Source organism: Mustela lutreola, chromosome 14, assembly GCF_030435805.1.
Source record: "Mustela lutreola isolate mMusLut2 chromosome 14, mMusLut2.pri, whole genome shotgun sequence".
Taxonomy (NCBI): Eukaryota; Metazoa; Chordata; class Mammalia; order Carnivora; family Mustelidae; genus Mustela; species Mustela lutreola.
The window spans coordinates 12793043-13022497 of NC_081303.1; the positions used below are offsets into that span (position 1 = coordinate 12793043).

Sequence of the window (229455 nt, forward strand, 5' to 3'; positions counted from 1 at the left end):
CTAATCTCAGATCCGTTTCCTCCTCCCAGAAAAGATATCTATTGCTACAATGACACTTCTTTTACCTTGAAGTACACATGCGCTCCCCCCCCCCCACTATGAATCATCTCAACCCGCCTCCATGCTGAAGTCAGATTCCAAGTAATGCCTCTGAGTAAGCACCCTGGCCCTGGTCTGTTCTTTCAGGTCCAGGAAAACCATCTGATTAAGACCTGGAAAATGGATTCATGGTAGCCCAAATCTCCACAGGGCGATCTATAAACCAGACTGCTAATGCATTCCCTGGGGATATACTGTCAGCGTCCTAGTTCCCCTTTGTAAGTAATTGAATGGCTCTGAGCGAACTGTTCAATCACTAGGTCTCTGAGATGATTGTTATCACCTGATAATCACCCTCACAAAGTATGTCCTTCCTTGTAGCTTGGAATACCAGTGGAGTGTGGTCAGAACCTTGCTGCAGTGGCTATCATATTAAAGAACATGATCCTGTGAAGAATGAATTTGGGGGAACATTTCATTCAGTCCCTGAGACACAAAGATAGACACTTGTTACTTTTGTCTGCCTGACACCTCTTTTCGCTCTTCTGGGGAGGGAGCTTCCTTCCTTGGGAGAACTCCTTTCTTTCTCCATGTGGTTCTGGGCTGCTCATCAGAGTACACAGGCCTGTTTCTCTGGGGCCACAGGTGTAGACCTGTGACCTGGCTTACCCAAAATAACATTGTACTCACCTGTCCGTGGCAATTGGATAATCGGGGATTATCCAAGGACTGATTTTAAAAAAATAATCAAGGATTTTAAAAAATGAAGCTGGTGGGGAAACTATCTTTCCTTTCTGGTAAAGTTGCTATGTGACTGTGACACCAGAGCTGCCTCGGGAAAACGGTGGAAAGGATGAGGCCGCCGTGCAGCAATGAGGCTGTGAGAGAGAGAAAACAAAACCAGGAAAGAGAGGATGTTTTTATGGGGTCTGTTTTGTCTGACTGTCCCAGCATTATCTGGCAACTGTTCTTTTGATTCTTTGAGCTGCCCCAAGATTTCCCCCCGCAAAGCCTCTTTTTTTTTTTTTATGTAAGTCTATTTGTTTTAGAATCTCTGTCACTTGCAACCCAGAATCCTGAACAGAAACACTTGGACATTCCTCTCTACCGTGTACTTTTTTGAAAGTTTGAAAATGTGAAGGTCTGAGAGTCTCAGAAAGGAGCGCATTCCTGTGTCTTTGATCAGAGTGTGGAATTGCTGGGTGGTCACCTTGGTTATGCTGGGAATTATGCTTCCCAGCACCCCTTGTCCATGATGACCCTGGTCAGAGTGGTCTGAAAGGAAGCGGCCTGAGATATGGAAGACAGCCACGAAGGAGCCACCATCATGCCCTGACGGCCACTGTTGGCTGGGGCTGGTGAGGTGCCGAGAGATGCAGCCGGTCTTCTGTGTGTCCCCACTCTTCCCCGCTCTCTGGGACTGCCAGCCCGCTCTCAGACACTTTGTGGCGAACTCACAGAGACAGTAGCTGCAAAGAGCCAGCCAACATTCTTCTAAAGATTCTTCACTAGGATCCCTGGGTGACCCCATTTCACAGCGGGACCTGCCTTATTTTCTGTAAATTCCACTTCGTTGGGCCCCACTGGTGCTTGTTGTGACTTCTGTGATCTTTCAACAACTCCTTCCAGATACTTGCTTCCCCAGCATCTGCCCCATTTGTGAAAGAGCTAATATATTAAATTCCGTATTCTGTAATACTCACAGTAGTTCTGCTTCCAGAGTTTAATTCTGACTCATACAAGTGGTATTGGGTGGACCCAGACACAGAAGCTTCCTGCTTCCTTTCTTTGCTTCATGCCCACACTCAATCCTTCTACCTCTGTAATTCTCCTCCTGTCTGGTCACTATATCCCCTTCTTCTTTTCACATCTCCTCCATGGCTTTGTGGGCGGATCCGACCCCATTCCTGCTCACCTTACCATTGTGTTATTTGCTGTCTCAAGCCACATTTCCCTCTGACCTCTGTCTGACTCAGCTTCACACTACTTCCTGCTCTCCATTCTAGTCACAAGACAGCAGACTACCTGGAGAGTTTACACTCACTGGCATCCAGCTAAGGCAAATGTCGGGGTGTCCTGCCCAGAGCCTCCCACTCCTGATTTCCACGTAGGAGATGTCGTTAGAAGAGGAAATGGAAGCTTTAATGGGTACTGTGTGGTTTCTATAGTAAATGCCAAATACATATTTATAAAATGAATTAACATATTAAAAACTGTTTGAGTTGAAAATTACCAAGGAATCTTTTAAAAAAATCAACATGGCATGCCGTTGGCTCATTGAACCCTGCATGAGTGGGTCTGCCTTTTCCACTGGGATGGGCTCAAGGTCTCTTCCAGCTTTGTGATAATGGCTCAAAGGCCAGAACTCCTAATCCCTGCCCAGCTGGCCTCTCTAGGCCTCCGCGAGCCTACCTGGGTCGATGAAGTGAACGGAGAAAAATTTTAAAAATTTAAAAATTTAAAACGTGGTATCTTAGACCTGAAGCAACCTTAGGGGTTATCCTTAATTCCGGTGGCTCCCTCTGGCTCCGTCAAGCCTTCCAGCTGGGGCCCTGTGGCCATGTAGCACCATGCCATCACTGCAGACAGAGGCAGGGGATGGTGGTTTGTGCCGCTGTTGGGGCTCTGTCCAAGAGCTGGAACAAGTGTCCAGCCAGCAGAAGTTTCTTCATATAGAGTTAGGCATCCTAAATTTTAAAAAGGATACTGTTTTCCAGTTGACATGAGATGTGAACAGCAAGGGAATCATGGGAGAACTTGGAAAATGGGAGAGAAGACCAGCACTGAACATCTAGTGTGTGCCGTGGTAACTTGTAATCTTCGCAACAACTCTGTGAGCTAGGCTGTGCTACCTCGAATTTACAGATGAGGGACTTGAGGTCCAGCAGTTTCAAGTCATGGATCTCAAGTGGCACAGCTGGTAAGATCTGGGATGCCAGACACGGAGAGACTGCAACCTCTGTTCTCTTGCCATGTATAACCCTAGACCTCGATACCTGCCCCTCAGTCATACTTGTTTAGGGGTGTTTTCTAGCTTTCTGGTAAGAAGGGAATTGGAAGCCAAAGTATTATATCATGCTGGCACATATGTCATATTATATATCATATATCATCACGTATAAGTGGTTGGTTGGGTAAATTTATGATTCAACACTGCAATTCTCTTCCAGTCATGCAGATTTAGTTATTCTCTCCTCTTCCTTTTCTTGTCTACATACATTCCCCATAGTACGACTTCTCTGGGTATTTGGGCTCCTGGGTGAATTATGCCCAGCCATTAAAATCAAGGTTGGATTTCTTAATAGGTGAGCAATGGCCTTTAACTTTAACAACTCTTGACAAGAGTTCTGGGCACCTGCGGGCTCACTCAGTTAAGCATCTGCCTTCAGCTCAGGTCATGATCCCAGGATCCTGGGATTGAGTCCCATATCGGGCTCCCTGCTCAGTGGGGAGTCTGCTTCTCCTTCTCCCTCTGCCTCTCCCCCCTTGCTCGTGTATACTCTCTCTCAGATACATAAATAAATAAATCTTAAAAAAAAAAGGACTGTTTGGTTCTGCTACATGTCACACATGTCCCCATCTGTCCTCCCTGTCCATGGGTTATCATGGATAAAACAGCAGAGCCCAGCTGCAGCCCAGAGAGGAAAATGACTTGCCCTAGTCATTAGGGGGTAAAGCTGGTACCAGAGGTCATGTTGCCTAACTCTTGTTTGCATGTTTCCTTGTTGCATGTTTCAATATTCCTTGCCTACAGGTAGGATGCAGTTTTACCTAGGCCTAGTGCTGATTTCAGGAGCAGGGTTGGGAGGCTTTAGCCAACCCCTCTTCAACTCCCTCAGCACCTCATCCCACTCCCACACTCACCTCTTATTTTGTCGTGAACATTTGATGTTTCCAGGAAATTCTGTGCAAACACAGCAAGCTGGGTCCCCCAAGGCCTCCCCTTTCCAACTAACAAGGGGCCTAAGTCCTTCCTGTACGGAAATTCTGGAGCCGCTAGTCCATGCACCCATCTCTTGCAGGAGACTGTCAGCTTTTCCCCAAGTACTTTTCTCTGATGTCCCCAAAAGTATAACGCAGGCTGTGCACAGTGTAGACTTGCAATGAATATTTGCTCCTGGGCCTGCTGCTGGAGTGGCCAACTATGACCCAGTTAAGGAAACTTACGTATTTGGAAATTGGTATTTCTTGCATGTACTCTCTAGGACAGGCAAGGAGTTAAAAGACAAGATGGATTTTAATTTCTTATGGCTTCTATCACTTTGATACCATGTATCATGGATTCCTACCCTAGGCTGTAGATTCCTCAAGCAAAGTCACTTTGTACCAGTATGTAGTTGTAGTATGTAGTTTCCTAAGTGAATGACTTAGAATCGGGATATGTGATTCTTACAGTACCTAATATAGTACCTAAGGGTAGCACACTTTATGGGAAAAAGCACCTAGACATCTGACTGTACGATCACAGGACAGTGAGCTTACATGATCCTTTTTACCATCGGGGAGGGAAATATGGAATTTATAAACCAATGTAAACTATGAAGGCAATATTTGGTCACGTCTGTGCCTTTTGCATTTCACATTTTAGTGACTTGAAGACACTCTTCTAAGAAAGGATATTACACATTTCAGAATTGTTGTAGACATACGCTGGGTTGGCTATCTGCTCAGTTGCTCTTCTCTGGGTACAGTTCAACCTCCCCCTGTTAGGGCCAATTTAATGTTAAAACCTGTTTAACTATTAGGGCCTGCTTAGCCAGAGCAACTCCATATTGCCAAGGTAGCCATATTGTTGTTTACATCCACGGACTTCATTCCAGGAATAAACGCCCCAGTAGTTCCTGGTATGGTTCTGGGTATCGATTCCGGGAGTAAACGCCTTAACAATAGAAGTCACGTACCTTGGGTCTGCAGTTATGCTCTATAAAACCAGCCTGCGAGATCAGGAAAGGGTCGCTCTCTTTGGAGGTGGCCCTGGCCGGTCAGTCTGACTTCTAACGCTTGGCATAGAATAAAGCTCTACAAAACTTTCACTTTGTCTCAGTCTTGTTCCTTTGATAATGGACCCCAACACCCCAACCCTCTTCAAACACACATGCTCACCGCAACTCTTGGGGGGTCCAGGCCACCATTATTTATGCTATGACCCGCTCAGGTTCTCTCTTCCAGGAATTTGGAATTTGAAATATAGAGACAAAGAAAAGAGCTTGTCTGGGGGAGGCAGGCCTATTAATGGCAGACCCTCTGGAGGGGAAGTCCATACACACACACACACACACACACACACACACACACACACACAGAATCAGAAAAGTCGGTGGTTCTCAGGAATAAACATATAGAATCTGGAAGTGAATTAATCTTTGCCCCCTGTTGCTTTCTGCACCTCCATGCTATTACAATAAAATACAATAAAAGCTTGTATTTTATGTCATATTTCGAGTTCTTTTAGAAGCCTGTGGGAGGCAAGAATGAACTTAACCTTCGTATTTCTCACAGGCCTAACCATCCCTGACCCTCTTCAGGCACTCAACGAACGTTGCTGTAGTTGAATGAATTTGATTGACTATATCGACAAAAACAACAAATTTGCATGTTTCTGGGGCAAACAATATTAAAACTCTACTTGTGCTTTTCATTTATCTGTCTTTGTGTTGAGACATTGTGTTATGATTTAGGAAGCAAGTACCCCTGAGAGGAGTACATGTGCTTTAACAACAACGACAACAAGGTGAATGGAGAAATTCCTGTGAAAGACATTAGTGCCGTTCTCTGCCCTCAGGCCTCCCGCCCATGTCCCAGCTCTGGAACCCCACAGCAGACACACAGTTAGGAAAAGGTGCAGAGAGAAACGGGGGCCTGACATTTGTGGGTACACATCAAGCACCCCCTCTCCAGGGGCCAGACTGACATGCTGAGCTTTCAAACCAGCTTTAGAGACACAGAGAGTGGAGAGGCTCTGGAAAGAGCTGAGAATAAGCAGGGTTAGGAACCTGAACAGAAGGCAGTAGGTGTGGAGTGTGACGTCTTGCCCCCGAGGAAATGGTTGCTAGAGTCCTTCGGTGAGTGCTTCCAGGTAAATAGTCTCCTGTCTGAAGAGGCTGTCAATGGCCTGTACTGGCCACCTAAAGTCCTTCCAGAAGGACCGGGGGATGGTCTTGGTGAGGTGGGGAAGGGCGCAGAGCCAAGGCTGGAGTCCCAGAAGCTAAGAGCATTCGGGGTGTAGAAACCCACCCCCCTGCACCTCACATCAGGTGACCCTCGGCCAGTGCCTCGTTCCTGCCCTCCGGGCGGCCTTGCTCTGGTAAACAGCCATGGAATGTTGACACATACGCAAGTGTGGCTGCAGCTGAAGATCTTAAACATTCAAGCGCCTTCCCTGCTGTAAAATCTCAGAAAGCGTTTGGACAGAGGAGAGGAGAGAAGACCCAGAGAGCTTAAAAAATGTTTTTGTAAACTTGTATTTGCTACACTAAATATGTCCGTGATGTAAGCAGGCCTTGCACTTTGGGGGAGTTCCATTCACGTTTTAGGATTTCAGTGGTAAGAAAATATATTCTTAAGTTCTTTTTCCATGCCTCTTTGTCGTGTCTTGGAAAGTCAGCAGCTGAGATGAATTTGTTTCTGTACTGTGGCCTACTTAAAAAACAAAAAACAACAACAACAACAAAAAAACTTTTCATTTTTTAAAAGGAATTTCATGTACCATTTAGAAAAAGCCACCTTATTAATATTTTTAAAAGATTTACTTATTTGAGGGGGGAGGGGCAGAAGGAGAGAGAAAGAGAGAGAGAGAATCCTCAAGCAGACTCTACTCTGAGTGTGGATCCCACTGCAGGGCCAGATCCCAGGACCTTGAGATCATGACCTGAGCCAAAATCAAAGTCAGCTACCTGATCCACGGAACCACCCAGGCACCCCCACCTTATTAATATTTTGATAGTCTTCCCAGACTCTCACTTATGCACCTGTATTTGAAAATACATAGTTTTAAGAACATGAGATCAGAGATGTCTGGGTGGCTCAGTTGGTTAATGTCCAACTCTTAGTTTTGGCTCAGGTCATGACCTTAGGGTGGTGGGATGGAGTTTCAAGTTGGGCTCTGCATCCAGCATGGAGTCTGCTTGAGACTCTCTCTCTCCCTCTGTTCTTCCCCCAGCTCACTCTCTTTCTCTCTCTTCAAAATAAATGAAATTAATCTTTTAAAAAAAAAAAAAAAAAAAGAGGAGCGCTTGGGTGGGGCTCTGTTGGTTAAGCATCTGCCTTAGGCTCGGGTCATGATTCCAGCATCCTGGGAGTGTTAGGCTTCTGGTCAGCGGGGAGTCTGCCCCTCCCTCTGCTCGTGTACACACACACACACACACACACACACACTCTCTCTCTCTCTCTCTCTCTCTCGCAAATAAATAAAATCTTTAAAGAAAAACCATACTGTTTCATAACCTGACTTTTTTTTACTCAAGGATCTATAGCGAACATATGTCCATGGCCATCAAAAATGTACATCACCCTCATCAATCTTAATAGTTACATATAATTTTATTTTATGGAGTTTGTGTAATTTGATCAATTCCTATTGATAAATCATTATATTGTTTCTGATTTTTGTCATATTAAACCACATTTGATAAATGTACTTTTTTGTTTTTGAAGATTATTATTCATTTATTTGACAGAGATCACAAGTAGGCAGAGAGGCAGGCAGAGGAGAGGGGGAAGCAGGCTCCCTGCTGAGCAGAGATCCCAATGCGGGACTCGATCCCACGACCCTGGGATCATGACCTGAGCTGAAGGCAGAGGCTTTGACCCACTGAGCCACCCAGGCGCCCTATACTTTTTTTTTTTTTTTTAAGATTTTATTTATTTGACAGAGAGAAAGATCACAAGTAGGCAGAGAGGCTTTATTTTCCGCGGATACAATGCATCCGGTGGTTTCCCAAAGTTACTGACCAGGGTAGCAACAGCTGGGGTCAAGGTGTGACCAGATGGTATTGGTACAACGTAGATTTTAGAAGCAGAAGCGGTGACGGAGTCTCCATTATCTGGAGACCCATGTTCATCATACATAGAAGGAAAAGTCAACTGAACTGTGCTAAGGCCAGTTCTCTGCATCTCTATACCAGGGTTGTGCAAGTAATGGTTGTTTCTCTCCAGAATCCAGCCAGTAGGCTGGGCTCACTACAGCAGGGAAATGTCACCGACGCGAGAACACCTGAGGGACCAAACTGGCCTGCCAACAGCAACCAAATGAACTCTCCAGCAGCCGCCTGGCATGGGCTCCCCTCCCACAGGGGTTGTTGATGGCTTAGGCTTTTACAATGCTCAAGCCGTGTTCCAAGGAGCTTTTGTGGTTTAAATCAATGTGCTTCTGGGAATAAGTGCCCTTATTATTCCTGGTTTCCATTATTTGCTGTGCTCTTACACTTCTGTGACATAATATCCTTTGTGCAGCTGTACAGTGACAGTCCTTTCAGGAATCTCTAAGAGCTTTCTAATTAAGACTCGCCGCCACATGGCAGACGGAGATACGAAAGCCCAGGGACAGGGATGACAGAGCCTCACCTTGGTCACAAAGGTTCCAAGGCCAGGTCCGGCCCCCACCAGAGAGTGGAGGGCCTGGGTCACGCTGCTCGTTTAGGAAGCCTGTCACTGCAGCAGAGACTACACTCTTGTCAGGCTGCCCGAGGGCATGGTGGGGGTGACAGGCCCTTTCAGTCGGCTTAGGGTCCCCTGGGCCTCTGATCTATTGAGTTGAGGACTGAAAACTGGAAGTGCCTGCTGGCTGGGCATGAGCTCTTGGGTTTATAATCTGTTCTCCATGGCTAAGCTCCCAAGGCCAGAAGCTGTCATGGCTAGGTCATTTTAATTCTTTTTTTTTTCCTTTTTTTTTTTAAGATGTTATTTATTTATTTGACAGACAGAGATCACAAGTAGGCAGAGAGAGAGAGAAGGGAAGCAGGCTCCCTGCTGAGCAGAGAGAGCCTGATGTGGGGCTCCATCCCAGGACACTGAGATCATGACCTGAGTTGAAGGCAGAGGCTTTAACCCACTGAACCACCTGGGAGCCCCGGTCATTTGAGTTCTTAAAGTCCGTAAACTTGATTGACTGCCTTCTATGTGCCAGGCACCAGGAATGCAAAGATGAACTTCAAATCCCCTCCTTTGGATGTTTACAGCCTAGACAGAGGAGGAGACAGATAAGTGGGGAGCTGTAAGAAGCTGAGTGCTGTAACAGAGAGGAGACCAGAAGGCTGGGGCAGCATCCAGCTCTGTCGGGCTTTCGGGGAAAGGTTTTTGGAGAGAAGGACTTTCCACGTGGGTAAATCTTTAGAGACAGACTGAACTTGCGAGGCAGAGCTGTAGGGAGAACATTGCGTGCTGAAGGCCAAGTGTGTGCAGAGGCCTGGACGTGTGAAATGCATGGGGTTCAGGGAACCACTGTCAAAAGTGGCCCGGGCTTTCCTGTTGTTCTGTCTACTTTTGTAGCCCACACTCCGTCTCTTTTTATTCTTGATATCTTCCTTTGGCCGATTGTTAGTGTTACCCCTCCACTCCTCAGGGCATTGTGGACTAGGGAGAGATTATGTACTGGGGAGTGTCCAAAAGAGAAGCACAACGGTAAACATTTCACTGTGTTGTAAGACACAAGGGCAGCTCAGGGCACCTTGGGCAGGAGCTCAGCTGGGTTGTCTTCTTCTCTGTAGCAAAAAAAAACTGGCTTCGGATGGCCCTGGATGTTACCTGTGCCAGGGCCAGCCACCTAGAGCAAGGTCCTGTTGTCCCAAGCGTGTGGAGTAAACTCTGGGAAAAGCACATGGAGGTGTGAGGGGGAAGTGTGAGCTGCCCAGCCATCTAGTGGACGACGGGTACAGGAGTGAAAGCATCCGACTTGAACTGTGTGAGTCTAACGAGCCGTGGGCTCTGGGGTCAGGCTGGACTGGAGTGGTAGGAAACCAAAGGCCACCTCTGGCTTCCTCTCCTGGCCTTTTCTCCCTGGGTTCCTTCCATCGTCCCCTTCACCTCCCACAGCACTGAAATACCTCCTCCGCCAATGAGAAAAATAATGCAGTGTGCTGCTCGGTCTTCCCTCCGTGCCATGCTGGCCCCTCAGCTAGCCCTCAGCCCTGTGGACAAACCCTTATCACCCTGACATAGATGACCACCAGCCCCCAAAAGCTTGCTGAGAGCACAGGCCCTCCTGCTGTGGGGCCCTGCCTGTGACAAGCACTCAGTCAGTCCCTGGAAGACAGGCAGAGAGAGAGAAAGGGGAGGGAGGGGGATGGGCAGGGGAACCGAAAGGGTCTTTTAAAAACTTTTTTTCAGGGCACCGGGTGGCTCAGTTGGTTAAACGTCTGACTCCTGATTTTGGCTCAGGTCATGATCTCAGGGTTGGGAGATGGAGCTCCGTGTCGGGATCCGTGCTGGGCGTGGAGGCTGCTTAGGATTCTCTCCCTCTCCACCGGCCCCTCCCGGCTCCTCCCACCACCCCATGCCCTGCCAGCCACTGGCTTGAGCGCTGTCTCTCAGAAACATTTATTTTTCTTTTATTCCTTGCAAGCTCGAGGTACTGGTCCATTCCCTCTTGCGTCAGGCCTCGGATTGAAGCCTGAGCTCTGCTCTGGGCCTCCGCTGGGTCTCGCTATGCCAGTAGGCTGGGCTGCCACCATTACACTGCTCAGAGCTCAGAACAGGAGAAAGCACGCTCCACAACTCTCGTCGCCAAGGCGAACATGGGGTCAGCCGGCGGGTCAGATAGGGCCGCTCTATGCAGGGGTGTAAAGAACCAGTGCCGGAGGCCGGAGAAGAGCCAGAGGCCAATGGAGGGTGGGGGAGGGGAGGGAGTCATTTGTTCTCATCAGTGGGACACAGTCACATTAGCCACCATGCGTCCACCTTCACGCTGACCCCAAGGGCCAGGCAGCCTGATTGCTTCACACCAGATGAGTACAATACTGGCCAGGTAGGAATCCTGACTCCTGTGTCTGGCTGGAGAATCTGAGCATGGGAGGGATGGACAGACATTGCCGTGATGGAGAGAGAAGGAGTCAAGTGGAGGGAAAACATGAACAAAGCCATGACGGTGAGAATGTGCAGACGGAGCTCCGGGGATGTCCGGAAGCTAGTTTTCCCACAGACTGGGATGTGCGCCGAAGTGTGGGGAGGGGTGAGGCCCGTGGGGCTGCTAGGCTGGCGTCTCCCTGGGGAGGGTCTTCAATGATACCTTGAAGAATTCAAGCTGTTTCGGGGACCCAGTCGGAATAAAAAGTTTTGGACCAGGGGCACCTGGGTGGCTCAGTGGGTTGGGCCTCTGCCTTCGGCTTGGGTCATGATCCCAGAGTCCTGGGATGGAGCCCTGCATCCGCCTCTCTGCTCAGCGGGGAGCCTGCTTCTCTCTCTCTCTGCCTGCTGCTCTGCCTACTTGTGATCTCTCACTCTGTCAAATAATAAATAAATAAATAAATCGTAAAAAAAAAAAAAAATTTTTTTTTTTGGACCAGATGAGAGTGAGTTGGGAAGGAAGGATTGCTCAGAGGACACAGAAATGGGCAGCATGGAAAAGAGGAAGCGAAGGTGACATCCCGGAAGACATAATGAGGCTGTGAAGGCGGAAGGTGGTGGGACGGGCCGGAGGGAACACTGCGAAGGACAGCGCCTGTCCCTGCCTGGACACTTATCTCAAACACACACACAGACACACACTCAGAAGGTGAGAGGAAACTGAACCTCTTCACCAGCACTCTCTTCTCAGCCGGCAGGCCGGACCCCGCACCCCTGCCCCGGCTTCTCTGTTCCCTTGTCTTTCTGGGCCACGGCCAGAGGCGTGGGCTCTAAGGCCACAAGTCAGGCAGGGTTACTGGATAATGTCTGCAGCCGCACTGCCTGAGCCCTGTCTGGGGGCCATGTGTGTGTGTGCGTGTGTGTGTGTGTGTGTGTGTGTGTGTGTGGTGGGGAGAAAGGCCGCACCCCCTCTCCCAGGCAGAGCCCTCACCCAGGGAGCCTGCCTCGGGCAGGAGCTCCCGCTGAGGGAATGGGGCCGAGAGGTCAGACAGTCCATCCCTCTGCCTCCAGAGAGGCCGTTGGCAAACGCACCCCTGTGGTCGGACAGCACAGCCCACAGGGTCCAAAAGCCCCTGTCCTTCATTATTTTCACAGTTCACTAAGTTCTTCCTTCTAGCCAACCTAAAGGTCTCCATTTTAAGTCTCCTTACCTCGTATTCTGCATTTGGGGGAAAATGGTTAAGTCTCATCAGTGGGAAAATAGTTATGTAGAAAGTGTCCACTGAATTGAGGGGCTTGTGGCCAATAGATCTGAGGGCAGGGATGGAGGTTGGCTATAAGCCCGCTTCTTATGCAGATGCTGAGTAACTCAGAAAGAATGACAGAGAAGCCTGGGTTGGCTCACTGCGCTGGTGACACTTGTGTTTTGTTCTCCCCTCACTGCCTCCCCCACCCCCCACCGCTGGGAGGTGGCGCTCAAAGATGGTGCTGACAGGGACGCTGGTGAATGTGACTGCTCCCCTCCCAAGAGAGTAATACATTGCTTGTGAGTCTAACACATTCTAGTACCTTCAGGTCCTCAGACGCCTGGGGACAGCATCTTCCTTTAAGGCAGAGATGGTCTGAGACATCATGATTTCTCGAGGCTGAGGTTTCTTTTCCTGCCATCCCCTGGGCCACCAGGTCGCGCTGGCCACCCCACCACAGAGGCAGAAGACAACCGACAACTGGTGGGTCCTTGCGAAGCAGCAGGCTTGGTGCAGACACGATGACATTCAGCTCACGACTCTTCAGCAGGAGAGTCCTTAGCCCCATTTCACAGATGGAAGAAGCCAAGGCTTCTTATCTCATCTTCTCATCTCTGTGAGATGTTAGGAAACAAGAGACTCCGAAGAGGCGGGGGGTTGGTGTGGGGCGTGGGACAGTGGAGCGAGTTGTCTCTTCCCATGGAAGGCACAAGATGACTTTCGCCACCATCTGTCCACATGTGTGCCTCCGTCGGAGGTCAGGCCGCAGACCGCTGTATGTGAGGCTGGGCTTGCTGCTGATCATGGAGGGATTCCATCTGTCACACCTGCTTGGAGGAGTCACGGCGAGGATGTTTCTGCCCGGCCTGGAGCGACGGAAGCGCTTTTCAGTGTGGCACGGCTGGGGTCAAGGGAGACTGTGCTGGGAACAGAGTGGTTTCCCTATGACCATGGTTTTGGGGAGTTTTCCATTTCCCTCAAGCACAGGGAACTGAGGCAGGGGGTCCGTTGCTGTAAGGGGTTCAGGTTGGGAATAAGGAAGCACTTGGTGTCCTGTGAAGATGGTAGACACAAAAGGGCCAGGGGTCAGGCTGAGCGCTTTCTTGAAGGGCCACACTGCAAACAGCAGTGACTCTAGCCTGGACAGTCCTGTCCAAACCCCTTCTTCTCCTGCTTTCCTGGAGCCGATGATCTGCCACCTCGGAAGCTGCCTCCCAAGTTCCTGTGCACAAGCAAATGGCTACCAGCCCAAGGAGCTTGTCCGGCACTGCGCCCTCGGCTCCTGACACAGCGCATGTGTTCCAATAAATATTTGGTGAATGAATAAAAAGCGTCATCCGTTTTTAAAATTGTGTCCTTGTTAGCTGTACCTTGGGTGCAGGTCTGGGGAATCTGTCCAGACTCACGAGCGGTAACTCAGACGGATGCTGCTGACTGAGCACAGAGCCCCGTGGTGTCTGCTGAGGTACGGCTAGAGCTCAGGGTGAAGGAAAAGTGCTTTCCGTCAGCTTCTCCTGGTCAGCTGCTCGGGGGAGGAAGGAGGGAGAGGTAGGGCTTAGGATAGACTCACGGGCCCTCTCCTGTGTCAAGGGCCCTCAAGGAGAGATTCCTGATGAGCTCACTCCCTGAGAGACGATTCTAGCCGGGCTAATATGCTTTTGAGCATCCCAGGGGACGCTGTAACCACTAAGTAGGATAGATCTGATGTTGCTTAAGTGATTCTGTGATTACAGTCATTTCTCCCCAAGGCCCTGATACCTTGAAATGTGACATTGGAGGTTTGTATCATCCAGCGGCCTGGCTAGAAGCAGCAGTAGCTTCTGCAACGTGAGACAATATTTAATTCTTTTGGAGTGTAAGCTCCTATCTCCTCAAGGCCCAATGTTGACTTCACACTTCAGGGGTGTATCTTTTTTTTCCAAATGCTCTTTTGTTCCTCTCTGGCTTCCAAGAAGTAGGTGCCCAATTGTCCCTGATTAGAGGCCCTCTGAGAAGGAAGGAACACTTGCTCTTCCGAGTGCTGCAAAAGGAGGAAATGCCAAATGATGGCCATTTTCTAATTACCTAAGAGCCTGGCCTGTTATGTACAAGGGCAGATGCTATTAGAATTTCAGAAATGGCATATTTTGGGCTCTGTCAATAGCTTTTATAAAGCTCTCTCCACATTCTGTACAAGTTTTTTTTTTTTTTTTTTCCCCTTTTCCTGTCAGTAGACGACACGTTGCCCGAGGGATCTCCCTGTCAAGATTCCTTTTGCATTTCCCACCCCAGCTCGGAGCCCGGCACTGTGTGGGGCTCAGAGCGGGGAGCCTTCTCCCTCACTTGCATTTGCACAATAGGTTTCTCATCGACTCTTGTCCATTGTATGTGTACAGTCCGCATGCGTCCACGCGCGTGTGGTGGGGGCTCCAGACCGGACTCTCCTAATCACATGGTATCTGCCTTTGCCTGGTGTGTGAGGGTGGGGAGGGGAACGCAAGGTGGGGGCTGCAGGTGTTAACCCTTTGTCATCACTTTGCTCATCTCCGAGTGAGAGGACACAGGCAAAAGGCATCATTACCTTCACTGCTGGGGGGGAGGCGGGACTTGAGGCAGCATGGCCTATTCTCACCTTCCATGGCCTCGGAAACATGGATACCTTCTCAAAATTCTTCAGTCTAATTTAGCTCTATGTTGTCTTAGTTTTCTATTTGAAATATTTTTGCTTCATAGCCATAAATAAGCTTCATCAAAATCCACAAAGGAAATCTCCCCAGAAAACCAAAAGGTGAAGTAGAGAATACTTTTCCTCTGTAAAACTGATTTTAACCCATCATGTCTTTTGAGGGTAGAGGAGATGTTCATTTTGCTGACTGATTGATTTTCTAATACCAAGTGAATGTGTACTATTTCACCTTTATAATTTGCTAAAAATAATTCTCTATAAACAATTAAAATATTTTTAGTCTCAGTTTGTCCGCTAAGTATTATAAGACAAAAGCTAGACCTTGTAGACAGGACCTGACAGGAAGATAATCCCCAAACTCATTTTACCATGTTTCAATCTTTAACCAGATCTAAACAGAGAACAATTATTGCACAACAAACTTGACTGTGCAGGACAGAATTGCTTCGGGAGAGATTAGCAAATAAGCAGGAAGATAAGGGAAAAGATAAAGACTGAAAAATGCTTTGTACCTGCGGTAGACTTGAAAAAAGTAAATTTATATCACTTAGCATTCTTCATTAGAAAGTGGGTATCAATGGCTTCCAGTCTTGGTACACTATTTAAGGAGAAAACTATGACTCATTCTGTTTAAATCCCAGTGGCAATTACAAATTAAACTACTCATAGAATGAATACTTTAGACCGGGAGATAGTACAGAGTAATAATGGCCTCCCTCCAGCCAAGCCAATAAAATACTCCGCCCATGGTGTTACAGGTCTCTATGTTCTCGGGCAAGCAATGGTAAGGAAGACCGTAACCTCCTGTAACCTCCGGCTGTTGAGAGATCTAAGCCCATTTATCGGACTTTTGGACAGTCATGTTGGTGACTGTCAAAGGCTAAATCCAAGGGTGAATTACAGAAAGAACAGGTCAGGTGTTTGGTTGAGCAACAGAGTTATTACTGGAAGCAAAGCAAACCCACAAACCCCAAATACCTTCCTTGTCATTTACAGTCTTTCAAATGAACCCTTTGGTGAATCAAAGAATTCCAATGCAGATGTCTTATCTAGAAATCTATTTAAGGTTACCTAGGTCCTAAGGGAGTAGTGAATCTCATTTCTTCTCACTCTTGCACTGTCCTAATTCTGCAGGGGGTAGCCATCCAAGTCTATTTAAGTTTAACTGAACTACAAGTAAATAAAAGATTCAGTCACATTAGCCATATTTTAGACACACAATAGCTACGCAGGGCTAGTGGCTATATTGGCCAGTCAGACTTAGGACATTGCCACCATCACATAAAGTTCTCTCGGACAAGTGCTGCATATATGCTACGTAACAAGTGGCAGGACCCTCTTATTCTCAAGGCTGGCAGCTACTGGCAAGGAGGACCAAGGGACTGATCTAAGGATCCACGGCAAGTGAGTCTTTTAAATATAGAACTTAAACTGACATCTCTGGGACCCTAGTCTGAGGATCTTGGTTTGGTTGTTTGGTTCTTCTGGGAACCATACATTATGTGAAAAGTGACTTAGTGTTTCCCGTTGCACATTATCTGCCACCTCGGTTAATCTGAGCTACAAAGGTCATATCACAAGATCTCTTAGGCTAAACGGGAATAGAACAGTACTTTAATTTCTAAATAGTTAATGTACTATCACTATCACTACTGAAGACCATCAGCAGCTTTAGAAAGTATTTTCATAATTTTCTATGTACATAGGTATTAAATATTTTAATAGGATTTATGATACTGGTTGTAGACAGAAATTCCATTTTGTATTGGTCAACATTATGTTAATTTTGTTATTATTTGACATACCCAAATCGGAAATGAGAGGAAGATAGCTAAAATGTGTGTTTAGTAGCGGACTAGCAGTACCTTTTATTGTGAATAAATAAAATGCCACCATTAAGAATTAACCTAACCCTGTGAAAAACGGTATTAGGAAGGATATAATAGTAACAATGCCAGCAAGCTCCTGTATCTGTTTACTATGTGCAAGGAGCATGTTAAATGCTTTCCATGTATCACCTCACTTAATCCTCACGCCTTTCCTAATTTTAGGAATAAGGAAATTGAGGCATAGAGATATCAAGTCGCTTGCCCAAGGTCACAGAGTTAGAGCTTGGATTTGGATCCAGACAGTGTGGCTCCAGCGGCTGTGCTCTGAGCCACCAGGCTATATTGCAAAGCTGCTAAACACTGAGAAAAATTAGCCCCGTCTTCTGGAATCAATCAGCCAACCCCTTTTATGATCCGTATCTCTAAGTTCAGGGGACATGTTCACTTCACGATCAGTATGTCTTTCTTTCCTTCATCTTTCCCTGAGTATTTCTTTTTCTTTTCATTCATTACTGTAGTGTTGAAATTATAAATGTAATTTCCCTTTACCTCAAATAATTGCTTAGCAGCTGATGCCAAGAATGCAGTAGACATTATACCAAACATAAAATCAGAGTTCCAATCCTGGATCTAATGACATACTCAATTAAAATAGCCTTTTTCTTTTTTTCCCCCTTCAGGAGTTATTTTCCTACTCTGAACTACTTGGATTTATTTTTATTAATAATTCCTTTCCAAGTTTGTGCCAGGAGCCATCCAGAACACCAAGTCAAAGAGTTTATAACTGTAGCTATCAAAAACGTCTTTTAAGAACATAAAATCTGGGAAGGTCTCAAAGGGAACTGGGGGAGAATTGGTGGTTTACAAGATTTGCTTCTTTTCTTGGGAATTCTGTCTTAAAACAGTACCAGAAACCTGAAATCGACATTATAAAATTTCATTCTGAAAACAGATACTGAATTTTTAAAAAATGTACCCCCCCACCCCCCATTTAAGAGCTCTTTTTTTGGTCTTTTAGTCACCCGATAAAACTCTAGATTGGAGTCAAGAGATCCTGTCTAATTCAGTCATTTTACAAAGAAACTACTCTAGAGAGATAAAGTAACTTGCCCGGGGTCACAGAGTTAATTCATCAGAGTACAACCTGTGCTTTCTGGTCCAGTTTTTTCCATGCCTGGTGAGCAGGAAAGGGGTCCTGCATACCTCCTCCGCACCATGTTGGCAATTCCTCCTTGGGCCCATGTTTCCAGATGCTGTCACAGCTGTCCATATCGTGCACTGTGTACAACTGGGCTGCATTTAAAGGGATGTCATCCTCAGCGGACTCTGTGGACTTCCATGTTTTATGACCGTGTTCTGGCCAATGGCAGCAGAGGGTGTTTTGCTGGGACAAGAGCTCATGGAGCCCAGCAATCTCAGAGGAATCTGAGTTGCCAACCACTTCTCACCACTGGAGGCAACATGACAAGGAAAAAAGAAAAACTAATTCATTTTTTTTTTCCTTTGAGCTAATGTTGACTTTAAAGAAAGAAAAAGGCAAAACAGAAGCAAAGAAAATGAGAGATTTATTTAAAAAGAAAGCCTCCAGGGAATGTGCCCTGCTTCATCCTAAGATCTGCTTACAGCCCAAACTGTCCGTATCATCATCGTGTGCAGCCCTGTGATCCCTGATGTTTAGAAAACCATGATCCCAAGCACTGAATGATCCAAATGAGAATGAACAGGTAAATTACATCTAGTATACCGTGTTAAGATAAGAAAGTTTATTACTATTATATTTTAGAATGGTTTTCAACCAGTATTGAAATTGAAAAAAAGGGGTTTTCTGACTAACCAGAAAACTTCTATTCCCTGAGCATCCCAACTAATCGAGGTTGTGTTACAAAGAGGCTGTTCTTTCTAGACTATCAACTCTAGAATTACATAACTTGCCAAGAAGAAACCAAACCTATCAAAAGATCTGCTCTTCTAATTTAAAACATTAAGATAGTAAATGTGAGTTTTTTCACTCTTGGAAATAGTGTAAAAAGTCTACACTATAAATAAAACCACATACATACTAGAAAAAACAAATGATTAATCTCCAATTTTTGCATGTAATTGTTAGCTGTTTTGGGGGGGTCAATAAAATACTAAATCAATAAATTAAGATTGCATTAGCATAGAAAAGACAGGTAAGTAGTTGAAATAATATAGCAGGATGTTTCAATTCGGCGAGACTGCATGCTCTCAAAATCCAGAAAATGGATTTCGGGGGACACAGTGAAGTCCATCCAGGGGAGAACTCGTTTTCTGTGGCCGCAGGTCAACTTTGTATTGACCGGTTAGAACTTCCCGACGCCTGGCTCAGAGTGAGAGGTCTGTGCCAGGTGGTGAGTTGATGTATTTTGATGCACGGGGAGTCAAATCCATTAACTCAGTGATCCCAACACACGACTTTTCTTGAACAAGAAAGATGAGGCTCAGCAACAGAAAAACAAAAATAAAACAATGAAAATGTCAAACAGATGATAAGGGACTTGGTTTAAGAAGGAACAAGGACAAAAAATCTTGTTGGCGAGGAGCCCAGTTATTTCTCAAATTAAGTTTCTAAAGAAAAATAAACCTCTTTCTTCCCCCCGCCCCGAGTATTACATTATAGAAAGCGATGAATAAACAAACTCCATATTCTAACTTTTATATCTGAATCCATATGAAAAGTCAAATTGTTTTTGCCCATTTGAATGATTCCTAGAAAGCCAGGAGCGCATCCTTCATGTGGCTAAAACCGAGAGTAGGCATTTCGTTGTTGCTGCTGTTGTAATGGCTGCTGGGCTTGCTGCTGCTGTAGGCGAATTTGCTGGGAATAAGGGTCTTCCAAGGATTTTACAAATATGGTAGTTCTGGGACCTGTCTTCCACACAATACCATTGGCGTCTTTCACGGAAGATTCCACTGTAATGTTGTGTGTTCCAAGGATGGCAAAGTTCAACAGAAACTGAGTACTGAAGTAATCGTTATGAGGTTCAACCCTCTGCTCCATCTCATTGGTCATATTGTCGATGGGTATCTGGAATGAAAAAAATTGTTAAATGATAATAATAGCTAATATTCGCTCAGTGCTTACTGTGAGCCAAGCCCCATACCAAGTACTTACTTAATCCCTGCAAACAACCAAGAGGTTTAGGTACCATTTTTACCCTTGCCTTATAGATGAGGAAACTGAGGCAGAGAGGTTACGTAATTTCTCCAAGGTCACACAGCTGATGAGAGGTGAGGATGGCATCTGAACCCAGACAGGCTAACTCCAGAGCGGACACTCTTGAGTATTAAGCGATCCTGCCCTCACTATCACTGAGTAGAACGAGCCTCTCCCCCTGCTTCCCCACCCCCATATGCCGCCCTTTCTTCCCTGTGAAGGAGCTCTGGACATGCCACCTCATAATATGCTGCACTGGCACATTATTTCAAGCTAAAGGCACTGGAAAAACAGCAGATGGAGGAATGGCTCTGACCTCTCCATTTTTACCTCAAACAGGCCATAAAATCTGCTATGAGAAAGGTGCCGTTCTCGGTACCAAGAAGAGGAGAACATCCTCATCACTAGAAGCTGGCAGTCAACGCTGAAATGCACCCCACAAATAAACTCCCATGACCCCTACCTCCCCCAGGTGCCCCCAACCTCCACCCCTGCTCTTCCCCGCCTCGCTCCCAGTCACTTCCCTGGCTTACTGCCCCTCAACCCTTTCGTCTTCTGTCTTCACAAATTTACCCTTTCTTTGTCTGAAATTCACATAAGCTTTCTGCTCTGGTCACTTCTTTGGGTTTCCATTGTCCCAATGGAAATTGTCCCCTTCTTTGGGTTTCCACTGTCCCATGGGACAAGATTCCCATGTCCGTGTACCATTCGAAGAAATGTGTATACCTTTCTTATGTTCATCTGCCTCAAAGTCAGTTTAGTCTTGGGCCTGGGTGGAGACCCTAAGACAGTGGGAGAGAAAATTTTGCTTTCCTACTCTTGCTTACTCCACCCCAATCTGTCTGTGAAGACAGATTCTGAGGAAACAGGGTGTAATCACCTCTTTCAGGGAGTTTAAAATCTAAGACACTGAAAAAGAACCCAACACTAGTTAAATACAAGTTAGAGTTCTTCCTCTTACCTAGCCTGATCTGACACTGCTTCAGTGATGCAATCTTTCCTACCTCCTTTCACACATTTCTAGAACTTGTGCTGTGCTTACCTAATAGTCAGTATCTTATTCAGACTGGAGGCACAATGTATCATAAAACACAAGTTCATGGGCCTGTTCACTTACTTAGGTAGACACCCATGTCTCTGGCCTTCAAGGAACAGAGTAGCACCTGCTGGTACACCCTGACCTGTACCCAAGGTGAAGCATGCCAAGAAAGATACTGATTCTGGAACGCATATAAAGGTAACCCTAATGACTATTTGACCGGATTGCTCTAGGTTATGTGTGTGTTTTTGTTGCACAATCAATGACATAAACATGCCCCAAAGCTCTGTGACTAAATGAGCATATCATGAGGTCAGTTTTCCAGAGAGACATTCACTTATAACGTTGATGAGATGAAGTCACTGACCAATTCGAGATCTTAGAATTATTTATAGGCCCTGTTTTGTTTGTACAACTTCTGTAGGGTTTTTATGTCCCTAAAGAATATGCCTACCAGCCAGGAACTTCCTTAAAAGGACCAGAAATAGGCCTAAGCAACCTGATCACTGAATAGGTGATGATTTCTAGTGGAAAACTCACTGCAAATAACATGACGAACCTTGTACCGTATGATTTATTCTACTGGCTTCCTGACTTTACACAATGCCTCAAGAGGTAAGTTAATAAGCAAAAGACTGGCTTGAATGGTATTTTCTTAACAGTAGAAATCACTGTATACAAGAAAAAAAGAGAATCACTGTTCTTGCAACCCTAAATGAGGTGACAGCTGCAGACACGGGTAGGTTAATTAGGTAAATTCTCACCACGACCTTCCATGACAATAAGGATCGCCCAAACACAACACTTGGACTCTACATACAGGAAGTGACTTTTTTCATCATTCATCACATCTTTGCTACATGGGGCTACATAGGGCACCACAATCTGTGTTACAGGCGTCGAAGAGAGCAAAAGAATGAAGCCTGAGCCTTATCAGTGCTGGCAAAGAAGGGAGAGAAAGTTACCAAAGAAAAAACCACACCTTCTCGTGGCTTTTTAGCCTGAAACCACCAAAACCACCAAAGAGAATAAAATGTTCTCTTTTTATATCTTTACTAATATTCCCTTCCTTATTATGGAGCTCAGTTCAAGTATGCCCACAGTAAACCTGGACATAAGCAATCTGGGCATTTGAACAACTCTGTTCATACAATTGTGTACTTGTTCCCTTGCTATATTTTCTGCGAATAAACCACCAAAGAACTAGAAAGAGATGGCTAAAGGAAGGAGTGTTCTGCATTTGGAATACTGGTATGCCATAGTATTTAGCACCTTGGCCTTGGATAACAAAGCAAGCATGACTTATGGTTATCTACATCATGCTCTGTCAAAACAGCAAATTCCTAGAGTTACACCTTTAAGATTGTACTTTATCTGACCGTTGTCTGTCAATGCTGTGTACTTCTTTTCTTTAGAGAATGCTAATATCCACTTAAAATAGAGAGAAATAATTAGATGTGTGTTTTGGGGGGAGGGGAATTAGGGAGGCACTAATTCCCCACTCTTGATGTTTCCCCGTCATGTGGAGGGACTTTTCATGAGATGGACAACACTGGTCTCCAGGGGAGGAGGTGAATTCTACTGACTGCTAAGGTTTTGGGTAAGAACTGAGCATGGGGAGCTAAGACCTTCTCTTTCCCTTCTCTTGACATCAGGATGCTCCTCCCTGCCGTTGATTTTACAGGGGCAGGCTCTTATGTGCAGAGGCTGAGGCTGGGTGGGAAAATTCAATTCAGAGGTACAAGGCGAGAAGCTCCTGGTTGCCAGGCACCTGAGCTAGGTTTTCCCATCACTGAACAGTAAGACTCATATTTTAATCTCTGTCTGCCTGGATGCTCTCTATCAACTGGTTCAAGCAGAGAAAAGAGACGTATTATTTATCAGCCCCTCAAACCCCAATATGTGCTTTTAATTTATGTCCACATGTCTCCCCTTTGGAGGTTTCATTGCAATCTGCTTAACCATGAAAATGACTGGAAAACTTCCATGAATGAGGTGATAAAATCCACATCACAACTGTGCCTCTTTTCTAAATTACCTTGTAGTCTTGTCCGGATTTACTCTGTAGTGTGGAAGAAACATTCAGACAGACGGACTGAATTTTGCGGAATAGTCCTGGTTTAGATCCGTGTTGAACCACTCCCTCTACCTTTAGCGCCAGCTGCTGGTTATTCTGGACAGCGATGGGCTCTGCAGGGTTGCGGGGCGATGGTGACAGAGCCAGCTGGAAGACCAACAGGAAGATCAATGCTCACAAGCAAGAGCAAGCTTTCTTCCAGCAAATGCTTGTGCTGATTTTTGTCTACAGGTTACATACAGCGTTACACAGCTAAGGACCTGACCGCTGGGACAACCAAACAAATGCACCTTTCAGGTCAAGGGTTCCTTCTCCCTAATGTCACTGCTAAATACCACTGTGTCTTCTACCCCAAACCCCAGTTTTGTGTGAGGGTAACAGAAAACAGTGAAGGCCCTAGTCTTCCCCGTTTCTGCAGTGGGGCATTTCTTTGACAATGAACCAATTCTAGCAGGAAAATGCGCTATGTAAATTTTCTTATCTAGCTGCTGTCTCTTTGGTCTTACATAATGTTAGAAAGGCTAAATTCAAGGGCAAGTGAATTTAAAATTCAAGAATTACATGTACGATCAAGTCACAGTGGGATAAAAGTCAATTTGCACAAATGAACCAAATGACATTTTAACTTCTCATTAGTTTTTATTTAAGAACGTATTAAAAATCCCAAATACCTTTAAATTACAGAAAGCCCAAACTCTGCTGAATGAAAAGATGGAAGAGGTGGGTCTTTTTGACGATGCTGAACACTGTGTCAGTCAACCCCACGCACATCCTACCCGAAGACCTCTTATCTAAGAGAATCAATTTTCCTTATTACCCAGGTCATTCTGAGATGTAATACTCTGTTATTTACAACCAGAAGCATTCAAAAGGATATGCAAAAGTGCAATGAAGACATTTACTGACAGAGGGATAATTCAGGAAATCTCCTGGAGGCTAGTTTTCCACCTCTTCCAACAATTCCATTCTCTGAATCAAAAAGAGCTTTTGAATTTGGAGTGGCTCAAATATTTTCAAATACTAGCTCTTCTCATTGGCCAGCCCCTCAAAACGTGATACTCACAGACAAAAGCGCTCTGGAGGTAGGACTGGTAACATTTTGCCAGACCGAATTATTCTAAATAGAGTCTGAAGAGCCCAATCAGACGCGAACTCAGCTCAAGATCCTTGAGGACGGTGAGGAAAACCTATCCGGATGCCTGCGTGGCTCAGTCTGTTAAGTCTGCTTTCGGCTCAGGTCCTGATCTCCAGGTCCTGGGATCCAGCCCTGGGCTCTCTGCTCAGCAGGGAGCCTGCTTCCCCCTCCCTCTCTCTGCCTACTTATGATCTCTGTCTGTCAAGTAAATAAAAATAAATAAATAGATAAATAAATAATTTAAAAAATATATTTAAAAAAAAAAGAAAGAAAACCTCTCAAATTATTCTTGGAGACAAGGGGCAGAGCTGCAGGTAGCTAAATCCCTGTCTACCCCGCCCGCAGGGCACTGGCGCGTAAGGAAGGAAAGGGCTTAACTCCCAAATCCCATTACCTTCACCAAACCACTTGATAAAGGTATAAAAAACTTTTAACTAAAGGGTGCCCGTTTTATCAAAACCAAAGGTAAGATCCTGAAGCTGAGCTATAGCCCATGTATTCCAGAAGGTAACTGGGTTTTTAATCTATATTAACCTCTGTATTTTGGTAGCGTTACCTTGATGCTGGTAGACTGCAGTTTCTGGAAAAAATATCTCTGAAACGAAAGAGGAACTTTCAGCAAGGAAATGATGGCATCGCAGAGGCATGCTGTATGCTGGGAGGGAAAAAAGAAACTAAGTCAAATGAAAATAAATTTCCAAATTTCATCAACAAATGGTACTTTCAGGAAGAAGTTTAAAAAGTACAAATGGTCTTTTGAAGAATATTGCAAAGGTACATACCCATCAGGAAACGGGCAGAACACCCAAATGTTTGCCAAATCATTCATGTCAAGGAGTACAACTGCAGATTTTTACTTTATTTTTATTTATTTATTTATTATTTTTAAAAATATTTTATTTATTTATTTGAGAGAGAGACAGTGAGAGAGAGCATGAGCGAGGAGACGGTCAGAGAGAGAAGCAGACTCCCCATGGAGCTAGGAGCCCAATGCGGGGACTCGATCCCCGGAATCCAGGATCATGACCTGAGCCGAAGGCAGTCGTCCAACCAACTGAGCCACCCAGGCGTCCCAATTTTTACTTTATTTTTAAGTACATTTAATAAAAAGTGAAATGTAGGAGAAAATCTTGCAGGCCAAATAATGCACATATTGTGCATTTCTGTAGCATTAGAGCTATTAGGTATAGTATTATATAATTAGCTTAGATACTATAATATAGGGTCACTTTCTTACGGTAAAGTAGGATCGAGAACATATGATAAGGAAGCCAGCACACTGATATCTGAGGCCTAACACCAAACCCCACAGGGAGCCTTGCTGCCTTGTTCTTCCCTCCCATATCCAGAGGGTGGCTTCCCTGTCCTTGTGGCCAGGGGTCCCCGGAGAATGAGCGATGGTGGAAACTTATTGGAATTCTGAGTAAGAACAACTATACAGTTCAACTCCACAGAACTCTGAAATTTCAGTAAGAGGACCTTACTTCAAAAATCCATTTCACAAACTTAACTGAGTTTTGAAACTCCCAGAAAAGCTGAAGAAGAGAATCACACAATGAATCCTTTGAGACTTAGTAAACGGAGTTATACAACTAGCGTTTAAGAGTTCTAAGATATTACACACATTTATCTATTTAAAACCACTTTATTGAGGTACGGCTGACACAGGTACATAAAATGTGCCTATTTACTGTATCCAACTTGATGAGTGGAGATGAGTATCACCCGTGGCACCGTCAGAGATACTACAGAGGTCACCCAGGCCAATCCTCAATTTTGCTGATGACACAGGTCACCCAGACGGCAAGGGGACAAGCTGGAACTAGAACCTAGGTTGTCTCTTCGTTCAATGACTATTTGGTTCTATTTGGTTCTATTTCATCAACAATTCACCAGCTTAGCAGATGAAAAACTACAGCGCCGTCAGAACACATGTTACTCTGGGGAACCCAGAACTATTCCAGTTGGTCAACCCTCCCCTCCTCAGTCTACTTCCCCATCAGCAGCCCCAAAGCACCTCAGGGTGAGAACCGCTCTACCCTGCGGCCTGCCCTTCCAAGCTCCTGTCCCACCCTTACTGGTTTTACGGTGCTGAACACTTTGTGTCCAATAGGTCCATAATAATGGCAGATCTGTTACTTGAGAAAACCACAACATAGATTCCAACACGTTGTGTCTCTTTCTTCAGGTTTAACTGCCAACTCAACATTATTCATCCTCCTGCAACAAGGGATCTGGGAAGCACTTGCAGGGACATCCTACGAGGGGTGGAAGTCTGATGCCAAGAGAGACACCTCTTTCAAGGATGGACTAAAGCGGACCACAAGTGACCTTAGGCTATTCCCTGGCAAAAAGGCACCATTCTCTCTTTCAAAAGAATGGATGCAGATTTTACAATTACAGGGACAGTGTGGATGGCCTCGGGCCGCAGGCACCTGGGGCACACCTCCACATCAGCAGCAGATGACCATACAGGAAGCGTCTGGAGACCCGAAGTCCCATGCTATGGTTAGTAAACCAGCAGGAGAGGACTAGCAGACACCAGCACTCTCTTCTTTGTTGAATCTGGCATTTTCCAGCCTTTGTATTTTGTGATATTTAATCAATGTCTTGCACAGATGTGTTTATCTCCTTCAAAGATTATCTTTACTCTGTCCCTTAGCAACCAAATCTCAATGTCAAACTACCCCTGTTGATTCAGTTCAGCAAATATGTATTGACCATCGTATGTGGAAAGCGGTATGTCCAGGAAAGTTCCTGTCCTGAAATCTGATCTAACTCTTCTGCAACACACCTTGTCAATTTCTTCTTACACACCTGATAAAAGGTGAGAGGACAGAGCGAGAAGCGCAGGAGCCAGAAGAAGCTACGGGGGGATATCAGCATCCAGCAGAGCGGGACAAATCCCCAGGGTGTGAGTCCCGAGACCTGGTCTTAGGGACCGAACTTCTGTATTCTCCCAACTCTTATTTTGAAGTCTTAGCTCCCAGTGTGTTGGTAATTAGAGGTGGGGCCCCATGATGGGATTACTGTCCTTAGAAGAAAAAAAGTGACCAGAGCTCCCTTTGTCTCCCTGGTCTGAGGGCACAGTGAGAAGGGGGAACGGGTGGAAGAGGGCAGAGGGTTCTCACCAAGACCAGACCGGCTGCCACCTTGATTCTGGACTTTCCAGCCCCCACAATTAGGAGAAAGAAGTGTCTATTGTTCAAGCCATCCAGTCTAGAGGGATTTTCGTATAGGAGCCCGAGCTGACTTAAGACACGGGGGAATGCCCAGACAGGGAGGAGAAAATCTGGGTGAGTGTGCGTCAGTCTGTCCTGTGGTGGAAAAGACTGAAGAAGGAACAAGAGCTCCCCACGCCCCAAGGCTGCAGAGATTCAGCAGGCCAAAGGGGAAGCAGTGCGCCAAAGGACATCGGTGGCATCCCCTGGCAGAAGTGATTCATCGCCAGGTAGACAATGAGCCCCGTTCTTTGTTTCACGGGCCTGTGGTTCTCAACCCCGTGGCAGGACAGCATCACCTGGGAGTCTTGAAACATACTAACGTCTGGCCCTCAACTGCAAGGATTCAGAGTTAACTGATCTGGAGTGCGGCCTGGGCACTGACGTATTTTTTTAAAAAGGTTCCAAAGTGATTCTAGTGTGTAGCCAGGGTTGACAACTATTGCAATTTCAGCTAAACTGTTAAAAAGGGGCGGGAGAGGGGAAGAAGTCTTCTCTGTGTTCTGCGGGAGGAGATTTGACCCATTCCTCTAAGTGCGCAGCGGCTGCAGAGGTGCCAAGCACCGCCATGGACGGCGACGCTGAGAGCCAGGTATGAGAGGAGCCCTGTTTGTTACAAAACCGGCATGGAAAAAACCAGCAGACAGGTGAACTGACTGAAGTCACAGGGTTAGAAAGTGCCCGAGTTGGATAAAAACCCACGTCTGCGTCATAAAAACTCAATGAAACAAACGTTACTTGCCATGTAAGAAACAGGGGTGCATTTCCGATCGAGTGAGTCCACTTCCTCCAAGACGCGATTGTACACAGACATCATTCTCCGCTCATATTCGCTGTCCGCATGCGCAGCTCCAGCAGACCCAGATTCCTGGAAACTGAGGTCACATCAGTAGCAATTAATCAACCAAAAGAGTCACCATCTTAATGTCTAAACATGTTAGACACTTTCTACATATTCTCATTTATTTGGTAAAATAACGACGTAGGCACTGCTGTTCCCATTTTACAGATGAGCCAACTGAGGCTTGAAAATGTTAAGTGATTTGCTTTCAGTCACGTAACTAGTAAGTACACCCAGACCTGACTTCAAATTATGTAAGGCTAATCACTTTGGTTGTTAGGTAGTAGAAAAATACTTAACCCTTGCCTCTGCCATGAGGTGAAGGAGACCCAAGACATTTGAAAAGGTAACCAGCAGCATAAAGCCCGCAGGCTAAAGCCCCATAACCAGTGAAGATATATAAATAAAAGATCAGGATGTGGGGGGAGTGGGGAATGCCATGGAAGAGATGGATCCTGAACAAACCACTGAGCAAGCAGGTCAGATAGGATGTGGAGAGAAGTGGGGTGGGCGCTCAGGGCTGTGGAGATGGCACGAATCCAGAACAGACAGGGATGGTGTGGGACTGTTCAGGGGAAAGTGAGCACATAGAACACGCTGGGAAAGTTTGACCTAGATTTCCTCCTTCTTCCTCTACTGCCTCACACCCCAAAAAGTATTTCTGAAAGTATTTCTAAGTGAGAAAAGAAAGCAAAGCTTTTGTGTTCTAACTAAACTTCCACGGGAATACTTGCAAACGCAATATAGGTAATTCAGCCACACCGGGCATCAGACTGTTCTTATTCTTCTCTTATTACCCTTTTAACACCTACTGTGTGTATTAAAAAGCACCATGAAGGGACTGCCCCTAGATACCTTATACAGGTTATTCCCTATAACTGTCACAAGCACTCCAGGAGACAGGCATCCTTAATTACCTGTAGTCCACGCACATGTGGCTCAGGGAGATGAAATTCTAGGCACATGTTTCTACAGCTACAGTGAATGCTAAAGGATTCATCATGTTCATAACTGCCTGGATCCAAAGCTTTGCTCCCTGCTCTGTACTGTACCTCAAGCTCCAATAAGACAAGACCTGAACCTCATTTATATGACTCTAAGAAAAACTCTACACACAAAGCATAAAGAAATTTAAGTCTTTTACATCTGCTACTAAGAGGGTCTAAATTCAGAATACACTGCCCTACCTATAAAGATTCATTTACTTAAAAAATATACTTTGTTGAGATATAGGTTATAAAAGCTTAGGAACACACCTACCCCTTCTAGTCAATTCCCACTTCTGACCCAAGGCAACCATAGGTGTGTTTTCTATCACTATAAATGGGATGTTTCCTGTTATTTCATATAAAAAGAATCCCAAAGCATGCAGTATTTTGTGTCTGGTTTCCTTCACAGCATGTTTTTGAGTGTCATTCATGTGTTTTGCATATATCAATAGGTTGTTCATCTTTATTGCTGAGTAGTATTCCATCGTATGGATGTAATGGACGTATGAGTTTATCCATTCACCCGTTGAGCGGCATCTGGATCTTTACAGTTTCTGTTATTACAAATTAAGCTGCAATGAAATTTTACATTACATTTCTACGTGGAAATATGTACTTGTCATACGATAACTGCCAACAGTTTCCCAAAGTGGCTGAGCTGAATCATTTTGTATTCCCCAAATGGTAGGAAGTCAAGCTCCTCCACACCCTAATACTGGATACTGAAGGTCTTTTTAATTTTAGCCATTTTATTGGGTGTTCGGAGGTATCTCATTGTGATTTTAATTTGCATTTCTCATATGCCTAATGATGTTAAGCATTGTTTGCTTATCGGACATTAGCAGATCTCCTTTTTTGAAACATCTGTACAAATCTGTCAATTTGTAAAAACTGCATTATCTTGGGTTGTATCCTGAATATAATATCCTGAATATAAGTCCTCTGATAGAATATATTTGATAATATTTTCTCCCCATCTGTGACCTGTCTTTTCATTTTCTTAATGGCATCTCCAAACAGCAGAAATTTAAAAATTGAAGTTCAATTTAGCAAATTTTTATCTTCTGGTAACTGCTATTTGTATCCCAAGAAATCTCTACTGACCTCCAGGTTATGAAGACTTTCTCCAAGGTAGTCTTCCAGAAAGTTTACAGTTTTATTTTTTATATTTTGGTCTATGATATATTCAGAGTTAATTTTTCTGTATGGCGTGAGGCAAGGTCAAGACTTTCTGTCCCCCCATATAGATAAACTAGCTATCCTAGCATCACTCATTGAAAAAAATTATCCTTTCCCTATTGAATTATCTTGGTACCATGGTCAAAAATCAAATGTTTACATATGTCAGTGGTCTCTCCATATTTTGGGCTCTCTATTATTCTACAATCAAGCCAATACTGCATTGTCTTAATCACTATAGCTTTATAGTAAAACTTGAACTGTTTGTTAAGTCCTCCACTTCAGCTTTTCTCCTTTATTCTGCAATATGGTGAGTTACACTGTTTGATCTTCTATTGTTAACCTGGTATTCCTGGGATAAAACCTACTTGGTCTTGATGTACTATCTTTTGTATATTCCTGGATTCAATTTCTACATGCTTTTTTAAAGATCTTTATACCTGTGTTCATGAAGAGCTATTGTTATTCCCTCATTATGGCTTTTAATAGCTACAGGATTTGGATTGGTACTCTTACTTGACTTCTGATATTGGTAATTCATGTTCCTTTACTGCTCAGACTAGCTAGTATTATGAGTTTTATTGATCTTTTCAAAGAACCAGACTTGAATTTCACTGGTTTTCTCACTATTTATTTCTCACGCACTGATTATTGTTTATATTTTTGTTATTTCTTTCATTCAAATTATTTTGAGCTTAATTTGCTTTCTTTTTCTAGATTCAGGTAAGGCAGAAATTTAGATCACTGATTTTAAACTTTCTTTTTCTGTTATAAAACAAAATAAAAACATCTAAAGCTATCAATTTCTCTCTAAGCTCTGCTTTAGCTGCATCCCACGAGTTTTGATAGGTGGTTTTCTCATTTTCATTCAGCTTAACATATTTTCTAATTTCCCTTCTGATTTCTTGACCAACTGGGTTATTCAGTAGTCTTATTTAATTCTAAATATGTGGGGATTTTCTAGAGATCATCTTTGTTAGTCCATTCTAATTTGTCAGATAACATATTCTATATGATTTCAATGCTTTAAAATTTGAGATTTGCTTTCTATCCTAGCATGTGGTTTATCTCATTAAATGTTCTAAATGCACTTGAAAAGAACAGGTGTGCTGCTGTTGGTAAATACATGTCAATTAAATCAAAATAACTGGTGGTGTTGTTAAAGTCTTCCATATCGTAAGAAATTTTCTGACAAGTTGTCCTATCAATTGTTCAGAGGGAAATGTTGGGAACTTTGTAATCATGGATTTATTTTTCTTTCAATTCTGCTTTGCTTTTTTTATTTTTCAGTTTTTGCTTCATATATTTGGAAGATCTGTTACTTTGTACATAAATATTTAGAATTATGTCTTCTTGACCCTTCTGGTGTTTCTTCTGAATGCTCTCAGTGTTTAAAAAGGTCTCTCCATTTGGCTAGTTGGAACTCGAACATTTCTCAGACATGTGTGGGCTCTGGGAGCTTATAGTATGTGTGAGCTTACATGTATGAGCTCTGTTCAGCTTACAGCTTCCTTGTAATTATTCTTTCCCTTGTAGTTTTTTGCCTGGCCTTGCGGAGTTGCACCTTACGTATGTGTACCTTAGCATTCAGCCGAAGAAGATTCGTAGCCTGTGAAATTTCTGGAACTCTTTCCTGGGAAAGCGTCTTCCTCTCTCCTGTATTCTGTCCTGCAAAATCTGGCTTCTTCTGGTTCCTTGAACCCTGATCCCTATCTCTTCAACTAAGCAAGACCGCCAGGTTCTGCTTTGGTTACTCCTCCCTGAGAGGCAGTCTAAAAAGTGCCTCCAGGGAGAGGAACGTGAAGACTCCTGTAGGGTTTACCTTACTTATTTCCCTCCTCTGAAGGATTACATTCCTGAGTTTCCTATTGCCCAACATCATCGGAAAAGAGTTAATGTATATGTTTTATCCAGGTTTTAGTTACTGTGTCACCGTTGCAAATTGTTCCCTTACCTTTTAGGCAGTAACGCAAAGATTAAGCACAAAGGAAGCATACAGAGCAAATAAAAAGCTACAGTAGAAAAATGCAATGGACAACTTCTTTTTGATAATTCTAAAAGGTTGGGATGAGGCAATCATATTCATAATTATAAACATTTGCCCTGTCCTAATCCTTATTTATTGTTACTGGCTTAGGCACGATGTTAGGTGCCAGAGATAAGAAAACAAGGTCTCTTCCCCTCAAAAAGCTCCCAGGCTATGAAAAAGATGGACAGATTAGTGAAATATTAACATTATGCCTCACTCTTGAGGTTTCTTAGCTGCTAGTATTTATTTGGAAAGTGCAGAATATAACATCAAGAACAGAAGTTTTAGAAGGAATCCGCCACACTCTGGGGTTGTATACTATTGAGGACGAAACCCAAAGAACATTCCTTCAAGGTGCAAGCTTTCCTCTCCAGTTTTTCCCTGCTATGAAGGGCAGAGGCTAAGGGAACAGGTTTGGAGGATGAGAGGGGAAGGAGAGGAGTGAAGAAAGGTGGCAGGAAGCACTGAGAGTGAGAGAGCAGCAAGTGTAAGCTGGCGGGGGAACTCCCTTCACCGCATCCCTGCTGACTATGCACCCAATCCGGTAAAAAGTCAGTCAAGAAAAACACTTATTTATACTTATTAAGCCAATCAATAGTACAATGACATCTGGGTGCTAAGAAGTAATTGAGTATGTCACAGTAGAAATGGTGTGATCCTTGAAGCATCAATTAACTGGCAAGGATTCTATAAAGTACATGGAGGTTTAAGAACATTTTAAAACTTAAAAGAAGGGTTTTTTGGTTTTGTTTTGTTTTTAAATAAGCACTGCAAGTCTGGAGAGAAAATGAACACTGATGAAAACAGGATAAAAGGAAAAATAAGCAAATATTATATTAAAATGGACTGGCTGAATGCAGACAAAGATAGCCAAGTGGCCTAGTCTGAGAGTAGGCAGAACTTTAAAACAGAAGCAAGGATCCTCCTATTGTCCTGAAAAGAAATTATGAGTCAATGCTTTAGGGTAGAGAAATCTCTGGTTTGTTGATTATATTCTCTTTGAGAAAGCTGACCTTGGAACCACGGGCCTTACTAAACTGGATTATAGACAGTTGAAAATGCACATTCCAAAACAGAATTGTAATGGGAAAAAAAAAGGATCATTCTTTAATAAAATATTTTGAGGGGCGCCTGGGTGGCTCAGTGGGTTAATCCTCTGCCTTCGGCTCAGGTCATGATCTCAGGGTCTTGGGATCGAGCCCCACATCGGGCTCTCTGCTCAGCAGGGGGCCTGCTTCCCCTTCTCTGCCTGCCTCTCTGCCTGTATCTCTGCCTACTTGTGATCTCTGTCTGTCAAATAAATAAATAAAATCTTTAAAAAAAAAAAAAATTTTTGAATAATTAGTTAATAGGAAAGGAGAAAAGAATATTAATAAAGCAAAACAAGAATATCTTTTTAAGAAATCAAAGAATAAAAAATTCAAGCTTAATTATTAACCCAATTTTTCACACCAAAATTTAGTTATAGTATAAAAGAATAAAATATTCAAATTCAAAGAATTTCTTCCCAGCTATTTTTTCCAAGTCAATGTTTTAAAAACAAGGGGCAGTGGGGCACCTGGGTGGCTCAGTCAGTTAAGTGTCCTACTCTTGATTTCAGCTCAGGTCTGGATCTCGGGAGTCCTGAGATTGAGCCTCGTCTCAGGGTCCACACTTGGTGGGGGAGTCTGTTTGAGACCCTTTCTCCCTTCTCTCTAAAATAAATAAAAAAATCTTTAAAAAAAAAAAAAAAAAAAAGGCAGAGGTAAATAAGCCATGGAATCAGAAAAAACAAGTTTTGTCACTAGGTGTGTGACCTCAGGCAAATAGTAACAAAGTCCCTCTTCTCTGTTCTTCCATAAAACCTCTCCCAAAATACATACAATACTTCTTCTAAAACACATGTTGTGATGACTAGGTAATGTAACACTGGAAAATATACTTTAATGTAAACTATTATTAGAAATACCTTGCTGATTCTGGGTCCAAAATCAGGGCTTCTATTGCATGAGATATCAGTAAACAGCTCTGCTGCTGTCTGGGTTAGTGTTAAGGTTATACAAGAAAACAGCGAAATCCACGTAGATTTTATATTACCAGAATATCAAGTCAAAATGCAGACTATAGGGGCACCTGGTGGCTCAGTGGGTTGAAGCCTCTGCCTTCAGCTCAGGTCATGATCCCAGAGTCCTGGGATCGAGCCCCACATCGGGCTCTCTGCTCGGCAGGAAGCCTGCTTCCTCCTCTCTCTATCTGCCTGCCTGACTACTTGTGATCTCTCTCTCTGTCAGATAAATAAATAAATATCTAAAAAAAAAAAAAAAAAAAAATGCAGACTATATTTTTAGTTATGAAAACCATATATTATCAAATCAAGTAGTTTGAGACTTCATGATTTCTTTTTCCTTTTTAAGGGATATATGTTGTTTATAATAGTGATTTTTAAATTCTACTTCAGAGGCTGCCTAATGTGGGAAGGGGGAACCAAGCAGCAGGCTCCGTGATTCAATCACAGAAACTCTTTTCCTCTGCTCCGATGGAGGAGTTTCAGTGATAAAAGTTAAAAGCAACGACGATAAAAATGGTCTGAAGTTACCCCAGAGATTCTGAAGCTGGGGGCTCCAGGGATCTGGTAACCCTCCGGGGACGATGTAAATGTGCCGGGTGTGCAGAAATGCATTCTGTAGAGGAAAGGGTCCATAGCATTCGCTAGGTTTTTACTTAGAGACTAAAGTGATTGATAGTTAGACAACTACTGATTGATAGTTTCCACAACTTAAAAACAATGTATCTCTTCTCTCCTTTCAAAAAGGATTTGAGGCTGCTAATAAAATATGAAGAACTCAAAGAGGAGGACTTAAGAAACCAGAGTGACGACTGCACCTAGAGATCACGAATGGAAGGTGACAGGAACCATGAAGAAGACAGAGGTAACAAAAGAGAGAATGGTTTTCTGGTGGGAAAATGTGTTGCCTTCTCTGGTGTAGATCAAGCGAGCACAAAGAATGCAACACTGGTGGGACCTGGGTTTGGGAGGCTCGTCCTAGTGGTGGAGAAAGATGACCACGGAGTCACCCACTTTTTAAAAAAAGTCTGGTTGAAGTTAAAAAGTAAAATTAATTAAACCACTCATACTAGATTTCAAAAGAGAAGTTATTAATTATAATAAATTTATAGGCTTATCTAAACATACATATTTTCAGTTAAGCATATCTAGAGCATTTACTCTACGTTTAAAAGAATACTTCCAGAGAACGAGAAACACTGAAGCAGCTTAGGATACAGTTCCACATTCCTCAATGTTGCCGAATCAGCATCAAAAGACGCCTGATAGAGATCCCCATATCGAGAAGCAAGGCTTCGGAATTCTTCCATGGACTGTTTCATCTAAAAAGAGGGAAAAGATCAATTACAAGGAACATGCTATCATTATTATACAATGATATACCACAGAAACCAAACATAAAAAAAAAAAAACTATCCTCAAACAATCAAATCCAAAAAGTAGTTCAATGCTTCCCATTTCCATTCCATTCATGCTTATAAACTTTGTTAAATAAAATTAAGATGGGAAATGAAATTCTAAAGATTCACAAAATTATAGTAATAATACACATGACACACAGAAACAAAAAGCCCTGCTTTTTTTAGTTTCAATTAAAACACTAAAACAATGAAAATAGTTATAAATATGTAGAATCCAGTGAGACATCATCAGTCATTTTGTCATTCTAATAAAACATCAAGGCTATTTTTGGCAATACAGATGAGTTAAGCATCTGATGGTTAATGTCCATTAGTCAAGCAGCTGATTTTGAAATTCCAGGATTTTTCATCTCACGACTAACCTCAAAAACCTCTAAAGTGTAAATAAAAACTGCACAGAAAATAAAGTGAAGACACACCTGATTGGAGATGCGACCGCACCTCTGAAGGTCATTCCCTAAGGTCATGGCAATTGTTGTGGCAATTGCCGGTGGGGGGCTTGTCTTGAGGCTATTACAAGTACAGATAAGTTGAGAGAAGGCTTGTAGAAGGTCAATCCTGAGTTTTACAAATTCACACTGAAAACTTAAAGGATTCAGTGGTGTACTGGCAGCCTGGGGGGAAAAAAAGATAAATATAAGACAAAAGTAAATAGAACAGCCAGATGGTACCATACAAAGTATTCGTCACCGTCTGTGAAAAAGAGCAGTAGCTCTAACACGGATGGATAAACACCTAATTATAAGAGAAACAACGAAGTATTAGAAAGAAAAACTTATTAGCATCAGCTGTGAAAGACTATGTCTCATCCATATTCAGGTTCCTTACGCCCTACACTCGCGAAGACCCCACGGCACCTGGGTTGGCTAGATTATCACCAGTAAGAAATCATTTGAGGGACACTTCAAGGACATCATCAGTCTTCCAAAATCCCCTTCATCACCAGCTTCCTACCTTTCTAACCTGAAATTCTCATCACTGGAATCACTGACAGGATTTTTCAAAGCTGGGAGTGGGGAGGAAAGAAATCTAAGGACGGGAGAAATACAGTGGTTGACAGTCACGTGTTGCCTCATGGCTGTAGTTTTCCACTTTGAGCCCAGATTAATTTTAAAAAGAATTTCTGAGCAGACACACACACAGAGAGGCTACCAAGGAAGAACAGCTTATAACGCACAAATAAGTTTCAGCGAGGAGGAGAGGCGCCAGGGCTGAGTCTGGGATAGCAAAGAGCAGCATCAGCTAGGCCGACGGGGCAAGGAATGTAAGTCAAGCTGGTGTGGCAGAGAGCTAGGACCACCTTTATCTACTCAGCAACTACTCCAGCAGAGATCCTAGCATGGTGCTTTCAACAAAAGGTGTACCAAAAATCTGCTGAACTAACATAAATGGAAATGGTGAAAACAATTTTCTTCTCCTGCAGGACGAGCTTAAAGCATGCTGATGCCCTTTGCGCCTCAAATGCTACTTAACACTATTCTTTTAGCCGGAGAGCAAGGCCATTTGGGTTTCCAGAAGTTGGTTATGGTATTACCATTTGGCCAAGTACCACATATTGACCTTATGGTAAGTTGTGTTATTTGGTAGCACCCATATTTTACTCTGCGAAATAATTAGCTACTCCCTATATCCTTTATAAGAACATACACCTGCTCTAGTATCCTTCTCAAATTACAAAGCCCCCGATGATATATATATATATATATATATATATATATATATATATATATATCTCATATATATATATGCTACACATAAATACAGTTGTATGAGCTAGAGGTAATAATTGTATTCGAAATACTGAATTCTGTGATTTTCACACTTTCAGGATGCCTGTTCTAGTCATGAAACAGCACAGACCAGGAGATTAAAGAGAACACTTTAATTGCTTCTAATTGCTTTTAATTCCTTGGAGATTTAATTGCTCTTCTAAGAAGGTAGACTGCCCCTCTTCTGCCCTGTAAGCTGCTACTCGCTATTTTTACTTTATTGCTTGTCAGTGACTTTACAACGGTCAGGGATACAAGGAGGTGTATACAGGACTGTTGTATAAATACACTACAGACCATCCGACCAGACAAAAAACCCGGCTGTCTTGTCCTAACACACACTACAAAACTGAAAGAGAAGCAAGATGTAGTTATAATGAGGGAGATTTACTGCAACTCTGGATTTATTTTTGAGTATCTTATTGATGACGTAAGAGGGAAACTCTGAAAGTGACTGTGCGTCTTGATCGTGTAATACTGAAGGAAAGCAAGGCTAGAGAGAGTACACGTGTTCAAAAGAACATGGAGGAGATAGATTTGTCCTATCGAAGACTTTGAAATGTAATAATGTCTGTAGAAGAAAATGTCTAAGAAATAAAGTTTAGATTATGGCTGTTATGAATAATGCCAATGAGAAATAAAAAGGATATTATTTACTTTTCTTTGTATTGAAGCTAAAGTGTAAACACAGGTTGGAAATCTAAGGTTAGCAGGTCAAACAAAACCCGTATGTGATCAGAATCATCCTTGAACTTTCTCAGGGAGGAATTATTTTCAATGAATTCAACACAGGCAGGTGAAGGAGCAACAAACTCAGAGCTCTCCCTAATGCTTGTTCTGGGTTATCAGCTAATTGAGAAGAACTACCCCTACTATTTGGATTGCTATTTTGCTTCCCCATTATTTAAATAACTATTTTCCCCTTTCCTTCCATTTTTTTCTTGTTCGTTCGTTCTTTCTTTTCCTCTAAACATATAAAGTTAAATCCTTTTTCCCCCCCTCAAGATTTATTTATTATTATTTGAGGGAGAGAGTGTGAGCGTATGCATGCAAGTGGGGGGCAGGACCAGAGAGAGAGAGAGAATCTCAAGTAGACTGCCACTGAGAGCAGAGCCTGATGCAGGGCTTGATGCAGGGCTGGGTCTCATGACCTTGAGATCACCACCTGAGCTGAATCAAGAGATGGATGCTAAACTGACTGAGCCACCCAGGCGCCCCAAAGTTAAATCTTTGTTAGACATGCTTATGATGCTATTGCACGGAACTTCTGACTTGTAGTACATATCCATTTTTCTAAATGGAGCTACCTAAAGAAATCAACATGGCTAAAAAGAAATTTACCTGATGAGCTCAGTTAAAAAAAAGTGTGTGTGTGTGTGTGTGTTCGAGCACACACAGTGGGAAAGAACACACACCAACCAAGAGTAAACCATAATGTAAACCGATAACCATCATTCTACTTTTGTTACTATAAATCTGACTTCTTGAGATATCTCATAAAAGTGGAATCACATAGTATTTGCCTTCTTGCAACTGGCTCATTTTACTTAGTATAATCGCAGATTTTGAAAGAATAAGCCAAGCAATCGTGGACTAGACCATTTTAAACCAGCCCTCCTACTAACAACAGCTGTGAAAACTGTTGACAATATTAAGAACATAAATTTGAAAGCACTGAAGAGCTTATTAAGGCAAAAAGGATTTCGAAGCCAAAAATCATGGTAAGATAGGAAATGCAAGGAGGTAAGACTGACATTTGGTGACATTTTCTCCCTTGAGATGTTTGCTAACTTGAAAGCTGCTCCTGAGAGTCTGAGAAGCTGAGCAGAAGTTTCAGCAGTCTCTTAAGACGAGGAGGGAGGCTGAGGAAGCACTTCAGACTTTTGGCTATAACCTCAAAGGGCTGCGTCCTAGGAGTCAGGAGAGCCCAAAAACACACTGGCCCTCCCAAGACTGAAGCCTTGCTTAAATCAGTTCAGTACTTGGTTGGATCTTAGCCTAACTGCCTGCCAAAGGCAAAAGAAGATACATAAGGTTCTGGATGATGTAATCACTATAATTTTCATCCACATTGTCCAAAACCAAATTAAAAAAATAACAAAGCACACAAGAAAGACAAAATTCTCCAAAGCAAGTTGGGGGGAAAAAAGTCAAAGATACAAACCACAGTAGATCCAGAAAACAGAACATAAGATACAAATTTTAAAATAACTAGGATTAATATGCTAAAAGAAATTAAATGACAGGACAGAGAATCCTGGCAGAGAACTGGAAAATATAAAATAACCAAATGGAAATTCTGGAACTGAAAAACCCCCACAATAAGTGAAATTAAGAACTTAATGAATGGGTTTGACAGCAGATTAGACACAATGTAAGTTATTAAAGTGGGGAGTGTCTGGATGTCTCCATCAGTTAAGCGTCGACTCTCAGTTTTGGCTCAGGTCATGATCTCAAGAGTCTAGCCCCATGAGCCCCACAACAGGCTCTGAGCTCAAAGTAGAGTTTGCTTGAGATTCTCTCTCTCCCTCTGCCCCCGCCCACTTAAAATAAATAAATAAATCTTAAAAAAAAAAAAAAAAAAGAATTACTGAAGTGGAAATTAAGTCAGAAGAAAAGAAAAAAAATTAGAGTTAAGAATAGAGAGATAAGGGCACCTGGGTGGCTCAGTGGGTTAAGCCTCTGCCTTTGGCTCAAGTCCTAGTCTCGGGGTCCTGGGATCGAGCCCCACATCAGGTTCTCTGCTCAGCAGGGAGCCTGCTTCCCCCTATCTGCCTACTTGTGAGCTCTCTGTCAAATAAAAAAAAAATCTTAAAAAAAAAAGAATAGAGAGATAAAAAGATGGTAGAGGCAGAAGAGAATGTAAGAGATAAAAGAGACATGGTACAGAGAGTTAACATCACAGTATTTGGAGTCCCAAATGAGCAAGAAAGGGACAGAAGCAATAGCTAGAGACAACGACCATATGTTTCAAAACTGATCAAAGTTATCAAGCCACAGATTCAAGAAGCACTATGAACCCCAAAAGGCATTCATAATAGTAAGAGTGTAAGCTGGAAACTGCCAAGTGGGCAGTTTTTGGCAGTCTTTATGGGCAACTTTTGGCAGTATTTATCAAAGTATTTATCAAAGCTGAACCCAAGTGTATGTCATGACACAGCACTACCATCCAGAAGAAATGAGCACTTATACCAAAAGATGTGCGTTAAGAGAGTTCACAAATTACTCTGAATAGTCCCAACCTGGAAATAACCCAAATGTTCCCCAGTGATGAAAACGGATAAACAGATTGCTTGAATAGTCAGTCATCAAGAGTATCACATAAGGAACTCGTATAAATCATCAAGACAGGGGCGCCTGGGTGGCTCATTGGTTAAAGCCTCTGCCTTCCGCTCAGGTCATGACCCAGGGACCTGGGATTGAGTCCCGCACTGGGCTCTCTGCTCCGCAGGGAGCCTGCTTCCCTTCCTCTCTCTGCCTGCCTCTCTGCCTACTTGTGATCTCTGTCAAATAAATGAATAAAATAAAAATTTAAATCAATAAGACAAACAATCTGCTAGGAAAATGAAAAAACTTCAGTTAACAGAAAAAAGCCAAAATACAAACGGCCAAAATGAAAAAAAAATGTTTAACTATTTCAAGAAAATGAAAAAGCAACTATTGAATAAGAGAAAATATTTGTAAGTCCTTTATCTGATAAGGGGCTACTATCCAAAAAATGTAAAGAACTCCTACTAACTCAACAACAAAAAAACAAACAGCAATCTGATTATAAAATTAGCGCTAGATCTGACTAGAGTTTTTTCCCCAAGACATAAAGATAGCCAACAGGTACATGAAAAGATGCTCAAGATCAATAATCATCAGGGAAATGCAAATCACAGCCCTATCCTGTTAGAAAGGCCATCATCAAAAAGACAAGAACAAGTAAGCATTGTCGAGAATGTGGAGCAAAGGGAACTCCGGCGCACTGCTGGCAGCCCCTGAGGAGTATGGAGGTTCCTCAGAAAACTGAAAACAGAACTACCTCATGATCCAGTGATCCAGCAATTCCGCATCTGGGTATTTATCTGAAGAATAAAAACCATTCTCTGAAAGACATACACATCCCCAGGTTCGCTGCAGCATTATTCACAATAGGTATGGAAACAACCTAAGTGTTGATCAACGATGAATGGAGAGAGACAATGTGGTATGTATATGCAATGAAGTATTATTCAGCCATAAAACAGTGAAACTTTGCCTTCTGCCACAACACAGATGGACTTGAGGACATTATGGCAAGTTCAGACAAAGACAAAATCCGTGTGATCTCACTTATATGTGGAATAAAAAACCAAAAAACTCCAAGCTCATAGATAGAGAGCAGATCTGAGGTGGCCAGAAGTGGTGGGGTAGGGGGGAAGGGGAGAGGGGAGATGGTGGGTGGGTGAAATGGGTGAAGGGGGTCAAAACTAAAAACTTCCAGCTATAAAATAAACAGATCATGGGGATGTAGTATATAGTATATGAATATAGTTAATCCTGTAGTAAATGTCTGAAAGGCGCCAAGAGAGTGGATCTTAAAAGTCCTCAGCATAAAAATCTTTTCTAACTATGTATGGTGGCAGATATTAACTAGACTTATTGTAGTGATCAACTCACAATATCTACAAATACTGGATCACAGTGCTGTATACCTGAAACCACTATGTTTTATGTCAATTATATCTAATAAATAAATAAACTGTTTAATTGAATTAGTAATTTGAGAAATGTCAGTCAGAATGTCTATAACACAGCAAGTGAGGGGGTAAATGGGGAGTGGCAGGAACTCTTACCTACTGCTGGGAGGGGTATAAATTTGTAAACCACTGTAGAAAGCCGCCTGGCATTAGCTAGTCAACTGGGGTGGACGTAACCTTGCCATTCCACTCCCAGGTAGTATACAGAGCAGTGTCTCTTAGCAGACACAGGAGTGTCCTGGGCATTTCAGGAGATGAAGCATCTTTAGCCACTAACCCAAATTAGACAACTTCTCCAATGAGACATCCAACATTAAAGCCAATAGCAGTCCCCCTTACCCTGTGACGAAGAGAGACACCCCGACACACTTCTAAATTGGAGCAAGAAACAGATAAACGGCTTTGATTGAGGTCTACTGCCCTAGAGAAGGGTTTTCACTCTCAGTATACCAGTTACATGTTGAACCGAGTAATTCTTGGGTGAGGGGAATGGTCCTGCACTTGCTGGGCATTTAGCAGCATCTCTGGCCTGTACCCACTAAATGCCAGTAACGCCACGACAAATCATGATAACCAAAAATGTCTCTAGACATTGCCAAATGTCCTCTGGAAGGGCAGAATCATACCCCGTTGAGCATCAATGTCCTAGAAAAAGCTTTACATATGTGTATCAAAAGATATGTACAAGAATGGTCATACCAGTACTGTTTTGAATAGCAAAAACCTGGGAAAATTAAAACTTCCATCAACACTAGAATGGGCAAATACACTGATGTATATTTAAATAATGGAAGAATAAACAGCAGTAAAACTGACCTACAGCTTCATGCAACACGAAAAATGAATCTTGAGAACATAATTTAGATAATTAAAGCAAGTTGAAGAAAAATATGATTCTTTTATATAGAAATCAAAAACAACATAAAACAGTACCTTGTTCAGAGTTCTAAAAATGCATGTTAAAATTATAAAGAGAGGCAAGGGAACGGTGCACAAGATGCAGGATGGTGATTACCTTTGTGCGGTAGGAAATGGAAGACAAACAAGGAGGAATATGCATGGGTTTTAGAGGCAATGGTCATGCCCCATTTCCTAAAGATACTAGGTATACTTGGATATTTGTTGTATTTTTTTAATATACCCTCTACACTATATATGGAGATGTCCTACATATTTACTATTTTAAAATGAATAAAAATGGGGCACGTGGGTGGCTCAGTTAAGCATCTGACTTCGGCTCAGTCATGATCTCGGGGTCCTGGGATCGAGCCCTAGGAAGGACTCTGCGCTCGGTGGGGGTCTGCTTATTCCTCTGGGCCTACATACCTGCCCTCCCCCACTCCCAGCTCTCTCTCAAATAAATAAAATCTTTTAAAAAATAAAATAAAATAAATACAATTAGCAATCCACCACGATAGGCAGAATGCTAAGATGGTTCCTCTGATTCACATCCCCCGGTATCCACATCTTCAGTAATCTGAAAGCGGATGACACCTGTAACTTGTTTCTAACCAATGGAATACAGCAAAGGTGATGAATTAGGGGATATAATTTAGATCCTTAATGAAGTGACTTTGTATCAATCAAAAGGGAGATTTTTCTGGCTCAATCTCTCCTAATCAGGTGAACCCATTGGAAGACAGTCTTGAAGGAGAGATTTTCCTGCAGGCCTTGAAGCTTCCACAAACTCTGAAGCTGTGAGGAAATAAATTCTGCCAACATGAGTTCAGAAGAGGACCCTGCATGTCCTTGAGCCTCAGACAAGACTGGCCCCAGATGACGCTGTGACCGCATCTCTGACAAGGTGAGCAGAGGACCCAGCTAAGCCACGCCTGGACCTCTGGCTCAGGAGGACACTATGAAATAATAAATGGGGGCTGTCTGCGGCACCTGGGTGGCTCAGTCAGTTAAGCACTGGACTCTGGATTTCAGCTCAGGTCCCGATCTCAGGGTCGTGGGATGCAGCGTCATGACGTGCTCTGTGCTCAGCGTGGTCTTGCTTGTCCGTCTCCCTCTGCTCCTCCCCCTGCTCCTGTGCTCCCCTGCTCTCTCTTCCTTCTCTTTCAAATAAAAGAGGGGGGTGGGTGTTGTCTTAGGTTGCTAATTTTGTGGTGATTTGTTACACAGCACAGAAAACTAAAATACCTTTCACAATATCTATTCTTAAGAAGCAAGGTAACTCTATCATTAATTACTGTCGGGAGATTAGACACCCAGTGTTACTCTGGGGCCCCCATAAGCACAGAACCTGAACTTCTGTTTACTTTGGCTGAAGCAGGTAAAAAGCAGAATTCTCGCAGCTGTACAATCTCACGTTGGGTCATTCATGGGGCAGGAGTAGAAGGTCAGTCCATGCTCATATCTTCTCAGTTACAAAGACACAAGGCTACTGCAAATCCATACTTGCCAAATGAATGATTAAAAGACCCTTAAAAAAATGATTTAAAAGACCCTTATAGTATAGTACAATCAGAAATGTCATAAGTTCCAAATGACTGTAACAATCATACTGCTTTCCTCTCTATCCTAGTCTCCCCCCCCCCCCCCCAAAGCAGTGTCTGGAACACAGTAAGTGCTTATAGTCTGCTGAATAAAAGAATTCCGTTTCAAAAGGAGATGATGTAAGGCCCAGTCACCTGCCTTAGGTCATAATATGTTAACAGCAGAAGAGAGATCAAGACAAGAGACTTCTGTCAACTGAGTACTTTCTTTCTATGTCAGAATTCAGTCTTTAATCACTGCCAAGCCTCATTAATACACATACCACACAAATCATTAGAACACTATTAAATATGCAACAGGGTTTTCATAATTCTAATTCTATCTGCTTCACTGCTCTACGGGCTTGTTTCAGAGCTCCAACCATCTACTGTACTGAATGATAACAATTTTCTGCTCCACGTGATCTAGAAAATGAAATAATTCTACTGATTGCAACCAATAATTGTACCTTTTGATTTTCTGAGGCATTTATTAGCCTGATGTAGGCAGCAACACTCTTTTCCCAGAATAATCAAGAGGAAAGAATCACAATAGTCAATGCTACCCTTTAAGATGGAGAGAAGCCATTCCTATGCTCCTGTTTTAAAATAGCAGCTGATCAGTCCTAGCCAAAAAAAAAAATTACACTTCAAAGATACGAACCAACGGCATTCTGAATATTGTCTCTTTTGTGACATCTGTTTATTCTTTATTCTACTTCAGAGCACTTCTTTTGGGATGGCCACCACTAAAAATATTTTAGATTATGGGATAAATGCATATAAACAGGTACCAAAAGTTTTATGGTTCCATCTAAATATACACAATTTTAAAAGCTGTGTGACAATACTTATAAAATGTTTAATGTTGATTATATAAACTCTTTTTTTTTTAAATGAAGGTGTCATTACTCCATTTATTCATTTATTTATTTATAGATTTTATTTATTTATCAGAGAGAGAGACAGAAAGAGAGGGAACACAAGCAGGGGGTAGTTTGAGGGGGAGAAGCAGGCTTCCCCACTGGGCAGGGAGCCTGATGCGGGGCTGGATCCCAGGTCCCTGGGATAATGATCTGAGCCAAAGGCAGATGCTTAACAAGTAAGCCACCCAGGCGCCCCATAAACTCTACTTTAAAGGGGAAAATAAATCTTTGCATTAATACAGAAAATGCTCATCTTGGTAGGTTCTTACTTCAGAATATAACTAATTCCAAGGAAACATAAGAAATGTTAATGTAGGTCTACCCTTCTTGCAACCCTTTGGTCTCCTGGCAGAGAAAACAAGAATAGTAGCTGGCTGACTGTTAATTGAGAATAGGAGGATATCACAGAGCGGTAAAAAGAGGGACACTAGCATCCTTGACAACTTCTTTATCTACAAAAACTCTAGCTTCTTAGTGAGTAGCGGCCAGGCATGAAATGGGTTGTGGTGGGGCTTACATATGATGGGACCCAATACCTCTTATAAACAGGAATCTGGAAAGGGAACATCCTATCTTCTACCTAACCTTTCTGCATGGATTCAGTAATCCACCTCATATGTGGACCTGTTAGTTGATAAAAATAAAACGATAAACTTTCATCAATTTACGAATATGAAAAAGTGGGGGAAGGGTTAAGGATTTATCACCACGTCCTATTATTTAATATTGTTAAATATACTTATCAGCGGATTTGTCCAGGTAGTTCAAACAGAATAACCCACAAAAAAAGGCAAGACCTTTCTCATGCAAGTCATCATCACCAAAGGAGAATCAAGAGGACTTACTGTTAGGGAAGCAATCCCTTTGTGGTAGAATTTTAAAGACTCAGCAATGCAAGAAAGTGCTGAACTATAGTTCTCCTCCTGCAACCCGGTGAGGCACTGTTCTGCATGTGAGAACTCCTTCAGACTATTCAGCCAGAAGTAGAAATGTTCCGAGGCAACCTGAGTCAGCAAACTCTGATAAAGCTCTCGGGCCATGTCATGGTTACCCTGAAAAGGACGGGGTGGGCACATGATGAGGTTCTTATACTTGAATTAGCTGATGAGGCAGCTGAAAGACAAACTCAAATGCTTGGATACATTTTAACAACCATTCCTCATATTATGTAATTTTTAAAGACTCGGTCTAAGTATTTCTTCAGAGAAAATATGCTGAGCTGCTTTTATGTAACAGAATGCCTTTAGTTCTTTTCTAAAACAGTTCCAAAGAGAAAATAAATGGAATTCACTATAACTCAAGTCTAGAATTTTAGTTCAAACTACAGAAAGTGTGAACACGTAGTGTATGTCACTCTGTATGAGCTAGTTAGTGGGGCTGGGATGGGCGGGGAAATCCAGCAAGTTCCCGCAAGTGATTATCAGAAGCAGAAGCACCGCCCCTGCCTCCTGAATGACTGGGGAGGGAAGCTGGTGGGAGGAATGTGAGTGCCACGGAAGGCCTGGGGGCCAGGGATGCTAAGTACCCCGCAGCACCTGGACGCTTGGGGGTGTTGGGTATAACAAAGAACGGTCCTGCCAATACAGCTCCCCCACTATCTGAGAACCAGGTAAAACGAGAACATGCATTACAATACCTAGAATAATGCTTCCCAAACTTTGCTATGTGGACTTATAACCGAAGGATTTCTATATTACCCAAGCTCTGTATTTCCTCTCAAACAAAATAAAAATTGGTAGGCTTTCCACATGGCTGAGAAAGGAACAGCATACCAAAACGTGCCCCCGTCCCCGTGTAAAAATGACTAAGCTGGGGAGAGTGGGGAAGAAAGATGTGGGGTTCTGATATTTGAGGACAGAAGTGGCGGGTGGGAGGCAACTGTGGATATGAGAGCATAGGGCAAAACGAAGTGGCACTATAACCTTCAGCCAGAAAGAGCTCATATTTTTGGAATCCTGTAGAACTTGTCCCATAACAATACACATACCATTGTGAAGTGAGAAAAGTTAAGAACTAGGTTCTTTTACTATCATCTTTCAATCCCATGACTAAAACATAGTTCTGTATTTATTTGCAGTTTTGACTAGGGGTAAGAATCACACAATCTAAGGTTTGCCATTTTCACCAACCTGGGTCCTAGAGAAGGATAACACGTACCATTCTGGATGCTTGTCTGGCGATTCGGTAAACAGTCCATCCATTGGAGACACTTTCAAGCTGCTGCTTAATTACTGCCTTTACTTCAGCAGATAGTGCTTTCTGACTGGCCACAAAAATCACAGTGGCCAAACTCACCTAACATTGAGCGAGAAGTAAGAGAAATAAAGGAAACATGTAATTTTATCCAATGTCACAGATGACTTTACCCAAAATGCGACAAAAACTAGAGCCCATCAAATTTGTTTTCCTTTGACATTTATTAATTTTCTACTTTGAGGCCACTAAACAATTTACTCCATTGCTCAGAACATTGTTTACAATAGGAAATAATTAGAAACAATGCCCATAAATATAGGTACATAAATTATGATATAATCACACGATAAAATATTTTATAGTAGAGAAATGGGTAAACTAGAGGTACACTTCTCTGTCTAGATGATTCACACAAAATAGGCAAAGACAGACAGCATGCAAAAGATTTCATGTAGCAAGGAAACATTTATATAAAGTTAAAGATATGCAAAATAATACTGCTTATTACTTAGGATATATTCTAAGCTAGTAAATGTAAAACATGCATGGGAAAGATGAACATCAAATTCAGGATAGCGGTTACCTCTGGAAGAAGGAAGAAGATACAGTAAGGGAGGTGGATAGGAAGGTACGATTTAACTAGACTGGGGACATTTTTCCCTTTAAGCTAGGTGATGGATGCAAATGTTTTCATATTATTCCTTATGTTTTTTGAATATTATGTTTCACAATTTAAAACTGTTTATAACAGTACTAAGAAAAGGGGGATAAAGAATACTAGTTGAAAATGCCGTTTCAATAAAAAATAAACTTCAATAAAATGCCATTTCAATAAAAAAACCAAAAGAAATAAACTTAATAGGATTCTGAGGCTGATACATACAAAGGTCCATATATATTGTGAAAACTGTATGATGTCATTCCCATGACCACTGCCACTTGGTCATCAGGGCAACCTTTCAAGACAGGAATGAGATGGGAGCACTCTTTTATACAACGCCCCCTGGAGGATAAAATACAAAACGGGCTTGAGGAAGAACTCTCCTTTCGTTTTCCTGCAAGCCCTACATTCGGATGACCACAATATGGAGTGGCCACCTTAAGGCTTATATCTCATTTCTGCTTATTTAGAATGAAACCTACTCTCAGCCTTGGAGAACTTTCAACCAAACATTATTATACAGCTTTTGAGCCTTCTGTTTCTAAGCACACACCTTTCCTAGCCCCAGGACTATCCGGAAATCTAAACTGGATTCTAACAGCTAAAGAGGTCTTGAATTGGAAAAAAAGCAATTTGGGCTAATTTATGGTAGCTGTCAATTGTTAGGTCTTTATAACTTACATTTTTGAAAGTATAAAACAGGGTTTAGTTCATTAGTTGCTTTGTACAAGAAAGAAAAAATTTTATTTTCACTTTATACACTAACCCGGCTTGACAGGGCTTAGGAATAAGGCAGTTTTAGATGTGAACTAAACAGAACCTTGTAAATCAAAGGTGGAAACAGTCAAAAGCTCATGGTTCCAGTTTTATTCTGACTTCAGCATACTCTTGATCATACACAATCCCCTTAGTAGTCGTCTTTTTTTTTTTAAAGATTTGCTTATTTGAGAGAGTGAGTATGGGGAGGGGCAGAGGGAGAAGCAGAGAATCTCAAGCAGACTGAGCAATGAGCTTGGTGCCTGACAGAGGGCTTGATTTCATGACCCCGAGATCATAACCTGGGCCAAAATCGAGAGTCAAATGCCTAATCGACTGTGCCACCCAAATATCCCAATTACTTTAATCTTTTTAAGTAAAATGAAACAGTTCTGAATTCCTAAAGTAATTCCCACTAAACCAGATCTATTCAATCCCAGTAGGTTCAAAAAGTGGCTCTTTACCAGAAGTTCTTGTTGTTTGTCTGTGGCTGATCGTCCGATCACCTTGTAGAGTTCCATGAGGTCCCCAAGCATGCCGTCACCCAGCACTGGCAGCTGCATGGCAATAGCCGCCAGGCAATGGCACATCAGGATCCGGGCAGCATCCTGGGCACTATGCAGCTGGGTCAACAAGGTCTCAACCACCGACTGGCTAAGATGAGGCCTGCCCTTGGCCAACTTCACCATACAATTTAGAGCAATCTGCACATTGAATAGAAAATGGACCAGTTATACCCTGAAGGTATTAACTGAAGCTTTAAAGAAAGAACTCTGTACAGTTATTAGGAAAAATCAAGGAAAGGTCTTTTTGTAGGCATAACATTTTCCTTCATAAGGAACACATGGCATATTGAATCTTACTAAAATCTAAAAATGCACCATGTTTAAAATGAAAGTAAGTCAGGACTGTATACTAACCACTCATTTCAATCTAAAACTATTAAAAAAAATAAAAAGACTTGAAGAGAAAATCACAATGGTGAAGAGGCAAAATACATGCCAGATGGGACTGCACCATCCTGCACTTCCACGGCTTTTCAAAAATTGCTTCTACAATATGGTTTGTAAACTTACCTATGCCAGCATCACCCATGATGTTAGTAAAAATATAGATTCTCAGACACTACCTATTCAAAACTTAATGAATTAGCTTTTTTTTTTTTTTAAGTGTTTGAGTTATTGATAGTTTGAAGTCAAAAAGGTGTCCCAAGTGACTCTTAAGCACAAAGAGCTAGGGAATAAGCTTCTAATTTTCTTACTTCTCATCTGAAATTTAAAAAAAAACCAACTGGCTTTAGAACCAGATGCCAATTAATGGCATCAGCTAATATCCCAGCCATCAGAACTAGAAACCAGAAGTTCTCTCACTTTTACATAGCCAACTGACGGCTACCTCTAGTCATTTCCGCTTTTGTCCAGTCTTCAATATCCACGTCCTTTCCATTCTCTCTACCACATATAAATCTCTTCCTAATTCCAGTCTCTTAAAAAGAAAGGCCCACCCTTCACACTACAGCTATGTAGCTTTCAGGTTAAATTATGAAGACATAATGATGTCTTCAGAATCTGACTGATCCAGAGTTAAAGATCAGCTTGCCCTTGATTAACTAGATAGCTTTCGACAAGTTATTTTATCTTTCTGGGTCTTAATCCCCTCATGAGTAGTAAAGGGGGGAAATTCCACTAGATGCGTTTTTGTAAGGAAGGAAAGAAATGTATATACATATTCAAGTTGTCAACAAAGTTCGGCATATAATAGACACATTTAAATTACAATTACAAAGAAGGTCACAGCATGCCCATTACTTTAAAATTTTAATATCTCCTCACTACCTACAGAAACAAAACAAAGTTCCTTGGCATGATGTCTGAAATCCTCCATGACAGCGCTGCAAACTATTTTTCTAGTCTTATAGTTTACGTCATCTAGCCACAGTGGATTATTCACAAATTCTTCCAACAAAACAAGTACATTTCTGTTTTCATGCCTTTTGTGACAGTGGTTCCCCTGGGTTGAAATCGTCTTTCCTCAATGCTGAAATTCTACGCCATCTTCCAAGACTTCACTCAGATGACATCTCCTTTACAAATCTTCGCTATTATCCTCAGTTGAAAGGCATCACTCCCAACTGTCCTCTCGTTAGAACTGCACTTCTGTTTGTACTACCAAGGAACTTAGTGCATTCTGCTTCCTACTCTAGTCCTTCAGATAAACGTCAGTATCCTCCAGATGGGGAACCGCTCTGACACCGGGACCCCATGACCATCTATGTATGTCCCACTGCGCAGAGTCCAGTGTTTCATGACACCTACAATTGGTGAGGAAAGGATCTGGTTTGTTTTCCTTCTCTCTTTCTCTTTTTTAAATTTTTAAGTAAATGTATTATGATTCCAAAGGGATTCTGGGGATGAATCACTTGCCAAACACATATTGCCTACTTCCCACCTCTTACCAGTTTTTATTTAATGGTCTTAATATCTTTACTCTTCATCAGTATGACATCAAACCTTCCTTTAACATGCTAAAACGAAGTTATGACTTCCTTCAAATCACACTAATCCCACTCTTCTTAATTTTTTACGATTACAAATTATATTTCATATCTCACTCCAATAAGAGTAATCTCATTTCATTTCTTAAAGTCTTAAATATCTCTAGTATTTTAAATATAATAAAAATATTATAATAAATCTTAAATATCTCCTGTCAGTGTCACCTCAGATTATGAACTTCGTAAAGTACAGGAGCTCTGCCCATTTCCCTTTGGTTTATATTGTCCAGAACTTTCATATGTATTTACTACAACTTAATAAACACTGTTGACTCAGGCCAAAGCTCAGATTTTTACTTTGTCTATCCTTTGGAAAAACAACGGTCAATGGGATAGTTTGGAAAGTGAAGATCAAGGGTAAATGTTTGTTTGAGCTGGGGTTGACAAAGCACTGCCCTTTGGCCAACTCCGGCTTCGTTTTATAATGAAGTTTTACTCCCACACCACCACGCTGCCTATATGTTCCCTTGACCCACTGCCAACGGCTGCTTTGTCCTACAACTGCAGAATTGAGTAGTTGTGACAAAGAGTATACAGCCTATAAAACTTAAAATATTTACTATCTGGTCCTTTACAGAGAGATTGCCAATCCCTAGTTTATTCAATAAAAATAGGCATTATATTAAAATAAGTGATATTTTCACCTTTAATGTGGCTTGAGCACCTGGACTATCATCTTGACTACAAAGTACCAGAAGGGATTCCAGGCCAAAGACAGCATCCTGTTCCAGTGCCAAAAGGTCTAGAAAAAAAACACTACGGTTTACAGCGGTCAAGGAGAGAAGATTAAATACACATACACATGCACTTAGAAGGAGAAAACATTAAGGAGTCGAAGATACAAGAAACTATGTCATGTGTAAAGCTAACCTTCTTGAAAAAGTACATGTGCCATTACTTCTGAAATGTAAAGGCTATCTTCGGACTTCTGTTTTTCCACTACTTTACTGACGATTCCAAAAATATATACATTTTATCAAACTAAAAGGCTTCTGCACAGCAAAGGAAACCATCAACAAAATGAAAATGGAAGAAAATATTTGCAAATCATGTATCTGGTACGGGTTAATACCCCAAATATATAAAGAACTCATATGAGTCAATAGCAAAAAAAAAAAATCCATCCAATTAAAAACTGGGCAGAGGACCCAAAGAGACATTTTTCTGAAGAAGATCTCCAAATGCCAATAGGTACATGAAAAAATGCTCAACATCACCCATCACCAGGGAAATGCAAATCAAAACGACCACGAGGTATCACCTCATACCTGTTAGAACGGCTATTATCAAAAAGACAAGAAGTAACAAGCCGGCAAGGATGTGGAGAAAAGGGAACCTTGTGCACTGATGGTGCGGATGCAAAATGAGGCAGCTGCTATGGAAGACGGTGTAGAGGCTCCCCAGAAAACTAAACACAGAACTGCCATATGACCCAGCAATTCCACTTCCGGGTATCTGCCCAAAGAAGACGAAAATACTAACTCACAAAGACATACACAACCCCATGTTCGTTACAGCATTATTTGTAATTGCCAAGATATGGAAACAACTTAGGAGTCCACCAGTGGGTGAATGGATCAAGAAAATGTGGTACTGATACACAAAGGATTATTACTTAGCCATAGAAAGAAGGAAAACCTGCCATTTGAGACAACATGGATCGATCTTGAAGGCATTATGCTGAGTGAAATAAGTCAGACAAGAAGATGACATATACCATATGATTTCACCTACATGAGGAATCTAAAACATACAAGCAAATAAAAACTGAGTTCAAGGTATAGAGAACAGACTGGTCATTGCCAGAAGCAGGTGGTAGGCAAACTGGGAGAAAGGAGTTGAGAGGTGCAAACTTCTGGTTATAAAATGAACATAGCATGGCAAGTACGATTCATAAATCTGTAACTCATATTTGAAAGTTAAGAGAGTAGATCTTGAAAGTTTTCATCACAAGAAAATAATTTTATAACTATGTATGGTGACTGATGTTAAACTAGACTGTGGTGATCATTTCACAATATATGCAAATATCAAATCATTATGTTGTACACCCAAAACTAATATTAAAATAAAAGGTATGTATACCCACATTAAATCAAGAGCTAAAGCCACAAAGGTATAAATAAAACATAAGTGAAAATAGTGTCCCCAGCTTAGATGAGGAAAATACTAGGAACAGCAAACCATGTATTACCTTCCTAACCAGACATAAATCTTCCTAACAAGATATAAATTTTTAATCTTCCTAACTAGACATAAATTATGCTTGTTCACTTTCACCTATAGTGTAACCTTCTAATGAAAACTGAAACCCTTTTAGGAAGTAATGAAAACCCTGCATAACCTTATTAATGTTTTAAGTCAGATCACAAAGAACAAATCCCTTAAGGTGTCTCTATGTAATAGCAGTCCTATAGCATCTTTCTACTACCTTAGGGCTAACATTTCTCTAGAAGTTCTAGAAAATTCTGAATATATTAACCATATTAACGTCAATATATATGAGTTTTGAGAACACACAGTTTTCTATGTTACATGGTAGAAAATACTCATTACTATATCAAAAATAAAACAGGTTTAATTATTCAAATAAGAATGAGCATTTCAAGAACAATTTTAAAGAAATGTCACCTGAGTTAGTGTAGGACTTGACAGTGTTAAGTCTAGAGAAGGTCAGAGTGCTAGAAAAAAAACAGGTACTAGGAATAAGTAGTGCTGATGTCTGTGGGGATAAGATTCCCCACTTATGATCCTTAATGGAGATCAAAATGAACACCGGAACAGAAGAAACATCCAAATGCATTTCTGTTTTTGAATACCAGCTTGAACGTATTCAAGCCTTTAGGTCAAAAATATTAGGAATACAATAAAATATAAGCATTATTTTCTATTCACATCCTAAATTACGCAAATCAGCTTGATGTTTTAAATACCTAGAGACAAATTCTAGGCAAATTTAATTCATATTACTCTGTTAATTCATTTGCCCCTAGGTCAAACTATTTGTTACTTAAGCCCCTTGATAACTTAAGGTATTTTTTAATTTTCCAGGTTTTTGTACATGTGAACCAATTTTCACACCACAGGGCACTCATAAGCGCTCCCTACGCATAGCACCATGCGTGCAAAGTGAAGCACTGGGAGGAAATGGGCAACACTCCATGAAACCTTTCCATTTCCCAATCCCAATCCCAAGGCCCTCATATATATATACTTTTATTTTTCATAGGATTAAGTAGTTTTGAGAAAACCTGCTCTAAGACTTTAGGAGACAACCAGTAGATAAGAGCGTATGTGCTAAAAAGGAGGGATTACACACACACACACACACACACACACACACACACATTCCACTCAAACTTCAATCCAAAAGTTTATACACAGTATCCGTCCTGATCAAACTTACCTTTTTCTTGACAAGAGACTGTTATGTTAGTTAGGACTCGTACTCCATGAGCTGCAATGCCCCTGTTATTATGGTAACAGCACTCTTGGGCTAATCTGACCAAGTCAGAGGATCTGGGGGCAGAACCCACATTTCCTAAACAAGAAGGGAAAAGTAGCACAGACTTAACTCATTTACAAAGTTCAAAAGCAGTTCAATGTATAGGTTCATTGTACTCATTTTCAAGAGAAAATCTGTACTCCATCTACTTTTACTCCGTCAGCCACATAAACCATCATTCCTATTTCTTCTGTCAAGGAACTTAGAATAGGGGATGTCTTAATAGTCTATACTGATTAGGATCTAAAATAATATAGGACTTTCCCACAAAATATTAACAAAAACTGACCAATGAACATAGCAAAGCCAAAAAAAACTAAAGACTGTATCTTGGGAGTGCAAACGGATTCTCATTAAAATGGATGTCACTTTTAGGCCTCTTATCAGATAAAACTTACCTTCAAGAGAGGAAAGAAAATGAGAAGTAAAAATTTTAAGTTTGCTTTTCCCACCTCAATGGCTGGCAGATAGTTATATTGCAAAGGGTTTACACAGAATTCATGATTTTATTTATTTATTTATTTATAAAAGAGTTTATGTATTTGAGAGAGAGCGTGCGTGAGAAAGAGCATAAGCAGGGTAAGGAGCAGGCTCTCTGCTGAGCAGGGAGCCCAATGTGGGGCTCGATCCCGGGACGCCAGGATCATGAACTGAGCCGAAGGCAGATGCTTAACTGCCTGAGCCAGCCAGCGGCCCCCAAAATTAATGATTTTAGAACTGGAAAGGATTCTGGGATCACGTGATTCAATGCCGTATTTTTACAGAAGAAATTGAAGCCCAGGGGTAGGGGTAGGGCATAACTAGGATTTTAAGCATCTTGCCCGTGAGATCACAAAATGTATTAGTTGTGCCCTGTGCTTTATACCTCAAGTTCTATGATATAAATTGCAACTTTTTATTTTTATTTTTTAAAAGATTTAATTTAGGGGTGCCTGGGTGGCTCAGTGGCTTAAAGCCTCTGCCTTCAGCTCAGGTCATGATCGCAGGGTCCTGGGATGGAGCCCCACATCGGGCTCTCTGCTCGGCAGGGAGCCTGCTTCTTCCCTCTCTCTCTGCCTGCCTCTCTGCCTACTTGTGATCTCTATCAAATAAATAAATAAAATATTTAAAAAAAGATTTTATTTATTTGAGAGCGGGATGGACAGAGAGTCTGCACACAGGACTGAGCAGGGGAGGAAGAAGACACCCTGCTGAGCAGAGAGCCCACCCCGGGATCATGACCTGGGCAGAAGGCAGAGGCTTAATCCCTGAGCCACCCAGGTGTCCCTGTACAACTTTCAAAATTCACACTTGAAATTCTGTAATGTAATGTTTACGTTGTGAACATTTGTATTTATAGTAGAGAAGCTCTCAGGTATAAGTGAATGAACTTTAAGAAGAATCAGGAGATTAAAGCTTTTCAGCCTTTTAGCAGAGTCTCTTGTTCCTGCTTTCCTTCTTCCATTCTTGCTTATTTTGCCACGACTACCATCGATTTCAACCTTGTCTCTCACACCAAAGATGAACATATTTTTTTTTTTCATTTTTGATACTTCTTATTTGTAATATTCTCATAAAAGCTAAAAAAAAAATTAAGTTTTCCTTTGGTACATCCAGCACAGAAAGTATGTCATTTCACTTAAAACATTTTACAGATACATATTACAGTTAACACAATCAAGAAGAGGGTTTCAAAGGTGAGTGGCAAGAACAATCAATTCTGTAATTACTCAATTTACAAATTAGAATTTTTAAAGCAGATTTAAAAAACCGAGATATGCACAGTAATTTTTACCTGTATTTTTGTTCAGTAGGATGGAAATGGAAATACTGATGAACATATTTTTTGAGGCTGAAGGGGATCTAATTCCTAATTAAAACAGGCATAAGCCAAGACCATCCCAGGCAGTGGGGGACATGTGTTTTCCAGTTTAACATGAAAGTATTAGCTAAGGTAAACCTCGTGTTTTTAAAATAGGAAAAATATTAGAAAAGCTTTCTCAAGACTGCAGAAATTATATTTCCTCCATTCTTTGTCTTGCCTGTGTGCTCTGGACAATGTAGACTCATTAATAGATTTACAAACATGTTTTGCAACATGCATTTTTCTTTCTTTCTAAGAAGACTCAACATAGAAAATTTGGAAAAAAAATCAGAAAAATTCAAAATTTTAAAATTCACACATAATCACAGTAAGTAGATAGTAGCCAATATTCTGTCTTTAAAAATATATTTTGCAGCATTTTTTTATGTTTACTGTTTTAGGGACAAAACTATTTTTAATTTTATTTAAAAATTATTTACTCAGATAAATTCACCTGGTTCTAAAGGTTCAATAAATAGTAGAAAAAGCTAGAAAAGTCAGGGAGTGAGAAGTCTTCCTCATGCACCCAATGTTATCAGCATCTTGTGTATTATTCCAGAGTCTGTATATTTGCAAGCACACATTCTAAATTTCTTTTTCCTTTTTCCACAGTTTTATATCTTTCTTTATTGCCCTCTAAACATATCATGTAGATTATTCCATGCCGTATATTCTTTAATAAATTATACTGACTTCTATTGTAGTTGTATATCATAATTTCTTTAATGAGATCCCTATTGATGGATTTCTTTTTATTCTACTACATCTCTGCTGATGGACAATGTTTTGATATTACATACTATGATGCTATGAATAACCTTATACCTCTGTCATTTCTCAAGTGTGTGACTATACTAGTAGGTTCAACTCCTAGAACTGGAATTTCTGGGTCATTGATAATTTTGATGAATACTTCCAAATCACCTATGCAGACATTTAATAATTCACAACCCCACCAGCAATGAATGAATGGCTGTTCAGCTATCACTGTCAAAAAAGCATGTTATCAAACTTCTGAATGTGCCAATCTGACGGACTGGTAAAGTATTTTAGTGGGGTTTTTGGGGGAAGGGCATTTTTCTAAGGTATGTGTAATACTGAACAACTTATATGCTTAAGAGACATTTGTTAGAGATAATTTAGACACTAAATTTAAGTTTGTCTTATAAATGATCTTGCTTATATTGAAAAAATCAAATCAATGAAAACACACTTTTGCCTAAGGGAAAATCTAATTTTGGAAAATCCTTGACTTTCATTTCTTGTGAACATTACCTAGTCTGGTTATTTAAGCCTTTTGCTTAATTCCATATACAAACTGCAATTTAATAAAATTTAAAATTCAATAAAAGGACAAAGCTCAAGAGTGCTTGAATATTACAACCTGACAAAGGTTTGCAAATGACTCTGGAATTAGAAAATAAAGAAAAAGAAAGTCATTCTGCTTCTAGGCCCGTTTAGTATAAAAAAGAACACTGGGTTAGAACCTTTGGGTTCAGGTCTAGACTAAGGCATGTCATTAAGCATGTGACTTTGGACATATCGTTGAAACTTTGTAAGCCTCAATTTTTTTTTTTTTAAAGATTTTATTTATTTGACAGAGAGAGAGCTATCACAAGTAGGCAGAAAGGCAGGCAGAGAGAGAGAGGGGAGGAAGCAGGCTCCCTGCGGAGCAGAGAGCCCGATGCGGAACTCGATCCCAGGACCCTGAGATCATGACCCGAGCCAAAGGCAGAGGCTTTAACCCACTGAGCCACCCAGGTGCCCTGTAAGCCTGAATTTTAATACTTATAAACTTTCAATGTGCTTTACTTGAAAGGCTACTTGTACAGAAGCAGTGGGACTTTCCTTGGGAAGACACTTATAAATTATAAGATATAATTAATAACTCCTGCAGCTTCTTTTAAAGGACATCAGTCAAGGATAGTAACTATAAGCTGAGAAAATGAGACTGACTGATTTATGCAGAATTTATTCTTCAAAAGTACAATGGGTATATGATAGATTGTTGATAAAAAGGGCTGTGATAATACATCCCGTGCCTTGTAGGCATGCCCCTTTGCAGTGCAATTTTCTTGGCCATGTCACTTGCTCTGGCTATTGAGACATTAAGAAATGTGCAAGCAAAAGACTAAGAAGTGCTCATGGGCCGCTGGTTTTTTTGTTTGAGTGCTGCTAGAATCCTGAGACCATGACATAAACAAGGCCAAGGCAGCCTGCTGAGTCAGGAGGAGGAGAACCAAGGTGCTCTGCTGGAAGATTTCCAACCTCCAGCTGGTGAATGAGACCCCCTAGACCATCCAGAATGGTCAAGGTTCCAGATGACTGCAGTCTTACAAGTAAAAGCCCACGTGAGATTGGGAGAAGGACCCAGCTGAGATCAGTCAAAATTGATGATATGCAGAATCAGAGCAAATATAACGGTGATGGTTTTAAGGCACTAAGTTTGGTTTTGTTTTTTTAATAGTTTATTTATTTATTTGTTAGAGAGAAAGTGCACAAGTGGGGGAGTGGCAGAGGGAGAGGGAGCAGCAGGCTCTCCTCTGAGCAAGAAGCCTGATGTGGGACTCAGTCCCAGGACCCTAGGATCATGACAGGAGCTGAAGACAGATGCTTAACCGACTGAGCCACTGATGTGTCCCTTAAGCCACTAAGTTTTGAGGTGACTTATTGCAAAGCAGTAGATAAATGACACAGAAATACCTCACAGAATTACTGGAAAGGCTAGAAAACTAAGTTCAGAAAATGACAGGAAAAGCGACCGAGATCACAGCCCAAACCACGCACAGAACTAGTTCAGTGAAGGCACTACCACCACTGTGCTGATTCCGCCATGTCACTGCCAGAGGTTCCGTGACAGAGCAGATGCCCACCGCTACAGGAGGCCCCGGAAACGTGCGGCCCCAGTCACTGCTCTAGCACTAGAATGAAGTCTCCCACTTCCCTACTTCTTATCATTACTGGCTCTCAGTTCAGCCTGTGGTATGACATGGCAGCTGAGTCCAGGCCACACGTGGCACCCTCGCTGGCAGGGAGGCCTGGCAAACAGAGTACCAGGTCTTTTCATCTTCCTATCAGGCCTTAAACAGAGAGAGGGAATTCCCTTTACCCAGCAAGCTCACATGCTGTGAAGCCAAAGAAAGGACAAAGGGACACTGCAGTTGTTTAACTACCTCAATTCAAATTAATGGACTAAAACAGGAAGCAATAGAGAGCCCACAAAACCCACATTAAAACAAAACAGAACACTTCAGCCGTGTCTGTTAGGTAGGCAAGCTCCTCGCTGGACATTAACAAAGGCACTTTGATCGCTTCTCGGCCTTTTGGCGAAGATCAAGTGTAATAAAGGCACTTGGAAGCTAACCCATCCGTAACGGGCAACCAGGAAAGTGTTATCGAACTGGGGTAAAGTTTTATTTTAATCGTTTTCCAAAGGGATAACATACACCTAAAAGAAGGCTTGTGACATTTGCTTTTAAAATTCGCCACCATCTGGCCTTTGAAATGTACTTAAATCCAAAGGGCACTTTGACTCAGAGACATACCAAAGCAAACAAGCTACGTTAAGTAGCCTCGAAAATATTGTCTCATGTACATATAATTCAAAACAGGGCAAATCTAGAAAAGAAAATACCCTTGAATTGTGATCGAGGATGCAAAATGTTATGACCACAGGCATTAGTGAAGAAATCATTCGCAGATAAGTCACTGGCATATAAACAGAGTACAAGACTGAAACTGTTCTGGATTCTAAGGCTTTACAGAAGAAACCACCAGAACCATCAACAGGAGAAAAGCACATTATCCATATGTCCTCTCCTTTCTTCTCCTTACCTGAAGCTATGCTGAAGTAATGTTTGATGGCAATGGTCCCCGACAGTGTGGAAAGGACAGACAGCATCCCGAGTTTCAGGCTGTCATAAGGAGTCTGGAGGGCACATTCACAGAGCGCCTGGAAAACAGAAGAAAAGGGAACACAGAAGTTGAAACACCTTAAAACTGTCCACTTGTTTTAAGTGTTCCAGCTTTTAGAAAAATCCATCTTTTTGCCCATAATAAAAAACTACAGTCAAACTGCCACAGCCAAGAAGACTATCAGGAGACTTGTTAGCGAAATATAATGCAGTTTCCTAGATGGGATCCTGGAATCGAAAAAGGACCCTAAGTAAAAAACTAAAGCAACCAGAACAAAGGATGAACTTTGATTAATAATAATGATGTACCACCACTGGTTTATTAATTTTAACACATGTTGCTACACTAATGTCAAAGGCCAACGACAGGAGAAATTGGGTGTGGGATGTGCAGCAACCCTCTGTACCAACCTTTCTATTTTTCTGTAAATCTACACCCATTCTGAAGAATAAAGTCTATTTTTAAAAAAGTCATCATGACTGATTTTTTTTTTAATGTGCTTTGCTTTTTTAAAAAATTTATTTCCAGAGAGAGAGTGAGAGAGAAAAAGTGAGAGAACAAGCACAGAGGGAGTGGCAGGCAGAGGGAGAAGCAGGCTCCCTGCTGAGTAGAAGTCTGATATAGGACTCGATCGCAGGATGCCAAAGGCAGATGCGTAACTGACTGAGCCACCCAGGCGTCCCTCATGACTAATTTTTTTTTATTAAGCCCATTGGAAATTATGTACTATTCAGTCCACACAAGCAGAACATCCACTATACTTTGTTTCATGTAGAGATACAAATATTATATGTTTTGTTTTTTTTTTAAATAACAGAGAATGGCAATCTATTTTGTATGTAAGTGAATGTACTGTCTCTTCTCCCCCATTTCGGATCATCCACTCTACTCCTGACTAATGCGGTCTGAAGAATTACCAGAAACAAGATGCTCATATTTCTTTCAGTAACGACAACTATGGATACGTGCTCCGGTGACTCTTGCCTTATCCTGCACATCTACTCTTGGGACATGTCATATAACTGCCCCGCTAAATTAACACCCCCGAATATGGAGTATTTACTTGTGGCCTAACAAGAGATATGTCCAAAAGGGATGAAGGCTAAGAGAGAGAAACACTGAATAGGGAAGATTAGGCCAAATTAAAGATGACCCTGGAAGTTAGGCAGAGTAATTTAAGCTTAATGGGAAAGGAAAAAGGACACCACTAGAGAGGAATAACATTACTGAAAGCGTGAGGGAAGATAAACAGGTGAGGGCCAAGTAGCCAACCTACAGCCCAGGGCAGTAATCCAGGCAGGCGTTGATGGACAATGGCCTGAGCTACAGTTTAAGGCTCAGCATGGAGAGTAGAGGGTGAACATGAGAGGCATTTTGAAACTAACGACCTATGAGGGAATCAACAAGAAGGACTCAGTGGCTATTACAAAATTTCAAACGTGATGACCAGAAAATGTTGATTCTATTTATGAAGACTGAGAATTATGGGGATAAGCTAATTTCAGAGGAAGGACAGAAATAGGAAAAAATATGAAATCCGAGAAGAAATATCTACCAGGCATTTGGAATCTGACATGTCAGAGATTTTTAACTGGAAGACTCACATCAGAATTCTGGGTCTGCCACGGACCATCTCTGTGATCTGAGCCAATGCCGATGACTGAAATCCCTGAGTCTCAACTTCTTTGTCTATAAAATGGGGGTAAAGATTTATACAGAATTGTTTTCTTTCTTTCTTTTCTTTTTTTTTTTTAAAGGTTTATTTATTTGAGAGAGAAAGTGTGTGAGTGGGGAGAGACAGAGGGAAGAGAACCTTAAGCAGACTCCCACTAAGTGCGAAGCCTGACACGGTTTAAGTGCGTGACCCAAGAGATCATGACCTGAGCGGAAATCACAAGCTGGACGGACACTTAACTGGCTAAGCTACCCAGACACCCTGCAGAACTGTTGTTTTCATATAAAACATCTCTGGAAAAATGTGTAAGAAATTAGGCATTGGTTTGCCACTGGGCAAAGGAGTAAGTGGATGGCAGAAAAGTAAGTGGGAAATACTTGATGATATATATCTTTTTGCAGCTTTTGAGTTCTGACACATGAACATGTGGGCACAAAAAATACTTTTAAAATAAAATACAAGGGGAAAAGCTCCTGAGAGTCAAAGGGCTTTGCAAGCCCCACAAGCTACTGCCCAGAAGAGCAGTTCAGAAGCGCAGGGAGGGACCAGATTGCTGGAGAACACCCACACTGATGGGAGGGGACGGCATCAGAGCTGCCGAGAGTAAATGGGCGGAAGCAGCTAGACTCAACTCAAAGACGCAATTTTGAAGAGAAGGGGCAATGGGGAGTCAAGACAGGATGCAGTTCTGGCAGTGGAAGAAATGAGAGAGGACCGTTTAGTGCAAAGAAACCAGAGAATGGGTAAGGCTCACAGTACAAGCACACTAAAAGGAAAGATGACAATGGCAGACAAGCCTCTGGATTTAGCACTAAGAACACTGGTGTCGTGTGAAATGCCTAAGCAAAAGTAACGGAACAGATGTAAAGGCCAGTGTATTAAAGAAAGAGTGAAGGGCAAAGAAAGAAATGCAGACACAGAGGCTGGTTTTGAAGTGCAAAAGAAAGCAGTTTTTAAAAGAGTGATTGTGTTTAAGTAATATCATAGTCTTATTTATTTATTCAAATACTTAAGCCATTTCCATTTACCTATGTCTTACTGCTGAAATTATCCTGCCTTATGCTGTTAATTAGCTTATATTTAGGAATAAAATCCTCAGCCAAATAGCCCCAGAAGTTAAGGACTATGTCTTGTATTTGTAAGTATTCAAAATTATGTCATAGAGTGTTCTGTGTATTAAGAGATATTTAACCTTTTGGGATAATCGAGAAAGCGTACGTGAGACATTTATGATAACAGTATTAATAATTTTTAAAAAGCAAAAAGAATTTTACCATTTAAAAAATTGAGAGAAAGTTGTTAGAGAAATTTTTGATAAAATCATTTACCATGTTATCTTCTAATTTCTTGTCACTCAGCAGTATTGGGTACCTAAAATGTTCTCAGTAAATACATACTGATTTCAAGGTTTGTTAATTCATATCAGTTAGCTTAACAGAGCACATCACAAAGTTCCCCAGAGATAGCATGTCAATCCTGTTTCAACGAGGAAATCTGGCTCATTTCTGTTCCAAGAACATGATCTATTACAAAACTGTCTTACCAGGTCCACTTTTTATATTCATAAAAAGGGAAAATCGAACTCTCCAAATACAGCCCCCTTTCTCACTCACTACCATGTTCTTTCTCACTGACTATTTGGTCTGCATTTCTCTCTCCAGGCTGGCTTACCTCACTGTTCAACTGAAGCTCTGTCCTGAATTACTGTTTTCTGGGTCAGTTCCTAAATAGGGGCTTCTCCTCTACCCTAGAATGGACTGGCCACCAGGGATGCGTTCTAGAAAGGCATAGCAAAAAGCTTATAATCTTTAAGGTACAGAAAAATGTTATGTTTAAAAGTACTCTGTCAGAAATATAACCCCCCTAAATTTTCTGTTTCCATTGTACTAACCCACAAAGAAAAAGGTGATTAAAAGAACTAATTCTTAGGCTTAACTTGTCATTCCTCCTAGTCTTAGGTAAGGTACAAAACAGAACTCTCCGGAGATACAAAGCCAAAAATAAAATTATGTCTTTGAAAATATCCAGAGCAGATAATCTTTCACTTTGGAACAGACAGGTTGTATAAATCAACTTCTTCAGATAAGACTACAACATCAGAATAATATAAACTATTGATATAAATTATCACCAACTGAAATGCATATTTATGTAAGGCATAAAAAAATTCAAACAAAACTATAAATACATGAGAAAATATTTTTGTTCCTTTGAAGTTACTCTGTTTTTGACTACTTTAATAATAATGTACTATATTAGGCCTTCATTTTGGGTTTTTAACATTCTGAATCAAAGTATTTTCTTTAAATCTAGAAGATATAATTCCACATGGAAATTATAATGCCTACCAAAACACCGTAAAAGTAGCAATGAAAAAGACAAAATTACTCTTGAAACACCAAAACTCAAAGATCAATTAGCGGTGGATAAGACTGCCTGAGAGGAAGGAAGGAAGAAGGAAGGAACTTTAGAAGAAAAATAATTACTCTTGGTAACTGTGAGTTGAATTCAAATTTGAAATAAAAAAACTATTATCTTGTTAAGGTTTTATCATTAGCACTGTTTTCCTCTGCTCTATTTCAATATTTTCAAAAATATATCTAGGTTCTGAAGTAATGATTATTTGACCACATCTATTTAAATAAGATCAATATGCTCAGGTTACAGGTACACAAAAAAATTCTTTGTGAGAGAGGCAAATATTAAAAAATCTTTTTTTTTCAATTAGAATTAACCAAAGGAAAAAAGTTACAGAAAAGATAAATCAGAATAAAAAACTCAAGAGAAGATGTGGTTTAATGAAGAAATATTAGTAAGGGTGGCTCAGTGGGTTAAGCCTCTGCCTTTAGCTCAAGTCATGATCTCAGGGTCCTGGGATGGAGCCCCGCATCAGGCTCTCTGCTAGGCAGGGAGCCCGTTTCCCCCTCTCTCTCTGCCTGTCTCTCTCCCTACTTGTGATCTTTATCTGTCAAATAAAAACAAAATCTTAAAAGAAAAAAAAAAAAAAAGAAATACTAGTAAGCTGTGAAATCAAAAGAACATTTAACATTTAAGTCACCATTAATGTGGTTATGAAGTTCAGTGCATATATTATGACAAAATTTATCACAAAGAAGAAACCACTGCATAGCACTAAAAAAAAAAAAAAGACAATTGATCGTTAAATTGTAGATTATTTTAATAAGATATAAGGGGAGAAAAGAGTGAAGGGCAGAAGAAAAGAGGAGGTTCAGATCTACTAACATTTGTGGCCACACTATTTCAAGGGCCACACTATTCAGGCTTAATAGAGATACTCAAACTCCTAGATTAATATACACTGAGTATAGAGAAAGGTAAAGTAAAAACAAAAGTTTAATTAGCATGTAAATTTTTTTAATTTACCAGAGAGTAAAAGAATAAAGAAAACAATCAAGGTAACAAAGGGAAGTAATGGAAGAAAGGAAACACAAAGAATGTATAAAAACAGCACAAAGTTAATGGAGGAAGAAGTAAGAACCATCAGGTATATCAGTAAATGCAAATAAGCTAGGTTAACTATTTAAAAAGACTCAGATTAAGTCTAAGGAGGTAACTCTAACTGGATGCTATTTATAAGGATGAAACCTAAATGACAGAGAAAGGTTAAGGATAATAAAATCGGCAGATCTAATAAATACATGCAAACAAAAATAAACATGTAACAATGTTAATGATACATAAAGAATCTGAGGCAAAAACCTTAAAACAGGAAGAGAGGATTCCTTCATATTAGTAAGAGTTCTATTTGTGAAAAAGAGAGTATTAACATTTCTAAATTAAAATGGCTAAATACAAACTGGTAGGAGATGCTAATAAACATCAAAACCTCACAGATCAAAAATAGAAAAAAACTAATTTAAGACAGCATATGTGAGTACTATCATCAATAAAGTAGATTCAACATAACTTTATATTGAAATAATATTAGTAATATACAATATTAATATAATACATACACATAATATATAACACATTATATAGTACATATTTACCAACATGTTATATTACATATAACATATGTGATATAATTATATAGAAAATATACCTTCTTTTCAATTTCTTCAAACTACAGCTGACCTTTGAACGATAGCTAACCCTTGAATTACATAGGGGTTAGGGTGCCAACTCCCTGTACAGTTGAAAATCTGTATATAACTTTGGACTCCCCCAAAACTTAATTACTAATAGACTATTGCTAACTGGAATCCTTACCCATTAAACATAAACAGTTAGTTAACACATATTTTGGAGGTTATATGTATAACATACTTATATGTATAACATACTTATAATAAATTAACTTAGAGAAAGGAAAGCGTTACTAAGAAAGTCATAGGGAAAATATATTTGCAGTATTGTATAGTATTTATTAAAAAAAATCCATGTATAAGATTTCAAACACATGTTGTTCAAAGGTCAAACTGTATTTTTAAGAAGTATTCCTATATGGGCCACAAAGAAACTTTAAAATTAAAAATTAATAATAAAAGGTTGGCAACAACAAAAATTCCATGAATACAAAAAACGAATCACTTCAAAAACAGATATTTCCAGTTATAAGTACTAGGGATGTAATGTACAAAATGGTGACTATAGTTAACACTGCTGTGTGATATATGGGAAAGTTAAGAGAATAAATATTAAGAGTTCTGATCATAACAAAATTTGTTTCTTTTTATTGTACCTATATGAGATGACAGATGCTAACTTATGCTTACTGCAGTAGTTATTTCACAACAAATGTAAATCAAACCATTATGCTGTATTTCTTAAACTTATGCAAGGATGTGTGTCAATTACATCTCAATATGAGTAAAGACGAAAAAAATTAACTTCAGGGTCAAAATTGCTCTCCTGGAAATTAAAAAAACAATCATTTACAATACTGCTAAAAACCATGAAATACTTATGAATAAATCTAATGGAATGTGTACAAGAGTTGTATGCTGAACACTAAAGACTGCTGATGAGAAACTGAGGAAGACCTAAATAAATGGAGAGATATACCATGTTCATGGATCAGAAAACTCAATCCTGTTAGGATGTCAGTTCTTTCTGAACTAATCTATAGATACAAATACCAATCAAAATCCTAGCAAGCTTTTTTGCAGAAGCTGACAAACTGATTCTAAGCTTTGTATGAAAATGCAAACGACCTAGGATATCCAAAATAATTTTGATAAATACAAAGGAAAAGGACTTACATCATCTGATTCTAAGACTTACTATAAAGCTACAGTTGTTATCAAGATGGTGTGCTGCTGGAGCATCTGGCTGGCTCAGTTGGAGGAGTATACGACTCTTGATCTCATGGTCATAAGTTAGAACCCCATGCTGAGTGTAGAGACTACTTTAAAAAAAAAAGGCCGTGTGCTACTCACTTAAGAGTAGACATACAGGGTGCCTGGGTGGCTCAGTGGGTTAAGCCACTGCCTTCGGCTCAGGTCATGATCTCAGGGTCCTGGGATCAAGTCCTGCATCAGACTCTCTGCTCAGCAGGGAGCCTGCTTCCTCCTCACTCTCTCTGCCTGCCTCTCTGCCTACTTGTGATCTCTCTCTGTTAAATAAATAAATAAAATCTTAAAAAAAAAAAAAAAAGAATAGACATACAGATCAAAGAAACAATATAACTCAGAAATAGACTTAACATAGATACAGTCAAATGATTTTCAACAAAGATGTTACAGTAATTCAATGAAGAAAGGACAGTCCTTTCAACAAATGTTGCTGGAACAACTGGCTTAGATCTAAATACAACTCAATTCCTACCTTGTACTATATATAACAGTCAACTTAAAAAGGATCACATAGAGTTAAATATGAAACCACAACTACAAAACTTCTGGAAGAAAACACATGGCAAAATCTTGTGACTTTTGGTTCTGTAAAGAGTTCCTAGATAAAACACACCCTAAAATGGGGGCGGGGGGACCCAAAATTAAATCTCATCAAAGTAAAAGAAATTCACTCTCCAGAAGATACTATAGTAAAGGCACATACTAGTAAGAAATTCTTACAAAATACAAAATATTTGTATCCAGAATATATAAAGAACGCAATAACAATAAGACAGCCCCCCCAAAAAATGCAAAAGAGATTAGAATAAGCACTTCACTAATGAGATACAGATGACAAGCCTATAAGATACTCAATATCATTAGTCATTAAGGAAATGCAAATTAAAACCATGATGAGATATCACAATACACTTACTGAAACAAGTCATAGAATACAAAGTGCTAGGAAGGACAGAGAACTAGAATTCTCATATACTGCTAGTGAGTATGTAAAATGGTATAGTCATTATGGAAAACAGTTTGGCAGTTTCTTACTGAGTAATACATTCATCTACCATACAACACAGCAGTTAAAACTCCTAGGTACTGACCCAAGAAATGTCTCCAAAAGACCTGTACCATAGTAGGTTGATTTATAGTATCAAATCTAAATGTCCGTCAACTTGTGAATGAATAAACAAACTGTCGCATGTCCATACACTGGGATACCACTTAGCATAAAAAAAGGAATGAATTACTGCTTAATGCAACAACATGGATGAATATCAAAGAACTGTGCAAAGTAAAAGTCAGACCTAAAAGGCTATACACTGTATGATTTCATTTACACTCTAGAAGGGCACTATTACAGGGACAGAAATCAGATTGGTGGCTCTTAGGGGTTGGGGAAAGGATGGACTGCAGAGGAGCCTGAAGGAATATAGGACATTTTCCTCACTTTTGGGGTGAGGAAAATGTCCTGTATCTCATTTGTGGTGGTGATTCCACAACTACAGACATTTTTCAGAACTCACTGACCAGTATACCTAGAAAGGTTTCTGAAAATAAATTATACCACAGTAAATCTGATTATTAAGAAATGCATTTCGGGGGCACCTGGGTGGCTCAGTTGGTTAAGCGTCTGCCTTTGGCTCAGGTCATGATCCCAGTGTCCTGGAATCCAGCCCCTCATCGGGCTGCCTGCTCAGCGGGGAGTCTGCTTCTCTCCCCTTTCCCCCTTGTGCTCTCTCTCACTATCTCTGCCTCTCTCAGGTAAATAAATAAAATATTTTTGAAAAATGCATTTCAAGTTAAGGGCAATGAGAGCACTAGAAGACAATTTATGGAAAAGTGGGCAATCCGCACTAAGGGGAAAATTAATTGCCTTAAGTGCTTTCATTATTAAATAAGAATAAAAATAAGCGTTCAAGCACTTAAAAAAGATAAGAAAGCCATGCTTCTGCAAAGTCTAATTAAGAAAATGGAGATATAAACATAAACAGTAAGAAAAAAATGAAAATAAAATTTCAAACACAAAAATACCAAAAAAGTATAAAGCTTCTCTATATTGATACTAATGAATCTGAGAAGTGAATTAAGTGGAAAATATTATCAAAACTGGTTCAAGAAGAGGTGGAAAACTTTTATAGGGCCACATCCATGTAAGTAATTGGAAATATTCTCAAAATACTATCCCTGAGAAAGTTCCAGGTTCAGATGGACTTATAACACATTTTAAGCAATATCTTCAGGAGACAGAAAATTTCTACATCAAAGCTATTTACCGTTCCAGAACATAGAAAGAGAAAGCCCCCAATTCGTTTTACTAAGATAGCACTACCCCAACCCTACAATCTGCCAAAGTATACAACAAGGAAAACTGTAGAATAATGTTACCTTTAATTAGAGCTACTCTTAAAAAAGCATTTTTATGTATATACCAGACACCGTATGTCTATACATGGCTTCACTCAAATCCCTTAACTCTCTGGCAGTCCTCTATTCCCCTAGTCTAATGGCATTTCTATGTTTCTTTAAATTCTTCCCATGATAAAAACAAAAGGCAAAGAGACAAGGTATACTTTAGCAGTACAATCTCAGTTCTTTGCTCTTTAAAGAAGAATTCCGTTATTTTTTATTAGTTTTTACTTAAATTCCAGTTAGTTAACATATAGTGTTAATATTAGTTTCAGGTGTCCGATTTCGTTATTCAGCACTTCCATCTATCACCGGCGCTGGGCACAGCAAGTGCCCCCCTTCCTCCCCATCACCTATTCAACCCGCCCTCACCTTCTCCCTAGTAACCATCAGTTTTATTTTTTTCAAAGATTTTATTTATTTAGCTGTGTGAGAGAGAGAGAGAGAGAGGGGCAAGTGAGCACAAGTGCAGGGTATGGCGGGGGGAAGAGGCAGAGGAAGAGGGAGAAGCAGAATCCCTGCATGAGCACGGAGCCTGACTTGGGGCTCCATCCCAGGACCCTGAGATCATGACCTCTACCAAAGGCAGATGCTGAAACAGCTGAGCCCCCCAGCCGCCCCTATCAGTCTGTGCTTTACAGTTAAGAGTATTTCCTGGTTTGCCTCTCCCTGTTTCCCCCCATATGACCCTTTGTTTTGTTTCTCAAATTCCACATGAGTGAAATCAAATGATATCTTTCTCTGACGGACGTCGTAAAGCAGAACTCCTTGTGTATTTACTGTCTCTGATCTCTCTCCTGTTTTTCCCATCAGTCTCGTACTCACAATACTCCAATAAAACTCTCCTCATGCAGGTCACCAATGACTTCATTCTGCTAAATGCAAAGGCGAATTACAGTCCTCATGTCCTGGAGAATGCAAATACACGGCAGTATCTCACACGATGGACTGCAGCCATCTTCCTGTAAAACTATCTCCACTTGTCTCCTACCTCACTGGCTGCTTCTTATCAAGCTGTTTTGCTAGTTACTTCTCATTTCATCATTCCCTGAATTTTCTCATTTATTCTCTCTCCCTAGGTGACTCATCCAGTCTCATGATTTTAAATACCACCTATAATCTGATGACTCTCATGTTGACAACTTCATCTAGATCTGTTCATCAAACTCCAACTCCTTGACACCCCCACGTGGACGTCTGACTCCCTAAACTTTATTTGGTCAGAACCGAACTCCTGATCTTCAAGAAATAAGCTTCACAGAATCTTACCATTCCAAGTAAATTGGTTAAAGCCAAAAACCTTGAATCATCCTTTCTTTCTCTTATACTCTGTGAATAATTTGCCAGTAAATCTGTCAGCTTTGCCTTTCAAATATAATCCAGAATATCTCCACTTCTCCCTGCTATTTTCTCTGCTTCCCCGGCTTCAGATAACCATGGTATTTTCTAATTGGACTTATACAGTCACCTCCCAAATGTTTTTCTATGTTTCTGACCTTATGTCCCTGCAATCTAGTCTCAGTACATCTAAGTCAGAGAGACTCTTTCGGAACAAGTTACTAATGTCCTCTGCCCTCCAGGCTCCCGACCCCTGGTAACCACTATTTTACTCTTTGCTTTCATAATTTTGGCCTTTTCAGATTCCATGAGTAAGTGATATCATACACTATTTGTCTTTCTCTGTCTGACTTGGGATGGTGGGGGGATAAGACAGATGTTGTTTAAGGGTACAAACTTACGAGCAGTAAGTCCTGGAGATCTAATGTGTATTAGAGCGAATATGGACAACAATATTGTATGATAATCATCAAACTTGCCAAGACTCTAGAACTTAATTATTCCAACCATTAAAATTAAGAAATGATAATTATGCAATGTAATAGGGGGCTAATTATCACTACAATGGCAATCATATTACAATATGTAAGTGTATCATGTCAACATGCTGTACAGTGTTATATGTCAATTATATTTCAATTAAGAAATAGTAATGGCCTGTGCCAAAGGACTTGCAGGCCCTAAATGATCCGCAAGCTGCTCCATCCATCCTCCAGCACCTCTGACTCCGCTCCCCTCATAGTCACGGTGACCTCACCCTCAGGAATGCTCTCACCTCAGGACCTTTCTTGCTATTCTCTCTGCTGGTAATGTTCTTCTTTCAGAGGCTCATGGAGTTGCTGGTCCCTCCTTTAGGTCCTTGCTCAAGTGCCCACTTCTGAGCGAGAGCTCCCCTGACCGCCTCGTGCAACATGGCAGCCTCCACCTTTCACACTCACTCATCCTCTTTCTGGACTTTTTCTCTCCAGTATGTGTCACTATCCGGCCTCTCCACCTACCAGAAGCTGATCCAAGCCTTCTCAGAGAAATTCTTCGTCAGAGAATTCCCACACACACTTTTCCAGGGAAAAGGAGTAGCTCATGGTAAAAGAACTGCCAAGTATGTGAGGAAAAAGGGTACTACGGAAGAGGGCCAACAGAAATCGAGAGCACAGATACAACTGCAAAGACTTTAGATAAGCTCGAGAAATAGTTATTGAACTAAAACAGGAGAAGTATCCACAACACAGCCTGAAGAGATGGAAAGATAGAAAAAAGAATATAAGGAACTTGGGGGATTGACAGAAGGGCCAGTATGTATCTAAGTGGAGAGTCAGGAGGAAAGGCAATATCTGAGAAAAATTATGGCTGACAATTTCCCAGAACCACTGAAAAGCACCAATCTTAAGATTCACGAGAAATCGATAGTCTAGAGAGTTTAAATAGAAATCTATAATCAGATGGTTCATAGGGCAGAACGTCAAAGAGAAAAATTTTAAAGCAGGAAAAGAAATTTCTTCAAAAGAGCACTGCTATTCTCAGCAGTAATCATGGAAATCCGTAGACAGTTAGAATGGTAGCCTCGATGTCCTGGGCATTCTACTCCCAGAGAAAAGTGTCTTTCAAGATTGAGGGCAAAATAAAGACATTTTAAGACAAGTGTATACAGGGAGAGCTTACCACCACAGACCCTCACTAAAGGACTTTCCAGAGACAGAAGGAAAAGTATCCCAGAGAGAAAGCCTGAGATGCAAGAAGAGCGAAGACAGTGGAAGGTCCAAATGATCAAGGAATTTATAAAACAAAATTGTTTGATAAGACAGAATTAAGGTACATGATAAGAATACATAAGAGTTTAGAGGGTTATAAATGAGTGACGTATTATAAGGTCTGTACAGCAGAACTGACATAGGACATCATGGAAACATAAAGATGCATTAAAGAAAGATGGGAAGTAAAACAATGATAATCTTTTTTTTTTTTTTTTTTTTTTTTTAAGATTTTATCATGTATTTGAGAGAAAGAGAGAACATGAGTGACGGGGGGTGGGGGAAGCAGAAGTAGCAGACTCCCCGATGAGTAGGAAGCCTGATGTGGGGCTTGATCCCAGGGCCCCAAGAGCATGACCTGAGCCAAAGGCAGACCTGTAGCCGACTGAGCCACCCAGGTGCCCCTAAAACGTTGGAAATCTATCACACAGACACACCCAGGAGAAAACTAAAGTAACTACATTAACATCAGACAAAAGAGAGGAAAGCAAAAGCTGTAGAACAGTGATCTAAAGAAATGATATAGCATGTTCATGCATTAGAAGACTTAACATTGTAAAGATATCAACTTGTTACAAATTATCTTTCCATTCAATGGAATCCCATTGAAATTAGCAACTTTTTTATGGCTTTTTTTTTTTTTTAAGTGAAACTTGATCAGCTGCTTCTGAAATTTATAGAGCCTGCCAATGGCCACTGAAGTGCAAGTATCCAGAATATACAAAGAATGACTACAAATCCACAGAAAAAGAAGACTGGAAGAGCCATGTCACAAAAAAGGAAATCCAAATCATCAATAAACAATTAAAAGAATATTCAACTTCTTTAGTAATCAAGGAAATAAAAATTAAAACTACAACTTCTAAACTGGTAAAAATGTAATCTAAGGACGTAGTTCAATAGGTAGTCTCTTTATTTGGAATCTATATTGGTTCAGTCACTTTGGAACACAGCTTGAATTTACCCGGTAAAGCTGAAAATACACATATCCTCTAAGTCAGCAATTTCACTCTTTAAGCATATAAAGAAACTCTTGCACATAAATGCCAGGAGATAAACTGAAAAATGCTCGTAGCAGCACTGTTTGCAAGAGCTACACGTTGGAAATAACCCACCAAGAGCAGGTAAACTGTAGTCCATTCCATATAATAATGGAATACTACACAGCAGTTAAAGGGAAAAAACATGCAACTACATGTATGAGTCTCATCAGTATAATGTTAAGCACAAGAAATACAAAGAAAAAGCAAACACTATTTTTTAGGGAAGCATATATAGGTGGTAAAACAATAAAGAGTGAAGAAATGATCATCGCAGAAGTCAAAATAGTGGTTTCCTTTAGGCTGGCTTTACGATTCCGATGAGGGAGGACCATGCCAAGGAAGGTGGCAGGCTTCCGTGAGCCTTCAGTGTTCTGTTTCTAGTGGGATGGTGGCTACCTTGTTTTCATTTACAATTATTCGAACTATTAAATATTTATTTTACATACTTTTATGCATGTGTGAGCTGTCATACAATAAGGAGAAAAATGAGAAGGGGTGATCTAGTGCCTTCACCAGATTCGGTTCCCTCCGGTGGCTGAGTACATTCTCTTCTCGGAAAGACTGTACTATTTAGTAGAAAAAGCATTAGAGGACAGAGCTCTCTTAATTAAAATCTTAATTAAGTCCTCTTAGGAAGCTCTTTTAAGCATATTAAATCTCTCTGAACCCTAATTTGTTCATCTACTAAATGCAAACACTAACAGCTGCTTATCTCTTGGGATATTTGTGACTATCAATCACAATATACTGAAATATGTTTAGAAAACTGCAAAAAAACCAATTAACACAGCAGCTTTTAGTTTCATAATCTGAAATTCAAAGGTTTTTGTTGCACGGTAGCTATAATGACACCAAGAGGTAATAAAAACCATGAAAATAAAGGTCAACTTCTAACAATCTTCCATTTCACTTTAAAAAGCATTTTTTAGAAAATGTTGCATCTGTTAGCAGTAATGGATAAACAAACAAAAACCTGTTCTGAGAAAAAACAAATTTCAACATTAACTTAACCTGGAAAAAATGCTATAAAAGATGCCACATTACATGTCTAGAGATTGAGACCTGCTCTTGTATTTACAAAAGATAACTTTAAGACTGTCCTTCCTCTCCATGAAAAGGAAAAATATACTTTGCTGAGTTACACTTCCAGCACCTTCTCTCTAATAAATCACCGTCAGCACCAACTGTTCTCCCTAAAGTGAGTAAAGGAGACATGAATTAAATAAATGATTTCACTGGACTTCTATAATCAGCCTTAGTGCTGCTATGGGAAAATTCTTAAGAAACTGAGAGGCAAGTCTAACTCACTAAAGGAAACTAAAACATGAAAGGATAAAAGTTGTACGTATTTACTTTGCCACTTTAAAAAACAACATCTGCCACAAATATCAACAATACCCTTAATTACTTTTCATATTCAAACATTTAAAAGATGACAAAGATGATACAGAAAGCGTCAAGTAAAATGATTTTTTACTTGTTGTATTATTTTTCTCTATAAAATATTAATGTTCAAAGTTCTACAGACCTGAATGTTTTCCCTACTCCAGGTGTGTGGCGTTTTATTGGCAAGTAATTTCAGATCTTGAATAGCAAGTCTCTTTACTGCTTTCCTAGGGTCATTCTTCAGATACTGCAACAGAAGCTGAATCTATGGGGGAAAAAAAAAAGGCATTCATGAACAGTACTGTCACTGATATTCCCATCAGGGATGTGTAGTACAATTTAGTAAAACTTTTAGATTTGAGACAGGACTCCCCTCCCTTTCAATCACAGCCCTGTCACTTCTTAGCCATGTGTCCATGTTTGAGCCACTTTCTCTTCATGCATAAAAATATACTATTCCTTAACCTGTAAGGTTCTAGCGTAGGACCTGGCTTTGAATACTCGATTCTTTCTTTTCTCTCCTGCCAACCCCACACTCTGCCACGTACCACCCCCTCCACCTTTTGTTCCTAAAAGGCTCCCAAGAATTAGAACTATGAATACAAAACAGAAAAAAGCAGGCAAAAGAAAATGAAAGCAATCTTTATCAGGGAAGGCACCTTAAAATGATCAAAGCTTATGGTTACTTTTTTTTTTTAAGTTTATACTTAATATGCAATAGTTTACCAAAGAAAAGGCAGTTTAAAGAAAACTGAAATTACCTGCTTTGGCGTATCAACCAAAGACGAAGCCGCAAGCAGAGTAAAGGTGTGCAGAGAGACAATCACCATCTTGGTGGAGGGGTAGGACGTGACCAGCTGCTGCAACAGCTGCCGGGCGCTCGATGCCAGGATCGCATCGTGGTGCATGTGCTGGAGGATGGGGATTAACTTCAGTTTCAAGTCTACTGGTGTGGCCAAACCTGGACACAGAGGAATCGTTAGGGACAGACTCCTGACTGTCACCTTGGTAACATTTCACATTTAAAAGGAATTCAATTAGGGATGCCTGGGCAGCTCTGTCGGTTAAGCGTCTGCCTTGGGCTCAGGTCATGATCCCAGGGTCTGGGGATGGAGACCGCTATCAGGGATCCCTGCATGGCGGGGAGTCTGCTTCTCCCTCTCCCCTTACCCCCTGCTCATGATCTCTCTCTCTCCCAAATAAATAAATAAAATCTTAAAAAAAAAAAAGTGATTCAATTAGCAACATGGACGATTTAAAAACAAAAAGTATGGTAAAGTTACGTTTATGACATTAAAGATAATTATACTAGAGCTAACTCAATTAAGTTTAATAGTTTTATTTTTCCCTCAAAAGAATTTATCTTAACATTAGTTTTTCAGTGACTTCAAGGCGACATGCTGACAGGAGATAATTCGTTGAAAAGGCACACTAGAACAAAGTCATATTTGCTGTCTATTCCTTCTCATGGCATGCTAAAAAGATATGTATATACAAGTACACATACACCTACATATGCACATACTCAATGGCTACAATTATATTTACAATTTTACTTATTTCCTTCAACACTAAGTCAAGATCTGGATGTGAACAGACTATACGTGGAGGGTTTCTGAGGTTCTCTGAACTTTGGGTAGCAATGCCTTTTTTCATTGCCTACACAGATGGGACTCCATGGAGATGAACTCCAATGCATCTTTTACTGATAACACTGGAGCTACACAAACAAAAAACTCTTTTCTTCTACAACATGGCTTTGTGATCACAGAGAACAAAAAACTGTCAGTCATTCTTCACTGGGTATAAGCCAAAAGCTAATTTATACTCTGCAGACCACTGCTTCACCACTGTGAAGTAACTGTTAGTGTAAATATGTAAGAAAGTTTCAGTATCCAGGGGTGGTTTAAATCAACAAACTCCCTTGCTATCTGGCCTCTATTTAAGTCTGGCCAAACCAGAGAGCCACCGGAGATGGCAGGTAGAAAAATGAGGTCAGAGTATTGACTCCCTGGTTTTCCCGCTTCAGTCATACATGTGGTGCTTATGTTACTAGTATTTTGTCCCTTAAGGTACCAAATGCATTTGACACTGGGGACCATCCTGTCTTTGAAACTCTTTCTTCCTGGTTTTTGTTCTTCCTCTGGCTATTCCTTTTCAATCTCTTTGTATTCATCTCTTTTACCCACACTATAATTTCTGGTGTTCCTTGGGGATGGTAATAAATTTTCTTCTCACTCTCAATGCCTTTCCTGAGTGAAATGATATCATCCCATGGCTTCCATTCTCAGCTATACGCTAAAGACGACCTCGTACCCCTCTACCCTGCCCCTGAACTTCAGATAACAGAAATCGTATGACCTCCTGGTCACCTCCCCTGCAATGCACAGTTAGAAGCATTCTGTAATTAGTGCCAAAGAGAACTTCTGACCTTCACCACAAAACTGCAATTTTCCCCATTTCAGTATATGACAGCCTCATCATTATCACTCCTCTGACCCTGGAGTCTTTATTGATTACCTTTTCTCATATCCCACATCCAAATTTATTAGCAAAGCTTTTAGGTTCTATCTTTAAAATATAACCCAAATCTGACTATGCCATTCTGCTTCCACTGCTATCACACTGGCCCACTTCCACCACCATCTCTAGACTGGATTATCACAAAAGTCTCGTCAGTATTCTCCCTACTTAGGCCTTTGCCCACGGCAGACTCCTGTCTCCTATCCCTTCCTTCTTCCTCGGCAAATCTGTGCTCCACCCAGCAATCCATGGAATTCTCCGTGTTCACAGACATTGTTACTGGTTCAGAGACACTCAAGAGCTTTACTTTGCAGAAACACAAGCAACTTAAAATTCAGTGTAAGGATACTTTATTCCTCAAACTCCCCCACCATTTCCTTATCTTGGGCTCCATTCTTCCTCCACTGGCCCTCCTCACTGCCTCTCCTGTACTTTCCCCCTTTTTCTTTCAGCCCCCGTGTTCCTGTTCTTTCGCTTCAAATTTTTTATAGCTGGAACTTAAACAATTACGAGTCTTGGGTGTACAAATCAATACATTCTTACATACCAAAATACTCAAATAACCATCGCCCAACAGACAACAGTCCAGCACGTCAGGAGGCTCACCTCTCCAGCTTCCATCCACTCCCTTGCTATTTGCTCACTGTTTGGGTTTAGCCAGTGAAGTGCCCCAGCAGGGGATGGGAGGGAGAAGAAAGAGGACAGAGTATTTATTCTCTGGATCCTTCTCTGTGGGGTCACATCGGGTCCTATCCCACTGAAGGTCAGGTTTTCAGTGGCCCCTGCACACGACTCCAAGTTTCTGGGAACTATTTCCTCTCTGCACCCTTGGATACATTATCCCCTACGGTTCGTCTTGCTTACACCTTTGTAATTGTTCCTTCCTTCAACCCTCCTTGGATTATTTTGATTTGAGCATGACATCTATTTCCTGCTGTGCTCTTGCCCGATAGAGCCAGTGGTCAATAGAAACTGCTCAATGAATGAGTGGTCCCCAGTGAATGAGCGTGATCCCCAGTGAATGAGCGTTCCCTTAAATGACAGCTTTCTGCAGGAGAGCCCTTTTTTGGCGGAGAAAAAAAAGGACAAAGGAAAGGAGAACAGGACAGAGCTCAACCACTGGATCTTGGTTTTCAAGTAATTCTAATGTGGCTCTATTTCCTCTTCTGTAAAACAGACATAACAGTATTGCCTAGCCAAGTCTGCCAAGTTGCACAGTTCACAGGAATGCCTCATAGAAAAATACAAAGAAGGTGGTGTTCTCTGAGCTGCGCAGTGCTGGAGCCCCAGGGCTCCCTTTAAGGACCAGGACAGGCGTAAGTGGGGCCAATACACGCGAAGCATAGCATGGAAGATGAGATTTGAAAAGTAGGGCCTTGAAGGCTATGTTAAGGAATTTGGATCTGAGTTTACTTGGAACTGGAAGACACTGGAGGAACATTAACAGAGCACGGAGACAGCGCCAGAGCTTCTAACAGCCCTCTGCTCTCCCAGATCAAGGTGCTCTTCACCTAAATATCTGTATTTCTCACACAAATATCACTTCACTAGAGGCCTTCCTTCATCAACATATACAAAATATAAAGTGCCCCCTTCCACCTCGGGGTGCGGACTCTACTCAGGGGACTCCATCCTTTTAACCTTGTTTTTCTCCATAGCAATTGCTATATTTTTATTTGTCTACTGCCACCCCTTCCCCCATTTCTGCCACCAGAATGTAGGTTACATTAGGGCTAGACTCTGTTTTGTTCACTACTGTATCCTAAGCACCCAGAACAATTTTGGCATTTAGAAGATGCTTAATATTATTGGAGTGAATAAGTGAATAGAACAGTGACAAGCACATAATAAATAAGTAGTTAATGTTAAGAGCTATTAATATTAACACAAATCCCAATAAGTCACTTCATAATACTGAATGAAACATACATACCTTGAATCATCTCACTGATTTTGTTACAGATTCCTACAGCAAAATCCCTTTGGAAAGAGAGAAGAGCAAAAACTTGAAAACCAAAAAAATTATACTTGCCTAAGTTTTCTAAGGACATAAATAGAACACAATCAACACAGGAGAAACATAATACTTCAAATCGTAACTCATATTCCAAACATCAGGTACTGGGGGTAGGGTAAGAAATGCAACTGAAACCAAAACTCCCACCAGCAAATGGGCTCACACCAACACCGCTTCCAAGCAGTATTCAAGACAAGATGCTCTGATTTAAGGGTGCTGCCGCAGTTTGCTTCACTGAGTGGCACTGTCTGAAAGATTCAAGGTCATTATCTCAATCTATGACATTTTGGGATGTACTTTTAATTAAGAAAAAGCTTTTAACACCATAAGCTAATTATTTAAGCAATAAAATATATCTTGAATAGTCTACATTTTAGAAAAATAGACTAAGTATGACGTAGGAAATATGGGCAGACTCTTACCAAAAGCCAAACTATTTAATGTTGGCGATTGTTTTTTTATATTATGTATGTGTAAAGTGTTTTCCAAGGTGCTGCTTTTCATTCTGACCCAATAAAAATGACACTGAGTGCTGCAAAAGTTACTAATAACATGAATATTTGGGATAAGATACATTATATTTAAGGAAATATAATACAGACAAGATGATCAAGCTTGGCTCATTTAGCCATGTTAAATGATACATAAGATATGAAATACTTCCCCTCACTAGTTCAATAGATGTCTACATAAAATATTTTCTGCCATTAAGATATTTTTTGTCATTTTTTTTCTTTTTTTAAGATTTTATTTATTTGACAGACAGAGATCAGAAGTAGGCAGAGAAGCAAGCAGAGAGAGGAGGAAGCAGGCTCCCTGTGAAGCAGAACCCGATGTGGGGCTCGATCCCAGCATCCTGGGATCATGACCTGAGCTGAAGGCAAAGGCTTTAACCCACTGAGCCACCCAGGCGCCCCTATTTGCCATTTTCAATTCCATTCTCTCATAAGTGAACAGTGGAGTTTTCCAGAGGCTATATGATGATAATGACATCTTCTCTTGACAGCTAATGGAATGTATCATTGTGCATTCTTGTGTTTCCTAGAATTTTCCAAGGTAGTAGGTTCAGGTTTAGTATACAAATATATTTTCTGAGATTAACTCAGTTCTCAATTCTTCTCCTGTGCTTTTACTGTATTTGACATAACTACTATTATTTCTATAACCTCATTATCATCCAATACATTATTTCGAAATCCTTAAGTTTTCCTTATGCTTATAGAGAAACGTATCGGGAAGTACACATTGCCATGTTTTGCAATAGAATTCTGAAAGATTTTTCTAAGATTTTTTTCTAAAATTGCCTTTTAATATTTAATATTTTATTCCAAATGAAGTTTACTTGCTAAGGTTTTTTTAAATATATATATACTTAAAAATGAATCACTGGCTTGACAAAGAGTTTAGAAGACTCATCTTCTGAACACACAGCTGTACTGTCTAGGTCTAAAGATGCTAAAAAAGATAAAACTGACATATCAGAGAGTTTCCTAATTCATGGAAGTAAAGAATCTATTCTAAAGAAAAGCAAAACTTAAAAAAAGATATGACAAAAGCTATCCTTCGATTTTTCAGATGTTAAGAATTTGGCTTATTGTGCCTTATAAAATGAGACATTTCAGAAAGTATTACATGGTACCAGTTAACTTAAGGCTTCATTTTGAGACTAATCATTTAGAATTTTTTTTTTTTTTTAAAAAGCCTATTTCAAATGTGCTCTTTAAAAGCAAAATACTGATTTTTAAACTAGTAATTGTAAGAGGGTAAGTTATCGTAATGCACTGGCTGGAAAAGCGCACGAAACAGATAAGGAAGTTCTACAGCTGACCACCTGAATACCCAGGTGGAAAGTCAGTACTAGAGATAAAGGCGCTGCCACTTTTCAGCATTAGAGTAACTTATCAAGTAACTTACAAGATATAGCTGCAAATATGAAGACTCAATAGCTCACCTGCAGAATTTTATCTCTGCTGCACAAATGGAAAATCTACAAACATGGCTAGATGTGCTCTTTTGCTTGTATGAGCATCACCTAACAAGAGAGCATCATCATTTATTTGAATTCTCACCAACAATTCTCCGTAGCTGTGCTGAAATTTTCAAAGCGAGTAATGTTTTTTAAAACCTCATGGTTTTCCTGGAACATCAAGCTACTGTCTTCACCACTGGTAGCAAAACAATGATTAAAACTGCTGTCACCTTAGCAAGAACCAAGGCAGTGTCCAACTGTCCGAGCAGTCATTGCATTCTTTACCACTGTGCACTCACACTAAAAGGGAAGGAAAGAAGGAAGCCAGATGCACTTACAAATGTCCTTGATAAAACAGTAAAAATTACTAATTTTATTGAATTTCAACCTGTAAGCATATGTCTTTTTACTCTTCTCTGACAAAACAGAAGTCACACATCAGGTACACAGTGGTTGTCTCCAGGAAAAGTGCCATGTAATTATTAGAGTTATAAGATGGACTAGTCATTTTTTTCCCAGGAAACCTCACAGTTATTCAGACTTGGCTACTTGGCAGACATTTTCTCAAAAGATGAGTAAAGTTGGCTTGTCGGTTCATGGAAAATAACTAGGAAAACTTTTTGCAGATCTCAGTTTCTAAGCAAAAATTAGAATTTCAGAAAACATATCTATCATCATGAGCTTGACAACTTAATATCTGAAGAATTTCCTGGATAAGACTGGTGGCAAGTAACAAATGGGATCCTTTGATATGATACAATGAAATGGGTTCACGTTTGGAAGACCTGCAGAATGCAGTGAACCAATGTTTCCAAAAAGGCCAATGCAGAGATTATAAAACTACACATGGATAAAAGATTCTGAAAGATTTCAATGTACTATAGTACAAGTTCATGGATATAATTTTAGAGTCCACACTACAATTAACCTTTAAGAAACCACCACTTGTCTAGTTTTTGTATAACATCAAAAAAAATATCCATAACTCCTTATAAAGCCTTTAAAGATACTCTTCTCTTTTCCAACTGTATGTCTGTGTGAGGCTGGATTTGCTTCATATATTTTATTGTAACATACTGCAACAGAAATGTTGAATACAGAAACACATAAGAATCCAGCCAGACATGAGAGTTGGAAAATATAAAAACAACAACAACGCTACTCATCTCACAAAAATGCTTGTTTTTACATTAACATATTTAGAGAATTGTTATTTTAAAAATGGACATGTATTTTTAAAATGTAGCCATTTAAATTTCTAATACTCTAATCTATCGATATAGTCCATGTGAGCAAAAATAGCTCCATGAGGACTTCAATAATGAAAAGTATAAAGATGCCATACAGTCTGAAAACTACTTTTCTAAGGTATCAGTTTCATACTTGATAAGAAAAAGTTAGGTTACAAACGCCTTTTAGGTATAAGAGGTTTATCAGGTGTGTATAAACGACTCATTCACCTATCAGCGTGCTCTCATACTTGTTATTCTTTCTTCTTAGAATATTCTTCCTCTAACCTGCTGCCTTTTCAACACTTGGTTTCAGCTCAGATGTTACCTGGTTAGAGAGGCCTTCCCTGATCACTCTCCTTAAAGCAGCTTACTTGGTTCACTATCACAACGATGAAACTGTATTATTTTTATCACAAAGTTGTTTTATTTTTTCATAACATTCACACACACCTGAAACTATGATAAAACAAGGCTTTTATCTTCTCCACCCCTGTCCTCCTGGGAGCTGAGAATGCCATCTACACATGGCGGATATTCAATAAGCACTTCTTCAGTAACTCTAACTTTATGCAACTCAATAAATTGCATAAATAAATTTTATGCAACTCAACAAAAATCTGTTATGGGCCTTCAGGGCCAATAAACTGCAAATCAGAAGGCTGCAGTTTTCTTTCTTTTCTTTGTCTAATACTATTTTTAAAAATCCTTAATGTCAATATTAAGAATGTATGTGAATATAGAGTTTCATATGATAATAAGACTATAAACAGAATAATCAGATTTTCTAGCTTCCACCCATGCCACGCCTGCTCCCTCCAAAGAAGTCAGCCCTGACAACACTGGGCATATATTCCTGCCCTGTCACAATCAGTTGGGGTGAAGGATTAAGCAGCCACCACTTTTACACTGCCAGTGTGCTGTTCCGTTTGGCACTGGCCGCTAGAGGGCTCCTCTCTCAATAACAATGCTTCCCCAGTTTCTGAAGGCATTTGGGTTTCCAACTCCTGCTTTGTGACATAGGGACTCTCTTTAAATATGTAAGATCTTAACCTTTTTAAGAACAAGTTAGATGTGATTATGCTAACAGACAAAAGGAGAACAGTATTAAATAAATTCTTAAGGTCTTAATTTGCTAGTTGCTCTAATTTGTTTAAGATCCAAAACTGAGAGAGATACTAAGACAAAAACCCATCAGTATTGGTCAAGATACTTGAATTCTCCAGTCGGGTCAGCATTTCGAAAGAGGTAAATGCTAATCTCAAAAAGATACAGTTCATCATACAATTAGTTAATTTTTATACTCTGATACATTTTGTTATGCCCTTCATTCTTTCCTATTACACTAATTTGGTATTTTTAAATGTCACAAATTATATCATACTGAAACCTGTTAAAAACTGCTTCTATGTAAACTATTAACTTAAATGTTTATTGGTCATCAATTCTATAAGCGGAGAATCATGTTTCTATGTTACTTAGTCTTAATCTTTTCCAAAACAGATCAGAAATTCCACAACTAGTAAAATTAGCTTCTGATAATAACATAAGAGAACCTGAACCAAAAATGATTCTCATTAAATAAAATATAATCACTAAATTATTAATTTATCATCTGAATTTAGAAGGTAAATTTAGAAAATTATTTTTGGAGCCTCAGGAAATGCAAGTTTACTTAAGCAGATTATAAAGTACTGACACCTTGACAGTAATAATCAGATAACTGCTCACTAGATATAATTCCCATCCAATAAAAACAATTTTTAAAAAGTTCTCTCGGGGCGCCTGGGTGGCTCAGTGGGTTAAGGTCTCTGCCTTTGGCTCAGGTCATGATCCCGGGGTTCTGGGATTGAGCCCCACATCGGGCTCTCTGCTCAGCGGGGAGCCTGCTTCTCCCTCTCTCTCCACCTGCCTCTGCCTACTTGTGATCTCTGTCTCTCAAATAAATACATAAAAATCTTAAAAAAAAGAAAGTTCTCTCGATAGTGAGGACTCTCAATAAGAAAAAAAACACCAGTTTTCAAAAGCACAAATAGGACTGTGTTTATTCAGTATTTCTCTTCCTCACTCACTGCTACACCTACTAATTTTGAGCAGTGCATTAAAAAAATTACATGCTTTCTCTTCTCCATTCTCTTTTCCCAGTGAGTAATCCTGGGATTCTGAAGGTTTAACAGGAGCAGCTGAAGAGATGAATATGCATATAATTAAAATCTGAAGAAAGAAAGTTGGTGATAAACTGTTCTAACTTTTATTCAAATTTAGTAGAGATTCTTAATGGAAAAGCTATCTTTTTTTATTTTAAAAATTACATCATCTGATTCTAAAGCTCAAACTTGCTCCTGAAAGTATACAAAGAAGTTTATTAAAAAATTAAAAATAAAAATAAGGTACCATCTTATCACCCAGACATGGGATTTTGATATATATATCCTTTGTCTTTTTTATATTTCATCAATACAAATACCCGTTTCTTTAAAAAATATATTCTGTAAGGTCTTATAAGCTATGATGTAACCTGTTTCCAAATATACTTCTAAAATATACTTGTTAAGAGCTGACATAATATTTCACTGTATGATCATATTTATCTAAGCACACTGGTTAGAAGTTAGGTTCTTACTAATTTTTTTTGTTGTTTTTATAACACTACAACTAGCATCCTTGCAAATAAGTATCAGTACACATTGCTGATTCCTCCGGATAAGTTCTCAGAAGTGGATTTTCTAGGTCCACTTGGTGGATAAAGAGATGATCACGTTTAAGGCAAATGCATACTACCAAAATGCCCTCCAGAAAGCAATGCTAGTTTGCTATCTGTCAGTGAAGGGGATAATTTATATTTTTAGATAGGGGAGCCAAACAAGTCAAACATAGCAACATAACCATGGTCAGTACTGCATCCAAGAAAACAAATTGTTCTGCAATATAATAGTATAGGATACGACATCCCCAATATGTGAAACTGGTTTCAGCTCGAATTACTATCTTTGCCAAACCGTTACACAGCTCTAAAGCCAAAAAGCTAACCTTGAGAAGACAGTAAGAAAGCAAAAATTCAGCATTAGAACCATGTATATTTGGAAAGGGTGCCTCAGCAGACAAAACTGATTCCCAATGAAGCCTTCCCTAACTGAGGTAATCTACACGGATTTGTCCTTCTGGAAATTCTTATTTCATGTGCAGTCAATGCTAACATACCTACCTAAGCGTTCTGTTTTACGTACTGAAGTTCTGTTTCCCCAACAGGACGTAAACCCTCTTGGAAAAAACACCTTGCCATTTACATTTTTCACTTAGTGTTTATGTATATTGATGAGTTATTCCTTCAAAACCTCTTCTTGGGAAGACAAATGATTAAAAGGCCGATGCTTACTTTGACTGCGCAGAGAAGTTTGCAGCAGCAAAAACGGCAGCTTCAACTTCCACATTATCATGTGAGTCCAGACTCTGACGAATACTATGATGAGCATTCTTCCTCTCAGGAATTATTGATGCCAGGCTTCCTAACATCCTACGGAGACAGAAATCCAAGAAGAATAGAAATACAATAAGCAAAAAATCAAGAGAAGAAGAAGCAAGGCAAAGCCTAGAATGCCCAAAGTAAAATTTGCAGATAATCCCTTAAATCTCGGGTTAATGAAACATCAACTTTAGGAATCAAGCAAGGACTCAAATTCTAAACACTTTTCACACTGATACATCAGAATAATTAACATGGTTTATCTTATATAAGCAAAATTGAAAATTACCATCCTGAAGTAACTCCCAGTTACCAAACAGAGCCCAGAAACTTCTCAATTATTAAAGCATCAAAATATCAATTTTCCAATGTTCTATACGTAAGTCCATTTTAGCAAAACAACATTTTTGCTTTTAAGCAGATCCAGAAAGTAAAAAAGGTAAGACTCCCAGTCTTTTTTTCTATTAACAGTAAATACTGATACCATGGTTTTCAAATCTGTCTCCAACATCAAGAGAACAAAGGCAGAGGACACTCCCTGGGCCTCATTTCAGAATTGCAAGCATTCTGGAAAAACAGTCTACTTTATGATAAATGAAAAATTTGGAAAAGGAAAAAAAATCTGTTGTTTGTAACATAAATTACATAAGATAAAGCCTGAAAAGATGTTTTCAGCAGAAAGGCATGGATTGTTGAGGGCTGCAAAATGCTGCGGTAAACAAAACAGAGTTCCTACAGTGACAACCTTCCTTGGTCAGTGTCCTAAGTAACTTTCCAACTTGACGTGTCACCACCTAACTACCTTATGGAGATTTGATTGGATGTAAGTATTTGAGTTTATACCAAACAAAATACTAAAATGGGCTAACTATGTCATTTGTATTCAATTTGAAAATGAGGTTTTGAAATTAGATGAGTTATATTTTTCCAAAGAAATAAACAGCTTATAATGTAATAGTTTATATAAGGAAAGATTAGATTAGGCTAATATCAACACATTTTGATTAACAGTTTATTTAAATTTAAATATAAAAAGGCAAAAAAAGGCATAATCCCATTTGTCACTACTTTATGAAAATGTTTCTGATAATATTATAAATAATTTATAGCACTACATTTCAAACACTATGAATACCTCCCAGCTTCTTCTTCCACTTGTTTCAATTACAAAGTCTAAAGTAATGGGTAAAAAAAGAAAACACCTTTAAAATATCATCTCTTCCTTGTCTTTTCTCTTCTTTAAGTTTAAATCATTCTGACTCTAAGAACTCCTTAGTGTTTGAGAGGCACCACTTTTTGCTCTCCTTCATATGTTGTAATCTTATTAATACATTCTTCCAGAAAGCAAGCTCCTTGGGATCAGAGGTCCCACTTTGATCTATTTTCCTAAAAACAAATACCAAATTTTCTAAACAATGGGTACTCAAGAGTACCTAATGTTGATCTATCATTTATCAGTAACATCTTTTCTTTGTAGACTTTGTTTTTCTCCTTAATAGACTCATTTTTCATCGTGCTATTACAATGCTCCTCAATGAAAAATCATGTTCCTATAAAACATTAAGATTGTTCTGTATCATATCTTTTTTATTAAAAAAAGTATTGTAGTCAAGTATTTCATGATAGAAGGAATATTCATTTCTTCACTTACGTGCTTTGTAATTTTCAAAGACAGATTTTAATAGCCAGGTTCTTATATTTCTATAGTGACCAGAAAACTTTTTTTTTTTGGAAATAAGGAAATCTTTCACCATATAGGAAATAAGTGACTCCATTAGAGCTGGTATCACTTCTCTTGCTTTACATTAAGGAAAGAATTTGTGAAATGTCAACTCATCAGAATGTGAATTGGGACCAGAGAGTTCTCCCCATACACCCAGCCAAACTTCTCTTCAGCTCAACAGGTCCCTGCTTCCCAAATCGAATTTCAAAAAATGGACTTTTTTTTTTTTTTAAATCCACTGCCAGCATCAGGGCTGGTTTTGACACTTACCCACTTTGGAATGATCTTTATTCTGAGGCATATGTTATTTTAGAAACATAAGAAACACTAATGTTAATACATAACTTAAGGAAGAGTATAGAAATGGTAGTCATTCCGTTCATGGTTTTCAGGCCCTGAAAGAAGTTTCTATCTTTAAATATGATTTGTAAAGCATATATCTGACAAAGGGCTGGTATTTAGAATATATCAAGAAATCTTACAATTCTGTAATAAAAAAGCCACGTAACATAATAAAATCTAAGCAACCTAATGAAAGAAAACAGGCAAACAATTCAAACAGTTCTTCCCAAAAAGAGATAGAAGAAACTGTCTTCAAATGGTACATGAGAACGTGATCCTTACCGTTAGGGAAATGTAAATCAAAACCATTATACACCTCATTAGAATGGCTAAAATGAAGAAGACAGACAACACCAAAGGCTGGCAAAAGGGTGAAGCAACCAGAGCTCACATACTGTTGGTCAGAAAAAATTATGTTTAAACCCACTTGGGAAAGAGGCCTGGCAATTTCTTAAAAATTAAATACACGCCTACCCCATGATTCAGCAGTTTCACTCCTACATATATATATGGCAGAAAGGGAAGCATGTTCACAAGTCTTCACAGCAACTTTATTATTTATAATATCCCCAAACTAGAAGCAGCCTAGGCATTCATCAGAAGAAGAACAGATAGATTCACAGTCACACAATGGAAAACTACTCAGCAATACAAAGAACCAAATTACTGACACACAAAGTAGATTACGCTCAAAAACACTGAGTGAAAGAAGTCTTACACAAAAGGATACCCACTGTATGAGCCCACTTATATGAAATTTGAAAACAAACAAAAATTTTATCTATGTAATGAGAAAAAATCAGAAGAGCAACGGCTTCTGGCTTCGTAAGAGCAATCTTAAAAAAAGAAAAGTAAATATTTTTATTCTTTAAAAAATAAAAATAAACTTTTTTTGACAAATCACGCTCTTTCTTACATGATTAAGGTAGCAAATGACACTTACTACTTTTACTTTTTTAAAAGATTTTATTTATTTATTTGACAGAGAGAGAAATCACAAGTAGGCAGAGAGGCAGGCAGAGAGAGAGGGAAGCTCCCTGCTAAGCAGAGAGCCCAATGAAGGGGTATAGCTCAGTGGCAGAGCATTTGACTGCAGAAAGCCCAATGTGGGGTTCGATCCCTAGACCCTGAGATCATGACCTGAGCCGAAGGCAGAGGCTTTAACCCACTAAGCCACCTAGGTGCCCCAGTCCTTATTACTTTTTTAATGGCAAACTTAGTTTTCTTTACACCTTTTAAAAGATCGTATTTTCAAAAATTTATAATATAACGTTAAATAATATATTAAACTAAAAAATACTTTTTCACTTTAAGTCATTTTTTGTATCATGAAAAAAATGAAATCATGGAAAAAAATTTTAAGGCTACTCAAAAATGTTCTATTTTTGTGAGAAGGGTTTGATACTCTCATATCAAAATTTGATATTAGAATTTTAGTTTGAGTTGTTACAAATACATTTTTTTGGTATTTGATATTTACTTTATAATTCTGCAAGCTTTACAAAATGACCTGATCACCCCCATTCCTGATCTTCAAGTTTTTTCCTCTTCCTAAAATAACTACACCAAGAATGTTTTTAAAACATGTCCCTCTTTATTTGACAAAACCATCTAAGGCCTTGTATATCTAAGGATCTTATTAACTGCACTACATTTTATTTATTATTTATTTATTTTTAAGATTTTATCTTTAAGTTATCTCTACACCAAACAGGGGTTTCAACTTACAATCCCAAAATCAAGAATCACATGCTCCACCAACTGAGTCAGCTAGGCACCCCGTACTATGTTTTAAGTGTTAATTGGACTCAACATTCTTAGCTCAAATTTCTTTTTTACAATTTTATTTATTTGAGAGAAAGAGAGAGAGAGAGAGTGTGTGTGTGTGTGTGTGTGTGTGTATGTGTGTGTGTGCACAAGGCAAGTGGGCAGAGGGAGAAGGACAAGCAGACTTCCCACTGAGCAGGGAGCCAGACATGGGACTCAATCCCAGGACCACGAGATCACAACTTGGGCCAAACTCAGAAGCCTAACTGACTGAGCCACCCAGGTGCCCCAATTCAAGTTTCTTTTAATATTTTTTGCATCAAATGTTAATGTTGAAAAATATAATTTCAATCTGATTATTTTCCTTTAAAGTGCTTTTTCTAAATAAATAAATATTTCTGGAAGCTTTCTAGAACTCTCATTTTATTGACAGCAATAGTTCTTCAATGAAGAATTGTGGCAAAGCCCAGTTGCCATGACTTGGAAAGAGCAAAATGAATGAAATATTCAAATATTAATCTATATTCTTCTTAAAACACTCAAACTAGCTCTAAATCATTTATCGAATCATTCCACTAGCTAAATTCTATTATTTTTGTCTTCTGATTAAAAAAAAAAAAAAAACAAATAAAAAAAAACTATGCTTGTGGAAAATAATTCAAACATTGCAAAACCACACAGAGAACTCTCTTGTGATGCACAGCACAATAACCCCTCCCACAAATAATCACTGTTAACAGTATATATATGCCTCCATATTCTTTCCTGAGCCTATATAAACACATATATTAATATTATGGATAAAAATGAGTTAAAAACAGACGTCACTTGACTACTTTTTTTTTCAAGATTTATTTATTTATTTGAGGGAGAGAGCGCACAAGTGGGAGGGGTAGAGGAAGAGAGAACATTTCCCTTCAGAAAGCAGAATCCACGCTGAGCACAGAGCCCAAAGAGAATCACTCTCATCAGCCTGAGCTATAGCCTGAACTGAAACCAAGAGTCGGATGCTCAACCAACTGCACCATCCTGGCGCCCCTTAATATCTCTGTGTTAAATACATACTTACTTCATTCTTTAAAAGTTATACAGTGGCCCATAAGTTATTCCCCTTTTAATACACAGTTTTGCCCCAATTTTTCACTTCTTACAAAAAAGATACTATGATCATCTGTATACCTATATTCACCAACTTCTAGAAATGATTTATAGAAAAAAATTCCGGTAAGTGAATTTGCTGAATCAAAAGGTAAAACTATCTTTAAATTTAATTCTGTTCTATTATATATAGTTTTTAAAAGATAAAATCAATTAACTGACTTTAAAATATTACATTCTGCTCATAATTTAATCACTCAAAAGGCAGAGGAATTACAAAAGCACTTAATTCTGCACAAGAGGGAAGACCTGGCTCTTGATGGGAAAGTAGAGAGAAGTGGTGACATCCTAGACTTCATGATTAAAAAGAAGGTTCACTTCTGAACAAGGCAAGTCAGATGTGAGCCCTAAAATTTAGGAAAGTGAATTTCAAAAGTCTAAAAATTACACATTCATTCTATAGATAGCAGACCTAAAAAGACAACATGGTTCAAGCTGAATATAAGGCTTACAATATGAAATGCTGGCAAAATTAAACAAAAAAATGTGCGGTGGGGGTGGGGGGCAGATGCTTGGAAGGCTCAGTCAGTTAAGCATCCCACTCATCATTCCGGCTCAGGTCATGATCTCAGGATCATGGGATCAAGCCCTGCATTGGGCTCCCACTCAGTGAGGAGTCCACCTGAGATTCTCTCTCTCCCGTCTTTCGGCCCCTACCCCTGCTCCCCTTCTCTCTCTCTCTCAAATAAATAAAATCTTAAAAAAAAAAAAATGTTTTTAGATTCCAGGAAAGAGAAGAAAAGGCTGGAGAAACTACAGTGGTTCCATCTGGCATTCTCCAAGGAGTTCAAATATAAGTTACTGCATATAAAAATGAGCACACAGCCAAGAGTGAATAGAAAAACCAACATGAAACAGAACAAGATCAGGAAGGTAAGAGTTCAAAATGAGCTGAGGCTAAGCTAGATTCAGACCCCAGTTAGCTGATCAGAATGTCAACCTACAAAAAGGTACATTTCAAACACAAGTTAGGCAATAATTCACAACCAAAACAGTATCCTAGGTGGTATCAGAAGAACAGGTATAGATTGGGGTGGTTACCATACTTCTGCCTGGAGTCTTGATTGAAAAAACAAATTCTTAACATTCAAAATGAAAAAAGGAAACATATTGCCCTTTCTGAGTACATAACTGCAACTCAAACAATCTTTGGTGATTCATTATAGCAACAGAGTATACCGGAGTGTGATGGCTCTTGCTACAGGATCGTTACTATGAATCACAGAGAAAATTCTCTTCACAAATTCATCCACATTCAGAATCTTCTCCAAATGCTTCTCACTTTGTTGAGTAACTTTAAGAACACACAGTCTCAGGAAATTGTTTCTGTGAAGAACCAGAGATAAAGTAAATTAGACCACTTTAGGAAAGTAATATTTAATTAGGAATCAAAGCAACCAAAACAACGTTAAATTTTAGCAACAGGCCCATGTTTTTCAATCTCTTATTATTTCTCATCATTAAAAGAGCTGAAGCCTATACTTTGGTTTTTGTTGTTGGTGTTACTGTTTTTAATCCAGGAAGACCAGGCTGGTTTAATATAAAAAAATTAAGCAATGTAATTCATAACATTAATAAGCTAAAGAAGTTACATGATCCTATCAATGCAGAAAAAACAATGAACAAAGTTCAATAACTCATCCATGACTAATCAAACTTGGAATAGAAGAAAACTGCTTTAACTTGATAAAGAATACAAGCCAAAAGCCTGTATATAGCTAGTATTATATTTAAGTGGCAAAAGAATGAATGCTTTCCCCAGAATCCTGGAGACAAGGCAAAAAGGCCTCTCATTACTCTTACAGAACATTTCGCTGGAAGTTCAAGCTAGTGCACTAAGAGGAAATGGAAAGTGCACAGATCAAAAAGGAAGAGAAACGGCCAGATCTGCAGATGACATGCTTCTGGGAGTGGTTAGCATATCTGATTACTTCACCATGTTGAAAGAGGGATTCTCAAGTTTTGGCTTTTGCATAGCGTACCTGAAATGCCAAAACAAAACATAAGAAACCCTTTTCAAATGTCTGACAGTCTTCTTAAAAACAGTAATTTTCTCATGTTGTGCATACTGCTCATCCAGGTATTCTTAAAATTTATTATGTACAATAAACACAAATGTTCAAACTGTCAGAAAGGTAATATATCACAGACTCTGGTGACCAACTGCCAAGACTGGTATCTTGGCTCTGTTTCTCTCTCGGACCGTATTATCACTGTGACAAGTTTAACTTCTTTGCTCAATTCAGTATCCTCAATTATCTAATGCTGATCACAGTACTTAACTCACACGTGAAAACGAGAACAGCACTGGATGCACAGAAAGAGCTCAGTAAAAGTTAGTTACACGTGTTATTACAGATCTGTGAAATAAATGTCCCCATTACCCCTTCGCGTCTTCATCTAATCAAATACAGACATTACTCACAAAAATTTACTATGTTTGAGGATTTGCATTAAAGAAAATCATATAAAAGACAAAAACTAAGGAAGCAAATAGAAAATTTGTAGTAAAGAAAATAAATGAGACCTATGGCAAAATATTCAACCTCACGTTATTTATAAAATGCTAATTAGAACAGCAATGAAGTACCATTTTATGCCTAGCAAATCAGAAGTAATAAAGCTAACAGACCGGGCTAACTAGGTTGTGGTCAGCAGGTATGCAATTTGGGTCCAAGTATGAACTGACAGAACTGCCTTAGCAAACATTTACAATACATTTGAAAGGAAATAAAAAACTCAAGTCTGTTAACAGGGGATAGTAGATGTCCTGTAACTCAGCATTTACAGCTCTGTCTCTCTCTCCTCCCACAGTGGACAGAACTAATTCCAGCTTCATTCCTTTCCAATGTGTCCTATTTTATCAGTTGCCTGGATGTTATCTGACATCCTCAGACATGTATTAGAAGGAAGAAGGATGAGAAAGGTTAAAGCCAAGGCCAAGAGCTCTAAGCATATATTCCGGAAAGGAGAACACAAAGGAACACACACTCAAGTATCAGAAAGGCATGTGGAGCCAAAATAACACACTCAAGATCAGAGATCATGTGAGAGCCAGCAGGAGTCAGAGTTTGGAGACACTGCTCTGCTGATGTACTTAGAGAAAACGGGGGCTCCAAGTAGGAATCGTATGGTGTTTGGAGGCATGAAGCCTACACTTAGAATACGAAGCATAAGCAGTCAGTGATGTCTGCAGTCCTGCTGCAGGACACCAAGATGGCAGTGACAGAAAGAAAAGCCCTAGGGATGAATTAAATCTCCTCCATCATTTATGACCAAGGCCAAGAGGTCAGATGATCTTCCTCCACCCTCAAGCTAATTCTAACCATCTCTTCTTCAAGTCTGACTTGGTGTGTATAAAAACACACAAGTGCATGGAAAACAGTGGGAAGAAGCAGGAGAGGGACTGGTGGGGAGAAAAAAAAATCTAAAAGGTATTTATCCAGTCTTTCCATGTTTCAGCCCCTTCATAATAACATGTAATCTTGCGTTATAAGTTACTAAATCAGGAACTTTTCAGAACAATGTGCAAACCACAGATACTTCCAAAAGATGCAATAATATATACATTAAAGATTATCTTAATTGGATTTATTCTGTTCCCCAAAGAAATAAATCCTCTGACTTGCCACTTCATTTCTGCTTAAAATGCCATTATACTTCACACCAAAAAGTTTTGCAGACTGCCCCATACATCCACTAAAATGGTCACTAACCATGTGGAAGTCCAGAAGGGCAAAAACAATAAAGACCACAGCATCACAAAGAGAGAAATCTGAGCAAAGTAATTTAGGACACTGAGGCTTTAAAAAGACTTACCCAACTCTGAAAACATCTGCTAACTTTAGGAATGCAGAATTGATGAGAATAGGGAATGGATACTTCTGGAAGAGCCTGGGAAAGCGAACAACTGCTTCACACTGTTCACCAAGTTTGCCGGATCTTAGACCTATGAAAAGCACGAAAATGGGAGAACAGCTTAGAAACCTGTAGCTACAAGAAGACTGAAATAGCAAATACCCACATGGCATCCCACAGCCATAAAATAACAGTCATTCATGATTAGGTGAGATACCACTGTAATTCATGAGCTTTAAAAAAAAACCCAACAAAATACGGCCTATTAAATAGTAATTTGGTAAACTGCTACTTGAGATATAAGATAATGAAAAGAAAATAAGATTTTTTTTTTTTTTCCAAAAAAAGGTTGAGTATTTTAAGGATACTTGGGGCCATAAAATAAATCTCAGCAAATTTAAAAGGACTGAAACCATACTTTGTTATGTTCTCTGACCATAGTGGAATTAAATCAGAAATTGCTAGGAGGAAAAATAGCTAGAAAATGCCCAAATATTTGGAAATGGAACAACTTCTAAATGAGTCATAGGTGAAAGGGAAATTAGAAAAATCTCTTAAACTGAATGAAAACGAAAGCAAAATCTGTGTGATGTGGCCGATGCAGTTCTTGAAGAAACATTAATAACATCAGGTACTTAATATTAGGAAAGAAGAAAGGTCTCAAACCAATGGCCTAACAAAGGGGCCAAGATAATTCAATAGGGAACCGATACTCTTTTTTTTTTTTTTTTTAGCATAACAGTATTCATTGTTTTTTGTACCACACCCAGTGCTCCATGCAATACCTGCCCTCCCTATTACCCACCACCTGGTTCCCCCAACTTCCCACCCCCACCCCACCCATTCAAAACCCTCCAGTTGTTTTTCAGAGTCCATAGTCTCTCATGGTTCACCTCCCCTTCCAATTTCCCTCAACTCCCTTCTCCTAACTCCCCATGTCTTCCATGCTATTTGTTATGCTCCACAAATAAGTGAAACCATATGATAATTGACTCTCTCTGCTTGACTTATTTCACTCAGCATCATCTCTGCCAGTCCCGTCCATGTTGATACAAAAGTTGGGTATTCATCCTTTCTGATGGAGGCATAATACTCCATAGTGTATATGGACCACTACTTCCTTATCCATTTGTCCGTTGAAGGGCATCTTGGTTCCTTCCACAGTCTGGCAACTGTGGCCATTGCTGCTATCAACATTGGGGGTACAGATGGCCCTTCTTTTCACAACATCTGTATCTTTGGGGTAAATACCCAGGAGTGCAATTGCAGGGTCATAGGGAAGCTCTATTTTTAATTTCTTGAGGAATCTCCACACTGTTCTCCAAAGTGGCTGCACCAACTTGCATTCCCACCAACAGTGTAAGAGGGTTCCCCTTTCTCCACATCCTCTCTAATACACGCTGTTTCCTGTCTTGCTAATTTTGGCCATTCTAACTGGTGTAAGGTGGTATCTCAATGTGGTTTTAACTTGAATCTCCCCGATGGCTAGTGATGATGAACATTTTTTCATGTGCCTGATAGCCATTTGTATGTCTTCACTGGAGAAGTGTCTGTTCATATCTTCTGCCCATTTTTTGATATGATTATCTATTTTGTGAAGCCAGCATTACCCTGATCCCCAAACCAGGCAAAGACCACACCAAAAAGGAGAATTTCAGACCAATATCACTGATGAATATGGATGCTAAGATTCTCAACAAGATCCTAGCAAACAGGATCCAACAGCACATTAAAAAGATTATCTATCATGACCAGGTGGGATTCATTCCTGGGTTACAAGGATGGTTCAATATTTGCAAATCAATCAACGTGATAGAACAAATCAGTAAGAGAAGAGAGAAGAACCACATGATCCTCTCAATTGATACAGAAAAAGCATTTGAAAAAATCCAGTATCTGTTCCCATGCCTTCAAAGTATAGGGATAGAGGGAACATTCCTGAACTTCATAAAAATCTATCTATGAAAGACCCACAGCAAATATCATCCTCAATGGGAAAAAGCTCGCAGTCTTCCAGTTGAGATCAGGAACATGACAAGGATGCCCACTCTCACCCCTCTTGTTCAACATAGTATTAGAAGTCCTAGCAACAGCAATCAGACAACAAAGAGAAATAAAAGGTATTCAAATTGGCAATGAAGAAGTCAAACTCTCTCTCTTCGCAGATGACATGATTCTTTATATGGAGAACTCAAAAGACTCCACCCCCAAGCTACTAGAACTCATGCAGCAATTCAGTAACGTGGCAGGATACAAAGTCAATATACAGAAATCAGTGGCTTTCTTATACACTAACCATGAAAATACAGAAAGGGAAATTAGAGACTCGATTCCATTTACTATAGCACCAAGAACCATAAGATACCTGGGAATAAACCTAACCAAAGAGGTAAAGGATCTGTACTCGAGGAACCACAGAACACTCATGAAAGAAACTGAAGAAGACACAAAAAGTTGGAAGACCATTCGGTGCTCTTGGATTGGAAGAATAAACACTGCCTAGAGCAATCTATACTTTTAATGCCATTCTGATCAAAATTCCACCGGTAATTTTCAAAAGAGCTGGAGCAAATAATCCTAAAATTTGTATGGAATCAGAAGAGACCCTGAATTGCTAAGGAAATGTTGAAAAACAAAAATAAAACGGGGGTCATCACGTTACCTGATTTCAAGCTTTACCACAAAGCTGTGATCACCAAGACAGCATGATACTAGCATAAAAATAGACACATAGACTAGTGGAACAGAGTAGAGAGCCCAGATATGGACCCTCAATTCGATGGTCAAATAATCTTCGACAAAGCAGGAAAAAATATACAGTGGAAAAAAGAGAGTCTCTTCAATAAATGGTGCTGGGAAAATTGGACAGCTATATGTAGAAGAATGAAACTCGACCATTCTCTTACATCGTACACAAAGATAAACTCGAAATGGATAAAAGACCTCAAGTGAGACAGGAATCCATCAGAATCCTAGAGGAGAACATAGGCAGTAACCTCTTTGATATCAGCCACAGCAACTTCTTTCAAGATATGTCTCCAAAGGCAAAGGAAACAAAAGCGAAAATGAACTTTTGGGACTTCATCAAGATCAAAAGTTCTGCACAGCAAAGGAAACGGTCAACAAAACAAAGAGGCAACCCACAGAATGGGAGACGGTATTTGCAAATGACAGTACAGACAAAAGGTTGATACCCAGGATCTATAAAGAACTTCTCAAACTCAACACACACAAGAAAGGATACTCTTTTTAACAAAAGATCTTGGAATGAGTGGAAATCCATAAGCAAAAAAATAAATAAATAAAACCTCGATCCTTTATTTGCACCATACACAAAAATGAACTCAAAATGAACCACAGACCCAAATGTAGTTAAAATTATTTAGCTAAAATTATAAACCATAAAAAGAAAATACACAGGAAATCTTTATGAGCATGGGTTAAGCAAAGAATCTTAGATAAAACACAAAAAGCGTAAGTCATAAAATAAAAAAGTGAGAAGCTCCATCAAAATTAAAAACTTCTGCTCTTCAAAAGACACTGCGGAGAGAATGAAAAGACAAGCCACATACCAGAAGAAAATATTTACAGAACACCTATCATAAAGGACGATGTGGAAGGCCGCTTTTAGGCCACAGGCTTGAGCAGTGGAAACTGAGTAAGGTAAAGGGGCTCACAGTGACCACTGAGCTGAACGACCCACCTCAGAATATCCGTAAGCCCTAGCTGACTGATGGGCTACTTACAATCAGGCAGAGGTACCAAAAAAGGAAAATCCCATAGTTCCCATGCCTGCTCACTTCCCCCACTACGCCACGCTCCCCCTCCAGCACTGCCGCCTCACAGTCTCCTCTGCCATATTCAGTGAACTACTGTCCCCTTCATTCTGCCTTGGGTGAATTCACAACCCACGACTCCAGCCTCCACCAATACCTCCACAGGCAGCGTCCACACTTCTCGTGCCTCCACAAGATTTTTGAAATGGGTGAGATTTGAAGAGAAATTTCATTAAAAAAGAAATATGAATTTCTTCATATACATGGAAATACATGGAAGTTAACAAATGTTCAACATTGCTGGTCATCAGAGAAATATAAATGAAAAACTACATTACGATACCATTACATACCCACTAGAAGGGCAAAAAATTTTTAAGGATGACATACCAAGTACTCAGGAGGATACGGAGCAACTGCAACTCTCATGTATTGTTAGTGGGAATGCAAAACTATACATTTCTTTGGAAAACAGTTTGGCTGTTTTTTATAAAAATAACTAAAAATCAACAATCCTTCTAAATATTTATCCAAGTGCTTTGAGAACTTATGTCCATACAAAGATTTGTATTCAAATGCTCACACCCAGGTAAGAGTCCCAAACTGGAAACCACCCAAATGTCCATCAACTGGTGAAAGAACAAACTGTGGTAGAACCATACAATGCGCAATGAAAAGGAAACAGTTGCAGATTCCTGCAACAACAGGGTAGATCTCAAAAGCACTGTGCTAAGTAAAAGAAGTCATACCCAAAAAAGACTATAATACTGCATGGCTATTTTATAGGACAATCGAGAAAAGGCAAAACTTTGAGACAGAGAACAGATCGGTGGTTGTCAGGGGCTAGAGAAAGAAATTAGACTGCAAAGGAATACAGGCAAAGTTTTGGGATGAAGAAAATGTTCTGTGTCTTGACTATGGTTGTGGTTTCATGACTGTATCCATTTTATTATCTATAAATTATACCTAAATAAATCTGACTTTAAAAATGTAAAAAAACCCCAACAAACAAAGATAACATTCAATCCCTAAAAAATACTCATTTAGAATAAATATCATGATATGGCATTAAGAGCATAAGTTTCAAATATTTTTTAGTATTTTAGCACTTATAAAATGCTAATTATATCCATATTCATACAAGAATAAGTGTCCTAGAATATTCTGTTCAATAAACTCTGCTCACTCTTAAAAAATGACAAAGGAAATACTCATCTAAGGACTCTTTATTGATTGTCACTATGTTTCAATACAAAAGACAAGCACAGAGTAAATCTGCACAGGCAATTCCTACAACTTTAAAGGTTTGAGTTCCGTAAATGCATTCACATTGGTTATTTGGTACTTGGAATATATTTCCTTGCAGGAAAAAAACAGCACTATCAGCACTCATCATATTCCAGAATCCAATAACCACTTATAGTAAACGTTCCTATGGGAAAATTAATTCAAGTTTCTAACTGAGATATTTACAACACAGCCCTTCTCTGCCTGCTCCTTTCTTCCCCCACCCACCACCTCCATACACAGAAAAACTGCCACTAAAGCTCCTGGAGTCGGTTTCCAACCAAACATAGTGCCACTGGAAATGTAGGTAACTGGCAGTGGCTCACGGAGCTTTAAAAACTTTTCTAAAGACCTGACTTGACAAAGGGGTCACAGGACACACACACAGGGCAGTAAGGACAAAAGGGAAGGGGAGAAGAAGGGCCAAGTCTGAGGATGGAGGTGAGGAAACAAAGGAACAGATGTGTGTGTGTGTGTGTGTGTGCGCGTGCGGCGGGAATCTGTGGGACAATCCACAGTCATCGGACTTGTTTCCTCCTCTTGCTGCCTGTAGTTGGTGATGCGGAAGGGAGTAAAGTTCTGTTTGTAATGAATTAACCTTGGTTGGGATGAAAAAGGTAAAGCAGGAGGCAGCCCATGCAGAGGGTGTTTGGCTGACAGAATATGATCTGTTTCACTTTCCCTTAAAAAACACAATCACAGACCACATTCATTGGTTTAAATATGATGACTTAAAGTATACCAAAGATAATTTTGAATCTGGCCAGAGAAATGTTTTGATTTCTCTAATACTGTCAAATTTTACTTCCTTAAGATAAAATAGACCCTCATTCCTATAACAGGGCTGATAAAGTTAAAGAATAGTAAATTTCTTGCTTAACAACAGCTTTAGGAAAAAGAAACAAGAAGCAAGACTGGCTCTGAGGGACAGAAGTTAAGGTGCCAGAGAAGAAAGAAATATATTAAGACCTAGGATTTAGCAAGAATCCTAGGCTGGGGTGCTATGTACCCATCTTGTTTGCTTTGAGCCAATTTCAATTCTAGAATAAGGCAAGCACCTGAAAACAGGCACTCAGCACAGTCAGATCTTGTTCTAAAACCAGAAATTAAGGTACAGGGATGCAACTGCTGTTTCTACATCTTTCTTTGTATTCTCCCACCAAAGAAACAGAGCTCTCTTTCTTTTCAGTGCCTGTAATTAAACAGTGCTTAAATCAGTTGCAACATGCAAGTAGGCTCGGGAGAACTAAAATAGGTTGTCTGTAAATTGCTTATTCATTCAAATTTCATTTGACAGCAGTGAAATTTATTATTCTAGACTGTTTAAGCACTTAATATGTGCAGAACATTTTGCTAGGCTAGTGGCTTTCAGCTCTGCTTCTGCATCAGAAACATTTGTAAAACTTTTCAAATATACCTTTGCCAGACTTCTACCCAAACCTACCAAATCTGAGGCTAGCGCCCAGGGATCTGTTTAGCTACTTTGAGGAGGCAGGAACTTCAAGAGCCTTAAGCTATCCTCTACCATTTCCCTTTTATTTAATGGTCCTGCCTATACTGGAGTTAGAAAGCTAATAGTTTACTGAATTTGGCCCTCAGACAAATTTCATCTGATAGATTACAATGTTTCTTTTTGTTGTTGTTGTTGTTGTTAGAGAGGGAGCACAGGCGGACAGAGTGGCAGGCAGAGGCAGAGGGAGAAGGAGGCTCCCTGCTGAGCAAGGAGCCCGATGTGGGACTCCATCCCAGGACGCTGGGATCATGAACTGAGCCAAAGGCAGCCGTTTAACCAACTGAGCCACCCAGGTGTCCCTAGATAACAATGTTTCTAAAGGCTCTGAATTAATTGGCAAATTTTAAAAATGAAGTGAGATGTCACCGAAAACCCAGAATTTCTAGTTTTGAAAATTTTAAAGATCTGAAATGTCACTAAAGAAGGTGGGAGTCTTGGGGTGCCAGGGTGGCTCAGTTGGTTAAGCGGCTGCCTTCGGCTTGGGTCATGATTCCAGGGTCCTGGGATCGAGCCCCGCATCAGGCTCTCAGCAGAGAGCCTGCTTCTCTCTCTCCCCATCTCCCTGCCACTCTGCTTACTTGTGCTCTCTCTCTAGCTGTCAAATAAACAAATAAAATATTAAAAAAAAAAAAAAAAAAAAAAGAAGGTGGGAGTCTTGACCAAAGAAACACTGTAGTATTACGGGTCTGTGTTGAAGGCCCATTTGGGTTTGCAATCATTTCTGATAATAGCCACGTACCCTACAATCTTTCTCTAGCAATTTTTGGCTGCCTTTGGGCACACATAACTAAAAGAGAATCTTGGATGATTCTGGCAAGGGGGCACCTGGGTGGTTCAGTTGGTTAAGTGTCTGCTTTTGGCTTACGTCATGATCCCGGGGTCCTGGGATTGCACCTCACACCAGGCTTCCTACTCCGAGGGGAGTCTGTTTCTCCTTCTGTCCCTCCCATTGCTATTGCTATCTCTCTCTCTCTCAAGTGAGTAAATAAAATCTTTTTAAAAAAGTAAATAAAATTAAGTGCAGGTAAGAAAGTTAATGAAGTTAATAAAATGTGGCACCATGAAATCGAAGCTTGATACAGAGGAAACAACAGCAAGAGTCTGACGGGTAGGGCAAAGGAGACAGTGAATGTACGGAGGTCTGAATGAAAGTCAAGAATAATCAATTAGCAGTTACTCATGATGATGGGGATGGCTCATATCCTGTGCCACGCTACGAAGCACTTTACATGAATTAAACTCTCACTGCAATCCTAGAAGTTAGGTACCATTATTATCCCCATTTTAAAGATGACAGACACAGGCAAAGACTGATTATGCAACATGCTTAAGAACAATAGCCAGTAAATGGCAGACATGGGATTCACATCTGGGCAATCTGGCTCCAGAGCCTGTGGTCCTGAACGATTATGCTAAAATACATCTCGAGAAAGTAACTAACGAGAGGACAGAGGTTAAGATTTTAAAAGGGATATTTAAATGACGATTTTAGAGTGATGTAATTCTGAGGAAAAGACAAATTCTAGGGAACTGAGGGAGAATAACTAAATGATGGTAAACTCGGGGACTGTTATGTACAGTAATCAAGTTTTCAAAACAATACACACTTCCAGGTAACATATATCAGCCAGGATTCTTAGCTTCAAGCAACATAGCTGCTGGCTGGTCATGAGTTTATTAAAAACCTAACAAACAGCTTCAAGGCTAAATATCTAAGAACACCTAATATCACCCTGCCAGACTGATTAGATGATAAGTCCTGTTGCTAGGAAACACCGGATGATGCTAAAATCAGCTCTACTGACACCCAGGAACCCTGTAGCCATTGCTGCTACTGTCCCCTAGAAACATCATAGCTGCCGTGGCTGCCAGGGCACAGAACTGTGACCGTGCTCTCCAACTATGCCTTCTCACACTGCTGAACTGCTGAGCAGAGCCCAGAGGAGGTCTGTCTGAACGGCAGGGCTAAGGTCATATCCTATGTTCTTGAAAAGGAAGCCAGGAAGGTGAGCTTTTGCTTCCACCCTAGTGAGGTGGATGTATAATGTGGGCCATTCCTCAAGCACAGGAGGAGTGATCACAAGATGCTAAGTGACCACCACCATGACGAGTACCATTACGAAGAACACTGCTAATGCACATTACCTTACAAGCACATTCTAGAAGAGTTTGTTACACACATTCGCTTCAGCTAAGGAGTGAGGATGACTCAAAGAATAACCATAAAACATATAGATCTTAAAGTGTACTCAATAAAAATGCGGGTAAGGGGGCACCTGTGTGGCTCAGTGGGTTAAAGCCTCTGCCTTCAGCTCAGGTCATGATCCCAAGGTCCTGGGATCGAGCCCCACATCGGGCTCTCTGCTCAGCAGGAAGCCTGCTTCCTCCTCTGACTGCCTCTCTGCCTACTTGTAACTCTGTCTGTCAAATAAATAAATAAAATCTTTAAAAAAAAAAGGGGGTAAGAGCAGGAAAAATACCAACACAGATAAGCACCACACATTATAAGGTAACCTTACAACCCATCACTTAGTAAATCAATAATGGCAAGTCTCAGAAAATTATATTTAAAAAGCAGGAATAGAAAAAACTGAGATGATAGTCAACTCAACTGATAATAATAAAACACCCTTCACCCGAATTTCACAAATTATAACTGCACATGGTGGAATGTGTGTAATATTGTATGACACGCACACAGAACACGGATTTAGAATCATTAACAAATTAGTTTATATACGAATACCAACTTTCAGGAATATTTAACAATTTATTTTGTAAGTTACAAGACAGTAGCTCTCGGCCATCTATAAAAATGAGTCTGTGGATTTCAGTAAGAACTGAAAAAGGGCCTTGGGTTTTTGGACTAGCTCATGACCCATCCAGTGATCACCCATCAGGAGTTGAGATGTTAAAACTGTCAACTCCACGTGACCTTACAGGTCCACTTCTTGACACTGTCAGACAAAATACGGTCTGGTGGCACAGATTCTTGAGAATTCTTGGGTCACCTGTCCACCTGTGAATCAGTCACTTATGGGATGGAATTAGTCACCTGTACAGACCACGCTGCAGAGGCCTCTCTCTCTTTAGGGGGTATGAAGATACTTCCAAAGCTTCCTATTTGTTCATCCTAACACCAACCACATCTGTCCCAATATGGATCCTATAATAGCAATCACTGGTCTCTTTCACAGTCTGAAAATTCACGTTCTAGGATAAGTGAGGGGAAATATGGAGAATAGAGTTGTCCTGATTTTTATCAATTTTCCATTTTATATTTTAATCTTTCATTGAACACCCCATCACACTTTTCCTGCAGCAGTAAGTTCCCCGACACCTCAAGTACAACTCCATCTTCTGTATTTCCTCCCTTCCCATAGCCCAAGGGCAAGAAAGGGAACCACTCCCTTCCCTGTCTCACTCTTTCACCTCACTCTTTCAGGCAACCTCACAGGAATGAGAGGCTGAGTGACGTCATTTAAGGGAGACTCCTTTTCACTCAGGGTGAAGGAGATCTTGCATAGGTTTCCCTAAATCATCAGGACATCTTCAGTCAGTTTAGACTATGCAGAACTTAAACACTAGTGAAAAAGTTACACTGATTAATTTATGTCAGATATGTCCTTTACAATGCCTACATTAATGATTATCCATATTATTAAATGTGTCAGATAAATAGAAGTCATACCTGATTGTAACACTTAACTCTATATGCTTAGTCTTCACAGAAACTCAGTCAGCATGATTATCTGCTTAAAACTCTAAAAAGGGGATAGAAAGACCTCTATGTAGCAGCTAGAGTGATCTATAAAAATATAAACCAATCCAAATCAATCCTCTGCTTAAAGACTTTGTCTTCTCGAAGCACTTGGCATAAAATCCAAACTTCTTGTCCTGACCAACAAAGCCATATTTCATCTAGCCCTGCTTTCTTCTTAAAGCTGTTTTGTTCACTAATAAAGCCCCAACTCTGAGTACGATGACTAACACAAAGTAGGTGATCCGCAAATATCTGCTGGATGAATGAATGGCTATCACGTGATTATTTTCCTGTGTTGCAGTTAACTACAGCCTGAAGGAATGGACTTGACTCAGCTTCAAAACAGCATCCATTTATTCCTAGACAGATCAGAAACAAATAGCTTACTGGCATGCTTCTTCAAAAGGCTCAGAACAAAACGCAACAGGTTATAAATGACATTTCCCAAGTGTGTATCTTAGGATGCTAGTTGTTACTTTACAATGCAGTTCAAGTGTCACATCTGTACACATCTGTTACTGCCTACTCAACACCTCCATTTGGATGACTAAGGGATATCTCAAATTTAGCAGTCCCAAACTGATTTCACTTTCATTCACTCAGTAAATGGCAATATATACTTCTAGATCAGACCAAAACCTCTAAATTTTTCCTGACCGCTAATTCTCACATTCTCAGCATATTCATTAGCAAATATTATTGGCTCTACCTTTAAAATATATCCAGAACCTCAGCACTTCACACACCTTCACTAAAACCAGCTTGGCCCAAGCCACTATTTTCCTCCCCGGATTGTTACAACTGCATCCTTACTAGTTTCCCTACTTTCATCTCTGGCCCTCCGTGTCAATGTAGCCTCAACACAACAGCCAAATTGATCTTCTCAATGTTAAGTCAGCTATGCCATAGCACTGCTGAAAATCCTCCACAGTGTCCCATTTCACTCAGAACTAAGACCAGACTTTCAATGACTTGTACTGCCCTACATGAACTGGCTTCTGGTTATCTTTTTATCTTCAATGTCTATCATTCTACTCCGGCACGCAAAACAGGCTCCAACCTCAGGACCTTTGCACTTGCTGTTCCTCTATTTGACCAGTGAGACCTTTCCTGACTATCCTATATAAGATAACAAACCAAACCCAATCCCACACCCAGTTTTTTCTAGCCCCTTTCATTAGTTTCATTTTTCTCTACAGAATGTTATCACTACTTGTCAAAATATATGCATACTATATTTGCTTGCTGCCTGTTTTCTCTGTCCAAAAGGTAAGTTCTATAGAGGCAAGAGCTTTGTTTTGTTTTGTTGCTGTTTCTCTAGTACAAACCCTGAGTAAGTAAGTCAGATGTATGGATGTAAGTGTCTGTATGTGTAGGAGGGAGGGTGGAAAGAACAGGAAGAGAGGCTGTGGGAGTAAGAAACTCCTATTAAAACACTTCAGAAACAGTATTCCTTGGAATGCACTTTGGGAAACTCCCATCTAGATGTTCTAGAATTTAAAAGAAAGTTAGAACTTGTAGCCTTCTGATCCTACGAACTTCCACTCATAAAACAAAAATATTTTAACAGATAAAGCATGAAATGACTCAATAGTTAAAATACTGAACTATATTCTAATGAAACTGGCTATTTCTGGAATCTAATTTCTTTTTTTTTTTTTTTTTAAGATTTTATTTATTTATTTGACAGAGATCACAAGTAGGCAGAGAGGCAGGCAGAGAGAGGAGGGAAGCAGCTGCCCGCTGAGCAGAGAGCCCGATGCAGGGCTTGATCCCAGGACCGAGATCATGACCTGAGCCGAAGGCAGAGGCTTAACCCACTGAGCCACCCAGGCGCCCCTGAAATCTAATTTCTTAACAGCTTTAAAAGGTATATAGCATGATGAGGTGAAAAATTACAAAAATTTTGTTCTTATATTATTCAAATTTTCTTTCTGAGCCTGAGAATTACCTGGGAAATACTCACCTGGGAGAACTGAAAGTGACCACTTAACACCTATGACTGACAGCTGGTTTCTACTTAAACACTCAATGGCCATCCATTTATTTCTTACAGTTCTGAAATGTTTCTATTTCAACTTCTAAGAAGCAAAAATTGTGGGGTTTTTTCCTTAACACAATGGCAAATTTTTAGGAATTAAACAATTCTAGATTTTCTGACATCTCAGAGTCTGATCCTGACCTTTGCTCTCCAACCCATCTCGCCATCATTATGATGTAACCCCACATGGCCCAGAGTGGTAGAAAATGTCTTTCGATTTGGTGGGGTTATTAGATATGTGGACCTGCAACTCTCTCTGGGGAAAAAGGAAGAAATTTCCAGACTGGAAAGGAAAAGGTTATGCAGTGTTTAAAAAACACATTTAATATTATAATTTTATATTTCATAGGGGAAAAGCCCTACAGCTTTAGTAAGAGAAAGTAAAAAGTTGAACATTATTTTCTTGACTGAAGGGGATGCACTAAGTGACTCAACCAAAGGAATATCTCATTGGAGTGTTGTGACATTTTTATGTTAATCAAAAGGAGTTAAAAGCTTTTTAAAAAGTCTGAGAAACTCTTACCTAGACCTATCCACTAGAAATGTTTACAGATTAGAAAACAAGAAAATGAAATCCCAAAAGTTAGCTGGGAACCGGCTCAAAGTGGACTTAAAGACAGATCCTTCTAATCAGTAGTCCCAATTCTCAATGTATTATTTATTGGTTCTAGTTAATGAAGAATTAACTATACCACGTGGCAAATGTTTCCCCCATTCAATAAAAATCACTGAAACAAAGGTTAAGTACTTGAGTTCTTTACTGTCAAATACTCGCATCTGCCTTCCATAGCCTTATCTAAGAAGGCATATCTGTTTTAGCATTTAATAATGGATTCTTTTGCATACAATTATATCGCTTAATATTACAACAGTCCTGCTAGCTCAATGGTACTGGATCTACTTTGCAGACAAAAAAGACAAGGTTGGGTGAAGTTGGATGACCTGCCCATGATCATAAAATCGGTGGCACTAGAATTCGACTCAGTCTAAGTCCCAGCTCCTTTCACTACACCAAGCAGCCCTACACCTCCCACCCCACCTCCCAAAGGAAAACAGAACTCGTGGAATTTATACGAAAGAGGAGCTATGCTTTTCGGATTTTCTTGGTCGTATTTAATGTCTAGTAACCCGTAGGTAAGTTACAGAAATAAAATACATCGTTATAAAGTGGGTGCAAGATTATTATTCAGCACTCTTGATGAAGACCTTGTTTCAACTGAACCTACTGACAAATAATTTCACAATTTAAATGTAGCATTTTTACAAACTGCTTGGAAAATCGGGGGACTGTGCCCTCAAGCGGTCAAACACGGCCCGTCACTGTAGCTCTCTACTTATTCAGCTGGTGCAAAGCCAAAATAGCAACGCTGCAATTTTCCTGCAATCTCCCAAACCTGCAAATGCTCTGGACTCTCGGAAAGCATAGGTGTCCGCCCTCGCCCCCGCCCCGGGAAGCTAGGCGCATGCGCCTGACTGACGGCTGCCACCGCCTGGTGGCGCCATTGCCCCCCACGCCCGTTTCACCCGCTCAGCCCGCTCTTTCGAATACCTTTGTCTAATTCCATAAGGGCAGAGTTAGCATCCAGCTCCTGTTCGCCATAGCCGGCATCTGCCAGGAAAGATTTAGTTGAGTTTGACGCCATGACCCGAATAGTCACTCGACTAGCCTATTTAAAAAGATTGCAAACTCTGCCCCAGCACCGCCATCTTCTTCCACCACCTTCTCGCGGATTTTTCCACCGCGCTCTGTCAAGCCCTGTTACGCATGCGTCCTGGTCACCCCGCCGTTCGCCAGCGCCTCTGCGGCCCCCCGCGCAGGCGCTCAGGGAGCTCCTGAACCCTGGGTTCCCGCGGCTCGGAGAAAAGGAGGCGGGGATTGGAAGGGGGAAGTGACTCGGAGGCGCCCGGACGCCGCCGCGGGAGCCAATCAGACGGCGTGACGTCAGTTTGGCGGGGAGTTTGGTGGCCGGGGCTTACAGTGGCGGGAGTTGGAGGCAATAACTAGTCGTGTTCTGAGGGGCGCAAGATACGATTTTTGCTGAAGCTGGGGGGCATTTTCACGGCTTTTCTGTCAGTTGAACCTTTTCCTCTGGCCCAGATGCTCTTCAATTCGGTGCTCCGCCAGCCCCAGTTCGGCGTCCCGAGAAATGGTGAGTAACGGCCCTAACCGCTTCTTCTCGCTGGCGGGCTTCGCCTCCCCCGAACAACGCGGCGGACCAAGGCCGACTCCAACTCTGTTTCCCAGCCCCCGACTTCTCCCATGGCCGGAGTGAGTTCGTGTTAGCGAGGACTGCTGAAACAAGCTGCGCTTTCTTGCCCTTGGGACACTTTTAATCGTAATCGGGATTTTTAAAATCGTAATGTGGGCTGACGGAGGGAAGAGAGTCGAATCGACCGGCCTTCTTTACGGCTTCAGTGTTGCACAGTAACTGGAAAATGCGTGCATTTGTGTGTGTGCGCGCGGCTCCACAGCTTTGTGAGATCGTCAGGACTCGTGTGCGCTGACTGATTTGTCGATTCATTGATTAGTTTGTTGTAGAACTTTAGTGAGCCCTACTATTCGCTTAGATATACTTGGGAGTGTGATCCGCTATTAAGGAACTCATTCCAGCCGAGAAGACAACATCTGCTTCCAGCATGGTCCGAAAAATGTTCCCCCTGATTACTGCATGTGCGTAAAAATACGAAATTACAGGGTGAAAAATGCCCATAACCGCAGCCCCCAGAGATAACCACTCGTGATCGATTAAAGTAGATTACTCTCAGGGCCAAGGTACTATGTATTGTTATTTACAGAAATGGGATCAAAACGTTATGTTTGTTTTGTTTTTCACTGTAACGGTATGATTTGGGGGATATTTCCATAGTATGTGGAAATCCGACTTCCTCGCTACAGTTCTTGAGGTTAAAACATCCTTAAGGTAAAACGACGGGCGGTGGGAGCTTTGAGTTTAGGTTTGGGTGTCATCGACCTGAAACCTGGTACGTTTCTGAGGTGGGAGTTACTACCCAGACTGAGGCTGGATACAAATGAAACCTCGTTCATTTAAAAACGGACTAGGTCTTCTTTTTGTTTGAAACCGTGTGGAAAACAAAAAAGAATCTGAGAAGGGAACTTTTCATGTTAAGGCAAAGGTCTGGGAAGAGGATATGGAGAAGTGGACTGAGGAGTAGTCGCACAACTTCCTGCCTCCAACTGGAGCTTTGTATCCGTTCTCCCCTACTTCCCCCCGGATAATCCTTCTGATTATATTCTAAATGCCCCTCTCTGACTCTGCTGGAAACTTGCTTGGGTGACTTCTGTGCTCTGTCACGACTGGCAGTAGTGCCTAGTGATTGAGATCTGTCTTGGAATTAAACTGCCAGAGGTTTAATTCCAGCTTCATTCCTTACGGCCTGCAAGACCAGGGGCCTGCAAGACCAGGGGCCTGCCAAGACCAGGGGCAAGCTGTTTATACTTAGCCTCTATTTTGTAACAGATATTCTCCTAATTCTCCAATCTTTGTCTACTTCCCCCTTCTCTCTCATTTACAAATACTCATTTATTGTTATGTGTCAGACACTGAAATTCATTCCGTGGTGTAGATTATGCAGTGAACCTTATAGGACCATCTTCTTTCTCCTTCAATGTTGGTGTTCCACTCTAGGCCCCTTTTCTCCTTCTCCCTACTCTCATGGATGAGCCACAACCAGGGCATCTTCCACTACTACTTGCAGCCGGCCATTCCCTATACTTTACATCTATCCCTATAAAAGCCGCGTGACCATCCAGCAGGTCAGTGCCACAAACATCTCAAACTCAAGTACTCAAAACTGCACTCACTTTTCCCCCAAACCTGCTATAGATGACCTACTTTTGGAAGTGGTCCCATTATTTTAAACTAGTCTTCCTAGCCAGAAACCTGAGTCAATCAAAATTCCTCTGTTTTCCTCAAGATATAGAAAGTTCCCTTAAAAGTCCCTTAAAATCCCTTGAGTCTGTCCTCTTTCTGTCCCCACTGATTTTGCCTCATCACTATAACTTGGATCTGTTCTATGCTTACCATTTCATTTCCCTAGTTTGGGTCCTAATAACTACTTGTCTATTATAACAAGGCTCCCAAGTGGCCTCTTAGTTTCCTTCTCTCCTGTTTATTCTCCACATTATTGCCAACAATCTTTCTAAAGTAGAAATCTGATTACTCTTCTATTTATTTTTAAGTTGTTATCTGAAAGTTTTTATCATAGGTTTAAACTTAATAAAATTTTTAAATAAAAATGCTATGTCATTTAAAATTTATCTAATAGAATATGAATATTATAGTGATTTGATCATAACAATCATTTTTTTAAAATATGAACAAACTCTTTAAATGCCAGATTTTCCATGTAAATTTCAAACTTGAACAGCATAGGGGCTAGAGTCACCAAACCCCATACAGTCAAAAATCACCTATAACTTTGACTCTCCCCAAACTTTACAAATAGCCTCCTGTTGATTGAAAGGAAGCTTTACCAATAACATAAATAGTCAATTAACCCGTACCTTTTATGTTACACATGTTATATACTGTATTCTTACAATAAAGCTAGAGAAAAGGAAATGTTACTAAGAAAATCATAAAGAAGAGAAAATACAGATACATTACTGTATTTGTGGGGAAAAAATCCACAGATAAATGGACTCACACAGTTCAGACCTGTGTTTGAGGGTCAGCTCTAGTGGCTTTTTCTCCCTTGATTTTATTTCCACTTTATTTTTCCCACAGAATTTATCCTAATATAATTTCAGTCTAAGTTTGAAAGTTATTTTCAATCCTTATTGATCACGCTGTCATACTTCTCTGTGAAAAAAATAAACTCAGTATTTTCTTTAATCATAAGACTCTAAGTGTCAAGAGTTTCCTCTGAATTGAATTGTTACGATTACTAGTATGCAAATGGTCAAAACAATATAGACTTAATTTTGATAAATAAATGAAGCAAAAAGTAAAATTTTATTGGAAGTGTATCTTTTAAAGAGATGGATTTTGCTGTTTATGATGCCTTTATTAAAGGAATTATCCTATTGTCTTTTAATTGGAGTCCCAGAAGTTTTTGTACCTTGGATCAATGCAAGGTATAAGATTGGGGCAGGGAAATGCCTTTCTTTTGAAAAGTGGAGGAAAAGCAGTGATGAAGGGAGAGGAGGAAAAAGAACCTCAACCTTCTCAGATCAGTAGTAGAAATGTACCTGTATCAACTGATTATCTGAAAACTCATGTCTTTGAGTTTTGGATACTCTTTGGAAAATTGGTGTGTAATCCCAGGGGCTTAAATTGTACATTGAGGAGATAATAGGCTTTTCCAAATGAGTGTTACGGGGGGAAGTATTACTTGTTCATGTTGGAAACTGTATAGCACAGTACGTATCCAAAACTTGCTCAAGATATCAGTCCACAACTGTGTGTTGTAGGGACTACAGAAATGGAGGGGTAGATGGGGATAAGTTATTAAGCCATGTTAGGCTGTTTGTTGGTGTTTGAATGTTAGTCAGGAAGCAGTGAGGTAGAGTTGAAGGAGTCAGCTTAATTGTAAAGAATTAGGTATCCAAAGTTTATCATGTTCAGTTCTATTTGAAATTAGCAAGATTTGGTCCTTTTGAATTTGTATGTTGCAATCACTAGCTTATTATGATTTTTATTCCCAAACCACAAGTGTATATATACAGAGGTTTTGTTTTAAAATTCATTCTGTAGATGGATATTTGTAGATGGAACTGTAGATGGAACTCTACAATATATTTTATTCTTTCTTTAGTGATCTTTTAATAGCTTGTTTACACGATACCTGGCCTTGAGGTAATACTCCCCCAGGAATAATTACTAAATCTGGATTGTATTCTTTGCCTCTTTTGTACTGATTCCTTCAGGTTATCTCTAGGAACATCAAAGCTAGAATTGTCTGAGGCTATATCAGACTTACATGTCTTCTCCAAAGAGTATTCTTGATGAAATGTGATCTTTGAAAGTACCCTAAAGTGTGGAAGTTTATTATTTAAACAGCTCTCAATAGATTGTAACTTCATTGTTTCCTCTGATGCTTAATAAACATTTAGTTCTCAGTAACCATTTATTTAATGTTTCTTTTATATATTTAAAATGTGTTGACCTATATATCTAAATAATAGAACAAATCTTTGAAGATGGCTTACTATTTATTTAGGACCATAGTGCCCATTTGATCTCTGACCCAAGCAGAATAAATGCTCCCTCTACCCTGAATTTCTTCCTCTCTCTTGTATATTCAGTGAAGACTTAACTCATCTCTTGACTTGTTTGATTTCACCTACTCTAAAGACTTCCCTGACCGTATTACTAACCTGGGCTTAATTGATTGTACTCTAGGGGTGGGTACATAATGCCTCACTTTAAAATTGCTCTAATATAGTTTAAGATACTGTGACTTGTTGACATTTTAGAATCCTAGAATTTCAGGGGCGCCTGGGTGGCTCAGTGGGTTAAAGCCTCTGCCTTCGGCTCAGGTCATGATCCCAGGGTCCTGGGATTGAGCCCATCATCGGGCTCTCTGCTTTGCAGGGAGCCTGCTTCCTCCTCTCTCTCTCTTTCTCTCTGCCTGTCTCTCTACCTACTTATGATCTATGTCTGCCAAATAAATAAATAAAATCTTTATTTAAAAAAAAAAAACTTAAAAAAAAGAATCCTAGAATTTCAGTATTGGAAAAAGGAAGTGAAGTTAGAATTTACTTGTGAATATTTTAGTAGCTAGGCAGGTAAATTTACATTCATTATTTCCTTTAACTCTTTGACCATTGGATTATATATGATGTTGCAGGTAATTAAAGAATTTGAGTAATGTTGATTTAGAAACTCTGGAAACGAAATGTTAATTGAAGAGAATGGTAGTTTTAATGGTTATGGTAGTCTTTTGTGGTTGTGTTTTATACTTGGTCACCAAAGGGTGTAGGAGGGGTAAGATCTTTTTTAATGTACAAAGGCCACTTGTTTCTTAAAATCTTCAGTGTACCAGCAAGAGTCCATTTTAGATGGTAAGCCCAAGGCTGTACCTCACCAGAAGTTGAGAGTGCTTTTTATTTCTACCTTAGGACCCCTTAGGAAAATACCAGAAACTATTTTAGAGGACCCTGAATAGTGAGTGGACTTACATAAAATATATAAAGCTTTTAAAAACAAATATTTACCTCTGCACTTGTTAAAAATATTGAAATGTGATGATATATTGAAATCTATAAAGAATTATGTCTTACTTTAGGATGGTCTTCCCAGTACCCTCTACAGTCCCTTCTAACTGGTTATCAGTGCAACTGTAATGATGAGCACACTTCTTACGGAGAAACAGGAGCCCCAGTTCCTCCTTTTGGATGTACCTTCTCTTCTGGTAAGAGAATTACTACCTAACCTAGGCTTGCTCAGAAATGATCTATGTCTTACTTAAAAAAAATATATACTGGGACATACCCTTTTCAAGAAAAAGTAGGTTAGATAGATGGTAGAGTTTTTCTAATAGCTGTTTTCTGATTTATGAAATAAGACTTTTAAAAATCTCTATGCATAATTATTTATTTCCTCTAAAGTATAAGACTATTATAGCATTTTTTTTTTCTTTTCTTTTTAACGGATACTGGGAAAGGATTGCAAAGGTTCAACCATCATGAAAACTGTTTTGCCCAATGGATATACCTTTTGGTCTGATGGAATCTCTCTGTAATGCACTGGGAAACATATGAACAGAAATGGAGTACTTGTCCCCACTGTTAATAGTTTGAGAGGGGAAAAGTAAAGGAGTATGAAAAGGAAATTTAACTAATAGACTCAGCCTGCTGGTGGTCTATATCGTGTGCTTTTCTTTGCCATTGGTCAGTGTCACTATTGTTTTATTTAAGTACTACTCTTCTCTAAATAAGAGATTATATGAGATAATTTTGGTGATTTTGAGTCATTTACTGAATTAGATATTAAGGCAATTTTAAGCAATCTTTAATTCAAATTACCTCTCAAATACCATAATCAAATGCTATTTGGATAGAATCATCTTCCCTCTTCAGATTCTTTGTATTTAACTTGTAGCTTTCAGTTAATTTGTATTGTATTGTTTTTATAGCTTTATGCTCAGCTTTAAAATTTTTGTGTTATTCTTTATGTATTCTTTATTTCTTATTTAGCTCCCAATATGGAGCATATACTAGCAGTTGCCAATGAAGAAGGCTTCGTTAGATTGTACAACACAGAATCACAAGCCTCTAGAAAGAAGTGTGTCAAAGGTAAGTCTAGACCTAAAATTTTTGTTTTAACATTATTTTAAATTCATAAATCTTCAAGTAAATTGTTATTTGAATATATTTCCAATTATATTCACTTCTGATGAAGTCTATTTAGGGACCAGGTTAAAAGAAAATGGTAGATGGCTCTTCTGGCAATAATATTGTAAATATGGCAATACTTTCACTGAAAGTTGAAAAAAAAATACAGTTTAGGATTAAAAACAGTTCTTCTTTTAAAAAGTTAAATCTTTTACACTTAATGTGGTTGGAGGAAACATTACTTTAAAATATTTATGTTGACCAAGCATCTTTCTTATATAAGGCAAATTTATACTGATCTTAAGAAGCTAATAATCTGGAACTAGTTATATCAAGTGTGGAAATAAGTAAAACAGGCTATAAATGATAAAGATGTACCCCAAAAATGCCATGGTTATCAAAAGGAGAGCTCTCATGTGGTAAAGTTTGCAAGGACAATTTTTCATGAAGAGAATATTTAAGTGGGACTGTGGTATTTAAACCTGTGAAGATAGAATAGGATATGCCAGGTGGAAAGGACAGCATTAGCAAAGGCCTAGAGATAAGAAAGCATAGGCTATAATTATGGAATGGAGAGAGATCCAGTTGGTTGGAATAAGGTATGTGGAGACAAAGATAAACCTTGCAACAGAGATAAAGGCCAAAGCATGCAGAACCTTAAATGTCAAACTACTTCAGATTCCATTCAGAGAGCATGATGAAGATTTTTGAACTGGAGAATATTTCAGAAAGATTCCATTTTGGAGAATATATTACTAGTCACCTCATGAAAAGGAATTTGATATCAAGTGATAGTTCTCTGCAAGAGTGAAGGAAATATGTAAGTTCTGTGAGTATACAAGTTCTCTTGACCCATGGATGACAGGGCACTGACGACTTATTTTTTCACTGTAGCTTTTAAGAAATTCAAACTGCTATTAACAAGGCTACCCCTGAACATAGTCTAGACATTTCACATTCACCATTTTTTTTGTTTAGAATGGATGGCTCACTGGAATGCTGTCTTTGACCTGGCCTGGGTTCCTGGTGAACTTAAACTTGTAAGTGACTTTCATTTTATTGGAATCTGGTTAAATATTGATAAAGCATTGATTTATTAAATTATGATACCTTATATTTTGAAAGGTTACAGCAGCAGGTGACCAAACAGCCAAATTTTGGGATGTAAAAGCTGGTGAGCTGATTGGAACGTGCAAGGGTCATCAGTGCAGCCTTAAGTCAGTTGCCTTTTCTAAGTTTGAGAAAGGTAGGTCTGTGCCTATTCTCTTTCATGTCCTTAATCTCCTTTACGGTGAGTTAATAAGAAGCTTTGATGGTTTCCACCCTTTCCGGTGTCAGAGTTGCTACTTTCCCTACTTTGAGACTGAGAGTCTCATGACCAAAATCCTCCATGAAATTAAGCTGACTTTTGGTCCCATTCTTATGGATATTATCTCCAGCCTGTCCCTGTAAGTTAAGAATCTTCAGATAATTTTTTTCTATAATCCTGCAGATAAGGTAAACATTTATAAATAGCTCTAATACCTCTGTCCAACTTTGAGTGTCTTTTAAAGTCAAAACCCTGTACTGAACACTGATTAACTCTATTTGTAAATGAGTTACTTTAACTCTCTTAGTAAAATCTTAATTAAGTGGAGTGTGACGCTGGAGTGGGAAACCTGTTAAAATGGACATGATTCTCACCTAAAAACTTACCATTTAATTACTTTAAGTGGCCCAATTCCCTAGTATATTTTCAACTATTATTTACTCATAATTGATCTTTCTGTATTTATTTTACTATTATAATGGAGAAGGAAGACTTAAAGAATGATATAGTACAGCACAGTACTATAACACTAGGGAAAAACAGGAGTGTCTGAATTATCTCTTCATTTCTTTTCTCCTTCATTAGTTTCTCGCTGAATAATTTTTTTTTTTTTTACAAATAGACCAACAAACATTCATCTTAAAGAAGTGGCTGAATTAATCTGGCCTTAATCTCAATAACTGGACAAACTTTGCAGTCTTCTTTATCATTAAGAAATACTCTATTTTTAAAACAAACATTTTCATTTATTCACATGAGCACTCAGAAATATTAAACTGAGTTGTTGAGCTGATCTGGACTCCAAAAAGGTCAATTTTAATTGACTGGTTGCTTTTGAGAGTGGAACATTGAAGAATATATGGCATAGTTTTTATCTCTGCATCTCCCCATAAGTTTTCATTAACATGTGTATTATATGAAGTTAGATATGGTTATGTTCTAGTTTACTACTGTGGCAGAGTTGACTCTGAGTTTCTAAAAATAATACAAGAGCATGAAAATTAACCTTACTAAAGGTAAATTTATTTAAAGGATAACAGTAAAAGAAAGCACTATCTTTTTTTCCGTTTGCTTAATTTTTAAAATTTTATACAGTAAATCTATGCTGATATGGTCTAGTAGAAAAAGCATTGAATTAGAAATTGGGGCTGGTAGCTTTTATCACGGCTCCTAGTAGTCTGTAAGTGTTCTAGGATGAATTGCCTGGTTGGACACTACCCTCATGGCCACATAGTTTGGTTGGTAAACACAGATTAGATTTTAGATCTTTAGCCAAATGCCTTTGTACAGGACACATTTTTACAATCATACATAGAACCCCTGTATTTTATTCCTGTTTCTGCCTCTAAACTCTTGGGCAAAGTCGTTTTTATTCTCTGGACTTTCATCTGTTGTTTTTTTGTTTTGTTTTGTTTTGTTTTTTGAACATTTTATTATTTAACTATTTGTGAGAGAGAGAGAGCAAGCACAGCAGAGGGAGCAGCAGGCAGAGGGAGAGCAGGCTCCCCACTGAGCAAGGAGCTTGATGTAAGACTCAATCCCAGGACCCTGGGATCATGACCTGAGCTGAAGGCAACTGCTTAACTGACCGAGCCACTCAGGCTTTCCAATGTTTTTGTTTTAACAGGGAATTAACTCAGTAAAAGTCAAATTGCAGACTGTCAGACCTACAGAGAGGTCAGATCTCAATTTAGTTCTTTAATTTAAGCCTTAGTTACAAGCCTCTTTTGATTTTCCCTTGCATAGATGGTTCAGGGGTCAACCAGAGACCTGTGCTAACTTTAAACACAATGTTAGAATTAGCCTTTCTCTGGCTCTCTCCAGGGTTCTCCTCACTCTGGCTCTGGCAGCTCTTGTTGCCTCAGTCTGGTTTTCCTTGTTCCTCTGACTTGAAAGATGGCAGGTTCTGTATTGGCATCTTAGCTGCCTGGTACTAATGCTGCAACTGTGGCTGCCTTCAAGGTAAAACTGCAAAAGCCAGTAAATTAGCCGAGACCAATCACTTGCTTCAGGTATTGACTTCCCTCCAAGATTGAATGTTTTTGTTCAGTTTCTAAAGAGCCTCAGGTAGTTGGTTTTTCTATTTTGTCCAGAGTTTTTGAGCTCATGCAGATAGATTGGTTTCGTAAGTGCTCACTCTTCCACATATGAAGCAAGGTTTTTTTTCATTTTGTTTTAAAGAATAAAACATTACAGATAAATTGAAGTTCCCCTATTTTTCCTTCTTCAGTCTCTTTGCTCTCTTTCCATCCCTAGAGGCATCCTTTTTCTCCGTTTTGTTTGGATTATGCATACTTTTATACAGAAGACCATAAAACTTGGAAGTTGGCGAGTGGGCTCTGGATTTATTCTTCTAGGAATACCTTTATAAGTCACTTATCCTCTCTATGTCTTGGTTTTCTTATCTATAAAATGAGAATAATAATACCCACCTAATAGGGTTAATAATAAGAATTGAGATAATGTATATAAAGCACATGGGATAGTGTATAGCACTTAGTAAACTCTCAGTATATTTTCGTTATTGCTTTTTCATTATTCTTTCCGTATGTGTACTTCATGTAGTATTTTATGTGGTGTTAAGAATATTTACAGAGGGATTATTCTCTAGAGCGTAAGTATTTTGAGTTCTTTATAATCCTTTCCCTTCACTGCTATGTTTTCTCTTATTTGTTGTTGAGCCATAAATTGTTTCATTTTTAATTGCCAATTACAATACTTAACCATGGAATAGATGCTCTAGGAAACGTAAATGAAATGCATGCATTATTGGCCTGGTTTTATTAACTTCTTGATAAACTATTTATTTCCCCATAGCTGTCTTCTGTACAGGTGGAAGAGATGGAAACATTATGGTCTGGGACACCAGGTGCAACAAAAAAGGTAGCGTAGTTCCATTTTAATTTTAATACATGTGGGATCACCTTATGCTTAGCTAATGAGTTGGCGATTTCATCTAGTTACCACCAGGGGGCAGGGGGCACATGTTCATAATCCCCAACTTCTTCTGCTGACTGTTCCAATTCTCAGGATTACTGTGATTGTTGCAAGTATTGCCCTCTGTATTTACCTCATGTTGTCTTCTGAACTGTGCCATTTATTGATAGAATTGGGATTATTAGTACATGGGCTTGGTGGTAAACGATCTTCTAAAAAGTTATTTAACTTTAAAGAACTGGATTAAATTAAACATAATTATGCTCACATTGCCCCCATGATGTCATTAAGCAGAATGCAGTGATCATCTCACTGCCTACTTCCTTTTTTAAAAATAATTTCTTTTTAGGGGTGCCCAGGTGGCTCAGTGGGTTAAAGCTCTGCCTTCAGCTCAGGTCATGATCCCAGAGTCCTGGGATCAAGCAGCTCTCTGCTCAGCAGGGAGCCTGCTTCCCTTCCTCTCTTTCTGCCTGCCTCTCTGCCTACTTGTGATCTCTGTCTGTCAAATAAATAAATAAAATCTTTTTTAAAAATAATTTATTTTTAATGGACTATTTTTCAGAGCAGTTTTAGATGCATGGCAAAATTGAGCAGAAAATATAGAGAGTGCTTCAAGTTTTAATGTACTCTCTATCTCCACAGGCTTTCCCACTATTATCATCCCATGGCAGAGTTGGACATTTGTTAAAATTGAAGCACTGGCACTGATACACCATAAGCACCCAATGTCCCAACGTCCCAAAGTACCCAGTGTACTTTGTAGTAGGGTTAACTCTTGGTATTGCACATTTTATTGGTTTTGACAAACGTGTAATGACATGTGTCTACATTATAGTATACAGAGTAGTTTCACAACACTAAAAATCTCCTATGCTCATCTTTTCCTACCCACTCCCACAGCTCCTGACAACCACTGATTATTTTTACTGTTTCCAACATTTTACCTTTTCCAGAAAGTCATATAGTTGGAATCATGCAGTATGTAGTCTTTTGAGATTGGCTTCTTTCACTTAATAATGTATTTAAGGTTCCCCCTTATCTTTTCATGGCTTGGTAGCTCATTTCTTTTTACCATTGAACAATGTGCCATTTTATCTGGATAAACCGCAGTTTATTCCTACTTTCCTCTCCTGAAGGACATCTTGATTGCCTCCATGTTTTGGCAGTTAGGAATAAATCTGCTATAAATATCCATATGCTTATTTCTCTTGTATACATCATAATGGCACCAAAAAATGTCAGACCTGGGGATAAAAATATATGTATATAAAAAATATATGTTTATAAAAAAAAAAAAAAAAAAAAAAATGTAATGCAGTAGTTCTGCTGGCTTCTAATTTTACTGTTAAGAATATAATTAATTCTGAAATCTTATGTGTAAATGTTACATTCAGCATAGGAATAAAGGTCTGAAACCTAAATCAGTTTGCTTGGAATATCTTTCAGATGGATTTTATAGACAAGTGAATCAAATCAGTGGAGCTCACAATACTTTAGACAAGCAAACTCCCTCAAAACCTAAGAAGAAACAGAATTCTAAAGGACTTGCTCCTTCTGTGGTAAGGTTTTAGAGCTGTGTACATGTGTGCAGATCTTACATGTAGTAGGATGGGATCTCATTTGGGGCGCCTGGGTGGCGCAGTGGGTTAAAGCCTCTGCCTTCGGCTCGGGTCATGATCTCAGGGTCCTGGGATCGAGCCCCGCATCGGGCTTTCTGCTCAGCGGGGAGCCTGCTTCCTCCTCTCTCTCTGCCTGCTTCTCTGCCTACTTGTGATCTCCGTCTGTCAAATAAATAAATAAAATCTTCAAAAATAAGTTAATTAATTAATTTTTTTAAAAAAGGATGGGATCTCATTTTAGGTAACTTGTTGGGCATTAAATAGGAGCTATAGATTAAGTGAATGAGAGTCTTTATTCAGTGGTTTATTATTTACTGCTCAATACCTACAGTGGTAGTTTTCGAACTCTAGTGTATAACATGGTCACCTGGCAGCATATTTAGAGTTCATCTTCCTGGGCTTCATCTATAGAGATCTCCATGTGTACAACATAATTTATTGTAGACATAACTTATATGTCTACAACATAATTTATTAGGAAAGCGGTGATAGTTTGAAGAAGCATATTAAATACCATTATACAATTTTCTATAAGGGGAGGTAATCCCTGTTTTTTACAATACACAAACTATAGGAAATTTTTGAGTTTTTAATATTTTTATAAACAGTCGCCAAAATATTTAAATATATTGAAACATTTAGATAGAATATTATGTCTCTCTAGCATCTTGTACTCAAAATTAAACATTGCCCATTGTACATCTTCTTTCTTTTAAAAAAATCACCATGGCTTTTACTTTAATGTGTTTATTTTTCTAAAATTCCTGGTCTGTAAGATCCAAATTAGTATGTTGGAGAAGTATGTTTATTAAAAATGTTAGGACTTATAATTGCATACCAAGAATAGGACACAGACATGAGTGGAAACTGACAGGATTAACAGTGGGTTTTGGAGGCCAGATGGAGTTAAAATGAATATCATTTCAGACAATCAGATTCTGAGCCAGGAAAACTCATTAACAGCAATTAGGAGATGAAATTCCATTGAGCTCCTTTAAATTTTTCGGAACGCATAATCATCTTTCATCAGTAATTCTTCAGATACTCCTATGCAACAGTGTTGGTAGGTGGTGACATTCTGTAGATGAAACAGGCACAAGGAAGTTAAACGAGTCTCCTACAAAGACATAGCGTATTAGTAGGACTGATTCTAAGTAGAAACCAGTAGGTTTTAGACAAATCTTTTATTCACCTGTTTGTTTTTTGAGTGTAAGTCAAAGTCGACACTATGTACTATACTTCAGTGATATTTAGGTCATTTTCATGCTAAAATTACTTCTTGGTCAGTATAAATATCTGACTTAGGATTATTGGTGAGGGAAGATTTAGTCTTAACTCAGAATTTGGGTGGGGGGAAGCCATCATTTTAGCACCTTGGTCTCTTGATGGTGAAGATTATGATACTGAAAATAGGACTTTCTTCTTTTTCTGCCTTGTGCTGTCAGGATTTCCAACAGAGTGTTACTGTGGTCCTCTTTCAAGATGAGAATACATTAGTCTCAGCGGGAGCCGTGGATGGGTAAGAGCCTTTATTTCGTGGTTCTTTTGATGAGATCTCTTTCATAAACTGTGATAGGGAAGTCACCTAGTCCCATTATAATCGAATATGTATGCTTTAACTTTCCACGTAGTGAATATCCAGAGAAGAGGAACTACAGATCACAATGAAAAATATCTAGTTAGGACTCTTGCTCAAATAATTAAATGAGGTAATCCATTTTGGTATTATGAAGTAATAAATGAGGTAATAAAATTAGCATATTATCTAGCACACGGGAGCAGTATTGGCTGCTGCTGCTATTGTCGAGAATCTGGGTGGGTAGCTCACTTGTACATGCAGTCTAATTTAAGCTTTTGAGGAATAAAATTTCTATTATTTTGGATTTTTATCTTCTCAGGTTTAGTAATACCCTAAAAGAAGAAATCTCATTTTCTGGGTATATAACGGGCATTTTGGGGAGTAATCTAACTATATTGATATTAAGGTCCAATGACTTTCATATACCTGCCATCTGTGATTGGTATGAATGTTTGGCTTCCAAATAAGTTTGTGGTACTTCATTGGTTGCTTTGTTACAATAAATAATTCTCTGGGTGTTTTTTAAGCACACTTCTTTGCTTATTTGCTTATGATACCTCTCAAGACATCCCTCCCTTTGAAACTAATTTAAAAACATGATGGTTTAATGAACTAGGACTTCTTTTGTGTCTTTTGGACACTAAAACTCATCTGTGGACCAAATCCTGTTGTTTGTTTCCAACGGTAGTGCCCTTTCAGACTAAGCTTGTGTTTTCATGTTGCCAATAAACTAGATGTTGAGGAGGTGCCTGGGTGCCTCAGTTGGTTAGGTAACCTACTCTTATTTTCCACTAAGGTCATGATCTCAGGTTGAGGTGAAATCGAGCCCTGAGTTAGGGCTCTTGTTCAGCAGGGAGTCTGCTTGGAATTCTTTCTCTCCCCCTGCTCCTCTCCCTGCTCTCACTCACTCTTTCTCTCTAAAAATAAATAAATGAGTAAATAAATAAATAAATAAATAACATCTTCTTTAGAAAAGGAACTACGGGGTACCTGGGTGACTCAATTGGTTGAGCAACTGCCTTGGCTCAGGTCACGATCCTGGACTTCCAGGATCGAGTGCCTCATCGGGCTCCCAGCTCCTTGGGGAGTCTGCTTCTCGCTCTGACCTTCTCCTCTCTCATGCTCTCTCACTCATTCTCCCTCAAATAAATAAATAAAATCTTTAAAAAAAAAAAAGGAACTACGTGTTGAGGATTAAGACAATGATACCAATAGACGAAATGAGAAAATACTTTATTTCACAGGAAAAGTTGTTTAGACCAGATTACTTAAGGAGTTACATATAGTGATAAAACCAAAGGGACAGAGCTTGTTACTTACAATGTTAGAGGTTACATGCAGAGTGTTAAAGGCTTGGGAAGCATTTGTTTTGCCTTTTTTTTTTTTTTTTTTTTTTTTCTGAAAACAATGAAACAATGACCATCAGAACCCAACCTTCATCTTCCTTTTCCGCTCCCTTGAAGTAAACTCAAGGTAACCCATCGCTAGGTCAGATCACATCTGTTTCCGTTTTGCCTGAGTTGTTAGCCTGACATTGGAAACTATAGTATGAGATAGTTCAATCTGTTTCCCAGTGAGATATCCTCCTTATATCTGGTTGATGTGCCAGAGGAGTTAGATTAAAAGTTATTTCATGAAGTTCAATGTAGTTGAAACTGGTTGGAGTTGGGGATTGGCTACAAAATAACTTTCTTTACCTTGGTTTTTAGGGTAATCAAAATATGGGATTTACGTAAGAATTATACTGCTTATCGACAGGAACCCATAGCATCCAAGTCTTTCTTGTACCCAGGTAGCAGCACTCGAAAACTAGGTAAGCCTTTTAATACCCTGTGAATTTTTGTTACAATTTTAAAATAAATATCAAGCTAGTTTTCAGCAACATAGACTTAAAATTAACATGTGGTTGTGTCTTCTGGAAATTCAGAAGTTAAAAACTCAGAATATTTTTGGTTTGTATATATTTGGAGGAAGAAGAATTCTGATAATCTTGTGGAATGATCTTCTTTCTTCAACATTGTCACTTCAGTTCTACTTGCTGTAATCAGGACATGCTAACTAAAGTTTCCTTTTTCTAGGATACTCAAGTCTGATTTTGGATTCCACGGGATCTACTCTGTTTGCTAACTGCACAGATGACAATATCTACATGTTCAATATGACCGGATTAAAGACTTCTCCAGGTAAGATCTTACCCATTTAAAATCTCTACCCTGGAAAAATAAAATAAAATAAAATAAAATCTCTTGCCCAGAAACTAATGCAGAGATTTTTGTTAATGATAATTTTATTGATCTTTTTTTCTGAACCAAATTTTTTAAGACATAGGAGGGCTTTGGCGTCTTTGATTAGTTCCAGTGATGTTTTCCTGGGTGTATTTTCCTTGTGATATTTCACAAGTAAACAGAATCCTGCTGTATATGGTGACTTAACTGTATTTTAACATTGAGTCTTTCCTGAAATTATGTCCCTTTGACTATATTTAGAAATGTCTCAAGTTTTATAAGCTATAGAAGGCTGTTCTCAGTTTTTGTCTTGTTCGGGGGTTATTTGTTAAAATTAGGGGGCTGAATTTTTTAAGTCCCTAGATAGGTTTTTATCTACTTCAGCCTTAATGTTGTGCAGTGTCTATTTTATCTCTAGTTTTCCCCAGCCTCATCTTTTTGTTTTTTCCCTTCAAGAAAATTAAAATTGGAATCTGGTGTTTAAAGTTGATACATGGCACTTTAAAAAAAAGAAATGCAGGTTTCTCAGCCATACTCTAAGATTTTGGGGGGTTACATAATTTTAAGAACATTTTCAATTACTTAGGCAAGCTATATATTAGCAACCTCGTTCTTGCTAAGGTATAGCTCTGTCAGAAACAGACAGGTTCCATAACCCCTAAAGCTACCTACTTCCCACTAAAGTAAGATGTGCTGATAAATAAGAAACCTTGAAATAGTATAGAACTTAACTAGGCTCTTACAGAACTTTCCAAAGACTGCCCTAAGCCAGTATTAGGAGTTTGAGTTCTGTGACAGCTTCACAGTTGGTATTTCCAATGTCCTAGATTAGGTCTGGTGTTGTCTAAATAACAGCAAGGGTATTTGGAAAAGGGAAGGAGTTTATAATTTGTTTTGCTGTTTTCTGAATGGAATCAGAACTTAAACAGCTTCTAATTTAGATAGTCATATAAAATACACTTTTCAGAATCTTTCTCCAAAAGATAAAAGCATAATCCTAATTATATTATCAAATAAATGTACAAGAATTCTTTCTGTGTCTTTTTTTTTTTGTAGTGTGGCCCAAAAGGGAGTCTTGAGATTAGTCAAACAAATATGCCCAAAGCTACATTACTAAAAATTTAGTAACCTTTTTCCTGTGCTCCCAAAATTATTTTGTTGACTCCTATAGATAGGTAGGTAGGTAGGTAGATATGTTCTTTAGAGACTGAGTGACAGACAGTGTCTGACATTGGGTAATTGCTTATCTTCTTCAAATTTCAGAAAGGGTCCTGGGCTTAATACTTTATTTCCTATACTTTTAATTTACAGTGTTTTATTATACTAAGTGATGTTCATAAGGATGACTCTAAAGCAATTCACTGAAGCATTTTTAGAGTCCAAATTATCAAAGAAAGATAAAGTTGAACTAATCAAAGCCAATACAGGTTTTAGGATTTTTTGAATGCTTTGAAGCATTTACAGTGTACTTGAGTAGACCAGCAGAGGGCAATAAATACTTACAGGTCTAGTGGGAAATTTGGTCTGTAGTTTTCCATTCATAGTTAGAGTTAAGAAAGATAAACAATTATAGTTTTACAGTTGTATTCAGAGCAAAGGAGCCTGTTTATTTTGTGGGGATTTACCTATCATCGTAGATAAAAATGTGCATCTGAATTGATTCATGTTCTGCTTAATATCTACAGTGGAAGCATTGGTGTGGAGAGTATTTGATATGTAGGCTTTTTCTTGAAAAGCTAAAAATAAAGTCTTTTTCCAGTTTTGTTCTGGCAAAAGGAAAAGATTTCTGTGAGCACTGAAGGAAAGCTATTATGTCCCCTGATAATTCTTACTTCCTTTCTGTTGAAGACTAGAGTGAACTTCTTTCCCTCTGCTTAAATGTATCCCTAAATTCTTCAAAAACTGAGATTTTTTTCTTGTATTTCCTATTAGTATTCTGGTACCAGAAGCCTCAGGTTTTGGTCTTCTTAGGATAGAAGAACTCATCAAGCACATTGTGCTAGACTGGATTGCTTGCCCTTTTGTTACAGATATTAAGAAGTCTAAATAAACCTAAAGGCTAACCCTAACCTAGTTGGTGTATCTTACATACAAACATATAGTTTACCCCACTAGCTCCTTCTTTTCAGCCTTCTTAAAGTTTTGGATTAAAAAATTCCCACAATAAAAAAATAAGTAAATTGATTAACTGATTCCTACATCCCAAATGAGCTATCCATAAACCTTAACTCTTTCCACTGATTCTTACCTATTCATGCAACAGATGTTTGGAAATCTCTTTTCAAAGCACTGTGAGGTCTAGTGAGGAAAGAATAAAATATGAAATTTACCCTCAGTATTTGAAGTCTAAGAGGAAGAGGACCAATGTATTACTCAACAGAGAAAGCCCTATGCTACTATGGGAAAAGAGGGCCTAATGAAAGCATTTACTAAAAGAGTGGACCCTGGTTGCATTCTTCTCCTTAAGAATGTTTTCCGTCACTTTCTTTTCCATAGCCAGCTCCATACCAAATATCTGGGCTTAGATCATGAGATTGGATTTAATATAAAAACTTCTTTCTGAGACTTTATAACTTTTTGCCAATGTCCAGTTCCCTTTAACTTAGTGAATAAAACTTGACTATCTGTTTCAATATTCAGTAGTTAATACACTAATAAAACTTGTTAGGACATGTATAGTGTCTGCATTTAAGTGAACACTAGAAATAACAAGAATCAAGTAATATGTGTTTGTTTGGTTTTTTTCCTCTGACAGTGGCTATCTTCAATGGACATCAGAACTCCACCTTTTATGTTAAATCAAGTCTTAGTCCAGATGACCAGTTTTTAGTCAGTGGCTCAAGTGATGAAGCTGCCTACATCTGGAAGGTAAGTTACCAAACTTCCCTCACAAATGTGAGAACTAAGTATTCTTACAAATATTTCTTCTCAGATGAGTAAGTTTAACATAAATGCATACTATTAACTTTTTCTACATTAGATGTTCAGTAAAAGTTGCTTCTTCCTTCTTAACACAGCCAGACCTTGCTCTGACTGACACATATATCATACTTTCATGCCCAGAGCTTCTCAGAAATAGATCATCCATGTACTCCAGCAGTTTCACAGATTATCAGAAAATTGAGAATTCAGAAGCTTAGAGAGAACCTTAACTACTTTGTTGTGTTTCCTGGAAAAATATGTTGGATTATCTTTCTGCCCTGAATTTTCAAGCTCTTCATTCAAAATATATTTTAATTCCCAGGATCCTATGCCCAAATCAACCATAATATCTTGCACAAAACACTAAAAAATATTTGTATGGTAATTGTATTCTTTACTCTCTTATAAGTGGCCAGTCTTAAGGTTACTAGAATAGATGTGACTACTTTTATCAGTTTTATTATGTATTTAATGGCATTACTTAACTTACTTGACAGATTCTATTCCTGTTCACAAGTTTATTTATTTTCTTTTTTTTTTACTTAAATAACAGTGATTCCTAAAGTGACTACTGTAAGCTAAGAAATTTAAATTTGTCCATATGAGGTTCAGTGGAGAAAACTGAAATATCACACAAGGAGCACTTGCTGACTACTGAAAAATAGCTCTTGTGGGACTAATTAATTATAGAAATGTCTGGGAGTTCAGAGACATAAGAGCATTATGGCGTAGTTTTCCAAGGGCTAGAAATTAATTATCTTCTAGATTGCCCTGTGATATCATAAATGTCCTTGACACTAATGAATTGGGACGATCAGAGTTCACACATTATGGATTTTATTCTTTGTTATTTTTAAAATTTATTTACTAGAGAGAGAAAGCAAGTGAGCAGAGGGGGGAGCAGAGGGAGAGGGACAAGCAGCTCTATGCTGAGTGCAGTGCCCTACAAGATCATGATTTGACCTGAAATTGAGAGTTGGATGCCTAACCAACTATAAGCTATCCAGGTGCCCCACATTTTGGATTTTAGAGTCATAATGTCTAAAACTTGATAGATTCATAGGTTCAATGTTATCAAATCCCTTTTCAAGAGGAAATCATATCGTTATTAGTCCTGCCAACCTCTAGAAAGTCGTTATCTTTAATGTTGGCTTAGGATGAGATAGAACCTGTCAAGTATGAAGCATAATTCTGTTTAATTTCGCCTGGTCCTGGAGGACATACTTAAAGTGACTTCTCTGTGTACCTAGAGGTGCAAAAATGCAACATTAACTTAAGAGTTTTTAGTGATTATATCCTAGATGGTCACATGGTGGAGACATTGTTCTATGCAAGATACTTTTGTGTTGTACTTGGTCTCTTTCTATAAGCACAGTTCTTTCATGTGTTATATTTTTAAAATGAAAATTTGCTTATAAAATATATACCTGAGACTCTGATCCCATAAAAGTTTGTACCTAGTTTCTTGTCTATAAAATTTTCTGACTTGAGTTTTAAACTTTAATGATATACGTTACTAACATTAATGCTTTGTTCTTATATTTTAAATTTTGAGTTTCAAATTTGATCTAAATGCTTCTTATTTTACTATCTTTTTTGTTCTTCCTTTCTCCTTCTCTCACTGTCTTTCCTTTTTCTTCTTTATTATGTTCTGTTAGTCACCATACAGTACGCCATTAGTTTTTGTTGTAGTATTCCAAGAATCATTGTTTATGTATAACCCTTTTTAATATCCATCACTGGCCCAACCCATCCCCCCACCCTCTAAAACCCTCAGTTTCTTGGAGTCCAGAGTCTCTCATGGTTCGTCTCCCCCTCCGATTCCCCCTTCATTTTTCCCTTCCTTCTCTTAATGTCCTCCATGCTATTCCTTATGTTCCACAAATAAGTGAAACCATATGATAATTGACTTTCTCTGCTTGATTATTTCACTCAGCATATCTTCTCTCAGTATCTTTTCATCCTTTTTTTTACTATGGCTCTCAACTAAGTAGGAAGATTTTATTCTATCAAAGTCTGTATCATTTTAAGTTTTTTAATTCTTTAAAAATAATTTCTTTTAAAAAAAAGATTATGGAAAAAATAGCCCTGCACTGATCATTTAAGGAAATCATTTAAAATCAACTTTTAGTTATGTATACATAATTATGCGTATGATTATATATTCTACATAAATGTGTTTGCATGTGTATACAGACACAGTTTTATTATCAACTGAGAGTTTCTCTCTAGCTATCTTCTATAGTACAAAGGCTTTTTGTTTGTTTGTTTCATGGAATGAGGGTTGAGGTATAGTTTCTCTCTCTAAAGACATGCAGTAAAGAGACTTGGCTCTTGTTAGTAACCCATTTTCAGACATCCAGGCAGTGGCTATCACGTACATGGGTGACCCTTTTTAAATTCCTCAGCTGGGTCACATGTCAGTGCTGAATGATGTGGTTCAGACATGATGTTCTCCTGCTGTCCACACATAACTCTGTGTGCAGGCCTGATATTTGAGATCCTGGCAAGCTTACTGCTCCTAAAATTGAATTTGCCTAGTGAGGTGGCTCAGTTTCTCTTTTCCATGATGAAGAAGAACAGTGGGGGTGTAGTTTAAAAACCATTCCATGCAAGCTGAGTATCACGCTGTTAAGTTATAGCTCTGCCATGTTTCCAAAAGGTCAGAATCTCTCAAGTGTTGGGATTTTTCCTATGCTAAAAAGCCCATGGGCACAAGAAAACAGAGTGAAAGAAAAGAGTTACCAAGAATCAGGCGTTATTAAGAGTTATGAAAGAAAAGAGATCTCAAGACAGAAGAGAATGGCCTTTTAATCTTTACCACTGCTCGGCAAAAGGGAGATGTAATATAGTTAGACTCACTGATACTAAGGACCAAGAGTTAAAAATAAAAAGAGTTAATAAATATTTTTCTTTTTAATCTCTTATCCTCTGTCCCACCCTTACCTACCCCCTTCCCTTCCCTGGTTGATTTCTGTTATAGCCGCTGAATAGTATTGAAGTGGTTATAAATAAACTCATTTGGCACAGTCATTCTACCGCTGACTGGCGAAACATTGAGCCTGACACTTTAGGAAGTGTAAATGATCTCATGGCAGAAATAAAGATGAGGTTTGGTTTCTGCCTGGGCAGAGTAAGGGGATTTTTTGAGGAAAGTTGCTGATCTTTTTTGCACATTTAAGGATACAGAATGTTTTATTAGATGTGTAGCTTAGAGCCAATTATTTCTAGTAGTAACCTTCATAGTTGTAAGAGTTTTAACTTGGGGATTCTTCGTGTCTTGAATTAAAGTCTGTATAACAACTAAAATATGTAAGAGAGGACAGTTTTCTGTGTTTTGACCCATCTTCAGAATGCATAGGTGTAAATGTCTCTTGGACTTAATAGTTTCTTCTATTTAAAAGTAGAGGGAGGTGGGCGCCTGAGTGGCTCAGTGGGTTAAAAGTAGAGGGAGGTTTTTAAAAAAAAGAAATTAGGGGTACCTGGGTGGCTCAGTGGGTTAAGCCTCTGCCTTTGGCCCAGGTCATGGTCTCATGGGCTTGGGATTGAGCCCTGCATGGGGCTCTCTGCTCAGCAGGGAGCCTGCTTCCCCTTCTCTCTCTGCCTGCCTCTGCCCACTTGTCATCTCTCTCTCTCTCTCTCTCTTTCAAATAAATAATCTTTTTAAAAAGTGAAATTATGGTAATGTTTTATCATAATGAGGTGGCAATAAATAAAAACTTATTTGAATAAAAATGGAGGATTTATAAACAAGTTGAGCTTCACTAGGGGAAATTCATCTTCTTTGAAATAGTCAACACGTATACTATGCCATGCTCCGATAGTCCTAAAATTGTGAAAGCTCCTGTAACTACCACTCATACAAACTTGCTGGGGATTAGTACTCATTTCAGCCCACAATATGCCTTTCCCTCCACCCCTTTTTTTTAATTGAGATAGAATTCACATAATATAAAATTCATCATTATAGTTGTTTTTAAATGTACAGTTGATTTTGAATAGCCATCACCACTGTCTCATTCCCAGACATTTTCATTACTCCAGAAAGAAACACTGCCCTTGAAGAGTCTCTCTTCATTCTCCCCTGCCCTCACGCCCTGGCAACCACTAACCCATGTTCTATCTTTGGATTTGCCTATTCTGGACATATCCTATAAATGGATTTTGACAATATGTGATCTTTTATGTCTGGCTTATTTCAGTGAATGAACATGTTTTCCAGATTTGTTGTGTTGTTGCGCGTATCAATACTTCATTCCTTTTTATGGTTGGATATCCATCATATGGATAGACCACATTTTATTTATCCATTTATTAGTTGGTGGACATGTGAATTATTCCACATTTTGGCTTTATAAATAAAGCCACAATGAGCATTCATGTGTAAGTTTCTGTTTGAACATATATTTGAACATATATATATATATATATATATGTTTGAACATATATTTCTGTGTGTATACCTAAGAACAGAATTGCTGCATCCTGGGACACCTGCGTGGCTCAGTCGGTTGAGCATCCAACTCTTGATTTCGGCTCAGGTGGTGATCTCAGGGTCATGGAATTGAGCCCCACATTGGGCTCCTTGCTGGGCAGGGAGTCTGCTTGAGATTCTCTCTCTCCCTATCTTATCCTCCTGGCCCTCCACTCACATGCACATGCACTCTCTCAATCTCTCTCTCAAATGAATGAGTAGATCTTTAGAAAAATTGCTGGGTCATATAATAATTCTGTTTAACTTTTAACTTCCCCTTACTTTAATGCTATACTAAGCATCTGACTCAACAAATGCTGACTTTTATTGTCATTATTATTCCTACCTTATTATCAGTTTGTAAAAAGTTTTTCCAAGGGATCTTTTGTTTTTTTCTCTTAGATCCTATAGATAAATGCAAAAATGTGGATATACCCTGTTGGCGGATGTGATGGTTTTTCTTGAAATTTATTTTAATCCTTTATATACATGTTTAGGTTCCATTGGGTATTGTAATGCCTAGAAAATTGAAGAAGAAGCAATATCTTGAAATGACAGGCTAAAGGCCACAAGCAGAGTAAACCAGTAGAAGAACGTGTTGCTACCAGGGAGGGTCGGTCAAGAGGACACTGGGATTTTCTCACCCTTTTAATTTGGTGCTAGCAGACCTGCTTGGGTCTTGAGTGAAGAGAAACTTAATAGGCTGGGGCCATCCCAAATGCAGGAGGAAGGAGAATTTCTGTGGCTCCTGAAATACTTAGAGATTATCTTGAAAGTCTTTTCTAAAATATGCTACCTTGTGAGAGAAAGAGTTATTGTTCTCTGTGCCATTGTAGGAGGCAGAAAGTGAGATCCTTTTAGATAATACTCAGGAAAAAAGCTTTTTCTGTTAAACTCTAATTAACCCAGCAAGGCAAATTAGACTCTGCTCTTTCTCTTCTTTTGCTTTTAGAATCATTACATGTGCCATTTAACCCAAGAGAGGAGTAGTAATATAACTGAGTTGGATGACCTTGTGAATCAGTGTGTTGACTCTCTTCACTACAGTTGAAGGCATCTATTAAGTTTTCTTAGTCATTCTCTGCAAATATTCTTTCCAGAGTCGCCTCCACTTTCTTCATACAGATGAGCAATGATTCAGAGCCTCCAGAAAATGAAAAGAGAATAATGTCTCTTTTCAAACACGTGCTAATAATAGTTACGTGAGTTTATATGCCATATTGTGCTGATTAATTCCCATGGCCTCTGAAAGGGTTTGACAACTCTTGAATGAGTCAACTGTCAAATGCATCACTAGTGGCATATAGTGAGAGGGAAAGTCTGATCCTTTGTCACGTGTATACTACTGCACAATATGACCCTTCTTGATTCATTAAGATGTGGCAGTACTTAATTGAAAACTTAAGATTTCTTTAAACAAATCTACCAAAATGAAATTTTAGAGGATTTCTTTTTTCCCAAAAAAAGATACCGAAGTGCCATGTATAAGTATATGGTTTATATTCCTTCAAAATGAAGGGGTATAACTTTAGGGACTGTGGTAAAAATCGGTGAGTCTTTTGGGTGAAAGACTGTCCCCTTGTTGCCAGAGAACTGGTAGTATGTCCGAGATGCCTTCAGGATGTATTTAATGTAGTGTTCCTGGCAGTAGCTGATTAGAAAAGATCTGAAAATGTCTAGGCTATATAAAAACAGGACTCCATTGAAATTCACACTACCTAGCAGCTGAACCCTAATCTTATAGAAAGTTTTCCAGCTAAGGGGTGAGGAATAATGTCATGCTTGAATTTCAGTCAAAATATATGTTGCTATATAGTCTTGAATTGAAGTAAGACCTGCCCCTGGTATTTAAGTTGATTATTATTAACTGATTTTGGCTACTTTCATTCTGTTTTCTCAGGTTAATGACAGAAATACTTTTATTGCACACTAGGACTCTTTTCTGAGCTATAACTAGTTATACCTAGAGATCTTTGGTAACAACTCTGTAAGACACAAATGTGGAGAGATTCAAAGGCTCTGAGAGACCTAATACTGCTCTGCTGACTTACTTTTTTTCTTTTTTGGTGGTGTGATAGGTCTCCACACCCTGGCATCCTCCTACTGTGCTCCAGGGTCACTCTCAAGAGGTCACATCTGTGTGCTGGTGTCCATCAGACTTCACAAAGGTTTGTAAATAAATCTCTGTCATTGGTTTAAAAAATAGATCACAGATCTGTAGATTTTCCCAAGTTAGTTTGAGAGTTACACAGACTTTTATTTTTAGGGATTGAAAGATCTAGAGGCCATCCAGGATCTATGTCTGCATTAACCATACATACTCATATTTTCTTTAGCAATAGAGAAACTTACACTAAGGAATAAAAATGGATTTTTTTAAAAATTTAAACTCAGTTAATTAATAATATATATTATTGGTTTCAGAGGTAGAGATCAGTGACTGACTCATCAGTGTTATATAATACCTGTGCTCATTACATCACATGCCCTCCTTAATGTCCATCACCCAGTTACCCTATTCCCCTCCCCTCCAGCAACCCTCTGTTTCTTATGATTAAGAGTCCTTTATGATTTGTTTCCCTCTCTGATATCACCTTGTTTTATTTTTTCCTCTCTTCCCCTATGATCCTGTTTTGTTTCTTAAACTCCATGTATAAATGAGATCGTATGATAATTATCTTTCTGATTGACTTGTTTCTCTTAGCATAATACCCTCTAGTTCCAACCATGTCATTGCAAATGGCGAGATTAGAATGGATTTCTTGATTCCCTAGAATAATTCCTTTCCTAAACATAGTTAAGTTTTTAATGTAATTAAATTTCATATGAAAATCTAAGGTGGAAAACTAGTTTTATTAACTTTCTACATACTATCAACATGGCATGTTAAAGGTTGTTAACATCTTGACTGTTCTTCACAGTCAAATTTAGTTTTCACATGCCTAAATAGTGCTTACTGTGAAGTTGTAATATGGTAGGTTATCTATGGCTACCCTATATGAGTAGCTCCAAGATGTTTTAGACATTTCTCACTTAAAAATTTTTTTGACAATGATACTTAAAGACAAATAAAATACCTGAAATGTAAAAAGGCAAGAAACATAAACTTTGTGTACATGTAGGGATTTCATAAATACTGGCCCAAGTTCCACTCATTCTCTCAGCCCCTACTGCCTCTGGTCTTTGGGTTATTTGGGGTTTACAAGAAATACCACTTCTGTGGATATCTCCACTTTCATTTATGACGTTTTGAGGTTTTGTTCCCATCTGTTTTTTATCTTCTAGAAACTTCTTATGGTCTAGTCTATTCATGGCATCCCTGCTAGCTTTCCAGTACTGCTGTGGATTTCTTTTTGTTTCTATATCTGTATAACCATTTCTGTGGTCAGCCCTATAGATTTTTTTTTAACTCATTGCTTTAATCACCAATAATTACATCCCACTGACCTTTTTCTTCTGAGGTTCCATGTACCTCCCAGTGAAATAATCTGCTTTTAACATGGAGTTTTGTATCTTTGTAGAATTTAGAGAGTTTTTCAATTACTCACTTAATTATGTTCCCTTTTTTCAATTATCATATATTGCCCTTATCTATATATGCACAGAAAAGACTCATAGGTAGTGACAAGGCTGTTTACCTATACTAATCTAATAACAACTTCTTTAAAAAAAAATTTTTTTTAAATAACTTTGTTCCTAGCCTAAAGTTAAGAAGGTAAAAATATGGTTTTAAAATCTAGCCTTTGAAATTAGAAAAATTTTCACTTCTAGCTCTGCCACTTAATTGTGGTGACCTTGGGCAAATAATTTTATTCTTTCTTATTTTGTAGATGAGATTATTGGAGTTCAAGGCTTTTTACATTGTGAGAATTAAAAAACATAAAAAATGTAAATTGTTACACTCTCAGTAGGTGCTCTGGAAATAATTCTTGTTAATAGACCATCGAGTAACTGGGGATTCCAGGCATTTCTTCTTGAGCAGTTAAATATGTGTGTCTTCTTTTGGCCTCCCAGTAAGGAAAGGAAAAAGTTGCCAGTCTCTTGGGGGCCAAGACTTAAGAGAACGTGTGTTCTTTTTTTTCTCTCTCTTCAGTGACTGAAATAGAGAAATTATATAAACAAATGCTGGGGAACAGCTCTGGTACCAGTGGCCATTTGCCACAAGCTCTTCAAGCTGGACTTTCTCTGCCATAAAAGGCTTGGGACCAAGATCGGGAATGGTCAGATATTTTTAAAGGGGCAAAGGTTATTTTTAACTTCTTTCAGCCTAGTGAACTTGTTGTTTTCCCAGATTGCTCCTTTACCTATCTGAAAAAGAATCTCAAAGAATGGTTTCATTCTACTTGTCACAGCTTACTAGAGTCACAGACTAAGCCTGATCTTGGAAATGATCCCATTACTTTAGCAGTAAGCCAGAACATGTAGAATTCAGAAGAAAGTGGTAGAAATTGAATGTTGGTGGCATATACGGTTTATCATTTAAGAGAGGAAATAAAAAAGGGTGTCATAATTATATTATATTTCATAATTATATAGAAAGTGATGAAGATAATGACTTGCCCAGGTTTTTGAGAGTAAAACGAAAGGAACCTGATTTTATAGTAGGGCTTTAGGTCAGGTAAGATGTGACTGGTAACAGAAGACATACCATCAGAATTATAAAGAAAATAGTCCTATGGAAATTTGGAGTGATTCCTGAAAGCGAGGGATGAAGTATATGATTTTTTAGATCTCATTTTCTACATCCTGGTATATCACACAAAATAATTCTCTAGTCATGGGTCCTTAAGATCTACTTTTTACTTTGTTATAAATCTTTGATTGAAACTTCTTAACTTCCTTCCTGATTCTCATTAGATTGCTACCTGCTCTGATGACAATACACTGAAAATCTGGCGCTTGAATAGAGGCTTAGAGGAGAAGTCAGGAGGAGATAAACTCTCCTTAGTGGGCTGGGCCTCTCAGAAGAAAAAGGAAGCCAGAGCTGACCTAGGTAAGGATCCCATGCATTTTTCTAAGTTGCTTATGGTTTGATTGGTTTCATTCTGCAATGCAGAGTGATAAGCTAAATTTGGTCTTACTTGATATATTTTTAAAGGAAAGCACCATCTTTCTTTACATTCTTTTCAATAAATATCTTCTGAGCACTACTATGTTTATCATCTACAAGAGGCACTGGAATAGAGTGGTGGATCACTTATTTTCAAAGTATTTATTGAACACCTATGATGTGCTAGGCACGGCTCTGAGTTGCTGAAGATTTAGCAATGAACAAAAGAATAAAAAATCCCAAAAATGTAAATGAAGATTACAGATTAGTATGAGAGGCAGAGGAACAATTAAAGAAAATATGTACTATGTCAGGTAACTATAAATACTTATGAAAAAAGGAACACTGGAAAATTAGGTGCTCAGGGAGGCCTCAATGTTTAGATGACGTTTGAGTAAGGGAAGTGAAACAGGGAGCCATGTGGACATTTTGAAGAACATTCCAGGCAGATAAAACAGCAAGCACAGAAGCCCGTAAGCAGGAGTAGGCCTGATATATTTTTTGTTCCTCAAGGAGGCTAATGTGGTTAGAGCCCCCGTGGCTAGAGCAAGCTAACGAGAGGGACAGGAATAGCAGTGGAAAATGAGGTTCTTGTATGATTTGGGCTTTTATTCTGACATATTAAAAAGCTATTGCAGGGTTTTAAATAGAGGAGTATCATGATCTGAATTTTCCTAACTTGATTATTTTTACTCCTGTGTTGAAAACAAATTATAAAGGGATCAGTGTAAAAGCTGGAAGCTAATTTTGAACTCCTTTGAAATAATCTAGGAAGCAATGATGGTGACTTGGACAGAGGGGTAGCAAAAGATATGGTAAGAAGTCTTCAAGTTCTGGATATATTGTAAATATAATGTGGAATCAGATATGGAATGTAAGGGAGTTACTGAGGATAACTTCAGAGTTTAGGACTTGAGAAGCTGGAAGAATGGAATTGCTGTTAACCTAGACAGGAATCACTGCAGAAGAAACAGGTTTGGGAGGGAATAGCTAAAGCTCCATTTCGATATGTTGTTTGATATGATTATTAGACATTCAAATGAAGATGTCAGAGAGGTAGTTAGATGTTTAATTCTGCAGTTTGAGCCTAGAGCTATAAATTTGGGATTCAACAACATGTAGGTGAAGGAAGCTATAGCTAAGAAAAGAGGATAGGTCTGGGTTCTGAGCCTTGGAACACCCCATTGTTTAGAGATTGGAGGGGTGAAAGAGCAGACACAACCAGAAATAGAGAAAAACCAGGAGAATATTGTATCCTGGAAGCCCAGTAAATAATGGAGAGAGGGATGAATTTGGTCAAATGTTTTTAGAACTCCATGTAAGACAAGGGCTAAAAATTGGCCTTTGGATTTGGCACTATCAGGCTTATTCGGTGACTTTTAATGAAAGCAGTTGGCAGAGTGTCAGTGTCTAATGGGTGTTAAGGAGGATCAGAGAAGAGAACTTGGAGACTACAAGAATAGAGGGCTCTTCCAAGGAGTTTTGCTAGAAAGGAAAGGAGAGAAATGAAGTGGTAGCTGAGGAAGAAGCAGTGTTGCAATTTGTTTTTTGCTTTGTATTAACAGCATTTTGTGTGTGACTGGAAGGATCCTATGGGGGGGGTGGGACTTGATGCAAGGAGATTTGCTGGAGCAATGTTCTCAAGTGTGAGAACAAATTTACAAGTAAAAGGGTAGGCCTTTGCCAGGGGTGTGGAAAGTCATCCATAGTAATCAGAGAAAAGGTAGAAAATATAAATACAGTGAAGTAGGTGGGATGTTCAGAACCTGTGGAAGTTGATAGCTTCTCTTAGTGAGATAGGAATCAGGATCTTCAAGTGAAAATAAAGATAGGGAAGGAGGTGGTTGAGATCCAAGGAGAGATAAGAAAGTCTGACATGAGTCATACAGAGAAAAGAAGAGTAAGGGACTTGGGAGATATGGTTATTGGGCAGTGGGTCAACTGGAGGCTGGTAGCCATGAGTTGAAGGTTGCAAAGTCAGCGTGGTTGTGTGTCTGCTGCCCAGGTACAAGTACACTGTAGGTGGGGAGTTTAAGGGATGTGGCTTCAGTCCACGAGTGTGAAGTGAGGGGTGGGGGGCAAGGGAGTTGAGGGTAGGTAAGAAAGGATGACTGTAATGAACTGTAGGAATGAAACTGGGGGAGGAGGGAAATGAGGATATAGTGGCACTTAGGGGACCATATTGAAGTGGGAAGGTGAATAAATTGAGGATCCCCAGAGGATGAAGGAATTTTGGAATTGGAATTTGGAATTGCTCAGAAGTGAGCTGGAAAATAGGGGGTGATTGACATTGAGAAAATGGAGGATTTGCAGATTGGTAGTAGTAAGGTCAAGAAATAAGGGGCTTGAGTGAGTGAAAGGACAAAGCTATGTAGAAGGAGGCAGAGACTGAGCAAGCAAAGTATTGGAAGGATCATGTATGTGGATTTTGTAATAACCATGAACTGACAGAGACAGTGTTGAAGAGTGGAACAGTGCACCAAGAGCAAAAGTCTTCCAAGCACCGAGCCAGCCAGAGGGGATTCCGATGTTTTCTATCAATAGGTACATAGTAATAAGCTTGAAATTCAAGCTTAAGGATTGATTTTACATTAGCCATCAAGGCCTAAGGTAATGGGGAGTTGAAGGTGAGACCGAGTATATACTCATATTTCTAACGACTTACTTAGTCTCTTACAAGTTGTTATAAGCAGAACTAGACTCCAGAGGGGTCTTTTATTCTGAGTCTACTTCAGTAAAACCTTTGATGCTTTTATTTTTGGTTTTTGGTTTTTCCTCTCTTTTAAAAAAATGTTTTTTTATTTGTATCATAGTTTAACAAGTCAACTAGTCCTACAGCAGTGAATAAGATAAAAAAAACAGCCCCCAGGCACCCTGCCCCACAGTTCCCCTTTTTCAGGGGTAGCCACTGTCAAATGTTTTAGCTGATTCTTTGATATGTACATCTCTAAATAATATTTGTGCATTTCTGTTTCTTTGGGGTTTTGTTTTGGTGCAGTGTTCAACGTTATCTGTTGACCTTTTAATATGGGTGAGGAGGGTTTAGCCCTCTGGATCTCCACCACTCCAAATCCCTGCACGCTCCCCATTCCCCTGTCTTTCCAATACAAGATCATAATTTTTGTTTGATCAAGAGTTAGTATTTTTTTTTCTATTCAGAATGGAGTTAGATGGTAAACTGCTTTTACTTTTTATTTCCTATACTTTTCTTCCCCTTTGAGGCTTTTTATTAGAGCCTTGTCAATATATACTCGTATATCACAAGTCTACCCATTTAGAGTACAGAGTGCAGTGGTCTTTAGGGCATTCAGAGTGAAGCAGTCATCAACACAATCTCATCCTAGAGTTTTTTCAGCATCAGAAATGAAGATTCCAATGTCCTTATATCCTTACTAGCTCTTAAGTATAGCCCTGTCTTAAGTATAGCCCTCCTAGTAAATGTGAAGTGGTATCCCATTGTGGTTTAGATTTTAATTCCCCTCACGGTTAATGACATAGAGCATTTTCTCAGGTGCCTATTTGCCATCTGTATATTTTCTTTGGAAGAATGCTTCTGCACATTCTTTGCCCGTATTTTATTGGGCAAATTAAATTTATTTGTCTTTTTTAATGTTGAGTTAAAAGTATTCTTTATATACTCTAGACATAAGTCCCTTGTCATACAGTGATTTGAAAATATTTTATCTTATTCTATAGGTTGTCTTTTTACTTGCTTAATGGTGTTGTTTTTTTTTTTTTTTGACAAAAAAATTTCTAATTTTGATGAAATTTAATTTATCTGTCTTTTCCTTTGTCATTTGTGTTTTTGATGTTATATCTAAGAAACCATTGCTTAACTCAAGGTCACAAAGATTTACTCCTATATTTTATTCTATGAGTTTTTTAATTTTAAGGCCCTCTGGTCCGTTGTGTTGTTTATTTTTGTGTATGATATGAGGTAAGGATCAAAATTCACTCTTACACGTGGATATCCTGGTTTCTTGGTAATCATTTTTTTAAAAAAGACTATACCCCATAAATTGTTTTCACACCTTTGCCAAAACTTAGTTGACCATAAATGTAAGGGTTTATTCTAGATTCTCATTTCTGTTCCATTGATGCATATGTCTGTCCTATGCTGATACCACATTGTCTTGATTACCGTAGCTTTGTAGCAGGTTTGGAAATCAGAAAGGCTGAGTCCCCTGGTTTTCATTTTCAAGGTTATTTTGACTATTCTTGTCCTCATGTAGTTCTATACACATTTTAGAACCAGCTTGTCAATTTCTGCAAAATAGTCCTCTAGGATTTTGATATGGATTGCGTCAGATCTCTAGATCAGCTTGGGGAATATTGCCACCTTAATGATGTGTTAAGTCTTGTGATCCAGGAACATGGATGTCTATTTGCTGCCTTGACTTTATAGTTACTTATCTCTCCCTAATTTTGGGAAATGAAAAAGAGAAGAATCATATGAGGAAACAGCCATCAGTGTTTCCACCACTCACAATTTTGACACTTTATTTTTTGAGATTTTTCCTCCTTTTCCACAGAGAGATTCTTATTAACGGAATCATGTTTGTACTGTAAATACATTTGGATTTCTTGAGGTTGCTTTCACTGAACTTATGTCCTAAGCACTTTCTATGTTATCTTATAGCAAAATTATTTAAAATAGTCCACTGAGTAAATGTTCCGTAGTTTAGCTACTCTCTTGTAGTTGGATATTGTGTTTCAGTATTTCGTGAAAATTGTTTTCTGAATTAAGGATTCCCCCATCCCATTAAAATAGATTCTCAGGGGTGGCATTTCTGTGTTAACTGCAGTAACCATTTTAAGAATATTAATGAAAAGTGAGTTGCTTAACTAAGTATTTTTAGTGTGTCATTAATTATTTAATTTTGGAAGCCAAGTCACAAAAGAATTTATACATGTTGATCCAAATTTGGACTATATAATAGCAACAACAACCTTTGGCCATTATTGAGTACAATCATTCTAGAGACCCACATGGATTATCTTACTTAGTTCGCCAAACAACCAAAACTGAAGCTCAAGGAAGCTGGACTTGCCTAAGGTCACACAGCCGTCAAGTTGCAGTAGAACCAGAATTTAAACATTTGCAGTCTGGGTTTAGAGCCCATGCTTAGAAGCACTCTGCCCTACTGCCTCCTTTAGGACTCAACATAAGAAAGCAAAGACCCGAGCAAGGGGGGCACTTGGTGGCTCATTGGTCAGGCATCTGCATTTGGCTCAGGTCATGATCCCAGGGTGCTGGAATTGAGCCCCACGTTGGGCTCCCTGCTCAGCGGGGAGTGCTTCCCCCCTCCCTCTGCTGCTCTCCCACTTGTGTGCTCTCTCTCTCTAATAAATAAATATTGGGGGAAAAAAAAAAAGAAGAAGAAGAAAAGAAAAGAAAAAACCTGACCAAGAGTTATACCTAGATTTTTCTATTTCTGGATGCTGCTAGAGTTCTCTTGAAGAGCTCTACAGAGCAGCAACCCCACGTGAAAGCCAAAGGCTGGTACATTGGCTATTCATCCCTGTAACCCAGCTTCCAGCAACAGATAGGCTGCCGCTAATCACACTTCCATTTTGAAAGTTATGGTCCTCTGCTTTCCTGACTCTAATTGCCACCCCAAACCTTCACTGCTGTCCTAGGCTTCATATCTTCTCCTCTGGCCCTTTTAGCACACCAGCCAGAAGGCTTTAAACTGAAGGCACAGCCCCTTTTCCCTCTGCCCTACTTTTCCCAGCCAGCACCTGCTCTGTCACTTACTATTGTTTCACCGTTTCAGCCAGCAATCTCAGCACTGTCAAGGTGAAGGGTTCTCAGCCCCAGCTGTGCATCGTAACCAGTGGTGGAGCTTTTTAAAAGTTTGTGTATCCCCAGTGATTGTTCAGTAGGTCTGGGATGGGGACCAAGTACCTGTATTTTTCTAAAGCTCCAAGTAATTCTTATATGTAGTCAGGATTGAGAACCTCTGGTCTAGGCATTATTGAGTGACAAAGATGATTGTCCTTATTGTAAAGAGAAGGAAACCTTAACTGTTCTATCTCATGTGCTTGCTATACTCTCACCAGTCAGCAGAATTCTTAGAGTCTGTTTTTTGATGCCTGGTACCTCACCATCATCTGTCTCAGAAGTAATGACATTTAATAAAAATTGTTTAATAATTCCTTGCTGGGTGCTATAGGGACACTAGACTTAAAATGAGAAAACCATCATCACCTGCCCCTAAGTGCTCCCAGTCTAGTCCAGGAGGCAGATATAAAAGCTTTGGCACATTATTAACACTGCTCCTAGCTATATAAACAAAAGGAACCTACTTACTGTGGGAGAGGAGGAAAGAAGTTTGTGAATTCTACACAATGAAAGGAGTTTGTGAATTGTGTAACAATGAAGTTACCGATGTCATCAGAGCTTGAAACATGAGAATTTTTGCCTGGCCAAGAAGGGACAGGCTTGGCAAGAAAGCCACATGAACAAAGACAGAGATGTGACAGGGCGCAGCTTATTCAGGAAGCAGTGAGTAGTCTCCTGCAACAGGATCCCAGAGTAGCAGAGTACATGATATGACTGAAAAGGTGAGGTGAGGCCAGATGGCAAACTTTTATAAGAAAGGAGCTGCAAAGTGACTGATTATTCGTAAGCTCTCCTCTAATTCCTCAAAGGAGCTGACTTTCAGGAAGCTTTTAGGATAGTAATACAGGTTTATGCTACTGGGTCATCAGATCTTGTGCAGTGCTTAGGGTCAGCGGAGAGTCAGTAGATGATGTGCTAGATGGGCCTGTCGTGTTAAATCGATGCGCCAATATAGTGATGTACCAAATAGCTGTTAAAAAGAATGCAGTGCATCTAATGTATGTGAGGAGATACAGAGAAAAAGATAACACTTTTAAGAGAAAAGGGCGAATTGCAGAAAGTGTCTGTAATAATCCATTATGTGTAACAATTATGTGTGTAATAATCCATTGTTGGGTTTTTAAGGTATGATATACCTTTGTGTACACTAACAGGCATATAGAAAATTGTGGGTTGCACAAGAACATGAGTAAAATGAGAAGATTAAAAAGAGGACTTTTGACTTTTCACCTTATTCCCTTCTGTTAACTGTTTGGTTGTGTTTTTTGTTTTGTTTTGTTTTGTTTTTTTAACATCAACTTTTATTATCTAAATAATCTAGTTACTGTTTTTTTTTAAAGATTTAAATTTGTCGTAGAGTTTTGTTAACCTTCCAAGTTAATAAAATCTTCTCTTTGAACCCCCATTGTCCAATCCTTCCTTCATTCTAACATCCTAAAGAAAGAGAAATGCCCTAGCTTTCCACCACATCAGATACCCCGCTGACCTTCAGTAAATACTTCAGATGTCTACTGCTCCAGTATCAGAAACTTAGCTATCTGTGTGGTCCCAACCCCAGCTGCCCTGGCCCAGCTTTTTCCTTCTCCCCTAATCCTGTCTTAGAACCTGCATATTGTAAAACCCATACTATTTTAGGACTTTCTGCCTTAACCATATCCTTCGGCCCACTTTAATAGAACTAATGACTATAGGGGCTGTGTGGTGACTGTTGACCTGCTCTGAGGAGTGAAAAAATGAAAAATTTTTGTCCTCCTGAAGTAATAGTAATCGAGCTTTAGAACATGAGTATGAGAACAATGACCAGATGCTTTAGGGACAGGTCCTGTCACTAACTTCCCTTATATATCATGTTACGACAAAAATGGGGTTTTCCTTGGGGTGCCTGGGTGGCTCAGTGGGTTAAAGCCTCTGCCTTCCACTCAGGACATGATCCCAGCATCCTGGGATCGAGCCCCACATTGGGCTCTCTGCTCCTCAGGGAGGCTGCTTCCTCCTCTCTCTCTCTGCCTGCCTCTCTGCCTACTTGTGATCTCTGTCTGTCAAATAAATAAAATCTTTTAAAAAGGGGGGGGGGGGGGTTCCAGGAATGATTTATTGAAGGAGTGGTATCACTTTGGCGATTTCTAAAAATTTGTTGATGGGAAAAGTTCAGGTAAAAGTCAGTTTGTAGAATTTCTCTATCTCAAGACAAAACTGCTTTATTAGTAAAAAGCACAGGGTAGAACATATAGGATAACTAAATTCCTGAAATTAATGCTTGTAAATCTGTATTCTAACTAAAAGAGAGATTGTATTTTTATGTCAGCTCATTATAAATTCAATTGCATATGAATAAAATTCGGTAAACTGAATTAAATATCAGAGTTATAATTCAAAGAGTTTGTGGCTTAGAAAATAAACTGATGACCTTTCCTTGTTATTGGAGATAGGAACACTATTTCAGCAATCTAAAAAGCTCAGAAGGAAAGTAAGAAAATACAGAGTTGTCTGTGGTGGGGCCTAAGGGGGAAGAAGCATGAAGTTTTTAAAGAATTTGCCTAAAGTACTTGTTGTTTCTTGTAAACAAGAGACAGGACATAGAGAAGAGTTCTATCCCGGTTTGATTTGCTTTATTAAGAGAAAGCATTTAGCTTCTGAAATGTTCTTTGACATTCTTTGGCTTGTGGAAAGTAGCCATTCATAAGTTAAGATGGAAAACCAAGTGAGGCCTAATAACCTCAATGAGTAATTGATGGGATTGTTTTTTGTGGAGATTAAAATCTTTCCATTTAACAGATAGGGAAGCTGAAGTAGAGGAGGTAAAACGTTGGGTTCAAGTCAACAGTAAATCAATGTGCCAAATTTTAGACCAGTACTTCTGTTTGGGAGCCATTGTGTGGTGCCTCTTTGCCCTAGCATTGCTCAAAAGTATATACAGGAATCCTAATGGCAACTTTACATATGAAAACAAAATATCATTAACAACCTGAATGTCTTACTGTTACCTTAGAATACTTGAAGCTATTAAAAATGATAATATAATATAAATTTATATTAATGTGCAAAATATTCATGGTATGCTTAGTAGAAGGTTAGCAAATACATTACATACAATTAGTATATACATTATAGTCTTGTTTCATATAGAAAAAATTTGACATATATAATGTATATATCACATGCACAAGTATAGAAAAAAATATTAAAAGTGGTTTACCTGGACTCATTTAAATTTTTTTTTTAGTTTTTCTGTGTTTTCTAGATTGTCTATGTTTTACAACAGTGGTTGGGAGGAGGGCAGTTAGGAAAGGGGAAGGAAAATGTTGCAAGGGTATGATAAGAATCCAATGATTTATATAACCTAATCACTTGGAAAACCATTTCTGTATGAGTAAGTTAGTTATAATTTTCCTTGATGAGAGTTCAGGAATTTTCTGACTTTCACCTCTGATTTTTGTGACTCTTTTTTTTTTTCAGTGACAGTGACAAGTAGCCAGAATACTCCTGCCAAAGCTCCCAGAGTAAGGAGCAGTCCATCCATTTCTTCCCCATCATCAGCAGCTTGTGCTCCAAGCTGTGCAGGAGACCTCCCTCTTCCTTCAAATACTCCTACATTCTCTATTAAAACCCCTCCTGCCAAAGCCCGTTCTCCTATCAGCAGAAGAGGCTCTGTCTCCTCCGTCTCTCCGAAGCCACCCTCATCCTTCAAGATGTCCATTAGAAACTGGATGACCCGAACACCATCCTCATCACCGCCCATCACGCCACCCGCTTCTGAGACCAAGATCACATCTCCAAGAAAAGCCCTCATTCCTGTGAGTCTGAAATCATCCCAAGCAGTGGCTTGCTCAGAGTCTAGAAATCGAGTAAAGAGGAGGCTAGACTCAAGTTGTCTGGAGAGTGTGAAACAGAAGTGTGTAAAGAGTTGCAACTGTGTGACTGAGCTTGATGACCCAGTTGAAAAGCTTCACTTGGATCTCTGTTGCCTTGCTGGTAACCAGGAAGACCTTGGTAAGGACTCTCTAGGTCCCGCCAAACCAAGCAAGATTGAAGGAGCTAGTATGAGTATCTCAGAGCCTCCTTCTCCTGCCAGTCCTTATGCTTCTGAAAGCTGCGGAACACTACCTCTTCCTTTGGGATCTTGTGGAGAGGGGTCTGAGGTGGTAGGCAAAGAGAATAGCTCCCCAGAGAATAAAAACTGGTTACTGGCCATGGCAGCCAAACGGAAGGCTGAAAATTCGTCTCCACGAAGTCCATCCTCCCAGACCCCCAATTCCAGGAGACAGAGCGGAAAGACTTCTCCAGGCCCGGTAAGTTGGCGGTGATGGGAAGATGCATTTCCTAACTTGAAAGTGGCCAGTGAGAAGATACATTCCCTAACTTCTTTCTGAAAGGTCAGACACAAATCCCTTCTCAGAAGTCAGGATGCCTTCTTTTTCCTTTTCTTTTCTTTCTTTTTTTTTTTTCCCCCCCAGTAAATCTATTTATACCTAGGGTTGCCAGATTTAGCACATAAAAATTTGAGACAAATATTGCATGGGACATATTTATACTAAAAATTCCTTATACTAAAAAGTTATTTGAAATTCAAATGTAACTGGGTGTTGCTGTATTTTATTATCTAGCAACCCTATTTACTCCCATCAAAATGCCTTCTGTCCAAGTCTGGGGGCGCCTGAGTGGCTCTTCCCTCCCCTGCCCCTTCCCCCATCCTCACTCGCCCTGCACTTGAGGGTGCGTACTCTCACTCGCTCTCCCTTTCTTTCAAATAAATTAATTAATTTAAAAAAAAAAAAAAAAAACTTTTGTCAAGGCCTATAACCCTTAACCCTGTTGCTTGACTCTTCAAAGCCTTCATCATCCTCTAGCATATCAATTCCAAGATATCTTCCCTCTTCATTGTGTGATATTATTCCCTCCCCACCCCACCCAAGCCCCTGGCCACCACTTTTTAGGGATTCCCTTCCTTTTTATAGATAAAGCTGACATTTGTGGGCAAGTTGCCAAAATCCATAAATAGATTTCCAGTTTGTAATTACAGTTTATGATTATTTAAAATACAGTGAAACTTAGACACTTACAAAGCAATTTCAATGTAGAATCCTTCTAGGTTTTTATGATTTTCTCCAATCTTATTTACAGTCCTCTTGCTCACACCAGTATTTTTGGCAATTCGCCTCTGTCTATACTTTTAAAACATTCACCTTAGTTTCACTTACCTATTTAGGACTCATTTCATTGACTGGCATAAATTTAAGTTAAGCAATTTCAAAAACATGTACTCTGGCAGAAAATAGGTTTGTGAACCTTGGAAAGCAAGTGACTCATTATTCATGGTGGTGGGGGAAGTAGCTAAGAGCATTGGGTGGGTATGGGCACCAGTCATTAAAAACTAAAAATCATCAGGTAATCAGTTTGCAAGTTAAGGCGAGATGGGTTAAGGGAGGTTCTGCTGTGCTTCATAGTAGCTCTTGCTCTGTGTTAAGAAGACGGTAGAATGATTAAAATTCACTCCAAGAATCTAAAAGGCAAAGGCAAGATATCCTGAGGCCAATTCTAGTTTAATAAGTGTTCATTTCCCCCTCCTACTGTCATGAAGCCTATCCAGTAATTAGAGGAAAAATAAACCAGAAATATTTTCAAGATTACTTCAAACACAAGCTCCAACCAAGACTTGCTACAGAACATTAAGAAAAAAAAAAAAAAACTAGCTCTAAGGAGTCTTTCTTCTTTCAAAATTATCACTGTACCTGTTTTTTTACCCCTAATCAAATTTCTTATTTTTTTTCCAGAGGAACTGTTCTCAGCTGTATGTTAGCAGAAAAATAATATCACTAATTGTTTTCACTAATGTGTTAATTTTAAAGGCTTTCAAAAATAGTGTGCTAGTCTCATACATTTCTGGTTTTATAATTTCAGTCTTTGAAGCTAACGTTTCTTTAAAAGAATTTTCTGCTTTATGTGCATGATGATAATGTCATTTCTTCCGAAGAAAGTAGCAGCTGCCATTTGAATCACTATTACATTTGTAAATTTCGGGGGGGGGGGGGTTACTCATTTCTTTTTTTTTTTAAAGATTTATTTATTTATTTATTTGACAGACAGAGATCACAAGTAGGCAGAGAGGAGAAAGCAGGCTCCCCCCGCCCCCAAGCTGAGCAGAGAGCCTGATGCGGGGCTTGATGCGGGGCTTGATACCAGGACCCTGGGATCAAGACCTGAGCTGAAGGCAGAGGCTTTAACCCACTGAGCCACCCGGGCGCCCCAATTCGCTCATTTATTTTAAGGAGGAGGATTATTATAACCTTTGGTTCCTACTAGAAGGTTTAACTGGTGAATATTTTCCATTCACATGAAAAATCTCTCCCTTCCATCCTTGTGTACTACCTATTCAGTTTTTATTAAATTCAGTGCAGATCAGCCAGAAGACACATTGCCATCAGAATATTTGGGACTGAAAGCTCACTGACTAAATAATCAAATTTCTAGACATTAATTTAAAATGCCTTTTAGTGATAACTTGTTGAAGTTAACAGCTGAGTTTTATCTTAGAAAATCTCAGAAATCTAAACTTTCTTTTTCCAGGTCACTATTACTCCCAGCTCCATGAGGAAAATCTGTACATACTTCCATAGAAAATCCCAAGATGACTACTGCAGTCCCGAACAGTCAACAGAATTATAGATTCTAATCTGAGTGAGTTAACTGAACTTTGGCCCATTAAAACAAGACAAAAAGTACAACAGAATGATTCTATAACTCTAATCTTTAAGAAAGCTACCTTTCTTTTTTGTTTTTTGTGTTTTGTTTTTTTTTTAAATTTTCAGAGAAAATCCTTTCAACTCTGAAGTTTACCTGCTCTGGTTCTACTACCATAGCTTATATGCAGCTTCCTTGGGATGAATGCTGTGTTTAATTCCATAAAGTAAGTTTATCACTCTGTAACTTTTTGAATGAGTAGTCTTCACTTTTTAAATTATGCCTCTTCTCTACAATAATGACATCCTAGTTCGTAGAGACAGAAAGCAAGACTTGTCTCTTGTTACTCTGAGACTGAGGTTGCACAGTGGAAAGTATCTGCGGGTCACAGCAGGAGGCTGTCTGTGAAGGCCGGTTGCTGAAGAAGTCTGCTCGGGACCTCTGGTTCTGTGCTGCCTCAAATATAGTTTCATTTAAAATTTATATAATCTTTTCACTACACTTTTGGGAGTTTTTTGTTTTGTTTTTTTAGTATGTGTAAAAATGTGATATTCAGATAAGTGCATTTATCTTGATTCAGTGTTCAGTGTTAAAATACAGTCTCTTAAGTTAAAATCATCTTTATTTTAAGAGCAGTGATAACTATCAACTCTTTGGAGAAACTAGGAGAATAACACTAGAAACTTTACTTGTCTTTTTTCCCCCAAATATAATCTCTCACATGAGACTTAAGGTCTTCTGTTTTCACTAAGCAATTTACTATGGTACCAACTCAACATCATGTTCTATAAGAGGTTATAATTTTTGCCATTTATTAGACAAAGATATTTATAAAATCAATAGTCATACATTCAAGTTGGGGTTTGAATTCAACTTGAATTCAATTCTCTAGGGGCTGCAACTTTTTAAAAATTTGTAAGTCATTGAATTTAAGAAAAAGTAATAATTTCTTACTGATATTTTAATAAAAGAACATAGCTCTGAACTGAAAATCCAGAACCTAAAAAATAATTTTTGGCTTTAGCTTCATTTTTTGGATTCTCTTAATATACATAAAAAATAGTAACCTTCTAGTATAGCCCTGAGCTGAAAAGTCCTGGAAATTTCTCTAAATATTTAATATAGAAGATGTTTAGATTGATTCTAAGTTAATAATGTGCAAAATATTTTGAACATCTTCCCTTTAGTCAGCAGTTACATATCAATCATCTTGAAATGAACTGTTGTTTTCTACTTTTCCTCTTTATAACCTCAGAGACACAAGCTCCGTGTACCCTCTGTGTACTATGTCCTTGGAAGGGAATCCCCTAACAATCATGAAACTTGATTCATTTTATCCATATCCCTAAGAAATATGTAGATTTTATTCATATTTTTGTCATAATTTAAAAATCTTTTCTTAATGACAAATTTTAATTCCTTTGATTCCTCTAAGTTAAGCTTGTACCAACCAGAACTACGTATCTGAATTAAACATGGATTCTCCTTGGTTTTATGCAAGGAGTGAAATAAAGAGAAGCCACAGAATTGCTGTTTTTGAAACAAAGCACTCCACAGCATTAACTGAATATTTAGAAACTCTGCTTATAATTGGTGTTTGATTTTTTAATGTTAGGCTGTGGAAAGGTGTTATTTATGACCATATCTGCTAATAATGCTACTTATCTCTTGCTTTGAAAGCCAGAGGGGTGGGGTGGGGAAAAGCTAAAGTAGGTATTATATTCTTTGTATCCTTGAACATCTCCTAACAGCTCTGCTGAGTAAAATTGGGGTAAATGTGGCTGACAGAAACTGTGCTGAGAGTTACTGGCTGTAATATGTCCCACTTGGAAAACTAGTACTTCAAATGGGTGCCAAAGTCAAATGTAATGAGATAATAATTATTCCTGCCTCTGTCAGTGTCAGACTTTGAGCTGATCCTGAATAATAAAGCCTTTTACCTTATCCGACATCCTTTTCTGAGCTTTTTGCATTAACCTAGAAGCAGTCTACACAAAAGAACTATAGTAGTAATCAAGAATACTTTCTACTTCTTCATTGAGTAAAATTGTTTATTCCCAAGGATATGATCTAGTTCAAGCTGAAAGAGGTTTTAATAAAATACGTCTTGCTTGGTCAGACCTTGAGTGTTTAAGATGGCTTGGATTACTTGATGAAGTAGGGTGGAGTGATGTAGTTCTTTTTCTAAACAAGTATTTCCAGCCCAAGCTTTTCCATTTGAATACACTCCAAGCGTTATTGCTACAGTGGTGTATTAGAGTTTCCTTTGGCTGTTTCAACACAGGCCCTTAATTTACTTTTGTGAGGGTTGACTAATTAGTCCTTTAAAATGTTTCCTTTAATCTGGGCTGCCCATTTAACTGATGATAAATCAAGACCATCTGTAGCTACCCCTGCAGGATTGGCAGAGGGCGAGTTCAGTTCACCACCCCGTCTCCAACCCCAATAGCTTAAAACTTCACTAAGACTTTTGGAACACCCTGTGTAGGAATCATTTTTTAAATCCTCAGCTGTGCAATATGGATGCCTGGAGATAACTTCCTAAAAGTTTGTGTGTGCATGTTGCTCTATCCCCCAGCTTAGAATAGCCTATGTCATGATCTTGTATAGGTCACATATCAGGGCAACATGTGCTTTTTGAGAGCCTATCACAGCAGACAAACTGCCCCTCTTGGGTCTGTTTCTCTGCTTTTCTTAGTCCCAAGAGGGTCTGGACTTCCTTTCACACTGCTCTTAAAGCAAAGGCCAAGGAGTCTCATAGAATCAGTTCCACAACTAGGTAGCACGCACATTTTACAGATGTGCAGCAGAAGAGAGACGGGGTGAGAATGTCATGCTGGGAAGACCGAGTTGTTGTCCTCCTTAAGGCAGTTAAAGGGCTGAATGTGGGCCCCGTGAGCTCTTGCTCAGCAAGTCTCACTACTCAACAGGTCTTCATAGGAGATTCTTTGGCTGCCCCAGGTTTGGATCAAGCCACATCATGAAATAATCAGTCTTTAAATTCTTGGGAATTACAGAAAACCCTGCTTTATGCATTAGCCCTTTAGGTACTGGTTGAAAGTTATAGGGAGGCCAGACACAACAATATGTTGGACATGAGGTGAGTCTAATGCTTCATTAGATCCGGTGCTAGGAATACAGGCCCAGCTTGTGATAAGGGATCCATTTCATTGTCTAAAGTGGTAGAAAAACCTGTTTTATTTCTGAGCTATGTTTGAGTGCCTGCTAAAAACCACAAGGGTCGTTAGGGAATGATATAGGGGAAAGTCAACCTTTTCAAAATATCACCTGAGCAGGGGCGCCTGGGTGGCTCAGTGGGTAAAGCCTCTGCCTTCGGCTCGGGTCATGGTCTCAGGGTCCTGGGATCGAGCCCTAGGTCAGGCTCCCTGTTGATCAGGGAGCCTGCTTTCCCCCCTCTCTCTCTGCCCACTGCTCTGCCTACTTGTGATCTCTCTCTCTGTCAAATAAAAAAATCTTAAAAAAAAAAAAAAATCTCCTGAGCATATTAAGTAGCTTGTTCAGATCAGTAGGCTTACAGCAAGTTCATAGTACACAAATAAGAAGTATTATATTATTAAAGAATAGGCTTGTTCCATCCCCAAAGCTTATCCCTCTATTTCCCAGCTAAGCCAAGAAAGAGGATTTCAAGGATATATAACCAGGTTTTTTATTTTGAATTTCAAAAGTTTAGTATTCCATTTATACTTCATTTCTCCTCAATTTCCTTAACTTGCCACATGCCCCTTCCTGTTTTGACATTCTAAATAATTTGTATTCAAGCCATTTTGTGAACTATGAATACCACATTTCAAAATGCCTTTGATTGGAAGGCTTTCAATGCAGTCACCATTTTATTCATCACCTGGGTGCCAAGCCCTGTGTGAGGCACCTGGTCTGCGGAGTTCTTCTCTCTAGTTTTTGTTGTCAAAGGAGTCACTTTATCTATGGTGCTTCGATGGGTAAAGTCAGCATTTGAAAGAAATAGGCAAAGATCAGATTTTCAAGCCCTTTGAGAGATGCTGTTTGAGAGCAGCTATTAATGTAGCAAAAGTGCTGTCTAGATGCAATGCAGACTCTTCCTTCCAGGAACTTCATTCAACAGCTGCTTAGAGCTCCGGAAATTTTCAAAGTAAAATGACTTTCTCGTGCATGTTTTTATTATATTCTTTACAATATTATGAATAATAGTTAAAAGCATGACCTTTATACCCAGACTGCCTAGCCTTGAATCCAAGCCCTAGCTGTGTGGCCCTGGGCAAGTTCCTTAACCTCTCTTGAGAATCAGTTTTCTCATTTATAAAATGGGATTGTGTGGTTATCGCACATACTAGCTACATTTATTGAACAATTACTGTTAGCTATTAGTCTCAAGATAGGGAAAGAAGGGATTCTATCGTTATTTGATAAGTAGGCATAAAGGTCTAACTTTTTAGTTCTAACTCATTCTTGTTCATTCACTCACTCCTGTTCACTCACCCTGTTCCACTAGAGCCGTGGTCCTCAAAGGTGTGGGAAACTTTTTTTTCCCCTCGATGTTGCCTGAGTCCCAGTCCTGCTTTACAAAAGGAGCAAGTAGACCTTTAGAAAAACAAAATGAAAACAAAAATAACTCCAGTTCTGCAGGTGTTGGAGATTCATGATTCTTACCTACCAAGCACACATTAAGATTACAGAGGTTATTTCATCTGTGGTCTCAGCCAGTATTCAGAGAGGTTATAATTTGCAAATCTGTATCCTAGACACCAAAGCAAGCAAAGTATTGGCTCCCAGAGAGCCCACCCTCCCATTTCCTGACTGCTGTCCCAGCTCAGCTACATTGTTTAATGTGTGTTCACCTTTGGGGAGGAAGCTGCAGCTGGCTGGCCTTCAGGGCCAACTCTTGATCGCTTGTTAGGCTGTTATGTTCCATGGCCAGTGAGTCAGCACATGAGATGAAGCGCAAAGCAGGCCACGTTGCTCTCTTAGTAACTGATTTTGTAGGATACAAGATTCATACATTTGGTTGAGAAATAATGCGTAGACCCAAGATTCTTTTTTCTCACTTAATGAGATTCTTCCCTGGGCTTCTTTTTGATGCCACTATTACCTGTTATCAGTGTCACACATCAGTGCCAAAATACCAGCCATGGGGCTTTCTTTGACACTTTGGCAGACAAACACAACACTGGGGTTTTGCTTAGCATCTGAGCACCAAATTATGCTGCCACTGCTACTGTTCAGGATCCTGGTTTCCAAATTTACGGGGATTTACAGAATGTGGCGTTCTCTTATTAGGAGCTGGCATCTGCACCTCTGCAAACAGATAATCCCACCATGCTCAGCCCTCTGCCTGGGTTGGTGCCAAAACTACTAATTCAAATGAAGTTGTTAAGGGCGGCTTTTTGTTTTCCTGTTACCAGCCTACTCATTTTTCAAGTCCTAGAGTAAAGGTAAAATAATTATAAAAATCAGCCCTTCCCCCAGCAATATACTACCAGGTAATAAATGTTACTGAAAAGTAAACTATAAATAAATCATCTGGCCTTGCCATGTTGACATGAAGTCGGCAAGTACTGTCACACCACATCATTCAATAATCCTTCAGAACCATTCTTCCCCTTTTTCTCTTCCACCTTTTTTTCCATAACCTACCATGCACTCAAAATTTTCCAAGAATCTTCAATAAGAAGCATAATAGAGTTTATTATGTGTAACTGTGAAATAAACAGTTGTACAGGAACTGAAATAATTAAAATTAAATTCCAGTAAGCATTTTTGTCTCTATAATGGGTCATTATTTGGCCTACCAGTTAATGTCAAGCTGGAAATGCTGCTTCCTCAAAAGCCTTATTGAATTCAGATAGCTTTATGTAGGACTAAGAGACTCAGAGTCCCAAAACCAGTATTTTCACAAGGGTTGACTAGTAAACAATTTGAAGTGAACATTAATAACTTCAGAGTAGGGGTAGGAAGGAGGGTGGTTATACTAAACATTTTTCAGCTCCCTAATTAGGCAATCAGGTATTGGCCTTGAAGTGCTGAACCTATAATTAAGTTTCTAGCTGTGGAAAACTATATCCTAAAACCAGGATATGTAAGCATCAAAGTCTAGAATTATACATGGAGAGTCAGGAGGATAAGGAAAATTAGATTGTGGTTTTTTGATGATTAGGAATGCTTTCTGTTACAGCCAACTCTCCTGCACAATAAATTTCAAAAAGAGAGGATGCCATTTAAAGCAGCTTGTTAATTTGAGCTATTCTATAGTGTCCTCTTGCTTTCTTGTTTGACAGTATTTCTAGTCCCATTCGCTTTCTCCTTTTTCATGTTATGTTGCCCACTGAACTCAGTTGAATGGTAATTAAAGCCAGTTGTGGATTTGATTCCCAAATAGACCAATTCACTTCACTCCATTCTGTGGCCCTTGGCAACATCACATTTACCTGTCCTAACCAGCTATTCCAGAAAGAGGAGTGGAAAAAGTGTTTAGGCTCAATATAAACACCGGCGACAAACTCATAATATATGTCCTCACTACATAGCCTGTAAGCATTTTGAAAGCCTGTCTTTCCATGTCTTTCTCCCTAAAGACCAAGTTAACAAACCTCTTTTGATCGGACTTGTAGATTGTTTTATGTAATACACACAATAACCCTATGGGTGGATATAATTTGTTATCCACATTTTGACAGATGAGGAAACTAAAACACAAAGAAGTAGGTAATTAGCCTAAGGACACAGCCAGCAGCTTACGGATTTGGTCTGACTCAAAGCCCATAGTCTTAATTCCTATACTTATAATGCCTCAAAGAAAGAAGTTATCCCTGGCCCTCTATTAATAATCAAATGCAGGATTTCTGTTTTGCACACATTCACACAAGAAGAACTCTCAAAATGTTCCAAATACATTTCCTCTTTGAGTAATAAATGAAATAATGTTACTTGGAGTGGGCAACATTCACAACTACTGGAGGAAGGTGATATACAGAGCTAGAAGCTAGAATCAGTAATGATTATGTGTGTTATAGGAACGTAAGATTAACAAAGATGATTGAAGTCTAGGAAAACAGGAACAAAGGCATAGAAATTAAAATTCTTCAGAAAAGAAAAAAAGTCTTACTCACTAATGTTGGGGAAAGAATGAAGAATGGAGATCAGGATGTATATACCCTGAGACCTAATGATTCTAACCTCTGTACCCTTGGGAAGCTCACATATGCTGGGCACGAGGGAGATCTTCAGAGCAGCATTGTTGATACTGCCCAAAGGCTGGAAACAATGCCAGTATCCAGCCACAGTTGAATTGGTGAACTGAAATACTCATGGTAGAACACTGTGTAACCATGAAATGAAAAAGAATAAACTATGGGGCGCCTGGGGAGCTCAGTGGGTTAAAGTCTCTGCCTTTGGCTCAGATCGTGATCTTAGGGTCCTAGGATCGAGCCCCCCATCGGGCTCTCTGCTCAGCGGGGAGTCTGCTTCCTCCTCACTCTTTGCCTGCCTCTGCCTGCTCGTGATCTCTCTCTCGCTGTCAAATAAATAAATAAAATCCTTTAAAAAAAAAGAATAGCTACACACAACATGTATGAAGGTTAGAGTGGTGAACAAAAGAAGCAAGAAATAAGGGAACGCATACAGTATGGTTCTCTTCATAACAAATGTTAATGAAAAATGCAATATGGAAGTCGGATTGAAGTATACATACATGGGTGGTAAAAGGCAAACAAAGATCATTATCACAATAAATCAAGATAGTGGATCCCTCCTGGAAGGTCATACTCGGGGAATAACACAGGGAGGACTTCCTGAATCAGTATTGGTGGTTGCATGGGTGTTTGCTTTATAATTATGTCTTACATTTATGTTTTATGCACATTTCTATCTTTTATGATTCATGATTTTTTAAATGTTTTTGAAAAGGAATGAAGATCAGATAGTTCTTGAGAGAAGATTAGGCAAGAAGCAAGGATGGGGAAATTCTAGATAGATTAGATAATAACAATTATTCAAATGGAATAAATACTAGGGAAGTTTGTGGGATCTTTTTAATACTTTCTAAGGGAAAAGGAAAATCCTCTGTTCCCTCAACACAGAAGAATGAGCTGACTTGCATCCACATATTAGGATTCACTATACTCATTCAGGTAAAAAGACAAGAACTGAGCTTTCAGCAAACCACACAATCATTCAGACATGGGGTTGGATTTTCATAATGGGGACTAAGCCAGAAGTTAGTAGGGAGGACCAGTTAGAAGAGAGATTCCTATAGCATTTGGCCTCCTAAAAGCTTCACACTAAGCGTATTTCTTCCTTTTTCCTTACTCCCCCACTCATATTTTTCTCTTCCCAAGGACCATCATCAAATCCAAGCAGAATGGGCTGTGGAAGTAAAATTCTTATTTTCAAGATGCAGAAACTGTCCTAGGAAAGTTAACCAATTTGACTAAGGTCACAAAACTAGTGGCAGAATCCATTCTGTACCCCGCATTCTTTGCACCCCAGTCTTAATGGTCTACAGCCATTCCTCTACATACCATTTTTTTAAAAAGATTTTATTTATTTATTTGACAGACAGAGATCACAAGGAGGCAGAAAGGCAGGCAGAGAGAGAGGAGGAAGCAGGCTCCTTGCTAAGTAGAGAGCCCGATACAGGGCTTAGATCCCAGGACCCCGGGATCATGACCTGAGCTGAAGGCAGAGGCTTTAGCCCACTGAGCCACCCAGGTGCCCCTCTACATACCATTTTTAAGGTTCAGTTCAAACCCTCCTACCTTCCCATAGGAGGTATTAACAGGTTTTCCTAATTAAGCCTTTCACTCAGCCCCATGCCTGGTGCCTTGTTTAAATGCTGTCAGTAGTGTTTATCACATTTGTCTTCTAATTATTTCCATATTCCTTCCACCAGATTGTATCCTCCTAGATGTCAAACTAGTCTTACTCGTTTCTCCAAACCCAATGGGATGTTCATGAAAGCCAGTTACGAAATACTCGGGCATTGTGTGAGCTGGTCGTTAAAATGCTGGTAGCTTGAAATTGATCCTGATGAGAGTCTTTGCATTATGGAATAAACAAAAGCCACAAATCAGGGCCTTTTTCTCCCAGCGAGCCAGCTACCAGCACCACCAGCCACCCTCTGTAATGTAGAGCAGTTGTAACAAGCCTGGAGAAGGAGGGAAGTCAGTGCGGATGCAGACCATAAAGTAAAGAGAATTCAAAAACTATCAGTTGAGGAACTTGGGGAAGAGAAGTTTTTGAGAAACAAGTGGTTCGCTGGGGCAGACTAAGTTAAAATGAGACATAAAGCCACATCTTTGTCCTTCTCAAGAGCTTTTTTCATAGCGTCATGAGGCTAAACTGGGAAAGAAAGGATGGTGCAGTCAGGAAACAGCAGTAGACGCGTTTCAAAAAAAGAGAGAGCAGTCTTTCTTACTAAGCAGCTATTGCTGAATACCTCCTGTGTGTCGGGCATCGCACTAAATAAAGTTAACATACAGGCCTGTGCTCAAGCTGCTCCCAGTTGCCTAGCACGGGGCAGAGCAGTGTCATAAGGGTTCTGATGAAGACATGACATGGGGGCTGTGGGCGCGCACCAAAGTGAACATGCACATCCAGGGGTGGGGGTGGGGGGGTTCGTGCCAAAGCTGACTGAGCCAAGCCCTAGAGAAGAACGTTTTCCAGATGGTAAGTGAAGGAAGGACATTCCTCACAAAGGAACTAGCAAAATAGCATGAACAACAGTTTGAGGGTATGAGAAAGAGTGTCTGACTGAGGAACTCTTGAAGTAGTTCCAGTTTCCTGTTAGAGTGGGAGCAGAGAGAGCACATAAAGACTCAGCAGGAGTCGAGGCCGAGAGGCAAGCAGGGGTCAGGGCAGAAACACTCCTACAGTGCCACCATACTGAGTTTGAACTTTACCTCAAAGGCCTTGGACAGCCACTGAATGACTAAGCAGGGGATAAGCCCAATCCAATTTTTATTTTAGATGATTCTGGTAGCAATGTGGAGGGTCGAGAAGTCTGGAAATGGACCAGACTTCGGTGACCCAATTAGAAGGACACTAGTAATCCAAGCGGTGAGGAGGACGGGCCTGCAGGAAAATAATGGTGGTGCCGATTAGAGGACACTGCCGAAGGGAGAGCTGCCCCTGAAATGGCACACTCGTGTTTTCTTTGGTGGGTAAACGAGGAATTGTGAATCCAGGATCCTGGCACTGCCAACTGGGAAACGGTGGTATCATTTGGGGAAAGCGGATACAGAAATGATAGGATTTTGAGAAGTTATTTTCCAGGGAGACCCCTAACGGACAGCCAGTGGAGATGCTCCATAGGTAGTTGTATGAGTACAACTGGAGCTCTGGGGAGTGGTCCGGAGTGGAAAGAATTTTTGGAGTACTACGTGGGAAAAGAATGGTTAAAAGGGGAGCTCATAGAGATTAGCCGGAGAAAATGTGTGGCACAGTGGTTCTCAAACTTGAGCGAATATCCCCATTGTTTATTGATTCAGGGAGTCTGAGGTGGAACCTGAAAATCTACATTTCTAACAAGTTCCCAAGCCATGCCAGTGCTGCTGGGAGAACATATGGAGAAAAGCCAACATTTTGGGAGTGATTAAAGAAATAAGTCGGGGGCGCCTGGGTGGCTCAGATGGCTGGGCATGTGCCTTCAGCTTGGGTCATGGTCCCAGGTTCCTGGGACCAAGCCCCGCAGCCCCCTGCTGTGTGGAGAGTCTGCTTTCTCCTCTGCCTCTCTCCCCTTCTCGTGCTCTCTCTCTCTCAAATGAATAAATAAAATCTCTAAAAAATTTTTAAAAAACAATAATAAAAAAGAAATAAGTGATAGAAGTGAGTGAGAAGGAGTCATTTTAGAAAGAGATGGTCAGGGGGCACCTGGGTGGCTCAGTGGGTTAAAGCCTCTGCCTTCAGCTCCCGTCATGATCCCAGGGTCCTGGGATTGAGCTCTGCATCGGGCTCTCTGCTCAGCAGGGAGCCTGCTTCCCTTCCTCTCTCTCTGGCTGCCTCTTTGCCTACCTGTGATCTCTGTCTGTCAAATAAATAAATAAAATCTTAAAAAAAAAGAGAGAGAGAACAAATGGTGGGGAAGAGAGACACACAGGATCTTAACAGTATGGTTTGTCGAGGGCTCAGGCAGCACAGAAATTAAAAATTTCCAGCAGAGCTCCATAATCTGGGAGGAGAGGCAAAGAAATCTGAGTTAGAGATTAGCCAAGATAGGAAATCAGCAAGAAAGGACCCAGGGAAGAATAAAGAAAGGGATCCATGAGCATCTTGGAAATGGCGGACCAGTAGATCCAGACTGGACGTGGAGGAAGCGAGAGATTGTGGGGAGGGTGAACAGATGAGGAAGAAATACCTTGACAGTTAGAAAGAAATTAAGTAGGTTGTAGTCCAAGTAGGGCTGTGAGAATTTGAGGTGACGTGCCATTCTGATGCCCATGTTCAAATTCTGTTCATCACAGTGAGTGATGGGTTGGGCAGAATTTAATCATTTGTAGTTTTCAAAATGATGTGAATCCAGAGTATTTGGAGGGTCTCTTTGCCTCTCAGGGATGAAGTGGCCAGGAAAGCTGTGAGACAGGAGTTAAGCCACTGAGGAGGATAAGAGAATGCCAAAAAATCAGTAAACAGTTGAATGGACAAGGTGGCCAGTCCGTGGGGTGGCGTGCTCAAGAGGGGTGGAGAAGCATGGTTTAGGGAAAACAAAGGAAACTCCATGCCAGGTTGTTCTGACCTTGAAAACCGGGGAAGGTAGAGAAGCAGCCTCCTCTGGAGAGGGCAGGGAGACAAGGCAGGTCAGGTTTTCATTTAGGGTAAGCAGGTGTGAAGAGTGTGTGTGGAAAAGGTGGGGAAGGTAAGGAAGTGAGTTCACGGGTTAATGTACTGTAGAGCCCAGAGGCAAGGAGATATATGTCCAGTGGCCTAGAAACAGTTAAGTAAAGCCCAGTCCTCTGGTAAGATTACTGCCTGACAGGAAGTGAGAGTGGGAGGCCAGGTCACGTCCCCACACAGCTCTGCCTGGGCCTACCACCTCAGGACAGGACTCTGCCAGAGGAAAGAACTGTGACCTGCTGGGTCAGTGCACCAGGCCTATTTCTGTACATTCTGGCTGCTGAGTAATGGCTCCGAAGGCAGTGCCAGCATCTCACAGGGCACAAGGGGAAAGTGAGAAGTAGGGCTTGGCACCTTATTTTGGGACCTGCCATCACAGGCTCAGCCCTCTAGTTCTGCATGCCTGAGCTCAGATACAGCTCTCACTGTGAGCCTGGGTGACCAGCCCCACAGGCCTGACTGAGATGCCCAGGGAGCCCTCAAGAAAGAAGAACGCTGTGGTTTCCTCAAAGATCAAGAATTCTGAGTACCGAGTTCCTGAAGGAGAATTGCCAGGCAGGCCAACTGGTCAACCCACTATGCTAGTGCCTCAGCTTAATGGCCCTCAGAGGAGAATCCTGTCTTCTCTCGCTGCTCACACGTTTTTTCAAAATGACAATGAAATGCCAGTGACATGCAGGACACCATACAAACACCACACCAAACCTAAGGTATCAACATGTGGAGTTTGAGCCAAGTGTACTTTGAGCTAAATTCCAAAGGGATTCACCTATACTCTCCTGTTGTGTCCATGGTGAGTACATGTGCGACTACTGACTGGCGACTACTGAGCTAAATTCCAAAGGTAGGGATTCACCTGTACTCTCCCGTTGTGTCCATGGTGAGTACATGTGCGACTCCTGGGGCAAGGACTCAGTCTAATGTGGGGACAGTCATATGTACACAGAGGTCACACCTGTGATCCCATCAGCACAGGGCTTTAACAACTTGAACTAATGGGCCCTGAAGGGCCTTTGGACAACCCTTTGGGTTAGTTGCTACTGAGCAGATACGTCCTAAGACTCTGCCCTGGAGATGCTGTGGCTCTTATTGTAAATCTGGTTGCCTTAAACCCTCCAACCTCCGTTAGATCCATTCAAGGCCTCCCAAGTCTCGACTCTAAATGAATCCCCATTAATACCTTGACTTCCTCTATACTTCCCGCTTTTCTTAAAAAAAAGTAAACCCTGTTAATTTCCTGGGATTTCTTCTTAGGAATTCAAGTTTTCTCTTTTTGTATTAAATACCCCTAAGAAATAAAGGAATTGGGGTCCAACAGGTTTGAGTGGTTTGCGGTGAACTCAGGAACTCTACAGCACAGCAGTGGTTAGAATCCAATGGGAATTCTGCCCCTTTTACTTGACCCACCCCCTGCCTGCATGCCTCTGGTTTGTGCCAGTCTAAGAACCAAACCAGTGATGGCTACAGGTGTGGGCTCCTTCTCCATCACTGCCACCTGTCTCTCTGTGACAGGCGTGGGCATCACTGCATCAGGGAGACATTATCATTACACTAGGGGAAATTTTCTTTCACAGGCCTCTGGCAAACCATAGAAAAGTGGTTTCTATGACTTTGACTTTTTTCCCCTTTTTTTTTTTAGTTTTTAGATGTTTTTTTTCTTTTTTCTTTCTTTTTTTTTTTTTTTTTTTTTTAGTTTTTAGATTCTGCAGTTTTTGTCTTTCTACATCTCACTTTTTTCCCTTAGCAAAATGCTAAGGTCCATCCATGTTGCCAGATTTCCTTTTTCCTGTGAGAGTAGTATTCCATTGTGTGTGTGTGTATCTCACGTCTTTATCCATTCATCTGTTGATGGACACTTTTATCATTTCCATACCTTGAAGATTGTGAATAGTGCTGCAATGAAAATGGGAGTGCAAATAATGCTTCAAGGTCCTGTTTTCACTTCTTTTGAATAAATGTCCAGCAGTGGAATTGCTGAGTCAAATGGGAGTTCTATTTTTTAATTTTTTGAAGCACCTCTATATTTTCTATAGTGGCTACAACACTACCTTCCCATCAACAGTATACAAGGATTCTGTTTTCTCACCAACATGTGTTATCTCTCGTCTTTTTGATGATAGCCATTCTAACAGTAAAGGTGTGAGCTGGTAGCTCATTGTGGTTTTGATTTGCATTTCTCTGATAATTAGTGGTGTTCAGTACTTTTTCATGTACCTATTGGCTATCTGTCTGTCTTCTTTGGGAAAAATGTCTTTTCAGTTCCTCTGACCATTTTTTAATTGAATTGTTTGGGGGGTTTTTTGCTATTGAGTTGTATGATGTATGAGTTGTATGATTGAGTTGTATAATGTATTTGGATATTAATTCCTTATATATGATTTGCAAATATTTTATGTTCAGTAGGTTGCCTTTTCATTTTGTTTATGGTTTCCTTTGCTATACAGAAGCTTTTAGTTTGATGTAGTTCCACTTACCTATTTTTGCTTTTGTTGACTTTGCTTCTAATGTCAAATCCAAAGAAATCATTGCCAAGACTGATATAAAAGAACTTAGCCCCTATGTTTTCTTCTAGCACTTCTATGGTTTCAGGTTTTATGTTTAAGTCTCTGTTTGAATTGGTGTTTGTGTATAGTGTAAAATATGAGTCTAGTTTCATTCTTTTGCTTGGGGCTGCCTCGTTTTCCTAGCACCATTTATTGAAGAGTCTGCCCTTTCCTCCACCATATATCCTTGGGTCTTTTGTTGAAAAGTGATTAACCATATATGCCTAGGTTTATCTCTGGGCTCTCTATTCTGTTCCCATTGAACTCAGCGTCTGTTTTCATGCCAATACCATACTGTTTCTGATTACTATAGCTCTGTAATTTTGTTTGAAATCAGGAAGTGTGATGCTTCCAGCTTTATTCTTCTTTTACAACATTTCTTTGACTATTTGGAGTCTTCTGTGGTTCTATACAAATTTTAGGATTGTTTGTTCTATTTTTGTGAAATACTCCATTGGAATTTTGATAGGGATTGTATTGAATCTGTAGCTTGCCTTGGGCAGTATGGACATTTTAATAATATTAATTCTTCGAATCCATGAACATGGAATATCTTTCAATTTATTTATGTCTTTGATTTCTTTCATCGGTGGTTTATAGTTTACAGCGTGCAAATCATTCACCTCCTTGGTTAAATTTATTCCTTGGTATTATATTCTTTCAATGCAACTGTAAATGGGGTTGTTTTCTTAATTTCCCTCTGATCGTTGCTAGTGTATAGAAACACAACTGATTTTTGTATATTGATTATGTGTCCTACATCTTTATTGAATTTGTTTATTCTTGGAGTTTTTTTGGTGGAGTCATTGGGGTTTCTATAAATAATATCATGTCATCTGTCAATAGAGACATTTTTACTTCTTTCTTTCTGATTCAGAGGTCTTTTTATTTCTTTTTCTCACTTGATTGCTCTGACTGGGACTTCTTTTTTTTTTTTTTTCTTAAGATTTTATTTATTTATTTGACAGATAGAGATCACAAGTAGGCAGGCAGAGAGAGAGGAGGAAGCAGGCTCCCCACTGAGGAGAGCCTGATGCAGGGCTCGATCCCAGGACCCTGGGAACATGACCTGAGCTGAAGGCAGAGACTCTAACCCACTGAGCCACCCAGGTGCCTCTGACTGGGACTTCTAACAGTATGTCAAATTAAAGTAGTAAGAGTGGGCATCCTTGCCCTATTCATCTTAAAGAAAAAGCTTTCGGCTTTTCACTGTTGAGTGTATTAGCTGTGTGCTTATTATATATGGCCTTTATTATGTTGAGGTGCATTTTCTCTATACCCAGTTATTGAGAATTCATATAATCTTTACAACAACATGGCAAGGGAGTCCTTTTATTAACCCCATCCTGAAGACCAGGAAACTGGCTTTACAGCTTACAAAAGTTGAGTAGCTTCCCCAGCGTTTGCAAATGGCAGAGCCAGAACTGAACCCAGCAGTCTGACCCCCCACAAATCCCCTTTTGAGAGCTGAAGTAGAAGGAGGCTGTGGGAGAAGCAAGCTGTAATTGTGGCTCCTCCCACCTGTAGCATGAGCGTGCCCAGAGAGAGCCAGCCTGCGGTGTCTGTGTTACACATTTAGCCATGAATGATACTGCGTGATATACTATACTTTCTTATGTGTGTGGCTTAGCAGTTTTAAAAACCCATTGTGAGCTCCTTGAGATAGGGATCATGTTCCACTATAGCTCCGCACACATGCCCAACAAATAGTTCAGTAAGGACACTGTCTTTGTCCACTGGGGCTCAAAATTACCTGAAGACGGAGACACGGAACCCAGAAAATCAGAACAGCACTTTATAGGTCTTCTAGGCTCAGAACCTCATTTTACAGTTGAGGAAACTGAGGCCTAAAAAGGGAGAGTCAGAGCCATGGGTTGCAACATGTTCTTCAGGGTGGAGCCCTCCTAAATTATTCTCTCTCCCCTGATCCCTGCCTCTGAGACCATTGCTGGGACTAGAGCTGGGACTCTGTGTATATCATCCAATATATGTTAAGACCTCAAGATCCAGTGCTCATAAAACAATGAAAATTTGATGTCATTCCGGTTCAATCAGATTTATACCCAGAATATATCAGATTTATAGTCAGAAAGAGTCTTGGATCTCATCCCTTTCTGCTCTCACGTTGTGGATGAAGTAACAGGGCCAGAAATGACAAGTGACCTCCCAGTTTGTCAACCGGCCAGTAGCTTATTTAAACGAGGTTCCTCTGCTCGGAGGGAGCAAAGACACATAGGAAACACATGTGGCCTTTTTCTGGTTGGAGCATGTATGTTGGGTGGGGGCGGGAGGGCAATTTTTCTTCCCAGGCCAGCCTGTTCCCAAAGCCAGTCTTCTTGGGGAACTTCGTCCACTCTTCAGCAGAGCCAACAGTGGTTCACCTTGTGTTCGCCCTCTCCCCTCTGTTCTCTAAGCAGCAGTAGTCACAGCTGAGGCTTGTGCGGGAGCTGGAACCTGATTCCCTCACCCCTTCCATTCCGCCAGCCCTTCCCTTCCCAGTGCCAGCCCTGGCCCGGCAACCAGGTTAGGAATGTGACACATGCACAAATTATAACTTGGCTGCCCTCTTTCTTCTCCTTGGGTAAGAAGCTGAGACCTGAGGAAAGTAAGTGGCTCCATTCTGTTTTGCTCTCCGCAGAAGCAAAGGGCCAGAGGAAAGAGATGCCCCGTGGCTTCTTATAGGAAGTGTTGGCACCAGAGTATCAAGCGAGTGGAGCATTAAAGAAGGCTATTTTGTCCTCACTAGAGCTTAACGGTGACCTTCCTCAGGGAGTCAAGCCCTGTTCCTCCCATGCACTCACAAGCACAGTACGGATCAAGAAGCAGCACGTATAAAAAGACCTCTCTGAAAACCGAAAGGGATTGTTCTTGACAAGCCTGTAGAAACAGCAAAGAGCATATGGGAGGCTGAGCTCTACGTGGGGGAATCTGTCAGGCTAACAAAGGACAGGCTTTCCCAGGGACAGGAAGTTTGGAAGGTGGACTTCGGAGCAACTCATTTAGTGGGGACAGAGGAACTACCCTCTTTCCCCTTCCCTCTGGGGAAGAGCTGGGGCTCATCTCCACCCACCCAGCCCCGCAAGCAGGAGGGAAACATTTTCATGTCCTTTATGGCTAAGCCCCAACCACAGATAAACCATTCTGTCTTCTTCCTTCTTGCCTGCACCCAAGCAACAAAATACTACTGAAGAAAGTCTCACTGTCGGGGAGATGGGTTCCACCCCAATTCAGGATCACCAGTCCCACACGGGACAAAAGGGTGGTTGAAAATTTACTCCTTGTCTCTGGTCAACTCACAATCCTATCAACTCCTATCAATGGCTTCAAACCTTCCCCACTCCCCTGACCCCTCTGATGCCCTCCACACAAGTCGTCATTGAGTCCTTCCTTTGTGTTACCAAATGTTTAAACCTACCCATGCCTTCACCCTTCTTGCTTCCTGCTGCGGTTGAAGACTCCCTCCTCCCACTAACGAGTCAAGAGCAGTTCTCCCACTTGTAGGTTATAGCCTATCCTCACCCCCCTTTTGATGAATTTCATCTGTAATTGATCCGGTCTTGCTCTTGTGTATCCAGTCTTTTCCTCCCTACTGTATCCATCTTGTGGTTATTTTAACAAACTCCTGTCTCTCTGAAGAAAAAAGGATCCCTGAACATACATCCTCTATCTGTGGCCTTCTGCCTTCTTCCCCTACACATCTAATTCCTTAAAATAGTTCTATTCCCTCATCTCCCATGGACTCTTCAGCCCACCCCAGTCTGGCTTTTACTCTCATTATTCTGCTGAAACAGCTTCTGGCCATGGTCATCAGTGGTCATCATGGTCAATACGGTGGTCATCTTTTTGTCATCTTGCCTCTTCAGCATTTAACTCTATTGAATGGTTGAATGACCATTCCTTTTTTCTTTAAAAAAAAAAAAAAAATCTTCCCCTGCCTTCTATGACACGATGATTTTCTTATATCCTTGACCCTGATCTTGCTCAGTTTCCTTGGCATCCTTCTCTACGTAGCCATTAGTTGTTAGAGTTCAAGGTAGGGTGTTCTCTTTAAATCTGTTTATTTGAAAGTGCTTTTAAACACCACACTGTACTGCCTTGTTAAAATGTTTAAATCAGGCCATCTGATGACTCAGTCGGTTAAGCATCCGACTTTTGATTTCAGCTCTGGTTGTGATCCCACGGTTGTGGGTTGGAGCCCTGTGTCAGGCTTGAGGCTGGAGCCTGCTTAGGATTCTCTTACTTCCTCTGCCCTTCCTCTCCTCTCCCCCTCTGGGAAAAAAAATAAGTTTAAACCAACAATATATTATAAGCATCTTCCCATATCTGCAAAATTATTTTAATATGTGTTTATTATGGGTGTATCACAACATACTTATTTTGTCTCCTATTATTAGTTATTGTAGGTTATTTCTAATATTTTTATTAATTTTTGTTTATTTGTATAAATAATACTGTGATAAAATTATCTAATCCTTTCACATGTGGCTAGATGAATGATGTTAATATTGATTACTACCATCCAGTCAATAATAATTTGTTATGGGGAAATTAGAGATATTTGAAACATATACACTTAGTGTTTTGAGGCCAATAGCATAGAATACCACTTCCAAATTTGCCCACACATCAATATTGTGCAGGACAGAATCTTTGGCAGAAGAAACTGGCTTGGTCTAGAATTATCTATCTGCTCTTTCCCTGTTCTTCTGAGCTTTCAATGCAAGGTACTATCAGAGATGATAAGGGGTTATGGCCCAGGAACCGCTCACTCTGGAAGTCCTGAGCCATTCACCTTATTCCTACTCTATACTTTGGCAGGAGTCAGTCCTGATGGAGCCAGGTGGATCTCAAACAATGCCAGAGGATTCTGAGGACATGGATTGGCTAGAGCAGTTTCTGAGGCCCATTGTCAATCCTGGAACTGATCTGTCAGACCTAGACTAGGATGGCCACAGGACAACACAGGTCAACAGAAGTCAGAGCCAGCAAATCAGTAAGACAGAATGGGGCACAGTCATGGGAGTGAGAGAGCATAGGGACAGAGGAGAGGGAAAGTTAGCACAAACAACTCCGGGGATCCTCTCCATCTCCCCAAATATTTACTATTGGAGTGTCCCAGGTCTCAGTCCTTGGACTTCACTTTTCTATCTACACTTTCTTCCTTGGTAATCTCATTCAGATCCATGGCTTCTAATACCATCTATGCAGAGACAATTTCCAATTATGTATTTCTAGCCCAATCTCCAGCCTGAACATCTGACTCTTATATCCAACTGAGAAGTTGACAGCCCCACTTGGATGTTTCATAGGTATTTAGGTTTAACATTTTTAAAGCTAAATTCCTAACTTACTCCCCCAACCCCAATTCTGATCTAACCTCAGGTTATAGCAATGCCACCCTTCCAGCTTCAGGCCAAAAAACTTAGAGTCATCCTTGATGTATATCCCTCTTTTTCTCACAACCTATGTCCAACTCCTCATCAAATCCCATCGACCTTATCTTCAAAATATATTCAGGCTCTGCTTCCACCCATGAAAAAATGGAAAGTACTCTCTCACCATAGCCAACCAAAAAACTGGATCAAAGGTATGAAACAACTATTTTTAGCCATTGGATGGGAGGCAGAATAGGACTGTGGTCCCTGAGGGAAGGGAAACAGATAACCTTCAATTGTGGAGGAAATTTTCAGATTACTCAGCCTCCTTTATGGAACTGTTGTTTTTTTATAGATTGTTTGGGAAAACCATAACAGAGACCAGTGGTCTTGCTGAACTGAGGAGGCAAATTAGAGTTTGGGGGAAGCCGAGGGAGCTAAAATTTGCTGGGTAAATGCCAAAAAGGAAGGAGATACATGGAGAAGGAGCTCTGGATGAGGAGTTGACTCTTTGGATGAACACCCGCCTGTCTACGCACAGGATAATACTTCACAAGACCAGACGGAGAAAAATCACTAGGGAAAGACTAATTCCTGGGAGCTATAAGCTGAAAAATTCCCAGGACTCATGCAGGGCTGGGAATCATTCAAGTTTTTTCCAGCCAGAATAGAGAGACTTTGTGGCAGATTGTATTTTCCAAAGATGACCCAGGATCTCCCATACCACATGCTCTTCTACAATGTGAGTTGCTACACCCACATCAAGAAGGAGAGTCTGATTTTTTTTTCTTTTCTTTTGTTCTTTAATCTGGGAAGGTTTGCTGTTTCTACTAATTGAACAAGGTGGTGATACTGTATTGACTTTGAGGCTAGATTGGAAAAGCTATGTAGCTTCCAGATAGCACTGTCAACTACCACATTTCCCTCAGCTCCTACTTGGAGACATGAGGTGGGTCTCTTATGATCAGCTGATAGAGGAGGAAGAAGCCAAGGTTGGGTCATAGATGGGTCACACCACAAGTGGACTGTGCTGCATTACAGCCCATCCAGGGGCAGCCCTGAAAAACAGTGGTGAGGGGAAACCATAATGGATAGAGCTTCCATGCACCTGTCATTCTCTTGTAAGAAAAGATAAATAGCCTGTGGTAAAGGGGTGCCTGGGTGGCTCAGTGGGTTAGGCCACTGCCTTCGGCTCAGGTCATGATCTCAGGGTCCTGGGATCGAGTCCTGCATCGGGCTCTCTGCTCAGCAGGGAGCCTGCTTCCCTCTCTTTTTCTCTCTGCCTGCCTCTCTGTCTACTTGTGATCTCTCTCTGTAAAATAAATAAATAAAATCTTAAAAAAAAAAAAAAAAAAAGAATATCTAGGTAGTGATGAATAACTTGGCCATATTGGTCTGGGCCCGGGAAGGACAAAGCTTAAAAGATAAGGGACGGGGAAGTCTGAGGGAGAGGCAGGTGGATAGACCTGTGGAAGTAAGAATGAAGTGTGAAGTATTTTGCCACATATTTAGGGCCACCAGAGAACAACTGCCATGAAACCACCCTTCAAGGACAGAAGCCAGCCACTTGGGGCAAGTTGATTACACTGGAATTTACTCACTTTGGAAGAGGAAACACCAGTTTGACCGGCATTAAGATGTATCCTTAACTCAAATTCATATGCATATCCTCATGCATTACCTCAAAATGGATCACGAGCTTACATGTAAAATGTAAAGCTATAAAACTAATAACAATTAAAAAAAAAAAAAAAACAGGAGAAAATCTTTGGGATCTAGAACCAGGCAAAGAGTTTTTTGACTTGAAGCCAAAAGCATGACTCATAAGGAAAAATTGATAAATTTGACCTCATCAAGATGTAAGACTTTTCTTCAGTGAAAGCCCCTACAAAGATGACTTAAAAACAAACAATAATTGGGAGAAAATATTTGCTAAACGTATGTCTGACAGAGAACTGGTATCTGAAAATATACATATATAAAAATCTTAAAACTCTACAGTTAAAAAATCCAGTTATAAAACGGGCAAAAACGGGAATGGACATTACACTGAAAAAGATATACAGACACAAATAAGCACATAGAAAGATGTTCAATATCACTGGCCATCAGAGAAATACAAATTAAAGACACAATGAGATATCACTACATACTTACTAAAATAAAAAATTGTGACATCAAAAGCTGGTGAGGATGTAGAAAAACTGGATCCCTCACACATTGCTGGGGAGACTATAAAATGGTCCAGCTGCACTGGAAAACAGTTTGGTAGTTTTTTTTAATAAAACCGAATATATAATTACTGAATGACCCAGCAATTATACTCTTGGCCATTTATCCCAGAGAAATGAAGACTTATGTTCACACAAACACCCATACACAAATATTCAAAGAAGGTTTATTTATTACAACTTAAAAAAATATGAAAACAGCCCAGATGTCCTCCAGTGAATAAATAGTTAAACAAACTGTGGTATATTCGTACCATGGAATATTCAGCAACAAAAAGAATGAACTATTGATGAATGGGTCTTGGATGAATCTTCAGGGAATTACACTGAGTGATAAAAAAGCCAATTCCTAAAACTTAGATACCGTAAAATATGGTTTATAAAACACTTTTGAAATGGCATAATTTTTAGAAATGGAGAGCAGATTCATGGTTGTCCAGCATTAGGGACGAGGGAAGGAAGCGGGAGGCAGCTATGGTTATAAAAGACCAATACAGGGATCCTTATGGGGATGGACCAGTTCTGTATCTTGACTATGGCAGTAGGTATACAAACCCACGTGGGTGATAACATTGTATAGAACTAAGTGCATGTGCCCAACCACACACACGCAAATGAGTACAAGTAAAATGGGAGCAACCGGAGTTGTATCGGTGTTGATGTCCCAATTGTGACATTACACTATAGTTTGGCAAGATGTACCATTGAGGGAAACTGGGTAAAAGTGTCCATAGGATCTCTTAATTTTCACAACCACATGTGTATTTCCAATTATCAAATAAAGATTTAATTTAAAAACAACATATTCCTGGTTGGTATTTCATGTCTGGATTTGCTGCCTGTGGAGCCTGAGCCAACACCACAATCCAAAGTCTTATAGAACACTAGATTCACTGACATGGGATCAAATGTGACCTTGCCTCAGACCATGGGCCTCACTTTTCAGTGAAGGAGATATGGGAGTGGGCACATGACCAAGGGATCCCTCGTCCTATCTCATACCCAGATGCTGCTGGCCTGATAGAGGACCAAAGTGGCTGCTTTAAGATACAGCTGAGGCACCAATTTGGAATTGATACACCGCGAAATTGTGTTGTTGTCCCCCAGGATGCGATCTCATCCTGAACAACAACCATTATACAGTACTGTGTCTCTAATGGGTGGAATACAGAGGTCCAGGAACCAAGAGGAAGACACATTCACCACCACTCCAGTGACCTCCTTGGGGAACTGGTGCTTCCAGCCGTGACAACTTGTGGCTCTGTGGATCTAGAAGCCCTGGTTCCCAAAGGGAGAAGGCTTCCACCAGGAGGAGGTACAGTAGGAGTTCCGGTAAGCTTTAAGCCACCACTGCTGCCTGGTCACTTCAGGCTCCTCATGCCAGGAGACTAAAAGACAGAAAAAGGATCACCACATTGGCCAAGGTGATCAACCGTAATCTTCAGGGTGTCGTGTTACACTCTGGAAGCAATGAAGAATATCTTTGGCACTCATGTGATCTACTGGGATGTCTCTTAATACTCCCTCTCCTGATTATAAAGGTAAATGGAAAAGTGCAGCCACCTTAATCTGGGAAGGGTATGGTGACCCACTGCTCATATCCCTTAGGGATGAGGGTCTGCGTCACAGCACGAGGTAAGCCACTTGGAGCAGCAAAGGTGCCAGCCAGTGATGAAGGGACTCTTGAATGGATAGATAGTACAGGAGAGGGATGATGGGTATTAATTGTGGCCTCAAGACTAGCTACAGTAGTGAAGACAAAGAGGTGTGGCTAGTTAATCCCACAAACCTTCCATAAATTCCCCAAGGAAACAGACCAATTACAGTTCTGGAGAAATTGTTCCCAGATGGAGTGGATTTGAACAGCACACAAGGTAGCCTGTAGATGTAGATGTGAGGTGGCATCCAGATCCCCCCTCCGGGACTAAGACATACATTCACTCAGTACCCATGAGTGTTGCCTGTTGATGACCCACAACTCTGTCCCTCTCTGGACAAAATTGTCAGCTAAAGGGAGCTTCCTCGGTTCGTTTTTGCATCCCCTTGCTGGTGGCAGCCCACATGCAAAGACTGGTCCCTAGGGGGCTACAAAGCCCTGGCCAGAGCTTCAGTGTGAGAGGGGGACGAGGAAGGCGCGGATTGCATGGAGCCCTAGTGTTACACAATGAATCATGGAACACGACATCCAAAATGAATGATGTATTGTAATGGTGACTAACAGCAACAAAAAAATGAAAGAAAGAAAATGATCTCAAATTAACTCATTCAAACTAAAACTCTTAGAATCCTTTCTTCACCTGTTCCCTTGCTCCATTTTAGTAAAGGCCAACGCCACGCTTCCTGTTTGCGAGTTTTCCTGGACTCCTCTCTTTTTCGGGTTCCCCCGACATCTTAATAACCCGCCGATCTTATTGGCTTTACCTTCATATCCCCACTTTGACCACTTCCCAGCATCACCCACTGCTAACCTTCTGGTCCACATCCGTATAAATTGTCTCCTACCTGGCCTGGCCTCCCTGCTTCTGGGCTTGCCCCCTCCCACCTATTCCATGCAAGCAGCTAAGTGATACTATTAAGAGTAAGCCAAATCATGACCCTCCTCCAACAAATTCTTCTAGAGGCTTCTCATCACACTTGGACTACAAGCTAGAGTCATTACAACAGCCTGCAAAGCCCTGCGTGATCTGGCCCTGCGCTGCCTGACTTTATCTCCTGCCGCACCGCTCCAGACTCTGGCCTCTATTCTGTTTCTCAAGCTCACTGAGAAGCCTCCTGCGACAGGGTCTCTGTACTTGCCTTTCTGTTTTTTCTTTTTTATCTTTTTTTAAAAAGAATTATTTATTTATTTATTTGAGAAAGAGAGCACAAGCATGAGGAGGTGGAGAAGGAGAGAGAATCCCAAGCAGATTCCATGCTGTGTGCAGTCAATGTGGGGCTCGATCTCACGACCTTGAGACCACAAATTGAACAAAACCAAGAGTCATTCACTTAACCAACTGCACCAACCCGGATGCCCTGTACATGCCTTTCATTCTTCCTGGAATGCTGGTCCCCCCAATAGCCACACGGCTCCATTCCTCACTTCCTTAGAGGCTCTGCTCCAATATTACCTTACCAAAGACGTGTTTCCAGATCATCTGTGTAACAGACACTCCACTCTCACCTTAGCACCACTGGTTCTCCCTACACACCTTGCTTAACACTTGTCACCTGACATAGTTTTTTGGTTTCTTGTCTCTTTCCCTCCCCTGGAAGGTAAGCTTCGTGAAGACAGGGACTTGGTCTTTTTTTTTTTTTTTTTTTTAAGGAATAACTTTTTTTTTTTTTAATTTTATTTATTTGATAGAGAGAGAGAGATCAGAAATAGGCAGAGCAGGGGACAGGAAAGAGGAGGAAGCAGGCTCCCTACTGAGCAGAGAGCCCGATGCGGGGCTCGATCCCAGGACCCTGGGATCATGACCTGAGCGGAAGGCAGAGGCTTAACCCACTGAGCCACCCAGGTACCCCGGGACTTGGTCTTTTTTGATGGTTGTACTGTATCTCCAGTTCCTATAACAGGGCTTGTCATGTGATAAATGCTCCAAAAAAAAAAAATTTGTTGGATGAATGAATGAAATTTCAGGCACTTTATAATTTAGGCTTTCACACTCCCTGCCTCCACTCCAAAACAGCTACACCGTGAGGCACAGACACACAAGCCCACTGCAGAAATACCCACAGTCACGTGCAACACACACACCCTCACCGACCCAGGGGATCTCAGGGGGAAAATATCTCTTCCATTGTGAATTCACTGTCCTGAACCATTTTGGTTGCAATGAGACTCAAAGATTTCAGGAACAAGGAAGAGACCCAAGCCTGCAGGAATAGCTTATGGCCTGATGCTGAGGGCCCGTGATACTTTTAGGGACCCACAAAATTATAATGTTAATTTCTGTTAGAATCAGAGGAAAATTATTATAATAATAATGACTATATGATAATAAGCCCAGTTTGAATTATATCCCTCTTTATACCAATGTAGCCATAAAATTTTTAGTATTTTTTTATGGAAGAAGCAACCAAGGAAGGCAAAAGGGACACATAAGAGGCATTACGTGGCCCTGCCTGACACAGCTCACCTTTAAGGTTCTGGGGATTGATGGGGCCAGCAGGACAGAGAGAAGGTGAACAGATGTTCAGCATGCTTTCCTATTTATTTGTCACTGCAACCTAGCATTTCAGTCCCATGCTGTAAAGGGGAAACAAACCCTGAAAATTTAAATGATTTTGCCAGGGCCATCGGGAGAGTAAATGGCCATGCTAGGATTTGAGCCCAGACCATTGGAGACCAAGCCACAGGTTCACTTATCGCACTGCAGCTGAGAAATGGTGTCTGCAAAGCTGCAGGTACAGGGATACAGTTAGACACTCCTCAGCTCTGCCCTTCCCTGCCAAAGGCTGACCCACATTGGGTGCCGCCGCCTGAGTCACCCCAGCTCCACCCTGTTCTTTGTGAGCCCGAATATCCATCACTGACTTCATCCCCAAAGCCAAGCCCCTGCCCCACCCCGAGCTCCAGATCTTAATCACAAAACTTGGGGAAATAGAGTCAAGTTGTAATGGCCCGCCCAAGGAGTAGGCAGGTCTGGCTGCCCTCTCCTGCCTGTCAGACCTTCCAGAGAACAGTAACTCGGTCCTGAAGGAGAAAAGAACAGCCCGGGAGGGACTTGCCCTGATTCCCACCACAGGCTGAGAGCCAACTCCTGCCTCCTTGTGCCCATGAAAATTCTTCAGAGATTCTGAGGACATCTGTCTGCACCTAATGGTCCTCAGCACACACATCGGGGTAAGTGAGCTCCTTCATGACGGCCAAGCAAAAGTTCAGCACAGTGAGCTCCTTCCTGAGGGCCAAGTAAAAGTTCCTGAGGGCCAAGCAAAAGTTCTCTGAGGGAGCCCCCCTGTCAATCTCTTCTCCATCTTTGTCCCTATTCGGTGAACCCTCAAATAGGAGAGGCTGGGTAGTATTCAACATCCAAGAGGAGAGCTTGAACTTGGACTTCCCAGCATCGACTTGGGAATAGAGGGGCCCGGTTGAATTCTAGATGCAGATAAGTAATTAAACCCCTCCAGGTGTAACTAAAACTTGCTGAACGCTATGAGCGAACAAAAGATTCATCCCATGCTTAATACAGAATCTGGAATAGAGCTGTGCCAATAAATGTTAGTAATCTTTTATGCCTGTTGTATCTTCCATTCTAATGTGCCTGGTTTTGTGGTTCTCATATTCCTAGGTTTCTCATTAATTCATTATGCGTTTATTGAATACTTGCTATATGTCAATCAATATGTAGGCATTGGAGACACAACACTAAACACAAGAAATCTTTGTCTTTGAGGATCTCCTGCTGTGGTGGGGATTGCAGAGAAGACAACAGTCAATTCCAGTCAGTGTGATCATTGCCCAGCTCTGAATCTCAGCCAGTGGTGTGGCCATCAGGGAACCAAAAACTCAGCTGGCAGAGAAGCGATTCGCCTTCAAAAATTAGGTAGTACATAGATAAACAAGAAACCAAATTATTAGTAAACAAGATGGACCAGGATGGATAATAACAAGACCCTGAAACCTTGCATTTGGGCATTTTATAAAATAGACAGTGGAAGCTTCACTGTTCCTGACTATTTCTCCTAAGAGAGGACCTCCTACTAGGGTTCTGGGGATTTTGCCCTAGGAGTTTTCTAAATTGATAATAGCTTATTTTTTTATCAGGGCTGGCTTTGTGAGTAAGTGGAGTAGGTTGCCACCCACGTGTATGTTCTGAGAGAAACGAGAGGGTGCCTCAGCCACATACCAAAATGCCTCCTTACATCACATTTCCTGGAAGTCCATCATTAGAATCTGTCCTCAGGGATGCTTTTATCACTCAAATTCTTCTTTTAAAGGCATGTAGTCCGGAGACAGATGAGCCTTTGCTCTTGCTGTTTCTTTGCGTAGGTTGCTCTTTTCCGTGTATTCAAATCCTATCTGTCATTCAGGCCCAGAACTCTTCCTCAGTGGTTTTTTCCAGGCTTACCCGCCCTCGTCTTTGGGTTTTGAGTTGCTGATACAAGTCTTTGATCGAGCAGGTATGGCCTGGTGTGTCTTCTTGGTTAGATTCTCTGTACATGGGCACCTGGGTGGCTCAGTGGGTTGAAGCCTCTGCCTTTGGCTCAGGTCATGATTCCAGGGTCCTGGGATCAAGCCCCACATCAGGCTCTCTGCTCAGCAGGAAGTCTGCTTCCTTCTCTCTCTCTCTCTGCCTGCCTCTCTGCCTACTCTCTCTCAAATAAATTAAAAAAAAAAAAAAGATTCTCTGTGCAGGTGTTTTTGTGTATGTGTGTGTGGGCATGTGTACACTTTTCCTAATTACTGCCTATCAGTTATCAATTAATGTGTCTATTGCTGCATTACAAACCATATCAAAACTTAGTGACTTAAATGATGATTACTCAGAATTCTACAATATGGACTGGGATCAGTTGGGTGGTTCTTTTGCCAGTTGGCTCCATGTCTTTCATATAGCCGCAGTCACCTGGAGGCTCAGTTGTGATGGGAGATCCAAGAAGGCTTCATTCACATGTCTGATACCTCAGTGGAGGAGCTTGGAACCACTGGAGGCTGGCTGGCCCTTCTCTTTCTCCTCCATATGGTGCCTCATTCTCCGGGGCCTCTCCACATGGTCTCCTCTCTAGCAGGTTATCCTGGGCTTCCTTACAGCATGGCGGCTGAGTTCTAAAAGGAAGCATTTCAAGAAGAAGAGCTCCAAAATGCAACTACACACTTACTTGTTTCATGTGTGTTAATATCTTATTGGCTGAGGAAGCCACCCAGCCAACCCAAGAGTCAATGTGGGAAAGGACTTCAAAAGGTTACCATTAGTGGGACATGTGGTTTTTTGGTGTGCCGCCCATGTCCACACTTTATAAACACTTAGAATAGAGATTGCATCTTTAAAAAAATAGTAGTCTTGAGTATATTAGTAGGTGCTAAATAAATATTTGTTGACTGACAAGTGTTGAATGTAGTGAACTGCCAGCAAAGCTCCATAGGATGGGCCTTGCAGACCAGAGCTGGAGGTTGCTCCATGAGGAAAGCAGAAACCTGAAAGGAAAGGTAATTGAGGACCGGATACAAATTTGTGGATTTTAATCAATTTAACTAATGCTTTCCCCATTGATTTCAAGATGAGAAATATGTAAGCAAAGAATATCACAAGAAGCCGAACCATGCTCAGTTCAGCACGACGTTAAGCCTCGTGGAGGATACAGATGGAAACAGGGACTTTGATGCCACTGAAGAAACAGGAAGCATAAACAGGAAACCTTAAATATTACAAGACCTAATAACGTCCCTGATAGTGTATAGCACATAATAGACACTCAAGAAATGTTCTGGAAAGAAAGAACAGATGTGGTCAGGAAGAAAAAGATAGGGTTTGGCAAACGGGCCAAATCTGGCCCTCCATCTGTTTTTGTAAATAAAGTCTTATTGGAACACATCTGTGGCCTTTTTTTTTTTTTTTTTTACATACTATCCATGACTACTTTTGCATTATAACAGCAGAATTAAGTAGTTAATTAAGGCCTGCAACACCTAAAATACGGAGGACCTGGACCTTTACAGAAGTTTGCCAAGACACAGGTGAGTCTAATGGCTCAGTGAGCGCTTCCTAGACTCACTAAAACTAGTACAACTTTCTTAAATGGAGGAGAAGGTAGGTAAGCACTAGGTTAGATGAAATGCTTTGTGCTCAAAACCATGAACAGTTCTGGTCCCAGTGAACAATGCTTTTGGGGACCCTCCGCAAGGAGGGTTTTGCATTGATATGCAGTAATCTCTGGCCCTAGGTCCCTGTTTACACCAGCAGTCCAGGTAATCAATTCTGGCTTTCTCCCTTTCTCATCACCCTGTTTTGTGTATCTACCTCTACATTTTCTACTGACAGTGAGGCAAGGTATCCAGATATTGAACTTGGATGTGAGGGACCACTGACAAGGTAGATATGGATATATATCTGGGTCCATAGGCGGAAAGGGAGCACCAGACTCTAAAGGGAAAGGACTTGGTATCTTTTCCTTATGCCTTCAGCTTACGTGGGCCTCAGGAGGTCATTTTGGTCATTCCTGTGTGTCCAGACTGGATTGATTTTAAATCATCTCCTAGATCTAAATCATATTCTCTCTCTCTCTCTCTCTCTCTCTCTCACACACACACACACACACACACAGATACAGACACACGCCCCTCACTGTACCCACCGCCACATGCTTAAAAATAGCATAGCTTCTCCCCAGAGCTGACTTAGCCATAGGCACAGTTGGCACAGTGCCAAGGGCCCACGATATTTTAGGGACCAACAAAAATGGTTCCATTTTAATTTCTTTTAAATCTTTCTGGTTTTAAAAGAAATATATATATCTATATATATAAAATCAATGGATATATAAAATAAATATATGTACATATATACATATCTATATATATATGTATATATATATATAAAATCAATGGATGTATATAAAAAGAATCCAGACTGAATTATGCTAATCTTTATACCAACTATATAAAACATAATTTTTAAATATTTTTGTATGGAGGGAGGAACCCACAAAGGCAAAAGTGCCAACGGCCTACAAAACCCAGAATGCTGCCCTGTCTTCCTCAAGAACATGTCTCAGGGTCCACAAACTTCATGGAGAGAGAATGCTTTGCAAGAACTGAGCAGAGTTTCCTTGTGACTGTGTCCTCCTTTGGCCCAGTCCTTGGGAGAATTGGACACAGCTGCTTTTGACCTTTGAGTCAGAATGAAAAACAAAACAAAAAAAACTCTCTGGGAAGAGAGCGGAGGCTTGCAGCTAGACAAGAAGAGGGCTGGTGTTGATTCTACTGGCCCCAGGGCCTGGCGAGGCCCGACTGACCAGCATGCCCCCACCGCCGCCAGTGTGTCCGCTCCTGGCAGAGCAGGGCCCAGCTCAGACCCTTCAGAAACAAATATTGCTTCAGGCCCAAGTGTGTTGACTTAAGAAAGCTTCACCTTTCCCTGGCAATGCAGATTGTTCCGGGGGAGCAGCACTCTGACTAAGGGTTCTCTGAGGAGTGAGCACAGCTTGGAATTTGCTTTCAAGCTTGGTCAAGCTTTTGGTGCTCTAAAGTGTGCCATCCCTCAGGAGCCAAGGATCCGGTTTGTTGATTAACCAGCTGCTTTAATTTTCCACCACTGCCTCCAGCCTTTCCCCCCAGACCTCCTACTTCCCTCTGTTTTTGCCTCATAGTGGTCCTTTTTGAAAGAGTGGGGTGACTGAAATTTGCTTTCCTTAGAGTCAGGGAGGCTGGGGCGCCTGAAACCACACGTTAAAATGTACCTGGATGGTCTTTGTTCTGGGTTGAGTTGTTCCCTCCCGCAAAGAAGACCTGTTGAAGTCCTACCTCCTTGGAGCTTTCCTTGTTCGGAAACAGGCTCATTGGAGATGAAGTCACATTAACAGGGGGTCATACTCAGGTGACACGACTGGCTTCCTCATGAAAAGAACACTGCTGTGTGAAGAGACAGAGTCATAGAGACAGGAGACAGTCATGGAAAACCAGAAGCAGAGAAAGGTGTTGTGCTGGAAGGAGCCAAAGAACAGCCGGGGTCACCAACAGTGGACAAGGCAAGGAAGAACAGTCTTCCAGAGGCTTCAGAGCGGGTATGACCCTGCCACTACCACGGTATCAGATGTCTAGCCTCCAGAACTGCTTCAAACTTGTTGTTCTAAGCCCCCCATTTGTGGTACCTGTTCCGGCAGCCCTGGGAAACCAATAGAGGCTTAAAAGCAAATAGTCCACACAGCCAGGGCCCCAAGAATCAGTGGACTGACCGAGCCGTTGGTCAGCGTAAAAACCTCACTTTCCAAACTTCTTTGTCTCCCTTACCTTGTTTTTGCCTCATGAATACTTGGTGACCCAGGGCAGATTTTGTTATCCCTCATTTTCAGATGGCAAAATCCAGAGCTCAGGATGTAAATCATTTACCCCCGGTCATACATGAAGTGTCTCTGTGGCTTTAGAAGAAAACTATGAGTAGTAGAAATTCAAAGTCAACACTGCCCTTGACTAGACATATAGGGCCTTTAGTAAGTTACCTAACCCCGCGGGATCTGAACTTTGGAATTTCATGTTCAGTCATTACATATGTTTTTAAACAAATGTTTTTTTAAACAAGTAGGTAATACTCCTTAAGAGTATTCAAAATTGGGGCGCCTGGGTGGCTCAGTGGGTTAAGCCGCTGCCTTCAGCTCAGGTCATGATCTCAGGGTCCTGGGATCGAGTCCCGCATCGGGCTCTCTGCTCAGCAGGGAGCCTGCTTCCCTCTCTCTCTCTCTCTCTCTGCCTGCCTCTCCATCTCTCTCTGTCAAAGAAATAAATAAAATCTGTAAAAAAAAATAAATAAATAAAGAGTATTCAAAATTACTTTAAATCCTAAAAAAAAAAAAAAAACAAAACAAACAAAAAAAAAAAAACAGAGAAGACCACAATATCAGAACAAAAGACACTTATTTTAAATCGAATAAATATAGTTAATTTTTTATTTTTTATTTTTTTCTTTTTTTAAGATTTTATTCATTCATTTTACAGAGAGAGATTACAAGTAGGCAGAGAGGCAGGCAGAGAGAGAGAGGAGGAAGCAGGCTCCCCGCCAAGCAGAGAGCCCGATGTGGGACTCGATCCCAGGACCCTGAGATCATGACCCGAGCCGAAGGCAGCGGCCCAACCCACTGAGCCACCCAGGCGCCCTAGTTAATTTTTTAAATATCACTTCTTTATGCTTTTTTTATGCCACCACCCACCACCAGAAGACAAATATAAGGATTGACATTGGGAAACCACTTCTAAAATCTCGCTAGGCCTCATTTACCTAGAGAGTGTTGGATTTCTCCTCGATTCGCTTCTACCACTTAACATTTCATGATTCTCTCACTCAAGCCCCAATTCTCTTTCTACTAACAAATCTGGAAACAGGAACCTCTGGGTCAGAGGTTGGGTCAGATGGTGACAGCCAGAATGCCCTGGTCAGAGGAACTGGTTGAATGAATGTCCTAATTCTATCCTGCGACCACACTGTATCCTGCTGTTTTCTGAGAGGGAGAGCAACCAAGAGTTTTGGTGGTGTCAGGTAAGCTGTGGCAAGAACTGACTTCCTCTTAGAAAATGAGCCCTTCGTATTTGAGGCAAAACAGATTAGGGTTTGACATGCAAACCACAGGCTGCTTTCTCCCTGCACCTCTGGCCAGCAAACTGAGTGGGGCTGGCTTCTCTCACCCTGAGCTAGAGAGCTTCTTGGCCCACCAGGCCATCGGTCCCCCTTGCTGCTCTAGGTCACCTGTTTGGAAAAGCCAACCTGGAGAATGCCCGGTTTCCACCACAGGCTGCCACGGCGCTAAGCCTACAGCTTGAATGTGCCCCCTGGATAAGGTCATCCGTGATAATAATATTTTGCACACTCTTTGTGAAGTGTTTTTAAAATCCAGTATCTTCTTAGCATAATATCAGCACTCAGGGAGATCTTCATGAAAAGATCGAAAGGAAAACCTGCAAAGCAGGGCAGTATTTGAACAGGGGGGGGGGGTGGCAGGAGGGGCGGGCAGGGGGGGAGAAGGATGAGAGTGGAACAGTCTGGAAGGCAGAGGGAGTGGTGCTTACAACTGAGAAAAGCCCAGCCTGAAGGGGCACTGAATTTCCACAGGGAGAAGAGGGGATGAGCCAGGAGACTGCAGGCTTTTGAGGCAGAAAGACTGGGTCAGACCCTATAGGGTCTGGCCACTTACTAGCATTTCCCCCCATCTCCTGCCCCCTCACTGTTAAAGGAAAGCTCTCCAAGGCTGGAAAGGTTAAGTGATCCTGAAAGGTAGGAAAAGGGCGGGAACGGAATGAGTCTGACAGGGATTCTCTATATTAAAAAAACACTATCTCCACCCTCTCAAATCTTTGGACCTGGTTGTTTTGTTCCCTCCTTCTCCCTGAGGGGGAGCAGTTTCAGGTTAACAAAAATCCAAGGAAATTCAACAGGTCTCCAGACAAACTTGACCCCTCAAAGGCCATTTGACCAAGCCACCGAGCGAAAGAATAGTCCTTCCCCCATGCTCTCAGGCGGGGTCCACAATAAGGACTGAGGAAGTGACCTGTTCTCGGGAAGTGGGTGGACAAGTGACCTAAAATTCAGCCCTTCCCTTCTTGGAAGACACTTATCTTAAGAAGGAAAGCTTTAAACTGCACTCCTTTTTCAGCGCAGAAGGAAAAAGGCGTGGGAGGAAGAATTTACTGTTCTGCAATAGTTTTTAGAATACAGAGGGCACCCGCTCCCTCCAATATGAGTGCAAAGTCTGCAGATCTTTCTCTAAGGGCACCTGGGTGGCTCAGTCGGTTGAGCATCCGACTCTTGGTTTCAACTCAGGTCACGGTCTCAGGATAGCGATCTCAGGGCCTTGAGATCGAGCCCCATATCAAGCCGTGCATCAGGCTCCGCGCTCAGCGTGGAGCCTGCTGGAGATTCTCCCTCTCCCTCTGTCCCTCGACCCCCCTCAAAATAAATAAATAAATAACACCTTTTTAAGAGAGACCCTCTAGAAAATTTAGCCTCTGCTGTTATAACTGTCCCATTTGGAAACTTAGAGAAATTTTTTTTATCATGTATGATTTTGGTGTGTTTATGTCTTTGTATGTTTTGTTGGCCCATCGTCTCGTGTGCTCCTTGTCAGATTCAGACTTGGTAGTGAGGGAGGAGAGGAGGCAGGCCACCCTATCACCAGAGGGAGACTCGGAACAAACTCCTAATTAAAGTGTATTTGGTTTGCCATGACTTTATATGAATTTGCATTTTTATTATGAGAGTAACATATGTACCCTGTCAACTTTGTATTTTTACTATGAAAGTAACTTAAGTACCCATTGTAGAGTTTAAAATGAATATAGGTTCCAAATAAAATAAAATAAAATAATTAAAAAATAAAATAAATATAGCTTCCTAGTACCTTCTTGTTCTCCTCCCCAGATATGCCCATAATAATTTGTTCTTTATGCATTCTTATACAAAAAATATTTATGTAACAATGATAGTATATCCTCTCTTAAAAACACACACACGGGAGGCCTGGGTGGCTCAGTGGGTTAAGCATCTGCCTTCGGCTCAGCTCATGATCCCGGGGTCCTGGGATCGAGCCCCACACTGGGCTCCCTGCTCAGCGGGGAGCCTGCTTCCCCCTGCCTCATTGACCCTCCCTCTGCTCATGCTTTCACTAGCTCTTCCCTCTCTCAAATGAATAAATAGAAACTCTTTAAAATAAAAAAGAGCTTGCTCTAGGGCCCTACCAGAAGGCATCTTGGTGTCTTCTCATCAAACTGGGCAAGAAAACCTCATTGTGGAGGCTGGACAGCCCTTTTCCAAAAGATAGGAGCCGTCACAGATGTCATTCGAGACAGGACCGCGTCTTTCGTCTGTGGGTTCCCTAGCACAGAGAACCTGGCATACTTGAAGAACTCAATGTGCGTTTGCTGAGTGGGTCAGGGCGGGACAGAAGTCCAGCTGGGGCAGAAAAACTAGTGGCAAGGTATCCACGAGGGCACTGAGTGCAGGTGAGAGAGTTAGAAGTCAGTTGGGATGGCTCCTGTGGGACCACGGGTTTCTGAGGCAGAGAGAGCTCTACCAGTGAGGCCCATAGAGCCAGCGTGGACAGTCAGGTCGGGGAGGAAATCAGCAGCCAAGAGACAAGGCAGTGCAACATGGACAGCAAGAGAACAGGCAGGGGCTGAGGTGGAGAACCTGGGCGTGAGTGGAGGTTAAAACAGAGAGAGCATGTGAGGCACCTGGAAGCTCGGCCACGCTGCTTCCTGCTGCAGGCCCCCAGGCCACAGATTGTTCTTCTGGGCTGAGGACCAGTGCCACCCCACCGAGCCACCAGCCCCTGGATGGTGGCCAGCGTCCCTGGATGGGAGCAGGAGTGGCTGTTGTGAGGGACTCTAACCCAGGTGTGAACTGGGGTCACCACTACACGCAGTGGCCACCATAGGTAACAAGCTGAATATGACACAGTCACGGTCCTTAGGAAGTCACAGCCTAGGACAACAGTCTACACTATGAAAGGTGGTAGATTAGAATAAAAGGGGACTAAACGGAAAGTTCTTTAGAAATGAAACAAAACAAAAAGGTCTCATTTAGTCTTCCCAGTAATCCATGTGGTAGGTGTTACTTCCTCTGTCTTATAGATGAGAGTTGTGAGGCTCAGAGAGGGAGGGTAATTTGCCCAAGGTCACGCAGCTGCTAACTAAGTAGTAAGCAAGATAGAACCTCCAATTTCTCTTAAGCCTACACTTTCAGACTCTGTTCCATAAAAGCAGAGGCTGTTTTTGCTGTACTGAGGAGCACAGCACCACACACAGAATTCTTACGCTCTGGTGCTTTGCACACATTTCTTTTCTAGCTATATTTTAGCACTAAACTTTTGGTAGAATAAGTACATTTCACTGTTGCAAAACAGGACTTGAAACAGGATAATTACACGCTTCTGAGCTTCTTTTCTTACTACACTGGGAACTCCTGGCCGACCAGAACTATGGTCACCCCCACATTATCTGCCTTTTCGCTTTTCCACAGTTTCAGTTACCCTCGGGCAAGCGCGATCCGGAAGCAGAGGATCCTCCTTCTGACATCTCATCAGGTCAGTGGTGGCCTGGCGCTACCTCGCAATGCCTACACCATTCACCTCATGTCATCTCATCACGCAGGCATTTTATCATCTCATGTCATCACAGGAAAGTGAGGACGTTGCAACAACATAGTTAGAAAGAGAGAGACCACATTCACATCATGTTCAGTTATATTGTTGTATCTGTTCTATTTTATTATTGGGGAGGTTGTTCATCTCTTCTTGTGCCTAACTTACAAACTAAACTTTATCATAGGTGTGTTCCCGTATGGGAAAAACCAGTATGCACCGGATTTGGTATTATCTGTAGTCTCAGGCATCCACTGGGGGTCTAGGAACAAACCCTCCATGGACAAAAGTAAGCTACTGGATATCCTCTTAACCCTTGAACTAGCACACAGTAGGTGTTCAGTAACTGTGAGTGTGAATGAGTGAAGTTTAAACTGTTGATGTTGTAATCTATGGACAGGAGGGGGTACAAAGAGGATCTGGGCTGGAATGAGTGGTAGGGGTTCTCTTTTTCTTGTCAGTGTTAATACAGTGCCTGGCACATTCAAAGTACTCATAAACATGAGCTACAAAAATGAACAAATTAGTGAATCCTGTATTTACCCTAGTTCTAGTTGTAACAGTAGGATCCTATCTACTTTGGGTAGTTCTAGAACCAGTAGAGATATTGTGTTACATTCTGGGGACCCTCCCAGCCCAAGGAATTTCACACTGTGTCTACAAAATACCCCTGTCTCCGAAGAAACTGCATTTCAATTCCAAGTAGCTGTACCACAATCAGAAACACAACCACAAAGAATGGAAACAAACCATCAAAACACGATGAGTGGGAGGCCCAACTCCTCCCAACAAGTCAAGAGCGTTTCCAAACAAATACAAAGGGCCTTACACCTGCTCCAGATCCTGCCAAAAGAATAGAAAGAAAGGAAACCTGAGAAAGTCAAACTGGCACCAAGTGAGAAACCAGTGGGGCCAAACAGGAAACTTCCTAGAGGAGGAGAGATTCCAGGGATTAATGGCGGTAGCAGGTTGACCTAATTCTAGTATCTTTAAGGGATATAATTGCATGGCCAATGAGTCACACAGTTGGGTACACCATACAGTTTTAAGCAGAGATGATAATAACAACGGACTTTTATTAAATGATTACAGAGTATGAGGTTCGATGCTAAGCAGTCTTGAACATTTGCTCACTTCCTCTTCACAGCAGCCCTGAGACCTGCTAAGACTAGGCAGGCAGGTGATCAAGTCATGGGAAATAGCAAGGTAGATGAGAGGAAAGTTAAGGTGAGCACAGTCCCAAAGCTGAGGGCAGGAATTCCAGATGCCCGCAGGCAAAAGACCCAGCACAGGTATCTGCCAGACCTCCAACTCTTTAAGCTGATGACTCCCAGATACCAGAGTCATCTGGGGAATTTTCAAAAGACAGCTTTCTGGGAGTGCCTGGGTGGCTCAGTCGTCAAGCGTCTGCCTTCAGCTCAGGTCATGATCCCAGGATTCTGGGATCAGAGCCCCACACCGGGCTCCCTACAGACCCTTAAGGAAAGTGCGAATGTTAAAGTAACTCAGGACACTGTGTTGGCCTGTCCCAAACTGCTTTCCTTTAATACCAGCTCAACCTGGTCCCATGGCTTCTGAAACCCCAGCATTCGGGGGCCTATGGAGTTGGTGTTTTCAGGGCTATACTCAGTTTGTGAATCTGAGTCAGTCTACAATCCCTGGGATTGACTTGGCTCCCTTCGATATTTAGTGCTACCCCCAATGGCTATGTCCTCCCGCCCAGCCTTTGCGTCCAGCCAAAGCTGAGCTCCATTAGTGAGGATGGAGGGGACACTTTGGATTCAGAGTACCAAAAATCAGAGCATCATATATTAAGATGAGGGCACTACAAGATCTGGCCCAACCAAAGGCTTGAGACCTACTTTCTGTTAGGAGAGAAATGAGTCCCTTAGCAGTCCTGAGCCCATAGAGAAGAGGATGCAGTTGAGGAGAAAAATGAGAGGTCTGAGCCTGAAGATGGAGCTAGGGCCATCTCAACAATGTTCCCAGTTTCTGAGTCCTGTTCATGAGCTTTCCTTCTGCATCAGTAACCATCTTCACCAACCCCTGTCTCTAGTCTTTACAACAGGCAAACCCCTCTGCTCATTCTTGGCAACCATCCATGACCTATAGACAAAAATAGACCAGCTGGCCTCTGCAAGCACTTTGACTTAACTGATGAGAAACAAACTCCCATTTGGTTTACTTTCCCTTCAAAAGTCCAGGAAGCCTCTTGACAGAAGGTACTGGGAAGGTTTAGTGAAGGCCAAGGGTTTAAGTTTTGAAATCTAAACCATTTGACAGGCCCTGTGAAGGTGATGAAAACCAAGAAACTTATGGTCGACTTGAAAGCCTCCTACTTTGTTTCTCACAGATGTGGTAAGACATTCATCAGGATTGCTTACATGCAGAAAAAATTCAAGTACAGTGAAGCAGGTTTGTGTTCCACAGAAGAAAGAACCTTCTAATTGAGTCTTCCCTCAGATGCAGAGTCCTCCCTAGAAGATGTGAGGTCATTCCATTGGGCATGACTCCAACTCATATCTGTCAACCATGCTACAGGTATGAGGTTGGAACAAGATGGGCTGTGAGTTCTCTTCAAATCCCTGAATCCATGACTCTGAAGGCTTGACTGAGTACCTTTTCCATATGGGCCTTGCTCCAGAATACAGAGAATAAGTGGCTCAGAAAAGACCTGGTTGAGGGGCTTCTGGGTGGCTCAGTCATCTACCTTTGGCTCAGGTCCCCAGAGTCCTGGGATGAAGTCCTGCATGGGGCTCCCTGCAGGGAACCTGGCTCTTCATCTGCCTCTTCCCTCTGCTTGTGATCTCTCTCTCATGCACTCTCTCTCTCTAAAAAAAAAAAAAAAAAAAAAACCCAAAACTTTAAGAAAAAAAAAAAAAAAGGCCTGGTTGAGAGTAGAACTAGTCATGTTTTAAGGGCTATTTCTGTGAAGCATTAAGCCCATGATAACTTACCAATATATAATCCTAGGAATATTTCTGGATGTTTCAGTTATTGAGAGTCCAAATAGTCTTGGCTCTGAGCAATGTTTGCTGATCAGCTTTCTTTTTAAAAACAGTATCTCCTTTGTACATGTTCGTCCTCTGTCTGCAACCACTCTGACCCCAGTTATCTGCATCTGTTCCTCCCTCATTTCCTTCAAGTATTTGTTCAATGTCACCTTTGTAATGATGCTTTCCTAGCCTACCCTATTTATACAGACCATCTTTTAATGGTAGTGTTTAGACCACTTATATTTAGTGTAATTATTGATACAACTGGGTTTATGTCCACTCTGTTGCTATTTATTTTTAATTTATCTCATCTGTTCTCCATTCCTCTTTACCTCTCTTCCTGCTTTCTTTTGTATATAGAAAAACATTTTTGTGTTCTATTTTAACTATTTCTCATAGGGTTTTGTTTATTTTAGTGGTTGCTTTAGAAATTACAATATGCATTCATAACTTATCACAGGCATATTTTGAAATAATATTAAAAATTGTATCACTTTATGTATAAGGTAAGAAACATACAATAGTAGTATTCTCTTTCTGACTTTCATGCTATTGTTATATAATGTCAATTATTTTTATAAGTTACAAGCCACACAAATTGTTAATTTTTGGTTAAAAGTCAATTGTATGGACTCACTGAATTATTATTCAATGACTTATAATCATTACTATTATTATTATTATTTTTACTTTTATCTTCAAATTGTTCCCCATTTGGTCAGTAGGAATCCCTTCAAATTATCTCCTGTGTCCTTTTGGTATGTTAGCACTTTGTTACTTTTCATAACAGGCCCAGGATCATCTTATACTTCTCTGCCCTTATCCTGAAATCAGCCATTTCAGCAAGATGCCTCAATTCATTTTGTGCAAGGTGATAGACATTCATAAACCAGGATCTAAGTAGTCAGTGTGCCTACTAGAGTGTCCTACTAGAGTGTCATTCATTGTTTCTAGGCCCCTGTCCTCTCAGTAGACAGAGCTAGGAAATATAACTATAAATATAAATACACAATCCACATCTATATTTCCATATCTATCTATTAAAAACCACGAGATTTCACTAATACCTCCAATTCCAATCCAGCATTTCAGGGTTGATCTTAGATTTCCCTTTTCCATACTTATCACTCCCTTCACTAACAGTGAGAGAATTGGCTTTCAATATCTTCGATATATTACATTTTTGCTCAATCTACCTATATATAACCAAAGTCCTGACTACTCTAAGACCAGTCCTTGGTCCTGCAGCCTCACTGATTCCTACCAGTGACATCAGGGCTGACTCCTTGTCCTTAGGTCCCTCTAATCCCTGCTGGCCACGTTGGGGCCCAAACCTAGGCCCTGATGAAAGGCTCAGTGGCCTTGACACAGAAGCAAAAGAGATGCCTGGATTGATTAAAGACTGGTGACCTGGAACGAAGATACAATGGGAAAGTGAGGGACCTTGGATGCTAAGAGCACCGGAGCATATGCCATAGTTTTCATGCAGCGCGTGGAAGAAAAACGTGTTAGGAGGTGTGCTGCGGTGGTGGATATGGAGGGGTGGAAACCCTGGAGATCCTGATAACAATCAGAGAATAGATATGGCGGAGTTGAAGTCCTCTGGAGAACCCAGTCCTTTCCAACTAGGCAGCCAAACGCCTGATTGTATCTCCACACGAACTGGGCTACAGTGATTCTACGGGAACTTTTACTGTCAAGTGGGTCACATCCGGGAGAATTGCCATTAAACATTTTTCCAAACGGGTTACAGGTGCTTCCCCTCCAGTAAATTAAATCCCTAATAGCAGAACTAGAGGAAGCACATGTACACTCATACAAGACTGAATATAATACTGGCCCCCAATCAAAAATCATCAGGAAGTCAGACTTCAAGGCAAGCTTCTGTCCTGAAATGACTCTTTCATGATCAGATAGCACAGGTATCAAAGAGAAAAGGCATAAATGGAGCTTTTGCAAGTACCTGACCCTCGAAGGGATGCGGTTCCGAGAGACTAACTGGAAATTGGATCAGTTAATACCTGAACAAATGAGTAAAGGAGCTGGGCCTTGCAGACTAAGTAGGATTTCTGTAAATATGAGGGAGACGGAATAGAATTCACATGGGAAGCAATGAAACCACAGATCCAGAGCAAGGCACAGACACATCAGAACTGTGCAACAGAACAGTGGATACATCTGCTCCCTGAGAGGTAACATAGGTCAGGGCCTCGGCAGAGTCACATGTCCACCCAGAACTGGGTGTGTGGGGCCACTGTGCTGTCAGTTTCCTTCTTCACTGTGGCTCATCAAAATCTCCCCTCTCAGAAGACACTTCAGTAACAGACATCAAGGTTGAGATTCCTGGGGTGGTCAGTCAGTTAAGCGTCTGCCTTCAGCTCAGGTCACCATCTCTGGGTCCTGGGACTGAGTCCCACGTCGGGCTCCTTGCTCAGCAGGGAGCCTGCTTTTCCCTCTGCCTGTCACTCCCCCTACTTGTGCTCTTCTCTCTCTCACACACGCATAAATACATACATAAAATCTTTTAAAAAAGTAGACATCGAAGTTATCAGTCATGAACTTCCTCGATCTCCTGCCTCTGCACCTACAAATTGTGGCATTTTTAAAACAATTTTATTTACATATTTATTTATGTAGAGTGATCTCTACACCCAACATGGGGCTCAAACTCATGACCTTGAGATTAAGAGCTGCATGTTCTAGGTGGCTCAGTTGGTTAAGCACCTGATTCTAGGTTTCAGCTTGGGCTGTGATCTTGGGGTCTAGGAATTAAGCCCCCTGTCGGGGGTCTGTGCTCAGCACCGAGTCTGCTTGAGGCTCTCTCTCTCCCTCTACCCCTCCCCTGCTCACTCTCTCTCTCTCAAATAAATAAATGCTTTAAAAAAAAAAAAAAGAGTTGCACGCTCTGTTGGCTGAGCCACCTAGGCACCCCTGAAGTACTGCATTTATCCCTACTCACAACTTCTTCCCTTCATAATCACAGGAAGACATATCCTGTCCAAGGCTAATTTTTCAAGCTGCACTCAGGCTCCCTTCCGTCTTGCCCTACAGAAGCATTGTTGCCACAATTACCACCCTCAACCCCTTCCAGGCTTTTTCAAAAGTCACGAACAGGCAAATGTCTGTCCCATCAGGAGCGCGTGAAATATCAATCTTACACACTTTAGCTATTGGCCTTTCTTTATCCTTTCTTGAACGGCAAAACTTTTGTTATTCTTGTTGTTAAATATCATCTTACACGTTTCTGTGATTATAAAGGTAGTACATGATCATTACAGAATACTGCGCAAACTGTCCTGGAAAACTTTGTAATCTTGCCACTCACGTGCGGGTTTCCGTGTGCCCAGATCTTCCTCATCCCAGGAAACGGCATTCCTCTCTGTCCCCTTGTTGAAGCTACAAACCTCGCTTTCTCCTCCTCTTCCAATCATTCACTGTGTCCTGTTCATGCTGTGAACAGGATCTCTCTGTCTCCACTGCCCTTACTTGTATTCAGCCCACCATCATTTCTTTCTTTCTTTTTTTTAAAGATTTTATTTATTTGACAGACAGAGATCACAAGTAGACGGAGAGGCAGGCAGCGAGAGAGGAGGAAGCAGGCTCCCTGCTGAGCAGAGATCCCGATGCGGGGCTCGATCCCAGAACCCTGGGATCATGACCTGAGCCGAAGGCAGAGGCTTTGACCCACTGAGCCACCCAGGCACCCCAGCCCATCATGGTTTCTTACCTAGATTATTAAAATACCCTCCCAGGGGACCGTGCCTGCAACCTTGCCTCACTCCAGTCTCTTTGTTTTTTTTTTTTTGTTGTTGTCCTGCAATGAAAACAGCTTTGCGGTTTTTTCCTGATTATATAAATAACACATTAATAGAAAAATAAGACAATCCTCAAAGATAAGGAACAAAGAAATGACCACCTGAAATCTTACTACCCCGAGTTACTTCTATTCCTTCGTCAATCTTTGAATGTTGCTCAAGCATATGAGAAAAGAGCCTGAATCTTGTCCCTTCTCTGGGATTCAGATGCCACAGGGTAGCCCTAAGGGGAGAATAATTTCAAGTAGGAACAAAGAGGGCCCAGGAAGAGTGACCATCTAATTGTACAATAATATCATAGTGCTGGGTTGTTTTGTTTGTTTGTTTGTTTAGTAGAAGGCACTTTAAAAAAAAAAAAACTTTTTTGCATTTTTCCATACCTTCCTGTTCTCTCTTTACTTCCTGCACCCTACCCCACCGCAGTGAATCAATGCTAAGAACTCCGCGTGTGTGCTTTCACACCTTTGCTCCATGTTCACATCATCATATATTGTGTTTGGCTCCTCCTATCAGTGACCCAGCTACAGAGGTTTCAACCCTTGAGGATTTATCCTCACACATACGAAGTCCAGGGCCCCATAAAGTGGCCAGGGAGCCGGGTTCCTATCTGCCTTGCAATCTTTCACACTGTCATAACTGCAAGGCCATAAAATGGCTGTAAAAGCGCCAGCCATCATATCCTTATTTCAGATAAGAAAAGGGGAAGTCAGCTTTCCAGTCCCCACCCCTGAGGCAAACAATGCAGCCGCTGCCGTGCTGATGCCTGAGAAGAACCCTATTGCCATTTATGAACTTCTTTTCAAGGAGGGAGGGGCGGTGGCCACGAAGGACATCCACACGCCTGGCAGACGAGAGCAGGTAGAAAAGAATGCGCCCATCTTCGAGTCATGAAGGCCATGCAGTCCTTCAAATCATGGAGCTCGGTACAGAAATGGTCTGCCGGGAGACATTCCGACCTGTCCCTCACCAGCCAGGGCAGCCAGAGTCTCCGCGACCACCCCCACCTGCCCGCTGAGAGCGCACCTGCCGCTTTGCAGAGCAGCGTCCTGGCACCGGCAGGCAAAGGTCTGGAGGAAGAGCCACCTGCCAGACTCACCGCAGGGAAAGTGACAGAGACGTCCAGGCCCCAGCGCTGGGCTCCCTGCTGCGACAAGCTTGCTGAGGCCGGGCCTGCGTCTCCAACTGAAGGCCAGTTTAGAAGTGGGTTTGATCGTGGGTGTGGCCAGCCACCTCCTTCCCGCTGGAGGAGGTTGTTGTGTGTTGAAGAAATCTGTAGGCAGAGGAGAGAAGAAAGAAAGAAGAGAGAAAGAGAGAAGGGAAGGAAGGGAGGGAGTGAAGGAGAAGGCGCCTGGGTGGCTCGGTGGGTTGGGCCACTGCCTTCGGATCGGGTCATGATCTCGGGGTCCTGGGATCGAGTCCCGCGTCGGGCTCTCTGCTCGGCGGGGAGCCTGCTTCCCTCTCTCTCTCTCTGCCTGCCTCTCCATCTACTTGTGATCTCTCTCTGTCAAATAAATAAATAAAATCTTTTTAAAAAATTAAAAAATAAAAATAAATAAATAAAATTTTAAAAAAGAACTTCACCAAACACTCAGCCCCAAGTTCCCATTATATCTCATTGGCCACTCCTCTCTGCCAGACAGGGCAAGGGAAAAGGTGCACACACACATTCACACACACACACGCACGCATACACGCATGCACACACGCACGCACACACACTAACACACAAAGCTTTTAGGGTTCTTGTTTTGCGATTAGCAGCCAAATTAGATGAGAGGACATATACACCTTTGCATAGAGCTCTTCCTACTTAATCACACGTCATGGAAATCCCTCCAAGTCATTTACTATACATCTAGCCTATACTTTTTAAATGGCTACATTACTCCCCGTGGTAAGTATACACTATAATTTATTCGATCATTGCCCTAAAAGTGGGTGTTCACTTTATTTTCAGTGTTCTGCTAACCACAAACTGTACAGCAATAAACACCTTTGTACTTGTAGCCTTTGTACTATGATTTATTTCTACAGACTGGATTCCTAGCAATGGGACTGCTGGGTTGAAGGACATACGTATTAAAATTTTATAGTCTTCCCCTGATCGCCAAAAAGATTGTAGCAATTCACATCTCATCCAACAATGTTATGAGGATCTATTTCCTCTCCATTTTCATCCGTAGCAGGTGTCGTCACTGTTCCTAATGTTTACCAGTCCAAAGGGTATAAAGCGATATTACTTTACTACTTTAATTTTAATTTGCATTTTATTTTTTTAAGGTTTTATTTATTTATTTGACAGAGATAGAGACAGCTAGAGAGGGAACACAGGCAGAGAGAGTGGGAAAGGGAGAGAGAAGCAGACTCCCTGCTGAGCAGGGAACCCAATGTGGGACTCAGTTCCAGGACCCTGAGATCATGCCCTCAGCTGAAGGCAGACGCTTAACAAACTGAGCCACCCGGGCTGTTGAAATACCCTTCATTAGTATTTTTAGATGTATTTATTGGACATTTGGATTTTCTCTCCTATGAATTGCATATCCATATTATTACCCATTTCTACCAGGTTTATCTTTGCAAATCAGTTTCTGAGAGCTTTTTGTATATTATGGATATTAATCATTAATTAGTATATTAGTGTATACAATATTAGTATACTGCAATTTGTATACTAATTGACTATATGAAAACTTTATTGGATCCTCTTTATGTACAGAATAAAATCGAAGTGGCTTAACAAAGCCAGGTGTGCTGCCTGACCAGGAGATGGTATTTAAATGCCTTTGATCCCAACAGTTCGAGAACTCCCTTCCCTCCATGTATGTATTTGCACCCACTGATTTACACGGAAGTTGAACAGTCCAGCCTATGAGAAAGGGTCCGACATTGTTCCTGGCTGGATTTAATCTTCCAATGGACTGGCCTGGGGAGGGAGTGGTGCCTGAGGAGGCACGATGATAAGCCCTGGGGTGGGAAAGGTGTGTGGAGGGGCAGGGTGTTGAGAACTAAGTCATTATAGAGAAGAAGGTGTCTGGCCCCTTGAATCAAATCCAGAACTGAGACCAGAGTGCCCAGGGGGAATGGTATTCTGGGTTTGTGGCAGAAGCTCACACTGGAACTGGTCTCACTGGACACTCGGGCAGCATGTGTGCATCCTGGAAGGAAAGGGGCTTATGTGGACGTCTGGAAAGCGATTACAGTGCAGTCAAGCAGCTTGGCTATGGAACCTTATTTGACCTGCACCCAATAAGAGCATTTCCCCAGAGCACTTGCTAGAGCCACGACAAGAATCTCTGGTCCTTACAGGGATGCTCCAGTGTCAACGCTGTAAAGCTCCGCCGACTACCAGGCGTCTGTGCCAAGGACAGGCCGAATCTTCCCGCCTTCGCGCTGGCACCCTTGTCGAAGCATGAGGGCCTGGGACTGAAGAATTGCAGCCTGCCTAGCCACTGGCAGGTGATAACCTAGACTTGTTCACGAAGTTCTCCATAATGGAAGTTCTCCATAATGAGTCCCCTAAGCACTTGGGAGAACAGACCCTGAAAATAACATTGATTTTCCGCCATGATCTTGACTTCCTTTAGACAAGGGGATGGGATGCAGAGCTTGGAGAGCAGGATATTGATGCTGGGGGGGTTGTCCCTCCACACACTGATGAACCCTGAAACTAGCCACCTTCATTCTCACTTTATGTGTCCCTGTTCTCTGGCCTCACCACCTGGATTTTCTCTGTCCCTCTCGAAGTTCTAGATATGCGAAGGCAGTAGGAAACTCCTCCAAGCACCACATTTTCTTTGCCTACTATAACTTTGCAGATGCAGCTCTCTGTCCCTGAAATTCCCAACCCCTCAACCATGTTATTTATGGCTAACACCTGTCAGCCACTACCTCCTTCAGGAAGCCCTCCTTGATTCCTCCCATCTGGGCTTCAGGTCTCTCCTTAATATTCTCAGAATATCCTGTATGCTCCCTATACCCCACTCCTTCTATTAGACTGTGAGCTCCTTTCTTCAGCATCGAGTACAGTGCTTGACAAATCATGGATGCCCAGTAATTCTTGTTACCTCAGTGAATTAATGAATGAAAAATAGATGTCTACATTTCACTTATTAAAAGAGCAAAGATAAGGGGTGCCTGGGTGGCTCAGTCAGTTAAGTGTCTGCCTTTGGCTCAGGTCCTGATCCCAGGGTCCTGGGATCGAGCCCCTCCTTGGCCCTGCTCACTGGGGAGCCTGCTTCTCCCTCCCCTGCTCTTGTGCTCTAGGTCACACACTTTTCTCTCTCTCCCTCTCAAATAAATAAACAAAATCTTAAAAACAGAGCAGAGATTAAAATGGAGATGATAAAAAAAAGAAATACCAAACAGATAATATGCAGCCTTGTCGGTAGTGTGGGGAAATGAGTATTATCACACACTATTCCTGGAAGGGCAAATCAGTACATATTTTCTGGAGGGCAATTTGGCACCATACATCAAGACTTTTTAAAAATATTCCTCCTCTTTTGACCCACTGGTTCTATTTCTAGTAATTTATGTTAAGGAAATAATTAGAGGCATGGGCCCTTATGTAGAAGGATATTAATAGCTATGTTATTTTTAATGGAAAAAAAATAAAAACAGTCTAAATGTTGAACAATAGGGAATCCGTTCGGTAACTTATGATTCATCTATACGTGTGGACATTTTACAGCCATTAAAATCCATGATTTTCTCAGAATCTCAGCGTGACAGGAAATTTCTCATGGCATAACATTAAGTGAAAAAACACAAAATTGTATACGTGTCATCACCCACATTTTGTGGTTGTGAAAGGAGATACGCCCAAGATGTTGGCCATGGTGGAATTATAGTCTTTTTTTCTTATCACTTCCTACATAGGTTTCCTGTAAGTATTATTTTATAGTCAGAAAAGTGGTTTTATTTTTTAGTGAAAGAAAACTGGTAGGACAGGGTGGTTTATGCTAAAAGCAAGATGAGGAAGTGACCATAAAGTCACATTCACACAGAATGGCCAGAAACTGCACACCCTCTTAGTTTTCATGTCATGTGGCTATAGCCTTGTCTTCTGCAACCTTGGTAGTGTTTGATGAGCAAGACAAAGAGAGGGGACTTGAGACACTTTACATGAAATATTTGTCATATTCAAAACTTTCATGGACAGTTGGTGGGTCCAGCAACTCGGACGCCATGACAGTTACCATCCCATACCCCTACACTCCTGTGCCCCCTTTTCTTCAGTCTTCTCTTGTTTCCTTTTTCTTTTCTTTTCCTTTCTTTCTTCTCTTGACCCCTCTTGAAGGAAAGGCTGGAACAACCTAAGTCTTGAGAAGGTTTGCAGGGCAATGAGAAAAGACTCTCCTGCTCACACCAGCAAGTTGGGATCATCCCCTTCTCTCCCCAAGAGTCCGTAATGACCATTCAGGAACGTCTGACCTGCCACAGGCTCAATGGGGTCAACAAGGTCTCAGTTCTTTTGAGCTGATGGAGGAGGGAGACTGGGGTAGGGATTGAAGAGCCGAAAAGGAAATAGTCTCAGATGTTAAATAGTGCAGGAAGTCAACCCGATAATTACAGACGCTTCAAGCAGAAGGTCAATGACATCTGACACACACAAGCAAGCTACCATGTATATCCCTTTGGCCCCCAGTTCATCAAGGGCCTTTACATTCCTTATTTTATTGGATCCCAACAACATCTCTGTCAGCCCCCTTGTTTTACAGATGAGATCATTGAAGCTCAGCAAGATGAAAGGATTTACCCAAGGTCTCTCTTGGTTTACAAGTGCTGGAGCTGGAATTGGGACTTCGGATTCCTCTTTCCTGCTTGACACACTAAGCTGCGAGGGTCACATCCTCATACAAGAACCCATAAGTCATACTGAAAAGTCAGAAGAAAAATGAAAGAGTACTTACTAAAAGTTGGTGCGTGTGATCTTAACTAATCCATCCCCCTCAATATTATTTTTCATTTCTCTATCATCAGTCCCAAGGAGACACTCCACAGGCAGGGCCAAGGTACCACCTCTGGGCTTTGATCCCACGTCTATGTTGCATGTGTTGTCCATGCACAGCTGCGGAGCCTGGGCTCCTGGGGATGGCCCTGTTTGCCAGAGGCAGTGCTGAGACACGGGCTGCGTAGCTCGTGCATCCCGGACCCACCACTGGTTCTATGTGGAGGAGTCTCTGGACAAGCTACCATCTCGGATAGGCACTTCGGTTCAGGTTGGCGCCCCTCCAAATGGCACTCCATTAAAGGAAAGCACAGGGAAGGCCCCACACCGGGCACACCTGTCACTGAGCTCCATCCAGGTCCTGCCCTCCCACTACTCTTCTGACACACACAGAAATGAAACGCCTGAAGCTACTTTTGGCCTAGTGCTGTATACCGTCCCATTTAATTCTCAGTTCCCTCCTCATGGAGGGACTGTCTCCATTCTATAATCAAGGATCTTGTGGAATCAGGTAGGTCAAGCAACTTATTCAAGGAACCATGACTCATCAGTGGCCCAGGTTAGGGCTGGAGCCCAGCTCTTTCTGGCAACAAAGCCGAGCACATGTCAGGGTGCCACCCGGCCTCCTTTAGGCAATGCGAGCTCCCTCCACACCTCAGCTCACCACAATCTATCAAAGGAGATTGACCAACTTGAATGTTTAAAAGATATACAACCACTGCCGACAAGGTCATTGTACACAAGAAGCATTTGTAGATGATGCATGAGATGGAAGAGAGCTCCTTTTTTCAGTCAAGCAGATTTGAAATCCACCTTTTCTAGAAAACCTTCCTGGCCCTGGCTGAATCTGCTTAGCTGGAGAACACCTTAACTCCCTCCTTCCCTATCTTGACCCCCAAATGATCTTCCCCTGAGACATTAATGGAGCAGTTGTGGGGGCCCGTCAGAGCAGCCGCATGGCAATGGCCTGCGAGTTTGCATGGCGAAACCTGTCACAGGATTGGGGCCCACAGAAGGCAGGGGCCTCGGCTTCCTGCGTCACTGTAGATAAGACAGTGAGTCCCAAACCAGCCCTGAACCACCTGCACCTGCCCCTCTCTCCACGCCAATCACCTCTCCAGGGAGAACACCTGAATCATCTTCTCAGCCTTCAGAAAGTTCACATCTTGACCGAAGCAAGAGCAGAGTCTCTCCTCAGATTCTCAGCCGCGGGTAAGAGAAAAAAAGTTCTTTTCATAGCGTTTTCTCCTTCCAGTCTTCTGTGTGACTAGCGCTTTGGACTTTTGACTCCAATCACCTGTTTCTCCCACACATAGGCCCTCTGGGCACGGTGTCCAGGCTTCAGCCCTCCTGTCGGTGTTCCGGGCCTGCTGAGGCCTACAAAGATCACGCATAAGACGGAAAAGTGGAGACCCGACTCCATCACTACCTTTCCTGTTGCTTCATGTTGGTACATTCGGATGCGTTCATCCCATCTCCTCCAGGAAACCGGAGTGGCAGAATGGGAGGGACGGGAGGAACACTGGTTGGCAAAGCACCGGCACAGCCTCCCCTAGATACCTCCCGGGTCTTTGGCGTTTGACCCAGAACCCTCCCCGCGTTGCCACAGCAATTCCTAGGGGGAAACGCCTCTTCTTCCTTGTATCTTTGCCTCCAAACCCGAGGCAGGGCTCTTGCTCCAAATTCAGTGCTCAGCGTTGCTGACCAGAGAAGCAGGAATCCCCCTCCAGAGACCTCTCAGGTTAGCCAACAGAACTGCAGGCACAGGCATGGCTGCATGACTTGCTTTTGCGGTGCCAAGGAATGGCAGGCATGACTCCTCTGAGGGGGTACACGTCACTCGTCCTCTTCCGGCCCCCACTCCTCTGCTACCATCATTGCCCTCCCCGGACTACGCTGCCTCTGTTCCTGGGAGCCGGGGAGTGGGCCTCTCGTCTGGAGGCTCTACTATATCCTTTTCTGGGCAAGTCTTGCCCCCACATGTCCCAGCCTGGGACTCTTAGCCGTGCATTGGCGCTCACCGATGGCTTGGGTTGGCTATGGTACTGACGCCCCAAAGAGATTAACGAGCTTCCCGGGCCTGTTGGTTGACTCTGCCTTGGGAAGCCATCCAATCCAGAGCTGGGTCTATCCCCACCACACAGCATGTTTGCTATGACTCAGAGCTTGCAAATGCTGAAAATACCACCACCATGCTCCTCGGGATGACAAATCCTTCCAAATGCTATCACCACAGACTTCCTTCCATGGCAGCTTCACAGCTGGTCTGCAAGTCAGTGTAAACCCCGAGGCTCTGGGCGTCAGGTGAGTCCGTTTTGTATGTTAATTCTCAATTATTCCTGCTAGGGAAATCGACAGTGGTGTGGATAATCCCAAGAGACCGATTATCTAGAAATTTTCATAATTTACATCTCTCTCTGGACTGTGTGAGGTGATTTATTTGTTTTAGGCAGAACGTTTACCTTCCTAATGATACTTAATTTAGGGTAATAAGAGAAAGAAATGGCATTTCGTCCTCCCAGATTAGTTAGGTAGGCAGCCCTGGGGGTGCAGAAGAAAGGGCAACCAGTGGGGCAGGGTTAAGAAAAAATAATTAACATTCACCGCGGCCAGTGGAACCCCCCCACTCACTTCCTATCCAGGCTGTTATGTGGGCTCACTGTTGTTGCTTCCAAGGGTATGTTCTCGGGTCTTGCCATCTTTCCATGTTCCCATCAGTGTAGAGAGGCCTTGCCATCTTGGGAGTCGCAGAGGAGCAAATCAGGGAGGGAAAGAAGTTCTTCTTATGTCCAGGAAGCTGGGAGCTGTACCCCAAAATAAAAAGGGTGGGCTTGAATGCTCCTTATCCAGTAAGTATGAAGATACCCTGAGAGAGAGAGCGGACTCTGGAACTCATGAATGGCCAACTCCCTAGTGCCTTCACTAGGCTATCAGATCCCATAGCCCTGAACACCAGGACGCAGAAAGACTCCAGTGAGCAGAGAGGGGGACAAAGCAGGCAGAGAGAGTGAGAACTATACAAGATTCAGACTATGGTTATTCAGAAGAAAAGGGTTGCTGCCTCTTGGCAACCGGTTCTTGGGCAAGTTATTAACTGCTCTGGCTCCCCATGTGCTCATCTGGAGAAATGAAAGCAACAGCATAACCAGAGTTAGAGCTTACAGATGAGACGCTGCTAAATAATAATGTTTATGAATGTATTTTGGAAGCTGTAAAGTCCTGTGCAAATTTCAGTTATTCCTAGACCTCTGACTTGCTCAGTGAGACCCATCCATGGATCTGGGCAACTCAAGGGACATGCCATGTTAGAGTCTGAAGGACTGTGTGTACAGCACATAGGGGCGTATTCGGATGTGTTTCACAGGCCTCCTTTATTCATGGGGGATTTGTTCCAAGACCCCCAGTGGATGCCTGCAACCACAGATAGTACCAAACCCTCTATGTACTGTATATGTACTCTACACATACCTGTCTCTAATGAAGTTGATGAATTCAGCACGGAAAGAGATGAACAACAATAACTAATACTAAATCTGGACAATTATAACAATACATTGTAATGAAAGTTATACGGATGTGATCGTCCTCTCACACTCTCTCATTGTGCTGTGCTCATCCTACTTGTGATGATGTGAAATGAAAAGATGCCTCTGTGATGGGATAAAGTGAGGGGACTGACACAGACATTGCAATTAGGCTACTGCCAACCTTCTGATGACACGTCAGAAGGAGGATCGTTGCTCCAGGACCACAGTTGGCAAGGGGTGACTGAAACTGTTGTGAGCAAAACCATGGATAAGGGGGGATTACTGTGTTTACTCCCTGCTGTCCTCACCCTGACATAGGTAAACCTAGCCAAAGCATCCAGCCTTCCTGCACATCGTCTTTTCTCAGCTTCCTGATGTCTGGATGAATTTGTTAATGATTCTAGATCTTGGCCTCTTCTGAAATGCTTGGCAGTAGAATTACCATCTACTTTGGAAGCCAGGTTGGAATCTGCCCAGACTCTCAATAAGAGGGTCCTTCTAAACACTCTGCGTGGGGTCCTTTGTCCAAGATCCTTTCTTCAAAGGATGGGGAGGTGGTGGGGACATGGGGGAGTGGGCAAGAGGAGCAGGGGCTGGGGAGGAGGTTGGGGGAGTGATAGCCACGGCTGATCCTAAGCTTTTCGTGGACTGTTGTCTTTATCCACAGAGGAGAGAGAAAAAAGAATCATGACTGAAGGGTCAGAATGCCCTGACTTTTCCTTCCCTGGTCTGAGCCCTCATTCTCATCTCTCTTCTTGTCCCTGTCTTTCTTCTGACCATTGCTCCCATTCCTGGCTTTAGTGTTTCTGTTCTCTTGTCATCTTATCCTAAAGCCACAGGGCCTCTGGGATCAAATGGCAGATTCTTTCAGAGGAAAATAAGATATGTGCTCTGGGCCCAGCGAGGTGATGGGCAGGCTCTCATTGTTGCTGAGAACAGGGGCAATGAGTTCACCTGGGTGTCATCAAATGAGCTACTCTCATTGAGGCTGAGTCTGGCTATTCCTAAGTCTTCACAGACTTGTGCTCCTTACCTGTCCAAAGCCGATGGAATCTTAATCTTCCTTCTACACGTGGTCATCAGCAACAATTAGTCCTTCACCTCAGGGCCTTTCAGTGTCCTTCAATACTTACCTCCCACCTCCTTCATCCCCTTCATACGAATGGTATATTTCATATTGTGTTCAGTGAAGATAGTGTTTCTACAAATAGAATTCTTTTTTTTTAAAGTTTATTTATTTGTATTAGTATTCTCGATACCCAACGTGGGGCTCGAACCCACGATCCCGAGATCGAGTCACACGCTCTTCTGACTGAGCCAGCCAGGCGCCCCTCTACAGATAGAATTCTTAATTAGGATTTAGTAAGTCAGAAATTTTCAGAAGGTCCATATCCTGTTGCAGGTTGAGTTCCCTTGGAGGAAGACCTCATGTGCAGATTCATGTGCAGGTGACTTTTGGAGAGAGTGTTCTAGGAGAGGCATGAGGGGAGCAGGATAGGGAAAGGGAAGAAGTTAAGCAGGAGCGTCGTTTCAGGAGAAATGTGGCCTTAACCTGGTTCTTCTGGGAGCTCCTGAGTATAAATGGCATCACAGTTTGTCCTGCGTGGAGGCAAGGAGGTGAATGATTTTATATCCCCATACTAGTGAGTCACTGGCCTGTAAGCTGTGGAGGGTTGTCATTCCCAGACATTCGGGAAGGTAGCTCCAGTGGGTCAAGCCCCTGCAGGGGCTGAAGGAAGGACTCCTCTGACTGCAAAAGGGATCCCAGGGTATCAACAGCCTCCACTACAAAACCTCTGACTCTTTAATTCCAGTCCTGGAATGTTACCATATGAAAAGAATACAAACTATAGAAAGAAGAAAGAAAAAAGAGAAAACAAAGATCGTTTGCTGCAGTGTCATTTATGATAAAACATTTCAAAATGTAAAAAACTAAGTTTCAACAGGACAGGATAAGTATGTTCATTATATAATGGTATAACTAAGTAAAGAAATTATGTGCTTGCATGGTATCCTTTGCCCCATAAAGACTTGGTCCCTATCTCTCTCCCTGATTTTATCTGGTACCACTCTTCCCCCTTGCTCACTATACTCTCACTGAACGGTTCTCCTCTCTGTTCCTCCAGCATGCTGGGCCTGCTACTTCCCCAGTGCTCCTATAGCTATGTTCCCTCCACCTGGCACACCCTGCCCAAGGCTGGGCCTCAATCAGTCACAGCTTAGGTTCCATATCTTAGAGAGGACTTCCCTAAACACCCATCTTCAATAGCCGTCCTTGTCACTCTCGGACACATTGCCCTGTTTTATAGCTCTTACCACTCTGTGGTTTGCTCATTTATTTCTTATCTTTAACCTGTCTTTCCTCCACTAGAGCAAAACCTCTGTGACAGTGGCAGTCTTGCCTGTTTGGTTCATTGCTTTATTCAGAGCCTGGAGCATACTCAACTGATAGCTGATAAGTACATGAACATATACGGTTTAAAACAATGTTTACCAAAATTATACGATAAAATGGAAAAATGACCAACATCTACTGTTAAGTAAAAACATCATGACGTAAAATGTGATATGTTATATCATTATATCCCAACTTCTGGCTGTAATGGAATAATGGGAACTCCAAGTATTTACTCTCTTAACTTAAACAGCTAAAAATCTGGACAGACTATGACACAATCGTTTCAAGCCTTGGATGATAGCACATGACTCTGGTCCCTCAGAGAAGGGAAAAACAAAAAACAAAAAACAAGGTCAGTCCAATGTTTCCTCAGCTTACTAGCTGGAGACAGTTTCCAGAACACAGTGTGAGGAGGCAGAACCCAAACAGCCTAATGGTCTTACTGACTTGAGAGGTTGGAGTTCAGGGAAGCCAAGATGGCTAGAGTGTGAGAGGCAGTGTATCCAAGAGGACAGACGTACCCAGAGCAAGAGCTCTGAAAGAATACAGAGCAAGGGTTTGGCTGAGTACTGATTCGTGCATTTGTGAAAGAATCCCACATGAAGCTGGTAGGAAGGGTGGATAGAAAGGAGAGCAGAAGAATGGAAAGCAAGAGCCGCCCCCCACCCATAACCAATTCCTGGAGCCCACAGAATTCTGTTCCCTTTAGCCGGAGTGGAAAGACCTCATAACACACACAGCTTCAGGGAGAGTCCTCAGGAGGACATTGTCATAGCAGTGGTGCTAACTTAGCTCGAAACTCACTGCTGCTCAGGAAGTCCCCTGACAAAGCTTAAAGCAAGCCTTGCAGGACTCAAACTGACTCTAAGGAACTTAACTTCATGCCAGAACAAGTAGCACACTGCTTCAAGGATAGCAACAAATCCAGTACCCAACACATATAATTTACCAGGTCCCACAACAAAGCAAAACTTGCCACACATACATCAAAGTAAGGAGATGTATATATAACCAGGAGAAAAATCAGCTAGTAGAAACAGACCCAGAAATGATGCCAACGAGGGAGTTAGCAGACAAGACCATTAATGCAGCTATTGTAAATATGCTCCACATGCTGAGGAAGATAGAAGAAAACATAAACACAATGAAGGGAAAAGTGCAAGATGCAAAAAGGATCTAAATAAAGTTCCTAGAGATGGAAGATGCAATACCTAAAGGAAAAATATACCAACAGGAATTAAAAACAGATCAGATAATATAAAAGATTAATGAAGGGGCACCTGGGTGGCTCAGTGGGTTAAAGCCTCTGCCTTCGGCTCAGGTCATGATCCCAGGGTCCTGGGATCAAGCCCCACATCGGGCTCCCTGCTCAGCCTGCTTTCTCCTCTCTCTCTGCCTGCCTCTCTGCCTACTTGTGATCTCTGTCAAATAAATAAATAAAATCTTTAAAAAAAAAATCAATGAATTAAGGACATAGCAATAGAAACAGTCCAAAGGGAAAAAAAAGTGGAAAAAAAACCAAACTTCATTTGCCCATGAGTCAGTATCAAGTGTAACATTCCTGTAATTTGAGTTCCAGGAAAGAAGGGAGAATAGAAAAAATTTTTGAAGAAATAAGGCTGAAAATTTATCTAAATTGTTGAAAACTATAAACTTATAGATACAAGCAGATCAATGAATTTCAAGCAGAATAAACAAAGAAAACTGTGAAGACACACCATATAAATTGCTAGAAGGTAGTGATAAAAATTAAAATCTTAAAAGTAGTCAGAGGAAAAAAGAATGTACAGAGGAGCAAAAGACAAGAATGATAGCACTCTTCCTGTCAGAAACTTTGCAAGTTAGAGACAGCAGAGCTTCTTTATGATGTTGAAAATAAAAACTATCAACCTAGAATTCTATACCTGATGAAAATATCTTCTCAGAAACAAAATAAAAAATAAATGCACTTTCAAAGAAAAGCCAAAAGAATCTGTTGTCAGAAGACATGTTGAAGGGAGTTCTTCAGGTGGAAGGTGATGGAAATTTAGTCTACCCAAAGGAATAAGGGCACCAGAAATGTCAAAGAGTAGGACAACTATAAAATAAAATTATCCTGCTTTTAAATTTCTTTAAAAGATAATTGATTCATATAAAAATAATTACAACGTCTATCTTGGGGTTTATAGCCAATTTTGGAGTGAACTGTATGACAACAGCATAAAAGATAGGAGGGAAGAAATGGAAATAAACTGTTGTAAGTTGCTTTCACTATATGTGAAGTGATATAAAATTATAAAGTTATTTGAAGGTAGATTGTGATAAGATGTATGTTGTAAACCATAGAGAGCAACCACCAGAAAAAATTTTTAAAGAGCTATAGCCAATAATCCAATAGTGGAAATAAAATGAAATCATTAAAAAAAATTAACAATCCAAAAGAAGACAAAGAGGAGGAAAGAAAGAAAGGACAAATGGGACATATAGAAAACAATAGATGGAACTTTTCAACTGACACAGGTGAATAGTATATCTCCCAACCTCCTGATTTGGGAGAAGGAAAGCCACTTGGTTCAGCCAGGGCCACACTTCAGGTTTTCAAGGGGAAAGGGAGTTATGGTGTGAATCCTGTCTATACCAGACACTCCTCCAAGACAATCTTCCTGAACACCATCCTAAAAGACACCACTGAGAAAAACAACCTTGGACCTTCATCTGTCATCCAGAAGTCTATCAATCAGCCAGCCCATCAGGCCCATAGCTACAGTGAGCACTGTTTGTATACAGAGAACAGCCAGTGTGCCAGGAGAGACCAAGAGGGTCCCAAAGCACACCTGTGCAGAAAGATCTGCCTCAACAAGTTCTCGTTGTATGTCAGTCTTCCACCTTCACAGGCACTAGAGGGATAGGGTCTTTTGAGACTGCCACAAAAACATATGGTGAATGGAGGGAAGGGACCAATGTCATTTGCATGTTGGCACAAATTAGTTAATTAGATTGATTAGACTATACCTTGGAACTACCAAGCCGAGGAGAAAAATCTTTGACCAGCAAGCTTTCTGGGTTGCCAGGAAGCCAGCAATTCTGGGCAAGAAGGTTCCAGCAAGAAGAGGAAATTTTACCCCAAAGAGCAGCCGTCGTGTTTCAGTTGGCCCCTGGGGCTGGTGCTCTTGAGTGTTCATGGCAGTGGTGCGGTGGTTCTTAGTCTTTTCCAGCTGGAGGCACGTCTTTGACTACTAGAATTTATACTAAAATATTTGGGAAAAAATTTTTATTAAGGCTCAGTATGACACCAAAGTCAGCAGGGACTTTACTTTTGGTCATTGCTAGAGTATAACAAGCCCTCACAGCTTCTCCAACAACCAGAGACAGAGCACTCATTCTTGGCCCTTTGGTCCTTTTACATCATCGTGTCACTCTGAAAAGAGCTTAGTTTATTGCCATCTCTTACATAATCCTGAGACGAAGTTCTTGTATGTTCCAGTCAATACCGTAAATTGTTTTGTTTTGGGGGTTTTCATGGCTGTTCTTGGAGGAGGGTGGGAGAGTAGTTTCTGGCTCCACGAGGGGCTGTTCTTCTTTCTACAAGAAAGTTCGCATACCTCTCCGTACCCCATCCTTGATCTGCTTGACTCGGCATTCTGACGTACGTTGAATCCTCAGCTGTAGCAAAAAATTAACTTTCAGGCATTAACCAACGTCTGGCAGCATCCTGTGAAAAGATCAACAGGAGCCGAGAGAGTAAATAGGAAACTGGGTTCCAGCCCCAGGAAGTTCAGCTTGATTCAGGCGAGGCCACATGCTTGCCACATCCAAGGCCCCAAGCCTAAATGGGTCACACAGGGTGGGCTTCTGTCACCGGCAGGAGCGCTTCAGCCTTGAGCCGTATCACTGGGCTGGGGCAGGGCCCCTGACAAGTAAGGAAACCATTTATGTACGTCAGAGATATGTTTTCTCTTTCTTCCCCCTGGGAAGATGTTCTTGAGAATTCTTTGCCAGGAAGTCGGTCACTTCCTGCCCAAATGATGAGATTTCCGAAAGGCATAAATAGCTTCCCTTGCCGTGTGGATTTGGCCGAAGACTCCTGCACATTACGGAAGGCAGGCCTCAGGGAGGGCGCTTTCCAGCAGCAGGAAAGGTGAGAGCCTCGGGAGCATGTGAGCCGGAGGGAGCAGCTGCGGGACCAGCAGCACGGGCTTGGCTTGAGGGCTGACGGCAAAGGGCAATAGGACCGGAAAAGTGGCAGGTCTGCTGGAGAAAGTGCCAGAAGAAAGGCTCTGAGAGTGTGGGGAAGCAGGTGAGAAGAAACAATAAAGGATGAAGAAGAATAAGAAAATGCGTCTGTAAGGAAGGGTCTCAGAAGACACAGCGGAAGTCCTACCCGGCATGTCGGGAACTGTGGCCACCAGGGGAGCCACAAGCAGCAAGGGCCCGAGTGGGCAAGAAGGTTAAGAAAACAGTAACCGCTAGGACTGAAAGCTGTGACATTCACCTGTTGGGACACCTGGTCTTACTTGACGGAAGAACTCCCAAGGTGTGGGCTTGATGCTACCTTCAAATTTGTATTATGCCTACATTATTTTCGTGTACCCCAAATGCGTACTAACTTCCATTGGTATTTTATCCACGACAATGATTAGATTCTTATAAAATGCATCCTGTTTCCCTAAAGGTATCTGTCTGCCCAGGCAGGAGGGACCCCGGCCTCAGGTCCGTGCTTTAGAGTTTTCTTATTCCGAGTACAGTCCTGTACCGAGGAACATGCTTCCTCCATTTGCATCTCTCCTCCCTGGATGAGGCGTCCTCAGGGCCAAGGAGACACCCCACTCTCAGGGAGGTCAAGTGTACCTCCCTACTCCTCCAGTGTGGGCTGGGCATAGTAATTTCCTTCCAGTGAGTAGAGTATGGAAAGGGGCAGAGCGAGTAACTTTACAGTGGAGAAATCGGACAAATACGACCTCATGCGTTCAAGGTCAACATCAACAGAGATGAAGTCATGTTGTTAGTATATACCCTTGATACAATATGGTGAAAATTGTTCTTGGCCTCTGTGTTCCTTCTCCTAAAAACTTATAATTCTCCTAATCATGAGAAAAACATCCGCCAAATCTCAAGAGAGGAAAATTCTACAAAATACAAAACTGTCAGGGTCATCAGAAACAAGTAAAGTCTAGGAAAGAGTCATAACCAAGAGGAGCCTCGGGACATGAGGAGTAGATGTAATGTGACATCCTAGATGAGATCCTGGTATACAGAAAGAACATTTGGTAAAAACTAAGAAAATCTGGATGAAGAATGTACATTAGTTAGTACTAATGTATCAATATCGGTTCATTAATTATAAAAAATGTACCATGCTAGTTATAACCTCTGAGCAATAGGGGAAACTGAGCAAGGGGTATACAGGAACTCTCTGTACTATCTTTGCAATTTTTATGTCACTCTAAAAGTACTCTAAAAGTAAGTGTTAAGTTTTTTTAAGATATTGAACATATTTGTATGGTTTTTTACCCTACAGTGTCCCCTTGCCTTTAGAAATGGTATGTCCAGCAAGCCCCAGGGGCAGGCAAGGCCCTGCATGCTTCACTGGGAGATTAGGGAAGGTAGCAGAGCTTACCAGTCTATAATCATCGCCAGTAAGGCATCTTGTGTATTATTTCAGCATTCGTTGTTATACTATTCAGTATATCTCATGGCCTGAACATTACACACCCATTCCTTACAATCCTGTACTGAGCCGAATGAGGATGTAGTCTAGCGGTTGTCTTAGTCTTCTTGGGCCACCGTAACTAATACCATAAATTGGTGCCTTATTCAACAGAAATTCATTTCTCATAGTTCTGGAGCTGGAAGTCCAAGATCAAGGTGTTGGCAAGGTGGGTTTCATTCTGAGGCCTCCATCGTATTGTGTGCTTACATGACCTCTTCTTTGTACAGACAAAGAAGAGACAGGCAGACAGACAGAGACAGAGAGTTCTCTTATGTCTTCTTTTAATAAGGGTGCTAATCCTATCGTGGAGACCCCACTCTCATGACTTCTTCTAAACCTTTGCCTCCCAAAGCCCCCCATCTCCAAATGCCATCGCATTGGGGCTGGAGCTTCGACACACAGATTTTGGGGATCATGGACAGTCATTTAGTCCTCCACAGTGGTTAAGGCCCACACAGGCTTTAGACTCAAACTTTACTTTGATTCAAATCCTGACATGACCCCTCACTAGCTCTGTGACCTTGAATAATTTACTCCATGTCAGTTTGTGCCTCTGTTTCCTCATCTGTAAAATGGGAGATATTAACAATATCTACCTTGCAGGTTGCTTTGAGGATAAATGTCAGTATAGGTAAGATTTATTTGTTTATTTATTTTAGAGAGAGCGGGAGAGTGCACGAGCAGGGGGAGGGGCAGGGAGAAAGGGAGGCAAGCAGACTCTGTGCTGAGCAGGGAGCATGTCACAGGGTTCAATCCCAGGACCCTGAGATCACAACCAACTGTACCACCCAGGTACCCCAGTGTCAGTATATATTAAAGTGTTTAGAACAGTGTTGGCATGTAAGTATCAGCAAATGCTAGCTATTATCATCATTATTATGATGGCATTCAGGAGCTCCCATAGGTATTTTTCTGAATATCTTATGTATAAAAAGTGTTCCCAAGGGCGCCTGGGTGGCTCAGTGGTTAAGCCGCTGCCTTCGGCTCAGGTCATGATCTCAGGGTCCTGGGATCGAGTCCCGCATCGGGCTCTCTGCTCAGCAGGGAGCCTGCTTCCTCCTCTCTCTCTCTCTGTCTGCCTCTCTGCCTACTTGAGATTTCTCTCTGTCAAATAAATAAATAAAATCTTTAAAAAAAAAAAAAAAAAAGACTGTTTTAAAAAAAAAAAAAAAAAAAAAAAAAAAGTGTTCCCAAGTCAGATACGTTTGAGAGATGCTGCAACAATGGGGAAGCTTTTTTTTTTAAATTAACATATAATGTATTATTTGCCCCAGGGGTACAGGTCTGTGAATCATCAGGCTTACACAATTCACAGCACTCACCATAGCACAAACCCTCCCCAGTGTCCAACACCCAGCCACTCTATCCCGACCTCCTCCCCCCGGCAACCCTCAGTTTGTTTTGTGAGATTAGGAGTCTCATGGTTTGTCTCCCTCCCGATCCCATCTTGTTTAATGGGGAAGCTTTTTAAAGAATGTCTTGAGCAGGAAGGGCTGTTCGACTTTCTCTGCAGATGTGCCCATCAAAGACACCCGGTCTGAGTGATGATTTCCTTCCTCTGTCCCTTATCTCATTGGTCTGGCTGGAATTTTATGTTCTTGGCATGTTCTGACTTTTAACTTAGGGGGAAAAGAATGAAGTCACATAGTCGACTAATATTATTATCATTCTCGACTCCACCTCATTTTCTTTCTCAAAGGCAGAAAATTATAAATAAAAACAGCCATCTCATGAATCTAGCACTTAGTTATGTGCCCAATCCCATTGGAATTCCAAGGACAATTTTCATTTCCTAACAAGTGCCTAACTTTATACCAACTTTGTACCATACTTAATTTTAATGGTTATTTTTCCTCCTTACCTAACCTGGGGTGTTGCTTGCATACCGACTGCCCTTGGCCTTCAGTTAGGTTGAAAGAGCTTCACCTGTCTTCAACCGTCGGTCTGTACCCTCACGTTGTCCATTTTCAACATGCTCCTCTTCTTATAATGCTTGATGTTATATGCAGGCTGTACTTTTTAAAGTTTTTTAATTGTAAAAATGCACAGAGCAAAAAATTTACCATCTTAACCATTTACGTGTGCAGTTCAGGCTGGACTGTAGCTTTTCTTGAAAGATTTTATTTATTTATTTATTCATTCATTCATTCATTTATTCATTTATTTAAATATTTATTTATGAGAGAGAGCAGGAGCGCATACAAAAGCAGAGGGAGGAGGGAAGGGGAGGGTGAGGGAAAGAACCTCAAGCCGACTCTGCACTGAGCGCGGAGCCCGACGCGGGGCTCAATTCCAGGACCCAGAGATCATGACCGGAACCCAAACCGAGAGTCCGACACTTAACCAACAGAGCCACCGAGACTGCAGCCCAGACTTAATTTTATTGTTAATGCTTATTTTATGAACCTACCTGCACTTAACTTGTGGATTGTATAAACACAAGTTGTTGTGTTTTTGTTTTTGTTTTTTAAATACCTCCAGAAGGAAACTATGGAAGGTTTTTCTTTGTTTCCTGTTTTTGTTTGGTTCAGTTTTATTTTTATTTATTTTTATTTTGTTTTTCTTAACGGTCTAGCTCTGTTCAGCAGGGAAAGGTTTGGTTTTCTGAGAGAATCTTAGTAATCTGGATAACGGCAATTGCTATTATAAACCTCCCTAAACAGTTGATAATACTTTGTTTCCCTGACAACTTATCTCTTGAATAAAAAGATAAACATCTCTTTTTTGGCCCTCTCGTGAGGGAAAATGCGGGACAGGTGAATGTGGTTCCTATCTGGCCACAAAGAAGGGAAACTGGTGTGGTCAGTGAAGCAGTGTCCCCGGGCATGCTGGGAAGGGGAAGCCGGGAGGCCCTGGGCCATGGCTGATGGAGGGCCTGTTGACCTGGTCTCCTCTCGAGAGCTCTGTGCCCAGCTCAGCGCTCAGCTCAGCGAGACCCATCACTCACACTTCACCCAGCCGGGGAAGGGTCTACAGTCAAGTCAGGAAGCTGAGGCGCAGGTGTATAAATATAGTAAAAAGCGGGGCGCCTGGGTGGCTCAGTGGGTTAAAGTCTCTGCCTTCGGCTCAGGTCAGGATCCCAGGGTCCTGGGATCGAGCCCCGCATCGGGCTCTCTGCTCAGCGGGGAGCCTGCTTCGCTTCCTCTCTCTCTCCCTGCCTGCCTCTCTGCCTCCTTGTGATCTCTGTCAAATAAACAAAAATCTTTAAAAAATATATAGTAAAAAGCAACTCAAGGCCATATTCAAGTGACAAACGAATAGTACAGATGGTAAAGGCAGAGACCCTATGGACTGGAGGCTTAGAGAAAGCTTCTTAAGAGAAGTGGGATTCCCTGAGGCATCTTGAAAGACAAATTGTTGGAGAAACAGGCAAACTAAGAGCCTGCTGCTAGAGAAAAAGTGACAAAGGAGAAAAGGACAGGGTCAGTTGAGGAAACCTTTGTCTCCCCAAACCATTTTACTATTAATTTTCTTTTTTTGTGAACTTGGCTTGGTTAGATTGGCATTTGCCATTTACAAAGGCTGTTTTTTGCTTCCCCCTCCTTGAATCCCTAAGGCGACCTCTAGCATTTACCTGTTTATATTTTTGTGGACAAAAAACAGGTCTGTCTTTTCGCCTTTTGGACATTGGCTTTCTGAGAGTAGAAGTCATGGTCACGATGTGTGATGTGTTTGGGAAAAACACAAGGAGCTATTCTTTGCCTAAATCCAGCCGTGTACCCAAGATGAGACGACTCTCCTGGCAAGAGAAGCCTGGGAGCAGTACAGGGGGGTGGTCATTCCTTCAGGCACTTCTGCGGTGCCTGTGACTGGCTAAGCTTGGGACGGATCTGTTCCATGGCTGACTTCGAGCTTCTCCATGCAGAGATCACATGTAGTTTCCGTGACTGTGTTTATTCAACAGCAGCACTGACCAGTCAGGCTTCAGCGTCAGGACTGGCTCAAGTCTGGAGGCTGGAGGCATCGATCTGCTTTGTGGTCTCTCCCCAACGCTCCCAGGTCTCAGTCTGGTTACGCAGCGTATCCTGGTCCTGTGGGTCAGCCAAGAAGAAAGGGCTTCTGGGCAGAATGCCATTAGGAAGATTGTCCCTCAGGAAACAACACACCCTTTTATTTATGGTCTTTTCCTAATCCTCTATCAAATCAGATTTTGCTTTCTCACACTACTGAGGTGAAAGACACAAAGACTTGTGTTTAATATGCAGAAGCAGTAGCTCGCATCCAAATTGCTATTATTCCTGCAAAAAGGCTTCTTTCAGTGCTTTAAAATCCTTCAGCTATGTACTTGCATTGCATGGGTTACATTTACCTATTTTTTGGTTGCAAGTCTTATATAGCATAACCGTGAGGGGAGGGAAGCAGTTCTAGATTACTATTTCTTTTCCTAGCCAGCCATCCCATTGAATTTTTATTTAAAAAAAGAAGGAGAAGGAGAACAAGGAGAAAATTCTACCTGGATTTCATGTAAAGGCATTACATAGTATTTTAATTAAAAATAGCTTAAAATTTTATCTTATTTTTGTCTTATTTGCCAAGACAGATGAGAGAGTCACTGACACACGCAAGTATAAAAGCACTATATGCTTTCAATTTCTTTTGGTTTCCTCCTCTATAAAATGAAAGTTTTGCCCTGAATAGGTTAATTTTTTTTAGATTTTATTTATTTACTTGACAGGCAGAGATCACAAGTAGGCAGAAGGCAGGCAGAAAAAGAGAGGATGAAAAGCAGGCTTCCTGCTGAGCAGAGAGCCCGATGCAGGACTCAATCCCAGAACCCTGGGATCATGACCTGAGCTGAAGGCAGAGGCTTTAACCCACTGAACCACCCAGGCACCCCTGAATAGATTATTTTTAAGTTTCCTTCTAGATTAATATTTATGATTCTATAGGAGGATATAATGTTTTTGTTAGAAATTCAAGATGGTAATGTCATTAAAAAAAAAAAAAGTACTAGCAGGAGAGGTCAAAATTTGGGCTGGAGTAGACTGGTGACCACTACTGAAGGCCACCCAGCTCTAACAATGGTGGCATTAGAATGCACAGAAGGAAGGGTCAGCAGTCTTTCCATGGAATTCTTCCACCTGGAGTTTAAAATTTATAACTAAGGGGTGCCTGGGTAGCTCAGTTGGTTAAGAGTCTGTCTCTTGATTTCAGCTCGGGTCATGGTTTCGAGGTCCTGTGATCGAGGCCTGCTTTAGGCTCCGTGCTCGTTGGAGTCTGCTTGGGATTTTCTCTCTCCCTCTGCCTACCACACTCTCCAGCTTGCACACACCCTCACATACACACATGGGTGCTCTCTCTGAATGAGTAAAAAAGATTTTACTTTTTTTTTACTTTTTAAAAAGATTTTAAAATCTTTTTTTATTCATTTAGAGAGTGCAAAAAACCAATTTGCAGCCCAGGGTTGCAAACTCAAGTGCCTTCTAGTTTTTGAGGCAGGTAATGAAAGTGTGTAAATTGGTGGATTGTGAGTCCAAAGGGAATGCTCAGAGCCCCGGTCAGTGGGAGAACCTGATCCCTACCTAGAAGTATGTAAACACGTAAATTCTCTAACACTGTGTCCGCCAAAACACTCAAACAAATCTGTGGCTATATCTGGCCCATCAGCTACTAATTTCCTACTTTTAAATTCTAATTTACCCAGTCTCTTTATTTTTCAAGTAAAACCTGAGGTTCAGAGAGGGGCAGTAATTTACTGGAAGTCACACAGCTATTTAATGCTATAGGAAGGATGAGAAGCCAGGTTTGATTCCCAAGTCAGTGTTCTTCCATCCGATTATCCGCTTAGATCTGCTCCAACCAGGCAAGTTTACTGATTGTCCAAACACAGAATGGACTGTGGTCTTGCTGCCCTTATCTGATCATGTGTTATTATAATATCTACTTCATAAAGGTAAAAGGAGATTTACGTTAAAGTCACTTTTTAGAAATGCTGACATGTTATTAGTCATTATTAAGTTATGAACAGCAGTATCCAGCAGCCACATTGGTCAATTTTAAATTTCTAGTAGCTACACTAAAATAAGTAAAGCCAATATGTCAACAATATTATCATTTCAACTTGCAATCAATATAAAAAATTGTTGAGAAATTTGCATTTTTTTCATATAAATCTTCAAAATCCAGTATGTATTTTATACTTACAGCACATCCGAATTTGGACAATCACATTTCAAGCGATCAGTAGCTTCTGTGGCTACCATATTGGTCAGTGAAATTCTGGAAGTTTCCTTGCTGTTCCATTCTCACCCTGCTCGCAGCCAACCAAAGAAGAGCAAAAGTCCCCAGAGGTCTATCTGTCTCAAGCCTCTTATTGCTGGTTAATTAAATCTCTAAGCAACGACTGAGTCACTTGCAACTGCAGAAGACAATTTAAGAATCTGTCTCAAAGCCAAGAACATAGCTCCCCCCCTGCCCGCCCAGTACAAGGAGGAGAGGGCAAGTCCTTTGGGCTCGATGCCTTGAGGGAGGAGGAGTCTGCATTGAATCAGGTGTGGCCGTGAGGAAGGAGAAGAAAGTCATGGACAAGGGGAGAGGAAAGCAGAGGAAAACGGTCTGATGAGAGTCACTGTTTCCCTTCAGGCCACTATAATGAAGAGTCTGTTTTCCTCAGTTCTCACAATGGTCCATGAGGCAAGTACTGGATTGTTCCTATTTTATAGAGGAAGAAACGAATCATAGAGAAGGTCGCCTAACTAGTAATCAGCAGAGCTAGTGCTCAATCCCAGCGCCTTAACCATGAAGGCTGTGCTTAGAGTCTCCTCACACCATCTCCAAGTACACACAGGTTACGTGCACGTTGACTGCCATGTTTATAAGATCTGCCTGAGTGTTCGGTGCTCACATACGATTGATCATTGTCTGCGTGACTGGATGGCCTATTTTCAGACAAATTTCAATCCAAAACAGCACACTGCTTCCTAACAAAAGTGGTAGTTTCTTAATTTTTCTCTTTGCTCTTCCTTTTCCCTCACCCACTGCTTCTGATAGACTCCTGGGAGCAAAACTGTGTGGGGGACGACACGCAGAGCAAAGAAGGAGGCGGGGAGTGCCAGGACTCAGCGGGGCTGGCTACCAGCAGAGGACTTGGCATATCTATAGCATCTGATCTGAAGTGGGAGAGGAGGGAAATATCAACAACCTTGCTTGTCTATTAATTTTCCCCAGTGTGGTATTTACTGTTAGAATGGACTCTGATGCTTGAAATCACGCAGGGTCCGTGAGCCACACGCGGCTTCCGCTGGGATCATGCTTGGTTGTTTCTCAATATGGTTGGTCCTCGATTTAAGATGGTTCAGCTTGGATGAGAAAACAATAAGCATTCAGTAGAAATCATACTTTGAATTTTGATCTTGTCCCCAGGCTAGCAATATTTGATATGGTACTCTCGTGATGTTAACATCAGCCTCAATCACAAGAGTAAACCCCCGGCACACTGATAACCGCTCTGTACCCAGACAACCATGCTGTTATTCACTTTCTGTACAGTATCCAGTCAATTACATGAGCTGTTCATCACATTATTTTATAATAAAATGGGCTTTATGCTAGATGATGTTGGCCAATTGTAGGCTAGTGGAAGTGTTTTGGGCATGTTTAAGGTAGGCTAGGCTAAGCGATGATGTCTAGTAGATTAGGTATATATTAAATGCATTTTCAACTTACGATGTTTTCAACTTACATTGGGTTTATTGGGGTGTAACCCCATTATAAGTCAAGGAAGGTCTGCATTCCCGGAGATGGTGATTGGTACTGGTATAAAGAAAGGAGCCATTCACACACTCGGCCTGGGGACGTCCTGAAGCAAAACGAGAATGACTTAGGTGTTATTTACAGGTTCAGACTCCACAGGATGAAAGGTTATGGGGTGCTTTAGCAACAGAAGCATCCAGAACACCCCCAGACTGGGCGCGGTCTGTGAATGGCTCATTTCTTTGGGCACCTTCATAGTGTTTTTTTCGCCTCTCTGTTAGGCACTTACTGAAACCCCTGACGTATAATGGGTGTCTAATACCTTGGAACCATGACACTTGGAACCCTCTAGTAAAATCACTTCATAAAAAATAACAGTTGTCATTCATATACTTATTTTATATATATTTTATATGCATATATATGTATATATGCATATGTTTTTATATATATATATATATATATATATATATATATATATATATATATAATATAGGTTGCATACCCACTGTGGAACTCAAACTCAAGACCCTGAGATCAAAGCCTGAGCATAGACCTGAGCTGAGATCAAAAGTCAGACACTCAACCGACTAAGCCACCCAGGTGTCCCCATATGCTTCTTGATAGAGCATTTTCATAAACCTTATCTCTGTAATTGTCACGACTTCTCTGCTTATGAAGCAGGAAAGAAAACTCTTATTATATTTTCCTGGAAACAAGTAAATAAACAAACTGAAGTCCAGAAGGCTTAAGAAAATGGCCCAAGGTTTATGCAGTTAGTAAGTGGGAAGTCTGTCTCTTGAATTTAGGTTTCAGGTTCCAAATCCCAAGTGTTTCGCATTGCCTGGGGGGAGAAGCTGGAGGTCATGGAAACCATAGTCTCAAGCTGGAAACCACCGCTTGTTTTTCCGCTTGCCCAGTTAAGCCAGAGATGGACAGAACCACCTTTTAGAGAAACAGAGCTGCCCATCTCTAAGTGAGTCTCACTTCCAGGGCAGTAAGGAGCCACTGGTTCAGCACCATGTCTGAGGACCATCTTGGTGCCGGGTACTATGCTAAGTGCTGGGGATGTGAAGGGGAATAAGATGGGTAAGAAGCTCACATTCCACTAGGGGTTCCTGGATGTTTCTGCTGCACATCTGACACAGAGATGGGGTGCGTGTGCTCTTGGAAACAAGGCAAGAGGCATCAATGATCAGACATAAAGGCAAAATGTCAGTGAGAGCCCCAGAGCAAGAAAAGTCATCATGTGAATAACACAGACACAACAGCAAAGAAACTGAAACTGATTTCCAAGCTCCACCTCATCCCATCCCCAATATCCCCCGTTAGAATGTCGTGTGGCTAGAAAGATGTTGGGAAAGACTGACCATATCTTGAGCTGGTTGACCCCAAGAGCTGCGGGGGAGATTTCCCCTTTGAGGGCTTTCTCCTTTCCTGGACAGATGGGGAGCCCTGCGGGGGTGATGAGGTGGGATCTGGGAAATAGGGAGGGAAGGATTGCTTGGACTTTGATCTCCATGAGGCCAAAGAAGCTTCAGAACCTCTTTTCTTCTGGCTGTGAGTTACTTTTTGTTTTGTGTCATGTGTGTGAATCTGTCATTCACATCATTCAAAGCTGAGAATGAGATTATCTTGTGACAAGACTGCAACTCAGGGAGTGAATGGACGGAGACATCACAGGGACTCTTCCCCTGGTTGGGTTGAAGGGAACACCAACCAACCACCACCACCACCAGCCACAGAGCTCTCCACTCTCTTCAGTAGGATTCAGCCCGGATAGGATGTTCTTTAGGGAGGGAATACCTAATATGAAGGCTCCTTGCTTCTGGAAATGGACAGGAGTTTATTTTTTAATAAGGAAGAAGCCAATGAACCACTCCTGACTGCCAACACTGCCTGTCGCTGCCCCACCAGCCCCCCTACTACAAGCACCTGTGAGCTGGAACCAATTCTCAGTGGCCCACCCACCGGGAACTCTGATCAACATCATGGCAGCTCTTCCTCATGCAGAAAATGCAGTTTCCTTCAATGTCAGCTCCATGCAGCTCCATCCTAAGAAGACAAGTGATGCTAATACTGGCTGACCACCAGGTGCCACTGGGCCTAAATTAATCCTCACCAAAGGCTTAAAGAAAGCTCTAATGATCTCTACTACACAGACAGGGAAACAGGCTCAGAGAGATGAAGCACCTTCCCCAAAGTCACACAGCCAGCAAGGGACTGGGCCTGAATTTCATCACAGCTCTGCCTGGCTTCAAAGCCTGCACCTTTCCTACCATATTGCCTGGTCTTATGGGATTTTTGGCACCCCACAGATAACAATATTCTGGTGAACCAGTGCCAGCCAAGGTGGGGGCCAATTGTGGCTTGTTTGATACCCCTCCCTTCTTGGGAAAATAAGTCTGCCCAGCCTCTAGCATTTTCCATTCAGTACGAGGCCTGCAAGGCCTGTGCCCTTGTGTTTTAATAAACTCCTGCTGGTTCCAATGAGAAAGCCTGGTGAAGGACCCCCAAAAGAGGCATTCTCTAAAGCCACACTGTGTGCGCCATTGGATTGTTGACTGCCGGAGCCATGACTTGAACCCAGAGAGTCCCACACCAAAGAAAGCTGAGCAAAACTAACTCTGGGAACAGCCTTTAGGACAGTGGTAGACTCTGCCCAGAAAGAGGGGAGCCCTCTGACTGGTCACCACCTTTTCTCCACCTTGCTCTCCAGGATTACCAGGTTATTAGTGGGTTTCCAAGGCTTGAAAAGGAAGGAGACTTTTCATGTTTTACACTATGTTGCTGTGCTTCTTATTTTAAGAATGACTTTTTAAAAAGGTGAAAATCGTGACTCTCCTGCAGATATCAAATGAGCACATATTAAATATTGTTTAAACTCGTTACTCATGAGAGGATGAGGCAGATGTTACACCTGGTTCAAAGGGATCCAAAGGATGACACATTTATGGATCAGGAATATTGAAAAGAATTTGTAAATGGATGCAAAACTGGTTTTTCTAGCATGGAGAGGGGGATATTGTCTCTCCACTGGCCAGAATTCACTTCGGTGTCTATGGACAAACATTATTTTGCCTTGCTATCTGCACTCTACTCTTCCCAGAGCTGTAAAACAAATCGGAGACAATGAAAGGCTAGAATCAGATCATCCTAAAGGGTACACCTGAAACCATGCACAGCTTTCTATTGGAGACACTTAGTAAATGATTTTTTTATTAAGATTTTATTTATTTATTTGACAGACAGAGATCACAAGTAGGCAGAGAGGCAGGCAGAGAGAGAGAGAGAGGGAGAAGCAGGCTCCCTGCTGAGCAGAGAGCCCCGATTCAGGGCTGGATCCCAGGACCCCGGGATCACGACCTGAGCCGAAGGCAGAGGCTTTAACCTACTGAGCCACCCAGGCGCCCTAACACTTAGGAAATTCTTTTTCTCATTTCAGATTTCCTTACATTCTGCATGGTTAGAATCTTAAAAACATGCATATGTCCTTGGATCTTTTGAGTATTTAGTTAACTATGTTAACTATGTTTTTTTTAAAAAAAATTTTAAAAAAAAAGAATGCAAGCGTAACACCCTCTTCCTTCTCTCAGCTTTTTTCTACCCCCAAGACTTCTCTCTTATTCCCCTGACACTAAATATATTTAATTTATATTCTGCTTTGATAATTCCAGTATCTGAAGTCTCTGTAACCTGATTCTTCTGTTGACTCTCATTCACGATATTTTATTTCCTTGTGTGTTTAGCGATTTGTTTTTGAAAACTGCGAGCTGATATTTATTAGATCTTTACCTGATGGAATACTCTGTGGCCTGGCTGAGGGCGGTATCTTTCCTCCATCGAGGATTTACATCTGCTTCTTCTGGGCACTCGGAATCACTATCTACTCAGGATCAAATACTTGTTTTTTAAAATTGTGTTGTGTTAGTCATCATACAGGACATCATTAATTTTTGATGCAGTGTTCCATGATTCATTGTTTATGTACAACACCCAGTGCTCCATGCAGTACGTGCCCTCCTTAATACCCACCAGCAGGCTCACCCATCCCCCCACCCCCTCCCCCCACCCCCTCCCCTCCAAAACCCTCAGTCTGTTTCCTGGAGTCCACAGTCTCCCATGGGTCGTCTCCCCTCTGATATCCCCCCTTCACTTTTCCTTTCCTTCTCCTAATGTCCTCCACGTTATTCCTTATGCTCCACAACTAAGTGAAACCATGTGATGATTGACTCTCTCTGCTTGACTTTTTTCCCTCAGCATAATCCCCTCCAGTCCCATCCATGTTGATGCAAAGTTGGGTATTCATCTTTTCTGATGGCTGAGTACCCAGGATCAATTTAAATGAGGTTCTCAATTGGAGATTTCCAGAATACACAAGTAGGGTGAATCTGAACCCCAGACTGAGTTGAGGGCTGGTTTATGGTGACACATATCTGAGGAGACATTTTTTTCCTCCGAAACTGAGAGCAAAAGCCAACACACCTAGTTCTTTGTTAAGTCCCTTTGGAGGTGCCCCTCTCACACTGTGGTTCAGCCCTTTAGAAGCCCAGCTTTGAGCTGGAGTCTCTGATCTGAGCCTTCAGCTTCTGTGGGGTCTGTGGTTGCTAGAAATTGAGAGATTTTCCTCAGGGTGCTTCTGGCTTTAATATTCACTTACCTCTCTAAATTTGCTATTCCTTTGGTTTTTTTTTTTTTTTTTTTTGTCTTTCAGTTTTTCTGTTTCTTTGTGAGTGTATGCACGTGTTTGCATGTCCACACACACACACACACACACACACAATCATATCAGCTCAACAGTACATTTTAAAAATTTAAAAAAATTTTTAAGTATTTTTAGATAATTTATGTATTTGGTAGTGATGGGATTTTTAAAGAATATCTGGCCTACTATACTGCAAGAAATAGAAGTTACTTGTCACTTCTAATGTAGTAGCATAGGGCATAAAATAAACCTGGGATGTGGGCTCATTTGTTCAAAATGGCTATTATGTCCAAGCACCGTACTAGGCCCTGGTGAACAAAATTCTGCCTTCGCTGTTAAGGTGCTGCCTCGATCCATCTTCTTCCATCAAATCAGAACTATCCTGAATTTGGGCTAAGTTAATTATCAAGTGGATTAATTTAAATGCATTTCTTAACCCATATTCTATTAAAAAAAAAAAAAAAGGAGATAGCAGGGCGCCTGGGTGGCTCAGTTGGTTAAGCATCTGCCTTCAGCTCAGATCATGATCTCAAGGTGTTGGGATCAAAGCCCACATCAGGCTCTCTGCTCATTGGGGAGTTTGCTGCTCCATCTCACTCTCCGTCTGTGCTCTCTCTCTGTCTCTCAAACAAATACATAACATCTTTTTTTAAAAGGTGATAAATACTAACTATAAACATCAATTAGGATGATTTCTGACAGAATTGTATCACATGATCTTTCCTAAGCCAGCCATTATCAAGGGAAATGGAAATATGATAATTAGCTTAGACCCATTAATAGCTACCTTTGGTATTGGAGACGGGTCACCTTTCTCTGACCCTCAAAAGGAAAGAATTGATGAAAAAAATCAGGGTTCAGTTAGCAAGGAAGATAGGGAGAAATGGAAGTTGAGTGGGGACACCAACAGGTCCCACTAGAGTTTGCAAATGCCCAGGACAATGGCAGTCTCCCAACAGTTACAGGTCCAAAAAATGTTAGTTACCAGTTCTCTCAATACACCCAAAACTAATCTATACATACTGGTTTGAGGTTTGAGGTCAACATCTTAATACAACTCTTCACTCAGAAATCAAGTTACTAGACCGCTGCGGGGAAAAATCTCTTCAGAAGCTTGAGATTGATGGCCCCCAGTTGGGGATGTCTTCACTCTGTGTTCTGTGCTGCATAGCACATTGCCATGCAGGTGTCCTGGGGCTGACTGGTTGCCTCCTCTGCTCTCCTCTGTGTTGACGGACCCTCTGAACTGCTACACAGCCGTCACTCTGCCACTGGCGAAGTCTCCTCTGGGATGGAGGCCCCACCACACACACACCCACGCCTGGGAGGGATGATTTCCAGCCCTATCCTTTCACATCAAATAAAATATAATAAAAAAGTAAAACAAAAGAGAGAGACAAAAAGCAGGCTTGGAAAGACAGAATAAGGAAAACATATATTTAATAAAAGCAAGAGGAGAAAAGGAGGCAGAGGAGAAAATAACTCTCTGTGTCCACTTGAGCTCTGAGGAAACCAGATTTTTTTAAATTATACTTTAGATTTAAAGATTTATTACTCTTCCTTCCCTTCCTAATAACCCTCTTTTCGGCAGTTTCTATATTCTTCTGGAAGCAGAGAGGATGGAAAAAGGATCTTTCCTCCTCAAGAAACACCCGCTCCTTCATTGTCTCCCCAGGATTCCAGGAAACGGGTTCAGATAAAACAATTCCAGTTACTGGAAAATCTTAAGGCTTTCCTCTGTGGGTTTATAACAGCCTGGTGTCTGACTCACAAAGAAAAGAGATTTACTGAGATAGTAACACCTTTTATGTGGTCTCAAGTCACTTGATCTTTTCCAGATTTTGATTCCCCAATCACACACTAAGGCAGGGTGGGACGGGTTAGTGGTTCTCAAATCGTGTATGTCAGCATGTGTGTAAGTGTGTATTCGGGCGTGTGTGTGTGTGTGTGTGTCTGTGTATGTATTTACTCAACATCTTTTTGGGATGATGACATGTTGTATAAAACGCCATCCTAAAAATCAGATAAAAACAGATGTGTCTTGGTTGAGGGTGGGGGCAGGGCTAATGGCGAGTAGAAGGAGGGGCTTCCTTCAAAGGCCTCAATCTTGGCCCCAGCAATGTCTTGAAGTATTGTCCCAGGCAAGGCTTTCCCCGGGCTATGAGACAACCACCAGCCTAGCTGTTCTCTCTGGCCCCTTCTGTCTGATCTAAAAACCTTCCTTCCTTCTTTTTCTTTCCTTCCCTCCCTCATTCCTCTCCTTCCATCCTTCCTCTTTTCCTTCCTTCCCTTCTTTCTTCCATTTCCTTCTTGATTCTTCCCTTATAGTTTCACACAGTAACACAGCACACTTTTCTTGGCTATATAGTAGGAGAAAATACATTCCGTTCCTAACCCCCTTTTGCTTTTTTTGGGTAATTTTGAAACAAAATTAATAGCAGGAATAGTATACACACGGGGAACAATGTAACTAACACTTCCCACCCATAACCGGAAAATTACAATTTGATATATTTGTCTCAGAAGACTTATAAAGCAAGGAAGTAAAAACTGGCAAAGTTGAAGTTCTCTTAGTTTGTCTCCCAGATCCTCTTTGCCCCTTTCCCCAGACAAACATGATCATGGCTGAATAAGGCCCCCCAAAGGTATCCATGTGCTAAACTGGGGATATGTGACCTTACGTGGGAAATAGGAATGTGCAGAGGTAACTTAAATGACGGATTTTGAGATGGAAAGATTATTCTGGATTATCCAACCAAGTCCAATGTAATCACAAGTGTCTTTATTAGAGGGTGTCAGAGTCAGCGAAGACCTGATGATGAAAGCAGAGGTTGAGGAGATGCGGCCAAGAGCCAAGGAATGTGGGCAGCCGCCAGGAGCTGGAACAGGAAAGGATTCTGTCCAGATCCTCCAGAAGGAACACAGGCCTGCTGACCCATGCAGACTTCTGACCTTAGGAAGTGTAAGATAATAGAGCGGTGTTTTTCCAGTTACTAAGTTTGTATCAGTTAGTTAGAGCAGCAATAGGAAATCATTATAGGGAACTAGACAGGTTTCCATCTGGCTTATATTTTTATACTTGGACTGGATAGATCAATCAATTGATCGATCAATGGACAGACAGATGGATAAATACAGATAAAAATAGAGAAAGTAATTTTATGTAATGTATTTTCTACACTCCCCTGATGGTTTTGAGAATCTGTCCATTTGATACATAAATACCTAGTTCATCTGCTTTAGAGGATTTTGTCGTGAATATATCAGTTTATTTATACAGTTCTCTAAAATAGGAATTAGGACATTTTTAATTTTTCACAGCCATAAACATTCTTGTGCGCATTTCCTTACACACATACCTTTTGGTACATCAATTCGAAAGGTCTACTAGAATTTGTGATTCTGTCTTTACCCCAGCTTTCAAGTTATAAAGTTCAAAATCCTTAGCGTCGTGTGTCCAGACTGTTGACAGGGGCTCCCTCGGGGAAAGGGAGTAGGATGTGAGGAAAGGAGAGGGAGGGAAGCTTTCCCATTCACCTTAATGTTTTGATGTTTGACGTTTTTATAGGCATATATTACCGTGATAAAACAAAACAAAACGAAACTAGGTATCTGAGATTTCAAATAGAGATTGGAAACCAGAGGTCCTCAGACTAGATACAGCTGGCAGACATGTTTTGGTTTGCCCACACAGATTTTTTTAAATGTGGAAGTATTCGTTTATGTTCAAGAATTAGGAGATTTCACATAGAAATGCAAAGTTTCAACTTCACTTGAGAAAATTGGACGAGTTGGAAATGTTGGACCTACATGTTCACTTGGCAACAATTGGCCAGGGGTAAATTCGAGCTGATCCCCTCAGTGGAGTAAGTGCGCTTTCACTGTTTTGCCATGGTCCCCACCCTACTCTATTGCCTTACATCCTGCCCATGTTACTCACTCATTTTATCTCTTTCTCTAGGCAACTGAGTGCCACCTTAGCTAGGGTGGCCAGATTAAAAACCAGAACTTCCGGTTAAATTTGAGTTTCAAATAAGCAACAAGTCATTTTTTAGTATTAGTATGTCCTGAATACTGCTGAGCACCCTGTGTTCTTATTTGCTAAACCTATCCCCTCTAACCCCAGGTTTCCAGATCTCCATAGCCTGGCCTCCCCCCTTTCCAACTTTATCTCTCATTGATTTCCTTTATGCTCTGGCCAAACCACACTGCTCACTGGCTTCCTGAACATGTTGTTTGCATTCTTCTGTCTTGGAGATCCACCCCCCTTGTTCCTCTCCAATCACCTAAGATTAAATCAGGGCCCTTTAAGACCCAGTGGAAGTTCCAGCTCCTACAGAAATTTTCTCTGCCTTGGGGATCACTTCTTCTTCCTTATTCGCATAGCACTATTGATAGAATTCCCTTAGCATTT

General features: G+C 40.8%; 2 protein-coding genes across 5 annotated transcripts; one reads left to right on the forward strand and one right to left on the reverse strand.

The window, feature by feature from the left end:
• Window positions 1–18326: 18326 nt before the first annotated feature.
• On the reverse strand, window positions 18327–110437 carry INTS7 (integrator complex subunit 7). Of its 2 annotated transcripts, XM_059145318.1 has the most exons (20): window positions 110144–110437; window positions 96176–96305; window positions 93536–93682; window positions 87280–87417; window positions 80622–80668; window positions 76927–77126; window positions 76308–76430; window positions 61180–61297; window positions 55404–55538; window positions 52642–52739; window positions 49908–50147; window positions 47988–48125; window positions 46676–46882; window positions 36351–36545; window positions 35729–35832; window positions 34415–34483; window positions 28171–28303; window positions 24764–24862; window positions 23034–23219; window positions 18327–19827 (listed from the first exon to the last, which is right to left on the reverse strand). In XM_059145318.1, exons 1-20 carry the CDS (start codon window positions 110235–110237, stop codon window positions 19540–19542), a joined length of 2889 nt encoding a protein of 962 aa, XP_059001301.1. In that variant the 5' UTR covers window positions 110238–110437; the 3' UTR covers window positions 18327–19539. The 2 variants fall into 2 exon arrangements, with proteins under 2 accessions (XP_059001301.1, XP_059001302.1); XM_059145319.1 differs by lacking the exons at window positions 93536–93682; window positions 96176–96305; window positions 110144–110437 and adding an exon at window positions 89906–90149.
• A 91-nt stretch (window positions 110438–110528) lies between these two features.
• On the forward strand, window positions 110529–153480 carry DTL (denticleless E3 ubiquitin protein ligase homolog). 3 transcript variants are annotated; one of them, XM_059145322.1, is made up of 16 exons: window positions 110529–110744; window positions 115846–115971; window positions 116756–116854; window positions 117872–117933; window positions 118019–118139; window positions 121020–121085; window positions 122586–122698; window positions 124204–124277; window positions 126047–126150; window positions 126416–126520; window positions 129318–129430; window positions 136037–136126; window positions 138816–138951; window positions 148310–149142; window positions 151418–151528; window positions 151660–153480. In XM_059145322.1, the coding sequence occupies exons 1-15, from the start codon at window positions 110693–110695 to the stop codon at window positions 151514–151516; spliced, it is 2193 nt and encodes a 730-aa protein (XP_059001305.1). In that variant the 5' UTR covers window positions 110529–110692; the 3' UTR covers window positions 151517–151528; window positions 151660–153480. The 3 variants fall into 3 exon arrangements, with proteins under 3 accessions (XP_059001305.1, XP_059001303.1, XP_059001306.1); XM_059145320.1 differs by having other exon boundaries at window positions 151418–153480; XM_059145323.1 differs by lacking the exon at window positions 110529–110744 and adding an exon at window positions 110776–111265 and having other exon boundaries at window positions 151418–153480.
• Window positions 153481–229455: the final 75975 nt, after the last annotated feature.

Bases quoted from the DNA above. Each gene is read 5' to 3' on its own strand.
- DTL (XM_059145320.1), top strand. From the start codon at position 110,693: ATGCTCTTCAATTCGGTGCTCCGCCAGCCCCAGTTCGGCGTCCCGAGA. The intron at 116,855-117,871 runs GTAAGTCTAGAC...TTTTTTGTTTAG, and splicing joins TAGAAAGAAGTGTGTCAAAG to AATGGATGGCTCACTGGAAT. The intron at 117,934-118,018 runs GTAAGTGACTTT...ATATTTTGAAAG, and splicing joins TTCCTGGTGAACTTAAACTT to GTTACAGCAGCAGGTGACCA.
- INTS7 (XM_059145318.1), bottom strand. From the start codon at position 110,237: ATGGCGTCAAACTCAACTAAATCTTTCCTGGCAGATGCCGGCTATGGC. The intron at 50,148-52,641 runs GTGAAAATATCA...TTCAATGTGCAG, and splicing joins GTGCTCAAGCCACATTAAAG to ATTGCTCTAAATTGTATGGT. The intron at 28,304-34,414 runs GTATTTCTAATA...ATGTGACCTCAG, and splicing joins TTGGACCCAGAATCAGCAAG to TTTCCAGGAATCTGGGTCTG.